The sequence below is a fragment of the Suncus etruscus genome, chromosome 1 (genome assembly GCF_024139225.1).
Source record: "Suncus etruscus isolate mSunEtr1 chromosome 1, mSunEtr1.pri.cur, whole genome shotgun sequence".
Lineage (NCBI taxonomy): Eukaryota > Metazoa > Chordata > Mammalia > Eulipotyphla > Soricidae > Suncus > Suncus etruscus.
This window is the reverse complement of record NC_064848.1, coordinates 28871396-29159753: the sequence shown is the minus strand read 5'-3', so window position 1 is coordinate 29159753 and position 288358 is coordinate 28871396. Positions and strand designations below refer to the sequence as shown.

General features: G+C 34.6%; 1 protein-coding gene, 1 non-coding gene and 1 pseudogene across 4 annotated transcripts; 1 reads left to right on the top strand and 2 right to left on the bottom strand.

The window, feature by feature from the left end:
* The first annotated feature begins 53735 nt into the window (after positions 1-53735).
* IKZF2 (IKAROS family zinc finger 2) lies at positions 53736-243693 on the top strand. Of its 3 annotated transcripts, none has more exons than XM_049784154.1 (7): positions 53736-53769; positions 54568-54672; positions 173179-173367; positions 181703-181870; positions 230240-230377; positions 239722-239865; positions 242969-243693. In XM_049784154.1, exons 1-7 carry the CDS (start codon positions 53736-53738, stop codon positions 243691-243693), a joined length of 1503 nt encoding a protein of 500 aa, XP_049640111.1. The 3 variants fall into 3 exon arrangements, with proteins under 3 accessions (XP_049640111.1, XP_049640110.1, XP_049640112.1); XM_049784153.1 differs by having other exon boundaries at positions 173179-173445; XM_049784155.1 differs by lacking the exon at positions 239722-239865 and having other exon boundaries at positions 54568-54669.
* LOC126030422 (uncharacterized) lies at positions 98305-98412 on the bottom strand (annotated as a pseudogene).
* LOC126031868 (small nucleolar RNA SNORA51) lies at positions 152667-152798 on the bottom strand. The gene has a single exon (XR_007503686.1). It is a non-coding gene; the product is annotated as a small nucleolar RNA SNORA51 (small nucleolar RNA).
* Positions 243694-288358: the final 44665 nt, after the last annotated feature.

Genomic DNA, 288358 nt, shown 5'->3' with positions numbered 1-288358 from the left:
TATTTTCTTTGTTGGCAGCGTCTCTGTCTGGTTTTGGTATCAAGGTGATGTTGGCTTCATAAAAGCTGTTTGGGAGTGTTCCCGTTTTTTTCAATTTCATGGAAGAGTCTGGCTAGTATTGGTAGTAGGTCCTCTTGAAAGATTTGAAAATATTCATTAGGAAATCCATCTGGGCCTGGGCTTTTCTTTTTGGGCAGATGTTTGATTACCGTTTCAATTCCCTCAGTAGTGATGGGGGTGTTTAGATATACTACATCCTCCTTACTTAAATGTGGAAGGTTATAAGTATCCAAAAATTTTTCCATTTCTTCTAGGTTCTCATGTTTAGTAGCATAAAGTTTCTCAAAGTAGTCTCTGATTACCCTTTGAATGTCTGCAATATCTTTCATGAAATCCCCCTTTTCATTTCTAATACGGATTATCAGATTTATCTCTCTCTTTTTCTTTGTGAGTTTTGCCAATGGTCTATCAATCTTGTTTATTTCTTCAAAGAACCAACTTCTGCTTTCTTTGATCTTTCGGGTTGTGTTTTGGTTTTCCACTTCATTGAGTTCTGCTTTCAGCTTTGATATTTCCTTCTGTCTCCCTATTTGTGGTTCCTTTTGTTGGTCATTTTCTAATTTTTTGAGCTGTGTCATTAAGTTATTCGGGTATGCCCCTTCTTCCTTCCTGATGTGTGCTTGTAGAGCTATAAATTTTCCTCTCAGGACTACTTTTGCTGTGTCCCATGGATTCTGGCAGTTTGTGTCTTCATTATCATTTTTTTCCAGGAAAGTTTTGATTTCCTTTTTGATTTCATCTCGGATACACTGGTTGTTCAGTAGCAGGGTGTCTAATTTCCAATTAATATTTTTCTTCTGTGTGGCTTTGTAGTTCACATCTAATTTCAGAGCCTTGTGGTTAGTAAAGGTAGCCTGCAAGATTTCTATCATCTTGATTTTATAGAGGTTTGTTTTATGTGTCAGCATGTGTTCTATCCTGGAGAATGACCCGTGTACACTGGAGAAGAATGTGTATCCAGGTTTTTTGGGATGGAGTGTCCTATATATATCTACTAGTCCTCTTTTTTCCATTACTCTTTTCAGGGCTAGTATGTTTTTGTTGGGTTTCAGCCTGGTTGACCTTTCAAGTGTTGATAGGGCCATGTTGAGGTCTCCCACAATTATTGTGTTATTATTGATTTCTTCTTTCAGATTTGTCAGTAATTGTATTAGATAAAATGCTGGTTTCTCATTGGGTGCATATATGTTTAATATTCTGATTTCTTCCTGTTGCACATACCCCTTGATTAGTACATAGTGTCCATTTTTGTCCCTTAAAACTTTTCTGAGTAAAAAGTTGGTGTCATCAGATATTAATATGTCCACCCCAGCTTTTTTGAGGGTGTTGTTTGCTTGGATGATTTTCCTCCAGCCTTTGATTTTGAGTCTATGTTTGTTCTGACTACTCAGATGTGTTTCTTGTAGGCAGCAGAAGGTTGGCTTCATCTTTTGCACCCATTTTGCCACTCTGTATCTTTTAATTGGTGAATTTAGTCCATTGACATTGAGGGATATGATTGTCATAGAATTTAATGTCATCTTTTTAGATAAGTTTGCTGTGTTTGTTGGTCTCTCTTGTCTTAGAGTAGACCTTTCAGTTTTTCCTTTAAGGCTGGTTTATCATCTGTGAAGTTTCTGAGCTGTTGTTTATCTTGGTGCTATGTATTCTTCCTTCAAACCTGAACGTGAGTCAGGCTGGGTGCAGTATTCTTGGTGAGACATTCATTTCATTCAGTCTTGTCACAATATTTCACCACTGTCTTCTGGCCTTGAGAGTTTCTTGTGACATGTCTGCTGTAAGTTTTAGGGATGCTCCTTTGAATGTAATTTCCCATTTTGATCTTGCTGCTTTCAGTATTCTATCTTTATATATGGATTTGTCATTGTAATGAGGATGTGTCTTGGGGTGTTTTTCTTTGGGTCTCTTTTAGCTGGTACTCTTAGAGCATGCAGGATTTGATTGCATGTAGTCTTTAACTCTGGGAGTATCTCTTTGATGATGTCTTTGACAGTTGATTCTTCCTGGAGATCTCCTACCTGGGTCGCTGGGACTCCAATGATTCTTATGTTGTTTCTGTTGAGTTTATCAAAGACTTCTATTTTCATCTGTTCACATACCTTGAGTACTTTTTCCATTGCCTGTTAATTTGTCTTAAGGTTCTTTTCCAATTTCTTCTGTTGTGTTGAGTTTTTCTGCATCACAACTTCCAGAGAACTCAGCTTATTGGATGGTGACCCCCACAGCCAGAATTTACTCACTGGGCATCTTCAAAATGCAGTTTTTTGGAGATGCGCTCCCTAGTCCTTTGAGGAGACCTTCAGGGATTCAGAAACACAGGCAGACAGGCGCAGGAGAAGTTTCCCTTATATTTTGTTTTGTTTTGTTTTTAATAAAAAAATTTATTGTGACCAAAAAGCGAAAATAAATCTTTTACAGTTGTATTTAAGGTACATATTGACAATGAAACAGAGCCATTCCCACCACCAGGGTTATTCATTCTCCACCTCTTTTCCTAGCATGCGTCCATATTTCCCTTTTGACCCGAGAGTGCTATGAAAATCAAGTCAAGTGTAAGCATAGGTGAGCTTACCATAAGGCAGTGTTATTTTTCAAATTTTATGAAGTTTTTCTTTATATATCTTGAGGTATAGTTGTTATACACATATAAACTCAGAAATTTTTTGTCATTGTGTTGAACTGAGACTTTCAGTATATGTTTAAATATATATCATTTTAACTTTTCTTGTGGGGGTGGGAACTCTCAAGTAAGAAGCTCTGCCCCCACCCCTGACCTAAATTGGTATGAGGAATGCCAAAAAACTAGAATCTTCTCCAATACCTAGAGGCCTCCAGGGTCACACCCCACTATTCGAGAAGTTGTTTCATACCTACAGGTGAATATAATCAGTGTATCACATGGCCCTGGAGATAGGACTGGGATAGATCCCATGCAAAGCATGACCCTTAACCACTATACTGATTCTTGGTTCCATAAAACCCTTCAGTTGTGTGTGTACCCTATTGTGTTCAAAATTGTCAATAAACATGTTACAAATGAATAGAATGCTGTGGATAAATAAAAAATGAAATAACAAGAATATGAGGGTTTTAGTGTTGGGCAATTTGGAAAAGAATGATTTTTCTAACCAAAAAAAAAAAGATGTGAGGGAAGGAAGCTAGAAACACAGAAAGGTTTCATTTAGACATTTCATTTCTCACTAAGTATTGTTTTTCAAATGTAAATATTCTAAAATTAATCAAAAATATATGCAAGAAAGTAAAGATAATGTTTATTAGGAGAAATCATTGTCCCACATAAGAAATGTAATGAATTTCCCATAGTCACGTGCTCATTAAGGATATCCATCAAGTTCTTTAATACAGGGTTCCTTGTTTACTTCAAAAGAAAAACAAAAACTTAAATTATTTAAATATTGATTTAGCAGAATTATAAAAAAACAATTTAAACAGATTGACTGTCTTTTAACTACTTTTATGTCATTGATAAAATGCTGGTTTATGACATTTGATGAGAAATAATGCATTTTATTAAAGTTTCAAAAGCATGCTTTTCTTTTCAAGAAAATCAAATTTTATTGAAAGAACTTGTCACTTAACAATTCTAGCTTTGCTAATTTAAACAGTCTGAATTTGGTCCTAATGACCAGACAAATGTCACTGTAAAATCAGACATGTTAAACTATTAACTCTGGCAAACTTCAAATTAACTTTCTGAGAACTATTCTTTGCAAGAAAGTGGGGAGAAAGGTATCAGGGCCTAATATAGAAACAATAAAGAATAAGAATTATATCCACTTTATTCTACATCTTTAATCACATGAATTTCATTCATAGAAACTAAAAAAGATTAGGCTGTTCATTTCACAAAGGACAATGGTATGTACTTGAATATTCACGTTGTTTAATAAAATATACTCAAATGTGAAGAAAGAAAAAGCAGTGTTCATAAAGGGAAAGGTATTCCCCCACCCTGGAGTACTGATGACACCTGGCACCTCATTATTCCTCTTCACAGTTGTGTCAGCATGTCAGATTTCCCTAAATTTTGACAGAATTAAAGTTGTGCTGTTTGATATAATTGATATTGTACAGTTAATCAGGCGGAGGCTCAATAGACAAGTAAGATTCTCAAAAGGCTTAATTACTGAACTGTGAAGATTTACTGCCATCTGGAAGCTCCTTCCCAAAGTTCTGTTCCTGAATTTTATGTAGGGTTCACAAAAATAACTTGGTCCATTTAGAAATCATGCCCTCAATTTGAAAATTAAAATTGTTATTTTTGGAATCTCATTTGGCCTAGAGATCACAGAAACCTTAACAAAAATAAAGGAGCAATGACAAATGAGGAAGAAGGGAATAAAAGTGATAGTTCTGGAAGTTATTTTCTTTTTGTAATATTTAAGAGTACAGATTCTGGAGTCAACCAGTTGGCCAGATTTCAAGCCCTTGGAATAATTTCCACCACTTGTTAGCCATGTGACCTTGGGCACATTATTTAAACTCTGTGCCTCAGTTTTGTTTTGTTTTTTTTTTTACTTTAAATTGAGAGTATTAATAATACTTATAGGATTATAGTAAGGATTAAGTGTTATACAAAAAGTGATTGGAAATTATGGCTGGTATTTTGTGAGAAAAGTATTTCACATAATTTCTGAAATATCACTATAATATATAGCAACCAGATAACCATAGCTATTTTCTCTTTTTTTCCCTTGGCTTCCTTTGTCCCACTCTGATAATTTTACCAAATAAAACGTATACCTAAGTCTCTGGTTCTTGTTTTTGCTATTGGATTTAAAAATTTAAGAAAAATTATTTCAGACAGATCCCTACAAGTCAAGTCTTTAAACAAAATTTTGGACATTACATACTTTATGTTAAGGAATAGGAACAACCCCACACCCCCAGGTAAATAAAAGATAATGCTATTTGCAAAGAATCACATTCACTGAGGCTTTTTCTTGGGGTTGATTGAAGTAGAGGTATAAGGGGAGATTTCTAATTTATTTGAGGACAGTTACAATTTTAATTTAATAATTATAAAGATCATGATAAAGCCTAACTTTGTTAGCAATATTGAGAGTTTTATTATTACTGATTCCTTTATCAAAAAACCATGGTTATAAAGTTGATCATGCTTGAGTTTCAGTATTACAATGTACACCACCCTTGCCCCATGAAAATTTTCCGCCACCAATGTCCCCAATTTCTTTCCCATCCTACCCTCTGCCTGCATCTGGTGCAGACATTTTACTTCTCTCTTCTCTTTTTCTCTTTTAGATCCTGTGGCTTGCACTATTGTTATTTAAGGAGCATCATGCATATCACATTATCTCCTTTCAGCACCTAGTTCTTATCTAGAGTGATCAGTTAGGACTATCATTATCATAGTGGTCTCTTCTCTGACCTGGCTCCACTATTCGTCTATATGTGGCAAGCTTTTTACCATGAACTGGTCCTTCTGGCCATTGTCTCTATGGTCTCTGAAAATTATTGCCATACTATCATTTTCAAAAATGTTCTATATTCTTTAATTTTTATTTAAGCACTGTGGTAACAAAATTGTTTACAGTTGAGTTTCAGTCACTGTGTAAGCCTTTCCTTCACCAGTGCACTTTTACCATCACCAGTATCCCCAATATCCTTCCTTGGGCCTAGAGAACTTCAGCACTTTTTCAAGGACACCTATGTACTAATTCACATCATAGGAGTCACACAGCACTGCATCCTGGGCTCCTCAGTTCCTCACACTGAACTACTTGCCTTGATGTTCTGGGCTCTCAGGAGCAGCCAGAACTCCTTGGAACTCCTGAGTTTTGTTTAGGAAACTCTCCAAATAATAATGATAAAATAAGTAAATAAGATTTCATTCTTCATCCAATATTTCTTTTCTATATATTACCACAAAATTTCATATATATTACTATCTTTGCAGTGTCCTTGCCCTATAGTCATTGTTGCTAAAGTTTTGAAATCCAAGAGGATTTCCAGTTATTTTGTATTTCCAGTATCCTAGCACAGCGAGTAAAATTGTATTGCCAGTTAATATGTGATGATTAATATAGTGAGTAACTCTGTTTCAACACCTGAAAGACAAGCTTAATATTTCAACTAAATGTTAGATAAATTTGACAGCTCTTGGAACTCTACTAACTGCTATAAAATACACACTGAGAAACAAAGGTAGAACTATATATTATTAAATTATCAGTAATTAAATAAAAATTAAATAAAAAAACATATATTGAACCTATCACCAATATGGTCCCTTCAACACCATATATAATGGTCCCTGGGCATATACTCAAACAAATATGCAAGTATTGAGTTTAGATTAAAATTCTTTGTTTATTTTTGGAGGGGTCACACCCAGCAGCGCACAGGAGTTACTCCTGGCTCTATGCTCAGAAATTGCTCCTGGCAAGCTCCGGGGACCATATGGGATACCGGGATTTGAAGCACCACCCTCCTGCATGCAAGGCAAATGCCCTACCTCTATGCTATCTCTTCAGCCCCAATTTTTTGATTAAGAATAATTTTGAATTACAAACAATTAGCTTAGATTTTTCCATTATTCCTGATTATTGCTTATAACAATCAGCACTTTCTACCTAATCTTTATAGTTTGTGATATTCTCAGGGTTAGACACTTTCCTTTGTTCAAAGCTTAAATTTTAATATTGCTTTTATAAAGCAGTTTTATCAATTACCTCCAAAGAAGAAAGACTTTTTTGTAGTGTGCATAATTGGTATATACATATTTTGATGTATAATGCTCTCCACATAAAGTATACATAATATTTAAAACTAATGTTACTGCAGTAACTATTTTTCTAAATTTTTTTTTTTTTTTTTTTTTGGTTTTTGGGCTACTCCCGGTAAGCTCAGGGTGTACTCCTGGCTTTGTGCTCAGAACTCACTCCTGACTTGAGGGACCATATAGGATACTGGGGGATCTAACCACGGTCTGTCCTAGGCTAGAACAGGCAAGGCAGAATCCTTATCACTTGTGCCACCACTCCAGCCCAAATTTTTGAATTTCTGAATAAATTTATAATAAATTACAGTTTTCTCTCAACCTTTGTTGTTTGCTTTTATTTTAATTTCAGAATTCATAGGCTTATATTTTTGCCTCCATAATATCTCACCAATAGAAAAAAGTGTCCTTGTTTACACTATTCATTCCGATATTTTTCCAAATTATATACATATATAGCCCTTTTTTGATGTATACATCCAGTATTCCTATTGATTTTATTTATTCTTTATTTATTTTATTATTTCCTATTTATTTTATTTTATTGAAACCATTGTGATTTACAAGTTCCTTCATAGTTGGGTTTCAGACATACAATAAATCAGGACCACCAAAATCCATTTCTCTCCACCATGTTCTCAGAGTGTATGTCACACTACCAACCCTTGCCTTTCAGTTTGCTAATAGAACAGGCCGATTTTAAAGTTAAGATAGTTTGGGTTTCAATTTAATTGGATTGGATATTTAGTTCTGTCTTTATTTTTATTTCCAATAATGCACCTGAAACCATTTGTTCCCCAACCCCCATCCTTTCATATTTGTGTTTGTCCTCCTCCATTCAGCTTCTTTCTTGCTTGCTTTACTTTGGAATCAAAGGTGTTTGAAATAACTCCATTTACCCCATTACATTTCTTCATGCAGTTATTCTATATACCACATATAAGTTATATCATTCCGTATTTATCCTTCTTCTGGCTTACTTCATTTAACATAATACCTTTGAGTTCATTTCATGTTGCAGCAAAGTGCATGACTTTATCATTCTTTATATCTATGTAGTATTCCATTGTATACATGTAACACATTTTCATGACCTATTTTTCTGTTGTTGATTCCAAGTCTTAGCTATTGTTCTGAGTGCTGCAGTGAATAGCAGTGTGCATAAATCCTTTTGGATGAATGTCTTTCTGTCCTAGGAATAGATACCATTTCTATTTTTAAGGTAAAAGAAAGTACAGAGTTTTAGTGTTAGAGTAAGGTGTATTATTTTAAAATATCCCCTTTAATTGAATGATTTTTATTTTTATATCAGATGCCACCAAAGTAATCCATATTCATACTTAAATGGACTCCTGATCATTTTTTTAAGAACATTTCCCTATCATTTGACACTAGGCTTGTTAAAAGTAGTTGAATATGCTGTTTCACTCCCATATAAAATGCCAGCATAGAATTTTTAGCATCATGGATATGTTGTGGGATCAACACAACAGACTGTGTATTGAGTCTGTAAAAATGAACTTTGCATATTTTTAAATATACTTTTTACTTGCTGAGAAACAAAGAAAAATTAAAATAAAATTGATAAAAGTTATAATACAGATTTTCAAAAGATAACTTTCCATGTATTGTGTAATATGAGAATATTTTATCTTTTAAAATTAAATATATCCCTTTAGAAAAATGAACAATGCAAAAATTTAGTGAGCAATTCTTCAAGCCCTAAATATCCAATATTTTATGAAGTAAGAAACAGAGGAATTACTTGAAAATTTGCTTTTTTATTTAGATATAATGATGTATAACATTGTGTAAGTTAAGACATACAATATATTAATTTGACACATGCATATACTGCATGTGCAAACAATTGCACAGAATATAAACTGCTATGTTTAATAAGATAGTATCATGCCTCTATATTTTTTGGGCGGGAAACAGTTAATATTTAACCTCTTGATGGGGCCAGAGTAATAGCACAGCTGGTAAAGCTTTTGCCTTGTACATGGTGACCAATCTCTTTTTTGTTAGTTTTGTTTTTTGTTTTGTTTTGTTTTGGCCACACTCAGGGCTTATTCATGGCTGTGCACTCAGAAATACACCTGGCTCTGGGTTTTCAGGGATCAAACCCGGGTCAATCCTGAATCAGCTGTGTGCAAGGCAAATGCCCTACCACTATGCTACCAGTTAGGCCTCGATGACCAGGTTCTATCAGCAAAATCCCATATGCTCTCCATTCCTGCTAGGAGTGATTTCTGAGTGCAGAGCCAGGAGTAATCACTGAGCACCACCGGGTATAGCCAAAAAATTAATCTCTTTTCATCTTTGATTATCATGTAGCAGTATTGACTAAAGCCATTGTTCTGTGTATTATAGTTAATAAATATTATTTTTCATTGATTGTATGTTTGTGCCATTAGACAACAACTTTCCAATCTCCAATTCCAGTTTCCAATTGCTGCCATTCCATTCTACTCTTTCTTACAAGTTCTTTTTTTTTTTTTTTAGATTCCACATATATACATCTCGCATGTCATAATGCTCCCAGGCTTTCTCTTATGTCTCAAATGACAAGGCATCTTTCTTTCTAATGTCTAAATGTATGCAAAAATCACATTTTGTTTATACTTTCATACATGAATGAACACTTATGATGTTTCTATATTCCATATCCTGATTTTATGTATAGGTAAAGGGTTGTTTCTGTGGTTCTTTGTTCAGGTGTAATCCCTGGTAGTCCCTAGAAGACCATAAGTTGTGTCCAGTCAAGTGGGGTCAGCTAGCCACATTCAGTAGTCCTTGTCCTATCTCTCTGGACTCTTCATATCTTGATTTTTGCAAATAGTGCTACAATAAATTTTGTTGCATAGATATTCCGTGGAAGTGTTTATTTTAATTACTTTTTAAATATATTCATATAGTAATTGCTGATCCATGCAGTGATAAACTTTCTTTAATTTAACAACTTGTGCTATTAGTTTTGAAAATCTACTGCACATTCTCCATGTTGAGATAAAATGCTCCTTTAAGTAATATGTTTTGGAGCTCACCACAAAGAGTAGTGAATGCTATTAGGGAAATAACTACACTAACAACTAGCATAAAAATGTTAATGAATGAGAGAAGTAGAATGCCTGTCTCAAATACAGGCAGGAGTGGGAGAGGAGGGAGATTGGGGGCATTGGTGGTGGTAATGTTGCACTGGTAAATGTGGGATGGTCTGTTTATGACTGAAATACAAGTACAATCATGCTTGTAATTAAGGTGCTTACATAAAGATTTTATTAAAAAAAAGAAATATGCTTTGGGGGTCAGTATGGTGGCACAGAGGTAGGGCATTTGCCTTGTTTGTGGCTGACCTAGAACAGACTGAGATTCAATCCCCCGAAGTCCCCTATGATTCTCCTAGCCAGGAGTGATTTCTGAGTGCATAGTCAGAAGTAACCCTGAGCATCACCATATATGGCCCAAAACAAACAAAAAAACAAAACAAAACAAAGAAAAAAGAATAGAAAAAAATGTGCCTTGGTGGGGTGAGGCGATAGCTTGACAGACTGATGCATATATCTGATATGATATATAAGATACCTGTTTCAATCCCAAGCACTGCATAATCTTCTTTATTGGATATAACTCTGATGACCATAGCAAATGGCTTTAGTACCAAACTGTCTAGTCCAGTTAACAAACTATCAATAGTAGAGCTTTCTGAGACCCAGATCACTGCTTTGGAGCCCAGGTATAAAAATTTAAATTATTTTTGAATAACAGAAAATGTACAAAGCTCATATTTATATAACCATTTTAATATTCATAATTATTTTAGTATATACAAAATTTAAATTACCTGAAATACTCTTATATTCTTGTACATAGATACTTTTTGAATATATACTTCTTCTTGTAAAGTTAATGACTGTCCTGCCTTTGAGGTAAGATATATACTATGTTTTATTTTTATAATAATTTATTTATTTAAGCACCATGGTTACAGAAATATTCATAATTAGGTTTCATGTACACTACCCTACATCAGTTGTCAGTGTAGTTAGTGCTTTAACTGCACTCAGAGCTCTTTGTGGCAAGCTTAGTATGTATCATGGGCTGATCTTCCAGGCTCTCATCTCTATTATCTCTAGATGTTGTTACCATACTGTCTTTTATTTTTCTTATATCCCACAGATGAGTGCAACTATTTTATGTATATCCCACTCCCTCTGCCTCATTTCTCTCAGCATAGTAGTCTCCATGTCCATCCATACATAGGAAAATTCATGACTTCAACTTAATGGCTGTATAGTATTCTATGGTGTGTACCACATTCTTTAGCCACTCATGAATGGTGAGGCACATGGACTGTTTCCAAATTCTGGTTATTGTAAATAATGCTATAATTAACATAGGAGTGTTGTGTTTTTGTGTTCCTAGGGTATATTTGAGTGAGTGATATTGCTGAATTATATGTGGCAGTTCAATTTCTAGTTTTTTGAGGAATATCCATATTATTTTCTAGAAAGACTGGACAAGACTATAATCCCTCCAGCAGTGAATGAGAGCGCCTTTCTCTCTGAAGCCACGAAAGCACTGATTGTTCTTGTTGTTTGTGATATGTGCCAATCTCTGTGGTGTAAAATGCTGTTTTGATTTGCATCTATCTGATGATTAATGATGTGGATTTTTTTATTTTTATGTGCCTTTTGGCCACTTGTTTTCATGGTGTTTTTGTTTTTGTTTTGAGAAAATGTCTGTTCATTTCTTATCACATTACTTGGAGTGGCTAGTTGTTTTTTCTTGTTGAGTTCTGTCAGAACTTGTATGTTTTAGATATTAACCCTTATCTGATGTGTACTTGGTGAATAATTTATCTCATTTTGTAGGTAGCCTTTATTCTAGTTACTGTTTCCTTTGAAGTGCAGAACTTCTCGGTTTAATGTAGTCCTATTTGTTTATCTTTGCTTCTACTTGCTTGGACAGTGGTGAGAAACTATGTTGCCATTTACTCGCATGTCCCTTTCTCTGGGCAGAGACATGAATATCTCATTCTCTTCTGAGATTGCTGATCATATTGAATTAGAGCCACACACAGCCTATGACTTCATTATCTTAAGTATTCTTTAGACTCTCATGTCCAAATGCAGTCACATTGGAAATTCAATCTCTGAAGTCTAAGAATACACAATAAAACAATTAAAAGATTATATACGAGACAAAGAAAGACACCTTAGAAGAAACTAACCTTGCCTACCTTGATCCTTACTTCTAGTCCCAGATCTCTAAGAAATGAATTCAAACAAATCTAAGGTATTATCATAAAGGACAAAGGACTGCATCTTTCTCAAAGCTTATAACAGTGTCATCTAAATTTTTATCTTATAGTTAATGATCTCAAAAGAAAATGGAATTTATTTTTACATAAATGAGAGTCAAAATTTTAACTTATTTTCAAAAAAAGTCATTTATTCCAACATATTTTCTTTTGAAATTGTATTTAATATTTCCATTTTAAGTGTCATTTGTAATACCTGCTAAATTTACAAGGTATACTTATTTGTGTCTGTTTGTTATTCCTCTGTTTCTTTCATTGATTTTCATATTTAGATCCTTACTGTTATTATTGGATCAGTAGTCACATCACACCTTACGATTTCATGTTCATTGCTAAATGTCTACTCTTTCTTTTTCTTTTGTAGTATATTCATAATATATTTAGCCTATCAAATAAATTAATATCATGAGATTTATGTAAAATGAAAATATCTATGTTGTATTCATAAGTAGATATAAAAGATTACCCCTTTACAATATTTGTCTTCTCAACAAAGATATGCATTGCCTCTCCATTCATTCTGCTAACCTTTTATTTTTCATGTGATTAGTTAGTCTATGTTTATCCAAAAGAGGTTGTATATATTTCTTAATAAATATCTAAATTATACTTTATACAGGGTCTGGACTTTGCATAAGGTAAGATGTCATACTGTTCCATTTTAGTCTAAAACATAGTCCTCATTCTCAGGCTTGGTTTGTTTCTCAAAATAGCAGTCCTGAACATTGCTGCTAGGCTTCTGATCAGTTTTGCTTTTGAAAACTCTGTATTCTAAAATACTGAATCAAAAATCTTAAATCACAGGCTTAGGGCTGCATCCTTACAACCACCTTGTCACTGATTCTGAAAAGCTGCTAACATGACCTGAGAAGGAGACAGGCAAAGCTTCTGTTGCTTAGCGACAAATGGGACTTGCTCCTCCTCTCCCCATTCTTCTAGAAATAAAGACGTAAAGCCTTAAGGCCAAGAAAGGAAACAACGGTTAGAGCTCATGGTAAATGACTTTTCTTCTTTAATTTGTTTTTTGCTTATTCCCCAAACCCAAGCATCATTGAAGAATTTGGTCACGGAATGGAGTTAAAAATGGAAGACTCAATACTTCCAGAGATCAGAGTGCCTATAATACCTAACATCCCACTTTCCAGGATAACAATATTCCCTATTAGAATTCTTTTTTTAGTGGAATAAATAGTTTAGTCAATAATTCTGTTATTGGCACATAATGGTATTAGAGAAGGAAATGGGCAGTACCCACTTTCTGCAACTCAAGGAAACTGTTTATGCACCTACCTGAGGGCTACCCAGTCTACAATTGTAGCTTCTTTAATACTAGATTCTTTTAGACTAGAGAATTTAGAACTTTACTTCCCAAAACTATCTTTCATCAGTTCACTGATTTTATTCCCTAATTAAAAAAAAAAAAAAAGAATCTAGGGACCAAGAGACATTACTTATGTTTGAGTCCTTGTTTCCATTGTCTCTTTAAATGTCTCACAAAGACTAATGTTGCGACCTACTTTGGAGGTTCATTTTTTAAATGGATGGATTGTTTAAGCCCATTTTAATTTAAATTTAATAATAGCAATATTAGTTTAATAATTTATGCTAAATGTATTAAATTATTTAATAAAATCAAACAACAAGTATAGAACATTTTATCTGTGCTATGTGTTACTATAAAACCTTTTTGTATGACCACTGAAGCCTCTCAAGTAAGTTATTATCATAATACAGATGAGGAAACTAAGGCACAAAGATGAAGGAACATACATAGTAGCATACACATGGTAAATAGTGAATTAGGTAAATAAAGTGAATGGAATGAATATAGAGCATGACTATTTTTCTGTCATCTTCATCTCGGTTTTTTCTATTTTATGTCTGTTCCTGTATTTTTAATGTTGTGCATAATGATCAATACTTTCATCTCTAGCATGTGGACTCTTGGTCTTGTAACTTTTGTTGTTAGACCTAACCTGTGTCTGAGAGAGATTTCCTCCTTCCTCTGGGATGACAGGCAACTAACTAAAAGTTCTGTAGTCAGTCCACTTGGAGTGAGGAGGGGCTCACTTTACATACGAAGAATAACCTCTTCACACAGCATAGCCTTGGAATGCTGTTGAACTGTAGAGAGAAAGAGGCTCCAAGGCCTATATCATCTATATTTGGTCTTTTAGAGATATTAAGGCTTGCCAGAATTCCCTCCAATATTCCCTAATATATAAATGCTTCAAAGAATGACATCTTAAGTTACTTTGTTTTAAGCTGTACTCTATTTGTAAAAAAAAAAAAAAAAAACTCTAATAATGTTTGTTTTCTGTATTTGATATTTCTTTCATTTCTTTATTTTTTGGGAAGGATTTTGGTTTTGGGGTCACCCCCTGCAGTTCTCAGGAGTTACTCCTGGCTCTGTGCTCAGAAATCACTCCTGGCTCAGGGGACCGAATGGGATGCCGGAGATCAAACCCATATTCATCTTGGGTCAACAGAGTGCAAAGCAAATGCCTTACCACTGTACTATTTGGTATCATTTCTAAAATGAATTCACCCTTCCTTCTCATACAACTCTGCCTTCTACCAGTGCAGTTAGTCTAATTTGATCAAAAGGTATGTATTTTAATCAGAGATAGAATAAATGGTATAAGCACACATCAGACTGGAATAGCTAATTTCTTTTCAATTCACCCAAACTTAGATAAATATAACTTCATTTCCATTTATGCAAGAATTATTTTCAGCTATCTAAGATTACCATTAAAACTGATTATTTTAGGAACAGACAATGACCAAGAATTTATTGCTTCTGTACACAAATCCTGTTTATAGGGTGTCTGGAAACTAACATTAAAGGGAGATAACAATAACGATAGTAAATGGTAAAGTTAATAATTTATATAAAACTTTAAGTATATGAATATATTATGAATTAATACTCATCTACCAGGAATCTAAATGTCATTATAAATGTTACATATTTATCAAAAATTGCATTGAGATCAGGAAAAACATTAAAAAAATTGACCTGCTCTGTGGCACAGAGCTTACCAGTTTTTGTTTGCATTTATATCCTGGATGCAGCAACAACTTAGATTCTGGGTAGCTGACAAAATTTCACTGACTCCAGTAAAAAATCAATGGAAGTTTTTCATAAGTTGTATTATGCTCTGTAGGTAATTTAGCTTTAAGTATGAATTTAGGAAAGTAGAACAGAGAAGAAACTGATTAAGGACAAGTATTTTGCAATTTATAGGAAAACTGCTGGCATTTCAAAGGTTTATTTTCATAATGTAATACTCAGATAAGACAATTTTTTAAGTTAAGAAGGCTTTCATACATACATTTGATAAAGAAAGAGTAAGTGCTAGGGTTGCGGTTCACATGACAGAGAACATCCTTCGCATTTGATCCCCAACACCACATGGCCACCTGAGAACTGTAGATTGAAATCCTAATGTCTTCTGAACACTCCCTAGGCAAACCCGGCCCATTAACACTGCTGTATGTGACCCATGAACCAAATAAATGGGAATATAATTGAATTTAACACAATTTAATAAAATAAATAATATGTAATATCCTTTTGAAGGTATTATAATAATATATTTGAGTGTATGGTGTTTACATTCCACATGACTAACTGGGTCTTGGCATCCCAAGCCATATGGTCCCTTTAACCATCCTAAATTTATTCCTGACCACAGAGCCCGCAAATAAATCCTGAACACCTCTAGATATGCACCCCCCAAAAGATGACAAACAAAAAAATCTTATGCATTGTGTAATCTGTCATAGTAATACATTAGTGCAGTTCTACTAATGAAAGTAAAAATATGCATATGTTACATTAGTGCTTCACAAACCAGTATAAGAAAAAACTTTTTAAATCTTCCTCCTGCTACAGAGATATGGCAGTAAAAAGTCTAAATATAATGCTACTAAACCTCATAATACACAGAATCCTTTGACCACTGAAGTCCTAAAAGGGGGATGCAACCTGGTCAGAATTATTTCTGGTTTCAAAAACATCAATTATGAATTGTGTTTTTACCAGCAACTGCTTACCACATATTTGGGAATTTGGTATAGTTTTCATAAATGAGGTAACTAATGCAGCTTTGTGTTATAACTTACCTCAAAATAGTATTATGCTTCTCAAGGAGCATTCTAGATCTTGGAGGTTTTGAGTGCCACTCAGAAAATTATATTTATGCTCTGCAGGGAAAAGAAAAATTTCACAAGACCTGCAAACCCATGAAATGAAAAACAAATGAAAGCAGAAAGCAAGAACAAAAGAGCAGAAGGATAATATTAAAAAAGAAAATTATGACTGTATGACTATCAAGTAATGATTCTGGTCAGTGTGAAATATTTCCCATCGCTTCTTAGTTATACGTCATACATCCTCTAGAGAAGAAAAACAATCATTTAAAAATTATGGCATATAGCTAAAAGCTAGCTTTATTCTCTCAGTGAGAGAGCAATTAATTCAGTGTTTACTACCACTTATAACCCTGTGATCCTTATATTCATCTACTGACAAATGACTATTCAGAATATAAACTTTCGCCTTTAGAATCAGTTCATTATAAATCATGCTTGTAGTTTTTTTTATATTACACAAGTAATTATTCCTGCATTTTTTAAATTTAAAGTAAAATAAATATTTGATATATTTTGAAAAGGATTTAAGAAAAAAATATCTTTTTACCTATTGTTTTCCACTTTGAGGATTGATCAAAGGTAATGGGATACTATTTCTTATACACTAATATTATTCTTCAGAAGATACTGAAAGCATGTATTCTATTATTTAAGCTGACCTGACCATTTCTCTTGAAAACATAACTCTTAAACCACCCACAAAGTCACAGCTAGATTCAGTGTTCTATGTTTCTGAACAAGAAGTTAATTATCTCAAGGTAATTATCACATACTATATTTGTATATATAAACAAATTTAGAAAGTAGATTATTTTGGGGGCCAGAGAGATAGCATGAAGGTAGGGCATTTGCCTTTCATGCAGAAGGATGGTGGTTCAAATCCCAGCATCCCATATGGTCCCCCAAGCCTGCCAGGAGTGATTTCTAAGCTTAGAGCCAGGAGTAACCCCTGAGCACTGCCAGGTGTGACCCAAGTCTCCCACCCAAAAGTGGATTATTTCTAATTTGTTATTTCTCTGCCTCAAAAATTTTGTCTTAATCCTAAGAAGTTTGATTGATGAGGAATGATTTTGACTGTAATATGGCACTTTAAACAAATAACATGTCAAAGAACATGGAGTAAATAAAGCAAATAAAAAGGATCCAGTGAGAAAGGCTATCACTATTTAATGAACTCCAATATCAAATGAGACAGACAGCTTATATCCATCAGTGTGAATAGGCCCATGTAAATTCATATGCAAAATATTTAATGCAGTGTAACAATCTTTTATGAAACTAAAAAGGTAGAAAGAAATAGAGGTAGAAAAATAGACTAGAGAATATCATAGGACAGATGAATTCAGTTAGACCAATGTGTGTGTATGTGTATATGCATTTGTGTGTACACATATACATATAATATATATCACATAAAATATGCCTTGCCTTGCATTGAACATGTCTGTTGGAGTTAGATGTACCATATGTGTTTCAGGGGATTGAACTCAGTTTAGCTGTGTGCAAAGAAAGTGTCCTACTTGCTATATTTATTGCTCTGGTTCTACTACATTCTTGCTTGTGCTGACCTGTGAGTGCTCCCAATCTCTGAGGTATTGGAAAGAAGTTTGCCACTTGGAAGACAGAAGCCTTAATCACTGTACAGATATTAAGCCTTAATCTCTGACCCCAATAAAGTATATATTTTGTCATTAAACATATTGGATTATGGATGCTATCAGTGTATGAGGATATAAAGAGTCAAAATGGTATTTTAATTCTATCTAAAAACAATTGAAACAGGTTTAATGGAAGTTTGACACACTTATATTCAAGTCTGAGAAAAATTATTATGACAATGTTTGGGGGAATGTTTTGGATGAAGAGAAACCACATAGGAATGTTTACATAATATAAGCAAAAGGCATTGGTGATTTTGAATTGGATTATGACAATAGGGGCCTCTAAGACATTTACACTTAATTATCATAAAACTAGTTACATAAGGGTTTGGCCTGGTGTTTAGATTTTAGAATTAATTATGATACTGATTATAATAACATACATTGAAGAAGTGGTTATCCTACTCTACTGTGGAGATTAGAATTTGAAGAGAATATTTAAATTTGAAGCAAATGTACAAAAAATATTAAGAGTCAGGCAGTGAAAGAAAAGTTTGCAAAGCAGAACATGAATGGTTATCAGGTAAAGACTACTGCTGTTTGCCCAGAAAGAACTAAAGCAGTTTACTGAAGTGCCTCATATATTCTCAAGATGTAGTATGTACAAGGAGACTGAATCAAATTACACCATCACTCAAAAGAGCTAATGTGTAAAACCATCAGAACAGAGTAGATGGACAAGCTGGAAAGACATAATGGGTTGATCAATACAGTGTCATGCTTGGTATTAAATATGGTATATGATAAATAAGCAATAACGGATAGCAAGGTGCTGGGAAATGTTGAGTTGAGAAATGATGACAGAGAAAATAAAAGGAAGGGAAATGAAATATCATACTAAGGCTAACATAACTGGCTGTATTCTATCTCAGTCTCACTTACTCAACATTTAGTTGGAAAACTTTGAAGCAATTTTACAATGTTAAGGATTGCTTCTTATAAAAATAGATGTGTTCTGAAGGAAGATAATAAACTTTCATATATGTTTCACTGTAATTCTGTTGCATATAACAAGTCATGACTGGCATTTGCTAATTTTTTTGTTTTGTTATGCAGTGCCAAGTATTGTAACCACATGCAAAAGATCTCTGCTACTTAGAAAGATCCCTGTTAAGTAATTTCTAACTTTTATAATAATGAAATAAGTCAAATATAAGTCAAATACAATTCTATGCCAGGGATAAGCTGAAAGGCCAGGAGCACTTTCTTTGTCAGAGAACTAGCCTCAATCCCAGGCATTGCATTTCCTACTAAATTCTACCAGTAAAGCCAGTAAAGAAGCCAGAGCACTGAGCTACGCAGCCCACAGATATCACAAAGTGTGGACCCCAAACAAACAAAAAGCCATAGTTCTATTAAGATTTCAATTAATTTTATACATTGGATGGGGAAGTTTCCAAGTAGTGTTCAGGAATCCTGTGTCCTTTCCAGAGATTCTTGATGCACTGTGCCAATGGTTCAATTTTAGGTTACAGGCTGTGATGGGTGGTAGTGTTAAGGGAACTCTGGGGCTATACCTGGTGGTAATCTAGGATTCAGGATGTGTTGCTAGAGATGAAATCAGAATCAGCTAAATGCAAGGATCACGTGCTTTATTTTTGGCTATTACTTTTAAATGATTGTTTGGAAGTATAATCACGAGATCACTGAGTTTGCTCCTTATCCATTTCAAATCTTATTTTTGTATCCTTTTATAGAATTAATATAATTGGGATAGAAACATTGTGCTCTTGAGTCATCATATACTTAGGAATCTTCTAGTTGTAAAACATACACCAACTAATGTAACTTGTACAACTACTCTATAAAGTAGACGTTATTGGTACTTTCCAAGTTGAGAAGTTGATGTGCAAGATTTACACACACACACACACACATACACACACATACACACACACACACACACCATAGTTTCTTTATTCAGTCATTTATTCTTGGACACCTGAGTTGTTTCCAGATTTTGGTTATTGTGGATAGTATAGCGAGTAACACAGGGGTGCCAATGCTGTTACTTATTAGCTATGTAATTTTAAAAATTATTTTGGTTTTTGGGCCACACTAGGTGGCACTCAGGGGTTACCCCTAGCTCTGTGATCAAAAATAGCTCCTGGCAGGCTCTGGGGATCATATGGGATGCTGGAAATCAAACCCAGCATCAAGCCTGCTGAATTGGCATCATGCGAGACAAATGCCCTACAGCTGTGCTATCGCCAACTCCCTTAAGTTTTATTTTTAATCACCATATTTAAAAATATGTTTATCATTGGGTTTGTAGTGTAGAGATTCTGAGTGTCTTGCTTGCTTGGGATTGAGTCAGGTACTGATTTCTGCTCCCACACTCGTTGCCTGACTGTTAATTTACATCCAGCATTTTCTCATGTTGACTATTCCCTTAATATTTTATTTTGATGGCAGCCAAATTTTATAATTTCTACCTCACAAAGTGACAATGGAGGTCGTTTCTCTAATTGTTTCTGATGTGGTATTCATTATTGCATATTGATAATATAAGCAAATTCTGCTGTACGGCTTTTTGAATTGAACAAACAGAAAAACTGAACCCAATGATGGAATGCTTCCATATAGATTTTAATATGAAATAAATATCAAATTGTAATCAATATTTAATCTCTTACAAATAATGGGCTTATTTCCATTTCCTGGTGAGAAATCCTCCAGAGATCTTCTTAGCTGACAGAACCAATGACTGGGAAAGATACAGAGAGGCAAGTATTCTCCAAAGTAGTTTCTAAACGCCTACTTTCTTTGTACTGAAATCTTATAAAGGTTTCACACTGCACCTTCTGAGTTCATTTTTCTACATTTAACTTTTGCTGCCCTAAGTTTACATCTTTCTATAAGCTATTGCATCTTAATGTATTTAATTGCTGATAAGCATTTGTGACCACAATTTTACTTAAAGGATATAAATAATCTAATTTTCATATTTTTATTTTATTGTATGTTCATCTGTTATTTAAAAAAAAGTAAAGGAACATATATTTCTATTTTAACATTTTACATACTAATTCAGACCTTCTATTAAGAATATGAAGGAATTCGAATCCACTACCAAATATAAAGTCTCTCCCAACACCAACAGCAATTCTGACATCAGCACAGTATCTGAGAATTCAACTTAGTTCAGCACAATTCTGCCACTATCATCTGAAAGAAAGCATCATATTCTATACGTAAAGGTTTCAATCTCTATAGATCAAGTGCACCCTATACTTCATTTGCCCTTTAAATGTATAGTATCAAATATAACTTGTTATTGGTGATAACTTGCAAAGCTACCAATCATAGAGTCTCAGTGTAAAATTTTTATATTGAAATTTGTAAATTTATTACAGAACTAATAAATCTGAGATTTGATATATCACTGGTTGTAATGATATAACTTAGTAACAAGGATATCAGGATAATCAAAAAAATGCTATGGTGGAAAAGAACAAAACCCTAATGTCCGCTCCAGGTTCATTATTTTCCCCATACATCGCATGTTCTTCATCCTCTCCAAAGCCCCTCTCCTGGGGGAAACAAGAAAAAAGTTGTTTTTTATATTCATTTGAATCTTTATGTTACTTCAAATCTTACTGTAAGCAATTGAAAAGAACATCCTTTCTTAATCCTATTTAGTAAATAAAATAAATATAACTGCACTGTAGAATTAATTTTTTCTCTTACATTCTCCTGCTTGATTTTCAGAGTTTTGTGGAGAAAAAGTAATAATCATCCTAACCTTCATACCAGATAAAGGAAAGCCTTAAGTGCATTGACATAATGTTTTATCCTTTGTATATAATCACAAGGCTGACATATTGCCAATGTACTCAGTTGAGAGCCAGAGCAGTGGTGACAGGTTAATGCTGAGCTATCTAGGAAGAACTGGAGAATGTGTTTAGTGGAAGATGGGTCTGAAGCTTGTCTGGGAACGGGAGGAGGGCCAAACCAGATACTAATACATTTGAATTGGAGCCAATAAAATATTAGAGGCAAGCTAATCCTATGGTAGAAAACTCTTCCTGCTTTTGGTTAAATGGTGTATCTAGATACCAACCTGGCATTATTATTGCCAACAGAATAATACTATGTGGTCCAGTAATTTCAAAATTAGTGTGTATTTTAAAAATTTGTAAATTTGGGGTGTGTGTGTGTGCGTGCATGTGTTTGTGTGTGTGTGTGTGTGTGTGTGTGTGTGTGTGTGTGTAGTGAGGGTTACACCCAGTAGTATTCAAGGGTTGCTCCTGACTCTAAAATGAGTTAGACTTATGCAATGTAAACACTATATACATTATACTATTGCTCTGGCCCCAAACTGGTGTTTGTTAAGTGGCCTGCAGAAAAATCTGCTGAGTAGAATGAAGAAAACATTGCCATGCATTGTGTGTATTCTTATTTTAAAATTTTAATTTTTCATCTTTACAGCGGTCAAGCTTGGCACTCTCACTATATTTGAATGTTAAATAGGTTTTATTAGAGAGGAACATTGTTTAATCATGCCTTCATTCTTTTTTGGGAAGCGGGTAGGCATACCTGACTGTACTCAGGGGTTAGTCCTGACACTGCTCAGAAGTTGCTCCTGGCAGGCTTGAAGGACTACATGGAATGCTGAGGATTCAACCCTGGTCAGTCCCAGAATGGTTGCATGCAAGGCAAACACCCTAATGCTATTCTATCACTCCTGCCCCAATATGTCTTCATTCTATTAGAAAAAAAACGCTTCCAATACAAATCCTTGGCTTTCCACTACTCTAACAAAATGCTGTTGATCTGACCCATGTAGTTTTTCCTTTTAGTGAGGTCTCTCTCAATTTGTATCAATGCCTGAGCAAACCAGATCATTCTAGAGATCCATCAACAGCCAGATTAACTCACATTAGACTATATTCTCTACTCTCAAATTTGGGGGGGCACTCACCCGTTTGGCACTAAGGGGTTACTCCTGGCTATGCACTCAGAAATCGCTTCTGGCTTGGGGGGACCATATAGGATACAGGGGGATCGAACTACGGTCCGTCCTAAGCTAGCGCTTGCAAAGACACACACCTTACCTCTAGCTCCACCTCTCCAGCCCCTACACTCAATTTTTAAGGAAAAGTTAATTTTTATTTACATACACATATAATTTTATTTCTCAATTTGTGTAGCATTTCCTTTATTTTTTTTTTTTAGGTCACATCTAGTGACTCTCAGGGGTTACATCTGGCTATGCGCTTAGAAATTGCTCCTGGATTTGGGGACCATATGGGATGCTGGGGATGGAATCTTGCTTCGTCCTAGGTCAGCATGTGCAAGGTAAACGGCCTACCACTTGCACCACCATTCTGGCCCCGTAGCAGTCCTTTTAAAGAGCCAAATGATTTGCATCACATTGATCTGATGAGTTATTTTTGTTTGTTTCTGTGTGTGTGTCATTAAATAGGGTTTGTTTTCATAAGACATACAGGGGAGTACCAAATGCTGAAAAATATTAAATTTTCTAAGGAAAATGTAGGAGGTCTTCATCTTGAGTCTTTGACAGTGGTTTGTACTGAATTGATTCATTTGGTTTCTTTTAGAGTCCTTACAGTTCATTTATGCATGATTGAGTAATTTATAGTTGTTTCAGATGCTCTCATTTTCTCCTCACTATCTCTTCTTCAACTTTCCTGTAGGCCCTGGGAAATTGACCATAGTGGCTTCCTCAACTCATCAGGTCAGTAACTTGTTTTAAAAAAAAATCTGTGATCATCAATGGCTATACTGCCTAATAGACAAAGGGCAAAGATATTAATTTAGACCCATAATGATATAGGTATTACTTTGATAAACAAGTGAGATAATGATAGCAAAAAGAATCCCATGTTAGGGACACATTTTTTTTTTGTGGTTTTTTTGGGTTACACCCGGCAGTGCTCAGGGGTTACTCCTGGCTTCATGCTCAGAAATTGCTCCTGACAGGCACAGGGGACCATATGGGATGCCAGGATTCGAACCGAATTCGAACCTTCTGCATGAAAGGCAAACGCCTTACCTCCTTGCTATCTCTCCAGCCCCGTTAGGGACACATTTTGAAAAGAGATTTTGTATTAGTTTGTGTTTCTGTTATTGAAGTAGTAGATGTAACTGTCGTTAAAAATTACTCTCATATGTTCTAAAAACTTTCTCAGATGCCTAGAAAATTTTCAAAAACAAAAATTTCTTAAAATATTTGTGGGGCTAAGCTATAGCAGAGCAGTAGGGCCATTTTCCTTGCATGCTGCCTATCTAGGATTGACCTTGGTTTGATACAGAATCCCATATTATCCTCCAGCCAGGAGCGACTTCTGAGTGCATAGCCAGGAGTCACCCCTGATTGTCATAGGGTGTGGCTCAAAAAGAAAAAAAAATTGAGTGAGTTTGTCAAAAGCAAAATCGGCAGTCTTTTGCTTACTTTACAAGAAATACCTTGGGAAAATAAAAATTTAAATTTACAAACAAGATTCACACAAAATCATAGTATAAAATTGTAGATAGACTTGAAATTAAGTACCATAATTATTTTTAGTGCAAAAAATATTTCTTCAATTTTCTTCTACCTTCATTTGTGAAGGACATTCTTTAGCTGTGGCAATCTTTAAATGTAAGAATTAAAAGAAACTAAATTTCTAAATAACAAACAAATTTATTCAGCAAAAATCATTAACCCAACATTTTAAATATTCTTAGTTAATACAAAATAAAGTAATTAAAGAATAACCCATTTTCTTAATATATGATTAATATGCCATTCATAATAAATTTACATATGTATCTATGTACACAAAAGCAAATTTTTATATATTAAGAAGCTTATTTTTAGTTTATTTACTGTAACTCCCTTAACTTGTTAAGTATCAAAATGGTACTTTAACTCGTTCTGCTATGACAAAAAAACTAAGTGGTATTTGATTAGTCACTGACAAACTGAAGATGAGAATATAATATAGTGGCTAGGTAACTAGAAATTTTCACTAGACCTCAGCAAAATTTCAGAAAAGCTGTCATTGTCATAGAAAACTTTGGACAGCAAACCACATATCTACTGAACTTGTAGTAGCTGCAGCTGTCAGTGTGATAGAGTTGGCAAGAGAGACCTGCACTCCATTGAGTTTGGTTTAATTTTCCAGGAGAAAATAGCAAGAGTAGAAAGTTAATGGATAAGAACTTTTCATAGTTGAAAATAGTTCAACACCTGATAATATAATAAAAATGGCACTTAACGACAAAGGACCAGTGAGAATATGCAATTCAGCTTCAGTAAAGATTAATTTATATTGGTACTTCACCATAGTAGATCACTTCATATTGTCCAAGTTATTTGCTTTTGAAGGAAAAATTATGCAGACAATGAAAGTTTAATAATCTTTTAAATAATGAGACAAAACCTTGGCTGAGGGAACTGGAAACATATTTTAGAAAGTTACTAATATTTAAAAGACAGTTGTAGTGCCAGAGATGCAATGAACAGGGCTAAAAAAGATTTCAAAATCACCGTTGTTCAAGAAAAGAAAAAGGAACTTGCACAGTCCAGAAAAAATGGATATTCCTCAACAACAATTTCAACTATTTCCATAGAGGAATACTTTTAAAATATGTTTTAAATTCAAGCAACATGATTATAAGGTTGTTCATATCATCATTTTGTTGTTATTGTTGTTGTTTTCAGATATAATTGTTCATGATTTGACATAGGTTCTGTGAAAAAAACAGGATCTCCAACTACAAATTTCTGACTGTGAGAAATGTAATTGAGAAGAACTTTACTGGGACCACAGAGAAAGACTTTGGGGTTAGACAACATAGTATACGCAGAGCCTCTAATTGGTCTTATGACAGGATGCTTCATGGATAGAGTCTCCCTGTTTTTAGGTCAAAGGTTTTTTCCTTTTTATTATATCCCCAACTTTTGCTGGGCCTATGAAAAAAAAACATGCCCCCCCACAACATTTTTCTTCTGTTTAATTTCTTTTCTTATGTTTTAAATATGGGCTCTCACCTTTTTCATAGAACCTTGGGACATGATTACATATTTCTGCATTTTTCTATAAAACTAAGAAGAAGATAAAAAGAAAGGGTGGGGGCTAGGAGCTAGGGGAAAAAATAAAGACAGAACTAAATATCCAAGCAAACGTCAATGACAATAGAATCAAGAAACTAAACTTTAGCAATCTAAACTTAAATGGGCCTATTATACTGACAGGCCAGGAAACAAAGGGTGGTAGTATAAGATGCGCTCTGGGTTCATTGGTAGAGGGAGGTTGACACTGGTGGTAGGAATGGCCCTGACTCATGTATATCTAAAATTCAACAATAAAGGACTTTGTAGATCATAATGGTTTCAATAAAATAAAATTAAAAACAAAAGTAGTTCATGATTGAATTATAATCACACAATATACAATAACCTTCACCAGTGCACATTTCCCACCACCAATGTCCTCAGTGGTTTCCTTTTCACCCTTCCAGATACCCTCTATACTTCTTAACTCTGGAGCATGCATTTTTCTTTTCTCATTCTCTCTCTTCCTTTTTTTCCTTTTTAGACACATTTTCCTCTCCAATGTTCCCAGTTTTCCCTCCCTTCCTCCTATCCTTTCAGACTGCCCCTGGGGCAGGCATTTTGCTTCACTCTCATTTTACTTCTCTCTCTCTTTTTCCTGTTCCTCCTCCTCTTCCTATTCCTCTTCCTCCTCCTATTCCTCGTCCTCCTCCTCCTCCTCCTCCTTTCTTCTTCTTCTTCTTCTTCTTCTTCTTCTTCTTCTTCTTCTTCTTCTTCTTCTTCTTCTTCTTCTTCTTCTTCTTCTTCTTCTTCTTCTTCTTCTCTCTTTTCTCTCCTCTCTTTTTATTTTTTGATATTGTAGTTTGCACTATTTAAAATTAAGGGATATCATGTATTTTACTTTATACCCTTTCAGCACCCAGTTCTTTCTAGAGTGATCAATTCTAACCATCATTGTTACTATGGACTACCTTAACTGTATTCCCACTCTTTGTGGCAAGCTTCCTGTATATAGACTGGTCCTGATCTTCTTCTCTATCATAGTGGGTATTGTGACCATACCATCTATTACTTTTCTTATACCCCACAAATGAGTGATATTATTCTGTCTCTCCATTTGACTCATTTCACTCAGCATAATTTTATACTTATCCATGTATAACAAAATTTCATGACTTGATTTTCAAAGAAGAAATATTGGAGGGGGATTGGGCCACACTCAGTGACTTCAGGGGTTACTCCTGGCTAAGAGCTCAGAACTCACTCCTGGCTTGGGGACCATAGGGGACCCCTGGGATCGAAACCGGTCCATACTGGATCAGCCGCGTGCAAGGAGGAAAACGCATTACCATTGCGCTTATTGTTTTGGCCTAGAAGAAACATTTTTAACAGGGTCTGGGATGGCTTAAATCACACCTGGAAGTTTTCAGTTTACTCCTAGTTTTAGAGATGACTTAGAGATGACTCCTGTTAGTGCACAGGGTACCTGCATGTGGGCTAGGGGTTGCCATGTGCAATAAAAACACCTTGCCCATGTATTTTCCTTAAGCTCTGAAAAAAAAATTTTTTTTTTTTGGTTTTTGGGCCACACTCATTTGATGCTCAGGGGTTACTCCTGGCTATATGCTCAGAAATTGCCCCTGGCTTGGGGGGACCATATGGGATGCCGGGGGATCGAACCGCGGTCCATCCTACGCTAGCGCTTGCAAGGCAGACACCTTACCTCTAGCACCACCTTCCCGGCCCCAATGAAAAAAATGTTTTAAATAAATTCTCAGATAAGCCCCAAGTTCTACAGAAAGAACAACTAGGGATAGAATACAAATCTAGCCAAAAACTTCTGTATTCACCCTTTATAAAGTGTATCCATAATGGTTAATTCTATGGGTCACTGAAGTTAGGTATATCTTATATTCTTTTTCCTACTGGAAGTCTGTGTTAAAGTATGAATGGAGAAACCATGCATCACTGAATTCCTAAAAGTCTACATAATGTATTGGGTACTATACGAAGTGAAAACATGGTATCTCTTATCTAATTACCAAAGCAAAGATAATACTAAGGATACTAAATTATAAACATCATACTTTCTGGATTTTTTTAAGGTTTAGGTTTTGGGTCCACACTCATAAGCTTACATAGTCATACAATATACAATAACCTTCTGTACTTAGGGATCACTTATGATGCTCAGGAGACTAAATAGGAAGCCTAAAATTGAACCTAGGTCACTCATTTGCAAGGCAAGCATAATGTCTCTCAGCCCCTCATTATTCCTTTTATATTAGGTTTTTGATTTCATAGTATTTTATATTTGCTAGTAAATATTATTCTAAGTAGATTATAATTTTATTATTCTTCATTGCATATAAAATGTTTAATCTTTGAAAATAAAAAGCATTTAATTCCAATATGAAATTACTAAAACAACCTAAATCTTGATTCGTGTTGTGTACATACATGCATAATGTATTTTTTTTGTATTTTTTTATTATGAACAGTGAAAATGCTGCAAACAAAGTGTATGACTACTATGCTTTTACAGACATGTGAAAAAAAATTCAGTACTGTCTCCCTGAGATTTACTCGTGGGTAAGAAAAGAACAAAGAAGGAGCTATATTTCTTTTATCATGGTTTATTCCTTTTATATTGTATATGTATGTGTGTGATGTGACTAATATAAAGAATAACAACATTAGGAAATATTAGAATTGATTTTCCTCAATGTCTGTGTCTCATTGAATTCCACTGTATTCAAATGGTTTTTTTGAACTGTTGATATATATATTAGTCAGTAGTCAATGTAAAAAAAGTTTACTTTGTATTAACAGCTATTCTTGTGAACTCTCAGGCATCATAGAGCTTTTGAAATTCTATGTTCATAGGTCAACACAAACATTATATGTGATTATTGTATCAATGAGTAAGGATAAGAGTTGTACATACATCAAATCTTATTTGGCGGGAGGGGGGGGTGTTGATTGAGCCACACCCAGTATTACTCAAGGCTTATCCTGTCTCTGCATTCAAGGATCAGTCCTAGCAGGATCAAAGTGGTGCCAGGGATCAAACTCCTAGTGGTGCTGGGGTTCAAACCCAGATTAGCCATGTAAAAGAGAAGTGCACTACTCTCTGCACTACCATTCTAGTCCAGCTATCAGATTATTTTAATGTTCCATTACTTCACCATATCATTTTAAACACAAGTTCGCAGATTTAATTATTAACAAACTTCGGGCAGTGGTGAAGAATACTTAACTAATATTTTTTTTATTGTTTTGTTTTGTTTGGGAGGCATACCTGGAGGAGATCTGAGTTTACTTTTGACTCTGTGCTCAGAAACCTCTTCTGGCAGGCTCAGGGATCATATGGGATGCTGGGGATTGGTCGCGTGTAAGGCAAATGCTCTAACCTCTATGCTATTTATTGCTCCTGTCCCATTAACTAACAATTTGAAATGCAGAAACTAGTAATGGTGCAAGACACACACTGAGAAAGTAATTTCTAATTAAACCCAAATGTAATTAAATCTGAAAATCCTAAGGATTACTGAGACCCATCGTGACTGGATGATCCCTGGATAGAATGATATCAGTTGGACGTGTTTTATGTGTGTGGGCAAAGGTGAAGTGAATTTTAAAGTGGATGACTAAAACAGACTATTATAACCACTGAAGTCCACAGAGCACTGTTTTCTTCAGAGTGCACAGTTTAACCATAAACAGCAAGTTAAATGAGCTGTATGACTGAATTCAGTCCTGATAGGATGTAGATAGAAAAGAGTTATAGTTCTATGTCAGTCAATGAAAGTGCTCCTCAAATCTTTATCTTCTCTTATCTAGTGGCAGAAACAGTATAACTGTTTCTAATTCAGTAAGAATGACTATGCAAGTTTGAAATGTTCCTGAATATCACAATTTTGTTAAGAAAAACTAAAATTTGTTAATACCAATACTTTGGCTTAATTATTTGCCGATGTAAGGCTCAATTGAGTAACAAAAACGTCCACCCATGGTAAACACTATTTTAATTCGGGGCTGGAGAGATAGCATGGAGGTAAGGTATTTACCTTGCATGCAGAAGGTCGGTGGTTTTAATCCCGGCATCCCATATGGTCCCCCGAGCCTGCCAGGAGCGATTTCTGAGCATAGAACCAGGAGTAACCCCTGAGCTCTTCCGGGTGTGACCCAAAACCAAAAAAAAAAAAAATTTAATTCAAGGATTTATTTAATAAAGGGAGATTAAAGAAATGTGTACATATTTGAGGGATTGGGGGAAAGTCATAGCTGATAGTGTTCAGGGGTATTCCTGAACTGTGCTGGGGGATCACATGAGATGTGTTGACCTCTATAAGAGAGATGTATGGTGGGCCAGAGAAATAGCATAATGGGTAGGGCAATTGCCTTACATGTAGCCAACCCAGGACTAACCTGATTTGATCCTCAGCCTCCCATATGATCTCTCAGCCTGCAGGAAGGATTTCTATGTGGAGTGTCAGGAATAAGTGCACAGTCAGATGCAAAGTCAGGAATAACTGCTGAGTGCCCCTGAATATACCCCCCCCCCCAATACATAAAAAGGGAGTTCTATAGGTGCCTTTATAGAAATAAGGTATCATGCCTTCAACGCAAAAGGTCCCTTTACTGCTGAGTTGCCTTAGAACATTTTTCAAGGGCCCGGAGATATAGCACAGCGGCGTTTGTCTTGCAAGCAGCCGATCCAGGACCAAAGGTGGTTGGTTCAAATCCCGGTGTCCCATATGGTCCCCCGTGCCTGCCAGGAGGTATTTCTGAGCAGACAGCCAGGAGTAACCCCTGAGCACTGCCGGGTGTGGCCCAAAAACAAATAAAAAACAAATAAACCAAAAAAAAAAAAAAAAGAACATTTTTCAAGTCTTTTCACTTGGTTCCTACCTTTTCCTGCCTAGGACCAAGGAGTGCAGGGTTGGCACTACTTGTCCAGCTCAATCATTGTTGCTTGGATCCCTGATCTTTTTGCAACTGGAATTCTGCATTGCTTGATTATCTAACTACATTTGCCTGTAATTTTGACTTTTGCCCATAACCTGCACCACATATCAGTGGATGAATCATTTAGGACATCTTCCATTGATTTATTTGCTTTATCTTAAGTACTTGCATTGATCATACCCTTCCTGGTTTATTTTGAGGCATACTTTGTATGTTTGTTATCAGCATAAATGATGCTCGCTTTATACAAGGTTCGGGATCACTTGTTTTGTTATCATACTAAATCTAAGTATCTGTAGCCAGCAGCTGGTTCTATGCCTTCTGCAATTTTTTTTAATATTTTCATCTAATAGTTCATTTAATGATAGTTTAACAGTTATCCTGAACTAATATGGTTCCCATAAAATACACATTTTAAAAATACAATGTAAATGAATTTAATTATGTTTTATTATTGCTAAAATAGTGATTCAAATAATCTACTATTTTATATTCTACAAAATTCATAATAAAAGTGGTGTGAATATAGATAACAAGCTCTTTGTAATTATATATTTATACACTACTGGATATTTGCAAAAATTTCAATACTTTAAAACTATATAAAATATAAAATATGTCAAAAAACTTGTTCCCAGTGCCAGATCTTTGTAGCATTGCCTGACTCACTCTCCAGATGTTGATGGTTTGAGGTATTTTATAGGCACAACAGAGAGACAGCATTGATATAGCTGAGTAAATTTAGTACCTTATCCAAAATATAATTTTTAGTGATGAACTAAAAAAATCCATGTTTTAGCCAAATCTAAATCATTATTTACAATAGAACACACAGAAAATAAGATCTCACACATTTCCTCCCTTGGTGAAACAACACAGGCCAAATCAAGTGACAAGACAGTAAATACCACTGAATTTGTCAGTTAGAATTTGTTTCTTTTTAAAATTTTTTTTCTTCCTTCTTTTTTTGTTTTGTTTTTAGGTCACACTTTGCAACACTCAGGAGTGACTTCTGGCTCTGAGCTCACAAGTTGCTCCTCAGGGGACCATATGGGATGCTGGGATTTAAACTGGTGTCTGTCCTGTGTTGACCACGTGCAAGGCAAACTCCTTACTACTGTGCTATAATTTCAGGCCCTAGAATTTGTTTCTTTATTTCTCCTAAAATTTCTCCCTAAATTTAGTTCATAGGAGCTGATATTCTCCAGAACTTTAGGGGAACTGAGTGCAATATACCAGGAAGCGTGAACACAGTAGTAGAAAGTTAAGAGACTATGTTCAGATCAGATGTTGCACTGGTGATGGGGGGTATGACTGAAACCAACTACAATCATGTTTGTAATTATGGTGCTTAAAAATATTATTTTCTTTTAAAAAACTTTGTTACTACTGATATTCTATAATTTTTTATTATATTTGCATTTTGTTTTGTTTTGCTTTATTTGTGTCTATATGTGTGTGTTTGTTTTGGGGCCACACCTGGCAGAGCTAAGAGGTTTCTCTGCTGGCTCTGAGTTTAGAAATAACTCCTGGTGGGTTTGGAGGACCATATGAGATGCTGAGAAATCAACCCAAATCTGCCATGCACAAGGCAAATGTCCTACCTGCTGTACTATCCTTCTGGCCCCACATAATTTTTATTATATTTTTTAAAACATGGAAAACTTATTACCATGACAATTACTATGATGTCATAGAGGATGATGACTTCTTGTAATCTATGAGCAGCTAGAGCAGATGTGCTTGTAAGAAACAAAGATCTTGTTTTCATACAAATGTTCTCAGAATAAGATATAAAGGAAAAAATATTCAAAGCACATAAATCAATAAAAAGAATTGCTTCTAAATAGTATGTTTCGCCAAGTATTCCATAAAGCCTCAGCCGCTCCTCAAAGCACAACCAGCTTGAACATGGAGAGCAGACGTGAAATTACAGTACTCAGAAAATTAGTATTCAGGTGCCACAATCTCTCCTTTCAAAGGCTTCAAGCATACTTTATGCATGCACAATTATAGAAGCAGGTAATGAGAGATTCTGATTTCCCCCTATTGTTATTTTACTTAACCAGATAAGCCTAGATAAAATTGCTTTGTTAAAAATAAGTCTAAGCAATAATTTATTAATTCTATTGAAAAGATCTTTTGGCTTTTATTATAAGATACAATTGATAATTTTCTACAACACATTATTTTTTCCTTAGAGATTGGTAATAACATAGCAACTTTAGTAAAGAATCAAAGTTCTGCAATAATTAATAATCTGTAAGCTATAGTAATTTTTTACAATTTAATGTTTCACAAGATAATTAATTTACTTCAATCATTACAGATTTTTAGAAAGGATATTCAAAGTTTATGACTATAAGCTCCTGAATTACATAGATAGTATAAATAGTATATCAAATGAATGGCTTGTGTCAAAATATTTTACAATGCTTTTATTGCATTGCTTTTAATGCACTCCTATATCTTGGTGGTCAATGATATACTCCCAAGTTAATTTTTCAGATTGACAACTATTTCTCATGCTCACATCAAATAGTTCTAGGAATTAATAAAGTTTAAGTAAAAAAATTAGTTATTATAAACTTGATGATATATAGTAGTAAAAACAATTCAACTTGTAGCCTGAATTTGCCAAGAAAATGTTTCAAAATGTCTAATATAGCTAAGTAAATGTATTAACAAAGAGAGTGGAAAGAAAAACTATTGAGGAATTCATAAATATATTTTTCTAGTGTAATGGGATATTAGAAATTAAAGAGGTGAGACTGGAGAAATATTGCAGTGTTTTTTTTACCTTGCTTGCAGTCAACCCACTTTCAGTCTCCAATAGTTCATGTAGTTCTGGAAACTCACTAGGAGTGATCTCTATGCATAAAGCAAATAATAAGCCATGAGCACAGACTGATGTGACCAAACCCTATCTCCATAAAATTCTGTATTACAATGATGTGGTTTTATATACATTTTATTTAATGTTTAATGCTCAAATTAATTTTTAATTTTAACTTGAAGTGAAAATGTCTACACCTATCTAAAAGAAAATAAAGTAAACATGTAACATGTTCTCTTGAGATAAAGGCATTGAGAATAAGTAACAGGTGTTGACGAAAGCAAATCTTTAATCCTAGTTTTAGCTTGGTGATCATGTTGAAGTCATACACTATTTCAAGACATTAGCTCACTTTTGAAACAGTACATACTTTGAATAATAGTACACTACATGTGAACCAGTGTTTGAATTATTTAGTGAGAATTGAAATACTGTAATTCTTAAAACGAGGGTTAAGATACTTGAGAGACATTTTCCTATATACATAGCAAAGTTTTAGGGAAAAAACCCAGAAAGATTTTTATTGCTATAGCGATCAGGCAAGAAAAAGATATCAAGGGAATCCAGATAGGAAAGGAAGAAGTCAAGCTCTCGCTGTTTGCAGATGACATGATATTCGACTTAGAAAACCCTAAAGACTCTACCAAAAAGCTTCTAGAAACAATAGACTCATAGCAAGGTGTCAGGCTACAAAATTAACACACAAAAATCAATGGCCTTTCTATACACCAATAGTAATAAGGAAGAAATGGACATTAAGAAAACAACCCCATTAACAATAATGCCACACAAACTCAAATATCTTGGAATCAACTTGACTAAAATGTGAAGGACCTATACAAAGAAAACTATAAAACTCTGCACCAAGAAATAAGAGAGGATACGTGGAAATGGAAACACATACCCTGCTCATGGATTGGCAGGATTAACATCATCAAAATGGCAATACTCCCCAAAGCATTGTACAGATTTAATGCGATCCCCCTAAAGATACCTGTGACACTCTTCAAAGAAGTGGATCAGGCACTTTTGAAATTCATTTGGAATAATAAACACCCTAGAATAGCTAAAGCAATCATTGGGAAAAAGAATATGGGAGGAATCACTTTCCCCAACTTTAAACTTTACTACAAAGGAATAGTTATCAAAACAGCATGGTATTGGAATAAAGACAGGCCCTCAGATCAGTGGAATAGACTGGAATACTCAGAGAATGTTCCCCAGACATACAATCATCTAATTTTTGATAAAGGAGCAAGAAATCCTAAATGGAGCAAAGGAAGCCTCTTCAACAAGTGGTGTTGGCACAACTGGCTAGCCACTTGCAAAAAATTGAACTTAGACCCCCAGCTAACATCATGTACGAAGGTTAAATCCAAATGGATGAAAGACCTCGATATCAGACCCGAAACCATAAGATATATAGAAAAACACATAGGCAAAACACTCCAGGACATTGAGACTACAGGCATATTCAAGGAGGAAACTTAATCATGAGCTCTTGATTTTATCATTTATTTGTCCTGTCCCCTACCCCAAATCTGATTTTATTGTTGTATATAAATTGATGTTAATTTTTTATCTTCTATCAAAGACAAAATTAAATGGTAAAGAATGAAAGGCTATGAGTCAAGATGACTTCTTTCTGTTTAAACTGAGTTGTATCAGATTAACATGGAGAGATTACTTAAGTTCTATGGAAAATATAGATTATAGATATATTTTTATTCCATAATTAGACTTCTCATTCCAGTTAGACACTTCAACTTCTCTGTTATATTTATGTTTTAAATATGAAGAAACTAAGAGCGAAGCAAAGGTGAAATAAATCAACAAGAATAAATTTTTTTTTTTTTTTTTTTTTTTTGGTTTTTGGGCCACACCCGGCAGTGCTCAGGGGTTACTCCTGGCTGTCTGCTCAGAAATAGCTCCTGGCAGGCACGGGGGACCATACGGGACACCGGGATTTGAACCAACCACCTTTGGTCCTGGATCGGCTGCTTGCAAGGCAAACACCACTGTGCTATCTCTCCGGGCCCAACAAGAATAAATTAATAGTCCTTTAATTTCTGATATTTTATTGAGAAGTCAAATATTACATGTAAATTCTTTCCTTTCCTCTCATTCCAGAAGTAATTGCTATTCTTGAAGTGGTATTTTATTTAATTACTTTATACACAATGCAATAATATATGCTTTTACTATTTCTATAATGAATAGTAGAGTTCCTTTTGCTTTTGGATTATTCCATACAACACACTATTTTGGATGTTATCTGCGTTGTTAGATGTAGTAGTTTATAACTGCTATGTATTATTTTATTAAAGTGATACATAAGTATGCAGAAACTTTTTTTTTGGCCACACCTGGTGATGCTCAGGGGTTACTCTTGGCTATGCACTCAGAAATCACCCCTGGCTTGGGAGACCATATGGTATGCCTGGGGATCGAACCAAGGTCAGTCCTAGGCTAGTGTGTGCAAGGCAGACCCCTTATGCCCTGCACCACCGCTCCAGCCCCATTTTCAGAAACTTTAACTCAAAAATTAAGAGTTAGAGTTGCATGAGTATGCTTAATAAGTAGATAATTTTGGCTATTTTGAAGAGAAAATACATGTTAGGCAAAACCATATATTATAGGATGACTAAATATATAGATGTATTTATTTTTAATACAAAATTTTCATTATAACTTTATCTTTATTAGTTTTTGTGCACTCTAAAATTTTGGGCATGTTACAGGAACTGGGCAGGTAACTCAAATCTTGGATATGTGAGGCCCTGTGGTGGATTCTCAAAACCTCATGTCCCCTGCTAAGTGTGGCCCTGGTGATCCTAAACACTGTTTGGTCTGTGGTACACAAACCAGGCCATGTTGGCTGAGTATCATCAGGCTGATTTCTAAGCCACAAGAATTGTTCAAGAGACCTCTATATGAAGTGTTAAAATCTGTAATTACATTATTATATGGAATATATTTATCAATTCTATCTATTTACAGTACTATGTTTCTTGAATAGTAACAGAATTGAGTAGGCTAGTGTGTGAAAACAGGATTTGAAGGTGAATCTAGTTTAGATTTTTTTCGATAAAGGAATGTATAAATTAAATATAAATATATTTCACATATCAGAAGGTTTAAGTAAAGATAAGACAGTTATGGACCATATTTTCAGGCATTGAGGTTATTACCATAGGGAAAATGTAAAGGAAATTGTGCATAGATACTTAATGTTTTATACTATAAAAATGGTACAGGATGATGATTCTCTAAAACATTTCTAAGATTTTATTCCATATGGTTCAACATAAGCCTATTTTTATGTTAATTGAAGAATGACCATAATTTGAGGAAATGGCTTATCCATATTTCCATTAGAGATACCAGTATGTCTTATCTTTGATTGAGTTGTAGTATATTATTTATTGTGTCTAAATATAATAAAATAATTAATTTTGGGTCTTCTATAAAAATGTTGTTATGAAAATATTTGTACCTAATACAAAAGGTAATGATTTGATTTTGATAAAAATAATAAATTTCAATATGCTCACATGCTTACATCATATTTTGGTTGTTGAAAATGAATTTTAACCTACAGTTATGGCAAGTACATGTTAGAGAACAGTCTGTTCCCCAACCCACACCCTTTTTCAGGTAAGATTTCAACTTTTATTTGCTATTTGACTTAAGTGCTTGATTCATTTTTTTTATCAGCTCTCAGTTTAGGAAGCTTGGCAAATTCTAGTGATTTTTTTATAATTGGATTGCTCTTATTAAGATACAAAAGTCTTAGCTCTGTCTTATTTTATACCCTAATTTTGAAGAGAATAATGGTATAATATAAAATAATGATATAAAATAAAATGGAAGTGTAATCTGATAGAACTCAGATGAAATAATGCTCAAAATATATTTTCCAGGGGAAACAATACTTAGGATACTCTCTCTAAGGATCTAAGGATCTCTTGTTAGAATCTGCTAGAGATTAAGTTCTTAAGATCTCCAACATGAAGCTTTCATTCATTATTTATCTCTGGATATGATCCAACAATCAGATAGTAATAGGAATATTTAACCTCTGAAGATTTTTCTGTTTTATCTAATTTCAAATAAAAAAGTTTTATATTGAGACTTAAATGAAAGATAGTAGCTCCAACTGATACATAAAATATCATGATATATATGAAAAATCATGATAGAAGGCAACTATCCTCTTTCACTCTCATTTCAAACATTTATTAATATTTTTTCTGATTCAATATTCCTTTTGCCATTCCTTCCCAAATCTTTATTGCCATTCCTTAAACTCTCTTTCCAAGCAAGCCAAGTATTCAGCTAATCTCATCTTATTGATTTTTTACTTATTTCATTTTTTCTAAATTAAAGCTCTCGACGTGAGTTTATTACTCCATGTAATTGAACCAGAAGCTTTTGAGAATAAAATCAGGCACTATTAATAATTCTATAAGTCCATGTGTGTAAATTGGAATGGTTGCTATCAAACTATATTATAGAATTAGTCACTTATAGTTTTATCCAGTGAAAGTAATATTGATCATGATTAGGTAATGAGGACATTATCCCCTATAAAATCCAAAACATGCCCCACCTCACCAGAATATTTAAAATTTGTTCTTCATTTCTTCGTTTTAACTACCTTCCCTTCTTTCTGTGATTTATCAGTTTCTCCTGGATATATTCTTTAAACCTCAGCATATATCTTGGATGATACCAGTATCCACAATTTGTGACCCAAGGTGACTTACTGATTTTTTTATTATATTTCTGATTATTCAACCTCCAGACAATAACTTAATTTTTCTGTGTGTTCTTTTGTTGCTATGGCATTATTACTGCCTGGTCAAGACTGGCTCCTGCTACTACTCAGAAGTGGTACCTGTGGTGCCTGCAATTCAAAAAGCATTCATAGCATGAAAGTAATCACCATCACTCTGTGTTATCCACTGGTTGTTGGGAACATGACTTGTAACTTCCATTTTGCATCTTACATATTGCTATTCATTTAAAAATATTGAATTTAAAATCAAATACTTCTGTACTTTCAGGTATTACAAAATTCTTCAACCTAACTGGTATCCATGGACTCTACATCTCTTTGTTTTTCCTGTCATTCAGCACTTGATCTGTTTGTATTCTCAGCTATGTAGCTTTAGTTATTGTACATTACTTAATGTATTTGAACCCAACTCAATGCCTATGTTCAAGGAATTTCTATCTCTATCGCTGTTAAAATCCCTTTACTGAACTAATTGTGTGGTTCACTTACATCCTCATGTTCATATCTGCACTATGTGCTTGGCTGTAGAAGTTAAGTACATGAGTTTTGTGGTTATCAGTTTCAGCATGTTCCTCTGTTTGGTCCATTTGGTTTTATTTTTTTTTTACATATTTGTTAAGTTCCCTAACATTTCTTATAACTATATCAAACATAATCACTGGTAAAACTTCAATCGAACTACTTTCCATCACTCTCAATAAATATCAATTCCTCAAACCCTCAACTTCTATCTTGTCAACTATCAAATTTACTAACATAAGTAGCTCTCCATTTTTTGCTTCTCTTAAGTCCAAGTGGTGTTTCTCTATTTTGAAATTACTCCTTCATTACGCTAAAGATTTTCCCCATGCCTTGACAGAAAACGCATTGAAAAATTATCCTCCTCCGATGATTCCCAACTGAATGATACTGTATCACACTCTTCTTCACACAGTAAGTATTCAAGAAGGCAGTAGAGCTTAGGCACAAGTGAGGGGTTCATTCTGTCTATTTTTTAAAGATCGAATTCCAAGGGGAAAGATGCACAGAGTAGTTTTTTTTTTATATTTAACTCTAAAACCATTAAGGTTTTTGTTTGTTTGTTTGAAATTACTTTATTTAAACACAGTGGTACAAGGTTGTTCATAATACAGCTTTTTTTTTAAACATTTACAAAGTTGTGCATGATTGAGTTTCAGTCATACAATATACAACTCCCTTCACAAGTGCACAATTCCAGTCACAATGTCCCCAATTTCCCTACCTTCATCCCCACTGCCTTCTTCCCTGCCAGTCTTTGGGGCAGTTTTCTTTTCTGTCTCTCTTTTCTATTTTCTTTTTCATAAACTGTTTAAGGATATTGTGTTTGCAAAATTGTTAGTGATCTGGTATCATGCATTATCACTTTATCTTCCTTTAACACACAGTTCTTGTCCAGCATGATCATTTACAACTATTATATTATTATACACTATTACTATAGTGGCCTCTTTTTTGCCCTAAATATACTCCCCTGCCATTTGTGGAAAGCTTCCTACCAGAGACTAGGCCTTGTGGACCTCATCTCTATTGCTCTGGATAATATTACCAAGAAATTTGTTTTATGTCCCACAAATAAGTGTAATCATTCTATGCATATCCCTTTCCCACTGACTCATTTCATTTAACATAATGCTCTACATATCTATCCATATGTGAGAAAATTTTTCTAAAGGCTGCATAATATTCCATTTTGTAGATGTACTATGCTTTATTTATTTATCTGTTCTTGGGAACTTGGATTGTTTCCAGTTTCGGGCTACTGTAAATAGTGTTGTGGTGAACATAGAAATATAGAGGGCTTTTCTACATTATATTTTGGGACTTCTAGTGTTTATTTGAGGAGTATCATTGCTGGGTCAATGGAAGCTCAATTTATAGTTATTTGAGGAATATCCATATTATCTCCAAAATGGCCACTTATTGCCATTTGTTCATATAATTTGAATATTATTTCCCCCAATGTCCTGTTCATTTATTTTACACTCTTTTATAACTTCTGCTCTTGTATGGAGGTGTATGGAGGTTTTATACAGCTCATCATCAAGCTTACTGATTATCTCTTCAGCAGCTATTATTCAGCTTATGAGGCCTTCCAGTGAGTTTTTCATTTCACCTACCAAGTTTTCCTTTTCTGTCATTTCTTATTGGAAGTTTCTCATTTCTATTCTCATATCCTCAAGCTGTCCATTCTCTGGTTTCTTTGAGTTTCTTGAATGTTCTCAACATTTCTTCTCTAAATGCCTAATACAGGTGGATGTTTAGGTCTCCAGAATTACCATCTTCATTTACTAAATGTGATGGGGTTCTGTGTTACTTTCCAATTGAGTCCTTTGCTGTTTGGTGGTGCTTTGTATGTGTTATGTCTGGACTAATTGACTAGAAATAATGCACAGCCTCAGAGCAAATCTTGGTAAAAACAACTTGGCTGCCCTGTTGTCAGGGCACACTCACCTGGGTGAAAATGGATCTTCTGAGTCAAAGTGGAGTCTTAAGCCGACATTTTTTGGTCTGTTTCAGCTTCTCAGGACTATTTGATTGGATAGAGACCAGCTGGGCTGGGTGAAAGTTTTCTACTCTGCCTTGATGCTTCTCTTACGTATTGGGTACACTGACCTGGTATGAAAATGGCTCTTCTGATTAAAAGAGGAGCATTCTGCAAGTGTTCCTGTTTGCCTCAGTTTCAACTGAATAATTTTTTCAGGTGGTGGTAGACAAAATAAGTTTGTCAAGGTCTGGTCTACATTATAACCTATGGTCTATTTTATACTTCTTACTCTTCTGTACTCAGTAGTGATTTCTTACTGCTGCTTAGTACAGGTAGCATTTTGTGCTATAATCTCATACTTTCTCCTTCCTACATCTTCGTTTTTTTCTTTATTGTATGGAGAGAATACACTCTTGTGTGCAATGTTTACTCCTGGTCTGCACTAAGGGATCACTCTTGGTAGGGCTCTACATACCAGAAGTTAAACCAGTTGACTTCATGCAAGTCAAGAGCCCTACCAGCTGTACTATAGCTCTGGACCCACATGTTCTAGTTTTCTATTCATATCTCTGAACAATTCCATTTAAACAGCTTTGCTCAAAATTACTGCTACTACTTGTGAATCTCCTTACATAGGCCGGCTTGTTTGATAATTATGATTCAAGAAGTTCTAAAGCAGAAAAACAGAGTTTGTGATATTTTGAGACATAGAAAAGAAAGTTTGGCTAGATGACAAGAATAATGTGCAGAATATCATGATCTTCATGGACTTCACTTTCTTAAGCTTAAGCCTTAGATCTTAAGCCTTGTGTGATCATAGAGATACAAGTTAAAAATTGGTGCACTATTATTCTTAGAAGAGACAATTAAACTATATCTAAACATGTTAAATAGCTATATAAAATCCAGAGACCTTATTTATTCTAAAAATTCCCCAAATTTTTAAACATCATTGATCTGTGGACAGTGGTAAAGTTAGTGAGTGGTTTTCAACTCCCATGTAGTTGTAAGTCTATTCATAACTTAGTGTCTGCTTTCACATTCATTGTGTTTGATTGTGTGTGTAAATGTGAAACCTGTGGATAGAAAGAAAAAACACATGTGTAAGTGAACCCATGCAGTACAAATTCATTTTTATAGGTTATATATTCTCTGTATAGGTAAATGACATGCAAAGTGAAAATAGAATAATACTGGGTTTGGAATTGCTCTAAGAATTCTGGATATTATTCTGTCCAATCATATCAGGCCTTATATCCTGCAGTGTCCAACTCCACATGATATATATAAAGCTATATTTCTGAAGAAATGGCAGAATGCCACACTAATGTCACAGTAATACCCTTAGTTGCATTAGATTGTGAATATATTCTTGTTAATATATATACTACGTTTTATTAGTATTCATTATCTAACTTATATAGGAAAAGTTATTTTCAGGAATAGATTATGGATATTCCAAACCTCACATTCAATTTACCTGTTAGCCATTTTCTGATGTTCTAAGAAACTTTTCTGAACTAACACAGGTTAATGAAAATGTCTGAAAGTAAAGTTCCCTCAAAGTCAATAACCAGCTTCTTTCATAAATAGTACCTCTGTTAACAAAATCATGTTTTTGTTTTTAGAAATAAGTGAACATGAAACTTCTAGAATTGCTAAAACTACAGAATGTGGCCTAACTAGAATTAAAATATTATAAAATACCTAAAAAATAGCTACAAATTAAGCTTGACAGAAGATACCAATTTCATAAATGTCTTTTAATAGATCTTAGTACAATGTTTAAATTAGCTTTGCTATACTTTAACTATATATTTACCTGTATTTTTAATATATTTATTGATTGATTGATTGATTGATTGTTTTTGAATCACACCTAGCAGTGTTCAGGGGTCACTCCTGGCTCTGAATTCAGAAATTGCTCCAGCAGGCTGGGGGACCATTTAGGTTGCTGGAAATTGAATTGGGTCCCTCGCAGGTCAACTGCATGCAAGGAAAATGCCCCTCCACTGTGTTATCTCTTAGGCCCCAATATATCTTTATTATTAAAGGAGAGCTGCTCTTCAATGGAAGATGTTTCCTAAAATTCACAATATTATTTATGAATATAATAATCATTTTAAGTTAAAAGGTTCATTCCACAAGTCAGTCATTCCTGGGACATGCAGAAAAAGTAAGTCTATGGAAGGAAGGTGCATGAGGTACATTACTGGGAACAAAGAACTAGAAATTATACTTTTGAAATAAAATATGTAAATATGTTTGATGATTCAGAATCTGAAGTATAGTTGATATTTATAATTCCTTGTTATCATTTGTTACTTAATACCTTATTGATTGATTATTTTAACTCATTCTTAATGGTTCTCTCATTTTATACACTTGTTTAGAAGAAATCAAGGTAGTTACTGATGAATATATATTGATAAAATATTAAGAGGCTAAATGAATCATGTTTACATCAGATTGGCAGTTTATTTGGAACAATAATACATTCAGACCAAATCCATCACATACTGTCAAAAGACATGGAAAAAACTATAGTGACAGGTCTAAGTGATTGTCATATTTGAATGTTTAGGAGTCAGTCCAAGATGGTAATCATTACTATGAGATTCCTAGAACTTATGACTCAGTACTGACACTCAAAGACCCTGTAGATGTTAATATTTCTTTTTTTGGGGGGGGGGCGGCGCTCAGGGGTTACTTCTGGCTCTATGCTCAGAAATCACTCCTGGCAGACTCAGGGGACCATATGGGATGCCAGGATTCAAACCACCATCCTTCTGCATGCAAAGCAAACACCTTACCTCCATGCTATCTCTCCAAATATATATATTTGGTTTTTGGGTCACACCCGGCAGTGCTCAGGAGTTACTCCTGGCTGTGTGCTCAGAAATAGCTCCTGGCAGGCACGGGGTACCATATGGGGCACCGGGATTCGAACCAACCACCTTTGGTCCTGGATCAGCTGCTTGCAAGGCAAACACCGCTGTGCTATCTCTCCTGGCTGATGTTAATATTTTTAAGCCTCAATTATTTTCCTGTGAAAAAATGGGACTAATACTCATTTGCTTTAAATCACTAGGGCAGGGGTTAAAAGTGTGCTTGGAATATGTACTTCAAATAATGACTGAACAAAATGAAAATATAATGACAATGATGATACGATTTTCTGAGTTCCAATAATAAGCCAATATTTTCTAAATCAATTATATCATCAACTATAGTGACATGGATTCTGCATAAAAATTATTTGACAGATTGGGGGGATTAGGACACACTCAGTGCTGAGGGGTTACTCCAGGTGTTGCTGAGGGACCATATTAGAATCAAACTTGGTTTGGCCATGTGTAAGGTAAGGCCTAAAAACTATACTTTACATGAGTATTTCTTAAAATTCTTAAATTGAAGCACTGTGAGATACACAGTTACAAAGTTGTCCATGATTGAGTTTCAGTCATAAAATGTCCAATAATCTTCACCAGTGCACATTTCGCACTATTAAGGTCCTCAGCTTCACTACCATCCTCTCCTTATCTTCCCCTTGCCTGCTGTAGCAGACATTTTTATTCTTGCTCTCATTCTTGCTTTTTAATTTCAGACACTGTAGTTTGCAGTATTATTAATGAAAGGGAATAATGTTTATTACTTTGTCTCCTTTCAGTACCCAGTTCTTGTCCAGAGGGTTTACATATTTTTAATGGTATACTTTTAACAATCTTGAAATACATTTTATAGTTTATAAAATCCATTTGGTATCCTTAGACTATTATGTAAAACTTTTTCAGATGTGCTTGCCATGATACATAATTTTAAGTACCCTTTGAAGCTTGAATATAGCGGTCAGGAGAAGAGATCCTGATAGGGTTATTCTCGTCATGCCTTGATACAGTTCAGAATGCCGCACTAATCTTATATTAAGATAACCTTTCTCTAAACCACAAGTTGAAAGAGTTGGGGAAAATGATATTTGACTTCACTACCTGTAGATGACCTTTCTTTGATTCATCTCTCTCATCTACTGCTTACTTTTAAAGTGTAAGGCAGGAAGTACCTCTCCACCCCATTTCTTTCCCTGTAACTCTTTTAATTCCCTAGGTTGTTACCACCAGGTTATAAAAAGAGGGCAGATTAAGCCCTGGATTATTTCCTTTACTTTCTCTTGAAAATTATTTTTTATTTGTCCTTAACCTACATACATGGAATTGTTTAAACATAGTATATTAGATAATGTTGTGTTGTGATGAGAATGCTCATACTCCTCTTGTCTTTTATTTAATTAATATTTCTTTTAAATGAAACGTTATCACCTTATTTTGAAGAAAAAATATATGTCTTGTAGAAATAAACCATTGGTTAATATTGAAGACCTTTGGTATGTATGCTTATTTCCACCTCCCATTTTCAAAGACAAATGATTATTTTCCTCCTTATACTCAGAAGTCTTCATTATTTTGTATCAAAATTAATTTCATTACACAATGTTCTACTTTTACTGTTACACTTTGCTGTTGGGTTTTCAATACTCAAATCATTATTTTTTCTTGTATTAACACATTGTGAATTCTAAAAACCTAATTGCATGCTTTTTTGCATAACATTTTTAGGGTATTTTAGAAGAATCTTATTCTCAGTGACTTTTAGCATTGTTTGCATGAATCAATATGTCACACAATCCAACTCATAGTTTCTACAATTACGTTATAATGGAACTCATTTCCTCAAATGTTGAGCGTTACCTTCTTTTAAAAAAAAACGATGACAGATTCTAATGACATTTTAAACATGAGAAATTTCATTTTTATTCACATGGTCCTAGAATTCCTACTCTTAGTCTACCTTCCATTTTTAAGTTCTCATTGGGGATAAAGACATTTATTCTCTGCTCATAAGATGTGCTCATAAAGAAATCTGATATCTTTCAACATTTGAATTTAAGACATTATATTAGCTGTTTTAGGGACACAGCTATTTGTACAAGACCTAATATCGAATTGAAAAGTGACAATCTTTTGTATTGTTAAAAGCAACTATTGTTGAAAGTGGATAAAATGAGATGAATGAGATGACCCATTATTTGAGACTCAGATGCCACTGCAACAACCATAGAATATCAGTAGAGCCAGGGAGACAGAGTTGGAGGTTATTGTAATAATGTCCATTACTTATGAACTAGAGTTGATCTTAAAATGTTTTCTTTGAAATGATAGCTCTATTTTCTGGCTTCTTTGCTCCTGTTTAGTGCCAATCTGGGTCGTAGGAGAAAGTGAGACCAATGTTTTATATGGCACTTAAAAAGAGAACAGGACTTCAAAGAGGACACTACAACATGACAAATTATCAGTTTTCAAACATTGTGCAAAGTGTGTTTGTTACTGTGCACCTATTCAGATACTTGAGTTATTCTAGGGCACCTAGTCTAGGAATTATGTTATATCTTTATTGATAATAGGAAAGCATTACAATGTTTAAATTGTCTTCTTCTATGATCTGCTAAAATGCAATCTCCCTAATTATGCTATAAATTAATATCTTTGAACAAAAAACACTTTAATTTTACTTTTTGAGGGTACCATTTGGTTTAAAATTTAAACCATAATTTATATTTGTCATCACCCAGAGAAAATAAAATCATTTTTTCAGTGTAGCTTTTAGTTGTCTGGACTTCAAGCTTTTTTTCTTTTGCTAATTCCACCTAGTGGGTATATGATTAAATCCGTTCCATTCATTCCCTGATAGTCAACCTCATTCATGAATTATCAAATATTAACATTCAAGAATTCCAGCATCACATATACTTCCTTGAACATGGTCAGGAGTGAACCCAGAGCACAGTGCAGAGAGTAAGGTCTGGGCACTGCCAGGTACATGTCTCCCTCCTCTCAACTCAAGACAAACAAATTTGTTGCAATTATTTAACGCAAATGTAGATTCATTAATGCATTATATTTAAATTTTATAGTTGATATAGCTTTAATATAGTTTCATAGTTTAAAATTAGTGTTAGTTATATTATTTACACTTGAAAAGATTTAGTATCTAGCAAAAGACGCGTATTATTCAAATGAACCATAAACCAGGATTACCTATTAGGGATATCTGTAACTTACAAATCATAATTTAATCAAGTCCTTTATGCAACTAGAAAACATCTTTGAATCTTACCTTTTGCTCCATCAAGTGGGACTAGTACAAGGAGGAATTTTAGTAGTATGGAATAGAAAGGGTAGAACCAGTGAAAAGTGCTGACAGTGATGTATGTCTTCACCAAGATGAAAATTTTCCTAATCACTGTCCTTTCCAATTACTTTACTTCCCCGATGGTACATTTTTATGTATAATCCAGCATATAAGCACTTTGAAAGTTATATGCAATGTAGTTATGACCAAGGATGAAATACATGTATTCTTTCACCACTAAAAATACAAGTGAGAAAAAATTCTAACAGTAAATTGTAAATTGCTAGTTTAAACATTTTCCTTCCTAGAAGTAGAATTCATCAAGAATTTCACAGTGGGGGGGCCAGAGCGATAGCACAATGGTAGGGCATTTTTCTTGCATTCGGCCAACACAGGATGGACACCTGTTTGATTCCAGGCATCCCATATGGTCCCCAAAGCCTGCCAGGAGCAATTTCTGAGTGCAGAGCCAGGAGTAATCCCTGAGTACCGCCAGCTGTGACCCCCCAAACCAAAACCAAAACAAAGAAAAAAAGAATTTCACATTAGAAATAGCCCATTGCAGAGGATAAAAGAGAATGCCTAATTTTAGTGTATAAACAGTCTTATTTTTCTTTGGGGGTGAATTGGATAGATTTCATTACCAGCTAATGAGAGAGATACATAGGAAGACAGAATGCTAAAAGGAGGGGGAAACTTCTCTAAATGGTCCAATTAACAGAGCTGATTGAGATGTCTGACATTCTAAAAGGGGCTACCTTTCATGCTCTCCAGCCCAAATTCCCCATTCTTGGGGAAACAAGGTCACAGGAATGTAGTTTCTGAACATTTGGCCACTAGAGGGAGAGAATGTGCTCTGGTGTCCGTGTCGTGGAGCCCAGGACAGTTACAAGGATAGACTAAATAAAGCATCCAGCAGTAGCAGTAGAAGGCAAGGACAACCTCAAGAGGTAGTTTTGGAGGGCAAGGGAAATTTGAGGATGCCTTAAGGCTTCTGATCGGATCCTGCTCTAGTGAGACTCAGTGCTATAACTATGCAACTTAATTTTGAACTTGCTTTGATTCATCTTCTAAAGACTGCAACTATTTCGTAGATACTTAAACAATTAGGCTTAGCTTTCAGGAGGAGATACAATAACTTAAAGAAGTATGCTACTATGAAAATCCTGGAAGTTTAAATAGGAAAACACCTGAGTTTCTGAAAATTTATGAGAATTTTGTTATCCAATGGGATAAGAATGGTTTAGTGCTATTTTGATTACTATGTTCCAATAAGGATTTCTGATAAAAGACTTTTATTGATACAATTATGTAAATTCAACATGTCAACTCAAAACACACCATCAAATTTACTCAGTTTGATTTAGTGTGTTTATCAAATTCTTCCCCACAGAAGATTCTAAAGACCTCATCCAACATTTCCCAGAGTGCTGTTTTATTTTACTTTATTTCAAATGTATCATCTCTCTTCTTAGCAAGAGGAAAAATACACAAAAACCAACCCCCAAGCCTCAAAGCAACCACAGGGAAGATTCCTAAAAACGAAGAGCAAGAGTGTCTTGCTCCTGATCTTCGAGCACAGACATTTTCTATTTTTCGCGTTCTGTGAAACTTTCTCAGCCAGGATGTTGGGGGAAGCCCTGATCATTTCATATGCGTTTTCAAAACTTAAGGGATCCAGACAGCTCGGTCGGTTGAATCCAGTCTTTCCCTTTCTTTCATTTTTCTTTTCCCTTGAATCAGAGACTTCTCGATTCCCCTTTATCTGCAAATGTGGTCAAGAAAGATGCTAACGGCTACTATTTTTGGAAAAAGCACGCTCACTTTTGATTTCTCACGACGACGACGATCCATACAAGGGATTCACACATGCAAAAAAAAAAAAAAAATCTCCTGTTGGTTGGAACGCCTCGAATCTTACAGAGAAGAGCGACAGAGCCCGAGGAGGAACTTTATTTATTTATTGGGGGGGGGAACCTCCCCACTTTCTTGCCACTTGCAAGGAGGTGACACGCACTCCGGGGAAGCTAGCTAGCTAGCTAGAAAGAAAAAAAATCAGCCCAGGCAATTTTGCGAAGATTTTTCAAGTTGCACTGGAAAGCACTTTGCAAAAAGCAGGACGGCAGAAGTAGCGCTGGCCAAATCTTGCCTCTCGCTCAGCCTTTTCTTGGGACTCCCTGGGAAGGAAGGTCCAGATTCGAGTCCGGATTGGGGGTGAGAATTTTGACCGCCCGGATTTTTTTTTTTTTTTGATTGCGAAGCCCGAGTGGGTGGGTCCGCGCAGCGCACCCCGACTCCGGCCTGCAAGCCGATCTGGGGCGAGAGCTTCGCGGCAGCGGCCGCACGGTGCCCCGCTCCTCCGGCCGTCGCTCGGGGCCTCGCCGCCCCTCTGGCCCCCGGGTCCAGCCGGACCGACACACAAGACAAACTTCCCCGGGCCCGCCATGCACCGCCCCTCGCCGTTGCCATCCCTTCGGCCCCGCCGCCAGAAAACGTGAGTGGGGTGTTGTGTGTGTTTTGTGTGTGTGTGGGGGGGGGGGTCACTCGGGGGGCGGGAGCTGGGCGGGCGTCTCGCTAGGCGGCGTTTCCTTTCAGCAGGATTTTTTTTTTTTTTTACCTGGGCGGGTTTTCCCTGCGCGGGGTCGGGGGGCGTGGCCCGCCTGGCCGCGCGGGGGTCGCCGGGCGCGCGGGGAGGGGCAGGGTGGTCGCGCGCGCGCACTCGCGCGTGAGCGTCGCACTCGCCGCCGCCGGGCGGCTCGCTCGCACTTGTCCTGTAATCGATTGCCGAGAGCGCCGAGCGCCGTCTCCGCGCGCGCCCGCGCGCCGGGCTTCGCACACTCCGGCGACGCGCGCTCACGTCTTGTGCGCGTGCGCGCGCGCCTTCGCGGCCGGCCCGGGACACACTCAGACACATTCTCCATTCCCTCCCCCGCGCCCCGCCGGACCTGCGCGCGCACGTTCGCGCCGCCTCGGGCCCGCCAGCCAGCCCCCCTCCCTTAAGGCCGCGGGCGTCTGCGCGGGGCCGGCCCGAGGCGGAGATGAGCTCCGGGCTCCGGCGGCAGCGGCGGCGGCGGCGGCGGCGGCAGAGGCGGCGGATCGGTTTCTCGGGGTTTGACCAGCTGTCCCGGGCTAACCCTGGTGCTCCTCGCTGAAGATGGAGGAAGTCAAAACAGGATTCTTGCCCTCAGCTCCAGCAGCGCCGCTGCCTTAGTTTCTTTGCACCACTCACCGCAGTGCACAAAACACACGTTTAGTAGAACGTTAGCCCTGGACCAGGCCAAAGCGAGAGAGAGAAAGAGAGAAAGAGAGAAAGAGAGAAAGCAAGGCTACACTACACAGTAAACACAACACAAAAGGGTGATGGGATTGGTTCACTGCAGGCACGGCTGAGGTAAATCTCCGCTTGGCTTTGGCGTGGTGAAGAGCAGGCAGCTCTTGTTGGATTGCTCTTCTCTTTCCTAGACGATCTAGCAAAATAATGCGTCTCTTTTTGGGGGGGTTGGTGGTGGGGGTGGTGGTGGTGAGTGTTTTCCAAGTGAAGTGGAATGCTAGAGCATCTCGTGTTTTTGCACAGTGATGTGGCCAGATGACTTGTTGCTGTGGAGCCCATGATTTTATATATATATATGCATATATATGTATATATATGCATATATATATAAATATTTTTTTTCCTCTGGGAGGGATGGATCGCCGTGAATGATTAGGCTAATGCTTTCCCTGTAGGACGCTCTGGGAATGGGGCGAAGATGCTGTCCTTTGCTTTCTAATTTCTCCAAGCCCCCCCCCCCCCTCTCCTGGTTTGCTCTGGTTTCTGGGATGGTCATCAATGAATCAGTTCTCATCTCTCTAGCTAGCTGTCATGAAAGGAGACTTGTTTTTTTTGGCTTTGTTTTAACTTGAATTCCAAGGAAGATTAAGGAAGGGAGCCTGGCATAAATTGCAGCTGTCCAGAGAGAAGAGATCCTGTTGAAATTAAAAAAAAAAAAAAAAAAGAATCCAACCTGGTGTGACACATGTAAAAAGGCAGCAGTTAAATCACTTTGACAGGTTCTAGTCAAAGGGGCCAAAGAGATGGAATTAAGATCTGCCCCCCCCCTTTTTTTTTTTGCCAAGGGCCAAAAAAGCAGTCCTGTGAAGTTGGCCTTGCTTCTTCCTTGCCTGCCTGGGTTCTGCCTGACTGCCCCTCCCCTGGAAGCCCCCCCTTCCTCTTCTGCACCCCTTTTCTTTCAGTTTTCTTGTCTTAGCTTTTGGTCGATTCTTAAGGAACCGGTGGATCAAGTTTTTTCTCTTCTAGTTAATCGCTTTGCTGTAGTGCTGACCTCTCTCTCTCTCTCTCTCTCTCTCTCTCTCTCTCTCTCTCTCTCTCTCTCTCTCTCTCTCTCTCTCTCTCTTTTTCCACCCCCCCCTTTTCTTCTTGCCCTTCCTCTTTCTTGAAAGTACGTGGTGCCATTCCTGAGTGACTTTTCCTACTACCATCCCAAAGGGACGGGGGAGGGGTGGCCACTGGAGGAGGAGGAGGAGGAGAAGGAGGAGAGGGGGTGTGTGTTCCTTCTCTCCCATTTCTTGGTTTTGTTTATCAGCCGATCTGCTTGGTGGATTTGGGCTCAGAATGACCCACCTGTAAAGTGCTTTTCCTTCCTCCTCGCCTTCGACTGTGCGAGGGGGCTTGGCGTTGGCGGGCAGCCCAGGAGGGAAAGCAAGAAGGGGCCCAACACACCAAAAAAAACCAAAACTTCTTTCTCTCTCTCCGTTTATCTTCAGCCCGACATTGTCACCTCCTCTTTGAGGGGTTAAAGAAGCGGAGATCTCCCGACTGAGCTGGAAATGGTGATGAATCTTTTTTAATCAAAGGACAATTTCTTTTGTATGTACATTTCGTTTCTCCTTCTTTGCTTTTCTTTCTTTTTTTTTCTCCCCCCTCTTTTCTTTCCTTCTCTGAGGGTTAATAACCATTTCATTGATGGGACAGATGCCTTTCGCTTCTCCCTGACGTTTCTTTCGTTTTAATGTGTGTGTTGAATGTAGACATTAAAAAAAAAAGAGGATAAACTCATTTGCAGAATATCCAAAGAGACTGTTCCCCTTTTAAACTTTACAGATGCCTTTTTTTGCAAGCCTTATGTAATCATAAATTGAAAGAATTTGATAACAGTACAGTAGGTTGAAATGTAAATCCTGTGTAGATAGATACTGAGTTGGGAATTTGATCTGATTATCCATTACAAAAACTTTTGTGTGTGTCTGTGTGTCTGTGTGTGTGGAGGGTGGTAGTGAAGAAGGGGAGGGGAGGGAGAAGGGAAGTGGTTTTGGAGACAAGAAGTGAAGCTGCCTGTTTTCCAGTAAGTAATGGAGAAATTCCAGGAGCCAGGGCTAAATATACTTGGCGATCAATACAGAAATGGCTCATTGTGAATAATTTAGCTGCTGGTGCAGTGAGAGTTTTGAAACTAAAGGCAAAAAGGACCAGGGCCAAAGAGAAAAAAATTAGTAAAAAAAAAAAAAATCTTCTCAGGGCATATCAATTCTTTAAACTTTTTTCCTTCAAAGCATACAGTTAGCTTATCGATCTTTTCATTATGTGAAATCAAAGCTAGGGGGTGTCATCTCCTGCAGTTAAACTTTTGTTTCTGAGAATTAAGTTCCACTTCTGTGTCACTGGTCCATGAAAAAAATGTCCTCAACTTAAAAAGTAAAGTGATTCCCTGCCAGACAGCCACAAGTTTATAAAATTTGCAAAAATCAAAATGTATTAGTAGGTTTGGCTTTTTCGTTTCCCATCACACTCTGGCAGGAAATGAAGGCTACATTGAACAGGTGCTTACATAGTGCTTGGGGTAGGCTGAAATGTCACTTCAAGTCCAGGAGCTGGATAACTGCTGTAGAAACGATAGGAGCACACTGGGGCACTAAGGTTTATTTTTCTGTTTTTGGTTTTGTTTTATTTTCTTAATGTTAGTTTGTTCTCCCCCCTCCCTTTAGAACATGATGAACTAATTTTCAACAATTGTGAATAGAGCTATCTGTACACTAGGGAAGTCCTCAAACTGCAGTGTGATTGTGGGAAACAGGGAATCGTAAACTAACTGCTTAAATCCTGATTAAAACTGGCACATTGGAGGCAAAAAGCCTTCTCCCCCCAACTCCCTTCTTTTTTTCTCTAAGCCAAGGAAATTCTGATGAAGAGAGTCATTCCTATCTTGCTACAGCCCATCTCACAGTACACTTATCTTTCCTATCCTATCTCCAGGAGGAATCAGATCATTTGCAGAAAGAGTTCAGTGACTTGCAAATGAGCACATGCAGTCCACTATAGTATGTTTCTTGGGCACAGGTTGCAGCAGACGCAACATGGACTAACTGCTTGGAGCTTCAAATAAGTTAAACATTTAATGGCAGATACTTAAAGGAATCTCTGCTAAGGGTGTATAATCTCTTGTATTGCAGCACTGCACTTTGACTATGGAAACAGAAGCTATTGATGGCTATATAACATGTGAGTATTTTTTTCCTTAATTTGTTCTTGATAATAAAAATTACAGATTAGTTTTGTGTTCATATTAGTTTAAGTTTTTATTGAGAAGTGTCTTATTTCCTATTTCTTCACTATTTCATCTTTAAATGGTTTTAAGAAAGTAACAACACAAAAGTTAAATAAGAAGAATCTACTCTATATACATATATATGTATCCTTAATACTGGATACAGGATGTTTAAGTAAAATTAACAAATCAACACTTTACTATTTCCTTTTGGAAGATTTACTTTTAAGTTGAGAATGGCTAAAGTTACATAGACTTGTGTTTGCTAAGTATTTACCACACCGTAACTATATTGTGAGCACAGTGTGTGAAAGAATTAGTTTTTAAGTTGATTTTGTAGCCAAATTTTCTTTAAATATCTAATTTAATGATAATAATCCTTTTGGAGACTGCTAGTTAGAGATACTATATGCTTGACAAATTAACTCTTAAGAGGAAACTTTGTTCTTTCAACAACAAAAAATACCTTTGGAGCCAGTATTTTTTTTTTAATTTTTACAGTTAAAATTATTACAATGGTTAAATTATATAGTGATTTTTTTGGTCACCTGGTCTGTCTTATGACTTTTCGTCATTTCATTCAGTTACAATCTACTTCTAAATGAGATTGCCTTATCAGTTATTTTAAAGGCACATGTATTACATTAAAATTTCAACACCGTTCATGTCACTGCATGTAGGAAGTAAAGTTGGTAATTAGATTTTATGTGACAATGAGCTGAGAACCAAAAGTTTTTATTTTGTGAAAGCAGGTGACAATGAGCTTTCACCTGAAAGGGAGCACTCCAGTGTGGCAATTGACCTTACCTCAAGCACACCCAATGGACAGCATGTCTCACCAAGTCACATGACAAGCAGTAAGTCTACCTTGTATGCTTCCCCTATATCTCTGGTGACAAACTTGAACTTGTTAGGTCTGTGGGGTCTTCTCACATTGTGGTGTAGCTGCTGCTATAGATTTTGCTAAAGAAACAGCACCACTGATTTTATTCCCCTTCATTCTAGTACTAGAAAGCATGAGTCTCCTCACTAGTCTTAATTATTCTAAGGTGGCATTTGGGAGCTGGTGCTTACCTGTACCAGGTAAGAAATGTTAGGATTTGCTGGTTATTGTTTTGACCTGCCAGGTTCGTGACTAGATTTGTTGTTGTTAGATTTAAAAAATATGGAAACCCGTCACTTCCAAAGGATTCTTTAAAAAATAGTCCCTTGTTTCAAAGTTAATTCATCAGTGGTTAAATTGTAGTTTTACTTGTTTATTTCTCTGTTTATTTATTTTTGACTTGTCAAATTTTCACTACCAGGGCATTGGAGGAAGAAATGTCATTGAAAATTTGTAAACCTCATTTTATATCCATTGAATTAGCAAAGTAAAAGCATTCTGCTTTAGTCTGTATAGTCAGAAACTGAGAAAACAGGGAAGGGTGCTTTGAACTTTTAGGAACAAATGGTTTTGGATACTATCTATTATAAATGGTTATTCATTGATGTAGTAAAGATGGTTTTTGTGAAAACAAAGTGCAGTTCATATGTAGTCAGTAGGGAAGACAAAATACTTTATTAACAACATAGTTTGATTTCTCATAATTGTAATGTCCTCTTGTTTTTAGACTTAGCATTCAAACTTATTTTATCCAAATTGTAACTTGAAATCTTGTATTTACCTTGTAATTTTGGTATGTGTTATTTTTTTTATTTAGAAAGAACTCATATAAATATTATTTCATTTAAGTGTTCTGTATTAGGGTTATAGGTAAAGGAAAGACATTTTATTTTTAAAAAAACTTGATACCTTAAAACCTAAAACTGAAGCATCTACTGAATTATGAGCATGATCTGAAGTTAATACTCATCATCTGGAGAAGTCACATTTTCTTTTCCACTTCCCTTTATATTTCTCAAATATTAGGATTATTATAAAATTACTAATTTGTATTAAAAATTTCATAAATTTTAAGCATAAGTATATAGAATTATTGAATATATTTTTCAATTCATTTACTTAAATTTTTTATTTAACTGTATGAATTTATCTGAATTTATCTGAAAGATTTTGTTTTCCTTTTTGTTAATGGAAAGCACTTAGGAAGATTTTGTTTAAGATGCTTTCCTTGAAATTTTTTTTTCTCAGAGAGAAAAATAATAGTGGTTAGATATGAAAGTATAGTAATTTCTTATAGTGGATTTTATAGCTTTTCTGTTTTTCCCACTCTAATATTTTGAGAAAGTTCTGCTACTACTATGTCATCAAAGCCCTGTTTTATATTTGAGCATTTAATGTTTTAGGTTTGTTGTCTTTAATTCTCTGATAATTTTCTTGTAAATTCCTAAAGAGGCAAGCTAGAATGACACTGTATTTAATTACTGGCTTTAGTAAGATACAATGTAGGATAAATAATAGCAGTTAATCATAGATTTTATTGTCACTCCTTAACTACCATTAAACAGCAGAAAATGCTGTTCATTAGTTTATTGACTCCTTTTGTTTGTAAATTTGGTTCTAGTTTTACAAGTGTCTTACCTTTGCAAAGAGGTAGCCCACCCAATTATTATAAATAAACCTTGCAGAGAAGAGTCATGATCAGTTTGGACATATAAGTACTGTAGAATTGTGCTTTATACAGTTGAGTTCCCCCCAATCACACAATTATATTTGCTATGTGTTACTTTTTTTCAGTTTACTTCTAGCCAATGGCAATTACATGTTAGCAAAAATTTTGCCTATGATGTGCATGTTTTATTTATGTGTTATAGTCTAAAGAATACTGGGTTAAATAATTTTGTTTTTACTTCAGAGCTATCTGTGTTGCATTCTTTATGTAGCCTCTATTTACAGAATCTAGGTTACCCACTTAGGTGTTAGATGAAGAAGATACCCATTTTTGCTCTTGTTATATTTAGGATAATACATTATTTCAGTTGCAAAAAAAAATACGGGAAGCATGGGATGCTTTTCTATTAGTACAAGAGAAGTAGAATATGCTACTCAGCTATTTTTTAGTGATTTGGAATAATGTATGTATCTGTGTGAAAGAGAGAAAATTGTCAAGTCATTTGGGTAGGAAATGACTGTTTTTCCTAAATTCCTTTATAATTATTATTTGTTTGCTATTAGTGAAAATACCACATTTTCTGTACTGTTTTATATCTTCAAATATACTTCCTGAAGAGTTGTTGCTTCCACAGAGTAAGACTTTTGATAGAAAGTGATAAATCTAAAAGTTGATGTGAAAACATTCTGTTAGTATAAGATTGTGTCCAAAGTCAGCAATAAGAGGACAGGGATATGTGTATAAAGGTGAAAAAGTTATTTTTAAATAGCTTAGCAAATACCAATGAAAGCCTTTGATTTTTCTAAGATTACTAACACAGTGACTGTACGATTAAATAACCCATTTTCTTTGGCTATTGGAAAGTGGTCAGTTTCAATCTAGGGTCCTAATAATTTGTTTAGTTTATTTGATAACTATTCTAAGATGAAGAGTATCTTACAAGTTGCTGCCAGCTATCCTATAAAAAATAATGACAGCAGCTCTCATTGTCTCACAGTGCTAGAAGGGAGCATTGATGATTTGGGAGAGAACTGAAAAGTTATGCTTGACAGTTTTTGGTTTTGAGATTGAGGATGTAAGATAACCTTAAAAAGAAGTAAGAGATATTCTTGATCTTGCCATTTTATAGTAATTAATATATGTTAAGGTACATTTTATTGGAGAATTTTAGATCTTTTTCTTCTGGAATAAGCATTTCTTTGGTAAGATTTTAGGCATTGTTGCCTGAGATCATTAGTGTACATATTGAGTCTGCTGACAATCTTCGGTGTCAGGGATGACAGTCTATTTCTTGATGGCTACTGAAAATATAGAGTGTTAAGTGTTTTTAAAAATAGAATATGGAAGTTAAGAATATGAGACAGACAACTCAGACAGAAAAATATAAAAATAATCCATATTGTATTTTGGCCCATCAGATGTGACTTACTTTGAGATTCCTTCTGTTTCTGGCTTAGCTCATTTCCAAATTTTTGGAGTTTAAAGTTTCTATTACTTTTAAACCTTTACATGGGTAACCTTAATAGTCATTTCTATTTATCATTCAGTTTGATAGCCAGGTGGCATGTATGGTATTGGAAGAAGTAGTTATTCTAGTTTTACAAGTCTCTGACCAATAATCAGGTCAGGGAATCTAGTTTATTCCTTTCAGAGTGCTTCACATTAATTTTTTTCCTTTAGCCTGTTTCCAATTTTAGAATCCTGTAAAGATGAAGTATATTATGATTTACATTTTGCTTGTGTAGAAATGGAGGCCTAAATAAATCAGTTAGCCTCTTAAATCCCTTATGAGAAGGATGAAATAGTCAGGATTGAGGAATAAAGCTTTTTTTTACCTTATAGGTTAGTTAGTTAGATCACCTAACTGAAAGCACACTTTAGTGTCATTATTTTAGCGTAACTTCCATATAGTGACCATCTCAGATTTTAGTGAAGAAAACTGTATTTTGGATTTAAGAAGAGGCATTATCAAGGTAGAGTGATAACAGGTAATCTTGTTAGGCAGATACCCTAAAAGCAGTTTAAAAATGCAGCTTACTGTGGGACTCTTCAGCTTTCTGAATTGTCAAGTTGTCATCTATATCTTAGTCTGGCAGTCATCCTTGATTGGATTTCCATGGGATACACCCTTATATTACACCAGATGGGCTTGATATGAAAACACTATTTTGATTTATAGCACTTCTGTTTGTGTATATATTCAACATACCTATGTTTAGCTTTTACTTGGTATGAAATTTAAAAGGAAAATAATGTTTGGTTTGATTTCTTTCTATCTAGCAAAGTATTGTGTCTGTTTCATAGAAGAAAAGAATATGGCACTAATGGAAAGTTGTATGTGCAGGGAAGTTAGAGCAAAAATACTCTGTTTTTCGTGCACCTAATTTCTCCCTTTATTGCTAATTTATAGTCAGAATAGTTGTTTTTTTTTTTAGAAACAAAATAACTTATTCTAGAAATGTTATCTTTATTGTCTCTGTCTGTCTAAATCCATCATTCTGACTAGAAGTACTTTTAAGGACTGGAACAATAGTAGATCCAATAAGGCACTTGCATGTGATAGATTAGCATTCAACCCTGTCACCCCAGATGATTCCCAAGCTAGTCAGCAACAATCGCTGGTCACAGACCCAGCAGTAAGTCTGGAGCACAGCTGAGTGTGACCCTCAAAAGCAAAAACAAACAAAGAAAGTATATTCAAGAAAAGTGTAATGTTTGATTAGGTTTTGTTAGGTGTTTTCCTTTCAGCTATAATGAAATGAAAATTCTGGATCTGATGAAAAATTTTTCTATCTATGAGAGTATAAGATGATCCTAATTTTTGAATCTTATTATGATCTCATCACGAGTATAGTAGTGTCACAGTACTAAAATCAGGTAGAATATATTGCTTTCCTTTCCCTTTTTATGACTGTTATTCAATTCTATCAACTATATTTTTTGACCTCAATATAATTTCCTTTTCTGGCTTAATCAAGATGGACTCTCTCTGCTTTGAAAAATGTGGATAACCATTTTACTTAGGGTAAGTGTAGTTACCACGGGAGGGAAGGGTGGGCATAATTTATTGATGGGTCAAGGATTATACAGCATGATGTCAGAAGTATCCATACTATTTCACAGATTCTAATAACAACTCTGTGATGCAGTTGGTTGTTTGATTTTATAAGATACTCATGAAATGAAGGCTCAAAAGCAATAGATTGCAAATGTTAGATTGCAAGGTTAAATATATATTTAGGGTCTAGAATTATTTAGACTTATGTTAGCAAGCCTTCTTTGCCATTAACTTTCTTGACTTACTCTTAAACATATTACCTCATGTCTATGAGCTTATCTTAGAATTTGTTAGCAATGGCTACTTCAATGGAGTTTTGTGAGGTTTAAATGGGGGCAGTGCATATAGAAGGCTGAGAACTGATCCAGGCACATGCTAGTATCTAGTAAGTAAGAATAGCTTCTTTTATTCAGTGTAGTCAAATATTTTTTCTTTACCTGTGACTCATTTAAAAAACAAACATGCAAACAAACAATAAAACAAACAGTATTTTTAATTAAAAAAATCTAAGCAACATCTTTGAAATTCAGGACTTCTTTGCCTTGTCTTTTTACCACATAGACTTATGGAACAGAGACTTGTTTTGTAATCATTTAGGGTAGTATTTGAATAAAAATCTTACTTTTATTCAAACTATAGGACTTTGGGGAAGAAAGAAATACTAACAATTACTGTGACAATCATTGCAAGAGAGAGAAATAGAATGTCTGTCTCCAAGACAGGCAGGGGTGGGAGAGAAGGGAAATGAGGAACTTTGGTGGCTGGAACGTATCACTGGTGGTGTACATTTGATGACTGAAACCCAACTACAAACATGTTTGTCACCATGGTGGTTACAATAAAGAAATTAATAAAAAAAAGACAAACAAGAGTAAGGTTTACCTGTCTATATGATAGAAATACTTATTATTGGGCTTTACTTTTCTTGAGTACAATCTAATGTTTTTGGCTGTATATCAAGAATATCAGGGCCCGGAGAGATAGCACAGCGGCATTTGCCTTGCAAGCAGCCAATCCAGGACCAAAGGTGGTTTGTTCGAATCCCGGTGTCCCATATGGTCCCCCGTGCCTGCCAGGAGCTATTTCTGAGCAGACAGCCAGGAGTAGCCCCTGAGCACCGCTGGGTGTGGCCCCAAAACAAAAACAAAACAAAAGAATATCATCACTTATTATTGGCCTTCTTATAATACTAGTCATTAATAACATTATTGGTTATTAAAAAAACAGAAAAAAAATTCTCTTTACTTTATTTTACTTGTTTTCCTGTGAGACACATTCACAGTTGCTGAGCGCTGAGGGTTTTCCTGGCTTAGCATTTGTGGGATTACTCCCTGATGCTGTTCAGAGATTTTGCAGCTAGGTATTGAACCCAGCTTGCAGATTGTGAAGGGAAACATGCACCTAGGTCTTTGAGTTATTTCCCTTGCTCCAAAAAGTCATCTTAATAGGGCACCTTATCTACATCTTGAATTAATTGTTCTTCAAGTTTTCTATCTCAAATTTTATGTTTTTTTTGTCATTTCTGTATTTAAGTACCATAAATTCTCATCTGATGTTGTCTAATCAAATTAATGTTCTGACTGTTGGCAAATGTGCATTTTTGCAGTACACACATTTTTAATAATTTGACATAAGTGTGAAATATAATTTTTACTTCTAAGTGTTTCTTATATTGCTTTATCATTCTCAATGATTAATTTAATCAGTAATTCTAGGCTGCTTTTTATATGCCAGAAAATTGTAAGTTTAATCAAATAGTGAATAGTGTATTGTTTCTTTCAGAAGGTTACATTTATGTGAAAGAAACATCTAAACAGAGCAATAGGGGCCAGATCAGTAGTAGTACAGTAGGTAGGTTGCTTGCCTTGCATACAGCCAACCTGGATTCTATCCTTGACATCCCTTATGGAACCCCAAGCCAGCCAGAGAGTGATTCCAAATTAGAGAGCCAGGAATAAGCCCTGAGCACTACTAGGTATGGCTCTGAAACCTAAATATATGAATAACTTACAAGCAGACAAGGCAATATCCTAATATGTTCACTGTTTTTTGATTGTTGCAGGCAATGAATAGTGGTACTAGTTCAGGAAGATTTCCTAGAGAGAGCCTTTTTAAATTGACACATTAAATAAATAAAACTTTGTAGATAAGTGGAAACTTATTTAGTAAATGTATTAAAAATAGAAACTGAAGAATTACATGATATGTTCTGGGAAATGTAAGTAGATGATAATTCTTTTGTAAATTTGAAGTCTAGGAATTTGAGGCTTTAGATTACTTTGGATAATTAATCAGGGCAAGTTGATGGAATGTCTTTTAGAAGAGGAAACTTGGATTTCATTTTCAAGGCAGACAAGGGTTTTGCAAAGCAGATGCCCAGTTTTTGATTGACGTGAATTGCTCTAGAAATAAAGAATCTGGAAGGGGACCATCCAGAGAACTTTCTTTAAAAGGCTAATGCAAAGAATGACCGAGAAACTCGAAGAATAGTAGTGATAGTGGGCACAAAAGAAAGAAAAGGATTATAAAAATATTTATGGGTTTTAATTATCAAGACTTGGACTGTAGGGGTAAGAAGTTCAGGTGGTAATTCCACTAGGAAAGATAAAAAATACTGAAGCAGCTTTCCTGGAAAAGATTTAGTTTAGTTTAAGTTTGGTTTTCTTGAGTTTGACACATTTGTGGAATTTGGGTGAGGATAGCAATCAGCGGGTGAATAGATTAGACAAAAGTGTGAATTTTCCTAATTAGTGAAATCTAATATGTAGCTTGTGGTTTAGTTACTTTGCTCCTGTATTACTGTGACAATAGCTTAGTAGTTCTTAAAAGTTCCTCCTTAAGCTATTCTCACTGTTTGATCAGTGACCTTATTTCCCCAGTTGTTCCATTACGTAAAAATTCTATACTGAAGTGTATAATTAAACATTTTAATGAACTATTTTTGCTTTAATACTGTTCTTTTATATTAGTGTCAGAACTTGGATTTGTTCATGCGATTGATTCACTGATTTTAAACAAACTATGCCAGCCTTCTCTTTAAATTGTATATTAAATCATAATTTTTATAGTTACCTGTATTTTAAATCAATAAGTTAATATTTACTCTATGCTTCAGTAGTACTGTACTGATTTTATTTGTCCTGAACTACTTCTTTGTAAATAAATACATATATATTTAAAATATGTGAATAGTAGTTTGTTAACTAAGTAACTCATCAGTTCTGCTACATAAATGTCATTAATATAGGAGACTTTTATTAGAGTCTTTTTGAAAACTTTGTGAAAGATAAATGTGTATACACACATATAAACAAATAAGCATATACATACATATATGCATTCTATTCTTGAAGATATTCTGATACATCTTTTTAAAATCAATGTTTATTATATAGTCCCTGGGGTAAAAATAGTAATAATAGCATAGAATGTTATTTAACATATTTATCGCTCCAAAATATTTTCTGTCGATCTTTTTCTTTAAAATCTAAGCTCTGATCACTAATCTTAGAGTTTCAAATAAGTGCTAATGATCAAAAAACTTCATTTGAAATTTCCTCTATGTGAAGATTTAGAACTCTCTAGAGGGGTATTTTTCATCTTTCAGTCATTGATCTAGCAAACATTTATTACGCATTTACTTTTGTTGATATACTGCTAATGTCAGGGCACCAAAAACTATATTGAGGCATTCTATAGTGAAGAATATTCATCTTCAGGTTACAAATGAATTTAGAGTTTTTGAGATATTATTCATCTTGCATTTAGAGGCAAATAAGCGTAGTTTAATCATCGTGATTCATTCCAACTATAGATTAAAGATGTTCATTCTATGTTTTAATGCTATGGAGTTCTTCATATGTTTAAAAATTTGGAACTGCACAATAAAACGGGTTGAGAATGCACAATAAACCAGCTTTTTAGGTTCCCACAAAGTGACATTTTCCTAAGAAATTAGGTATAATGCAAAATTTGTTCCTCGGCTTTGCAGTTTTGAAACAGGATAGACAGCACTTAGTGTGGATAGAAACCTCATGATAGACTCACAATAATAGACTTACGAAATTGACGCTGAACATTAGAGTACTGAGTTTTTTATATACCTGGGATACAAAAGAAAGTGGAGTCTCCAATCATTTGTATTTGGATCACTCTTTTTCTTTTAATGGGGGATGGCAGAAGTGGGTTGGGGTAGGGAGTTGGGTCATACCTTCCATTGCTTAAGTAGTACTCCTGTCCTCACCCTCAGGAATCACTCCTGTTGGGCTCTAGGGACCATTTGGCATGCAGGTGGGGCTGTGTACACGATAAGTGCCTTACCTGCTTCATTATCTCTCTGACCCCCATTTTTTATTGTTTTCTGTTGTTTGGGGTCACAGTTTACTCATAGCTCTGTTGTACAGGGTTATTTCTGGTAAACTTGGGTACCATATACTATGTCTGGTGCCAGGGTTGAAACTGGGTTTGCTCTGCACAAGAGAAGTTCTTCAGATGCTGTACTATCTCAACCCCTGAATCACTCTTGACCAGTTCAAGTTTTTTTTTTTTTGAAAACTGCCATATATGGCTGGCAGTGGAAGGGAAAAAATCTGAACAAAGAGGGTAAATTATATAATAAAAATGCAAATGGAATCAGATGTAGAGAGTCAAGTATTTAAGCCTTGCCATTTGTATCATTATGGTTGAAGACCTTTTTCCTAAAAATGGACATGGCTAAGATAAGCTAGAAAACTTTGTACCTCAAATACTTCTGATTAATTTTTTTTACTTTATTTGTTCAATTTTTCAGATTCAGTTTTGAAGGTTTTTTTTTAAATATATATGTAGGGAGATTTGATGCTTAGGGGCTACTTTCTGAGTTTATCTCAGTGGTACTCAGGGAACCCTGTGATGTTGGGAAGGAATGTAGACTTCTCACATGCAGAGAATATATACTAGCTCATTGAACTATATTCACAGGCTCTCAGACTTTAATTCATATTAATAACTACATATCAGCCTATTAACAATTTTTGCTAGCCTAGAATCAATACACTTTTCTCTAATGAAACTTGTATATCTATTTTTAAATTTTAAACACTGTTTGGATCTTGCCTTTTGGGTTAAAACGTGTGAACTTGGAGTGACTAGGCTAGGTGAAGTAAGGAAGCAAATGACAGTAACTAAATGTTTTACTAATGTGGAATTTAAATTACTCAAAGAAATTGGCAATAGCTGCTTGATATAGTGTCAACTCTGGTGGCTGTGAGAAGGAAAAGGATTATTTTTTGATTGTGAAATATCACTTAAACTTTGTTGCTAGTTTTATCTATAGATCTTGGATGGACCACTCCTGCTCCCAGTTGGGTGAATCTTGTATGCACATACAGATGTAAAGCTATATTTTTTATTTTATATAGCATTGTTGACTAGTGATAATTTCATTTATTTATTTATTTATTTATTTTTGGTTTTGGGCCACACCCAGTGACGCTCAGGGTTTACTCCTGGCTATGCGTTCAGAAGTCGCTCCTGGCTTCGGGGACCATATGGGACACTGGGGGATCGAACCGCGGGTCAGTCCTAGGCTAGCACAGGCAAGGCAGGCACCTTACCTCTAGCGCCACCATGCCGGCTCTCTAGTGATAATTTCAAAACCATATTGCTTTTATCTGTTAATGCTTAGAGAATATCCTTAACACTATTACCATAAACTCTAACTTCCATTCACTAAAATGTTGATGGGTGACGTGGTCAGCAGTTAATAGGTCTTAATATCTGCTCAGAGAGATTGTACAACTCATGTTATTTAGCATGAGGTTGACCCTGTTTCTGTTCCTGGCACCATATATGGTCTTCTCAGAATGGCAAGGAATGATCCCTGAACACAGAACAGGAGTAAATCTTGAGCACAGCTGGCTGTATCCCCTGTACTGCCTGCCTCCCCCCAAAGAGGCCTTAATGTCTATTTTAGGTAAAATGTAATATAGCACTCCCACCTGGGAAAGGAATTTTAAGTTACCTGGGAATCTAGAAGAATCCTGAGTATATAAGTAGGAGAAAGGAATATTTTACCAGTTTTATATGACTGTAGTCTAAACTTTTTTTTGTGTGTGTTTTTTGTTTTTTGGGCCACACCTGGCAGTGCTCAGGGGTTACTCCTGGCTATCTGCTCAGAAATAGCTCCTGGCAGCACAGGGGACCATATGGGACACCAGGATTCGAACCAACCACCTTAGATCCTGGATCGGCTGCTTGCAAGGCACACGCCACTGTGCTATCTCTCCAGTCTCTAAGCTTTTTTAATTTTATATATTATGTAGAATTTTCTAACATAAATGAAATTATGGTATTTTAGTTAAGTCAGTTGGGAGGACTATATCATTGATTTTTGAATTAAATAATATTTTCAAAGTATCGACATTTATTTTGGGTTATATACTGATTACCAAGAAGTAAACTAGAAATTTTCTAGGTAGCATCTAGGAAGGGGAAATTTTTCACTTTAATGTGAAAACAGCAAGCAGTATCATAGAGCAACATATAGGCCAATAATTGTTGAATTACAGAAATACTTAAGTATTTTGCATATGCATATTTCCTAAACAATGTTGATGTAGTTGAGAAAATTTTAAATTTGTTATTAGTGAGATTATTTGGAAATTTGAATTTAATTGTAAATTTTCTCGGTTATGTGTTTCATTTAACTATTCTTACCCCCTTCCCCAATATTTTATATTTAGTTTGGACCACAAAAGCTGATCTTTAAGATTATAAACAATTCTAATCTTCAAAGAGCTCAATAGTCATGTTCAAATATAATTTAATGTAAATGTTCCCATGAATATTTGAAAGTCATCATTATCTTCATTAGTAATACCTTCATATAACACTTTTAGTGTTTATAGATTAAATTTCTTATACTTGTACTTTCTAAACCTGTTTCCTATTGCTTATTTAAAACTACTTTTAGTAGCATGTACTAAATGGAATGCTTCAATTAACTTTTCTTATGCACTCCAGATATTTTGAGGAGCATATAATTAATCAGTGTAAAGTCACGTTCTAATAAATTAACATTCTGGGTGTCTACACCTTTGACATTTTTGTCATTGCTATCTTATTATTATGGAAGCTGTAGTTCTCTGTCATTTGATTATATCAGTTCTATCTACTTTTTTCCAAGACATCAGCATGCAGGGCTTGGTCATATTTTGAAGTACTAGAATAATACATTGTACCATTTCCATTGAATTAACTTTAAGGATTTCTGGTTGCGTTCCAAAGAGCTGTCAATTTTATAGCCATATAAATCACTTTCTATTATAGTTATTTATATAAATATTCTGTTTTACTTTTGTTGTTTCAAGCATATAATTTTAATAGAAATACTTATCTTAAATATATTTCTTGCATATCATATCTTATGGGTTTTTTAATTAGATTTGTGTCAATACTTATGCTGTTGATGTGAAATATGTGTATATCAATTTCCTACTGAAATAAACATACTAAATTTCTAGATAGTGATAGATAAAATGTTTAGAGTATGCATGTATAGCAACTTTTACTTAGACTTGCTCATTTAAGAGTCTTACGTATTGAAAAATGTTCATATCACAGAATAATTTCTAGGCAATGCTTTAAAATCATAAATGTGCTGAAAATACTGATGCTAATAGTTTTGAGATATAAGATGAAATGTATTATATCATTGATGAACATCTACCAAATATTTAAAAGTTGTAGTAGGTTATATTTTCTATATAGCTAAGAACTAGAAAAAATATGTGATAATTTCTCTGAGGCTGCTCTTTTTAAGCTCTCCAAGTATGAGTTACATATCACTATCTACCTAAACTATAACAAAATAATGGTCTAATGACAATTTTTAACACAGTCTTTTGAAACAACAAACACTCCCTGATACCCAGTAAGACATAACTTAAAATAAATGTGTTGGGTCTAGAGAGATAGCATGGAGGTAGGGCATTTGCCTGGCATGCAGAAGGATGGCGGTTCGAATCCCAGCATGCTATATGGTCCCCTGAGCCTGCCAGGAGTGATTTCTGAGCGTAGAGCCAGGAGTAACCCCTGAGCGCTGCCAGGTATGACCTTCCAAAAAACAAAACAAAATAAAAAATAAAAAATAAATAAAAAAATACGATAAATGTGTTGTTGTTATTGTTAGGTTTTGGGCTACACTTAGGTGTGCTCAGGGCTTATTCCTGACTTTGCTCAAGGATCACTCCTGGCTTCCTCAATGAGAATTCATATTGGGCACATGCAAGGTAACTACCTTACTTGCTGTTCTTTCCCTCCAGTCTCCGAAAATAAATTATGTTTTCAGAAGATTTTTTAATAGATTTTTGTATAAATTTGAGTAGTTCTAGTTGATCTTACAGTTTGAATATAACAGCTAGCATCAAATTTGAAATATTATTTTTAAGAAATCCGGAGCTATTGTTAACTTAAAAATATTTCAGATAACTATGAACATGAAAGTATCATTTACTAGCTATAATCATGTGCATAAGTTGGCATACATGTTTATGTGTGAGAATGAAAAGGAAAATAGCCCTGCATTAAACTATCAATAAAGTTCACTTTATGTGAAGAGCTTACTTTATGTGAAGGTAAATAGGACATTTTTTTCTTCTAACTATAGGCATAATATTTGAATCTTGTACAAAATATTTACTTGTGTAATAAAACAACAAACAACATAATTTCTTTGAAGGAATAAGTATGGGCCAACAAATACTAATAATAGCTCTTTTACATATCTTTGAATTTGAAATTTCAGTGATACAATACATCTGTGAAAAAGTATTATATCATAGTAGTACAGGGATATTATCATATATACATGGTTCTAAAATCTTATTAAATGTTATGTTTGGATTTATATATCTAGGAAGAAAGGAACAATCATGGAATTCAGCAGAATATAGTACTAGGGAGAAGACCTATATCCTCCATTATTTTTCTCCCAAGAAAGCATTAACAAAGAAAAAATTCTACATTCATAAGCTAATCATAAGCTAACACTTGAATAATGAAGACTGAAAATAAAAATAGAATAGTAGCTTATGATAGAAGATAAATCAATAGATAATGAGATTTAATTGAAAAAAATCATAATTCCTCAGATACCTGAATGCTAAGGATTTCAAACAAAGAAGCTGGGTAGATCAAAGCAGTTGAAACATGGTTGGTACTTAAAACCTAGACTAGATTATTTGCTATTGTTATTTGTAATTTGTTAATATGTGTTATTGTTAGAAGCCTTTTGTGGCAGTGATGACACCTTGGACTAGTTTATTGTTTTTATATTTTGCAAAATTGATTTATGATTATATTATATATAAGAGATATCCCTACTAGTTGCATCCTTAAAATTTCATTGATGTAGTAAATTTGGTCTTGTCCTTCAAGTTTTCTTTCACTTCACTTCAGAGGAAAAGGCAGTGGGAAGTTAAAAAGACCCAAATCTGCTCCAAACAGTCAGAACAAGAATGGTCTCTGTTTTTCTTTTTCTTTTCTCTTTCCTTGAAGAAGCAATCTGACAATGAGAAAATGAGATGGGTTTTTAATTCAGGTTTTATTCTCTGATATGTTGTTTTTCTATATTCTTTCTGAATTTTTAAAGACAATAAGGACTGAATGTTTCAAAAGACTTTCTTGAGATTATACGAAGTCTGATATTGATAATTCCCAAGTCCTTTAACCATTGAAATATTCATCTAAAATTAACCTAGGGCTTGTAATTGCAGTCAAAATTTATCAGACACAAGGTCAAGTTTGCACATATATTATTGTAGAAAGAAATGTTTTCAAAGTCCATAATGGTAGAACCAAGATCAGGGTTTATATTTGTTTAATAAAAAAGTTTTAATATTTGTTAGAAGTAACATTTAATTTGTATGATTCTTTATACTATTTGGAATGCTTTCACATTTAACATACATCTAACATGCATCAAACATAAAACAGAGCTCAACAAAATTTGAGCTTACTATTTAATTAAGCAGACTTAGTGGACTATATTCTCTTTTGAATTTTTTGTTTTGTTTTATTTTGTTTTTGGATCATATCCAGAGATATTCAGGGGGTATTCCTGGCTCTGTATTCAGAATTATTCCAGTGGTGTTTAGGGAACCATATGGGGTGCTGGTGATCAAACCTGGGTTGGACATGTGCAAGGCACACCCTCTCCACTGTACAAATATTCCAGTTACATAATCAATTCTGATTGTCACTATCTAAGTATTTTGTCACTAATAATTATAAATTATTTTTAAAATTACAGAATCAGGGCCGGAGAGATAGCATGAAGGTAGGATGTTTACCTTGCATGCAGAATAATGGTAGTTTGAGTCCCAGCATCCCATATGGTACCCTGAGCTGGCTAGAAGCGATTTCTGAGTGTAGAGCCAGGGGTAACCCCTGAGCACTGCCAGGTGTGACCCAAAGCCCAAAAAAAAATTATAGAATCATTGAAAATTCTTTTTTTCTCCCTCTTAGTATAAAAAAGTCAACTGTGGCCCCTAAATAACGATTTCATTTTCTAGTCCCTTATTGTATAAACTACAACATTTATACTTTCCTGGTTAGAGCAATGTCCAGAATTCAAATGTATATAAAGTCTTCAGAATGGTGATTTAGGCATAATCAGGTTAACATGTTATAGATATTTTGTTCTTAGATAAAAATATTAAAATAAAGAAGAAAAAAGTACTGAATTAAATAATTAGGAAAGTTTCTAGTCATGCTGTATAAAAGTTTTCTGAAGCTATACTTTGAGTTAGCTTTCTGAGCAACAACCACAAAATACAAAATGCCTGGGCATCTTCTTTCCTTTTAGATTGTGAGATAGGATAAAAGTCCTTGTTTGAAAAGAGATGTGACTGCAGATATGAGGTAGTTATTAATTCTTTTGTATTTAAATCAATTAATAAATGAAACTGAAATTACTAATTACCTAATTAAAGTGAATCACAAACAAACCTGCTCTGTTTAGAACACATAATTGAAGTGGAATTATGCAGTAGTACCTCATTTCATTTGTGAATGGTAGTTCAGAGGAGTGTTTGGTGGCTGGGCTTGACTACAAAGTGCAACTCTATCCCTGCCTTTACCCAGACTGATTTTTCAGTGTAGACTTGTTTACCTTGTTTACTAGTTGTGTTGGTGAATGGTTTCCCAATGTGCTTCTAAAATGTCATGTATTTCCATTTTCATGGTACTGTTTGTCTGACAATTTAACACACCTTTCTATTAACTATTCAGAATTTTCCGCACTACTTTTCAGTACTGTCCTAGTGATGTCCATTTGCCCCCATACACACTATTAAACCATGAAAATAGTTGATTTTGTTTTTAGAACATTTTATAGTAGAGGGCATATAAGCAGACAATTCAGAAAGGTCATGTTTTCACAGTGCACAATTCTTAGTAAGTACCAGTGGGATCATTTAAAAAGTCTTATTTTGCTTTTGTTATGTCTATAGTTTAGCTTTTCTTAGATCAGAGTTTCTATTTTTAGCATGGTCACAGTGCAGGGAATGAATCCCGAAAAATGAGTGATCTTTTTAATCCAGGAGTAGTTTCTTTTCCAAAAATTGTTAGTCTTTATGTTTTGCTATCTGGTTTACCATTGCTGGTGTAAATCTTTTTTGGATATTGTCTGTCTCTGGACTCATGTGTGCTAGGGATATAACATTGTGATCTGAGAGTAAGAGGCAGAAACCTGTTTTAGAACTACACTGACCTGGCTATATTGTCAGTTTTGCGTATGTATCTTCCTTTAGTATTTTGTAAAATTCAGGAAAATTAGCTATTGTCTCTTGAGATAATTGTGCAGATTAATAAAATAAATTTATTAAAACATATATCACATTGTTTAGTATATTTCAAAACACAAAGGAAAGATTGGTTTCTCTTACATACACACACAATAAACAATTCTATTTAGAAAATGGCCTGTAAATTTTTTTTTTTTTTTTTTTTGGTTTTTGGGTCACACCCAGCAGCACTCAGGGATAACTCCTGGCTCTATGCTCAGAAATTGCCCCTGGCAGGCACAGGCGACCTTATGGGATGCCAGGATTCGAACCACTGTCCTTCTGCATGAATGGCAAACGTCCTACCTCCATGCTCTCTGGCCCCTGTTAGTTTTAATTACATTATTATCTCATAACATATTAGAAGCATTTCAGTTAGTCACATATATTAGTCATATTAATCTCATAAGTTTGGTCACTGTGTGTTAGATCAAGTCCCCTAGCTAGCTTTTGTTTGTTTGTTTGTTTGTTTGTTTTTTTGGTTAGACCCAGTGGCACTCAAGGGTTACTCAAGATCTGCTCTCAGAAATTACTCCTGGCAGGCTCAGGGGACCATATGGAATGATGTGGATTCAACCTGGTTGGCCAAGTGCAAGGCAAAGGCCCTACCCACTGTGCTGTCACTATGGTCCTACATAGCTTTTTGGTCCACAATGAACTTTTAGAAGTAATGATCTAGGGGCCAGAGAGATTATGCTGTGCACACAGCTGGTCTGAATTTAGTCCCAGGCAACTCCTTTGGTTTCTTGAACCCCACCTGGGTCCATGAGCTCAGAACCAGGACTAAGTCTTGAGCACCACTAGTTATGGCCTCAAAACCTAATCAAAATGGAAACAAAACTAAACAACATAAAATGAATGATGTAAAGTTGCATGAACATAGGTGTTTCTCTTTTGACCCTCATTTAAGTAGGATGATTTTTGATTAATAGTTTGATGGCTTCATAAAATTCATTAAGAATTTAACACTCTAGAATATTTTACAGAAGAGTTTAAAGTTGTTTAGAGAATCTTGCTTATATAATTAATTAATTTAAAAGGTTCAAATTTGCCTAAGATATTTTGGCCATTTGTTGGTAAAAAGTGTGGATGAAAAACTCCTACTTTAAAATTTATTATTATCCTATTGATTAAATAAGATTTGTGATTTGTCCATTCCAAGATCTCTTAAACAATGATTTGGTCATTTGACAGACACAAAATGTGGTTATTTTTATTTTTTTAATTAAATTTAATTTTTTAAAAAGTGTCATATTCAGTGACATGACTGGAAATAACAGAAATTTCAAACAGGTTTTACTTAGAGGTACTGAGGATGGGGGAGAGAAAATAAGAAAGGAAGATATTTAAGTGCTCAAGAGAGAGCACAGGCTTCTCTAAAGGTACAGAAAGCCATCATGCACATGCCATTATGAAAGGGTGCAAACAGCAAAGTACAGTTCTCAAGAGGGGAGTTATGGACACCAGGTGCATGGACACTATATGCATGGGTTAGTAACACACACATGTGCAGCACTGACATGGGCCCAAGGAGCACATGTGCTAGTATGGTTATTTTTTGTCTACTCTTATGATTAAGAGCAGTCTACTCTTACATTTTGCTTGATCTCAAAGATCATTTAAATTTTCTGAATTAAATGGCTCTTCCTTCAAATGATCATTCAGGGCCAGAGAGATAGCACAGCAGTAGGGCATTTGCCTTGCATACGGCCAACCTGGGATGGACCTGGGTTCAATCTGCATCATTCCTAAGCCTTCTAGGAGCAATTTCTGAGCAGAGAGTCAGGAGTAACACCCGAGTACCACGGGGTGTGATGCCCAAACAAACAAACAAAAATGGTCATTCAATCTGGTACATAGTTCAGTTTGTGCGTGATTTTGAGGTCACACCTTAATTTGGCAACATCTAGGGTTAAACATACAATCTTTATAAAACTTTTATCCCCAGATCTTATTAGAATCATTTCTTTAAGTATTGTTTAGGTATGTCTAAATGATTTTAGATAGCAGTTGTTATCTAGTTTAACAAATGTGTTAATATGTGTGGTGATCGTGGAGGGGTTTGCTACCAAGCTGTGTTTGGGAGCCAGGTCTCCCCATCCAACAAGGCTCAGCCAACTAGACTAAATGCTTAAATATAAATAATTCTGTCCTCTATGGACCAGAGTTTTCTGGGGACCAGGAAGTAACTCTAGCAGTGCTACTAGCTTCTCCAGCAGTGCACATGGTGTTACTGAGGAGGCCATTCAGTGCTATAGATCAACTAGGATCTTCCCTTGCCACTGTATTAATCAGTTCTATAATTTCAAGAAATAATACAGTATATAAAACAGCTTGTAAAATACCTAGTCTTCTCATTGATTACACTGCAACAGATCATCTCCATAAGAAGAAATCTTTATACTGCTTCTCTGTCTTTGGTTTACTATATATTTTTTTTTTTTTTTTTTTTGGTTTTTGGTTTTTGGGCCACACCTGGCAGTGGTCAGGAGTTACTCCTGGCTGCCTTCTCAGAAATAGCTCCTGGCAGGCACGGGGGACCATATGGGACACCGGGATTCGAACCAACCACCTTTGGTCCTGGGTCGGCTGCTTGCAAGGCAAACGCCGCTGTGCTATCTCTAACTGTTACAGCATAAATTATATTTATTTGGAAACTCATAAAATATATAGTTATCTTTTCATAGGGTACTGTAAGTTAAACCCATAACACTTCACTGGAATTTGTAAGGAAAGCAGTCAACTTAATCTCAATTGTCTGAAAATGCTTGTTATCCGTAGAGTGGCAATTTAATGATACCTGGTCACCTGCATTTTTATATGAAAAAGAACTCATTATTGTAATCAACCTGTAAGTTTCTTTCTGGTCTTTGTTTCTTTTCTGCTAGTGTTTAGAATGAAATTGCTGTAAAACACTTCAAAAAAGATGTTAGCAAGATTGTTTCTAATCAGTTAAAGTGCTGTTACTTATTTACATGGCTCAGGATAGTGGAAAATTTGGGGTCTCCAGCAAAGTGCTTGATTTTCAAGTGTGGAGCCATAGGTACTTTACATTTTAATAAAATTTCAGAAACTCTTTTTTTTTTGGCTGAAAACAACTGTGGTGATTAATCCCTATCAATCATATTTATAATAAAGCATTTTATTTTGTTTTGAAGTATATGCCTTGCATTCTTTTGTGTTTTCACTTTTCTATCTGCAAGAAACCTTGGACTGGGTAATAAATATTTATTTCCCAGTTTATCTTTTTGCATGTGTTTTTATTTTCAAGGAAAATTGAAGTGAAAAAAAAATGATCCAGTTAGTTGAAATCTGAAATCAGAAAGTTAGAATCTTTTCACAGTTCTATGACACCTAAATACCACTCCTTTCTAGTAGCTAGAAAAGGTTGTGGTTTCATCAAGTGTCATACTGAGTGGCTGACATTATTCAGTGAAGAAAAAAACAACTGCTCTTCACCTTCCTCTATGAGCAGTCTTCTTGTTTCCGTCTGCATGCCTTTTCTCTTCCTTTGCTTTCAGTTTTTAAATACCTCTGATGCTTTGGCCTTAGAGTGTATTTTTGCTATTACTTTGTGTATTATTTTGCTATGTTTGCGATTCCTTTCCTCTCAATATTTAGCCCACAGGAAACCATTGATTCCACTTTTAAGATATATCCCAAATTTACACATGTCTCATCATGATAAATTCTATAAATTTTAGTCTAAGCTATTATAACTTTCTAGTACTAAGAGTCTTAAAATATTGCAAAAACTTATAACTAATTTTTCTTCATTCTTTCTCCTCTGGGTTTTGCAATCCATCCTGTATGCAGAACTTGATTTTCTTAAATGTACATCAAATGATAGTAGCCTGTCACTTTAAAATCAACATCTTTCTGGTGAAACTAGAACTTTAGAATTCTATAAGATCCTAGAAGATGTGGCTCCTGTATCTGTTTCTATTTTACTTTTCCTTCATTCTTCTTATTCATTGAAGACTCCAAATAGTTTTGATATTTCTTTCTTTCAGGACAGCAATTCCATGCCCAGCTGAGTGTCTTGTACTTAGTGGTTCTTGTGTTTGAAACATTTTTTCTTCATAACATTGCATGAAGGCCTCCTTTTGCTGAGGTGGGGTGGGATGGGGTGTCTATACTCATTGACGCTCAGGGGTTACTCCTGGCTATGTGCTCAGAAATCGCTCCTGACTTGGGGGAACCATATGGGATACTGGGGCATCGAACAGCAGTCCATCCTAAGCTAGCGCTTGCAAGTGCCTTACCTTAGCACCGCACTGGCCTCCTCCTTTTCTTGTTTCAACTCAACTATGGTTTCCTTGGAGAGGCTTACTTACTGTGGGTAAGTAAATTTATTCTAGACATTCTTTGACTTACCCTATTTTATTTTCTTCATTCTAGTTGCTACTATCTAAAATTATATAATGCATTTATTTATTTTTATTTTCTAATACACGCTTGAGGAGCTTGTCTTGGTCATTGATGTAAACCCAATATCTACAATATAATCAGGAACATAGCCTAAGATGAAATATGTGCACTCAATTACTGTCTTTTCTCTTCTGTCAATAGAATTCTCTACTTGTGTGTGAATGTTCCTACATTGCAAACAATATTTAACACTTGTAGTATCTATCCCAAGTGTATCTCAGAAATCTGTATAAGATGTACAATGTCTCTTCAAGAAAAGATAGTTGAAAAAATTATTCTGAATTGTGTTGTATGGTTCTTGGCTAGTTTTTTTCCCTTTCATAAAAACATTCCTTCTTTTCTTTCATTCATTAGATTTAGTTGCAGGAAATATTGGTTAGCTGACTGACTGTTCAAGGATCTATATGTAGATATTTTTGTATCTTGAATTGAGGCTCGGTGAAGGACATTTAAGTTATGCAGATTTGAGTTCAGATTGTGACTTTTCTATGCTAAAGTTAAAACTTGGGAAATTTATTATATTTGATTGTTTTTAAACCACAAGTTATCTGCCCCTTGCATATATTCTTTGAGTTTGTCTGTTTAAGTTCCACTCAGCTATAAATTAATACTCATGGTAAAGCTTTATAAAATAAATGCAGCAAATGCATAAGCACTCATTTCATTTTTAGGCCCAAAACTGTTACTTTCTGTAGCTTTTAAATATTTATATATAATTTCATGATTAATATTTTGGATCCCAAGACATTAGTTGAAATGTGAATAATAACAACTCAAGCTAATGATATCCCTTGCTTTTTCTATGATACATTTATTTGTATCAGTTGATTATATAGTATTTAGAATATTTTTTACACTAAGTAAACAGAAAAGAAGTGTATTATGCGTACATTTCACTATTGTTACAAATCCTTAGCGGTATCTTTGCTAAATGTTTTACAACTTTTTGTGGCAGTTTTATTTAGCTTTTCTGTTTTATGTTATATCATAATTAATATTTTATTATATGATTCATTTTATGATCATTTAGTATTTAGTATGAAAAGCAATTGCTTTCAGTCTCATTAGTTTAATTCCCAAGACGTTTTGGAAACATATATGTGTAGAAATATTTTAAGTTAATTAATTGGGTGGAAAGAAATGTACCTTTTAATTTTCCAGAAAAGAAAATGGATGTATCTAATAAAAAATTCTGATCATACATTTTTGCCTAAAGAGAAAATAAAAACAAGTTTATCAATGATTTTTAATTATCTTTTGTTTAGGAATAATTAATTGCTTTTAGGGGTAGGAATAACTGTCTTCATTTTATTATTGTACGTGTGTAATATAGATCAATATTTATTCAGAATGGGATTAACTGTGTGGAAGGAAGTGGTATTATCTAAGTCCTCCAGCTGGGTAATACGAGAATTACAAACCAAATTGATTAGTATCGGACAATATCATTACCCAATGATTAAAGACTTTCAGGTATAGCTGACATAATGGGGTTTCCTTTTTGGTAAGTATGATGTTAATTGCACTTGCTGTTGCACTTGATGTTTTTTTTTTTTTTTTTTTTTTTTTTTTTTTTTTTTTTTTTGGTTTTTGGGCCACACCCGGTAACGCTCAGGGGTTACTCCTGGCTATGCGCTCAGAAGTTGCTCCTGGCTTGGGGGACCATATGGGACACCGGGGGATCGAACCGCGGTCCGTCCAAGGATAGCGCAGGCAAGGCAGGCACCTTACCTTTAGCGCCACCGCCCGGCCCCCACACTTGATGTTTAATAAAACACCAAGAGCCATTACCACTGAAAACACCTTTTGGTTTTAGAAGACCTAACCTCTGTAGTGGTTTGGTGCTTCTGAAACAGACTTGGAGAGAGGTTGAATTTATGATAGAAAGTCAGAGCAGCATGACTTCAGCTAATGTACTGCTTGTTCTTGACCCCCTTTCCACAACCTGCCAGTAATGACAGGTCTTTGACAGTTCTTATGCCTATTGTATTTACAGTTTTCCTAGCTAATGAATAATTAGAAAAAGTCCACTAGGACCTGATTGTTTATATCTCTAATAGCAATTTACTGATTGTGCATTAATTGGCTGTTAAAAAACTGTGTTCTATAATAGCATTTGATGTAAATAGGTGATTATCATTCTATATTGTGGTTGGAGCTGGAGTAGTAGAAAATTGGACATTTCCCGGCAGATAGCCGTAAGTTTCAATTTAGTCAGGATTCTTTGTATACTGTGATAGGTTTATAATTATTACCCAAAGATTGATGGCATTTTGGTGAGTGTAAATTTGTGCAGCAGTAATCCATTAAGAAATCAATAATCATTCCATTCTGATGTGTAGTTCCCAGTCACTGTTATAAATGTGTACACAGAGCTGAAACCACTGCTTTTCTTTTGTAATTGTGGTTGACACTGTTGGAAATGAGGGGAATCTTATATAATTTTTACTTTTATCAGATTCTTTTTTTCATTTGCCTGTGTTCCATTGAACTTATTGCCACTTACTGCATAACTTATGAAAGACAAAAGATTTTATTAACATTAAAATTTATTTAGGCCACTATTAATATTTCTATCTTCTTCCCTCATTTTTGCTTAGTTGCATAATGGCAACTAAAGTTTGAAGTACTTTACTTTGGGGTTGGGGAGATAGTACTGGAGGTCTGCTGCTTTTTCTTTTTTCACAGCTGAATCCAGTTGAATTCCTGGCAGCTGTACTGTATATGGCTCCCCAAACAACTGGAGCACTTTCCAGTGTGGCCAAAAGACCAATAAACAAACAAACAAACAAATAAATGGACTGATAAGGATGATGTAGGCATTTTGTTTAAACCATTTTATAAAGAAAATATAATACTTGTTGTTAACCTACTCTGTACCATGCTAATATGCTAATGGAGGAAGCGGAAATTGAGCCAACATTGACTGCTGTCATAACAGTGTGGAGTTTAGAGAAAGGCACAGAAACAAAGTGATAGGGAAAATATCAGCCCTGAAATCATCCATTAAGTCATTTTCAAACTGGAGACTTAGTGTTATAGGGATATTTGGGTATCTGGGTATTCGGCTTCATCCCACAGGGAATGTAGCCAGTATTACAAAATTCTTCCATGTTTAGGCTTGAAGAATAATCTAAATAAAGATTCTAAATAACAGTGAAATAGGAAGAGAGGATAAACTTTAAAAAGTGGAGAAAGAAAGAAAATTCATTGTGAATTCTCAACTGTAATGTTAAGTGCTTTATTTTGTTATTAGTTTCTTACTTATCCTATTTAAAAAAATTAGTATATTCTGTCATGTTCAATAAAGTTCAGCTATTAATAAGGTAGTTGTAGACTAGCTCATTATAACTCTTTTTTTTTAACTTTCTTTTAACAAAAGCAGGGTTACCTTGTGTGTATGATTTTCTACTAGAAATTTCCTTTTTCTGCTCAGTACTTTGTTTTTTGATAGCTTGTACATCAATTAGACTCTGTGATACATTGTGATTTCACTGAGGAGCCTTTAGTTTGTTTCTGGGTCTTTCTGTTGTAAGACATAAAATTCTTGCTGTCTATTTACTTTGGATATATCTTTAGGATTACTTGGTTGTAGATTTGCTATGTTAAGTCTGTGTAGCAAATGACTATTCTATTGCTACTGAGTGGTTAGATTGACCTTTGAAAAGGTTAAATGTCTACCCTCAAGTAATTCTTGTGTCCCTGTTTTGTCACCATAAGCAGCACTCAGTTTTATCAATTATGCTTAGTCTGATAGAGGGAAGAGCAGGGAAGCTTATTTGTCATTTAAAATTTGTGGTTACCAAAACATGATTTCATATGCTTCTTGGCAGGAATATTGGGAATATTTTTGTTTAATATATGTCCTGGAGAATATTTTTGCTTCAGGATCACAAAAATTATAATAAGCACTTTAGACCTAGGAAAAAGGAGCAAATATTTGAGTTTTGTGTTTTGAGATGGATTTGAAGAAAGGATACAAATACTTTGAATTTATGTAAATGCAAAATACTATAAGGGACTGGACAGATCTTATAGTAAGTAGGGTTCTTTACTTGTTCATGGCCAACCTGGGTTCAGTCCCCAGTATTCCTATAGTCTCTGTAGCCCTACCAGGAGCGATTGACATCTGTGTGTAGAGCCAGGAGATAAGTCCTGTGCCAAGCTGTGTATGGGCCTCAGAACAAGCAAACAAAAGAACAACAAAATACTGTAAGAGGAAAATATTTTTTTTTTTGTGTGTGTGTGTGTGTGTGTGTGTGTGTGTGTGTGTGTGTGTGAGAAACATACCTTATAATACTTAGGGATTATTCTTGGCTCAGAATTCAGGGATTACTCCTGGATGTGCTTAGGAACCATATGAGATGCTGGAAATTGAACCTGGGTCATCCGTGTGCAAGAAACATATTCTACCTGTTGTACTGTATCTGCAGCCCTAACATATAGGTTTTATTCCTATATTTTTTATGTTTTTAATGGATATTTAAAAAATGCATAATAAACTCATCTAGGTTATTTAGATTAGTACTTCAAGGAAATCCAGAGATTTCCGAATCTTAATTGTTAAAGCATAAACTTTACCTATCCATTAATTTTGTTGCAGCAACTATTTTCAAATAAAAAAAGTATTTAAAAAGTAGAAAATGAAGCAAATAATATAGAAAGAATCTTAAAGTTGTACTTAAATTACTTCCATTTAAATTGTTAGTGGGGTATGTTGTAGACTTCATAGATGGGACTAAATGAGCTACCTATGTAGGGTTTGAGTTCTACATGTCTTTTTTCAGGACTTCTGGATCTTTGAGCCTGACATTTGATCAGCAGGTTGAATTGTCTGGAAACTCAGAGAGTAAGCCTATTCTTGAGAAATGCTGAAGTCTAGTACTCATTTGGTTTGTTTTCTTAAATTCTATTGTCAAGGAACCTGATGATTGGTTTGCACTCACCCTGTAATTTACTCAAAGGGAGACTCAAATATTCGTGAGAGCAGAGAAATTTTCTTTCATGGCATACATGTTTTACATGAGAAGCTATGGAAGCGAATAGCTATTAGACTATTAAAATCTCTATTTTAGGGGACTGTAACTCAGCAGTTGAGCACATGCTTTGCAGGCCTGGACATCCAAGCAACCCATCACCACCTCAAAAATAACTAGATTGGTGGCAGAAGAGAGATATTAGTATTCCCCCCAAACTTGGTCTTTTCTTTGTCTCCAAGAGAATTCCAAGGCAGAACAAACTTGTACAAACTTGTTACAAACTGGCTTTCTCTCTTTCCTTGAATGGAGGTTCATTTTTCTCATTTTCTCTATAAAAATTACATTTAGTGATATTAGGTGTTCAGATTATCTTCTGGACTGCAACTCTGTGTGTGTGTGTGTGTGTATGTGTGTGTGTGTGTGTGTGTGTTGTGTTACATTCATCTCTCTGCTTGAAATAATGCTGCAATATGACCCTTGAGGTCATTTAGAACAACTTCCTAAAAAAAGCAGGAATAGACTTGACAGCATACATGAAAGGTAGTCTTTGAAACTTTTCCTTGACTACTTATAGTACTGAAAGAAGGGATTCATGAACATATTGTTGATACACTCTAGTTCTTAGAAAATACTTTTTTTCTGCTTTTCTGCTCCTCTGGAATACCACTACTTTTTACAAAGCAAAAGACAATATTTAGGGTGAATTTGAGATACATTGTTCTCTCACTTGTAAATTGTTGTTGTTATATTAATAGTGAGAGTACTGCATAAACCTTTGTATTTCAAATACTGCCCTTGTTTCTTTTGAGAAGCAATGCCCTAGGTGTAATCCCCAGTTTATGTATCCTGCCTGTTTCCAGCTTTGCTCAAATTTTCTACAAATCTATTGTCTAAGTAAAGAAACAGAACAGAAATGCACAGTGATAGTATAGAGTAAGAGTACAGAGAATAGGGTTTTTACCTTGCACATTGATTCCCAGGTGGGAGTGATTCTCAAGTGCAGAGCCAGAAGTAAGTCCTAAATACTGCCAGTGTGTCCCCCAACAAACAAAAAACCAAAAGAACAGAAACACGGGGCAAAGCAAAACAAAATCTGACTTTCTCTCTAGTAATTTGCAAATTTTCACATTATTTTATCTTTTATTCTTAAATAACTTTAAGCTATTCAACTTTTAATCAAAATTTTATTTTTTCCCAAATTCTGTTAATTTTTGAAGTAAGAAATTTATTGATTATATTTCAAATGGAATACAAATTTCTGATTTGTGCATAGATTTATTTTTAGCACTACTATGTTACTCTAAATTTTGATGCTCTGAGATTTCAAAATGTAACATAAAGGTAAAGAGGTATAGAGAGAGTTGTAAAACTCATTTAAAGTAAACAAAATAATTTTTCAGGGATTTATTTTAACCTAGGATGTAGAAATTTACCTAAAAATTTCAACTGAAAATTCGGAATATATCTGGTGAAAAAGATAGTATGCAACCCTTGATGGGTATTAACAAGATCAACGTTTGTTCCTCTGAAGGCATTAACAATATTTGAACTGTCTTATGACTTCATATTTCTCCCTTGCCTGAGTGGCAGTTTTACTGTGTCTTTATTGGATTAACTATTGTAAATGGATATGGAATTGTGCCGGGAAGCATATATTTCAATATGTGAAACTTCACAATCTACATCGTTAGGCTGGTGACTCACTCATATTAACAGGGAAATTAGCTGACTTTCTCTTTGTGTGAACATTTGGGGGTGGAGCTGACCCTAGTTTAGAGCTATTCCAGTGTTGTAGGTTACCTGGGGCAAAACCTGTGTCTAGGCAATGTGGGGATCTCATCTGATTAGCTAAACTAGATTTTTTTCTTTGATATGTCTTTGCTTTAGTTTGGAGAATTATCTAATTAGGGAGTAACCAGCTGAAAATGATTGAATATACATTTAAGAGCTGTCATAATCCATTTAATTATGTCACAGCAAATTTGATTAGGATCCTTCAACAAGTTCACATAGTACTTAAGGACCTCCCGCTATGGTAAGGGGGAGCATGAATTTCTCTGGAAGGAATTGTTCTTTACAAAACAGCTTATTGTAAAAATAATAATTAAAATGTTAATACTTAAAATTTAAATATTTAAAAAATATTAAATTTAAGAATAATTATTAAAAAAATTGGGGGGGGGGAGCCACACCTGGCGGCACTCAGGGGTTAGTCCTGGCTCTCTACTCAGAAATTGTTCCTGTCAGGCATGGGTCACCATATGGGATGCTGGGATTCGAACCACTGTTGGTGGTTCGCCTTATGTCTGTGCTATCTCTCTGGCCCTAAAAAACTTGTTTTTAAAAGTCATATAAAAAGTCCTATTTTCCATAATTTTTGATTATACTATCTGGGATGCTTATAAAACTAGTCCCAAACCTCATGTCAGTTACACAGAATCAGTCTTTGTTGAAGAATTCTAAGTCTCTAGCATCATACAGAAGTAAGATTTAGTTTCAGTGTTGTATGAAAAAAAAAAACTTAGCCCCCCCCTTTTTTTTCTATTTGCCTTTAATAATTTCCTTTCAGATTTTCAGACTATTTTGTTTGCACATTTTATAGAACAATATGGAGAATTGTACACCTTTTGTTTTTGGGCAGAGCCAGAGCCAGAGCCAGGTTTTACTACTGGCTCTTTGTTTAGGGAATCACTCATGGCAGGGCTCATGGGACCTTATGAGGTGCTCGGGATCCAAACTGAATCATTTGCATGCAAGATGATCACCCTACCCACTGCACTATCGCTCTGGCCCTTCACATTTTATTTTATGAGACTAGTATTTTGTCTTTCTATTTCTCTGTCAGTTGTATTCCCTCTGCCGATTTTCAAAAAGTAGACACATGTTCTTGCTTCATCCAGGCAGCTTGTGCATCTGTTGACACTTCAGAAATAATCAGTTTAGATTTCAACAGCTGATTAGTACTCAGTTCTAACCAAACAGAAAGATCTCTAAAGAATGGTTAACAGAATATTACTCAGCTTAGTTTTCTGTACAAAAATATAATAATGATCCTTTAAAAATAATTTTGTGGCTCTCAAAGGTCTTGAACTGCTGCTGTTTTTATATGTCAAAACAGTTAGGGGCCAGATTGCCAGTCAGAGTCCAAAAGTAAATATAAATATTTTATTAGTGTCCTTTTTATAAGCACCTCTATGAGTGAAAAGCAAACTATTGAAATCCCAGGAATAATCTATATGATTGCCAAAACAGTTTTATAGCGATTCCAACTTCCACACTAAGGTGCTATTGAATGAAAGCAGACAGCTAATGGTATCAGTGCGGCACCCAAGTACCGATTTGCCAGAGATAGGAAGCCATATCCCTAGAAGCTGGAGCCAAGAGGAAAGAAGAGATGCACATCTTAATTGCACTTGTACAAACAGTTACCTGGTTGACCTTATATTTCTCCAGGAGTCTATAGAAATAGTTTAGAAAAAAGTGCCAGAGAACCGAATAGAGAAATGGAAATTTAAGGCATAAAAGGGCTTACTTAATTCCTATAGACTATCCTATTGAATAGCTTATGAAAAATATTGTGGATCAGGTGGAAAAGAATGCACTCTTCCTGTAAAAAGAATCAACTTTGGCAAATATAGATTATAAGTATAATTTAAAAAATGAAGTATAGCTGAAAATTTGAGAGGATTTTGACCATACCCAACAATACATTGGGGCCAATAATAATCTGACTCTGTGGCCACCAGGGGTCTTACTGGAAGTCCTTGGGGGATCATATGCAGGACATTCAATGCTAGAACATTGAACCAGGTAGGAAAAAAAGACTAAATATGTTTCTGCATACAGCAGAAAACTATGCAATATATTATAAATTTGTAGTTTTGTGTGTGTGTGGAAAGAGTGATGGTGGCCACACACTTTTATTCTTTCCTATCTCTGTGATCTCAACATTCTCTCCCTTATTTCTTTAGCAGAGCTTATGCATGTCTTTGTTATAGTATTTGAGACAGTATATATTTTTTACCATTTTTGAATTTACCATTTTATTTTATTTATTTATTTTGTTTTTGGTGCCACACCTGACTACTCAGAGCTTACTCATGGCTTATGCTCAAGGATCATTCCTAGCCATTCCTGGGGTCTATATGGGATTCTATAGATCAAACCTTGCCTGATGGCCTGCAAGGGAAATACCTACATCCTATACTATTGCTTTGGATCCTCCCATTTTTAGAAAAAATATTATTTTGTTTATTTTGGCCACTTCTATTCCCAGAGGTTACTACTGGGCCATCACTTAAGGATGACTTCTGTGAGGTTCAAGAAATCATTTGGGGTACTATAGATTGAAACAAAGTCTGTTGTGTACAAAGTAACTCCCCTACTTACTATATCACTCCAGCCTTTTTGTTTCTCATTTTAGACCTGGGGATCCAAATTCAACTTGGGCCTTCTTACTCTTTCAGGAAAGTAAATGGGTTTTCATGAAGTGGAAAGAAGTGGGGACAGCCCATGAGAAGAGAGATCTCACCTGTTTTTCTGTGACCAGGATGAAGTAGGGATTTATATAGGATGATGAAATCTGTTTCAGATCTGTACTGACAGTCTTACATTTAGCACTCTGCCTATTATTTAGGCCTGGCTTCATCCTTATTCTTGAAATTTATAACTGGCCAAGATAGATAGCTGTAGCTGTGCCTCATAGTATTAATAAGCAAAATTTTTATGAACTTCCTGATATATGTCACTTGAAACAGAATAATAACAGAGGTGCACCCTTTCTTCTTTGTCCTTCTCATATTTCTGCTCTCCCACACTTTCATCTTTCCGATTTGTGCTGGCTCATGACTTTTGACTTCTAGTGAAACATCCTCTGGATAAATGTAGGGAAATGTGTTTCAGCTCAGTCATTTGCCCTTTGTCATGCTGACCTATTTCATTAAAAAAAATGAGGTTGTGGTGGGATGAGTACTAAGAACACAGGAAGGGGCATGTTACCAATGTCCCAGCAAAGGTTCAGATAAGTCTACCTTTAGAGAAGTATATAAATAGTCTTTGAGCCCCTTTTGCTACTTTTTCATTTTTCTTGCACTCTTTTAAAAACCACTTCCCTTGTGGTACTTTTTTGACGTTTTTCTGTCCCATTTGGTCCTGCCTTCTTTAAAAATTTTCCAGATTATTGTCTGTGTCTCCACAATCACTCCTTATCCAAATCAAATCAAAAACCCAAGAACCAGAGAAATAGTATAGGAGGTAAAGCAAGTGGCTCACACATGTTCAATTCCTGCTACCACTTTTTTTTTGTTTTGTTTTGGTTTTTGGTTTGTGGGTCAGAGCTGGCGGTGCTCAGGGGTTACTCCTGGCTCTGCGCTCAGAAATTGCTTATTGCTTCTGGAGGGCTCAGGGAAACTATATGGGATGCTGGGATTCAAACCACTGTCTGTCCTGGGTTGGCTTCGTGCAAGGCAGATATCCTATTGCTGTCCTATTTCTCTGGTCCTTCTGCTACCACCTTTTATCCCAACAACCCTGAATGTGACTTTAGATGTATCTTAAGCATCACTTGGGGGACAACTCTTCCCCAAATTACAAGCTTATGCACAATAGAGACATTACTCAGCTTATGACCTGTTATAATAAGAGCAGTTTAAGAAACTCATTCATGCTGAGATTGTTGAGTTATTGCTTATTGGATGATTGTAGTCTTATATTAGCAGGAGTTTTAATAGAAGTTTTGCTAAGAAATTCCATCTTAAGTCAATGCTATAAAGTTTTAGTTATGAGAATTTTAATCACTAAATTAGAGGAGTTTGCTGTTCTGTATAAAAAATTTGGGTTTATGAGTATTTGTTTTCTAATATTGACAATTCTCTTAAGAATTTGATTACATTAATGTAACTGTTTTTAACCACAGGAGTAAGTTGCTTCAACTGAAACTTTGTATTCTCATAAAAAACAGAAAATAAGCACTTAAGTAAGCTTGCAGTTAAAATGTTTAGGGTATATTAAGATTTGAAGGATAGTTTGGTACATCATTCTGTGAAAAGTAATTTAGGAAAAGAGGACAAAGGCTTTGGATTGCATTTTTACATTTATATAAGATCTTGAGCTATTAATGGGTTTTGAGACTACCATTTTTACTTTGCAGGAGTTGCCCAGTGATTATTTTTACTTTAATATATCAAAATTATGTAATTTTATGTACACAGAATATATATATATATATATATATATATACACACACACATATATATGTGGCTTTTTGGGCCACACCCGTTTGATGCTCAGGGGTTACTCCTGGCTTAGTGCTCAGAAATTGCCCCCTGGCTTGGGGGACCATATGGGATGCTGGGGAATCGAACCGCAGTCCTTCCTTGGCTAGTGCTTGCAAGGCAGACACCTTACCTCTAGCGCCACCTCACTGGCCCCTCACAGAATATATTATAACAAATGTTTTTGAACATGGAATGAGTGCAAATGTGATAATATCAAATTCAAGATGTCTTCTCAACCCTTCTCTGTAGAAATAGTGTGTAGTCATGTCTAATGTGGAGAAGGTGTGATTATTGGATACTTGGTCACTTGTTTCACTTGGTCACACTCTACAGTGAAATAGAATTTCAACCGATTTGATAAAGTCCCCAAGAAACTATAGCTTCCAAATACCTATAAATATGAAAATGCCTCAGGTATAAAATAAAACATACAATTTTGGTATATAATAAATTTTTCTTATGATGGTTGCAAACTGGGCCATTGTAAGAGAAAAGACAAGACATTTTTATTATATTAGGGATCACCTTTAAATTTGTTTATTATGTATGCTCAAATTGTATGTTTTTTTATCTTGATTTTGTTCTTAATTACATAAATACATACATGCTATTAACTAGACTCAGAGAGCGGAAAAACTTTGATTTTTCTGTATGATAATTTTTTTTTTTTTGATTTTTGGGTCACATCCGGCAGCGCTCAAGGGTTACTCTTGGCTCTACGCTCAGAATTTGCTCCTGGCAGGCTCGGGGGAGCATATGGGATGCCAGGATTCAAACCATCATCCTTCTGCAGGCCAGGAAATGCATTACCTCCATGCTATCTCTCTGGCCCCATCTGTATGATAATTTTGAAAACAAAAGTACATATTTAAAGCCTTGGTAAATGGTTAAATTTTCAGGAGAATCAATGAAAAGACAATGTGGCATATGGTTGTTAATAGTATTATACAAATAAATCATTCACAAGGCAGTGCATTTAAAATCACAAAGAACTTTAGGGCTGCTCTTTTTTACATTACACATTAGAAGTGAGAAACCGAGTTGTAGCCATTAGAATTCTCAGTAGTGATCAATGCAAATAGAGTGACTGTGATGCTAGAATTGGTACTTTGATTAAGTTTTGTGAGGGGAGTGCTTAAAAATTGTTAGAGACCTTAACTGAATTAACCCTTAACAACCCTTAACAGGGTTCTTGACTCTTGTGATCATGAGTTTCATGAGGTACCTAGTATTTTTGCTTGATAACTAGCTGCTCTGCGACCAGTAGTTAGCAGCTGGAGCCTAGATTTAAAATCCTGATATTATTGTATGATGTGTAGCCAGGGATAAGTTAGCTAAGATCTTTGTTCTCTCTCTCTCTCTCTCTCTCTCTCTCTCTCTCTCTCTCTCTCTCTCTCTCTCTCTCTCTCTCTCTCTCTCTCTCTCTCTGCCTTAAAAGTTGTGAAGCACACTTCTTATGTAAGAAGGATTAAATGAGGCAGAGTATTTAAAGTGGGCAGCCAGAATTGAGAAGACACATAGTAGGGTGATTGTGAAAATGAGAGATGCTATTATTGAACCATTTTGCATGAATATTCATAGCTTCTGTAGTTTTCTGATTTGGGGAAGCAGTGCTGACTGATCAACAGTAATCAAATTAAGCTTTGATTAAATGGACTTATTTCTTAGGACTACAAATAACTACTTAGATATTTATACTGGTTATTTTCTTTCATGGTGGTAGCAAGGGTTTAATGGGGCTATTTTTGCCTCAGTGTTTGGGATTCACAGCCAGAAGTGCTCAGGGGACCTAAATCTTAGTATTTGTTTCACCTTTTCCTGTATACTCTTAAGATTTTTTCTATTGAATTTTATTAAATAAAACATTTAATGTGAAGGAAATATGTATATATAATAAAGTTAGTTGTTTTGCATTATGATTGGTGTGAAAATAATATATTTCTATGTATTTTTAAATTGAATCACCATGAGATATGTTACATAGTTGTTCTTGAGTGATGTTTAATCGTGAACCAAATTCGAGCAGTGTCTTCTTCCCTTCACAGGAATCAGCAATTTCCCTCCTACCTTAAGTTTTCTCTATGACAGACACTTCCCCTTTTTTTCCTTTCAGCACTATCATTGTCATAGTGGTCCCTTCTCTAACCTATCCTGTCCCCATTTTGGCAAGCTTTCCACCAAAGACTAGTCCTCTTGGACCTTGCTGGACCTTGTTTTTATTATTGGGAATTCTTCTCCTATATATTCCCTTATAATCATCAAAAGAGTTAGTTTATTCTGTCTGTCCTCTCCTAACTTATTTCACCCAGCATAATACTCTTCATATCTGTAAATGTATCAATAAATTTTATGACTTTATTTTTTTAAAAGGTACCTAGGATTCTATTGTGTAGTTGTATCAAAGCTTCTTTATCCACTTGTCTGTTCTTGGACAAATGGGTATTTTCAATGTTTTGGCTGCTATGACTAGTGCTGTAATGAACTTATTAGTTCATATGCCTTTTCTTTACTGTGTTTTGGGGTCTTAGGTATGTATTAAGGAATGAGATTGTTGGATCATATGGAAGCACAGTTCCTAAGTTTTTAAGAATATTTTTTTCCAAGAAGGTTGTACCAGTCAACATTTTTACCAGCAGTGCCATGAGGGTCCCATTTTACCACATCTAGGCCAGCAGTGATTGTTTTTTGTTCTTTGTGAGGAGTGTCAGTTTCTCTGGTGTGAGGTTGTTGTTTTTATTTGCATTTACCTGATGGGTAGTGAAATAAAGCATTTTTCATGTCCCTTTGACCTTCTTTGAGAATGTTTCTGGTCATCATATTTGAATGGGTTGAATTTTTTTCTTTTAAAGTTCTACTAGTGTTTTGTATATCTTGGACAATATTCTTAATCTATCAGATGCATGCTGAGCAAATAATTTCTCCCAGTTGTTGGCTATCATTGTATTCTGGTATTTATTACCTTTGAGGTACAGAAGCTTTTTAATTTAATATAGATCCATTTGTTAATGTTTTCTTTTGCTTATTTGATCAGTTTCTACTTGTTTGGTATTTTATCTTTAAGATGCCTCTAGTTTCAGTTTCATGGAGAGATTATCCTATGTTTTCCTTTATGTACTTTATGAATTCAGTTTTGATATCAATATATTTAATTAATTTTTATTTGAATTTTATGTATGGGTTAGGAAATATATGTCTATTCATTTGCATGTGGTTAACCTGTTTTCTAATCATCATCTTTTAAAGATGTTTTTTCCTTGCTCTACTTTATATTTTTTGCTTTTTTATTGAAGATTAGCTAATCATAAGTCTCTGTCTTTATATTTTTAACTTTCTTCCATTTATTGGAGAATCTGTCTTTATTTCACTACTATGCTGTTTTAATTACTGCTTTGTAGTACAGCCTGAATTTGAGAAAAGAGATATTGCCTATATTATTTTTTAAAGAATTGCTTTAGCTATTAAAGGGGTTTATTTTATATGAATTTCAGAAGTGTTTAATCTATTTCTTTAAAAAAAAATTGCCATGGATATTCCTTCTAAGGATTCTATTGAAACTATAATGATTTGGGGAGTAGTGTCATTTTGATTATGGTAATCCTTCCAATATAGGAATAGGAATGTTTTTTCATTTCCTTGAGTCCACTTTTATTTAAGTAATGTTTTGTAGTTTTCTTTGTATAAGTCTTTCACCTCTTTCATTAAGCTAAGTACTGTTTCATTGGCACAATTTTGAATGGAGACTTTTATTTTTTAATTCTCTTATATATATTTCATTATTTTTATATAGATATATCTGTGGACTTTTGTGGGTTAAATTTGGAGCCTGCTAAACATCTATTGTTTCTTGGAGGTTTATTTTTTTTACTGACTTTTTATATATGCTATCATGTCATCCACAAGTAGTGAGAATTTGGCTTTTTTCTAATCTGGATAACCTTAATATATTTTTCTTCCCTAATTTACGTAAGTATATTCAATACTATAATGAATAGATGTGTCAAGAGCAGCAAACAATACCTTTTGCTTGATATTAGCGGCCAGGATTTTAGTTATACCTCAATAACTATATTTTCTGCTGTGGCTTGTGGTAAATTGCTTTGACTAGAATGAGGACAGTTCCTTCAGTTCTCATCCTATAATGGATAGGTGCTGGATCATTATCATGAATAAGTGCTTAATCTTGTCAGAAGCTTCCTAGTCATTAATTGATATTGCTGTTTTTGTTTGGTTGTTTTGTTTTTGGGCCAAACTCAGTGGTGCTCAAGTGCTACTGCTGACTATGTGCTCAGAAATTGCTACTGGCAAGCTCAAAGGACCCTATGGAAAGCTGGAGATCGAACCTAGATTGGCTGCATGCAAGGCAAATGCCCTGCCCTCTGTGCTACCATTCTAGCCCCAATCATGTGGTTATGTTTTTCTTATCGATAAGATGTATTAACTTGACTAACTTATGCATGTTAAACCATCCTTGCATTCCTAGAAAGAATCCTACTGGGTCATGATGTATATAATTTGATGATTTCTTGGATTTTCTAGTATTTTGTTGAGTTTTTTTTTTTTTGGGGGGGGGGCTACACTCAGAGGTTACTCTGGCTCTGTGCTCAGAAATCATTCCTGGCTAGGGGGATCATATGGGATGCCTGAGATCAAACTAGGTTCCTCTTGGATCTGCCGCATGCAAGGCAAATGCCTTACTGATGCGCTATTGTGCTGGCCCCTTGTTGAGGATTTTTAAGTCTATATTTATCAAGGATATTCCTTATGATTTTTTTTCTTGATTTTGTGGTGTCTTATACTTTCAGTATCAGAGTAATGTTTGCTTCATAGAAACTCTTCAGGAGTGGGCTATAGCTATAGTATATTGGGTAAAGTAATAGCTTTGCACATGGATGACTTGGGCTCAATCACAAGCATCCATATGGTATCCAGTGCACCACCGGGAGTAATTCTTGAATGCAAAGCCTGAAGTAAAATCTGAGATGGGTGTGGCCTCAAAACAATAAAATAAATACATAGGTAGTTAGAAATATAGATTTAAAAAGCTGTTTGAGAGTATTTCTTTCTTCAATTTTCTGAAAGATCCTAAAAATGATTGACAGTCTGTTTTCTGTAAACATTTGAAACAGTTCACTAGTAAATCCATCTGGGATTGGGCTTTTTTTGCTTTACTTTACCATTTATGTTTCTTCTATAGTGATAGATCTTTTCAGTTTTTATATATCTTCTGTTTCAACCTTGAAAAATTATAGGAACCTAAGAAATTATCTAATTCTCTGTGTCACTGTGATGAAAATATTTTTTGTTTTGTTTTTTTGGGCCACAAGCAGTGATGCTGAGGGGTTACTCATAAATCGCTTCTGGCTTGGGGGACCATTTGGGATGTGGAGACTAGAACCGAGGTCTCTCCTGAGTCAGCCATGTGCAAGGCAAATGCCCTATCACTATGCTATCACAAGATTTTTAAAGTAATTTCTTGTACATTTGGATTTCAGTAGTATCTAGTGTAATATTCACCCTTTCATTCTGATTTGGCTTACCAGAATTTTCTCTTTTTATATTTGTTCCATGCTCATTGTTTATATATTTTTATTTTAAAGAGCTCTTTGTTTAATTATACTTTTAGGGTTTTCCACCCTGTTTTATTATTTTCATCTTGCCTGCTTTGGGGTCCTTTTATTGGACATTTTCCAATTTCTTAAAATGTGCAGTCAAGTTATTTATCTGGGCCTTTTCTTCTAATAAATTTTTGCAAAGCTATAAACTTTCCTCTTAACAAAACTTTTTGTTGTGTTGTACAAGTTCTGATATCTCATGTCCTTGTTCTCAATTGTTTCCAAGAATATTTTGATTACTGATATGACCTATTGTTTGATCAATAATTAGCTAATTTCCAGGTGTTTGAATTATTTCTTTGTTTTTGCTTGTGTTTAACTACTAGTCAATTCCTAATGGTCTGAGAAGGTAGTTGATATCTATTATTTTGATTTGTAGAGGTGTTTTGTGTCCCATCCTGCAGTCTGTTTAGAGAATTAACTTGTGCATTGTAGAATACTGAGTTCTCCACTTTTTGGGGTTGCTCTATCTTCTATTTTTCCCTTCCAAGTCCATATGTGCTTGCTGAGTTTACTCTGATTTCACTATAAGGGATGAGAAAGTGATTTTGAATTCTCCAAAATTTTAGTGTTTTCATTGATTTATTTCTACAAGTCAATTTGATTAGTTAATTGGTTTGCTAGTCCCTCATTAGGTGCATATATATTTAGGAATGTGAGTTCTTCCAGATATACATATTCCTTAAACATTAACAAATGATCTCTTTTTTCTTTTATAGCCTTTTTGAGTATAAAATCTATGTTAAATATATAATAAAAATAAACATAAACATAAACATAAGAATCTGTTAACATATTTGTTTGTTTAACCTAGATTTTCAGTGGGGTGATACTTTTGCATGAATTGTCATCCAACCTTTAACTTTGAGTTTCTTTGCTCTACTAGTAAAATGTGTTTCTTATAGGTAACAGAATGTTGCATTAAATTTAATAATCCATCTTGCTACTCTGTGTCTCTTAATTGATGTATTAGACCATTGATAATGTGCAAGATTATTGGCAAGGGGCTTTGTGACATCTTTCTGCAGTAATTTGTTGTTGTGTTTATGTGTTGCCTTGCCTTAAAGAAGCTCCTTCAGTCATCTTGTAAGTTGGTTTGCAGGGATCTCAAACTCGCAGCCCACGGGCCATTTGTGGTCCTCTGTACAACATTTTGTGGCCCTACCCTAGAGGAATCTTTTTTTGTTTTGTTTTGTTTTGTTTTGTTTTGTTTTGTTTTAGTTGTTGGGTCACAGCCCCCAATGTTCAAGGCTTACTACTGATTTTACACTCAAGGATCACCCTGACTTTGCCTCCTGTGGTCCCCAGGTAAATTGAGTTTGAGACCCCTGGTTTAGAGTCTGTGAAGATCCTGAGCTATTATTTAATCCATGAAATTGTATATTGTTCTATCAGATCTCAGTGACAGTCTTGCTGGATAAAGTGTGTTGTGCGTGTCATGACTTTTTACACATATAATCACGTCTGTAGGCCTGGAAATTCTTGTATGATAGGTCTTCTGTAAATCTTAAGGATATTCCTATGTATATGATTTACAGTTTTGAGCTGATGTTTTTAATATTTTATTTATATCTATGGTTTTCATCATTCTAATTATGATGTGTCTTGGAGTTTTATTTGCATCTTGTTTACCTGACATTTTTTGGCTTCTTGGATCTGGGTACATGTGATTTCAAGCTCTGGGAACTTCTCAGCAATGATATTCTTTTCTTTGATAATAATATTTTATTTAATCACCATGATTATAAACATGTTTGTTTTAGTCATAAAAAAGGACATTCCCCAGCATCAGTGCAACATTCTCACCTATGCACCCTATTCCCCTCCTCCTTAGTTCCCCTGCTTGTATTTAAGACAGATATTTAATTTATCTCACTCAGTACTATTATCATGATAGTTCTTAGTGTATTTATTCTTCTAACTGCACCCACTGCTCTTTGTGGTAAGCATTATATTGTGAGCTGGTCCTCCCTGCTCTCATCTCTATTAATTCTGTGTACTAGTGCAATAATGTCTTCAATTTTTTTTTAATTTTTTCAGTTGTGTCTGTGTCTGTCTCTCTCCCTTTGACTTATTTCACTCAGCATAATAGTTTCCATGTCCATAGAGGAAAACTATATGACTTGAGTTTTCCTGACGGCTGCATAGTATTCCATTGTATATATGTACCACAATTTCCTTAGCCAGATGTTGTTGGGCATCTGGGTTGTTTCCAGATTCTGGCTATTGTAAATAGTGCTGCAATCAATATGGCTGTGCAGAAGATATTTTTATATTGTGTTTTTGTGTCCCTAGGGTATATTCCTAGAAGTGGTATTTCTGGGTCATATGGGAGCTCAATTTCCAGTTTTTTTTTTTTTCAGGAATCTTCATATTGTTTTCTATAAAATAAAAGCTGCTCAAGACAGCATTCCCATCAGCGGTGAATGAAAGTTCCTTTCTCACCACATCCCCATAAGCACTAATTGTTCTTGTTATTTTTTTTTGTGATGTGTTCCAGTCTCTGTGGCATAAGGTGGTACCTCATTGTTTTTTTTTTTTTATTTGCAGTTCCCTGACGATTAGTGATATGGTTATTTTTATGTGCCTTTTGGCCATTTGTATTTCTTCATTGAGGAAGTGTATGTTCCTTTCTTCACCCCAGTATTTGATGGGGTTAGATGATATTTTTCTAGTTAAGTTATGTCAGTACCTTGTATATCTTAGATATTAGCCCCTTCTCTGATGGATATTGGGTGAATAGTTTCTTCCATTCTGTGGGTGGCCTTTTTATTCTTGTCATTATTTCCTTTGAGGTATGAAAGCTTCTTTGTTTAATATAGTACCATTTGTTTACCTCTGTTTCCTCTTGTTTGGACAGTGATGTTTGCTCCTTGAAATGCTTTAGTCTCAATGTCATGATGGAGTGTTTTACCTACATGTTCTTTTATATACCTTATCTGATATTAATTCATTTGGATTTGACCTTTGTGCATGATGTTACATGGATGTCTGAGTTTGCTTTTTTTTTTTTTTTTTTTTTTTTTTGGTTTTTGGGTCACACCTGGCAGTGCTCAGGGGTTATTCCTGGCTCCAGGCTCAGAAATTGCTCCTGGCAGGCACAGGGGACCATATGGGGCGCCGGGATTCGAACCGATGACCTCCTGCATGAAAGGCAAACGCCTTACCTCCATGCTATCTCTCCGGCCCCGAGTTTGCTTTTTTAAATGTGACTGACCAGGTGTCCTAACACCACTAGTTAAAGAGGCTTTCCTTGCTCCACTTTATGTTTCTTGCCCCTTTACCAAAGTTTACTTGATTGTATTTCTTGTAGACATTCTCTGAATACTGAAGTCTATTCCATTGATCTGAGAATCTTTTTTTATTCTAATACCATGCTGTTTCAATAACTATTGCTTTGTAATACAATTTAAAGTTTGGGTAAGTGATGCCTTCCATCTTTCTCTTAAGAGTTGCTTTAGTTTATCCACATATTTAAAGAATATCATAGGTATCCTTAGAGGAATTGTGTTAAATCTGTAAAATGTTTTTGGGAGTATTGACATTTTTATGATGTTAATTCTCCAAATTCATTAATAGGGTATGTGTCTCCATTTCCTTGTGTCTCTTTTTATTTCTGTAGCAGTGTTTTTTGGTATAGGTTCTTCAACTCTTTAGTTAAGTTGACGTCAAAGTATTTAATTTTGTGTGGTACTAATATGTATGTGATATTTTTAATTGTCTATTTCTTCTCTATCATTATTTGTGCATAAGAAGGCCATTGATTTTTGAATGTTAATTTTATAGCCTGCCACTTTGCTGTATGAATCTATTGTTCTCAGAAGCTCTTTGATTGAGTCTTTAGGGTTTTCTAAATATATTATAATTTGTCTGCAAACACTGAGAGCCTGATTTCTTCTTTTCCTACATTTTTCTTGCCTAATTTCTATTGCCAGTACTTCTAGTACCATACTTTCCAGCATATAAAATGACTTTTGAAACGAAAAAAAGTCAACCGAAAATTGGGGGGTTGTCTTATATGCCAAGTATATACCAAAAAACATTTCAACATGCCACTAAACAAAAATCGTCTGGATATTGCCACGAAATGAATTTTCCAACGTGATTCTGCACCAATCACTGCAAGGCTGCTCAGACCGCCTCTCTAACTCAGCCAATTCAAGCAGGTTTTTTATGCATGAAAATTAGACAATGTTCTGTACAGAATCTACACTGTAAAAAGCCTGCTCAGATTGGCCAGAGCATAGAGGAAGTCTATTACAGTATAACCTTTGAACCTTTGCTTGTTGTGATTGGCTCACTGTGGTACATACAGTTGCACGTATGTTTTATACATGAATATAGGCCTAAACCTATGTTTTAACTGTAAAATTAGGGGGTCGTCTTATATGACAGAAAATATGGGACTATATTGAAAGTAGTGGTGAGTAGGGGTAGACTTGTACCAGATTGTAGAGGAAAGGCTTTTAGTTTATATCCATTTAGAATATTTGCAATTGACTTTTTAGATGGTCTTGACTGTATAGAGAAAGTTTCTTCAATTCCCATTTTACTGAGAGTTTTTATCATGAACAGGTATTAGACCTTATCACATGCTTTCTCTGCATTTATTGATATAATCATATGTTATTTCTTTTTCTTTTGTTGCTTTGGTGTATTATATAGATTGGTTTGCATATATTAAACCATATTTACTGCTCTGGAATGTAATTACTTTGTCTTCATAAGGCATTGTTTTCTATTTGCTAGGATTTCGTTGAGGATTTTTACATTTGTGTTCATCAATGATATTGGTCTGTAGTTTTCATTTTTGCAGCATCTTTGTCTGTTTTTGGCAACAGAGTAATGTTAGCTTCATAAAGATTATTTCTGAATGTTTTTGTTTATTCAATTTCCTGGAGTGCCTGAAAAGTATTGGTAATAGGTCGTCTTGATTAGTTTGAAAGAATTTGATTTGAATCCATCTGGGCCTGGCTTATATTTTGTGGAAGACTTTTGATTACCATTTTAATTTTCTCAATAGTGATGGGTGTATTTAGATATGCTACATTATCCTGATTCAATCATGGAAGATTAAAATAGTCCATGTTTTATCATGATTGACCTATCAAGGGCTAACAGGGTGGTATTGAGTTTTGCCACTACTATCATGTTGCTATTGATGTTTCTTTCAGATTTGTCAATAACTGTTTTAAATATTTTGCTGGTCCCTCTTGGGTGCATATATGTTTAGGAGTATGTTTTTTTTTTCTGTTGTACATATCTTTGATTATTACGGAATGTCCATCTTTGTCCCTTATAATGTTTTTAAATCTAATGTTTGTGTCATCTGATATTAATATGGCTACTCCAGCTTTATTTTTTTTTAAAGGAGCAAGATTTACTGTGGTGGGTAGGATGGGGCGGTGAGCAGAGATTAGGAGCCTATACCAAGGCACTCAAGAACAGTGCATGCCATTTGTCTAGAGCTCACGATTGGGATGTACTTGACTCCATAGCCATCTGGATGTGGCATTCCTCAGCCACTATGTCCTCAAGCTCATCTACATTAAACATGGTAAAGCCCAACTTTTTTGGAGATTTGGATCTTCTGGAAACCGGAAAACTTGAACTTGGCCCAACGTAGAGCCTCAAGCACATGTTCCTTGTTCTGCAGTTTGGTGCAAATGGATATAAAGACGTCCTATGTGGATCTGGCTACAGTGCACTGGGGCTTTCCAAAGGCCTCCTGCAGAGCTCATAGGAACATCCAATAAAGAATGTCTCCAAGGTTCCTTTTTACAGTCCATACAATCTACAGGCTGCATTCAATACCGAGAAGGCTGCTTGCTGTCTGCAAGACTACTCCAGCTTTTTTAGTTTTGCCACTATATCCTACCACTGCCTTCTGCCTCGAGGATTTCTTGTGACAGGTCTGTTGTAAATCTTAAGGCCTCTTCACTGAATGCAATTTCCCTTTTTGATCTTGCTGCTTTCAATATTTTATCCCTATCTGTGGAATTCTCATTGTGACAGATGTGCTTTTGGGTGCTTTCTTTGGATCTCTTTTAGCTGGTTCTCTTTAAGCATGCAATATTTGGTTGCATGCACTCTTTAGCTCTGGGAGTTTCTCTGCAAAGATGTCCTTGACTGTTGATTTTTCCTTGAGATTTTCTTCCCGGCTCTTTATGAGTCCAATGATTCTTGTGTTGTTTCTATTGAGTTTATTAATGACTTCTATTTTCGTAAGTTCACATTATTTGAGGATTTTTTCATTGTCTGATCGTTTGCTTTAAGGCTCTTTTCTAATCTCTGCTGCTGTATATAGTTGTTATCTAACTCATCTTCCAGTTCACTGATTTGATCCTCAGCTGCTGTTATTCTGTTGGAAAGTCTTAACAGTCTTTACATTTTGCCAACCAAAATTTTCAGTCCTGTTATTTCAGTTTGGAGTATTTGAATTTCTATTTTCATATCCTCTTGATTCTTATTTGTGGTTTGTTTAGCTTAATCCATGGTTTCTTTTATTTCTCTAAAGATACACTATATTTCTTCTCTAAATCCCTTATTTGAGAAACTAAATAGGTGGTTGGCACTTTTTTGGTCATGAGAGCTGGCATATTCATTCTCTATGGATGGTGTTGGCCTGCGTTCTTTTCCCATTGTCACGCCTGTAGTGTGCCCTTTCTGCAGGCCATCTTACCTGCAATCACGGGTCTTCTGCAGACTCTTCTAGGCAGGGAGTATTGGCATTAGCTGAATTAAATGGCTTGAGGTGGCAATCAGGCACCACCCTTCTTGGGCGGGGATATCTCCCCTTCATTCAGGAGCCTTTTGTAGATGCTTCTGGGTGGGGTTGGTCCTAAAACCTGCAGCCCAGGCTCTGAGCAGCAGCAGTGTTGAAATCATGTGGCGGAAATCAGCAATGGTGGTTTTGATTATTGCTTCCTCTTTGGGATTATCTTTTAGCCTTTTGGTGCCCCAATATTGTTACTCTTGAATTTAAAATAATATTTAGTGATATATATTTGATTAAGTTATTTTGATTGAAATAATGCACATAGATTGGTAATACATAAGTAAAATATTATAAAGCCTTCAAGATATCATATTCATAATTATTACTGTAGATTATAATAACTAGCATTGCTGTAGAGTATGTGCTCTGTATCAGGCACTGAACTGAGTGCTTTTATTTTTTCTCTATTTGGGTCATTTTCTATGTCCATATAAAAATGGGATCAGAGATTAAAGATTGGTTTCATTTATTTCCATTTAATTTTATAAATTCTAAATATTTTTCATTTTACTAAGCATATATATATTCTGTTTTGCAGCTACAAGGTAGTTAATTTTGTGGTAGTAAACCTAATAGGAGCACACATTTTTTGTGATTCTAAAGCCACGGAAGAGCTTAAGATCTGCTTTTTCTATAAATCTTCCTAACAGAAAGTCAATAAAGTATAACCTATTATTATTTCATATTAAAGAAGTTCAACCAGTGTTTTGGTATTTGAAAGAGAATTATCTTGTGTTTGTATATCCACTCTGAAGTTCTGATATCAAACAACTATTATTTAGCATTATATACTTAAGCAGTATAATTCCGAGAGAGCTATTTTCTAGAAATATTTAAAAATAAAATAAAATCTAAGTATTGGAGCCATGCAGATTTTTAGAGTGCATTAGTTTACTGACATTTAACATGTAGTGTTTCTATTACCTTTTTTGGGGGGTGGGTTGACTTGGTTTTGGCTGAGTTCTAATGGTAACTATTCTGTGATTTTAAATGAATGTATTTGTTGAGGCCCATGTGGTTTGAGTCATCTGTCCCTTTAATTATTTTTAAGACAGAAAATGAGAGTGATGGATTGGTTTCAGGGTGTGAACACCAGTCTCTGATTGTAATTTAGAAGATATGTGGATCTGGATCTGAATTTGATGGGCAGGCTGCCTGGTTAACAACGCAAGCTTCCATTATCTCAAGAATATTGCCATGTATCTGCTATCTCTCTTTTCATACTGAGAGACCTCACTATGAAAAGGCATTTTCCTTTTGTGTGTGAGACAGATATCTGTTTGATTCTTTAACGTTTTGCAAACCTGGAAGTTTCAATCAAACTAAAAGAGCAACATTTTTATTCAGGAAGGAAGGAACTACCTGTTTTATTTCCTTCTCCAACATTTACTCCCCTCTTTTTACCATAAGTTAGAAATAGTTAATAAACAAGAGTCAGAGAGAGAGTAAAATGGTTTAGGACCTTGCATTGCACGTGACTGACATATGTTTTAACGCTGGTACTGCATTTGCTCCCCTGAGCTTGAGGAAGGAAATCTTTGAACTCAGAATCAGGAATAATTTCTGAGCACTGCACAGTATCTTTTCCTTTTTTTATCTCCCTCAACATCCCAAACATATCCAAGACACAAAATCTATTATTTGGTTACTGAGAACCAGTGCAATAGTTATGGCACATGCACACATCCTACTGGAGTTCAATTCTCTGCATCACATGATTTCTTGAGCATAGCAGTTTTGAGCCTTAGAGACCTCCAGAACCTATTTCTGTGGTCAGGATATCTCAGCACTGTAGGACCTGAGAAGAACAGCATTATCTGGTTTCTGCATCAAGTCATTGGCTATGCTGGCCTAGAACCACTATTGGGACCCTTATATCTCCTGAGAATTATTTTGGAGATAATTTTCTACTAACTTAAAATTGATATGTGATCTTGTTTTCTTTCCTGCTTTGTTTTGGGGCCACCAGAATGTCTGTGGTTACTCCAGGCTCTATACTCAGATATTATGGTATTTTTGGTGATGATCAGGGACCATGGGAAATGCTGGAGATCAAACCCAGGCTGGCCACATGCAAGGCGAGTGAAGTACCCATTGTACTGTCATTCCACCCCTATCATTTTATCAAGTGCCATGCAGAAGTTAAAAGGTCAGAATATTATTGAGTGTTTAAAAATAGGTGGAGATCAATATAGCTCCATCAAATATGAATTGCTACATATTATTCATTTCATACATAACTTTTACATAGCTACCATGCTCAGAATTATTAAGTTATATGACTTAGAATCCTTTGTAATCATCATGTTTTAACTTTTAAAAGTTAGTGTATACTTGTTTTATTTACATTCCTTTCTCTCTAGAATACGCCCATATGCCTTTGATAAGAGGTTATGTTTTAATAAAAGTCATATTAAATTAGATGCTGTGAAGAACTGATCTTTTTTTATATACCTTTGTAGGACATTTTGAGTCTTACATACTCATTTTAATATTCTTACTTTTTATTTTCTATTGTGAAGGGATATATATATATATATTTTTTTTTTTTTGCATTGGTTTTTGGGCCACACTTGGTGATGCTCAGGAGTTACTCCTGGCTATGCACTCAGAAATCGCTCCTGACTTGGGGGACCATATGGGATGCCAGGTGATTGAACCGTAGTCTATCCTAGGCTAGCATGGGCAAGGAAGATGACTTACCGCTTGCACCACCACTCTGGCCCCAGAAGAGATATATTTTTGTACATGCAATGCCTTATGTCACATAGTTAATATAAACACCAATTGTTTTATTTTCCACATCCCTAAATAGCAATGGCTGATACATGGAAGGCAAAATATTTATTCTTATTAAATAATCTTTTAGAATCTTTTTTAGCATTTAAAATCTATTTAAATCCACCTACCAGTGTACTTTCAAATATTACAACCAAGTTTTCCCGTAGAATAAACACATGGACACAAAAATACAAACATGTACATATTTTTAATTTAGAGTAATTCTAAAATCTAGATTTCTTTGAAGAAGTTAGATATGTATATTTTTTTGTGGTTTTTGTGGTCACACCTAGCAGTACTCAGGGGTTACTCCTGGCTCTGTGCTCAGAAATTGCTCCTGGCAGGCATGGGGGGCCATATGGGATGCCAGAATTCGAACCACCATTGGCCTAGGGTCCACTTGCAAAGCAAATGCCCTACTGCTGTGCTATCTCTCTGGTGGTTGAAGGGAGATGGGGTGCATTGTTTGAGGGAATGCACTGGTGAAGGAGGTGTTCTTTTTGTGACTGATACCTAATTATAGTCATGTTTGTAATCACATTGTTAAAATAAAGATATGAAAATATTGTCATTTTATCAAATAGGAATATGGAAAATACATGGAAAATGTGATTATCAACTGAATCCTAACATTTAAAACCGGATATTAGTGTTGGGCTTATTTACAAAGACATTTAAAGTTAGAGAACAAAACTCAAGTTGATCTGTATATCTGGTACCAGTTAGAGGTAGATTACAAAAAGGTGATGGCTCAGGATAAGTGAAAGGTTGGTGTTCTGCCAGGCTACTGGCCTTTGCTAGTTTTGTAATTAATATGTAATTATTTATTTTTCTATATGTAATTTTGTGTATCCTGTTTCTCCTTCTAAATAGATGCCAGGTTTAGCAATACAGTTCATTCAATTTAAACATGCTAAAACTACTTGCTCTGTCCTTCTAAGAGGATTAGAAAAAAGCATGTGCTAAGTGTGAGTAGATACAGTTTGAAGCAATGTGGGAGTGGAGATGGAGATGAGAGTGAGAATTAATAAAAAAGAATAAAATAATTTAATAAATCAAATTAGAGATTTAAACTGCATACTTTGATTAGCATAGTTAGGGATTTCTTCAAATGTACTAGGAATTAATATGCCATGTTTACTAAAGTTAGTTAAATAGTAATATTGTTTCATATGTATAGTGGATAGGTTTCAGTAAGTTTATGAAGCAGTGAGATTGATTTTAATAGGTACTCATGTGTTGTTGGCCTCAAAGTTCACTTTGGAGAGGCCCTGGAATTCTGGAATTCTGGGAGGTAAAAGAGAAATAAGATTGTCTTTATTCCAACTAAAATTTATTTATTTTTGTGCAGTGAGATAGTTTTTATTGAATGAGCCTTACTTAGATGTAAGACAGAGGAAAGAGAGGAAGAATGAGGGCTTGAAGACCAAGTCTCAGCTAAATTTTAAATTTTTGTATACCTAAATGACATAAATATTAGCATTCTCTCTCCCTGGTATTTCAGACTGGTAGTTGTGCCATTATATGTTACCCACATTGACTCACACTGCAGGGGTGCAGAGAACTAGTGTGGATAGATAACAGTCTTGTGGAAAAAATAAGAATGTGAACGAGGGGCCCGGAGAGATAGCACAGCAGTGTTTGCCTTGCAAGCAGGCGATCCAGGACCAAAGGTGGTTGGTTCGAATCCCGGTGACCCATATGGTCCCCCTTGCCTGCCAGGAGCTATTTCTGAGATGACAGCCAGGAGTAACCCCTGAGCACCGCCAGGTGTGGCCCAAAAACCAAAAAAAAAAAAAAAAAATGCAAACGAGGATATTTGCTCACAGCAGCTCTCTTATTGCCACTGACTGTTCATTCCAGTAAGAATTCTGAGTAAAAAATTATCAACTATGGATTCCAGGAATTGTGTTCCTTATGACATACCTGTAATTATGTTGATCATGGCTACCTCTTTCAGTATTCAATCAGAAGCAGGAAGGAGGTAGATAGGCAATGAGTTAGAAAATTTTGGTAAATGTCTTTAAGAAACATAACGAAATGTTTCTTTAGCAAGTTCACACATTTGAAAATTTGAAGATATATATGCCAGAGATATTTTTATACTGTGTAATTGTGAAAAATGTGTAATTAATGTCTTATACTGTGCTCAAATTCCTTAGCATGTTTGTTGGCAAGATTAAACCTATAAATGTACCTATGTGCATTGCTATATAAAGGGAGAATACAAGAGAGACCTTAATCTTATATAATTAAGAAATATTTTAGATAATCTTTAAGATTTTGCAAGGAAACACAATCAGATATTTAGATTGTATTGACATGCTTTATTATTTCTGAAAATTGATAGGAAATATACCTAGATATTTATATATATGCATATATTTTTTCTTCATGTCTCTGCTGGGTGTGATTAGGACCATTTCCTACCTGTTTCTTCAGAAATCACTTTTTGCTGTACTTAAGGGATCATGTATATGGTTACGAGATTGAACCATGGTCAGTCACATTCAGAGCAAACACTACTCTCTGTATCATATCTAGGATTCAGGAAATTTGTATTTTTTACATTTCAATATTTTAGAATATTCTAAAATTTCAATATTTTAGTTTTTCTGGATTTATTTTTGGCAATTATATTTAGACCAAAGTAGTTACTTCATTAAAACTACATCTAACTTATCAGTAGGGTCATATTTAATTTTCATAAACTATCTGAGGAAGACATTTTTTCTTACTTTGCAAATGACACCTTGAGTAGAAATAAAATCCACAAACTTTAAATGTGATATAAATCTAATGTTTTTGACTGCAGAATTCTTGCTATTAACTAACATTATTTTCAAAACTACAATTATATTTATTTGGATAGAAAATCAGTGCATATGATACATTAAGCTAGCTAATGAAAAAATATAAAAATAATAGAATATAAAATGCCATTGTATATACTAAATATGCATTGTATATAATGTTATAAAGCTTTTAATGGTTGGTAACTGTATATTTAGGTGCACAACTACTTACTCGTTATTCAGTTATAAAAATTTGTTTTTAAAATTTTGAATCAAGTCTATAAGTTTCTGCAAGCTATTGTAGACCTTTCAATGACTTGAAATATTAGGTGTTTAGTAAATTTTTAATTATTTGAATTAATATATTACTCTGTAAAAATACACAAAGTGTGAGACTGTAAGACTTCTATCTAATTGTCTGTGGAATTGAACTGCAAGTGTTTGTCATGGTTTTCAAACAAAGAAGCTGTTAGGAACTCAGTATAATAATTTAAAATGTATCCAGGATCAACATAAATTTAAAGTCTTTATATACTTCAAGTTGGCTGTTTTTCATTAGTTTAAGAGATTCTTTAACATATTTTTTCCTTTTTTGCGGTGAGCGGTTTGCATTTGGTGAACAATCGGCTTGTTTCTGGCTCTACATTTAGTATTACTCCTTGCAATGCTTGGGGTGATATGTGGTACCAGGAATTAAGCTCACATTGGCTTTGTGTAATGCATGTAACTTTCCTTCTGTACTATTCCTCTCCCCAAATTTAGACTCACTATTATTTTTTTTAAATGGTAAACCACACCCAGAAGTGCTCAGGGGTCACTCCTGGTTCTGTGCTCAGGGTTCACTCCTAGAGGGAAGATGTGTCTATGGGGTGCTGGGATTGGCGTGTGCAAGGCAAATGCTCTGTCTGCTGTACTATTATTCTGGCCCAATTAAACTTACACTTTTAATACAAAACTATTAAACTATTAATAACTGTAAATTACAGTTTTTAAATTAAAACATGTTACAAAGTAAATTTGAAAAACTAAATGCCTGGATAATATGTAATCTTGGTCCATTCTTGGCAGGCACTGAGGATCTTATGGGGTGCCTGGGATCATCAACCCAGGTAGGCCACATGCCTGCTGTGTTACTGCTCCCACCCAATTAGGTTGTTTTGAACATTGTGAAGATGAGAGGAGAAGGAGTTTAGATCACATCTGGTGGTGTTCAAGGATTACTGGCTGCATGGACTGTTGGCTATGTTGGGGAAACAAATGTGGAGGATTAGCATCATGTAAGTCAGGGGCCTTAATCGCTATAATATCTTCCAGCCCAGACCCTGGAAGCTCAAAACTTCTGGTTCTGTGCTTAGGGATCACTCCTGGCAGGCTCAGGGAATCATATTGGATTTCAAGGATTCAATCCAGGTTGGCCACATGAAGTCAAGAACCTGTTGTTCTGTCACTTTGGCCATAGTACCTGTAATATTTTCCTGGCCCCTGCAGCATTGGTTTTAATAGAAAAACTGTGGGAAACATCTTTCAAACATGTTGGGACCAGTCAAATAAGTTATGTATATTAATAATGGAATATTATTTAGGTATACAGAATGAGGAAAATAATGATTTTATAAAGATTTCTAAGGTATATGTATACATGAATAAAAATCAAGGGCATGATAAGGGATAGTAATATTTGTGAAAAAAATAGATGGTTCCTTTTTTTTAAGGCTAAGTAGTCAGTTAAGAGAGCTAAGCAGATAGGTGACAAGATGCAAGAAAGATACTTAACTTTGTACCATTATTATTATTATTATTTTTGATTTTGGCTTTTTGAGGGCAACATTTAGTGGTATCTGGAGCTACTTCTATCTCTGTGCTCTGGGCAGTTTTTAGAGGATTGTATGGTATTAGGAATTGATCCTGAGTTTCCTGCTAGCAAAGCATACACTCCAATTCATTGAGGTATCTTTCGACCCCCAATGTATTCTGTGACTATAGTAAGCCTTTTTATTTTTACTCTGTGACTTAAAATGTTTTTGAACTCTGCAAATATATTTATATATAAAAATAAGAAAATTATAGAACTAATTATAAAAATTAATTATACAAGTCAAAGTTATTTTTCTGAAAATCTAATTTTTCTGTGGGGTAAGGCTAAAATATCAATTTTATAAAAATTATTATTTTTATTATTTTCTAGGTATTTATAATAGTGATAATGTTATGTTATTGCTATAAAGCATTACACTCCACTATCCCCCCCTAACATCAATCCCAATTTCACCACACCCTCCGTCTTTCCCACTCTTTCTTTCCATGCTGTTATAGTGCCAAGAGTTTGTCATTGTTTACTACTATCAATTGCCACACCTAATTTTGTTGCAAGTTCCTCATACTCAGATCATGTGAAGATAATTTGGTTTCTTGTACACATGTTTATTTGTGTGATATATTTTAGGTTGTTATATTTTATTACAATTAAGTAATTAATATCATCGTAATGTAAGTGGCAAATATAAATAAGGTGCTAAATGGACATCAGGGCTAGAATGTCTCTTAAAATTTTTGCACATTTTTATGTAACATGCAACTCTGAAAGTTATAATTATTAAATATATATTAAATATATTATATTTTATTTTATTTATATATTAGATATATTATACATGATTAAATATATTTTAAATATATATCTCATATGTTTAGGTAATGACTAAAATATAGTGGTGTACTTGAAGTATAATATTATAAAATCATCATGCTATAACATGACATTGGCCATGGGTTATTTCATTATCATTAAGATACTTAATAAGTATACACTCATACTTTATAATTATAAATGGAACATAACTATGTTTAGCATGAACTTTATGAATTACATCTTAAATTTTCATAGGATCCTTGTATTTAGTATATAAATTTAATGTTTCAGATAGATGGTTTCTTAACTAGTTGAAAAGAGGTGAAGCCGCTGATTAGGATTTTAATCAATCTTAGCGTGATCTCTTTCCCACATGTCCTGCCTTTCTTGTGCTGCTGTTATTGAGATCATTCAGATTGCATAAAGACCTATTTGGGTTGTGATACTCAGCAGAGCTTGTGCATTTGGTATTTGTTAGTGTACAAGTCCTAAAGAGTTCTCCAGGAGTTATACTCTTGGGATGTGTGTGCCCATTCTTGTTCTAGAACTCACCTTAAGGGTTTTGCACTCCTTGCCAGGATTTTAGAGGTATTGATTTGCCTCACTATGCACACATGAGCTGTAGTGATTATACCCATTTGACCTCACTGTGCCAGAGATTCTTTGTTGTGGAGCTGGAGTTGCAAGCACTAGCATCACTGGGACCATTCTTGGCTAATGTAGAGGAGACTGGAGATCAAACTTAGGTTGTGCTTTTAAGGTAGGTGTTTTTGTCATTGATCCATCTCCTAGAACCCCTGATCTAAATGTCTTTCCAAGGCATTTGATGTAATACAATAATGAATTATTCCTGTCATTATGTTAAACATCAAATGAAAGTCTAACATTTGACGATGTACATGAAAGTCAGTAGCATAAGTTGTCACTACCTGTGCTGTTGATTTGAGTAAAATGATGAGTAATGCTTTAAGATTTTTTTCAATGCCATACATTTTTGCATATTTCTTTTACACTTTCCAAGAGTATCATGAGAAAGTCATAGGTTTCTCTGTAAAAATTTTTTTAAGTAATCTTTAATGCAGTGTTTAATGGAGAATTATTAGAGTCAAAGAGATAACAGTTGGTAAGGTACTTGCTTTGCTTGTGGCTAACCCAGGTTTGATTTCCAGTGAGTAGCAGACAGCTTGTCTAGTGTTAGGTCTGCTGAGAATTCCCAACAGTGAATCAGGAGCATAGAACCAGGAGTAAACCCTGCATGCAGACAGGTATAACTTTCCTCCTTCTAAACATTACCAATACAGAGAATTATCTATTAGATTTAGGTGTTCTTAAATACTTTAATGGTTTAATATTAATGATATAACAATCAAAGATAAAGATACAGCACTGAAAATCAGCCTATTAAGACAATTGTGGCATATTTTTGAAATAATTCTGTTAGAGGATGTGTAAGTGTATTAGATTTTTGATCTGTACAGAAAACCTATTACATATTAAATGTATGTCAGTTTCATAGAGCACATTAGGACAAATATACATAAGCTGTTAGTGACCATTATATATTATAATTTTGATTTTTGTTTTTCTCTAATTCAACATATATAATTTATATGTATATTCTGTGTATATTTACAGTTTTTAAATAGTTTGAGTAGAATCTATCTCCTTGTATAAACAAATGTTTCAAAGATATATTAATTTCTTCAAGGGAGTCTTATTCTGAAGAGTAGAAGTTGGCACCTGGAAGCTTTCTTGGCACGTTTTTGAAGTGAGGAGGGCTTTATTTTGGTAAAGTAACACTACCACTGTAGCCTGATGGCCTCTGCAGTGGGATCAGATCTCAGGTCATGTCAGTTCAGTAGCTCAGCATGTAGCTCAACTCTTGGAAATTGTGGGCCACACTAAGGGATTTTTAAAAGGTGATCCCTAAGTCTTTCCATGCATGTGAATGTGCATATAGGAACCAAGTAAAGATCCCAGAAAACTGAGAATGATAAGCATGGTATATTATGCTAGAGTAATTGAAATTTCTTTGGGTTCTGTAAATGTAAGAAATAGTGAAAAACAAGAACAACAACAACAATGTGCTAAAAACAATAATGACAATCTCATATTTATTCAATGGAAAACAAATTTCCTACTTTGTAATGAAAGTACACTTTAGTCTTATATCGCCAACTGTTAATATTACAGGTGTCATCAGACTTAATACCCATTCTTCATAGTTTGGGGAATGGTTAGTTTTTATAAATACTGAAAAGAATTTGTTGTGAATTTATATTTAGCAATTTCAGTTATTTTTCTACTATTTGTCTTCATTTCATCCCCCTAAATTTTTAATTTGATTTGCTTTGTGGTTTTTACATTTTTTAAATTTATGATTATAGTGTTTTAAAAACAAATTTAATCATGACGTTTGAGGTCATTCAATCCTCTTTCTTTACTTAAGTGGTATGAAAACATACACAGAAAAGTTATTGAATTCCCAGGAGCCCAAGAATATACATACCTCTAGCAGCACTGAATTTAAGCCACAGTTAATATATATTAAGTTACAGTTAGTTCCCACAACATATGATTAGATCTGCTTTTTTTGTAGTGACAAAAAATTTGAGGAAAATTTTATTATATACTATTAGGGTTTTGAGAACCTAATGGAAAAAGGGGAAATCTCTCTCTTTTTTTTTTTTTTTGTGAGGCTCAAATATTCTCCTTCAAAAGATACACATGAGAATCCATGAGGCCTTATAGTTAGATATTTATTGAAATAAATGAAATAAATATTACTTAAATAATATATAATTAATTTCCTGCCTTGCTGATCTTTAGATTTCCCAAGGACAAGGAATTACAAAATGTCTTCAGAAGACTGATGTTTTGATTTTGTAAACTAACATTTCAATACTTTATGACTTGTCCACATATGAATTTGAATGAACTTGAAATATTATTTTGAATATGGCAGGTTAATTTGGACAACCTATGCATATATTAACAAACCTCTATACTATAATTAATTTTAAAACACATGATATTTTTTATTAACCAACAGGATATGCATGTTCTTCAGCATCTGATGACTTGATGAATACAAACAGTGAGCTTGGAATAAAAGTTGTATTAAATTTAAATTACTTTAGCTCTAAGATATTTTAAATTTTGAAAGTTTCCATTTTAGTACCTTAGTCAAAGCATAAATATTAATCACCTTTTAACTATATTGTTTGAAGGTTTAAAAAATATATGTGAAATTCAAACAGGACATTAAATTTTGTAAATGACCATTGTCGTTCAGATATTTTACATCAGAATAAGAGACTAAATATAAATATTTTTTTCTTAAAAATAATTTGGCCATATTTTCATTTAGAAATGATAGGGGTATCTGATAGCAAATAGGAAAATAGTTTAGTTCCTTCTTTCCAGAATTTTTTTAAGAAGCCCAAAATATTGCTTTTTAAAAAGTAATGCATTTTATGAAAAGCAATAGAAAAAAGAGAAAACATATTAGAGAATGCCTGGACTTCTCCAGACAGAAAGAACCTCCTGAAGTAAAGAAAGGTATTTCCTACCTAAATTGGAAGGTGAATGATTCAGAGTAGACAACACTCACATAAAATTAATAAAAATAAGTATCAATATTTAAAAATGTAAATATCATTGTTTGAATATTTTTAATCATTATTGTAATGTCCTTTAAAAAGATTGGCTAAACCTGGGTCTTCCATGTGCAAGGCAAACACCTATCTGTTGCCTTATTGCTCTGGCTCCTGTTTCAGAACTTTCAAATCATCGTGCAAATATTACAGTTAAATTTTTCTTTTTTTCTGATAAAAAATGCTTGATTAAACTAAACATTCTCACTATTCAACTTTTGAGCATGATGTAAGTCCATCAATAGATCGGACTGGTTAACTATTTTTCAGAATTATCATTTGAGAATAAAAATGATCTTTACATTTATTGTTTTTATTTGGATTACAATTTTGTAAGTTGAAACTTTTCTGTAAGTTTTTTTTGTTAGTGAAATACACTTATATTTACTAATAAACTTAAATACACTTATAAACACAGCAAGCTCGGACACATAAGCCCTTATAATCATCTTATTTTTCTTAAATATAGGAATGTAGTCTTACTTTCTCATTAAAATAAATATAGGAAAGTAGTCTCAAATAAAAAATATTATACATTTCTTTATGCTTTATTAAGCCTTAAAGCTCTAAAGGATGAAAGATGACAGAGTATATATATATAGTTTGCACTTTCTTTAATTATTTTAAGTATAAAATCATTGTATCAAGTAATTTGGTAAAGTTTGTTGCAACTGTGGTGTGATAGATTTTGCATAAACAAAACTTTCAAATAAGAAAAGACCAGCTCAGGAATTAAAATATCATTCCTTCATCTTATGAACACATGGTGTTTTCCTCTGATACTGGGGTATTCTCCCAGCTCCTTCCAAAAACACTTGTGTATTTTTGCTAATAGTGATGTCAGATTCTATTGGGAGCAGTTGGAAAGGAAAACAGCAGGGGAGAAGAGGATTGGATCTTTGGGGAATGATTGGGAGGGAAGGCAGTCTAGGGAGTTGGTTTCTATGGGTAGCTCCTGGGAGTGCTTTGCTGAAAGAGAGGAGTCAACTCTTTTAGGAGGTTCAGGGCAAAAAAGGGTCAGGAATTGGATTTTCCTGGGAGTCTCTGAGCTAGAAAGAAGTCTAGAAATGATGGAATTCTTTGGGCTATTTCTCAAAGGAGACCAAGTAAGAGAAACCAATGAGATCCTCTGAGAAAATCTTGGGATACAAATTGGGAGTGGAAGGGCACAGTCTCTTTTACTTTTGTTGTTCCACTTAGGTCCCTGGTGTGAGGAAAGACAGATAGTTTTAGCTACAGATAGGTTAGCTGTGTAAATCTATTGGATTTGTGAATGCTCTGATTTCCTCTTTTTACTCTCTTATCTGAGTATGGGAATGGCTGAAGGCTTTTTTTGTTATCTGTGTGTTTCTTGCTATGTAGATCTCTTAAGGTGTGACTTTATCAAAATTGACATCTAAATGCAAAGGAAAAAGCAGGACAAGCTTGTTCTAGTTAAGGTTCCTGTCACCAGACCACAGCAATGTGGAACAATGGATACTTACCTAAATTCATTGTTTGTAGGTAGAGAGAGTTTCCCTGAGCTTATCACTTTAAAACTGTGTATTTTACTAAGAGTCCTGTCTGTAAAGAGAATGCCTCCTTCTCTCTCTTTCTCTCTTTCTCTCTCTCAAACTCTCTTTCTCTCTCCTCTCTTTCTGTCTTTCTGTCTCTGTTTCTGTCTCTCTGTCTCTCTCTGTCTCTGTCTCTCTCTCTCTCTGTCTCTCTGTCTCTCTGTCTGTCTCTGTCTCTGTCTCTGTCTCTCTGTCTCTGTCTCTCTCTCTGTCTCTCTCTGTCTCTCTCTGTCTCTCTGTCTCTCTCTGTCTCTGTCTCTGTCTCTGTCTCTCTGTCTGTCTGTCTCTCTCTCTTTCTCTCTCTCTCTCTCTCTCTCTCTCTCTCTCTCTCTCTCTCTCCCCTTCCTTATCCTCTATGAACATTTCAGGGGAAGGGCTTTTGTTTGAGCAGTTAGAAAATGTGGAAAAACAAGATTACAAGGTCAGGGTGAAAGTATTACAAGATTGGAAGAATGAAACTCTTTTTCTTCACTGAGTAAAATGATACTCTTGGCTCAAGGCCAGAGAAACCTAGGATTGAGGATGGCACAGACAGGACTGGCAAGAAGTTTGTTAAGGATTGGGCTGAGAGAAACTTGTCTCTGCCCTTTCGTTTCCTATTTTTGTATCTGTGTTTTAATTTTTTTGTTTTTTAATTTGGGGGGAGTAATTAGGAGAATACAATAAGTTTTTAAACTACAGCAGAACAGTACCCAATACTTTTATGTGGTAGGTGGCCTAAAAGATAGGTTAACAAGTTCTGTTTTAGCTGTACTACAAGTTTTAGGTTGCCTTCCATCTTACCTATACTGCAAAAAGAACCTGAGGTGTATGTGCTTTAAAATACTGGAAACAAAGCATAATTTTGATATAGAAAATAAAGTTTTTATGCTTAGAATATATAGCATAACTAGCATCGTTTTTTAATATATTTTAAAATGGATTGTTAATATCTTTTGGAAGTCTGTGTGCCTGAAAGTAGCATACATTCTATTTGAAGTTCTAAACTTTTAATTTCTATTATCCAAAATTTGTAAGATAGAAAATATTGATGATCATGATATATATATGTCAAAAGATTTTTACAGATATATATATTTATATATGTCAAAAATCCTTAATTTTCAGAGAATGGGGATAGGGAAAAGAAAAAATTAATAAAAGAAATAGTTTCTTCTTTCAGTTAAAAAAGGATAATTATTCTTTGTCATCTTGTAGACACATTTATTTTTTTCTTTTATATATGTACTTTCATTAAGTTCCTACTATAATTAGGCTTTTACTTTTGATAAATCAACTTCTCTTTTATATACAATATAATATTTATTTATTTTTTTGGTTTTTGGGTCACACCCGGCAGTGCTTAGGGGATTACTCTTGGCTCTATGCTCAGAAATCACTCCTGGCAGGCTCGGGGGGCCATATGGGATGCTGGGATTCGAACCACTGTCCTGCATGAAAGGCAAACACCCTACCTCCATGCTATCTCTCTGGCCCACAATATAATAGTTTTATTAGGCTTCTGTGTTTTTTCTCCTAATAAGAACTGTCTACAAAGTAAGCTGTTAGTCAAGACCTTGTAGACATTAGACTTACTGTAAAAGCCATGTATTGTGATCAGCAGTGGTGAGGATACATCAGCCTATCCTAAGTTATCACAGTCTATCATTGTTTATTCAACAGAATAACTAGCTACAGAATGAATGACCCTCTGTGAATCAGTTAGTATTTTTGATCCTAGGTTGATATAGCTTTAGAAAGAGGAATAATGGAACTTATAGTTGCGTAGATTGTTAGAATAGGTAAGTTATGCATTTAAATAACCTCTGTATTATTTGGAGCTGTGTAGATACTTGATTACTTAATTATTTCTGTTTGTTTTTTTTTGTCATTACTGTGACTAAAATACACTTGTGACTATATAGACTTAAGTTTTTAACTTTTTCTTAATTCTGATGCATCTTACTTTATATTTTTATTACTGATGAATGATACAACAGTATTTTAGAGTCAAAATTAATTCTTCATTCCCAGGTTCATATTGGCTTCCATCTTCATGCCTTTACACATTGTGCTGAGATTATCAAAAATGCTTAGAAACATTCTTCACCACAACATCTTTATCAAGTATAACTGGGAATCTGGCAGAATGGAAATTTCATTATAAGTTAAATAATTTTTATAATACATATATATGTATCCACAAATATAATAAATTGACAAACATATTTTAATTATCATAGACTTATTAAGTCTTTTTCTGTCTGCCTCCATGCTTTTAATACGTTCTGTTAAGTTCTGATATAGTTGCTGAAATTCCTGAATATTGATGTTATTTTTCTTTTACAAATGTATACATTTTGTATATTGAAAAGTGAAGATTTACAAAGAAACCTTCCAAATCTACTTATTATAATGTGAATTTATTCATTTTTTTCTTTACACTGCATTTAATGGTCAGTATTGAGTTGTATAATACATATTAACTTGACTTTTTTCTTTTTTTAATCTTTATTTATCAATTTTTTTTTTACAAACATGGATGTAGTTGGGTTTCAGTCATAGAAAGAACACCCCCCTTCCCCAGTGCTACATTCCCATCATCAATGCCCAAATCTCCCACCTCCCTACCCCCCTGCCTGTATTTGAGATAGGCTTTCTACTTCCCTCATTCATTCACATTGTTATGTTAGTTGTCAGTCTAGTTATTTCTCTAACTGCACTCACCACTCCTTGTATTGAGGCTCATATTGTGAGCTGGACCTTCCAGCCCTCATCTCTATTGTCTCTGAGAATTATTACAAAAATGTCTTATTTTTCTTAAAACCCATAGATGAGTGATAATATTCTATGTCTATCTCTCTCTCTGACTTATTTCACTCAGCATAATAGATTATATGTATATCTATGTATAGAAAAATTTCTTGACTTCATCTGTCCGGATGGCTGCATAATATTCCATTGTGTATATAGACCAGTTTCTTTAGCCATTCATCTGTTGAAATGCATCTTGGTTGTTTCCAAAGTCAGCTATTGTAAATAGCGCTGCAATGAATATTGGTGTGAGGAAGGAATTTTTGAATTGTATTTTTGTGTTCCTAGGGTATATCCCTTCCTAGGAGTGGTATAGCTGATCATCTAGTTTTTTAGGAATCTCCATATTGTTTTCCATAAAGACTGGACTAGATGGCATCCCACCAGCAGTGAATGAGAGTTCCTTTCTCTCCACATTCCCTTCAGCACCGATTGTTCTTGTTCTTTGTGATATGTGCCAGTCTCTTTATCCATTTTTTTTTCTGCTTCAAAAGTTTATAATCTTTGCTCTGAATAGATTAAATTTTGCAAAATGTCTTTACTTTCCTGAGTGTCAGTTATTTCCGAGACTAAATTTAAATTTCTCATATGAAAGATGCTACTCTTAAATTCCAATTAAATATAAATAAAATTGGGGCAGGCGAGGTGGTACTAGAGGTAAGGTGTCTGCCTTGCAAGCGCTAGCCAAGGAAGGACTGCGGTTTGATCTCCGGGTGTCCCATATGGTTCCCCTAAGCCAGGGGCAATTTCTGAGTGCTTAGCCAGGAGTAACCCCTGAGCATCAAAAGGGTGTGGCCCGAAAAAAAATACATAAATAAAATTGATGCGATATTAAAAATGTATTAATAAACTTTTTTCAAGTTTCATCAAAATGTAAATACATTTGCATATAGATATAGATATATGCAGAATATTGTTGTCTACATGCTGGAAATCCCTTGTTTATTTGTGTAGTAATACTGTTCTCTAAGGTAATAGCCATGAATTCTAGTAATTTGATATTGATCAGCTATCTGAAATGGCATATATTTGTAAATGTAGGAGAGATACCATTTTTATTTTTTTATATAGAGCTAAAATGTGAATATAGTGGTGAGAATATTTATTTTCACTCACTGTAGGTGAGATTTTATAGTTGGATTGAGCTATTGATTAGATCACTTAAGTTACTATCATTAACATCTTGGAGTAAATATGGTACAGGCTGTTCTCTATGTCATTTACGAGGGGATGAAGGGACATTGGAAGCTATACTGAATAGCATTGAATTATTCATTTGTATGTTACCATGGCATTATATGTGGGAGTCATAAATATTTTTGTAGATATTTATCATTTTTAGTTATATCCTTTAGAAATAAAATTTAATTTAGATTTAGGGGATTTTTTGTTTACTTGAAAAAATTATGATGCTCAGGGCTTACTCTTGGCAAGGATCATACTGCTGGGTAGACTCAGGGGACTATATGTGGTGCTGGAGATATAACCCTGGTTGGCTCTTGCAAGACAAATGCCATACCCACTGAATTGTGTCACTTTAGCCTTAGGAATCAGTTTGTTTTTGTATTCTTAAAATTATCTTCATAATAAGTAGTTCAGTCACTAAACAAACTCACTGTAGGCTGGAGAGATAGCATAGGGGAAGGGCATTTGCCTTTCCTGCAGCCGACTCAAGACAGATGATGATTTAAATCCCAGCATCCCGTATGGTCCCCCGTGTTTGTCAGGAGCGATTTCTGAGCACAGAACCAGGAGTAACCCCTGGGCGCTATCTGGTGTGACCCAAAAAACAAAACCAAAATAAAAAACAAAACAAACAAACAAAACAAAACAAAACAAAACAAAAACCTCCCACCTCACTGTAAAATAATTCTTCGAAATATTGAAATCCTTTTCCTAGTCCTTGAGTCAAGGCAGTCATTCTTTTTTTCCCGGGTTCTATGTTCAGAAATCGCTCCTGGCAGGCTCAGAGAACCATATGGGTTGCTGGGATTCGAACTTCTGTACTTCTACATGTAAGGCAAATGCCCTACATCCATGCTATCTCTCCTGCCCCAAGGCATTCATTCTTATACATTCTTAGATATATTAGAGTCGTTTCAGTTGTAACTGATGCTTTTTCTGTATTACATTAAATGTAAAATATTATTTAAATAAACATTAATGGAAGAAGTTTGAAACTGCTAGTGAGATTGATGCTGAAATATTTTATGTTTAAAATGTAACTATAGATAACTTTGTAAATCATAGTTCTTTAAATAAAAGGTTATAACTGTTTAAATGAAAAATAAGGATATTTTTAATTTGACATCTTGTTTTGTTTTTTGGGTCACACCTGGCAACACTCAGGCATTACTCCTGACTCTATACTCAGAAATCGACCCTGGCAGGCACTGGGAGAGGGGGAACCATATGGGATGCTGGTATTCGAACCACCGTCTTTCTGCATGTAAGGCAAATGCCTTACCTCCATGCTATCTCTCCGGCCCCTAGTTTGACATCTTAAAGAAGAAATATTCTTTGAAAATTATGACTAATGCTGGTTTAACAGACTACATCTTTATGTCTGATTTCAATCACCAAACATTATATTTGATTACCAATAAAACATGTCATAGTTCTTGAGATATTCTTAAAACAAGCTGAAAGATTGAGAGGGACTTATCTATAAGCCAAACTTATTAATGAAAGTCACAGAAATGCTTTTTCTCCTTCCTTCCTTCCTTCCTTCCTTCCTTCCTTCCTTCCTTCCTTCCTTCCTTCCTTCCTTCCTTCCTTCCTTCCTTCCTTCCTTCCTTCCTTCCTTCCTTCCTTCCTTCCTTCCTTCCTTCCTTCCTTCTTCTTTTCTCTTTCCTCTCTCTCTCCCATCCTTCATTCTCTCCTTGAAATCCTCCTCTCTCCTTCCCTCTCCTCTTTTTTCTTTTGACGGAGAAGGTTAGGTTATATATAGTTTAATATAGGTAGGTCCTATATTGTTGTCTGCATAAGAGACAAAACTTTTAAGACCTTGTTTTATAGTCATAAAAGGAGATAAATATATATTAAACATGATATATCCCCCAATTGGCTTTATATATTTCAGATATCTTTTTTACATTTATACAGGTAAAGATTTAATTTAAAACAGCAACCTGAAATATAGCAGCAGATTTTGTTGTTTGTCAACAGAATCTGTAAAATCTTTAAATAAAGTTATTTAGTATAAGCAATTTCATTTAATAATCTAAGTATAACCATATGAAGTTTCTTTTCTTGATTGTTTTCTATTGCTTTTTAGTTATTAATCTGCAGAATCAATTTTATTCTTTATTTCTTTCTAGTTGGTACATATTAAGTTGAAATTTGGTTCTCTTGCTCTATAGCTATTTTAAGGTCGTATATTAATTGTATAGATTTTGTAAATGAATATTCAATGCCAATTATTATTTTTATTGATGTCCAATTTTAATTGAGATTTTAGGACACATTATAAATAAGAGAACGGTTTTTTTTATCTTTAGTTGGTATCACTCACAAAACAGTTTTACTTATGTTCTGTGGACAGGAGAATGTTCATTAGTAGCCTGCAGGGAAAGCCATTTTTAAAAATTGACTATAGTTTTTATAAAACTCTGACAAACTAATAAGAATTATATTTTCTATTTTTCTTTTCTACTGTATTGCAAAAATATATATGGAACAAATCCAAAAATTAAAAATGTGATTTTTTTTTACAAATTATTTGATATGCACAGTTTAGAAGATTTAAGAGAGTGATTTACAGACTCAGTGCCATTTAACTTAAATGTTATATATAAAAATATAAGCTGAAGTTAGGTGGAATCAACTGAGTGAAATCAACTAGAAGGAAAGGCACAAATACAGAATGATCTATCTGACATTTGGGATAAAAAGAACCAGTGCAAAGCTGTAATTGGAAAGTTTGGTATTTATTTTGCCCAGGTATACAGTGCCCAAGCATATGTCACCCACATTCCCCCTCTGAAGATGAGTACTTCCATGCTTTCATACTTTTAATTCTAGAGTTTGTCCTGGGGTTTGCTCTATCTTTGGCAAAGCCTGTGCTTTCTTGAGCTTGCTATTATTTCACTTTCTTATTCACTTACTCCCATTCCTCAGAACTTTCAAATAAAGCCTGTTTTTACTCCTCTTCTCCCCCCCTCCCCAAGAAGAGGAAAGAAAAGTAGGAAAGTATGAAGATATAATAGTTAGCTGAGCCCCAAACTAAAAAATTCACAAAATTTTTTACATTTCACAGAAACATATAGTTTTGCATGCTTCTTTGTAGAGAATGATAAGGAAAGTGGTTTGAGTTAAGTGTTAGATCAGGATATTGTATTTTCTAAATTTAAATTCTAGAATTTTAGGACTTTATTTCTTAATGACAGATGAAAGAGGTTTTAGGATTTTCATATGATTATGTCCAAGTGCTCTAAAATCATGGATGACATGGAGGTAAAAGATGAAAGCTCATGTGGTCACTAGTATTTAGTGGTAAGTTGGTAAAGTGGAGGGAGATGAAACTTTATTGAGCCTAATGATTTGACTCAAAGTCTGAAATTACTAATTATCGATAAATTCAATAATGTAGGGTTAATATTTCCAAGGTATATTTCATAATGTTCCTAATATAAAATTCTTCTCCCAAAGGAAATAAAATGTGATGTTTAAATGACAACTTGTTCTACTTGGGGCCTGTTTACTCTGTTATAAAGAACTATGTATGTATTTGCATCTAATAAAGTTATGCTTAAGGTAGTTTTCCCCATCAAGCTCTATAGTAATGTAATTTTTCTCTGTGTAAATAAGAAGTGGGAAAGAAGTGGAGAAAAGCCACTACCTCCTGTAGAATCACCATGCTTTTATTCTTCAATAAATGAATAGAAGTCTGAGCCCACTATATGCTTTATTTCATTAAGATTAATTGAAATTAATTACTTCTTTAAATTTTTGGTTAGATATATCTTTTGTTATTCTTAAAATGAATTATTATCATCACTGTTGGATCTGATAGCTTTGATCCACTAATATTGGCATGGTCTGATAATCTTTGGACATTTTTTAGAGATTGAAGAAAAAAATTGTGAAGGGCAATGCCAGAAATTGATTGATTCTCTGCTGTCCTTAAAGGCACTAGAAAATAGAGAAACAAGTGCCTGCATGTGTTGGATTTTGTTAGTTGGTTCCAGCTCCAGCCAAGAGACAACTGAGGTCACGTCAGCACCTTGGAAGGCTGGGAAGCTGGAACTGAAGAAGCTGAGCCAATCCCCAGACAAACAGGTTTTAACCAGGACAGAGTGAGAAAGCTTTGCTTTGGAGACTTAGCCCATCACCTAAGGCAGTAATTCTGCTCAAGTATTTTCTTCTGCCTGTTCATTTTTGTAGAATAAGTGAATTGTTAAGAGAGTTCTCATTTATAGAAAGTTTAATCGCTTATTTGAAAGTTAGGCTTATATTTTCCCATTTCTTTAGAATAAGATTTAGCTATTATTTTTATAATATTATTTTTATAATAGGTACCATGATGCAAAGATATTTAAGAACTAGGCATAGTGATTCTGTTGGCTATGAGAATTGTGTGGAGAGCTCAATGCAAATAAAGCATGAAGTACTCTTCAATTATTTGTTTAAATGCTTCCAGGTTAAAATAATATTCAAATCCCATTTAATTGTAGAGTATCAATTTCTGGTAATTCCTAAAAGTGGAGACTAAGTTTCTAGTACAAGCTTATTTATTGGATTTATTTGTAAATTCTGAAAAGTGTTTCATTTCTGTGTAACTTATTTTACCCAGTACATAGTAGGCTAGTGGTTCTAGCCCTAACTACACATAATAATCCTTTGGGGATGTTAAAAATTTACTGATGCTTTGCCTTAATCCCATACTAATTTATTCTGAATTTTCAAGTGTGTTCAGATATTGGCTATTTTTCTTTAACTTAACCTGAATGGTCCTGAATCATAGTTGAAGAAGTTTTAGTATGATTGGTTATGATCTATATTAAATGAAGGCTGTGATATATTTTAATAAAAATACTGTTTATTGATAAAAAAAAGAAGGGTGGAAAGGAGAGAACTGGGTGAAATTGAAGTAATTTTTAATGAACCTATTTCTTTTCTATTTACCAGGTTCTAGTATAGGAATCATTTTTTTCTACTCTGTATGAAAAAAAAACTAAACAAGAACTTAGAGCTTATTAATTAAAAGTAATTAATTTTATTAGTAGGTCATGAATATAATTCACCCTAAAAGTCACCTAAATTACCTGTTATATTATATCAGAATATAACCTTAAAAATGAAACATTTTTTTTTTTTTTTTTTGGTTTTTGGGCCACACCCAGTAACGCTCAGGGGTTACTCCTGGCTATGTGCTCAGAAGTTGCTCCTGGCTTGGGGGACCATATGGGACACCGGGGGATCGAACCGTGGTCCGTCCAAGGTTAGAGCAGGCAAGGCAGGCACCTTACCTTTAGCGCCACCGCCCGGCCCCAAAAATAAAACATTTTATGCTAGTAAAAGTAAGCTTAGTAAAAAGGAAAGTTCTGTGAATGAAAATTGCTATAATACATATTACACAGTATATTTGCTAAAATGGGCAATTTAAATTTATTGTCTATATTTGCTATTAATTTGCTGTTTTGTGTTAATTCTTTAGATGTGGTTATTTATTACTAGAACATTTTTCAAATATTGTATATCATTTTATGTTATACTTGATTATTCCAACCACTTACATTTTTGGAACATGTTAGTAAATTTGAATAGTTAACATCCCACAATTGTATTAATTAGTGCAATAGATCATCATATTAGAAGATAATTATCAGTCATTTATTATTCTGTATATTTAATGTACAGAGACTATAAAGACATTAATTAGTTTCATAATTTTCTTCAAAAATTTTTTTTATTTTGGATTTTGGTTCACATCTGGTAACACTCAAGGGCTACTCCTGGCTATACACTCAGAAATCAGTCCCATATATGGGATGATCGAACCGGGGGATTGAACTGGGGTCCGTCCTAGGCTAGTGTGCTCAAGGCAGATGCCTTACACCCTGAGCCACCCCTCCAGCCTCAACTTTTTATAATGTTTTAAGACACTAAGACCAAATATTTTCAGTCATATAATACATATTAACACAATGGAATACTATATTAAAATGTTAAAATTACTTAGATTATATTTCATTGCTAACATTATTTTGGTTTGATTTCTGGTGTTGCTGATAACATTGATATTATCAGTATAAAGTGGTGACTTAATATGAAAACAAATTTTATCATTATATGTCACAATCCTTATAATTTTCACTAATAAGTTTTTGCCTTTACTATTATTGTTTTGGGCCATATCCTTCTGTGTTCACAGCTTACTCCTGACTCTGTGCTTAAGGATAACTCCTGGTGGTGTTTGAGGATGCTGTGGGGTGCCAGGAATCAATTCCAGGTCTTTTGCATGCCAGCCAGGCACCATATAATACCTCTGGTTTTGCTAATGACTTTTAAAACTCTAAAGTTTAGAAATTAGAAATATATACATAAGATGTACATAAATTGATTTCAGAAGCATTATTACTGAAAAATACTTTCAGAAATAATGCTCTATTCTGAAAATTCATAAGAAAGTTTTATGTAACATTAGAAAGTTATGTTGATGAATATTCTCTACATGTAAAGAAAAATGATAAGCTTATTTTAGATCAGTAAGACATCCATTTATTATTACTAGACAGCATGCTACATAGTAATGTAGCTATTGCATTACAATTTTAATCTTCTTTTGAAATTTTTCTCCCAGGGTAGTAGGGTCCCGTGTTAGGCCTGGTTAAAGAGTTGTGACACTGTGTCCTATCGCCAAAGTCAAGTAGCCATCTACAGCCATGGGTATGGGAGTAGAGTACGTGCCAGTCTCTAACTTGTATGAGAAAACAACAGCAATTCTGAGAGCATTTGAAATTCTCTAATTGTTACATATGTAAATATCACTCCTATTTTACTTCTAAGGGCATGATTATTATACTAGATTAGTTGCTTCTTATTTGCCCATATTCTAGCTACTTTTGCCTTAAAACCAATCAGAAAACATTCATCATTTAGAAAAACAGCTGAATTACACTAATTTCTTCACTTCTGACCAAGAGGTAGAAAATAGTTTACTTCAAAACCATTATTATGAATCTTACTATTTGTTTGACTGTTATTATACACCTATTGTAAAGTTAGATTGATATTCACATATAAGTTATTATAATTTACCCTTTTTATTTGTTTCTTCACTTTCACACCTCTAAAATTTGCTTTTCTTTTAAATGCCATATTAACTGAAATTTACCTTTAAGTTACATCTATCTTATGTAATTCTTGAAACTTTTTTTAATTTTTAGGTGAAATGACCATTTATTTTAGAAACTGTATTGAATATAGATGTATGGGGGGAGAAAAAGAATATAGATGTATATTATATATTTATATGTAGATAAATGCTATTTTATTGAGTCCTACTTTGAAACTAGTTAGCTAATACTTGTATAGTTAATGTCTGTTTTATTTCCACAAAACCTCTTCTGTACAATAAGGAGGTTTTTTTTTTTTTTTTTTTTTGGCAACACCCATTTACACTCAGAGGTTACTCCTGGCTATGTGCTCAGAAATCACCCCTAGTTTGGGGGGGGCATATGGGACACCGGAGGATCCAACCTCGGTCTGTCCTAGGCTAGCACTTGCAAGGTAGATGCCTTACCTCTAGTACCACCTCTCTGAACCCAAGAAGTTCTCTAAGACTGCTAAGATAGTCATCCTATTGTGCATACCTCTTGGTACTATTATTATTATTATTATTATTATTATTTAATTAATTATTTTCTGTTGTTAACTTATAATTAAGACAAGAGGGGTTGCTCTATTCTCATAGAATTAACAGTCCTCCAAAAAAACATATTCAGTACTAGTAAGGAGAAATTTTGTGCTCAAGAAGCTATGCTACGAATATGGGTAGATTTCAGTATTCAATATGGCTGTTTTGATAATAGAACAACAATCAATTATGGTAAATGATAGAATTTATATCACTGAGTGCCCCAAGTTAAAATGGGTCTGTCAAACCACTGCTGCAATGTGAATTGAGAATGGTACCAAGAATTAAGGATAGAGAGATGGTTGGTATAGAAAGTTGATAAAAGATGGTTCTAGATGGTTGGTAAAAGACCAGTTGCTCTGAACTAGCTAACTGTTCAGTGCACTACTGTTTCTTGTAGGTAGACTTGTAGACTGCACTTCCAAAATAAGAGAGCACTGTAGATACAATTACAGGAAAAATTCAAATATGACCATAATTGCATCTTGAAAGCTGGAGTGAGTCATTTTGGTTACATTCATAAAAGATGACTTAACTTGTTTTTCAGAAAATGGATTGGTAAATGCAAGGAAAGAAATTAAGCAACTGTTAAACATGAGGAAACCAGCAACAAAATAGCATATTAATTAGATGTAAAGTGATAGTGTTGGAAAGAAGTTAACTGGTTTTTCTTTTAAGATGTCAAGCACATTGTTGATCCTACATCTTTCATACTTGTAGCCTTGAGTTTTCCTAAATTTTTCTTTATTTGGTGGGGGAAATAGTTCAAAGTGTAGGAGATCATGCTTTGTACATCGAAGGCCCTAGACTTACTTGAATCAATCATAAAAATATTTTTCTTAGAGAAGTCATTTTGGTAATTTTAAAAAGTTACCATGCAAACATATGATTACAAATTTTATAGTTTAATTGTAAACTTACTCATTTTAGAATTGCAGAATTCACACTTGTAGTTTTAAAATTTGGATATTAACACATTTATTGTGCTTATACCTTATAAAAAGTACTTCAAACACAGTTATTGCAATAGTTTCTCACTTCTACATCCCTTTGAAGCACAGAATATTTAATATTTGAGCTTGCTTTAGTTTCATAAGATTGCTGTGACAAAATTTCATACCTTGTCAATTTCAATAATAATAAAATATTTTATAGTTCTGGAAACAATTCTAAGATCATCATTGGTTTCCTTTAAGGGATGTGAAAGAGATTCTGTTCAGATTTTGGTGGTTTTCTGGCCGTTTTGGGATTCCTTATCTTGCAGATAAATTAACTCTTGTGTTTACCTTCACTTGCAAATAGTATTCTCAGATCAGAAAGCTAGTACTGAGCTAAGTAAACAAGCAGCCAATCCTGGTTCTCATGTGGACAACATGGTCTCCTAGTACCACAATGTATATCTCTGCAGTCCTCCAGGCATTTCTGGGTGTGATCTTGAAGGCCTCCAATTACTTCTAAGTACTCAGATATTGTAGAACTTGGCAACCTTCAATGTACTCACTGGTACTGCAGAGCCTGACTGGTAGTTTATCCTAGGGAGGTGCACCTGCACATTGAATCACCTGCCTAGTTACCGAAAATGTTACTGGTTGGTATATGGTCCCATGGCCACCTGAGTAAAATAATACAAAACAGTATTTTCTTTGTTTGCTTATTGGTATCCACATCTTTCTTTTAAAAACTGGTATATTGATTATACATCTTAACTGATTATGTCTCCAGTTATTGAGAAGCTTTCATTTTCAAATTTATCTCTCAGTGAAACTGCAATATAAAAATGATTGTACTATAAAGTTCTATGTATAACAGAATATTAAAAATATTTTTTTTGTGGTTTTTGGGTCACATCCGGCAGTACTCAGGGGTTATTCCTGGCTCCAGGCTCAGAAATTGCTCCTGGCAGGCACGAGGGACCATATGGGGCACTGGGATTCAAACCGATGACCTCCTGCATGAAAGGCAAACGCCTTACCTCCATGCTATTTCTTCGGCCCCCTATAACAGAATATTAAATGAAAGTAATGGATCTTGGGGCAGGGGCATAAGAAATTATACTAGTTTTAATTAGAGAGCTTAGAAAAAATTATTGAGTATCTGAAAGTACAGTAGCTAAAATTTTTCTTAAAGTATATTGACTGAACACAGTCAGAACACTTTTGGGTGTGCCTACCAAAATTAAAGAATTAGACTTCACTTATAGACATAAACCTTATCAGCCTTTGACTTCTGAATAACTGTCATGAGTAGATAGTTGAATGCTTAGGTTACTCAATACAAGCACCACTGGCCTAATTCATGGAAATCAGCCCTCTTCAGTGGTTCTAGTTATTTCTGGGAAACACCATTACCATACATAGCTAGACATTCTTTCTGCTCTAACTACCACACATTGTATGCAATTCTTCTAGCTCTCAAATGCTCATATTTGAAGCTACAGAAATCTATTGATAAAGAGTATTTCATGTTACTACTTAGCAGGACAAGGCCAGAACACATATCAAGATTGTACTAGCTAGCTTTTGAGTTTTCTATATGTGTGAGACAGAGACAGAAAAAGAGAATGAGAGATCTATATCTATCTATCTATCTATCACCTATCTATTTATCTATCAATCCATTAATCCATCCATCCATCCATCCATCCATCCATCCATCCATCCATCCATCCATCCATCCATCCATCCATCCATCTATCTATCTATCTATCTATCTATCTATCTATCTATCTATCTATCTATCTATCTATCTATCTATCTATCTATCTATCTATCTATCTATCATCTATCGAAAGAAAGAGCCCTCTCTCTAGTTCTGCTATTTCATGCCTGTGGGCCTAAAATAAATCATTTTTGCTTTTTGTTCCTCAATTAGAAGCATTTAACCTCTGAAGGATTTTCGTGTTGAGCAAGCTAGATGTTACCCTCTAGATACCTGTTGCAAACTCCCAGTTCAATTTCTACTATCTTCACCCTTTTCTAGAATTATGGTTGTTATATGTATAGATGATTATAAACAGAATTAAGGTTTTACTGTATTGATTATGTTTAAGACCTTATATATTTGTTATCCAAAAGTATCCTGTAGGATAAGGCATTATATTTGCTTATACATATATACTAGGATAACTCTTGTGAAATGTTGCTTAGTTGGTATATTTGAATACAAGCAAATTTGTCATGATTATAGTGGTTTGAATGAAAAAAAAAACCAGTAGAGGTGATAATATATTTTGAAAAAAAAATAACTGCATAACTTATGGAGGGGGATTCAGAAGAACATCTTCCTGAACAAGGTATCATGAATGAGGCTTATGTGAGGGTGATCTATATTAAAGATTGTAAAGCATGCCATAGACAGTAAGGAGAAGTCACACATTTTATGTAAGTAGAATTGACTTACTGATGATTGCACTTGCTGATAAATTGGAAGTAGCATATTAGGGTAAAAGAGGTGTCAGAAATTACTGCTAGTTTTTGGCTAAAGCTGCCCAGTGAATATTGATAACATTTGCTGATGTAAGGAAGGTTGGGAGGAGGTATGCATTTGGGAATTAACATGAAGAAATGTGTCCAACAGGAAAAATTTGCAATTCATTGCTATAAAGATGTTCAAAAGGTGATCTTTACTTAAAGAGTCTTAATTGATTGAATTTATGTTTGATGACAGATATTTTTAAAATGGATTTAAAATATTTCAGTATGTGAGTATATATAAATGAAAAATTAGTAATTTTGCCAATCAAAATATATATCATGATATCTTTTTTCACATTTTAATGAATTGTATTTTGGCTTCCTATAGAACTACAGTCTTAAAAATCTTTTTTTTTTGAATTTTATTAGCTAGATAATCTGTTGTTTTTAAATAAATAGAATTAGTGATGTAAATCACAATCTGCTACCTCATAAACTCTATTATACCTTCTGCAAAATTTCCACAGATGGGACAGAGTGATAGCACAATAGGTAGGGCATTTGCCTTGCTGGCAACCTGGGTTCAATCCCCAGCATCCCTATGGTCCACCAAGCCTGCCAGGAATAATTTCTGAACCAGACGTAAACCGCGAATGCTGCCGGTGTGGCCCAAAAACCAAAAAAACAAAAAAAAGAAAAAAGAAAAATAATTCCCACAGAAATTATGAGTCAAATTACTACCATAGAGCCTTGAGATCACACATTTACCCTGCTGAATTAGGTTTGATCTCAGCATCAGTTATATATCTAGACCTTTAAATTACTCAGATTTTCCATTGAATTGACTTCCTTTACTTTTTGTTTTAAAACCTAAGATTTCTTTAGATGTACAGGTGTTGTAATGGAATTTTTTTATTTGTTTCATTGTTTTTCCATAATACAGTCAGTATATGCTGGGGTATATTATAATTGTATCTTTCTATTGCATTAACAGAGGAGATCTTTAAGGAGTAAAAAAGCTACATCACTTAATAAAAACTACAGTCTCTTCTCTGACAATCTTGTTGAACCTGGAAGAAAGCCAGACAAGACTAGTATAAAGTTAGATTCCATTCCATCAGCATAATAGTTAATAATAGTTGACAGACAGGGATGTGAGGACTGCCTTCTTTTCTTCCTCCCTCTACCTCCACTCCAGGCTAACCTCTCTAGGGAATATGCCATTCCTTTCCCCATTCCTAAAATTCCTTGCTTTAGCACAGCCAGGGGCTGCTGGATTGGTGCCTCATTATATAAGGGGAGGAGGTGGAGGATGTTTCTCTGAAAAAAAAAGTTACTCATCCCTGTAGTTCCTACAGAGGAAGTTTTCTGAAATCTTCCAATAAGGTTATGAAATATGTATGACATGCCCCCACTGTGGTTATCTTTTTTATATAAAAAACAACCCTACTGCTGCCTCTCACCTGAATGAACGTAATACCATTCCAAGATGATTTCTTGAAATTACAATTTAAAGTCCTATAGACTGAAATGGAAAACTTTTCTATTTTATTCTTTCTGATTGATAACTCATGTCAGATGTTACATTGTATTGTGCATATATATTTTTTCAAGGAATTTAGTACTGGTAAATGAGTAACTTTTTCAGTTTTCTCTTTTTTTTTTTCTTTGTGGATGCAGGTATTTGCAGGATTGAAACTATTCAAACAGTTGCAACATTCCAGAGATTCTTTCCTTTAATTCTACATGCTTATGTTACCAGGAGATGTGACTGCTTTGTACTGTCTCAGTCCTTGTTTCCCTAAGTGAGAATTTCTTGAGAATACTCCAGGAAGATATTACTTAGAAAGATGGAAAGAAACATAGGGTACTTGTAGGGATGTCTGAAGAGAGTTGGGCTAAGAAATATGTAACAGAACCAAATACAGTGTGACAATTTTCCTTTGTTCTCATTAACAGACATGTCCCAAAGTTTCCTTTTGTTGCCAGTAGCTACCATTTTCCATTTCCCTAGTTTTCTTCTACTATTGCCTCTTGGATGGGAAAATTAGGTAGTCTTGTCTCAGAATAAAAGACCCAGTGGCAAGTAGAGCAGTCTATTTAAAACCTCAAAAAAGCAATGTCTGAGAGAGAGAGAGAGAGAGAGAGAGAGAGAGAGAGAGAGAGAGAGAGAGAGAGAGAGAGAGAGAGAGAGAGAGAAGAGAGGAGAGAGAAAGGAGAGAGAGAAGAGAAGAGAGAGGAGAGAAAGAGGAGAGAAAGGAAGAGAGAGAAGAGAGAAGAGATGGGAGAGAAAGAGAGAGAGAGAGAGAGAGAGAGAGAGAGAGAGAGAGAGAGAGAGAGAGAGAGAGAGAATGTGTGGTGTTTTTAGAACTCTGAGCAGTTTCCCAACTGACAGCAATGTGCTCCATATACCTTCAAATTCATTGAAGGTAATACCTTTAAATTGCACTAAAAGCCCTCCCCTTAATTCAAACCCAGCTAACCTCCTGTTCTAACAGTTTCTTTCAGTATTATATTTACATGCTGAGTATTGAAGTAGTGAAGAAAATAAATCATTAATAAATTGTTTGGGTAAAAATTCAAAAGTTTTCTAAGCTCAAGTAATTTCTGTTCTTAGCAGGGTAATGACATTTATATGAAAAAATCTAAAATTCTGTAATTTAGCAAACTTAATATTTGGTGTTTTCTGCATTTTGGGTGAGCAATTACTCTCTATGCCATATCTTGCTACTACAGTGTAACTTGCTAACTTTTAATCACCATGTTCTCAAGTTTAAGAACTTGGCCAGAGCGATCCCGGAAAGTCTCAACATTTTCCAGTGAGTGAAGTCCATCTCTTTTGGAGATCTTGACACCTATCATTAGCAAGGCTGTAACCTTCTTAAGGATAATTGAGAACAGTGATCTGCTATTCTCTGTATATAGTAAAACAGGAAGAGTTTATGCATCAAGATAATTTTTAAATTGAGTTTATTATATTGATGGACAGGCTAGCCCACCATCATGTCTTCTGCTTCATTCTACAGATGATGTTGTTGGTTTCAAATGTTTTTCTCAGGTCAGTTTCCCTATCATTAATGCTGCAACACCTTTGCTGAATAGATAGCCACTCTCTCATTCTTTCATTACACCACAATGAAACCTGTACACTGACTCCCATGGGTTGATGAATAAATGCCGGTTTTTCTGGCTTTTGTAATTGAGTATCAAAAATAGTTTCTGAAATAAGAATATAGTGAGTAATGTCTTATTTCATTTTTCCTTTAAAAAGCCTATTTCAATAAAGTCACAGGAAAATATGTTGATATCTGATCTTTATACATTCACATACATATCTTCCATCTTCTGCAATATCAACTTATTTTACTGACCAGTCTGGTGAGTTAACATGAAATGTGTCTCAAACTCATTCTTCTTGAGTTTTGATACATAATTTAGTACATTGTCTGTAAAATATTTGCTTGTTCTTTTAGCATCTTTTCATAAATTCTTATTTTATTTTAAAAATGCTGACAAAATTACTTTAAACATCATCTAATAAGTGTTTTTATTATAAATGGGAATGATGACTTGGAGAAGGATTTTATTTGATTCAATATATGTCTTATTTTATGCACCAGCCACCAGTTAAGGGCCTAAAATACAGTGATGCATAAGATTTTCCTCTGGCCACACGTGTGCAGCTTAATAAAAAAGACAGTTAAATTATATCATTCCCTTTGCATTTGAAGTTGTGTTGCATTACTCTGATAAGCACCCCATGCACTACTTTCAGAAGCAGGCATTAATTTTGCCAAAATTGTTCAGAAATTCTTTCAGGAAATGAAATTGGAATTTGAGTGAGGAAAGCACGGAAATGAGGACAATCAAGGGTATCAAAGTAAAACCCACCTTGCATGAACAAAGAATGTTATACCATTGTTTGGTGGGAAGATGGTGAAGATCTGCAATAGTTAAAAAGTAGACCTTGAGCTAAAGATTAGTTTTATTGCTGTCTTTAGGGAATAATGAAGTCACCCTTCTCAATAAAATATTGAAATTTGATAACAATTTGGAAAATACTTTAAATGATTGAAGAAATTTTTTTGGCAATAGGGTTTACTCTATGTGCTCTGGAATTACTTTTGACAGGCCTCAGGGAACACATATGGTGCCAAGGATTGAACCCAACACAGCTGCTTGCAATGCAAGATCCCTACTATAGGTCTGGCTCCAGGAATTTTTTTCTAAGTAGTATCAAAGACATTTTTCTAAGATATTGAAGTCTGGTAAATTTTAATACAGAACTGGAATTAGGTTATTTGTATATTTGTTCATGAATTATTTTATACTGGCAACATTAATTGTTCATCCACATGCTAAATATTTTCTATACTTTTAGGACCACCTCAGATGATTGACTGAAATAAGGTTAAACATAATAACATCTAGCATTAAGAGCAAGAACTATACTAATATTTTGTGGTACAGCTATTGTTTAGACTCATGTGGAGGAGAAAGAACAAAACAAAAATTTGTTGAGTACCACCAGTTAGTGGGTCCTGTGTATGGTGATTTCATTTATCCAACTATTTAACACTATTTTTGGGAAGTACCTATTATTATCTAATTCCTTTGAAACTGGGTAAAGGATCTAGGAGAGGGACTAACAGATTACCTTATGCTACTCAGTTAATAAGTGGCAGTTTTGAGATTTGAAATCAGGAGCCCTGAATTTCACAGCAGGAGCTCACTTGACTACAGCATAAACAGGACTACTTTAATAAGATGCCCATTTGGTTTGAAGGCCTAACTTAATTCAAAAATATTTTTCACGTAGAACTTACGTGAGTTACCTTACCTTCAACATTATAAAGTCTAAGGTATTTTTATTGCCTATTTTAAATATTTCCTGTTTTTTATGCTTTCACACTTACTAGTTTTGCATCATGGCCCATTTTAACTGATGGTTTGTAAATTTATGTCTTGTATGTCAGATAGGCATAGATATGAGGGTCAATAAAATTTTAACTATATTCTGGAAATTAATGAATTGTTTGAAACTGCAAACAAAGCCCCTATTTTGAAATTGCATTTTGTAAACATTTTGGAATGAAAATAAAAAACAAATAATTAACAAGCTAGTGAAAATTTCTGAGGTTTTTATGAGGCAATAAGTTAATTTTCTAATCACTATATAAATTAGCTGAAAAAATTTTAAAATATATGTTATTAAAATATCTATCATTTGGATCAGAGTGATAGCACAGTGGTAGGGCTTTTGTCTTGCATGCAGCTCACCCAGGACAGAATCAGGTTCTATTCCTGGCATCTGATATGTCTCCCAAATCTACCACGAGTGGTTTCTGAGCACAGAGCCCTGCATTACTGAGTATAACCCCCCCCAAAAAAAAGTCTATCCTTTCTGTGTCCATTTGCTATTTCTATAATTGACAACAGATTGTTTTGCTTTTTGTTTAGGCCAGAATATCAGCATTCATGGCTCACCCCTGACTCTGTTCAGAGATCACTCTGGTTAAGGCTCTGTGACTATATGGCAGGGGTCTTCAAAATTTTTAAACTGAGTCCAGTTCATGGGCCCTCAGTCACTGGAGGTTTGAACTATAGTTTAAAAAAAAAAAGTGTGAGCAATAGTGTCCATGAACTAAGCTCTAGTTTGAAGACCTCTGCCTGAGTTTTAGAAGACTCTCAAGACAGAGAGAGGTGGGGAAAGGGAGGGGAGGAGAATTAAGAGGAGAGGAAAGGAGGGGGAGGGGAAGAGAAGAGAGGAAAGATAGTAGGGGAGGAAGGAAGAAAGGAAGAGAGGGAAGGGGAGGAAAGGAGGGAAGGGCAGGGAGTCGAGGAAGATAGGAAAGGAAGGAAAGGGAAGAAAGGGGAGGGGAGGAGAAAGGACTGGAAGGAAGGGGAAGGGTGGGGAGGGGAGGAGAGAAAAGGAGGGAAGAGAACAAGTCAACAACTAAGCAGGACAGGTAGTGCAAATGCCTTATAAATCTCTTCACTGCCTGCTTATGATCCGTGAGTCTTAGATTTAGGAGCCCAGCTATGTAGTATGCCAGATTTTGAACTTGTTAAAAAGTGTGAAGGCAAGTACCTTATTCACTGCACTGTTGCCAGTCCTAATACACAACACATTTTAATGGCCACTAACTCTATTTCTTATACACTGTCACTTTTAGTAATTTGAATTAAAGAACTTTTAGAGTGTTAACATTAACTTATAGGATTAGTTTCATTGTTACCATTGGCCCTGAGAACAGTGGATTCTTTTTCCATTCATTACTCTTAATAATATACATTATATCATTTGGGCAAAAATGTGACAGTAATGAGTAATCTAGTGAATACAATGCATTTGTAATTTAAGATGTATGTCACTCTTATTTTATTTTATATGTTTTATATTAAGATGTTTTATTTTTCTAAATTTGACTGTAAGAATTTTGTCTCTTTCATTTTATTTCTTCTTGTTAGTAGTATTGTGGGGGCTATTCTCAGCAGTATATCTTATATAGATATTTTCCTTTTTTGGTGATGGTGGTTGTTGTTATACCAGGAAGTACCAGGGGCAACACCTGGGTAATTGCTTGGGTGTTGGTCTCAGCAGTGCTCTTAAGATCATGCAGTATCAGGGGGCCAGAGTGGTAGCTCAGAAGTAGGATGTTTGCCTTTCACACAGCTGATCCAGGATGTAGTTCAGTTCAATCCACAGCGTCCCATATGGGCTTCCAAGCCAGGAGTGATTTCTGAGCATATAGCCAGGAGTAAACCCTGAGTGTCACCAGGTGAAAAAAAAGATCATGCAGTACCAGGAATCGAACCTCTGGCATGCCACATATGCTACCTTTTTGGTCCCTACTATGATTTTTTACTTTAAGTTCATTCTTTATTATTCATTATATTCCCCAAAGTTTGTGAAAATATTTTATTCTAGTATCACACTTATCATTGCTTAAAGATTTCTACATTCAGTGAAACTCTTGGTGGGTTCAGGAGACCATATGTGGTTCTGGGAATGGAACCCATGTTGGCCTCATTCAAAGCAAGCACCCAAGAACTGTTGTATTAGCCCAAAATATTATTTATAGATCAGTCCTCATTCTGTATTTATTTCTTGCTGCTATATTAAATAATAAATTATTTCAACTTACATTTATCAGTGTTGAATAAAGCAGAACTAGCAAAATAAATTTCCATTTGAAGTTTCACAGATCTTATATTTAACAGAAATGCTGAGTCACTTATAATCAGATTTATTTTCTTTGACTTTAATGTATGTTACACTAGTCTATATTGTCCTTTGTTAGATCTGTAGTTTAGTTTTTATTAAAGTGTTCTCAGTAATCTCCTTAATTTTGCAGGCTTAAAAACTAAATATACTTGTAGATTCTGGTTGCTAACCCAAGAGGAAATTAGTAGTTGCAGAGAAACTCACTCTTTGAGTAGAGAATTATATTGATACTACTCATGGTCTAATCTTGTTACTCAGTTAGTTTCATATGGCCCAAACTTGAGATTCATTCCTATAAACATTCTTTCCCACTTTCTACCTGCCTAGTTTCTAATCAACATTTACATGACAGTTTTTATCCTTATGATTTTGTGTATATGTCAGTGTCTTTGCCTGGATTTTCTCCCAGCCAGTTTGATTGGTGAATTTTAGTGTTTCAATTTAAATATTCTTTGAGGTATTACTTAACTCATTCAAAGTTGGTCTGTGATCACATCTTCTTTCTTTGTCTATATCTTGTTGCTAATATATTTTGAGGCCATCTTCCACCTTTTTGATTGCTAAGATAACTTCTGATCATCTTTATATTTTATTGAGAGTCTTTCTGAACTACTTGCTGCACTCAATCTAGAGTCTGAACTTGAATTTTATGGGGAAAACTTTTTTACAATTTATTTGACTAACCTCTGCATTGTCATATTGCCCAATTTAATATTAAGTAAAACTCTTAAATAATTTATCAGTTACAATGCATTTATTCTTAAAAGTACATCCAGACACTAAAAGATATAGTATAGATAAAGACTTTTTTTCATCCTTCTTCCCTTCTCCCTCTGATTTGCTGCAGTAATTTTTGGAATATAGAGAAATTAACAGAAGAATAGATAGTTTGAACAATAACAAGTCTTTCACAACTTGGACTACAAAACTGATTATCAAGAAGTAAAGTGTGTGTGTGTGTGTGTGTGTGTGTGTGTGTGTGTGTGTGTGTAGAGAGAGAGAGAAGGGTGGAGAGAAGGGGAAGAACATCAGATTGGATGTGGCATAAAAACAAGGTGAAGGTGGCTATTTTTTGTGGAATTGCATACACTGTATTAATATCAGAAACATTAACAATGTCATAATGTTTTGTGAATTACAATTAATTATAATTAAGAATTGGATTTTATTAATTACAATTAATTTAAAATGTATCAAGTATGTGCCAAATTTTCTGTACTTATTAAGTCGATTAGTGGATTACAGGAAAAATTTAACTAAATGGCCTTTTCAAACTTGTGTATTAAATATCAAATTATTAGGATTATTTTTAGATTTGAGTCAGAGATATGTCTGCTGATCCCTAGTTTGTTTAATTATAATTAATGCATTTTTTGCTATGATTAATCTAGATACTTAATCTTAAATTTGTAACAAAAACTTGGATGCTAAATACATGTTGCTTCTAAAACTTATTCAGAGGCCTAAGAAAAATTTACTGAATTTAAGAAATTATTTTAAATTTTTTAATTTAAGTAAAAAAACTGGGATTTACAAAATTATTAATAGTTGCATTTTAGGCATATAAAACTTCAACACCAGTCCCGTTTCCTGTGTCAACACTCATCACCATTGCTCCCATTCTCCAACATCCTCCACCCTCCCGCACCTGCAATCTTGGCTTTGAATGTATAGTCATAGCACTGCCTAACATCCCTATTATAACCAAAGCCCAGACCCTTCTTCCTCCATTCCTTTCCTTTATCATCTTTATTCCAGCCTTATTCTTTTCTTCTCTGTCCTGTCTTTACTAGTCTCTGTGGTCAAGGTTGATCTAGGCATTCTCCCCTTTAGTTCATTACATTTTCTTTCTTTTTTTCTTTTTTTTTGGGGGGGGGGGTTGGGCCACACCCAGCATTGCTCAGAGGTTACTCCTGGCTGTCTGCTCAGAAATAGCTCCTGGCAGGCACGGGGGACCATATGGGACACTGGGATTCGAACCAATCACCTTTGGTCCTGGATCGGCTGCTTGCAAGGCAAACACCACTGTGCTATCTCTCCAGGCCCTCATTACATTTTCTAATACAAGTATTTTATATATCATATGTAAGTGAGATCATCTTGTGTTTGTCTTTCTTCTTCTGGCTTCCTTCACTCAATATCTTCCAGTGACAGTCAACCAAGCTGCCACAAATTACATGATTTCATTCTTCTGTAGTCAGAAACCTATGCTGATTCTGTACCTTAGCTATTATACTCATTGCAGCAATAAATAATGGTGTGCATATGTTTTTTGAATGATTTTTTAAGTCCTAGTGATAGATTCCCAAAAGTGTAATTGCTTGGTCATATGGAAGCTTATTTTTAAGTTTACTGAGGACTCTCTGAACTGTTTTCTACAAAGATTGACTCAGACGACATTCCCACTAGCAGTGGATTAGAGTTTAATTTAATAAATTCTTGTAAAATATTTTTCAACATTTAATTCTTACACTACACATAATCTTGCATTTTATCTATGTCTTTATTTGTTTTGTTTTGTTTGGGGGGGGGCAACAACTGGTAGCACTCAAGGATTACTCCTGATTTTGTGATTAGAAATTGCCCTTTGTAGGGGCTGGAGAGATAGCACGGAGGTAAGACGTTTGCCTTTCATGCAGGAGGTCATTGGTTCAAATCCCAGTGTCCCATATGGTCCCCCGTGCCTGCCAGGATCAATTTCTGAGCCTGGAGCCAGGAATAACCCCTGAGCACTGCCGGGTGTGACCCAAAAACCACAAAAAAAAAAAAAAAAAAGAAATTGCCCTTTGTAGGCTCCGGGACCATATGTGATGCTGGGGATCCAACCCAGATCTGTCCTGATCATTCACGTGTGAGGCAAAGGCCTTACTGCTGTGCTAACAGTCTGACCCAGGTCTCTTTTTTTTGGGCCACACCCGGTGACGCTCAGGGGTTACTCCTGGCTATGCGCTCAGAAGTCGCTCCTGGCTTGGGGGACCATATGGGACGCCGGGGGATCGAACCGTGGTCCGTCTCCTAGGCTAGCGCAGGTAAGGCAGGCACCTTACCTCGAGCGCCACCGCCCGGCCCCCCCAGGTCTCTTTTTAATGCATCATTAAGGGATGCTTTTTGGCCATATTTTATTCACTGCCAAGGCTCCTCTTGGATTAAAGATACTATATTTTAATATTTAGATTTCTTGACTTGATTAATTGATCAATTGAATTGCTTTCTCACATTTTTTTCCTTTCTTTTAAGGAGTAATTGATTTGACATGTTTAAGAAATTAACTGGCATTTTTAATGAATCACTTGTATTTTATCATATAAATTAATACTTATTTCTACATATTTATATACACATGATACTTATTTGTGTTTATTTAATTTTATAACTATTTATACATTTAATACATTTTTTCTTTCTCTAGCAAAAATCCAGACTACTTTATCTCTTAAATTATTTTAAAGCATTCCTCTATTTTCTTTGGAAATTATTAAAACAGTATTTTTAGAAAAACGATACCCCCTTCTTGCTAACATATCAATATTTACATACTAGATATACTAAAATATATAGAGAATGAATGGGAAGATCTGCTTATATACATACTATAATAAAATTATAAGTCAAACTTGTTTTTTTTACCTTTCTTTAAGAGTATTTTTATCTATTTAGTTACTTTCACCTTTCTATTAAAAATTATAGGAAGTGGAATTGCCTATATAGTTTCAAGTTTTGAAGTATTCATCAAGAATTTTGCTTGATATTTTCCATCAGTTTTTTTGGAAGGACAAAATAGTTTTAACAGTAGAAGGTGAATTAACATATGGCTGCAATTTAAATTAGATACCTTAATAGTGTTGACTCTTTGGGAAAACTGAATGTGGCTGCAAGTCAAAATTAAATGGTGATAGACTTTATTTACACTTTACACCATTTTACTTACAATTTCAATCATTTATTTCCCCATGTCCTAGGACAATAGGACAATTTAAATATCAACTCCGTATAACATACAAGAATTTAAGATAATGATTTTTGGATGGAGACTTCTTTAGATGGAGGATGAAATATTGAAGTGGGTTTTCCTCCCCAATACATGAATTTCATAGTATGGAATAGTACTATTATATTAATCTGCTTTATCAAAAATTAGTGTCACCATACTCTGATGTCCTGTTGTCTGTTCTGGAAATAGAAAAGAAACTTTGTAGAGAAGGTTTCATTTAGACCTTTCATTTAATTTGCATGTGATATACTAATATAGGAGTGAAGAATAACTTAGTGTGAAAAAAAAATGATACCATAGCTCCATTTTGCTGTGGGAGTTGTCTATCTGATTCATGCTTATGAAATAGATGATCGAGAACTCAATGGTCAAAATAAGGCAGAACAGGCTAGGTTGAGTGCTTTCCTTGCAAACAGCTGACCCGTATTCATTCCTTGATACTGCATATATATTCTCTCAAGTACCACAGGGGTACAGATCCAGGAATAAAGCCTTAGTACTGCTGGATATCACCCCCTTCGTAAAAGAAAAGAAAAAAAAAAAAATAATGCAGTTATCTTTTTTTCACCAAAATGGAGAATTCCTTTTCAAACCACACTTTCAATACGGAATAAAGGCATTGAATTTTGATATAAAACAACATGATGAAAAAAACATAAATAGAAACAATAAAAATGTAAGCCATTCAACCTTCAGTCTAACTTGATATATGATTTTTATGTAAATGAAATTGAGATTTCTATAATTCAGTCTCTTAAACATGTGTATTGGAAATACATAAACTTTATATTATAGTGTGAAATTTTAGAGGGCAGATTTGAATATTTTCTGTTAACTATGAAGCTTATCTGAGTTGCATGCCATCATAATATAAACTCAGATAAAATAATTCATAATTTCATATAGCAGGTTTTATTTAGAAAATGATATAAGATTATGTCATTATGTATTAAATGTATGTAAATTATGTAATGTGAATTATGGAATGTGAATTAAAGAACAAATGTATGGTAAATGATAGAAAATCTCTCTAATTTAAAGAGAGTCTTTTATTTAAATATTAAGAATAACATTTAAAAAAAGTTTACAATAAATAAGGTCAAATTTAGCAACTTCAGGCCATATTTTTAAATATAAGATCTGAAATAATAAGTATATTACTTTTTTACTGAGATCATAGTGTAATTTTTTAAGTAGAAAGAAATATAAATGTCCCTAAGCCAACCTGCATGATCATTATAGTTTAGAGAACTGTAATTCTTCATTGGAATTTTTCAGCTAAAGAATTGTTGCTGAAGTTAAGCAGATTACCATTTTCTACAGATTCAATGAATTTCATGCATTCAATGTAGATACATATGTAATTATTAAATACCCTATAACTGTTACACAGTTCTTTCACTCTATTTGAGCATTTTCTCACAATCTAGAGTCACATGAAATTGTTTTTAATTTAGTTATAAGGCTCTTTATATTCCAACTTAATGCTTTAAAAGAAAGCAAGGAATTAGAACTTGAACATAAAAATAGGACTTCTTTGAGATTTCTTACAATTAATAAAATCATATAGAAGTGTTTCCATATAGTTAAAAATAAACGATCATGTATTATATAATATTATATAAAGGGGACCAAAAGCATCCCATGTTTTTATTTATACATTAAATATTTAATTAAAAACTATTATAGAATCAAAGTTTAAATTTAATTTGCTTTAGAATTAGAAAGAAAGCACTTCACATTCATTTCATTTTATTCAAATATAGGTAAAAACCATATGCTGATTAGGTAAATATAAATTTACACTTATGTCAATATAATCATTATAAACTATTTGTCCATTTTATTAATGTCTAATAACTCTTATTTCAAATAGTTTTCCATTTTATATGATATATTTTTGATTATATTTAGATTTATCATTATTTTTATTAATATATATATATGTATGTATACTAGAAACAGCTGTTTGGTGTTTTGAGGCAAATGTAATCAACCCTTTCCATATCAGTGAACAACTATTTCACAATATATATGACCACTTTATTCTTTTTTGTTCTATTTGTTTTTGTTTGAGGGGCTACACCCAGTGTTGTTAAGGAGCTACTCACCTTGTGGCCTCCAGGAAACATGAGGTTCTGGAGATGGAACCTGGAGGTAGAACTTGGGTTAGTCACATTCAAAGCATATTGTTGTTGTTGTTGTTATTATTATTATTATTATTATTGTTATTGTTATTATTATTATTTTTCCATCCCCATGTGATCAATTAATTCTTGGAAACAATTTAACATTATATTGGCATTTTAGGAAATATAATTTTATCTTTTATTTTGCTTTTGGGTCAAACCTGGCTGTACACAGAAGTAACTCCTGACTTTGCACTCAGGAAGCAATAGTGGGGTCTTGGAGGACCCTTTAGGATCCCAGGGATCAAATCCAGGTTGCTGCGTGCTATGCAAATGGCCCTACCCACTGTGCTATTGCTTTAGCCACATAATTAATTTTTAATCTGATAAAATGTCTATTTAAAATTTTAGATGATTTCAAGCAGCAAAAAAGGTTTTAAAAAGTGAGGTTTAAAATCTTTACTGCTTTTACAAACGGTGATCCTTGTAAAATATTTTAGCCAGTACAGTTTTATTTTTAGTATCAAGTTTTATTTCATTAAAGTAATATGTACAGCTAGATTTTATGATTTAGACATGGATTGTTACTGCTCCATATGTATCATAAAAGTGCCAGTATCATTCTACCACTGTCTCTAGGTTCCTTCTCATAATGTCCCAATGACCATCTCTACTTTCTGGTACCCTGCTACTGAGCCTACTCAACTCAGTGCTATTGTCAGGATTTCTTTTCATTAGGCATTGCTTATTCACTTGTTTGTTTCTTTATTTATCAAAATTGAATAAGGTTATTTAGTATTTACTGTTCTGTTTTGTTTTTGTTTTTGTTTTTGTTTTGATTAATGTAGCTAACCTAACAAGATTCAGTGTGGTTTATATAGTTCTCACCAGGATCTTCCATCCTAGCAAAATGCTTCTTTTCTTAGGGCTGAGTAGTCATACCATAATTTCTTTTTCCACTCAGATGCTGTGAGCACTTTTGTTAATTCCAGATCTTGGCTATTGTAAATAGCACTACAGTGCACATAGTTTCGCAAGTGTCCTTTTTGAATCTGTTTTTTGTTTTGCTTTCTTGGGATAGATATCAAGCAGTGGAATTGTTACATCTGATGATAGTTTTGTTTTCAGTTTTTTGAGAAGTATTTTACGTAGAAGTTACATCATTTGCAATCCACCAACTTGAATACACCTTTTCTCTACATCACTGCCAGCTCAGATGGTTTCTGGCATTTGTAATTTAACCTGTTATCACTGGGTTAAAGTGATAGCTTAATATTATTTTGATTTGCAATTCCCTGATTATCAGGGACTTAATGTTTGAAAACCTGTGACTTCACATCCTCTCTGGTCTTACTGTGATGTTCATTTACTTGATTTGATAAAGTCAAATGTTTGGAGTATTCTTATTGCATGTGAAGGAAGATAATAAATATTTCTATATTCTTTATATTGTATAGCAGTGCTTAAACTATAGTAAATTATAAATAAAATTAAAATATTGTATGTGATTTTTTTATCAGGAAGATAATGATTAAAATAAAGTGTGCTTACTGGAAATAAAATAATGGTTATGATGGTGATATAAATGAATTAATGAAATTCTAGATTTTTTTCATTTGATATATACTTTCTCAAGTAGTTTTTCTTGAGCTAAAATTAATATTTAGGAGTGTGTAATAAATACTGCCAACCATGCCAGTTGTCAAAGTAAAATTTATGTCCGCCACTCTATATTAGTTTATATTAAAGACAGATATACTTTGTTTCCTAACTGTAGTATTTGTGTATAATCATAAACTAAGATTTGATAAATATGTACTTATGTGACATCCAGAGTAAGAGAGACATTCTTATTATTTTACCTGTTTGTGGCCTAGTTTTTATATCTATATTTCTTTGCTAATATTAAGTATTAAAATGATATTTTTCCTGATGAACATTAAGATAGACTATTCCAGTTGATGATTTCACTAACTGTGGCATAACTTTTTGAAAACGTTTTCTAGTGATATTTAATTCCTTATATATACTATTGACTAATGAAAATAAAGCATGGCAAATAATGACAGGGCAATATTTGAATAATAATAAAAATAAGTATTCCCTGAATAAAATAAAATAAGTCAGTATATACCTTGATATTTCTCCTTAGGTGAAACCTTCTAAATTATATTAATAATCAGGCCAGAGCAGTGGCGCAAGCAGTAAGGTGTCTGCCTTTCATGCACTAGCCTAGTACAGACTGTGGTTCAATCTCCTGGCATCCCATATGGCCCCCCCGAAGCCAGGAGCGATTTTTGTACGCATAGGCAGGAGTAACCCCTGAGCATCACCAGGTATGGCCCAAAAACCAAAGATAAATAAATAAATAAATAATATTAATAATCAGGTATCAGTACTGTAGATGAGTGGCTAAAAACAATGAATTTGTAGACTGTTTTAGAATTATTTCTTAAAACATATGCCCCTAATCAGAAAAAAAATTGAGGAAAATATCTTTTAGTGATCAGGCCTATTTCTCTGGCCTGAGGAAATAAGTTTACATTTAATGTATATTGTAATAGTACTACAGTATATCAAAGTTTTAACATGCTAAAACATTGAACAGTGAAATTTTATAGAATATATGAGGGGAGAATATTTTCCTAGATGAAATTGATATATCAGAATATTCATTATTGGTAAATACTGAATTACAGCACAGAATCTCAATTCTGAGTGAAATTTAACTACAAATTCTTCATGGTTATTATATAATTTTAATATGATTGATATTTACCTTTTCTAAACTTCTAATTTTGTATTAGGAAAGTTCTCCATATCATTTTGATTTATATTAATTTACATTATCTATAAAATTATTGACTTAATGGTTTTCAATTCATTGATATATGTTATATATCCTTAATATGAGTAGTGCCTTTTCAAGTAAAAAGATATGGACTGAAGTGATAGTTTAGCAAGTAAAACTACCCTTACTTTGCATGAGGCCAACTCAGCTTTGATCCCTGGTATCCCACCAGTACTCCAAACTCTTTCAGGAGTGATCCCTGAGTGCAGAATTTGAGTAAGTCCTGAGCACCCAAAATAAAATTAAAAAAGCATATGTAAATTTTTTTCTCCTATCTGACTATAGAAGTTATATCCGCCAAAGATTTATGTCCATTGTATCAATTGCCATAAGGCATTGGATAATTAACTGTAATAACTGTGATTTTTACTCTGAGACAAAATTTCTGCAATAATTCCCTAGAATATGTTACTATTAAGCTTTAAAAATATTCTTTGTGATACATGTGAAATTTGTTGTTTTTTTCCTTTTACTCATTAGGAAGTAGTTATAATTTCATGCCCATTTTTAGGCATTAAAGTCCAACATTAAGCACTAATATAAGTTATGTATCTTCTAATTTTGTTGTTGGTGTATAAAAATAATTTCTTCCTGCAAAATTTGATACATTTATAAATTTTTATCAATCATTATTTGTGATATTTCTTAAGAAAAAGATGTTTCCTTCCCTCAGTCCCAGATAATGAAAATTAAAGATTTACAACTTATTGATGGTTAGATAGATTTTAAGGAAATGAGAGTTTTTATTTCTTTAAGTATTTGCTCATTAGAACCAGAAAAAAATTCTATGTTTGTATTGGATGTTCAGTATTCTCATATACGTTTAAGTTTTGCATTAATAAATGAATAAATTAAGCATCATTTGATGTTACAGAATTTTAAGTAGAATAAAATTTATAGCATAAAAATTCAGGGTTCAATAGGGTTCAGCAGGTTCAACAGAGTTCAACAGAATTTTGCTACTCAAACCATTAAAGGGTTGTGTTAAATTTCATATGTTTTAAGCTATTCTTTTTTTTTTATGGGGGCACACCCAGTGATGCTCAGCGGTTATTCCTGGCTATGTGCTCAGATATTGCCCCTGGCTTAAGGGATCAAACCATGGTCCATCCTTGGTCAGCCATGTGTAAGGCAAATGCCCTACTGCTGTACCACTGCTTTGACCCCAAAGATATTTTTTTTGGTGATTTTTAGGTCACACCCTGCAGTGCTCAGGGGTTACTCCTGGCTCCATGCTCAGAAATTGCTCCTGGAAGGCATGGGGACCATATGGGACACTAGGATTCGAACCAAAGACTTCTGCATGAAAGGCAAACACCTTACCTCCATGCTATCTCTCCGGCCCCCAAAGATATTCTTAATTTTCATTGTATTGCCATTTTTAGTGCTTTTCATCAAAAGCTTAAAATAACACTAGAGGTGGGTATGAAGCCAATTATGTGTTATATATTCCTGAAAAGTACTGTATAAATGGAATAAAATACTAGTAAACGTGACCTCTTATCAGTCTTAATAACAGGTGTGGCAATATACCAAATCTTATAAAAGTGTATGATTCAGCCAAATTATGTAGACAGGTACCTCTGTCTTCTTTATTTTAGATTGTATGCTAATGCTTTAATGTACTCAAGATGCAACATGATAATGGCAATACAGTTTGCAACCAGAAATAAACTCTGAACTCTCTATTATTGCTTAACCATTGTAAGAAAGTGAATTGTAGCTTTAGCTAGTTTGTTTGCTGTATACTACTTGAGGACTGAGGATAAAGAAATGAAACAGCTTACATAATATTTGAGATCACTGGTGCAATGGGGAAAAATGCCTAGAAAAGGAATCTGAAATCTGAACCATTCTGACCAACTAGTAACAAAAGTTGTCACTCAAGTGCTTGCTTTTTTTCATCATCATCATCATCTTCATCATCATCATAATCTTCATCTTTATCATCATCACCTGATTTGATTAAGAAAAGAGATTCTAATTGTCCCTTGTCATGCAAGGCTAGAATTCATTCTTTCAAAGTGGAGCTGACAAGTGAATTTTATTAAGACTGATAATATGGCAGTATAGTGAAAGCTTGTGAGAATCATCAGCAAACAGAAATGTAAACCAAGCCATTGCCTTTTGATCATATGTTCCATTATTTGTCAGAACGAACTATGTAACGATGATGATTATAATGTGTTGAAGAACATTTATATTAGATTTCACTCAACTTTGTATGTTTTCGTTAAGTTTTTTTTCAAAGACTTTGCACTTATTGCAGAACTGATTTTCTGAGGACAAAAGACAAACAGATAATTTTATTTCTGCTAGTGTTGTAGATAATCTATTTAAATAAAACTTTCAATAGAGACATGTGTATTTTAGCTGTAAATAATGGTGCTTTGTTAGATGTTCACACAATGAAAGCAAAATTTTACAACAGTAGCGAAATGAAATTATTTTTAGTAAAGACAAGGGAGGGAGTACATCAAATTTTTTGCTCGAGTATGTTAACAAATGCTCTGAACTTGTTAAACTTAACTTCTCTCTTTGCTGAGAGACTTTATTTTTAGGATTTTCATCTTCAAGACCTTTGGCTCAAAGTTAGGAGTATAATACTGTGTTTGACTTTATTGTCATTGTATTTTAACTTTTATTAGAATATCTGGGGAAAAAAGAGTGTACACCAGGTATTTATTCAATAAACTCAGCTTTTGCCATCCTAAAACCAGGTAGAAAAGTCATATTCTTGCTATCATCTGGTTATATTCACTGCTTTTCTATGGAAAGCATATATTTCATCTGGTTGCATTCACTGCTTTTCTATGAAAAGCATATATATATATATGTATATTTATATTTATAATTTTGGGGCTATGCTCAGCTGTGCTCATTGGTTCCTCCTAGCTCTGCACTCAAGAATTACCCTGTGGGCTGTAGTGGTGGTGCAGTGGTAGGGTGTTTGCCTTGCACATGGCTGACCAAGAACAGACTGGGGGTTTGACTCCCTGGTGTCCCATATGGTCCCCCAAGCCAGGAGCAATTTATGAGCACATAGCTAAGAGTAACCCCTGAGTATCACCGGATGTGGCCAAAACCAAAAATAAATTTACTACTAGCTGTGCTTGGGAGACCATTTGTGATCCCTGGATCTAACCTAGGTTGGCTGAGTACAAGGCAAATGCCTTATTCACTGTACTATCTCTTCAGTCTCTACACACCTGTATTTATAAAAGGTAACTTTCTGTTATTTGTGTGTTAGTTTTTATTTGGTTGATTATTTTTATATATTTAACTATTCTCTAATACTCTGAGATGTTACAAGTAAATTTTTGTTTGGCACTTAATAAAATAGAAATACGTTAGGGTAGTTTTATTTATAGCATAAATTCTGAATTCTTATATTGGTTGAATTTGAAGTCTTTTCTCCCTCATACACACTTAGTGTCTGCTGTAGTCAGTTAATGTACATTATGAGAGTACAGTGCTGCTTAGAAGCATGGTATAATTTTGTTATACCTAATCTTACTCCATTACTTCCTGGAAACTAATACCTACCAGAAATATTTGCCTGGGAGGTAAGGTACTAATGTAAAGGAATCTCAACTAAATTAGCTCTCACTAAATGTTAGTAATTTTCTCTATTTTTTTATTGATTCCCTCCATTCTACCCTTTTCTGACAGGCTCACAGAAAGAATGGATTCCTGTAGCCTGGAGATCCTTTATTTGTTTTCTTCCTTGTACAGTTTTGAGATACCTGGTCATCATCATTTTCTCTTTCCATCTTTTTTCTTTTTCTCCAATTTTGTATTTCATTATTGAGAAGTATATTTTCCTAGTGCTCTACCTATTTCAAAGAACTAACAACATTGGTCTTTAATTCTAGCTATTCTAAAATATACTTGATGGTTTATCCTAATATCTCGAGTAGTCACAATATCTAGTTATAGGTCTTTACATCATAAATGTGCATTGACTGCCTTATGAAATTACTTTTAAACTTAATTTTATTTACTTTTATTATAATATTTGTTTTTGTCTTTGGGGTCACACCCAGCTGTGTTCAGGGCTTATTCTTAGCTCTTGGACAAGGATCACTCCTGGTGGATCTAGACTCTAAGGGAATCAGATAGAGTCTCAGGGATTGAATGAGGTCTGCTAAATGTAAGGAAAGTACCCTTCCACCGTATTATCACTTCAGCCCCAAGATTTTCTTCTTAAGTATTTTTTTATGGAAAAGAATTATGTAGATTCCATGTACATCCATGTATAGGAAAATTTCATGACTTCATCTCTCCTGACAGCTGCATAATATTCCATTGTGTATATGTACCACAGTTTCTTTAGCCATTCATCTGTTTAAGGGCATCTTGGTTGTTTCCAGATCTGGCTATTGTGAATAGTGCTGCAATAAATATAGGTGAGAGGAAGGGGTTTTTGTATTGTATTTTTGTATTCCTAGGGTATACTATCATGCTGAGTGAAATAAGTCAGAAGGAGAGAGAGAGATGCAGAATAGTCTCACTCATCTATGGGTTTTAAGAAAAATAAAAGTCATTTTTGCAACAATCCTCAGAGACAATGAGAGGAGGGCTGGAACTTTCAGCTCACTCCATGAAGCTCACCACAAAGAGTGGTGAGTGCAGTTATAGAAATAACTACACTGAGAACTACCATAATCATGTGAATGAATGAGGGAACTGGGAAGCCTGTCTAGAGTACAGGTGGGGGTGGGGTGGGATGGAGGGAGATTTGGGACTTTGGTGGTGGGAATGTTGCACTGGTGAAGGGGGGATGTTCTTAACATGACTGAAACCTAATCACAATCATATTTGTAATCAAGATGCTTAAATAAAGAAAAAAAGTTTAAAAAATGAATCATGTAGAGAGATCATCTCATTATTAAAGGCAATGCATTTCGAGATGTTGAATTCCAGCACTGCTTTCCAAAGTACACATTATTATATATAAATAATTTCAAAAGATAGTCATCTCTCTTGTTACTACATTTAAATAAGATTTCTTTCTAGGAAGCTATTTTCCTTTGTTCTATGTCTTGTGAACCCTATTTTCATGCTATTTAAATATATGTCATTTAAAATCTATTTAATTTTACACTTCATTTTTGATATCTGTCTGAGCTAAAATTGATCATTAACAGAATTTCATATGATGACTATGCTATTTAAAAAACTGTTTTATTGCTTTCCTATTAGCCTTATAAATCTGTGGCTTGAGAGTGTTCTTAGAGCTTAAGGTTTCATGACTTTAATAAAGTCCCAATTTTGAGATCATTTTTTAAATTTTGCCAAGTATGCTAATTGAATAAAAAAACTCAATAAATCTCATCCAGATATTTATATATAAAACACTAGAGTGTACAAAATAGTATTGCCTATTTAAAGGCTATTTAGCCATTGCTTAAATTAGTTATGAAACTTTTTGAACTTCTTAGAATAATACTATGAGGAAAACAATGACAGTAATTCAAATGATACAGTCAGGTTCAGGAAAAATAATATAGCTCCATCTTGCACACATTGTTAACTCTGTTCAGGTGGCAGCCTTTGTGGTTTGTTTTAGTTTCAGCTTGTCCCAGAAGGTGTTGCTATACTGTAAGGTGTTAGGTAGTGTAGTTATGGAACTGGAGATAAAAATGGAGGGCTTATAAAATGTTTGATCATTTGGTCCTTCCTGGAAAAGCCCAAGCTTGAATTTCTGAGTGGTCAGCTTGACATTTTTAGTCAGGGAGAAGTTGTGTCATTATTTCTAGAATTCTACTGTAGTTAGAGGAAAAATATTTAAAGTTCATTGCAGTAATTGCTGACAGCTTCCACAGAATTAGGTACTTTTAGCAAGCATGTGCTGCGTTGAAAAAGCCAGCAAAGGAGCATCATGGTAGAGGACAGTGAATTTTGTTAGTTGGATGTGACAATATGTAGGTTCGGGGCATTCTTGTAACCAGAAAGAATGTCATTCGTTTTGAGGTAAAAAAAAAAAAAAAGCAAAATGACTTTTCACAGTGCATGTGTTCGTGCTCTCCAAGCAAAGGAAGACTCTTGAAAGTGTATGAAATGAAAGCTGAACTCAGCTTTTTTTTTTTCTTTCTTTCAGTAAGTTAAAATACAAAACCTATTGTATAACTTGTTGCAGGAGCATGGTTGCTTGTATCAGCAGGCTTGGCATAGTCCATGTGAAGCACTGAGACAGTCCCTACCCTAACAGCCTTCCCCCTCCCTGGAAACCTGCAATTTGCCTCTTAGTCCCAGATGGGGAGGAAACTTGCAAACAGCCGCAAGCCATACATAATGGCAGGGTTCACATCCCCAGGAGGACAAAATAGAAAAATTCAAAAATGTCTTTTTAACTTCATTGAGTCAAGAAGTTTATGATAAAAAAAAAGTTTGTTAAGGTTGTAGCAAATGTTTTTTGTTGTTGTTTTATTTTGATTAGGTTTTAAAGTTTTTCAAATGCTGACTTACTTTTGCTCCATTCCTATACCAACCAATATTCACCTAAAAAAAAACACACAAGAATGACACATTATTTACTTTTCACTTTTTTTTTTTTTACTTAAGTTACTAACAACAACTGCTTCATTAAAAACACCTTGCCTGAGTATACCTGCTTGGTTCCAAGAAATTATAGTATGTTTATATGTAAATGTTCGTGCACAGTGAAACATGCTCTAATCTACTTATAACTTCATAAGTCATTAGAATATAAATGTAAGATTGTTTTCTTTAAGCATTCAATGAAAGGGTTATAATGCATCAGCTCAAAATTAGATTTTCTTCTGAATTTCAAATCTAGAATCATATTTCGTATAAGAAATTATATTTATTGATTTGTTTAAATTATTCCTGCATTACACCATTATAGAAGCATTGTTGCCAAATAATAAGTATTTTAAACTATTCATTGTGAAATGATTCTTTCCATCTAGTTAATCAACACATTCATCACCTCTGCATTTAACATTAGTGTGTGTGTGAAAATTTTTTCAATTCATTCTCTTAGCAAACTTAAACACAATATGGTGTTACTTGCTACAGTCACCAAGTTACACATTAGATCCTCAGACTATAAGACCATATTAAACTTAAAGATGAAGTTTTGTGTCCTTTTAAAAAGTCTCTTCCCATTTCCTCATCTCTCCAGCATTTGACAACCACTTTTTAAATGTTTCTGTGAATTTTTTGAGCCTCCTCATATATGTGATACAATAAAATATGTGTTTTAGTATGACTTTTTTTTCAGTCAGCATGATGATTTCAAGGCTCATCCCTGTTGTTACAAACAGCAGAATTTTTTTTTTTCTGGTAGAGTAAAACTATCCCAATATGTGTTGTGTATATGCCTATTTGATATAGTATTTATCTGTTCACAGTTATTTTATTTTAGCACCTTAATATATGTATTTTTTGTTTTAAGATAAAAATAGAAATCTTCAGATAGGAAGTAATAAATAATAGTATTTTATTTATATTATACTAGGATCATAATAAATAAAGTACTATTTTATTTATAGTACTAGAGTTAAAAACTACAAAATTATATTAGAATATTCTAATATGTATACTAATATTATGTTATATAAAAATATAAAAGTATATTAGAATAAACACTAGTAGTGCCTCTTATAAAAGATATTAATTCAAGATTAAAAACAACTCAAAATTTTGTTACATTTCTATACATAGCAGGAATGAAAACTAAAATATAATATATAACTTTTTAGTAGAAAGAGTAAAATACACAGAAGAAGTTTGACCAAAGCTGGGAAAGATTTGAACACTAAAGCTGAAAACTTTAAGATACTTAGGGGATAAATGAATTATATACAAATAAAAGATTCATTGCTAATAGACTAGAATTAATAATGTGTTCTAATAATTTTTATAACAGAAAGAAATTCCAAAATTAGTGTAGAACCATAGGAGACACTAAGCAGTCAAATATTTTAGAAAGAACAAAGAATCATACTAACTGGACTCAAATATATCAAATCTATAGTTAAATAGCAATAAACTACTAAGAAGAAAGGGAAAAAGAAAGGCTGGGGGCCAAGGGCTAAGTGGTCTCGAATGCATTGGTGGAGAAAAAATAAGGACAGAACTAAATATCCAAGCCAAAGTCAAGGACAATAGACTCAAAAGACCTAAACTTTAACAATCTAAACTTAAATAGATCTGTTATACTGGCAGGCCAGGGGCAAAGAGTGATGGATAGTGTAGGATGTACTCTGGGTTCATTGGTGGAGGGAGGTTAGCACTGGTGCTTGGAATGGCCATTACTCACTGTATATTTGAAATTTAGCTATGAAGGACTTTGTAGATCACAATAATTTTAATAAAATAAAATTTAAAATAATATTAATAAGATATTAATAAAATAATATTAGTAAAACCCCAGTAAACTATGCTTTTTTGCTCTTTTTCTTTTTTTTTTTTGTGCCATATTAGTTTGTGCTCAGTAATTAATCCTGGCCCTGCACTCAGGGATCATTCTTGATGGATTTTGGGAACTGTATAGGGGTGCTGGGAATAGAATCCGGAATGGTTATGTGCAATACAAACATCCTACACATTGTACTGTAGCTCTTGCCCTAAAACAATATAGTATTTAGCATAAACATAGACATATATTTTTTATTTTTTATTTTTTAATATATTTTGTCCTCCAATTTACAATACAGACCAGGCAAATGCCTGGGTTGAGTTGTATATGGGGTGCATTTACTGTACCTCCTCTTTCTATAAAGTCAGTGTAAAGAACACAGCCTGTGGTAAGAATTGGGAGGCCTTATTTTTTTTCTTTTTTTTTTTGATTTTTTTAATATATTTTGATTATAATCTTTTACCAGTGCAACATTCCTATGAGCAATGTTCCAAGTGTCCTTCCTCCCCACCCCACACTGGCCTGTACTCTAGAAAGCCTGTCATAGAGTTTTTTATACTTTAGTTATGTGTTTGAAAGAGCTGGTTAAGGGTATTTTAGAAGTAAAGAAAGAAGTTATCAAAGAAAGATCAGAAATAGATGTAATTATAATTCAGAAGAATATTTTTACATAGTAATCTAATATAGTATTTCTTTTTTATTTATGTGCAACTTTTGTATTGAGATTTTATCATAGTATCATACTCTGCAGGGAGAGTTTTTGAATCATATTTCTGAACATAATATTCAAAGCACAGATTAAATATGCATAAATATGTATTCTGCAACTGGTGTTTAGGAGTGAGTTTGTATGATCTTAGGTAATAATTTATAATAAGCAAACAGCACATGAAAGCATGATCCATTTCTGTCTTGTTCTCTGCTGCCTTAAACTTTTTAATAGGGAGCAGACAAGTCAATACTTTTGATGGTTTGTTTGTTTGTTTGTTTGTATTGGGGCCACATGGGCACGTTGCTCCTGGCTCTGCAGTCAGAAATCGCTCCTGTCAGGCTCAGGGGACCATATGGGATGCTGGAGATCGAACCCTGATCTGTCCTGGGTAGGCCACATGCAAGGCAAATTCCCTTCAGCTGTGCTACTTCTCCAGGCCCACAAGTCAGTACTTTTGAATGTATGAATGATTAGGAGTGTTCTCCTTCATACAATAACGCCTACAGTATAAACTTGTTCATGTTTGAAAATGTTTCTCTTTGAAATTCCTGAGCATAGGAGAACATTAATTCTCTTATGTCTTATTTAATGTATTATTATTTGAATATATGTATGCTATCTAAAATTGTGTAACTTAAAGAGAACATTTAATGTATTATTATTTGAATATATGTATGCTATCTAAAATTGTGTAACTTAAAGAGAACATTAATTCTCTTATGTCTTATTTAATGTATTATTATTTGAATATATGTATGCTATCTAAAATTGTGTAACTTAAAGCCAACTTATTTTGTTTTTTTTTCCCTTCATCTCACTCCAATCTTAAAGAATATCTAATTTCTCTATTATGTAAAGCTCACCCAACATATAAGTAACATCTGAAATGCCACTTCGCAAAACTTTCTGTATCATCTTTGGACTTTGATGCAGTAAACATACTTCTATAGCTATATTTGTTTGATGTTCTGAATTTCATGATATGCTTTCTCATATGACTGACACATAACTAAACAGTGAAATCGCTTTAAGGATATCAGATATATAATTGTATTTAATTCTCAGAACAATCTCAGGTAGGTAGAACCATTATTTTATGTATGAGAAAAATCAGGCTACAGAGATTTATTTTTAAGGTTGTATATCTAATAAATGAAAAAAAACTTGACCTTATACTCCAAGGCACTGAATCTTGATCTCATACTCCTAACAGAGTATGCTTCAATGACTGCTTAGAGTTTCCCTAATCTAATGATATTTGGGGAGAGAATATTTTTCTTATTATATGCAACAGAAAATACTACTATTTTTATACCCATTCACGCTTTCAGTATTTCACCTTCTACCTTCTGTATTGTTTTGTGATAATTTTTGTTTTTTTAATATATTCACTTTAAATAACAAGAATATAATCATGAAGAGAACACATGTTTTGTGCATAGTAAAAAAGAATTTTTCTTGCATCATTATGCAAAATTAAGCATCTTACACTAAATTAATAAAATTTCTTAGGTGTTTATATAAATTGTTTTTTCTCTAAATTTTATGACAAGCTTTCTCTTCTTTGTTAGTTATGCTTTGGTATGTTTTAGCGGTTCTATATTTTGAACTAACTAATGCTATGTCTGGTGGCCAAATTCAAGTGCTTATTGCCTTCAAATATATGAAGCTATTTATTAAAGGCTTCAAGGGAAAGAACTTAGGTGGCATCATGTCAATAGTATAGTACAGACTTTGGCAGTCCAGAATATTAGTATCCTGAGTGTGATACATGTGGAAGCTAATGGCTTCCTAGGTCACTTTATGTCAGTCTTAGTAAAGCTGCCGAAGTGTTTTGGTCCCTCCCTCGGTTGTTGTTACCCAGTTATAGAAACCCTGCTTTTTTCTTATCTCATTTTCTTTAGCAGCACTGCTGCACTGCCTTTTGACCTGGTTTAACAGTCCTTAGTGACCTCTGGCATGCCAACATGTGGGCCCCCTCGGGAATATGCCCATTAGATTGGGTTTTATGGTAATGATTTTACTCTATACAGAAGTTGGTCTAAAATGTCTGCACTCCCCTTATTAAAGAGAAAATTTCACAATGTAATTTATTTCACAAGCATCCCACAGTTATGTTAAACAGATGGTTGCCAAACACCAGTTCAAAGTAGATTGCTCTATATGAAATAAAATCCATGCTCAGAAAACCTGGCAGTGTGAGCTAGTCTTCTTCCAAAACAGTCTCCCAAACAAATTTCTCTCTACTCAGAGCTAGCAAACGGGTACACCTGTATTAAAAATGAAGTTTTCAAAAGCATGTCAGATGGCACACATTGAATCAGTGCTTACTCATTACATTATTGGCATCCTCTTATTTTAGTTTTAGTAATTGGTGACCACTTTGCTTTTGGAGGCACAGATAATGTACCGAGCTTCTGGCCACTGGTCCTGTGCTCTTCTCTCAGATCTGACTCTGAATGACTTGAACATGGTATTCTATACATTCTGCACTTCAGTTTCTTAATGTTTTAAATAGAAACTACTATTATATACTTCATAGAATGGTTATTGTGATTAAATAGCTGTAAAAATAGGCCTCAAATCTATGCTTGTCATAAGTGGCATTATGCAGATGTTGTTGTCTTGCATTGCTATATTTGTCGCCTGTAGTCAGTCTATGTCTTGTCTCTATTACTCGAAAAGAGAAATATAAATAGGTGTATCAGGAGTAACACCAGTAAACATCTATTGAGCAAGATGGTTCTTCAACTGAATAAATATGCCATTTCTTTTCAGGAAACTAACATTATACTGATACCCTAGCTACTGTAGAGTTAAGACAGACTAATACAGTCATTACGATGTGTGTCTATACTGAGAAAACCTTTCTTTAAAGAGAGGGTAGCAGATAAGTGAGACTCAGGATATGTTAATATTGATGCAAATAGGTGGAAAATTCCAAAAAATAATAATTGGAATTGCCAGGGTAGGGGAATAGTAGAAATGTATGGCATAATTTCCAGGAGAGATAACAAAGGTTTGATTGGAAAATAGTGAATAACTCAGTGACTGATATCCAAGAGATGTGATGAAACAATCTTGTGGATAACCCAAATTCTATTGTGCATAAGTATTTAACTTGTATGCAAAAGACAGCCACTAAAGTAGTTTTAGCAGATTAATTATGAGCCTTATTTTCCTCAAATTAGGATTCTAGATGAATCCAATACCGGGATATAGGATGAATAGTGTGTGGCAAAAGGCTAAAGAAAAGAGGCCGGTTTATAAAGTTACTGAAATTATTCCAGGTGAGAGGTCATGGGAATATTGAGTTCTGTGTCACTGGTGAAAATATATAAAAAAAAAAAGATTTGGAAATGCAAGGCACTGCATATAATGAATCTTTAGCAATTGGCAAGTGAAAACATTTATTTAATGATAGTTAAAAAGGTAGGCTGTTGTTTGCCTCTGAAATTTTTGTTTAAACTTGCCTTATTTTCTCCACATTGTAACTTTCTGGGAAACCAGTTTTCTGCCAAAAAATTTCAAGTTTATCCTTTGGCAACAATATTACCATTGTGCTGGCCACTAAAGGTGTGTGATTTGATGATGGTTTTGCAGATAAGGTTTCAGGAACTGTGAGAGATCATTAGGGAATTGGATGTCTTTGCCTCCCTTTCTTTTCAGATGAGGTAGAAATGATACATTTTAGTCTTTATTTTATTGTGAGATGTCTTCAAATCGAAATGAAATATCACATGAGCTTCTCAAAAAATATCATTATAATAGTAATAGACATCAGGTTGTCAAACCTTGACCACAAAGAAAGGCACAAAATGTCATCCTACACAAATAGTTGGTAGGGATATTGAATTTGATAATATTTACTTATTCCTCAAATGATTGTCTATCTACCCATAATAAATCAATGCATGACTAATGAAACAGGAAAGGTAGAGGTGGAGAATGGATTGACCCGTGACAGATACTTCTGGAACTACCTATAATTTAAAAAAATGCTGTAAGACCTCAGGAAAATTTATAATTAACAGTTGGTTATTTTCAGTGAATGACTATATATCAGGCTTAATGGAAAACATTAAGTCTGTGATTCAATTTATAGAAACGAAAAATATTTTATTTGACTATTTATATATTTTATTTTATTTGTGCACTCATTCTCTTCCGCTGACAAAGTATTGTTTTATAATTTATGATAGATCTATTTGCCCCAAAATGAATTTTGTCCTAAATATAATAGTACTATTATTTACTTAGTAAATTGGAAAGCAAATTTATGTCGAAAAACTTTGTGCTAAAAATCAGATTAGCAGTTTATTGTAAATTCACATATTTCATTTGGTATTCTTATTAAAGTCATTTAGGTTTATCTATGACTGCCTTTTCTATAGTTTCCACTTCTTTTCAGTATCAAATCAGACAAAATATATATGATTTGAATTTTGGGTGAAATACAATAATGTTTGTATTACATTATTATTATTATTATTATTATTATCATTCTATTACCATTATCCTAAATTCTTAGTGTAAAAGATTGATCAATTCCACTGTTCTATGGAACATTAAATATTCCCTTCTCTTGTTTTAGATAGTATACATGATTTAGCCAAAATAAATGTCTGGAGCCCAACAAGTTAAGTAGCAGAATGAGTGGTAGAAGTAGCATAACTTCCTACAGGCTATTATTAGCTTAATAACAGTAATCAGAAGTCAGCAGACCTGTTGGAATTACTCTAGTCTCTTTAAGAAATGAAAAATCTGGACAGTGAGATGATAAAGCAAGAAAGGCATCTGCCTTGTCTACTGCTGACCCTGGTTCAATTTCTGACACCTGTTTGATCCTTCTGGCACTACCAGGAAGTCAGGTCTGACCTGAATACAGAACCAAGAGATGATGAGTGCCCCCCAAACCCAGAAATCATAAGTGCATAACTTGTTTAGTGAGAAGGGTGAGAATGGAGGCAAAGAAAATAAGGTGATGTGATGGATAGTTTTAGTTTATCACTTGCAAATGCTCTACTGAATTTCATTGATGCTAATGTCTGATATCTATAACCAATTATGAATGAAAACTTGAAAAAAATGTAGTAAAATGGCAGAGCTTCAAGTTATAGATATTTACTTATTTGTTACTTATAGAAAAAAAAGACCAGCAAAAAAAAAAAGAAGAAAAAGTTTTATAATTAAGGAAAATTTACAAAGAAAATTTGAAAATATATTAAAATACCTTAAAATAATTTCTTTTGTGGTTATTTTACTTTGTTTATACTAGGTTTTCAGTAAATATTTGTGCCTCACAACAGAGCTTTGAAGGCTTGTTTTTTTTTTTTTTTTTTTTTTTTTTTTTTAATTTTTTTTTTTATTAATTATTAATTATTTTTTTTTTATTATTTTAATTATGACAACAAAGATGCAAAGAAAGAGGACAGGGTAAAGTTACAGTGGAAGCCCAATCACCCATAAACAGGATTCTCAGTAGTTCCATCGATGATATCCCAGCCTTGAACTTTCAGCCAAAGAACATTAAGAAAAACAAAACTGAACCCATGTACAATACAATTACTTTGTCCCTCAAATCCCCAGTTGTAGTACATATTGTTTCTTAGCAGCACACCATATAATCTAAAGATATTAGACTTATGTAACTCTTTAAACATTGAGGGCAAAGAACATTTATCTAGTTCCATGCACATGCTTACTAGTTTAAGTTAACCTCAAAAGTTTTAATGGGTTGTTTTTCTTGTTTTTTTTTTTTAACACATTAATTTAAGCAGCTGTTAACTTGTATTTAATCGAGTTTGGTTTTTTTTCTGTTTTGTAATTTTAAATGAGAGCAGTATAAGACCAGAAGAAACTTTCAACAAATTATTAGATAGACACATTGATTCCTATACTGTCTGTAATACCATTCAAATATATGTCCTAGACTTGGAAAAAGTGATTTTTTCCAGTTCTAATACCCTGTAAGAGTTCTCCTATATTTTCACACAACAAAAAGCAAGCATTAAAAAAAAAAAAAGATCTACTTACACATCACACCTTGAAGACTCCCATCTGCCTAACACAATTTCATAGGTTAAAGAAAGGCACTTTGTTGTTTTTTTCATAAACACAGTGAAACAAATGTCTATCCATATAGCATTTGTTTCCTTTAAAGAGTAAATATTTTACATATTTCTCAGAAACCAACTTATGAGTAATCTAGAATTTCTGTTTTATATGTAGAGGTTCAGCAGACTTTTTTTTTACTTTATCATTTTAAATTATAAAAATTAATCAAATTCTTTTGCATTATTTTCTTGGTCAGAAGCATTGAGCATTATCAACTTATGGATTTCTCAAATCAAGTTATATTGCATAATAATCCATATTATAGACATTTTAGTTTTCATATTAAAATTTACATACTGTAAAGAAAAATACTTTTCTTTAATTTTAAAAAATTTAAACAATTTAAATGTTGCCCAGAGAGATGGTATAGAAGCCAAAGAGCTTCCTAACATGCAGCCTACCTGGGCTCATTTCCAGGCACCACAGCACTGCTGAGCATGGAGTAACTCTGAAAACTAAAAGGTGCAGGGGAACAATTAACAATTTGTGGTTTTTCAGTTCTGTGTACTGTGCTATGAGAAAACTTTAATGTTCAAAATGTTAGGATTATCTATAAAAATAAATTATAAGGATGTGGGTAGGATTTGTTTAATTTGTTAAATGACAATTAAATGAATATTTTATTTAGAATGTAAAAGTGACCTTTGCCTCTAACATTTTAAAAAATAATAATTATACTTAATTAAAATATATCATTTACAGAAATAACTAAATTATATGCTATGTTAAATAGACAAAGAATTAGATAAAATTTCAGAGTAAAAATAGTTAAAGTTCCATTTCTATGGAAAATCCTTTTTACACATATTTGCTATTTAAGTCAATAAATGTATTGTAAAAACCAAATTTATATGTTACTAAAATATTTTCTAAATTTTTATCAATTAAATCTTTCCTGCAACCATTTTTAAGTTTATACTAACCTGTTAAAAGTTTACATCTTGGGGGCCGGAGAGATAGCATGGAGGTAAGGCGTTTGCCTTTCATGCAGGAGGTCATGTGTTCGAATCCCGGTTCCCCATATGGTCCCCCGTGCCTGCCAGGAGCAATTTCTGAGCCTGGAGCCAGGAGTAACCTCTGAGTACTGCCGGGTGTGACCCAAAAACCACAAAAAAAAAAAGTTTAAATCTTGAGGCCGGCAAGGTGGTGCTAGAGGTAAGGTGTCTCTGCCTTGCAAGCACTAGCCAAGGATCAGGACCGTGGTTCAATCCCCCGGCGTCCCATATGGTCCCCCAAACCAGGGGCAATTTCTGAGCGCTTAGCCAGGAGTAACCCCTGAGCATCAAACGGGTGTGACCTGAAAACGAAAACAAAACAAAAAAGTTTACATCTTAATGTTAACAAACTATTGACCAGAACATACGTGTATAATAAATATTTGCTCATTCAATAATGTTTAAGGCAAACTCAGTTTTGGCCCTGTTTCTTAGATTTTGGGGTAGATAAGTTTAATGAATCAGGGATCCCTAAGCATATGTAATATCACTGTTCACTTTAATTTTTCTTTTATTTTTAAGTGTAACATAACATTTATTTAACATAAAATACTTGCAAATGAAATTTTTATTATGCATATAATTAGTTAAAATTTATGTTTAATACCTTCACAATTGAATGTTTTCCTCATTTTGGTCTGTGATCTATTTCTCTGTACCTGTGTCAGTACTCTTTTCAGTTAGGTGGTTTGTTTTTGCCTTTTAACACTATACTTGTAAATGAAAGACAAGTCTAATATAATTTTATTTGTTTACTGCTATGTATCTTGAAACAATGAAGATTATGAAAATTTTGAGTATAAGAGTTTTATGCATTATTAGGATAAATTTTGAACTGTCCTAATAATGAGAATGCATGAGGGAAATGGAAAGCCTGTCTAGAGTACAGGCGGGGGTTGGGTGGGGAGGAGGGAGATTTGGGACATTGGTGATGGGAATGTTGCACTGGTGATGGGGGCTGTTCTTTACATGACTGAAACCCAAACACAATCATGTATGTAATAAAGGTGTTTAAATAAAATATATATATATATAAATAATAATACCTAGGTCTGAAAATGCTCGGGTGAAAAGCAAAACTAAGATAAAAGTTAAGGGGTCAGAGCGGTGGCACAGCAGTAAGGCGATTTGCCTTGCACGCGGCTGACCTAGGATGACCTAGGTTCGATCCCCTGGCATCCCATGTGGTCCTCCAAGCTAGGAGCGATTAAAAAAAAGAGTTTTATCCAGTGGAATTGTTCATAATTAATATTTATTTGGCCTGGAAGTTACTTATAGTAACATCTGTCTCTCTCTAGTCAGCATTGTTGTAGCCACTTGTATTTTTCTTTCTTTCCTTTTTTTTTTTTTTTTTTGGTGTTTGGTTTTTGGTTTTGGGGCCACACACATTGACTCTCAGGGGTTGCTCCTGGCTATGTGCTCAGAAATCGATTCTGGCTTGGGGGGACCATATGGGATGCCTGTGAATCGAATGCGATCCGTTCTAGGCTAGTGCTGGCAAGTCAGACGCCTTACCACTCTGCACCTCAGTGTTTGACTTTTTATTCCTTCCACAAGAACCTTACCTCTAGCGCTGCCACTCCAGCCCCTATTTTATTTATTAATTTATTTGTTTGTTTGTTTGTTTGTTTATTTACTTTGGTTTTGGGGCATCACCTGGTGATGCTCAGGGATTACTCCTAACTATGTGCTCAGAAATCAATCCTAGTTTGGGGGACCATATAGGACACCAGGGGATCGAACTGCATCTCTCCTAGGTTGATGCAAGAAAGGCAGATGCCCTACCTCTTGCACCACCGCTCCGGCCCTATGTTGTAACCACTTTTAAACTGAAGTGATTAAACTATGAATCTATATACCATCTGTCAACTATATTCTAAAGGTGAACAATAGTATTTTGAGAGCAAAGAACATAACTTCATGCTTTACAAGAAGACCCAGTTTTATTTCATTATCACCTCTGGTGCCTAAACTTCCTTGGAAGTTTCCTGAGCACTGTACCTGAATAACCCTATCAATATTGATGGTCCTAAAAAATATGTATATTGAAAATCTAAAAGTAGGGAGGAATTTAAATTTATTAACATGTTCCCATTTTAAAAGCAGCACTTTTTATAAGTATTTATGTAGAAAGTTAGATTCTGAAACATATCTAAAATATCATCCTTGTAAAATTCTATTATAACTGTATTTTATGTTAAACTAATTGTTATTTACATAAAACACTAATATATGTAAATTATTCACACCTCCAAATCTACAAACATAATATGACAGTTAACCATTATTGAGCATTAATATTTTAAAATTTGGTTTCTTTTTGTTCTGTTTACATCACATAATTGTTAAGGAAAATATATAGCAATAATACATCTTTATTTTATTAAAGTTATTCAAATAATACCTATATAAAACAAATGTTTGTGACTATAATATTGAATAGTAAAGATGAATTAATGAGTTTTCATTGCTCTTACTAATATTTATTCGTTTCAGATTTAATTATTTTGGAGTACATGGGCAAAGTATTCATTTTAGTCAACTATAGGACAGATCATGACTTTGTGTTTAAGTTGTTACTGATTTTCAGTATGCATTACATATAAATTTCAAGAAGTATACCTGAATTTTTTTTGGGGGCCACACCTGTGGCACTCACGGGTTGCTCCTAGCTCTGCAATCAGAAGTCACTCCTGTCAGGCTCAGGAGGCTATATGGAATGCCAGGGATCAAACCTGGGTCCATTCCAGGTCAGCTGCACACAAGGTAAATGCCTAATCGCTGTGCTATCACTCTAGCCCTATAAATATAACTGAACTTTATACTATCCATATCATGAAAAAACTTGAAAATAGTTTTTAGTATAGGGATAATTTATAATGTAATGTAATTTTACTCATTCTTTCGAGTTTTCTTTATCTTTAAAGAAAATATCATATTTAGAGAACACCTTTTACATAATCAAAACAAAATTTTAATTTCAGAGACAGTAACTAATATATTGTTACTATGTTGGACGATGATTAGTAACAATAATAGGATTATATATTATAGCTCCAAATAATATAACTTTTAAAATATAACCCATTTTTATTTTGCTAAAAGTTTCAATTTTAATTATTGATGGGACAAACAAGCTATTAGATGCTGTACATTATGTAGAAACATTTAAAGGCTAGGAATATTTTATATTTTTTGAGTAAGAAACAAGTTCTTATCTAATAGAGACGGGAACACAAATTTGGTAATGTAATTAGGCCTTTTACCCTGAACATTGGCAAAATGATTTGGCTCAAGCCTCAGAAGAATGGGCATTGCCCACAAACAACTGAACAATGGATATCATCTATGGAAACAACCACAATTGTCTATAACATTACCAGGATCCAAGCCTCTACCAGGGAAGACTTACCACTGCTTTGGCATTGACTTACTCTAAAGAGTGCTCCCCACACCCAGACGACTCAGTAACAGTCTGCATGCAGGGCAGATCTCTCCGCATTTAATGGTATGCTGAAACTAGAGGATGCTCCACAGCAGCCTGACATCGATGAAAGAAATTAACAGAATCCAGAGTCTTTAAATACAAGAATCTGAAACCAACAACAGCTAAAGTGTGAAAAAGTTTCACCGGGACCTTGAGAATGACTCGAGTTGGACGGACTGGTATGCCTGGAACCCAGAGTCGGTCTTATGCCAATAAACTTCTGTGGTGAGGCCTTTTTGTAATCAGGTCAAGAATTTTTTTCCATTTTCCCCATTTTTCTGAACCTATGCAAACAACGGTGATTGCCACTATCACACCTTTACTATATTTTTTTACTCTTATCCTTTAAGGAAAAAAATACAACTTACTGAACTTAAAAACAAATAACTGTAGTAGAATGCCTGTCTCGAATACAGGCAGGGGATGGGAAGGGGGGAGTGGGGTAATGTTACACTGGTGAAGGGGGGGTGTTCTGGTTATGACTGTAACCCAACTATGATCATGTTACTTAAATAAAAAATATATTAAAAAAAAATATATATATATATTTGGAGCTGGGGCCGGAGAGATAGCACAGCGTAGGGCATTTCCCTTGCATGCAGAAGGACAATGGTTCGAATCCCGGCATCCCATATATATATATATCTTCTGAGCACAGCACAGAGCCAGGAGAAACCCCTGAGCATTGCTCAGTGTGACCCAAAAACCAAAATAAATAAATGAATAAATAAATAAATAAAATTTTTTCTATTTAACATTTAAAAATTCAGACTGTTTTTCTGCCTTTGGTACTAGATGAAATGAATTTCAAACAAATTTTAGTGAAATAGATTAAGAAATAGGATAGGGAGCCAGAGTAATAGCACAACAATAAAGCACTTGCTTTGCACATGACCAACCAAGGTTTGATTCTCGATATCCTATATGGTTTTCCAGGAGCAATTTCTGAGTGCAGAGCCAGGAGTACCCCTTTAGTGCTGCCTGGTGTGCCCCCCCCCCGCAAAAAAAATGAAAGAAAAGAAAAGAATTAGAATAAGATTTGTTTTTATATAACTCACCGTATACTTATAAGTACAAATTGAATCAAATCTATATTAATTATTGAAAAATTTTATAGACCCTTAATGGATAATGTCATCAATATATAAAACAGTCAGTGAGAAAAACTTATTATTATAGAAGAATTAGCCAAGAATTTTAATAGTTTTCAAAAAGCCTCAATTATAAATAGAAAGAATACTCAAATTTCTTATATTAAAAGGTTTAGGCCAGGGGTCTCAAACTCGCGGCCCGCGGGCCTTTTGTGGCCCTTCGTACAACATTTTGTGGCCCTGACCTAGAGGAATCTTTTTTTGTTTTGTTTTGTTTTAGTTGTTTGGGTCACACCCCCCAGTGTTCAAGGCTTACTACTGACTTTGCACTCAAGGATCACCCGACTTTGCCTCCTGCGGCCCGCAGGTAAATTGAGTTTGAGACCCCTGGTTTAGGCTAAAATTATAGTAATTAACGGTTTCCATCTATCTAGTTGTATATTATACAATAAACAGGGTTTTTTTGGAGGGCCACACCGATTATGCTCAGGGGTTACTCCTGGCTCTGTGCTCAGATATTGCTCCTGGCTTGGGGGGCCAAATCACAGTTCGTGAACTATTTAACACAAAAAGAATAATCTTAAATTTCTTTTGATATAGCTTATATGATATATTACAATATATTTATACAATGAATTATATTAACTAAAATTGACAATATTTCTATGAGCTAATGCAGAAATATTGAAAAAATACTCAGAAAAAATTGAAAACAGGTGAATCACTCTGCTCTAGTTCTGTTAGTAAATTTATATTTCACAATAACCATATTTCAGGCAAGTATACCTCTGGATCAGAATTAAAGGGTGATGATTGCTTTTGAGACAGAGTAGAGGAATGGTGAAACTTGGTTAGAAAAGAATTAGATACTTTTTTTATTATTTTTATCTTGTCTGTATTTTATTCATGGATTCTTTAAATAATACATAGCACTTTTAGAAAACATTAAGTCTTAATCATTTATCATTTCAGCAGAGACTGAATACAGACTATTCTTCAGGTTTTTGCTTGGGTTAGAGGTAGTGAAACAGATAAAATATCATTCCTATGTTAAAAATTTGAAGCAATAGTTGACATCTATGTACCATATTTTCTGGCGTATAAGACGACTTTTGAAACAAAAAAACGTCAACTGAAAATCGGGGGTCATCTTATACACAGAGTATATCCCGAGAAATGTTTCAATATGCCACTAAATGAAAATTGTCTGAATATTGCCACAAAACGAATTCTCCAACTCGATCCTGCGCGAATCACTGCCAGGCTGCTTGAACGCCTCTCTAACTCAGCCAATTCAAGCAGGCTTTTTATGCATGTAAATTAGACAGTGTTCTGTACCCGAATCTACACTGTAAGAAGCCTCCTCAGATTGGCCAAAGTCAGGAAGGAAGTCTATTGCAGTATAACCTTTGGACCTTTGCTTGTAGTGATTGGCTCACTGTGGAAGATACAGTTGCAGCATAGGAACATTCTGTCTTATACAGCAAATATAGGCCTAAACCTATGTTTTATAAAATTAGGGGGTTTTCTTACACACCCGGTCATCTTATACACTGGAAAATACAGTAGTATAAAACTGAAGAGTGAATATTTCATTGAAGATAGGGCCAGGAATAATGTGTAATACATTTTACCTACCAGAATAGTTTTCAGAGCATAATTTGATCTTTACAATGTCTCTATGTAATAGGGCACTGTATACTATTTGTCCAGAGGAAAAATAATAGCTATGCTCATTTTCTCATTAAATAATCAAAGCTGCCTTAAAAAGTGGGTACCATGCCATCCCCATTTCAGTGAGTACAGTGGAATTGAAGTAATTTCTACTGATGTTATTTAAAGAGAGGGTCAGCAATATTATTTAAACCTAGACGTTTTGCCTACAAGATTCCCATCCTTAATAACTAAATTACTTTGCTGAAGCTTTAATCTGAATTGATTTTAACTCTGAAATTGAAAAAAAAATGTTCAATGCAGAGGTTAAACTATTAGTTCAAGATGTTATTGCTGGTAAATATTAAATCCTGTATTAGTGCCATCATCTTCCAACTAATCCAGTGGTTTTTTTCAGCCACCATATTCAGTTCATTGGGGACTTTTAAGAAGAGTAGATGATGAGTCATTTTGATAGAATAATTAATATGTATAGATAAATATAAGTATTAATGTCAAATCACAGTAGGTGATATACAGAAGGTATAATTTCTCTAAGAAAGCAGTTTCAGTCAAAATAACTTCTATTTATCAAAATGTCTTCTGTATTTAGGTAGTACCAAATAATTTTTGTTAAATAACTTAGATGGGATTTCTTTAAAAAATATTAAAGATTACTGATTAGAAAAACTAGTATTCATTTGGAATTCAAGCCTACTTCCTGAAAAGTCTGTCACAGCAATTCAGAAAGATGACTTACTAACAAAATCTTAACTTTTCCGCAGGATTATCAAAAAGTACAAGTAGAAATATTAAATTTCTTAACCATATGCAAGCACATTCTTGTTGATTATGCCACATGTATCATTTGTTGCATTTTGTTGTATATATATTAATTTAACATTGTATTTTCATATTCTTATGTTCCCTAGAGAAGTTATTTTCCTATAGTTTAGGAATAAATGGAGATGGAAGGGTCCTGTACACTTTGGATTAACTCTATTTAGCTCTTAATACATATGTTTAGACTGATTTTATAGCATTTTCCTTTGGGAATGTGCCTTTATACCAGGATCAGAAGTTAATTCTCTGTTTCTGCCTTGAAGATGACTTTAGTTGCAATGTCATTGAGTGAATTACCTATGTGCTGTTCAATATGCCTGTGGTTTTGGGTTTGATATCCAGGTCTTTGATCCATTTGGATTTGACCTTTGTGCATGGTGTTAGCTGGATGTCTGAGTGCACTTTTTTGCAAGTGGCTGACCAGTTGCTCCAATACCACTGGTTAAAGAGGTTTTCCTTGCTCCATTTTGCATTTCTTGCCCCTTTATCAAAGATTAATTGATTGTAAATCTGGGACACATTCTCTGAATACTCAAGTCTATTCCACTGATTTGAACGTTTGTCTTTATTTTAGAACCAAGCTGTTTTAATGACTATAGCTTTGAAATACAATTTAAAATTTGGGAAAATGATACCTTTCATACTCCTTTTCCCATGGATTGCTCTAGCTTTTCATAGGTGTCTATTGTTTCAAATGAATTTCAGGAGTGTTTGATCTACTTCTTTGAAGAATGTCATGGGTATCCTTAGAGGGATTGCATTAAATCTGTACAATGCTTTGAGGAGTATTGCCATTTTAATTATGTTAATCTTGCCAATCCATGAGCAGGGTATGTGTCTCCATTTCCTTGTTTCTTTTTTTATTTCTTGAAGCAGGTTTTCATAGTTTTCTTTGTATAAGTCCTTCAAATCTTTAGTTAAGTTGACTTCAAGATATTTGAGTTTGTGTGACAGTAATGTTAATGGGGTTGTTTTTTAATGTCCATTTTTTTCTATCATTATCGGTGTATAAGAAGGCCATTGATTTTTCTGTGTTAATTTCATATAGCCACTTTGCTATATCAATCTATTGTTTCTATAAGCTTTTTGGTAGTGTCTTTAGGGTTTTCTAAATATAGTATCATGTCATCTGCAAACAGTGAGAACTTGACTTCTTCCCTTCCTATCTGGATTCCTGTGATATCTTTTTTTTTGCCTAATAGCTATGGCAAGGACTTCTAGTACTATGTTGAATAATAGTGGTGAGAGAGAGTAGTCTTATCTTGTACTAGATTTTCGAGGAAATGCTTTTAATTTATCTCCATTGAGAATAATATTTGCCATTGGCTTATGGTAGATGGCCTTGACTATATTGAGAAAGGTTCCTTTCATTCCCATCTTGCTGAGAGTTTTTATCGACAATGAGTGTTGGACCATATCAAATGCTTTTTCTGCATCTACTGATATTATCGAATGGTTTTAATTTTTTTCTTGATATGATGTATTACATTGTTTGATTTACATATGTTAAATTATTCTTGCATTTCTGGAATGAATCCTACTTGGTCATGGAATCTGACCTTCTTGATGAGGCATTGGATCCTATTTGATGAGGATCTTTGCATCTGTGTTCATCAGGGATATTGGTTTGTAGTTTTCTTTTCTTTCAACATCTCTGTCTGATTTAGGTATCAGAGTGATGGTAGCATTATAAAAACTAGCACTCTCCATACAAGAGAAAACAGAGATAAGCAGACAGGAGTATATTAAGTGGAGAAGCTTATGCACCTCAAAGGAAATAGTGCCTAGGATACAAAAGCCACCCACAGACTGTGAGAAACTATTCACCTAGTATCCATCAGAGAAGGGACTAATATATAAGATATACAAGTTACTGACAGAACTTAACAAAAAAATCCCATCTAACCCCATTAAAAAATGGGGAGAAGAACTGAACAGGTATTTCTCAATGAAGAAATACAGATGGCCAAAAGGCACATGAAAAAAATGCTTCTCGTCACTAATTATCAGGGAGATGCAAATCAAAACAACAGTGAGGTACCATTTCATGCCACAGAGGCTTGCACACATCTCAAAGATCAAGAACAATAAGTGCTGGTGGGGATGAGGGAGAAAGGAATTCTTATTCACTGCTGGTGGCAATGCTGCCTAGTCGAGTTCTTATGGAAAACAATATGAAGATTTCTCAAAAAACTGGAAATTGAGCTCCCATATGATCCAACTATACCACTTCTAGGGATATACCCTAGGAACACAAAAACAAAATTCAAAAATTTCTTCCTTACACCTATATTCATTGCAGCACTATTTACAATAGCTAGACTCGGAACAACCAAGATGCCAACCAGATGAATAGCTAAAGAAACGATGGTACATATACACAATGGAATCTTATGCAGCTGTCAGGAGAGATGAAGTCATGAAATTTTCCTATACATGGATAGACATGGAAACTATTATGCTGAGTGAAATAAGTCAGAGAGAGAGAGAGACAGAATACTCTCATTTATCTATGAATTTTAAGAAAAATAAAAGACATTAATGTAATAATTCCTGGAGTTAAGGGCCGAATAACTGGCTCACAATATGAACCTCACCTCAAGGAGGGGTGAGTGCACTTAGAACACTAACAACTACCATGACAATGTTAATGAGTGAGAGAAGTATAATACCTATGTCAATAACAGTCAGAGGGTGTGGGTGGAAGGATATGGGGTGAATTGGTGGTGACAGTGTTGCACTGGTGAAGGGAGGTGGTCTTTTTGTGACTAAAAGCCAACTACAATAATGTTTTTAATCACGATGTTTAAATAAAAATATATATATACATATATATACATATATATATAAAATATTTAATTCTCTTGCTCAGTTTAGAAGCAGGTTCATATAAGAAAGAGAATATATGTGTATATATATATATAATTACTTATATATCATAAGGAAGTGACATTGCTCAGTGAATTTATGTAATATATACCCTCTTTCATATTCTTAACTCTGCCTTATTAAGACTCAGCAACTAAGTAGTCAATACCAGAATTATTGATATACTTAATTTAACACATATGTATCTAAGTCAGGGGTCTCAAACTCGTGTTCCCCGGGCTGTTTGCAGCCCTCCATACAACATTTTGTGGCCCACAGCCGGCCTTCAAATATCGCAGTATTTGCGACTATTCGCTTACAAATCACATTAGTAAGAAAAAATCGCATTAAAATTCGCATATCCCGAGCAGTTCCATTCGGGGTATGCAAATGTTTAATGTGATTTTTTGCAATTCTTTCTTACTGATGCAATTTTTATTGCGAATATTTTGCGCCTAGTGCAGATGTCATTTCCGCTGCTCCTGCCTGCTGTCCCTTGCATTATCTGAGGCCTAAGGGAGAGAAGGGAGAGATGTTTATTACACAATTAGATTTTGTCATACCTTCATCATGACTTCATCAAAGCCTGCAGTGAAGAGAAAGATTGATGACGAGCACAGACAATTTCAGGAAAAGTGGGAGATGCAGTATTTCTTTTTTTAGCACAGGGGCATGCCCACATATCTTATTTGCTCAGAGAAAGTTGCAGTGCACAAGGAATACAACTTGAAACGCCATTATTCAACTAAACATGCTGAGGAATGTGCAAAATATCAAGGAAATGAGAGAGCCAAGCGGGTTGCCAGTCTTAAAGCATGTCTAATGAGGAAACAAGATTTCTTCAAGAAACAACCAAAGAGAATGTTGCATCAGTCGAAGCTAATTACATGGTTAGTGAGATGATTGCTAAGGCAGGGAAACCATTCACAGAACGAGAGTTTGTAAAAAAAAAAATGCATGTTACAGGCTGCAAGTATTATCTGTCTGGAAAAGAAAGGTCAGTTTAGCAAAATCAGCCTTTTTGCCAACACTGTGGCAGAGTGCATTTCTGACATGTCAAGTGACATTTATCATCAACTGTGTGAGAAAGCCAAATGTTTTGATGCATATTCAGTTGCTCTTGACAAGGGCACAGATATAACAGACACTGTGCAGCTCACAATTTATGTCCATGGTGTTGATTGCAATTTTGAATTGAAAGAGGAGCTGCTCACAATAATTCCAATGCATGGCCAGACCACTGCTAATGAGATATTTAGGCATCTGTGTGATGCCATTGAGAATGTAGGCTTGCCATGGAAGAGGTTTGTTGGAATAACTGATAGAGTGCCATCGATGACAGGGAGGAAAAATGGACTGGTGGCACTTATTCAAAAAAATTTGAAGAAGAGGGTGTAGAGAAGGTCATTGCTCTTCACTGCTTATCCATCAGCAGGCCCTGCCTGCCGTTTGACAATGTGATGTCTGTTGTTGTGAAATGCATCAACCAAATCAGATCCAGGGCTTAAAGCACAGGAGGTTCCATGCTTTTTTAGAGGAAATGGAGTCAGAATTTGGAGATGTGCTCTATTTCACCGAGGTACATTGGCTCAGCAGGGGAAATGTCCTGAAAAGATTTTTTGAGTTGGGTGAAGTGAAAGCCTTCATGGAGAAGAATGGAAATGCTGTTTCTGAGCTGAGTGATCTCAAATGGCTCATGGACTTAGCTTTTCTTGTTGACATCACACATAAGCTGAATGGACTAAACAAGATGTTACAAGGCCCAGGGCAGCTTATCAGTGCTGCCTATGACAACGTGAGTGCATTCTCCACAAAACTTGTGTTATGGAAATCGCAGCTCTCTCAGACAAACCTTTGCCATTTCCCAGCATGCAAGAAATTTGTGGATGCAGGCATACGATTCAGTGGTGAGAAATATGTAGATGCTATTTTTAAGCTAGAGAAGGAATTTGATCACAGATTTGCAGACTTCAAAAAGCACAGAGCCACTTTCCAAATTTTTGTGGACCCCTTTTCCTTTGATGTGCAAGATGCCACTCCTGTGCTTCAAATGGAGCTCATTGACCTGCAGTGCAACTCTGATCTCAAAGCCAAGTTCAGGGAGATTAGTGGAAAAGCAGACATGCATGGGCAATTTTTGAGAGAATTGCCCCCCAGCTTCCCTGATCTTTCCCAAATGTTCAAGCACACCATGTGCCTGCTTTTTGGGGAGCACATATTTGTGTGAAAAGTTATTCTCCTCATTGAACTTCAATAAGCCAAAGTACAGGTCTAGACTTAATGATGATCATCTTCAAGCCATACTGAGGGTCTCAACTGCTTTCTCTCTAAAGCCAAATGTTGTTCAGATTTGTGAGAAGAAGCGTTATCAAGTTTCTGGCAGCAAGGAATAGGCAAAAGATGCCATGTTCAGAAGAACTAACTTCATTATCTCTTCACTCAATGTTCTATTCATGTTCAGAAGAAATAATTGAAACTGTTAATAATGACATTGAGGACTTTTTTTTTGTGAAATCCCTTATGCGGCCCTGCCTCACCCCGACTTTGCCTCCCCCGGCCCCCAGGAAAATTGAGTTTGAGACCTCTGATCTAAGTTAAAGAAATAAACATAATTTGAAGTAAAGTATTATTATGTATGCCTAGAACATTGTGAGCTATTTTATCTTTAATCAAAATGTCATGGATCACAGTATATATTAACAGTATGATGAAATGTCTTATAAATGAAAATATAACTTGCTGGGACCAGAGTGATAGCACAAAGGTAAGGCGATTGCCTTGCATGGTGCAAACCTAGGAGTTCGATCCCTGCCATCCCATATAATCCCCCGAACTTTCCAGGAACAGTTTTTGAGCACAGATCCAGGAATAATTCCTGACCTCCACTTGGTGTAACCCCAAAACAAAAACCAAATAAACAAAAAACCTGAAAATATAACTTGCAACCATGTTAATTGAATGTCAGTGTGTAAAAAAGAGATTTAGGTGATAATGGATTTTTTTTTCTCTTTAATTACAGCAAATTCAGTAAAACTAGAAATGCAGAGTGATGAAGAGTGTGACAGGAAACCCCTGAGCCATGAGGACGAGATCAGGGGCCATGATGAGGGGAGCAGCCTAGAAGAACCTCTAATTGAGAGCAGCGAGGTGGCTGACAACAGGAAAGTCCAGGAGCTTCAAGGCGAGGGAGGAATCCGGCTTCCGAATGGTAAACTGAAATGTGACGTCTGTGGCATGGTTTGCATTGGGCCCAATGTGCTAATGGTACATAAAAGGAGTCACACTGGTAAGCAGCTGAAAGAATAACCTGATGACTGCCTGTGACATCTGATGTTGATATTACCTGACATCTATTCTCTTTCCTTTTTATTCAGGGGTGGCAATGGTGAAACTCCCTTTTTCAGAATTCTGCTAGTATTTGGAATGCTGAAAAGCAGAGAGTAGCCTGGGTCTTGACTTCCTGCCTTCAAATCTGAATAGCATATCAGAAAAGAAGTTTGGGATTCAGTTTCCACAGTTCTTAATATAGCAATAATATGATAAGGGTTCAAAAGGTAGAGGAGAATTTCACTGTGTAACTCAATCTTTTTGTATTTCTATACATATTTTAACATACCCATGGGCAGGTAATCTAGTTTACTAGCTAAGAGCTTATATAATAAAATGGTCCTCATGCATTTATATAGAGGTAGATCATTTTAACCTTATCTGGTTAAATTCATGGAATGCAATTTCCAATCAATCTGTTCCGACTTTGGATCTCTATAATAAGATACTATTACTAGTCCAAGAGATTTGCCATCTTACAGTAATTTTTTTTATTATAACTCCTGCAAGGAGACTTGTGAGATGGAATATAATAAAAGGTGGTGGATCTGTCAATAGGATTATGTAACTATGGAACAGGGTGAAGACAGAGACCTTAGATTGATTTAATACATACTTTAAGATATATAAGTAATGTGAAATGCCAGTCCAGTGAGGAGAAGGGCCTTATTTATTTTTGGTGTTTGGAGGCCACACCTGTTGATACTCAGGGGTTACTCCTGGCTATATGCTCAGAATTCTCTTTTGGCTTAGGGGACCAAATGGGATACCAGAGGATCGAACATTGATGTCCTAGGCAAGTACTTGCCTAGCTTGCTTACCTCTAGCACCACCGCTCCAGTCCCCTTATTTAAAACCTTTCAAATCCTCCAGCAAAATTAACAAAATTTATAACTGAGATGAGAGTGTGGTAAGATAAGTAGATCATTGACTTTCATAGTTTATATGAAAATTTATTTAAAAGTATAGATAGCTTGAACTGTATACTTTAATTTAATTAGTATTCTCAGTTAAAATCATCAGCTTTAGAACTTTTTTAATCACACAATAAGCAGTTAAATGTCTCTTATTTTGGATTTGCTTTTAAAATAGTTTTGTGTTTTAAAATATTGTATTTACCAATGTAGTGTCTTTAAATAATTAAAATTATTTCATTGGAAGTTAAAATCAAGATTTCATTCATATCTGATAGTAAAATAAAAAAGAGGGGTGAAGTTATAGTACAGCAGGAGCAGTTTCCTAGTATGAAGCTGGTCCAGCTTTCATCCATGCATCCTCTATGCTCCCCTTAGCCTGCCAATAGTAATCCCTGAGCCCAAACCCTGGAGTAAGCCTTGAGCACATCCCCTCCAAACCCCACAAAATCAAGAAAATCAAAGGCAAAGACGACAATTACTTTTTCTAGTATTTTTCCAGTCTTATGGAGCATTTTACACTTTTAGTTTCTAAAGGAGAGTTACAAAGTTACAGTGTATTTTTATAACAGAATTACTATAAATAGAAATATAGCATATTTTGATATATTTTATGATATATATTTATGATAACATATTTTGATATGTAACTTGCCCCTTTTAACTGGATAAAGTAGCAAAATTAGTCTAATGACTTTTAGTTGAATTTAACTGTTATAACTGTTATACTGTTTATCTTCAGGCAGAAACATAAACTGAAGACAGGTTTCATAAAAGTTCTAAAAAGTCTTCCTAATTTAAGGGAGTTCTAAGAATATATCTAGAGTTCACGTGACATTTTCTTCTATAGTAGACTGAATTATTTTGATTTTAATGATCTAATTGATATATTAAGTATATCTAGTTACAACAAAATATAATTAATCCATGAATTCCAGTTAATTATATAACAGTGGAATTAATTTGATTGTTAAAATAAAGGAAAATGATCATCACTCTCGGCCTTTTGGCTAAGGTCAAGAGTAAAATAAAAGAAAATGAACTGACATTTAAGACTTTTGTTAACTGATGGATTTTTAATTATTATAACATTATAAAATTATATTTTCTTCATTCTTTTTTTATTTTTGGGGGCCACACCTGGTGATGCTCAAGGGTTATTCCTGGCTATGCGTTCAGAAATCACTCCTGGCTCGGGGCATCATATGGGATGCTGGGGATCAAACCAAGGTCTGTCCTGGGTCAGCGGTGTGCAAGGCAAACTCCCTACAGTTGCTCCATCGCTATGGCCCCTATTTTCTTCATTCTTGAATGATTTTTGTTAATATACTCAAAGTACTAGAGGACCTTGATATATCTACCATACATTGTTGACTTTGAATTTCTGCTATTTCTTTAAATTAATTAATTATATTTCTTTCTAATAACCCAAATTCTATCTGGATAGATCATTATGTATTCAACTTCATTTTAGTACTATATTAGAATACAAATTGTATTTGTATTACTTAAATGAGAGAAACAAACCAAGTTAGAGCCTCTCATTTACCACATGCTTACTCCTTAAAGACATGACCTACTGTCTTTATTTTAAAACTTCCCCTTCTCAAATGTATATAGTCATCATATAAATTATCATTTAAATACTTATGAAGCTTCTGAAAGACATGTTTCTGAGTATTTACTCGTGGAGTATATTAAAAGAGATGCTGCACAACAAAAAATTAATTGAAATGACATGACTTTTTTTGTGGTCATTATTGAAATGATAGTGGTCAACTTGAAGTTCATTCCCTCTGTGACCACTAAACCAGAACAAGAACATAAAAGACAATTTGGTGCATTTTCCCAAACATGCAGGAAGTTTATGTCTTCCCCTCTTTCCAATGAGTAGAGATAGAAGTGCAGCAAGTGATTCATGTCCATCAAATGGATAATGGAGTTAGCTTGTGTGAGCTAATGCCACCAAATTGGCAAAGTATTCCATTTTACAATATGAAATCTGCAATGGATATTATCCAAGTTTATTAGGAGTAGGTAAATTCACTCAAGGTTGTTTTCTTCACTAAAACTGGACAGAGAGTGCAAAAATGATACTTTAACATAAATCAATATCTTTCCAAGTAAGAAAAGAAATGAATATTAATAAGGAAGAAACATTTGAGAATATTGAGAAAAAAAGTGATCTAAAAACACTTTTAAAAATGATATAGAGTATTAGTTCTAATTAATTTTTATTTGCCTTGCTTAATCTACTAATGTACAATCCCAGTACCTTTTTTAAAGTTTGGTGTTACATCTTTGGTAGGTAATCAGGTAATACCCAGATTGATTGATACCCCAGGCACTCTTCATTTGGAATACTGAGCAAAAAGAATAGGAGTAAGGAATCAATTCATGTATAAGCATGGATTGATGTAAAAATGATATAGAATACCTTTACTTTTCCCATCTTTAGGTAGAATAGTTTCACCTTTTAAACTTGTATTTTTGCATTCAATATTCTACGGAGCAGTTTTATGGAGTCATTGTCTTGTTCATATCCTCTCTACAGTTATCTTGGACTTTTCATATTTGATGGCTCCTCTATCTAACACAGGGGCACATTTAGCCTTTTATTTAACAAAGCAAATGGATGCATAGATACTTGGTTTAAATTGACTATTTAACCATAGATCAAAAAATTGTTTTATAAATTACATAAAATCTTGACATGCAGTTTATTAGATGAGATTCATATGTAACTTAATTGAGTGAATAACCCAAATTATTCTCAACAAAATTAGTAGAGAAAAAACATTAAAAAGTAATAAAACATAGCATGAATACATCTTAATTGCTGTCCTGTATTGACTTGTAGTTACCCTTGCTAGGATAATTATAACTGATATAATAAGCTAATTGTTTTAAAAAACTATATTATTTTGTCAAGGTCATTAACATAATTAATATATTTGTGAGATTTCCCTGAATGTTACCTGTATTTAAACCTTATTTAAATGAACATGATTAACTTTTTGTCCCAGATGAGGTCTATGTGAAGTCAAAAAAGATCAGTGAATTACATATATTAATGAAAAGTAAAATTATTTTTAAAAGTTATTGAGTTGTGTTGTTTCAAGTTACATAAAAATATGGAGATAATTTAGCTTTTCTCTTAATTATCATATTATTTTAAACATATAACTATAATCCCCAGGCCAAAAAATAATCTCTCATTTGACAAAGTTATTGCTTCCATGTTGCAAAATGACTTTTTAGAAACTCAGTTTGCTTAGTCATTTCATTTTTTATTCATTTTTTAAATATATTTGTTTATGACACCTACATTATTGTTTCTGAAATGTAATAAAGAATGCTTTAAAATAGCTTGTAAAATTAAACTCAGTTTATCCTTTTGTCCAACAAGCATGTTATTTGATGATTTTTATTGTAATTACAACTGAATTCATGTGTAACACATCCAGAAAGCCCAGTGGTTTACTAAACTAATTCATTATATATAAACAAAAAAAAATTCTGCATACTTGATACATAGAAAAAGAAAGCCGAAAGCCATATTAAATAACATTAAAGCAAAATAAAAACATATAAATTATGTATTTGTAAAATATATCATTATTTCCCAGACTATAATTTGGTTAAAATTGAAGTGTGTTATGACTACTTTTTTCATTTTATTAAAATGGGGCCATTGGAGGTTGGAGAGAGTGTGAATAGGTAAACTGGGTGCATTGTATGCATCCAGCCTAGATTACATTCTTGGTATTGTAGATAGTCCCATGATCACCACCAGAAGTGATCCCTGAGCACAGAACCAAGAGTAAATTCTGACCACTTCTTGGTATGGCCTAAAGAAATAAAAAACTAACAACAAAAAGAAAATGAAAAGAAATTAGAAGTATTACAGCTCTGCTTTATCATACCTTTATTTACTTCCTATCGTATATAACTTTGAGATACACTATGACTTTAAGATACGCTTAGCAACACAGAAATTTTGGGGGGGGGAGTTGGTTTTTGGTTTTAGGGCCACATCCGGTGATGCTCAGGGGTTACTCCTGGCTCTGTGCTCAGAAATTGCTCCTGGCTTGGGGAACCATATGGGACACTAGGAGATCGATCCATTGTCCATCCCAGGTCAGCCCCATGCAAGGCCAATGCCCTACTGCTGTGCCACCCCTTCAGCCCCACAGAAATATTTCTTAATATGCCTAGTACCTTTCACATTTTCCTCTCTTTAGCATGATCATATGAACTTGTATGAATTCATGAATTTGAGATACACTATTACTTTGAGTTACACTTAGCAACACAGAAATATTTCTTGATATGCCTAGGACTTTGTCCTTTTTCCTCATTAAAATAATAATATTAATTCAGAAATTCTATATTTTTTAATATTTTGTTCTTTTCTTTTTTTGGTTTGGGTTCCACACCCAGCAGCACTCAGGAGTTACTCCTGGTTTTGGATGTAGACATTCTTCCTGGTAGGCTAATGGGACCATAAAGGATGCCAGGGATTGAACCTGGGTCAGCTGTATGTAAATTATGTTATCACTCTAGCCCATTATTTTTTTTTGTATTATTTGGGGCCACATACTCAGTTCTTATGCTCTTACTCCTGTCTCTGCACTCAGAAAGTACTCCTAATGGTGCTTGGGATACCAAATAGGATGTCTAGTAACAAATGTAGGTTGGCCACATGTACCCATTCTATAGCACCAGAATTTTTTTTATTAAAGATGATAAAATTATTTTGTCAATAAAAATTTTAGTTGACTTGCCATTCTTCTCATAAAACTCAATTACATATAACTGAAAAATCTACTGTTGCTATTTCTTCTTTATAAGAATTAGCAATTTAAAAAATTTAGTGTGCTAAATTTTAAGATTTTAAATACTTAAAATTAAAGATTTAGAAGAGTTAGATAAATTCTTTTTTTGTTTTTTATTTTTGGCCACATCCGGTGATGCTTAGAGGTTACTCCTGGCGATGCATTCAGAAATTGCTCCTGGCTTGGGGTAACAATATGGGATCCCGGGGGATTGAATCACAGTTCATCCTAGGATGCATGCAAGGCAAATGCCTTACCAGTGCACAACCTCTCCGACCCCGAGAGTTAAATTCTAAAATAACATGATCTGGATATTTTTCAAAGGCAAACATGATTTTATGTTTTTGTTTGGCATACCAACTTAATTTACTTTTAAGTTGTTGCACTATAATTTATTACTTGCTTAGTAAAACACAATGGTATTTGAAAATACAATATTTGGAATGAAAGGTGTTTTTATGTTTCCTATTATTCATCTAAAATGTTAACCTCATGTTTCTTTCCTCTTAATATTAAATTTCTGTCAAAAATAAATTGTAGAAAATCCTTATTTTAAAAGTTATATAGACCACTGCTCAGTTTGAAATAGGTGGGGACTTTAAAGCACTAGTTGTCTGTATAAAATTAGAGAACTTATCAGACTGTGATAATTTTATACTTAGATTATTCTGTAAAACTTCATATAACATGCATCAAAACAAGTTCCATGAAACAAAATTTCAGTTGATTTTAGTATTAATATTTTTCCAGTTAATATATCAGAAAGAGTTTTTTAGATAAATTTAGATCCTAAGATTTCAAAATTGATTAGGGCAATAAAAAAAGTTTCACATTACTTATACACACAAACAGACTCACATAAATACATACCCATCCACATAGGTATGTTTCAGACACTTTCATGTATCTCATTAATTTGTCTTATGAACAAATTTGATATGCATCTGGGGCACAGGGGTTATGGCATTTGTCTTGTACAATGCCTACCCAGGGCCAGGTTCAATCCCCAACATCTTCTGTGGTCCACTGAGTTTGCCAGGAATGATTTCTCAGTTCAGAGCCTGGAGTAAACCCTGAGCACCACGGGTGTGGCTCAAATACAATACAAACAAAAATAATTTGATATGCATATGATTTATCAACTTTTAAATTTCTTTAAAATGTTGATAAATTTCTATAAATATGTTGACAAAGTTTGCAAAGTTAGCTGCTAGAAAGTAAACAAGAGGATTGTCTTTTTCATCCCTTACACTTATCTTTAATAAAACAAACCTCTGTGTTCTATTAATGACAAATTAGTTATGATTCACTGTTGGCTATTACTATGAATCCTTTACATATTTGAAACATTATAATTCAGTATAAATATTTTAGTTATTAAAATTAGAGCTGTTTTCTAACTCCAAATACAAAGATGGCTCAGTTTAAGCAAAAGATATTTTGTTAATTTTATTTTTTCTAAATTTTGAGCTTTAAGATAACATGTTTGAATCATTTATTTTTAGTTGTCTATCTCAACAGATAAACTTATTGTAATATTATTTTTCTGTTGTTTTATAATCTTATCAAATTGATCCACCTTGCCAATTTTACTGCCTCATTAACTGTTTTTGATCTTTTATGACATTGCTGATAGATAAGCCAAGACAGTGGACTGAACCCATAATTTTGGCTTAAATATTGAATGGCAGTATTATTAATAGGAGGAAAGAAAGATATCAAACATTAATTCTTTCAAAAGATAATATATAGGAAATGTCTGGAAAGAATTTTATTTGGATTATCCATGATGTAATAGAAAAAATTTTCAAAGGTTTTAGTATCAGTGAGAAGTGTAAGTGGAATACCTGAACTCTATTTCTTGGTTTTTGTGGTGATAACTTATATAACCTACTCTCATTCTTGAATTTGTTTGACCTCCTGATAAATTATCAGCTAAATGAGAGAATTAGACTAAAGACCTCTTTTCATTTCAAAGTTTATATTTTTTAACGTAATATCAGGGTACAATAAAGAGTTCAAGACTTTAGAGTTCAATTGACCAAGATTAAAACTATCAGCTAGTGTACTCATTACTTATAAACTATAGTCAGGTACTTAAGTACTTAAGTACTTCATTTTCAATTTTTTCTAAATTAGCAAACTAAAACTGTTATACCAAATTAGTAATGACATTATAAGAGATATATGAAAGTAAAGTCAGCAATAACACAACTATATATACAACCCAAAGGAAAGACAATGGCATTTTTATAATTATTTGAGTCAGTGACAGAAATCCTATAGCATTTATGTGATAGAGGGAGAATGGTGCTTAAACCTGTTAAGTATTACAAAATAAATTTAATTTTTGAAATACTTATAAAGGAATGATGCTTCCCAGCCCAGAGACAAGCTTTAGTTAATAGTATATAGCATATTTATCACTAGCACATAACTCGATATGTTCTACCTCTTTCTGTAGGTGAGCGGCCTTTCCACTGTAATCAGTGTGGAGCTTCTTTTACTCAGAAGGGCAACCTTCTGAGACACATAAAGTTACACTCTGGAGAGAAGCCGTTCAAATGTCCTTTCTGTAGCTATGCCTGTAGAAGAAGGGACGCCCTCACAGGACACCTCAGGACCCATTCTGGTAAGTGTCCCCAATACTCCAAAGATGATGAAAGTGTGAGAATCTCAATCAACTGTGATAGAATAATCAAAGTAACTTACAGTTTTAGTATGTTTCTAGGAAGGAGCTAGACAATATTTTTATTTGTGTGTGTTGAACAACTGATAAATCTTGCAGGATGCATATGGTCCTTCTGTTCTAGACTTAAACACTTGGCAAAAAGCCTGTCAGCTAAAGAATCTTGTTTTTAAATCCTTTATAGTTATAAAAACAGTTGTTATGGAACTGTTTTATAAATGTTTTACTAGTATAATAATTATTAATTAGAAATAATTGAAAATATAGTAAAATATCACAATGATGTTTAACTTTTAATACATAAAAACTGATATTTTTATTGACATGGTACCAAGAATGGGACTTCAATGGAAAGTCACCTTCTATTTTTAAGCTGAAATACTTATCATAAACATGGCTATCAGAATAATTTATATTCACTTTGTTTCTATAAAACTGAAACTATATTTATTGAGTAGTCCCTGTAATGCAATCTCCTTCTAAATAATGTTAAAAATCTAAGTTTTTAATTGTAGGATATATCATATAAAAGTGAAAGAATGTTTAGAAATCTTAATGATTTTATATTATGGAAATTAATATATAAATATTTTCTATACCTTTTCTGTTCATAATGGAACATTAAAATTTAATTTTATAATAAAAATGTGATGGAATTAGATTGTCATCATCATTGACATAGTATAATAATAGAGTTTGTAAGGTAATGCTTGTATTATCTTTCTCTACATTCTTCCTGTTAATCCTTAGAATGTATTTGATCTTGTGTAACTTAAATATAAAATATATAAGGCTAATTTAGACATATTTTACATTTCTGTGCAGTTACATAAAAGTTAACTCAACTAAAACATTAACATAAGATATCTAAGTTTATATTAAGTATACATATATCAGTATATATTTTATGCAAAGTAATTAATTTATTTTCAAATATGCCATTCTATATTCCTTGTTGAAAATTTGCTGTGAAAACTATTATCTTCAAGTTATTTTTAATTTTAAAAGGTGTTCTTTTTAAAAAGTTATTAAGACATGAGGTATTTTCAGCTAGCTTTGTTAAAGGAATATTGAGTTGAATAAAGATTCTATAATGCAGTATTCTCTTGAACATATCTTTTATATGATCTTGAGGCAAATATATCTTTTATTTTTTTTTTTTTTGATTTTTGGGCCACACCTGTTGACGCTCAGGCATTATTCCTGGCTATGTGTTCAGATTCGCTCCTGGCTTGGGAGACCATTTAGGATGCCTGGGATTGAACCAAGTCTGTCTTGTGTCAGTCACATGCAAGGCAAACACCCTACCTCTCTGGCCCCAAATTTATCTTTAAATATATTATATTTTATTCTTTACAAAATGTGGTTGCTTTCGATATCATAAGTAGTACACATTAGTTTTTATATACTTTTTATAAATTGCTCATAGAAAGTTTAGGGTTTGGTGATACTCTGGAATTCATTTGCAAATTTCTGTTTCATAAGTTTTTTTTCATCTTTTTAACTGATAAGTTATTATGGTCATGTCTAAGGTATCAAAGTCTTTAGATTTTTTTTTAGTTAGTTTGAACTAGGGAGCTACTGTCACGCTTTAAAAGGCATATAGAGCCTGGACCTTTTAAAGCCCCTCAGTGTTGAATTATGAGGAGTGCAAAAGGTTTTCCCAAAAGTAGTTCTCCCATGAATTTGGCCAAGTCAGGTATGTACTATCATTTTTATGGTTCTGTATGACTATATAAGTTATTTATATAAGATAAAACTGTTCCTTGAATCTATATTTGTAAATAAATATAGTGTTACTTTGAGATGCAAAGAAAAGTAAGATAGATGTGGCCCCTATAATTATACCAATTAACATGGTAAGTCATACATTTCACATGTGTTTAAAAAAGCATTCCAAAATTGGCTAATCATATATTGCTTAAGGAAAGAGAATAGGGAGAGGAAAAAGGGAAGAGAGCAATGGCACATCAAAGGGATGATAAGACAGTCATTTTATTTTATTTTAGTTGGAATTTAAAATACTAGCCATTTGCTAAGTTTCTTCATAAAAATATAAAATAAGGTATAGCCCTTAAGGGTTATTCTTCCCTAATTTGTCAGATAGCTTAAATTGACTATTAGTCTTCTTCATTTGCTACAAGCTTCATTTACCCTGTTACTCCCACCCAATTTTTGGATCCTGTATTAGAATAAGACCATAATTCCTAAAACTTCTGATAAATTTTTTAGATTACTGCATTAAAAATTTTTGCTTTGGATATTAGCCCCTTATCTGATAGCTATTGGGTGAATAGTTTCTCCCACTCAGTGGTGGCACTTGTATCCTGGGCACTATTTCCTTTGAGGTGCAGAAGCTTCTCAGCTTAATATATTCCCATCTGAATATCCAAAATATACAAGGCACTGATGGAACTTTACAAGAAAAACCATCTAATCCGATCAAAAATGGGGAGTAGAAATGAACAGACACTATCTCAAACAAGAAATACAAATGCCCAAAAGACACATGAAAAAATGCTCACATCACTAATCATCAGGGAGATGCAAATCAAAACAACTGTGAGGTACCATCTCACACCACAGAGATTGGCACACATCACAAAGAATGAGAACAAGCAGTGTTGGCGGGGATGTGGAGAAAGGAACTCTTATCCACTGCTGGTGGGAATGCCATCTTGTCCAACCGCTATTGAAAGCAATATGGAGATTTCTCCAAGAACTGGAAATTGAGCTTCCATATGATCCAACTATACCACTCCTAGGGATAGACCCTAGGAACACAAAAACACAATACAAAAATCCCTTCCTCACACTTATATTCATTGCAGCAATATTTACAATAGCCAGACTCTGAAAACAACCAAGATGCCCTTCAACAGATGAATGGCTAAAGAAACTGTGGTAATATACACAATAGAATATTATTCAGGTGTTAGGAGAGATGAAGTCATGAAATTTTCCTAAAATGGATGTACATAGAATCTCTATTGCTGAGTGAAATAAGTCAGAGAGACAGATATAGATGCAGAATATTCTCACTCATCTATGGGTTTTCAGAAAATAAAAGACATTTTTGTAATAATTCACAGATACAAAAGAGAGGATAGCTGGAAGATCCAGCTCATGACATGAACTCACTACAAAGAGCAATGAGTGCAGTTAGAGAAATTGAGAACTATCATAACAATGTGAATGAATGAGGGAAGCAGAAAGCCTGTCTAGAGTACAGGCAGGGGTGGGGTGGGGAGGAGTGAGATTTGGAACATTGGTGATGGGAATATTGCACAGGGAGTGTTCTTTACATGACTGAAACCCAACTACAATCATATTTGTAATCAATGTGTTTAATAAAGATATTAATAAAAAATTTATTGAATCCATTGTAATTTACAAAGTCCTTCATAGTTGAATTTCAGATGTACAATGAATCAGGGCCAATTCCACTACCATTGTCAACCTCCTTCCACCAATGTTCCCAGGGAGCATCCTATACCAACACCCTTTTTGGCCCCTGGGCAGCCAGTATAACAGCCCATTTTAAGTTTAGATTGTTATAGTTTGGTTCTCTTGATTTTATTGTTGTTGACTTTTGCTTTGATGTTCTGTTCTTTTTTTATCTCTATCAATCCACATGAGACTAGTTAATCCCTGGTCACCATCCTTTCTTTCCCACATTAATTTTATAGAAAAATGCAGAATGATAAGGCAAAACAATTTATTTTCCAAGGTATGATGAAAAAGGTAGGAGTTCCTATCTAAAAGATAAAAAGTGACAGTTTTTTGCATAGGAGCAAAAAAAGTTGGGGAAAATAGAAAGAAAAAAACTTTTGGCCTAAAAACAGGTGACTGTACCCAAGAAGCATCTTGACATAAGATAAATTTCAGCCGCCAGGTATACTAAATTGTTTAATCCCAAAGCCTTTCTTTATAATCCCATGAAAAGTTCTCCTCAATCACAGTTGTTATAGTCAGGCTTCAGTAATTAGAGCTCTTGTGTTGAAACTCAGGGTGATAACAATTGTCTGCTGGTTTCATCTATCTCACCTTTAGGTGGCAATGAAGGAAAACCCACCCTCAAAACAAGTTTTTGTTGGGTCCAGTTGTCAGGGTGTTGTATGAAACCACCCTGGAGCAATTTGGTGCCAGGGCAGCATTAGGGCCTTCCCCAATAGAAGTTTTATTCCTGGTGCTGATGCAGAAAACCATGCCAGTTCCAAAGATATGATTAAGGTTTGGGGGTGAATGGCCAATGTTGATCAACTAACTCAAGGCACTTTGATAAATGTTCAAGTTGAAAGCCCTCCCCTCCCCACAATAAAAAAAAAAGTAGGAGTCCCTATCCCTATTAGATAATAACTTCTTTCTATATGTAAGATTTCCCCATTTAAATGTACCTATTCAAAAAGAAACAATGCTACAGGATTTAACTAGTACATACCGGGGTAAAAATACAAGCTAAACTATCCCTATAACCTGGTGCTAACATAAACTCAGAACACAAGAGTAACTTATTTACTAAAATTTCCTACTAAGCAAATTCAAAAAAAGGATGGAGAAAACTACATCTACATAAGGAAGTCCACCTAAGGAAATATACAAAGGAAATATGCATATTCACTTAAGTCTTTTGAAATAAGTTGGGAGGGGGGGGGTATAAAACCCAGAGCACAGCTTCAGCCTGCAATGTAATCTTATGGAGTCTGAAAAATGATCAGCAGCAGTCATAGTTCAGGAGATGTCTTAGAGCCAGATCTGGTAGTGAGCAACAATCCATGGCTAAGGGAGGTGGGAGAAAAGAATTCACGAAGCAAATCATCAGCAGTGACAACTTCTTCCCATGCCGAGGTAGGCTAGGCTGTTCTTTTGCTTTGGGAACCAGTTGGCAGCAGTGGGGGGGGGGGGGCTTGTGGGGGTGTGGGGGTGTGGAAGATGTTCTGATTCCTGAGGAATTAAGAACTGAGAGAAAAAAGAAATAGGGAGAAATAACAAAACAGGGGTGAGGGAGTGAAAGGATAGAAAAGGACTTGTATAGTGGGGAGGGAAGGGTTGTATACAACAGGGAGAAAGACTATTATAACATAGACATTATTTATAGTACATATGGACATTAGACAGACATAGAGGTGACCATCACACACACATAGATAGACACTGAGATTGATCCATAGGTTGCAGTTGAAAAACTGACCAGGTAGAATGTATCAGAGAGCTTAAAAAATATAAAGCTGCAGGTCAGGTGGAAAGGTTTTCTAATTTCTAGGAAAATCATAATTGGTGAGTGTAAACTTTGCTGGAAAATGCTTCTTGTGTTAGTTTGTGCTTAGAATATTCTTCGAACAATCAAAATTTTCAAGTCTGGAATACTAAGTAATATGATAATGGGCACTGTAAAAGGAGTTCACACCACAAAATATCGTCTAATGAGTCTTAACCATCCTGGCTTCTACCTTAAAAGCAAAATGAAAACATGGTTATCATGATATAATAGTAAAGTAGCTTGAATGAAAAATAAATTGAAAAAACTACTCAATGAATGAGCACTGTAACAATAGTCTATATAATATGCAGTTGTCTGTTCCAGTAATATCTGTGGACATAAACATTAGATCATATTAGTAGCAACAATAAAATGGAAAATGAATAAATTGGAATATTTGTCAAAACATCATAATTTGCACTGTATTTGGAGTCTAATATATAGCACTGTAATGGAAAATTAGGGCATTATATCCAACCTATATCTCAAAAAACCACTGTAAACAAAAAGATTAAAAGGTTATAGATGTATTAAAATTAAGACACTAAAGTTATCCTATAGTGAGCACTGTAGTGGGAGTTCATGACTTCTAAATGTATTCACACCTGTTTCTGTGGGTAAAAGCTTTAGAATATGGGCCGGAGCAGTGGCGCAGAGTGGTAAGACATCTGCCTTGACGATACTAGCCTAGGACAGACCGCGGTTCAATCCTCCAGCATCCTATATGGTCCCCAGGCCAGGAGAGATTTATGAGCATCATAAAGTGTGCCCCCCCAAAAAAAACCAAAAAAGTATTAGAATATTATTATAGACATCTATACATTTATAAAGAGAACACCAGCTCAGTCTGAACAGCTGTTTCCATTGCTGCAGGGCTCTTTGAAGTATAAAATGAAAATAAGCTGCTGGAGATTTCACAGACAAGGTAGAGATTTCTGAAACTTCTAGATCATCAAATTTAAGCCAATGTTCTCTTATTGCATTTTACCATAATGGTTTGAAACAGAATCAGTTGTATCCTTGAGGGTTGTCCTTAAAATCCATAGCATACTGTGACAAGTCAATATTTTTCATTTTGATTTTATTGAAATCATTGTGATTTACAAAGACCTTCATAGTTGGGATTCAGATATACAATGAATCAGAGCCAATCACACCACTAGTGTCGACCCCTCTCCACTAATATATATCTGGTACATCTCATACCACCTTCCTTGTACCCCCGCCTACCAGTATAACAGGCCATTTTAAGTTTAGATCATTAAAGGTTGGGTCTCTTGGTTCCATTGTTAAATTTGGTTTAGATATCTATTTCTGTTCTTTTGTAACACTGCCCATGCACCTGAAACCACTTGGCCCTTGTACCTCATTCTTTTATATCCATGTTTCTCCTCTTTTACTCAGTTTCTTTCCTTCTTTTTGCTATACTCTGGAGCCATTAGTGGTGTTCAAGACAACTACTCTTTAGACCACTATGTTTCTTCATGCAGTTATTCTAAATACCATATACAAGTGATATCATTCTGTATTGATTCTTCTTCTGGTTTCATTTAACATCGTATCTTCTAATTCCACCCCATGTTGCTGCAAATTGCATGATTGTATAATACCTTACAGCTTTTCAGTATTCCATTGTATATATGTACAACATCTTCAGAATTCACTAATCTGTTGTTGGCATCTAGATTAATTCCAAGTCTTAGCTATTGTACTGAGTGCCTCAATGAATAGTGGTGTGCATACATTCTTTAGATCAAATGCCATTGTTTTTTTTGTGTGTGTGTGTTGTGGATACTCAAAATAGGGATTTCTGGGTCATATAGCAGATTGATTCTTTGTTTATGGAGAACACTTTATACTGTTTTCCATAAGGGTTTGGCCAGGCAGGATTGCCACCAGCAATGGATGAGTATCATTCTCATCACATCCCTACAAACAGAGAATATTCTCTACATTTTTATATGTGCCATCCTCACTGGTGTTAAGATGATATCTCTTTGTCTGTATCTAGATTTCCCTAATGATAAGTAATGATGACCACTTTTGCATGTTTCTGTTGGCCATCTGTTGATCTTCCTCAGAGAAGTGTCTATTCGTTTCCTCTCCCCATTTTTGATGGAGTTTTAAGGTTTTGTGGAATCAACCTTTGTGAGTATTGTGAGTGTTAATACTAGGTTCTTGATAGCAAACCTTTATATAATGTGTTGGATACATTTTATCTTATTCAGTTAAATGTCTTCTAATTTTTGACCATGTTTCTCTTACAATAAAGAAACTTTTTAATTTGATACTGTCCCAATTATTCAGGTTTGATGCTATAGCTCTTGTCATTGGCATCTTATTATCGAAAACTATTGAGGTCTAAGTTGAATTTATAGATTTGCATTTAATAATAGATAATAATGTCTTTAACTCACTTTGAACTGGCTTTTGTGGGAGATGTAAGATAAGGACCATTATGTAATTTCTTTCATGTGATTTCCCTGTTTTCCAATACCATTTGTTGAAGAGACTGTCTTTATTCCATATCAAATTCTTGACACTTTTTTTAAAGATTGATTGACCAGATACTTATGGAATTGGCATTGGATATTCTATTCAGACTCATTGGTCTGAAAATATTTCTTTGTTCCAATGCCATGCTGTTTTAATCACTATTGTTTTGTAAACCTAATTTGTCTCAAATTAGGTAATTAGATGTCTCCCAGTTTCTTGTTTATCAATATCAATTTGTCTATTCGAGGTCCTTTATGGTTTCTCACAAACTTTATAATTAATTATTCTAAAGCCTTGAAGAATATTGTCTGAATTTGAATAGGAATTGCATTGAATCTATATAGTACTTTAGGTAAGATGGTCATTTTGATGATATGATTTTCCAAACTATGAGCATGCGATAGTCTTCCATTCTTTAGGTCTTCTTTAATTTCTCTCTGAAGTATTTTGAAGTTATTTTGGTATAGGTCTCTCACCTCTCTGTTTAGGTTGATTCCTAGGTACTTGATAGTTTTGGATACTGTTTTCATTGGGATACACACTGATCTCTTTCTCCTATGAGTCCTTATTTGAAAAAAAGGAAGCAACTGTCCTTTGTATATCGACTTTGCAGGTGATCACTTTCTGTAATGGTTTATAGTTTCTAGGACCTTTTTTATGAACACTTTAGGGTCTATGCTGTATATCATCATGTAATATGCTTATAGAGATTGTTTGACTTCTCTTTTCTGATTTGGATTTCTTTGATTTCATTCTCTTGATTGATTGTTATTGTGAGGTATTCTAATATTATGTTCAATAAGAGTGGTGACAGTGAACATCCTTGCCTAATGCCTGACCTTAGTGGAAATGCTTTCAGTGTTTTGCCATTAACAATAATGTTTGCTATGGGATATTTATAAATAGCTGTTACTATCTTGAGGAAGGTTCCTTCTACACCTATTTGCTGTTGGATTTTGTCAAATCTTTCTCTGCATTGATTGATAGGATCATATGCTTTTTATTTTTCCTTTTACTGATATAGTTTATGATCTTGATTGATGTGTGTGTATTTAACCACTCTTGCATTCTTGTAATAAAGCCAAATCAGTCATAATGTATATTTTTAATGTGTTGTTGGATTTGCAGTGCTGTTCATTAGTGAGATTGGCCTATAGGTTGGTTATGTGTGTGTGTTGTTTTGTTCTTTTTGTTTGTTTGTTTGTTTTGAACATACCCAGTGGCACTCAGAGGTTGCTCATTGCTCTGCATTCAAAAATTACTCCTGGCAGGCTTGTGGGACCATATGGAATGCCAGGGATCAAACCCAGGTTGGTCCCAGGTCAGCCACATGCAAGGCAAATGCTCTACCACTGTGCTATTACTCTGGCCTCTGTAGTTTTCTTTATTGGTAGTATCTCTGTCAGCTTTGGTAATGAACGTGGTTACTATCTTTATTGAAGGTATTGAGGATTCCCATCTTTTCAATAGTTTGAAAGAATCAGACGATCAATGGAAGTAATTGTTCTTTGAATGTTTGAAAAAATTTAACCCTAAACCCTGCACTTTTATTCTTGGAGAGTTTCTTAATTACTGTTTTAATTTACTTACTTGTAACTGGCTTACTTAGGCTTTCTACTTCTCCTCATTTAGTATTGAGAGATGGTGTTTTTCCAGAAATTTGTCCATTTCTTCTAGTATCTCTATTTTAACAGATTACAGTTCTCAGTAAGCTGTGTTATCTTGAATGTCTTGGGTTTCTGTTGTAATTTCTCCCCTTTTATTTCTAATGCAATTTATTTGAGTATTTTCCTTTTATTTCTGTGCATCTTGCCAGAAGTTAGTCTATCTTGTTTAGTCTCTCAATATACCAGTTCCTGTTCTCATGAATTCTTTGTATTGTTTTCTTTGTTGTTGATTTCTGCTCTGGTATTATTTCTTGCCTCTTGTTTGTGTTTGGGTTCTTATGCTAATGGTTTTCCATATATTTATGGTGTGCCATCTGGTTTTCATTTTGTCTTTTTCTTATTTCCAAAAGTAGGTCTGTATTGTTAGGAGTTACCCCCTAATTACTGCTTTTGCAGTATCCCTTAGATTTTTTTCAGTTTATTTCTTCATTATCATTTGTCTCAAGAAATCTTTATTTCTTCATTGATTTCCTCTATGAACCAGTTGTTGTTGAGTGGCATGTTGTTTATTCTCCAGGGATTAGATTTTCTCCACATCTTCTTTTTACAATCAATCTTGATCTCTGTGTCATTTTAGTCTGATGGAGGTGTTTGGTATAATTCTTATATTTGTGATTTTATGTAAGTTATATTTTTCTCCTAAAATGTGGTCTATCCTAGAGGTAGTTCCATATGTAGTTGAGAAAATGTGTATTCAGCTTTTTGAAGATGAAAGGCCCTGTATGGATCTATTAGTCCTAGTTCTTCTAGTTTCTCATTTAAGACAATTGTTAGTATTCTGTTTAATTGATCTGCCTAGTGGTTATAATGGTGTGTTGACATTTCCCACTACTATCATGTTTCTATCCATATTCTTCTCACAGTTTGTGAGCAAAAGCCTGACATATTTTTCTGACTCTACATTTAGTGCATAAATGTTGATCAGAGTTAACACTTGTTGGTCTAATGTTCCCTGTGTCTCTAAATACTTTCTTGAGCTTGAATGCAGTTTGGTCTGATATAAGTATAGCTGTTCAAGCTTTAATTTTTCTTTTTTTTTTTTTTTTTTGCTTTCCAAGAGCTTGTATAATTGTTTTCCCTTTTCTCTATTATTTTGGAGGGCGATGGCACACCCGGTAGCACTCAGGGATTACTCATGGCTCTGCACTCAGAAATCGCTCCTGGTTCAGTGGGCCATATGGGATGCTGGGGATCGAACTCACGTCTATTCTTGATCAGCTGTGTGCAAGACAAATACCCTACCACTGTGCTACCACTCTGGCCCCCTTGTATAATTGTTTTCTATCATTTTACTCTGACCCTATGCCTATGCTGAAATTTTAAGTGTGTTTCCTGTAGGCTGCAAATGGCTGGATTTTGTTTCCTGATCCAAACCTCTACTCTTCGCCTTTTATAAAAAATATCTTTATTTAAATACCATGACTACAGACATGTTTGTAGTATTTTTTCAGTTATAAAAGATAATATCCCACTCTATTCCCTTCCTGCCATTTAGCTCTCATCTCTCTTCATCCCTGCCCCTTCCTGTATTCGAGACACATTTCTCTCAATTACTACCATTGTCATGACAATTGTTAGTGTAGTTATTTCTCTAACTGTACTTACCACTCTGTGGTAAGCTTCATATTGTGGGCCAGTCCTTTTAGCCCTTATCTCTATTGTCTCTGGGTATTATTATGAATTTTATTTTTCTTAAAACTCATAGATGAGGAGCCAAAGTGATAGCACAGCAGTAGGGCTTTTGCCTTGCATGTGGCTGGTTCAGGCAAGACCTAATTTGTTCCCAGGCATCCCATATGGTCCTCAAGCCAGGAGTGATTTTTGACTGCAAAGCCAGGAGTAACCCCTGATTGTCACCAATAACTGATTGTGGCCAAATAAACAAACAAAAAAAATCCATAGATGAGTGAGACTATTTCTCTCTCTCTCCCTCTGACTTATTTCACTCAGCATAATCGTTTCCATGTCCATCCATGTATAAGAAAATTTCATGACTTCATTTTCCTGATAGCTACATAGTATTTTCAATGTATATATGTACCACTGTTTCTTTAGTCATCCATCTATTGTTGGGCATTTGGGTTGTTTCCACATTCTGGCTATTGTAAATAGTACTACAATGAATATAGGTATTCAGAAGTTCTTTTTGAATTATGTTTTTCTGTTCCTAGGGTATATTTCTAGGAGTGGTATAGCTGGATCATATGGGAGCTCAATTTACAGTTTTTTGAGGAATCTCCATATTGTTTTCCATAAAGGCTGGTCTAGACGCATTCCCACCAGCAGTGAATAAGAGTTCCTTTCTCTCCACATCCTCGCCAGCACATTGTTCTTGTTTTTACTAATATGTGCCCAGGCACAACATATAGAAAACACCACACTACATGTGTAACAATGGGGAAACAATGCAGGCCAACACTATATAGGGAGAATTAAGATGGCAGCTCTGATGACCACAAAAATGCCAAGCACATATTTAGCCTCTCAAATAGGAGTTAAAGAAAGCATGTATCGAGCTGAATGAACCACAAATAAGAACTAAGAGTATATGAAAATAGAAATGAGAAAACTCTAAACTGAAATAATGGGAGAAAAACTTGGTAGACAAAGTTAAAAAACCTCACTGGAAAGCCTCTTCAAACGAGTAATGCAGCTGAGGACTGAATCAGTGAGCTGGAAGATGAGATGCATAACAACCCTATACAACATAAGGGTTTGGAAAAGAGCCTAAAGCAAACGATCAGAGAATGGAAATAAATCATCAAATATGGGTTCTCTTTCTAGCCCCGCCTCCCAACTAGAGGGGGAAATAATGGAGGCACCAAGACCAAACAGGTATAAACCCACTAAGTAATTAACTAGACACAGAGGGGACCACGCATTCTAGCAGCCCCTGGGGGGGAAGAGTGGAGGATATGGGAGGCAGAATGGTAGCAGTTGTGGGAGGACAATTTGGTGGTGGGAATTCCCCTGATTCAATGTAAATATGTACCTGGAATATTACTGTGAATGATATGTAAGCCACTGCAATTAAAATAAAAATTATGTTAAAAAAATAAATAAAATAAAAATGGGTTCTCTTTGCCTTTTGATGTGAGATTTCAGTCCATTGACATTTCAGGAAATTATTGACAGAAAGGGCTTTTGTGCCATTATGTTGTGTAGAGTTATTGCTGTTATAGTTGACTATTTGGTTTATATAATTTGTCTTTGAGTAGTTGATTTAGACTCGGTTTGGTTTGCATGAATATTGCAAGTTATTTTTTTTGCCTGAGAATGCTTTTAACTTTCCCTGCCATGTAAATGAGAGGTTTGATGTGTAGTGGACTCTAAGTTGGAAGTTTCTTTCATTCAGTCATTTGAATATGTCATTACATTCTTCTTTTTGTTTCATTCTTATGTTTTTTCCTTTATACTTAATGTTTTTCTTCTCCCTTACTGCTTTAAATAATCCATCTCTCTCTACATATATATATACATATATATATTATCTGTTTTTATTTCCATTTGGACTGCTATATGCTTGGTGTATTTCTATTAGGGTCTATTTTGTTTGGCACTCTTTTTGCCTCTTGGATTTGTGTAGCAGCCTCTTTCCAGAAAGTGTGAAAGTTCTCTGCTCTCATCTCCCTCACTACTTATTCTTCCCCTTACCCTATTACTCTTCTTTTTATATTTATATGATTCAGAGATTATTTCTTTTGTCTATGTTTATTAAGTACAATATACATTTTTTGTTTTATTTCTCCTTTCTTTTTTGACTTCTTTATAAGTAATGGCATGTAATTTGTCTTCAATTTGTCTATGCAATTTTCCATTTGTATAAATATGCCACTGTAGTTCGCTAATATAATTTTAGTTCTTTCAGTTCCATTTGTATAGATTTTCTCATTTTCTAAAAAAGTTCTTAAATTGTTCATCTATAGTTTGCTGAATTTTGCAGGCTAGTGACTTCCTGATTTCTGTTGCTAAAACATTAGGTATTCACAATAGTTCCTCATCTATGAGGTTTGGGCATTTTGGTGTACTTGGAAATTTGTGAGGATTTTTCTCTATATCTCCAATTGCAGGTGTTTTCCTTATATGTCCCATTGTTATTTGCATTTGGTGGATTGAAATGCTGTACTTTCAGGGGGTTTTAAGAAAGTGATCTATCAAATGGATTGTATAAAGGTTGCTATAAGTATATCTGCTTTAGAGGTTTTTTTCCTAAACAAGCGAGGTCATCTAAGAGGAACAGCAGTTCGATCCCCCAGCTTCCCGTATGATCCCCCAAGCTAGGAGCGATTTCTGAGTGCACAGCCAGGAACGTCATTGGGTGTGGCCCAAAGACCAAAAAAAAAAAATCGGACTAATTTATTAGTTTGTCAACTGAATTTGAGCTCGAGGGAAATTAGATAGAATGAGATTTGGGGAGGAAAAATAATACAATTACCTCACAAGCAGCCAATCCAGGTTCATTCCTGAGTGCTGTATAAAAATATTTTTACCCATGAACACTGCTGGGTGTGACAATTCCCCCCCCCCATTAGGTAAATTTTTAAAATGATACCTTCAGGATCTAAAAGATATTAAACGTCTGTAAGGTGTTTGCCTTGGACAGACCAACCCTTATGGTATCTACACCACCACATATGGTCTTCTAAGCACCTTCAAAAGTGAACCATAAGAGCAGAATAAAAGAGTAGGAATAGGCCAAGAGCACAGCCAATTGCCCCTTTCCCACCCTCATCCCTTAATATAGAGACATTTCTAAGATAAAAAACAAAAGATAATATTATTGTCTTGCATTACCACTCACCAAGTCATCTGTCTAGACTACCAAAAATCTTTTTTACAAAGTTCCAGTAGAAGTGCTTTAAATAGATACCTCAATGTTATAATCTTATAACAATTCTGAAAGGTACATCCATACTCTTAACATTCCCCAAGACCTCCATTGCCTATCTCCTAGTCATCTTCTTGTTTTCATTTTTTTAGACCATACATGACAGTGTTTAGGTTTTACACTTAAGTATATGTTCAGAGAGTGATGGGACTTAAACCCATATATGGTGCTGGGAATTGATTCACATGTGACCTGTGCAAGGCAAGCACCATATCTGCTGTATTATGTCTCAACCCCAGTTATGTTTTTTTAAGACACTTACTATATGGTTCTTTCCTATAGCATTATTTCGACCTTCTCTGAAAATCTGTTTTTTTTTCTTTTTTGGTGGAGGTATCCTTTTACAACTTTATTTTACTAACCATCAGCTATAAGGATAACTGGTATATATCAGACAATATATTTGCATATAAAATTCAGACAGTTTCTTTATCCAATAGTTGATTTTTTTAGAGCCATGATGTAGTTTGAAGAGGGATTGTGAAGCATTAATAGCAGGTAACAGTGACACCTGAAATATTTGTTTAGCACATATTCTTGGGTGTTCCAGAACTGCATGATCCTAGTTAAATGTAACAATCAAATATTAGTATGAAAAATCTTAATTTTATTACACATTGAATCACATGCATCTAGTTTATTTGGTGTAGTTTAGGCACATAATATTTTTTTTTTCATTTGGGGGCTATGTCTGACAGTATAACAAGGGCTTACTATGACTCTCCTTAGGTTTACTCCTGGAGATAGTCAATGACTGTCTAGTGCTGGAAATTGGACTCAGTCATCTGTTAAGGCAAGTTAAGTGCCTTAACCCTTCTTCTATCTCTTGACCCTCAGTTAATCATCTAAAATTCCATAGTACAGTATTATAAAGCAAAGTAGGAGCAATGTTTTAGAATGGAGAACAGTATTGGATAGAAAAATCACATCTTTATTCCAGAGTCATCAGAGATATAATGCTGCTACTGACAGATGTCAATCAGCTTTTCTGTCTTATTCAGATATTTCCAAAGTTCCTGTACAGAATCTTACTTCATCACACATGGCCACTTTCATAACATCCGACTTTTTTCTTGCTACCCATCCTTTCTCACCTTCCCGTTATAAATCAGAACATCCATATGTAATCAGAATAGCTTATTAAAATATGGTATGCATCAAGATCGAAAAAGGGAACTACAGTCACACTTGTTTGTTTGCTTGATCACTTGATCAGTTACTAATGCTTACTGAGATTTGGTTCCTAATATCCACATTTTGGCGATGTGTAATGAAACCAAATTTCTTGAAAGCATAGCTATGAAGAGAACATGAAAATTTTATAGATAGTGGCCTCTGTGGGTGTTGGCCTTGATGGAATTGATTTCTTCCTTTTTTCTGTAATATTCTAACAATATGAAATTGATAAAAAATATTATTAAGGAGCTACTATATTATAGTTGCAACTGTTTCTGAATGTGATATGATGATCTGATTGAGTTTACATTCATTTAGAGAACAATCTATGCCTTATAGTAGCATCACAAATAATTTAAATAAATATGTTTGGGAATAGCACTGTGTCAGTCACTGTCATTATCCTTTCTCTGGGGATTTACACTCCAGGTGTGATAGCCAGTGGTCACATATGGCTAATGCCAAATGCTAATATGATATTTTTATTAAATAAAAATTCTGTTGAAATACTATATTCTTAAAAATATGGTAAGTAGAAAATTTCTTTGACTCCTATATCTATAGCATTATCTTTAGTACAGTACATAATAGTAATAGTAGTAGTAGTAGTAGTAATAGTAGTAGTAGTAGTAGTAGTAGTAGTAGTAGTAGTAGTAGTAGTAGTAGTAGTAGTAGTAGTAGTAGTGTATGGCCCTATTTTTTTTGCCAGAGATCAAACTTAGGTTTGCTACTTGCAAGGTAAATGCTGGACTATTTCTCTGACCTCTTCTTGGTTCTTCATAATAGGTCTCCTTCTATGGGTCAAGTAAAATCATATTCTGTCCAGTACTAGATGTACATATACTGAGACAATGTAACGGGTCTTCTTGAGTAATGATTCTATGTGTATTGACCTTCATAAATGTCTTCATTAGAGGGCCACCCACAGTGACATTTTGAGTTGTTTGAGATTAGTGTCATTTCAGAACTAATACAATAACCTCTGGAAAGACATGATTCCTTTCCCCAGTTGTCATTATACATAGCCATAGATGTTGCTAGGATATTTTATCAGAGATTCTAAAACTATTTGACACCTCACCTCTTTGCCAAAAAAGAAATGGTCACACCCTTGGAAGTTTTCTTTATTTAATCAATGAAACAGAAAGAATTACCCAAATTGTATCAAATGCTACTATAAACACCAAATTATTCTGCAAGACTCCCTGGGGCAGACTCACTATCAGCCACTTTGGGGAGATACTGTTTTAAAACATGTATAACATCTATCCTTGGCTGGATATCATGATCCTTTCCCAGACAAGTCTCAGCACATAAAATTACATGACTCTTAATCTGTTAATACATTTAGATGAATAGATTCCATCATACTACTGTGACAACTAAAATTGGATTTTTGTCCCCAAGGTCCTTTATGTTGTTATGTTGTTATTGTTTTGACCACACCTGGTAGCACTCAGGCTTACTCCTAGCTCTATTCTCAGAAATCACTCTTGCAGACCATACAAGATGCTAGGGATACAACTCAAGGCGGCCTTGTTCAAATCAAATGCCCTACCTGCTATGTTATCACCCTGGCCCCTGTGTTTTCAAGGTCTTGACTATCTCTCTTTTTTTTATTCCTTTTCTTCTCTTTCTCTTTTTTCCTTTCTTTTTTTTTACTTTTTTCTTTCTTGCCTTCTCTTTTTCCTTTTCTCTTGCTTTCTCTCTTGGCTTCTCACTCTATTTCATGTCTTCTTTCTTTTTTCTTTCTTTCTCTCTTTCTTTCCTTCTTTTCTTGTCTTCTTTCTCTCATTCTTTATTTCTTCCTTTTTCTCTGTCTTTTTTTCTTTCTCCCCCTTCCTCTTTACCTCTATTCCTACCACCTTCCTACTTGTTCTTCTTTTCTTCTGCTTTTAAGCAGCACTGGATAGTGCTCAAGCATTACTCCTAGTTCAGTGCCCAATAAACACTGGTGGCTCTGCTCAGCAGATTATATGTGGTCCCAGAATTCAAACTTAGTTTGACAGTGTGCAAGGAAAGCACCTTGCCTGCTGTATTATTTCTTCAGCCCCTATTTTCTCTTTCTGTGAAAACCAACTATCAGCTTAGAAATCCATTTTTGCTCTCTATGCAAACCAGTTATCAGCTTTAGAAAACCAACATTTCTTGAGTATATAACAATCCATTAGCCATTATCAATTAAATTGTCATTCTTACCTGCTTAAATCCCAAGTGAATGGGCATATATTGATAAATTTCTTCATGTTAGTCACTATTGGAATCCATCCATACACTGATACGCTGTTTCCTGCTGATACAAATTGTCAACCTTTTTGTTCTTCTTCCCATTAATATTCTGTCACCCCTGAGTGAAACTTTTATATGCTATATTTAGCTAAAACTTGGTATGACCCTGGAGGCAATGAGAGTTAATAAGAAAACAATTGCCATTTTCTGTCTAGGTTCCTGTTTATTTTGTGGGAGTATTGATTTATGGAAATGGTAGCATCATTTACGGGATGGGAGGAAGGAGAATAAAAACTGTGTCTTCTGGTAAGGATTATTTTAAAGTACTCTCCTCATTACTTGATCACATAGTAACATTCTTGGTTTTTTCTTCTTTCATCATTACCAGGATATAGTTATATTAGCATTTTATTTGTTATAGCATTCTGTAACCCTTCTAAACAGATTATAACATTGGTTTTCAATCTTGCTTAACCTGAAATTTAAATAAATAAGGATTGTTTAAAAGTTGACAGATAAACATTCTGGTATCTCACCTATGTTCTAACTAGAGCATTTAACATTTAAAATATGCCCTCTGTACTTTGTATTTTTGTTAGGGCCATCAGAAATAGCATGTTACATTAGAGTCTCTACACTGTTCATTGCCATGGTTACTCTCACAATTAAATGCCATTGCTCATATCTTAGCTTGCATCTGCTCTCTGTTTCATGTGCACTCCAATGATAATTTAAGTACCATCTCATCAGCACATGCCTACCTAGTTTTATCAGGGTTTTGTAACTCCCTGGTAAGTACTTCAAGTATGAGCATCAAGTGTCATGTTTATTTGAGAACCTGGTACTTTGAGATACTTCTTCTACAATTAACAGTGGACAAGTGTGAGTGATAGGAAATCAGTGAGAATTTGGGGACTAATATAATTATAAGTGAATGGTTAGGTATTAAAACAACCAAAAAAAGATGATAGAACCACTCTAAGCAAAAGTATCAGAATATTTGAGGGAGAAGGTGGGGATGGAATGGTCACAGGAATGTAGAGAAGTTCAGGGTCCTGCACTTTGACACTTATTAGAACATCAGCTAATCTGTTCATTGCAGAAGGATTAAACACCTGATCTCACGTTATTTTACTCCCCTCATGCTAATACCCATGCTAGCTAATGCTGACAAAAGTCACAGAACAAAGTCTCCCAGGAATAAGACAAATAGGAATTATTTTTAAAGGTACAGAATAATAGTATATATCGTGAGTAAGGCACCTGCCTTATGTGCAGTCAACCTTGGTTAGATTTCTGGAACCATGTGTAGTGCCCCAAAGCCATGACCTCAAAGCCTGACTACCACTGGATATGACCCAAACATTAAAAAAATACTATTTCTCTGCAGAGCAGAATGAAGGGTGAGAGTGCCTATGAGGCCAAATGAATATCTTATACTTTGACATATTTTAGAGTTAGTGCTAGTCACTTATATTGGTCTTTAAGTGTAATGCAAAGATTTTGATTATGCCTTTATTAAAATTTATTTGATTATTAGAAGAGTGTTTCTCCTCCCCCATTATTTAATTACTAGGCCACTGTTTTACTCTATTTCTTTACGTTGTTGTAAAGCATTAAGACTACATTTCTGGTCCCTATATTTACATTTGATTTTTTTCTCTCTAATAGGTACATAAGTTATATTATAAGACATATATTTGCAAAAAAAAAACTAGTTTCTTAACTACATATAATTCCATTTAAAATGAAATTTTCTATTTGTAATCTACTAGCATACTTCAGAGTATATTGTTTGTTTTATATATTCCCAGTATTAATTAGATTGCTTTCAGATGCTATCCAGCATCTCTTGACTTTTCCCTAGATACTACCTTTTATCGTAACTTGAGATAAGTTTTATCTTATGTGAGCCAAACAAGATAGTTATTGTTAAGACAGTAAGTGTAGTAAAATGGAAATTATTTTTTGTAAAAAGATGCTTGTATAAAAATGTAAATATAGGGACTAGAGAGATAATAGATAATAGAGGGTATTTACATTGCATATGACTGGCATGAATTTGATCACCGTGTGGTCACCTACCAGGCTTTCCTGTTCTACTTTGTATTTTCTGCTCCTTTATCAAAGGATGTAGGTCCTTTCTGTTCCATTGATCTGAGGGTTTGTATTTGTTCCAATACCATGCTATTTTAATGACTGCTGATTTGTACAGTATAAAGTTGGATAAATTGGTTCCTTCCATCTTTTTTTTTTTGGCCAAGAATTACATTAGCAATTCATGAACATTTATTTCTCCATATGAACTTCAGGATAATCTGATTCACTTCCCATCTTTTTATGAAAAAGTCATGTGAATTTTTATTGTAGCAATTTCTCTCACACAAGAGGAAAGCTTCTTCAATGGTGGTGCTGGGAATACTGGTCAACTATAAGCAAAAAAGTGAACTCAGACCTGTCCTTAATAAGATGCAGAAAGGTGGAATCTAAATATCCATGCCCTGCCAATAGAATTAGGAATTATACTGGACTCAAATTTTTACAAAAAAAGAAAAACACTTGTTGATATTTCTAACTTAAAAATTATAATACATCAGGGCCGGAGTAATAGCACAGAAGTAGTGTTTGCCTTGCACATGGCTGACCCAGGACGGGTCTGGGTTTGATCCCCAGCATCCCATATGATCCCCTGAGTCAGAAGCTATTTCTGAGCTCATAGCCAGGATTAACCCCTGAGTGTCACCGGGTGTGGCCCGAAAAACAAAATAATTATAATAAATCAAAACATCTTAAATATTATCATAGCTATAAAAATTATATAACAGTACTAATGTATTTTTAAAAGAAATGTAAATATGAATATATTTTGTTAGCTTATAAGTATATACACTTTTCTTACTTTCCTATATATTGTTTTTAGAAAATTAGATTTTCAGTAAGATCAGGTATAAAATTCTACATAAAATCTTAACTTGTATCTACTAAATAATCATTCATTTTTATAAATTACCCAAATTACTTTATTAAATCATATTATGTGATAAATCCATATAAGATAGCTCTAGATTCATAGCTATCAGAAGAAACTCCAGGCGTCAAAATAGTTTATCTTATTATGGTTAGTAAGCCCTTCTTATTCTAAGCATATCTCTTATTTCCTAATACCTTAGAAATATTGGTTACTAAAACTTTATAACTTACTCTATGTTTGAACATTTTCAACATATGAAGTTTGTTCATCATGTCTAATTGCCAGTTTAGAGCAATTTAGTTCTATAAAAAGGAACTGAATCAGATATACAATATCAATATACATATGTTAAAATAATAACTTTCTCTCTATTGTACATTTTAGATATTTTATATGATTGTCCTTTGCTATTTTCATACTATAATTTAAAGACTAAGTTTTATTTTTAAACATAGCTCAGAAATAATTAACATTTACTATTAGTTACTAATAATGATTTTTAGAGAGCGAAATCAAAATATACCCTTTACTAGGGGAATAAGTACCTGATCCTTTATTTCATGTGATATATATTCTAAAATTGCTGTAAATATACTTAAAGGTTGCCTCTTATTTTTGACTTTACTTAATGTTTGACTCAGTTTATGCTCTTAACAATTTTGAGAAAACTCCCATGAAATGTAATGATATTATTTATTCTGAATATAATTAGCATTTGCATTTAGTGAAGTTCAGCCAATGAGAAAATATTGGTAGCATATTGTGCATTCCCTCAGAGATGTTACAAAGATGAGATTAGTTTAAAGCAACAGGAGGAAGAGAAATCTCAGAGTAAAAGGAATATCTTGTATGGTTTAGATTTAACCTTTGACCAATTGTGGAAAACCTGATATTAATTTTTTTAGTTTTTGTTTTTTTATATAGAATAATTATTTTGAATGACAATAATTTTCTTATTCTACTTATATTATTACTCCCTCATTTCTCTCCTTTTACCTTTTGATTTTTTTCTCTTTTTTAAATTCCTTCATTCTTCAATAGTTGCTTCAATATTGCCTTGCTTTGTTTTTGTGGTATATATATATATAATTTAATCTATTATGATAAAGAATACTTGTAAAACAGAAATACTTTCAGTTATAGATCTTTGGGTATCAGTAATACTGCTCATTCTGTGAAATCAGTTTAGAGTTTTACAAACAAGTGTGAAATTTAGATTCTTGGCCAAAATAATTTGAGAAAATACCTATGAAATAAACCATTCCGCTATTTTCATAATGTTTTTATTTCAAAAACAAAATTATATTTGAATTTTCTATCATATTGTCCAAAAGAAACCCATCTTTAAATATAATTCAAGTATTTCTGAGATATTACAGTGAGTGAAGCACCTGACTTGCTCGTGGCTGACTCAGGTTTGATCCCTGGCATCACATAAGTGTTCCCTAACCTTTGAGGACTGATCCCTGATCCCTGAGTGCAGAATCAGGAGTATACCTTGAGCCCCATTGGTGTGGCCAAAATAATAACAATTTATAAAGCTTTATAAAATTATAGTCTAATGTAATGATAGATGCATAGGGTTAAATTATGTTGCTGCAGAATTTAAATCTAGTGTAGCTCATTCATCACAGTGATGCTTAGTTCGTTAAATGTAGTATTATTTGTCCTGAAGGCTTCCAAGGAAAAAGAACTTGTTTACCTGATTATAGACCTGGCACCTGGCCCACATTTTAGGGGTGATCTCCCACGTGTGAACTTTCCCCACCCTCTAGCCCTCCTTTCTTTCCTTGAGGTGGTTTGATAGAGGAGGATTACAGCAACTATTACTCAAGCAGTGTCATTTTTATTCATGATTTGCATTACTGCTGTGCTGATTTCCCTCATCAACTCCTGATACTAGTTCCCCTACTACCACTCTGCATATTCTGAGATGAATATTGAAGAAAGTAGATGGGATTAGTATCTTGATTCTATACTCTTTCATCAAGGATTTGAGGCCCTTTTCATTAAAATTTAACCAAGCTGGAAATGCCACTTAGTCAGCCCTCTAAAAGGTGACCTAATAGAACACACTTCTCCAACCCCATACACCTTACTATTATTTTCCTACTTCATATGTTCTTTATCAAAGATATTAAAATTATTAAGAACATATGTTCTGTCTCATGTTTAAGCACTTCTAGAGGAATTATACAAGAGAAATCTTCTTTCCTTAATCAGTAAGCACTTGTTATAGCTCTTGATTGCAGACACATTTATTATGTTGCTTTACTGCTAGAAGTTTCTTTACTCTTCTCCTTCTTTAAAACATATATAAATTATTAACTCCTTTCTCATTCCTTTCAGTTTTCTGCACACTTCCCAAGTTCACTAGCACAGTTTTCAGCCTCCGTAGATGCTGGTTTAGAAGCCTAAACGTGTGTCCATTTCACCTTTCCTTTCCACATTGCAGAGTTTGCAGACTTGGCATAATTGGAACTACATGGCAGAAGTGAAAGGATTCTGTGCCAACTTCATTACTCACTTGGTATTCAGAAAGGCACATCACACATTTTTTGGTTTGAGAATTTGTGTTTGTGTGTGATATGTGTGTGTGTTTGTGTGTGTGTTAACCTCCAACCTTTCCTTTTATGTTTCCTTCCTGATTCATTTTATGTGAGTCAGAGAAACTTGTTCATCCAGAATTTGTAACTCTTGCCAGATTTCATAAGAAAACTTGTAAATCATAGAAAATCATTAGGTAATTAAAAGCCAAAATTACTCATGATAAGCATATAAAACATATTTAGAATATGATGAAAATATTTTAAGGTATCATAAGTAATCTTTCAGAATTGATCCCTTTGAATGGAACATAAATGTGATTACAGTAAGCATGTATTTAAGAAGAAAATATCACAAATTAAGCATCTCAAAATAGTCTTAATAGTCTTTTGTATGGCTTCATGCATACACTGCATTAAATTCATTTTACTGCATGCAATTAATTAAATTGCAGCAGAATAGTTTACATTAACGAGAATTAATTTTCTTCAAATTAGTGGATTTCACTGTTGCCTATATGTTATCTCTATTGGCATATAGGTGTAAATTCATTATTAAAATTAAATCTTAGTTATTATTGGATCTTTATTTTGTGATGAACATCATTTTAATAGCCTTATTTTACAGATAAAAAGTGTCCGAGAGGGGAATCCTAGTACTTTTTAGTTAGCTTTTTTGATACTTGTACATCAAAACCATAAAGGCCATTACTATTGTGACCATGTTACCTAAACTAGAAGAAAAATAAATTTGAAGTAATTACATGAATAATAAAATGTTTAACATAATCTACTGTTCAAATTATTATATGTGTGGGCCTTTATGTAAACCTTAATTTAAGAAAAGTGAATTTTATTTTGTTTTTGTTTTCTTTATATTTTGCCAACATGTATTGTTTTTATTAGATTTTATTTGAGGATGATGAAGTTTGGCTATACCCAGTAGTGTTCTATGTCTACACCTGTGTCAGTGCTCAGAGGTTAATTTTGGCATTGCTCAGGAGGAAACTACATATGGGGCTAAGAATCAAACCAGGATTAGCTACATTCAAAACAAACACCATAATTTCTATATTATCTCTCTCTGGCCCTATATAAGATTTTGAACACACCTACTCACAGACATGCATACAAGCTAGTGTTTCATTTTGTACAATTAAATAATCATTCATTAACAAGACTGTTCCATCATTAACATATAAGAATGTAGAATATATAGGGGACAGAACCATAGCACAGTGGGTAGGGCTTTTTGTCTTGCACGCGACGGACCTTGCTTTCTTGCTTTCATCCTGAGCATCCCATAAGGCCCTCAAGCCTGCCAAAAGTAACTTCTGAGCACAGAGCCTGAAGTAAACCCTGAATGCTCTCAGGTTCCCTCCCCACAGAAAACTAATATAAAATATAGACAACAGCATATAGAATTAACTTTAAATTAGAGGGAAACCACTCTATTTAAAAAATATCATCATTAGAGTACTTTTTAAAAATTATATTCAGTACAATTAAAATATTTTTACCATTATAACATCACATGTACTTTTTATAAATCTTCCAGTATACTCAGGAAAAGCCTAGGTATAAATTGCTTCATGCCTAATGCCAGAATCCCAGCTCTTAGTTATTATGTACTACTAATTTCCAATCTGATTTTTATTTTATGTAGCAAACAAAATGTTATTTTAAAATCTAATTTCACTCATTTCTCTGCTTAAAATTCTTTAATGGCTTTCTTTTCCTCTTATAATAAAAAATCAAGCTAATCATCACAGTAGTGGAAATTCATCCTGTATTTGATGAGTATCATCACTCTACTTATCACGTGTGCTTTGTCACCCTTTATGTCTTCCCAACCATTGTAATTTGGTCTGATGGTGCTGCCAGTCTCTACCTCCCGTCCTTTCCCTGGTTCTTGGCATGGCTGGCTCATTATCTTTCAGATAGTTACTTAAATGCCATCTCCTTGGAGATGGTGGCCTTCCATAATCACTTTATCTAACGCTTCCTTTCAGTTACTTTCCATCTTGCTGTCTCTGTCTTCAAAATATCATTAAGTTTGAATCAGAATTTGTGGTTATTCTAGATTTATTAATGTAGAGATTGCCTGTAACCTCCCACTCACTAAGTTCTGAGATCATGGAATTCCTCTGCCATAATATATTTCCCAGCAACTTGAAGGATTCTTTTGATATATAATTGTAATAGAAAAATACTTGTTTATTAATTGAATAAGTATGGCCTTACAGTATAATGTACTTCTAAAAAAGCTCTATCTTATTTTTTTATTCTATTCTATGATTTCTAATGCAAGGAGAGACTGAAAGGTCAAGGGAACGTATCTTTGGGGGGTTAAGGAGTCAAATTTGGTGGTGCTCAGGAGTTACTTTTAGCTCTACACTCAGAATTATTCCTGGAAATGCTTTGGGAACCAAGGATGCTGGGTATTGAACCTGAGGATCAAACCTGGGTCAACCACATGCAAGGCAAGCATCCTACCTACTGGTCCAGGGCTCTGATTTTTTTTCTCATTCCTGGATAATCTGATGTATATTTTAGAGTTTGTAAATCATAGCACTTATGGACTTCTAAGTATGTTTCTTATGAAATTGGATATAGAACTATATATATATATATATATATATCTCCTGGGTATATCTGCTGGTGATAGGCATAGCATATATGGGTACTGACTTCTCCTAGTTAAAAATTCTTAGTACTAATGAAAGATCCTGAAGAAGATACTCATAATAAAATGTTATTTATTCATACATACTTGTTTTTGAGTATCTGTTTTCCAGGTACTTGAGATGTAGTAATGAAGAAAAAAAGATGTTCTTGTGTAAAATGTATATTCTTTTTTTTTATTTATTTATTTTTGATCATAGTGGCTTACATATTGTTGACAATGATATTTTAGGTACATATTTACATAAAATCAGGGGGAATTCCCATCACCAAATTGTCCTCCCTATACCTCCGTTTTTGTCCTACCACCCATATCCTCTTCCCTCACCCCCAGGGTAGCTAGGATGTGTGGTCTCCTCTGTATCTAGCCTACTGCATAGTAGTCTTGCACCTATTTGGTCCTGGTGTCTCCCTTGTTTCCCCCTCTAATTGGGGGGGGGCAGGACTAGCTAGTTCAAGTTACGTGGTTTTGTTTAAAGGAGAGAAAAGTAATAAACTGGGGTAAAAGTCTAATATGCAAAAAATAAGTGGAATTCTTCCAGAGGTTCTCAACATCGGTTTGAGAAATGAAGGAGAGAAAAAAGGTGAAACATTCCACCAGTACAAAAAGAAGTGTCAAATATCCCGTGAGGACTCCAACAATAAGCATAAGCACCAAAAAATAAAAAAATAAAAAAATAAAAAAAATAAAAACCCACCAAAACAAACACAAAACAAAACAAAACAAGCAAACAAACAAAAAAATGTCATGGTCTTGATATAGGAAACATGGCATAGCATACAAAGGAAGAACAGAAAGGAAGAGAAAGAATAAGTATAACTGGGGACAACTTCAATTATCACACCCAAACAGAGAAATTGACCAAAAATAGATGGGTAAATAAAAATAATAATAATAATAAATGAAAATAAAATAATATATATAAAAAAATAATGATTTGTGCTTTTTTTTTCCCTCCTGCCCAGGCACAGTAAATATTGGGGTCATTCGAAAAGGAATTCACTTGGCCTAAGAGATATGGGGTTTCTCCGCCCTTGGAGTGTATTGTCATGGGATCAACTATAGACTCTGTTCAGGATCATTTACTCTCCTGGTGGTGCTTTTGTGGTGTTTGTAAGACCTCTGCTCTGTCCTGGTTGATACTATCAGGCCTCTGTGACTAGGGATCTCAGTATCTGCACAGATCCTGCGGTGGGAGTTATGATGAAGTCAGTCTTTGTGGTTCTAGAAGTTCTGTTCCATCAGTGTCATTTTAATTCATCTTCTGTGGTTGGTGATCTTGGTCTTTGCACTGAAGCTAAGATGGCACCTAGGACAGTGTCTTTCTTTGTGCTTCCAGAAGCCCCATTCCGTTACAATGGTCTCTGCCAGACCTTTGAAACTGGGGATCATGTTCATTGTGCAGATCGTAGTTCAAACCCTAGGTTAGGGCTTTTTTTATTGGTCCCAGGCTGTATACAGTCTGGTCATGGTTCTAGCAGCAGTCATCTGTAACTCGAAATGTTGGCTTTTGGGCCTTCCAAAGGGTGACAAGTCTTCTGATTTTGTCTTGTCGTTAGCTAGAAAGGTAGGATAACCTTCACTTAGGTCAAGTTGTTCCCATTTTTTCCGTTGTCAGGATGTCATATTAGAGCTGGCATTTGTTGGTGACCTCGCAGTATTGCGGCTGTCCCGGGTGGGATTTGTTTCCTGTAGCAGTTGTGAAGAACTGTGCCGTTCCTGTGTCTGGGATCCAGGGTTCAAGGCTGGATTGATGGTATCTAAACACCTGAGGTCTAAGTTAATTCCACATGACATATTTTCAAGGTAGGAGATATCCCTCTATTGTAAACAACTATGAGTTCCTATCTCTAATAGATAAGAGCTCTCTTTTTTTTAATATATATATATATATATATATATATATATTTATGTAAGAATTCCCCATTATTTTAGTGTGCCTTTGCAGGGGGAAATGGTGCTACCTTATATTGTTGGTGCATTTGGGGGTGGTCAAAAGGGGAAAACAGAAACAGGTTACATACCCAAAAAAAAGATGAAAAAATAATAAATAGAAAAAAAAATAGGTATCAAAAATGTATGTGCTTACATATGTATATGTAGGCCAGATTTTTTTTTTAAAATGAGGTAGCAAAGTGTTTAAAGGGCCAAAGTGATGCATATGACTATCTTACATTTGGGGAAAAGCAGGTAAAGAGGTGGTGTGATACAGTTCTTATGCTTATGTTGGAAATACAGGTTTTCCCATTGTCTTTTGGGTTTTTCTTGTGGTGTGTGGGTCCCCAGGCATCTTTCCATCCCATCCCCAGATCTTCTTCAGAGTGGCAAAAGATTTGTGGCAGGGAGGTCCTGGAAGGGTTCTTGCATTGAGGATACTTTTAGACCTAAGTCCGGTTTCAGGTAACAGTCCACTTTAGGGGGAGTTGGTGGGGAGGGCCGCGCAGCATGGATCCGCAGGGGAGTTGGCTGCCTTTTCTTGCAGGAGACGAGGTGTGGGTTTGACTGGGTGTCCTCTCGACTGGGTGCTGGGTAATGGTTCGTTGGGGTAGGAGGTCAATCTTGATGCCTAATAGATTAAGGACTGAGGGTAGAGAGTTTTAATATGGCGGGAGGTCTGTATGGGATTGAGGGGTGAAGGGATAGTTGGATTTCCAAAGGGGGAAAAGGGGAAACATATGGAAGGGGTAGGAAGGGAGAAAAGAGAAAATACTTTAGAAGGAAAGGGAGAAGAGAAAAGGAAAAAAGTAAAGAGAAGAGTAGAAAAGAGAGAGAAAAAGAAAAATAAAGAAGAGAAGAAAAAAAAAAGGAAGATAGAAAATAAAAAAGAAAGTAGTGAGAAGAGAGGAGAGAATAGCAGGGGAATGCTAGTTTGCCTGAATTTGTTCACAGAATAGAGCGTGTAGTTTAAGTCTGTACGTCTCAGTTACTGCTTTAGTGGTCTGACTGGTCACGTGCTTCAGTTCCTAAAAGAAGGTGTAACCTAGAGATAAAATGTATGTTAAAGAGTTTTCTTGGGGCCATCTCATATTGCAAGCTAGGTATGGTATCTCGTGTGGTATCCCGCGCTGCCATCTTAGTTTATCCGCCATTTGTATTCAAGGATGCCTGTGGATATAAAAGCTGAGAGGTTATTTTAAATATTATAAGATAAAGACAATAAAATGTAGTGTTATGGGATGATTCCATTGCAGACAGTGATTTCCCGTGGTGTTCTTTACCTGTGTTCCTGAATACTATCTCTAAGTGATTGTTGTGGGCCTTTGTCGTGGAAGGTTGATTACATACCTGTTCTCTCTACGGTGCAGTTTTTGGTGTTGCTGTTTTCTTTGTGGAATAATGTGTAGTCAAGAGTTTGCGTTGTTCCCTTTTCAAGTACTTTGGGGACTGCTCCTGAGTATATGTTGACTATTGCAGTGTTTAGAGTTTCTACCCTGTTAAATCGTGTTATTTGATTGTTGAGTATCAGTTGTGTATAAGATGTGTGTTCTGGGTGCTTCAGAATAGTGCTACCATTCTGTGTTTCTCTTTTGTCTTCTGACTTACTTTGTTTAATATAATATGATCTAGGTCCATCCATGTTGCTGCAAAGTCTGTGATTGTATCATTTCTGACTGCCATGTAATATTCCATTGTGTATATATACCACATCTTAATGATCCATTCATCTGTTGTTGGACATCGAGGTTGGTTCCAAGACTTGGCTATTACACTGAGTGCTGCGATAAATAGTGGGGTGCACATATATTTTGGAATGAATGTCCTTCCCACTTGGGGGTATATACCTAGGAGAGCAATTGCTGGGTCAAATGGCAGCTCAATTCTGAGTTCTTTGAGTACTCTCCAGACTGTTCTCCATAGGTGCTGGACAAGGGGGCATTCCCACCAGCAGTGTATGAGAGTTCCTTTCATACCGCATCCCCGCCAACAGAGATTGTTCCCATTATTTTTAATGTGAGCCATCCTCACTGGTGTCAGGTGGTATCTCATTGTTGTCTTGATTTGGATCTCTCTGATGATGAGTGAAGGTGAGCATGTTTTCATGTGTTTGTTGGCCATCCTTTTGTCTTCCTCATTTCATCTCCCCATTTTTTATGGATTTATTTGGTTTTGGGGGGCTCAGCTTTCTGAGTGCTTTGTATGTTCTAGATATCAGCCCTTTATCTGATATGTCGAGTGAAAAGATTTTTTCCCATTCTGTTAACTGTCTTCTTGCGTTAAGTAGGGTTTCTTTCGCCATGCAGAAGCTTTTTAGTTTGATGTAGTCCCATTTGTTTATGTTTGTTGCTAAAGTTCTTGCCAATGGTGCTCCATTTTCGAAGACCTTTTTGATATATAGGTCTTCGAGTGTTCTGCCTATTTTATTCTCAATAAACTTTATAGATTCGGGTCTTATTTCAAGGTCTTTGATCCATTTTGAGTTGACTTTTGTATAAGGGGTGAGGTATGGGTTGATCTTCACTTTTCTACATGTGGTTTTCCAGTTGTACCAACACCATTTGTTGAATAGACTTTCTTTGTTCCATTTCAGGTTCTTGCCTCTTTTATCGAATATTATTTGGCTGTATATCTGGGGGTTTATGTCAGGGAATTCTGTTCTGACCCACTGGTCTGAGGTCCTGTCTCTGTTCCAGTACCATGCTGTTTTGATTACTATGGCTTTATAGTATAGTTTCAAGTTAGGTAAGGAGATGCCACCCAGCTTCTTGTTTTTCAGTATTTGTTTGGCTATCCTGGATCTTTTGTGGTTCCAGATGAATTTTGTGATTGATTGTTCTATTTCTTTAAAGAATGGTGTCTGGATTTGGATAGGGATTGCATTAAATCTATATAGAAGTTTGGGTAGGATAGTCATTTTGACTATGTTAATTCTACCTATCCATGAGCATGGGATGTTCTTCCATTTCTTTAGATCTTCTTCAATTTCTTTCTGAAGTGTTTTGAAGTTTTCCTGGTATAGGTCTTTCACTTCCCTTGTAAGGTTGATTCCTAGGTACCTGATATTTTTTGATACTATTTTAAATGGAATTGTATTTTTAATCTCTCTCTCCTCGACTTCGTGATTTGTATATAGAAACGCTACTGTCTTTTGTGTGTTGACTTTGTATCCAGCCACTTTGCTTTATTAGTTAATTGTTTCTAGGAGTTTTACTGTGGACTGTTTAGGGTTTTCGATGTAAATCATCATATCGTTTGCAAATAGAGATAGTTTGTGTTCCTCTTTCCCAATTTGGATTCCTTTGATTCCCTTCTCTTGTCGGATTGCTATTGCTAGGACTTCTAAGGTTATATTGAATAGGAGTGGAGAGAGTGGACAGCCTTGCCTAGTTCCTGACCTTAGTGGGAATGCTTCTAGTTTCTCACCATTAAGTATAATGTTGGCTGTTGGCTTTTCATAGATAGCTGTAACTATCTTGAGGAAGGTTCCTTCTAAGCCTATTTTACTGAGTGTCTTTAACATGAAAGGGTGTTGGATTTTGTCAAATGCCTTCTCTGCATCGATTGATACGATCATGTGGTTTTTATCTTTCTTGTTGTTGATGTGATGTATAATGTTGATTGATTTGCGTATGTTGAACCAACCTTGCATTCCTGGTATAAATCCCACCTGGTCATGATGTATTATTTTTTTGATAAAGTGTTGGATTCGGTTTGCTAAAATTTTGTTGAGTATCTTTGCATCTATGTTCATTAGTGAGATTGGTCTGTAGTTTTCTTTCTTGGTGATGTCTTTGCCATCTTTGGGAACGAGTGTGATATTTGCCTCATAGAAGGAGTTAGGGAGGATTCCTGTTTTTTTCTATGGTTTGGAAGAGCCTATGGAAAAGTGGTAGTAAGTCTTCTTGGAAAGCTTGATAGAATTCACCTGTAAATCCATCTGGACCTGGGCTTTTTTTCTTAGGTAGTTTTTTAATTACATCTTCAATTTCCTCTGAGGTGATTGGTCTGTTTAGGCTTTCTAGATCTTCCGTTTCCAGTCTTGGAAGAGGGTTTTTTTTCCAAGAATCTGTCGATTTCTTCTGGGTTCTCTAGCCTGGTGGAGTATAGTTGTTCATAATATGATCTCATGATATGTTGTATTTCTTGGGGTTCTGTTGTAATCTCTCCCCTTTCATTAGTGATCCTATTGATTTGGGTGTTTTCCCTCTTTTTTTTTGGTGAGTTTTGCCAGCGGTTTGTCTATCTTGTTTATTTTTTCAAAAAACCAACTTCTGGTCTCATTGATTTTTTGTATTGTTTTCTTGGTTTCGATGTTGTTTATTTCTGCTCGGGTTTTTATTATTTCTTGCCGTCTGGTTGTGGTTGGATTTCTCTGTTGCTGTTGTTCCAATTCTTTGAGGTGATCTTTTAAGCTGTTGGTTTTGTTATTTTCCTGCTTCTTGACATAGGCCTGTATTGCTATGAGTTTCCCCCTAATTACTGCTTTTGCTGTGTCCCACAGATTTTGACATGTTGTCTCTTCGTTGTCATTTGTCTCAAGGAATCTTTTTATTTCTTCCTTGAGTTGTTCTTTGATCCAGCTGTTGTTGAGCAGCATGTTGTTTAATCTCCAGGTATTAGTTTTTCTCCATTGCTTCTTCTTGACGTCAATTTTGAGTTCTGTTGCATAGTGATCTGAAAGGGTACTTCTAATGATCCTTACCTTTGTGGTCTTATATAGGTTGGCTTTGTATCCTAAGACATGGTCTATTCTGGAGAAGGTTCCATGTGGGCTTGAGAAGAATGTGTATTCTGCTTTCTGGGGATGTAGGGCTCTATATAAGTCTATTAGCCCCAAATCTTCTAATTTTTCATTTAGAGCTCTTATTTCTTTGCTATTTTTCTGTTTGGTGGATCTGTCCAGTGGTGATAGTGGAGTATTGAGGTCCCCTACTACTATCACATTTCCCTTCATGTGTTTCTCCAGGTTTACGAGCAGTTGCCTCACATATGTTGCTGACTCTACATTAGGTGCATAGATATTGACCAGGGTTAGTGTTTCTTGATCTAATGTTCCCCTGATCAGTAAGTAGTGGCCCTCTTTGTCTCTGATCACTTTCTTGATGTTGAATGCAATTTGGTCTGATATAAGAATGGCTGTCCCTGCTCTTTTTTGTTTTCCATTGGCCTGAATAATTACTTTCCATCCTTTTATTCTAAGCCTGTGCTTATCCTGTAGTTGTAGGTGTGTTTCTTGCAGACAGCAGAAGTCTGGTTTATTTTTCCTAATCCAGTTCTCTACTATGTGTCTTTTAATTGGGGAGTTTAGTCCATTAACATTTAGGGAGATTATTGAGAGAGATGACTGTTGTGCAGTTGTGTTGTGTAGGGTGGTTTTTGTTACATTCGGGGGTTTGGATTGTGTATTTCATCTCTGAGCAGGTCATTTAGGATTGGTTTAGTTTGCACAAATAGTTCAAGCTCATTCTTGTTTGAGAATGTTTTTAGTCTATCCTCCCATATGAATGATAATTTTGCTGGGTATTGGACCCTAGGTTGGAAGTTTCTTTCTTTCAGTCGTTTAAATATGTCATTCCACTGTCGTCTTGCTTGAATTATTTCGAATGGGAGATCTGGTTTGATTCTTATGTCCCTACCTTTGTACTTGAGATTTTTTTTCTCTCTTATTGCTTTAAGGAGTTCCTTTATTTTTTTTAAGGAGTTCTCTTTATTTTTTGCCATTTGGATTACTATATGTCTTGGAGTTGTTTTATTAGGGTCTATTTTATTAGGGACTCTTTTCACTTCCTGGATTGGCATTGAGGTTTCTTTATTTTTTGCCATTTGGATTACTATATGTCTTGGAGTTGTTTTATTAGGGTCTATTTTATTAGGGACTCTTTTCACTTCCTGGATTGGCATTGAGGTTTCTTTCCAGAGGGAGGGGAAGTTCTCTGCTATTATTTCTCTTACTACTTGTTCTTCCCCTTTCCCTATTTCCTCTCCTTCTGGTATACCCACAATTCTTAGATTGTTTCTTTTGTCCTTGTTCATTAGATACTGGACTTTTCCTTCCAGTGCTTTGCCTTTTATTTCTTTGTTGGTTTCTTGATCATTTTTTGTTTGCAGTTTTCCTTCGAGTTCTTCAATGTGTCTCTCCAACTCTGTGTTTCTGCTTGTAAGGCTTGTTACTTTGTCTTTTAATTCCTTCATTTCTTTTTGTATGGACTCTCTCATGTTCTTTAACATTTCTTCTTCAATTTGGCTGATTCGTTCATCCATAGATTTCTTTTTTTTTTTTTTTTTTTTTTTTTTTTTTTTGGTTTTTGGGCCACACCCTGTGACGCTCAGGGGTTACTCCTGGCTATGCACTCAGAAGTTGCTCCTGGCTTCTTGGGGGACCATATGGGACGCCGGGGGATCGAACCGCGGTCCGTCCTAGGTAGCGCAGGCAAAGCAGGCACCTTACCTCCAGCGCCACCGCCCGGCCCCCATCCATAGATTTCTTATACTCGGTAGCTAAGGTTTCTTTCATTTGTTTTATTAATTCTTGCATTTCCTTCCTCATTGCTGCTTTTAGGTCACCTTCCCATGGATCTGTGCGTTTTGGCGGACTTGGAAACTTGATAGGGTCTGTCTCTGTATTTTCAGATGTTAGGGTTCTCTTTGATTTACCCATATTTCTTTGCGTCTATTGGTATGCTTTGGAATACACCCACGTGGAATGGTCCCAGGGGAATGCACTCTTTCTGGGAACTGGTGCGGGGGGGGGGGGTCGTGGATGCGGGGATCCCTATGCCCCAGGTGGAGTGGCCTCTGGGCGCTGCACTCACTTTAGGGAGAAGCACGCAGACTGTGGGGCACAGAGGTCTCTGAATGCCCACCTTTTTTTTCCCAATTTTATGGGTTCTTGATTATTTAAGAAATTTTGGTGTTAGGCCTGAACTGGCTATACCTATAAGTTGTGTTAAGCTATATTCTCACGGGCTGCGTCTTTGGACGGTGTCTGCCTAGCTGGGGAGAGCTTCAGCGAGTCGCCGGGGGCGGGGCCAGGCTGCTCGCGTAGGCAGCGTGTTTGGGCGGGGTCTCCCTACCTGAGCAATACGGAAGGAAGTCCCCTGGGGCAGAGCCAAACTGCTCGCGCGGGCTGCGTTTTTGGACGGTGTCTGCCTAGCTGGGGAGAGCTTCAGCGAGTCGCCGGGGGCGGGGCCAGGCTGCTCGCGTAGGCAGCGTGTTTGGGCGGGGTCTCCCTACCTGAGCAATACGGAAGGAAGTCCCCTGGGGCAGAGCCAAACTGCTCGCGCGGGCTGCGTCTTTGGATGGTGTCTGCCTAGCTGGGGAGAGCTTCAGCGAGTCCGTAAAATGTATATTCTAATGACATAAAAAAACTAATATAGTTTGAGCAGGTAAACTATATATTTACTCAAATTGTGGATCACATGTAGCTTATAGGTTTTTAAATAAAATTTGAAAATAAAGTTTGAAGCTATATTATAGATGCATACATTTAAGTGCAAGTATATATGTAGATAATGTATATAAATTCAAACTTTATATATTAATATTTCAGAATGTGAATATATTAAAACTGATTAGATGCCTTTGATATCTTTATTTCTAATTTAATTGTATTATTGTAATATCCAAAACTCTATGTATTTCAGTTTTTATAGAATTGGAAATTAGAAAAAGAAAAAGCAATTTGCTAAAAATAAGTCATTTTAAAAATTGAAATTTTGGAATCAAAGTGGTGCTGCAAGGGTTAAGGTTAGACGGCTTGCATGCGCTAACCTAGGACGGACCACATTTCAATCCCACTGCATCTCATATGGACCCCCAAGCCAGCTGTGATTTCTGAGCTCATAGCCAGGAGTAACCCCTGTGTGTCACCAGGTGTGACTTAAAAACCAAAAAAGAAAAACAGTGAAATTCTATTTAATTTGGTTCTACATTTATTTTCTATGCATAAAAATGTCTTGTTTGACTTTCTATATAATATTCCTTATTATAAATGTTTTTTACATTTTAATAAAAAACTAAAATAATAACCATGCATCTTAGTTTTTCCTTCATCTTTTACCATCAGTATCACATTTTACAACTTTATAATTCAAGTGGCTCCTTTTGTTAAAAAAAACTTTGAACATTCCAAAAAAAAAAAAAAAAAAAAGGGGCCGGCAAGGTGGCGCTAGAGGTAAGGTGTCTGCCTTACAAGCGCTAGCCAAGGAAAGGACCACGGTTCGATCCCCCGGTGTCCCATATGGTCCCCCCAAGCCAGGGGCAATTTCTGAGCGCGTAGCCAGGAGTAACCCCTGAGCATCTAACGGGTGTGGCCCGAAAAACCAAAAAAAAAAAAAAAAAAAACTTTGAACATATTATGTACATCTGGGCAGTTTCAAATTATATTATTTTAGTGTGTTTTTGTTTTTAATTTTAGTGGTGGCCCATTATTTTCAATGCTGTTAATAATGCCATGCATACAACATACCTACACTACACTAACCATCATTGTAGGTGTCTCAGATTCCCTCCACCAATGCTCCAGAGCCTTCCACCTTTTGCTAAACTCAGCTCTTTAAATCAAAGATCAGGATCTCTTACAATTGGACATCTGTTATTCCCTTTCTATTTTCTATGTCCCACATATAAGAAAATCATTCTTATTTTGTTCCTCTCCTGCCTGGTTTTATTCAGCACTCTATTTTTACCAATATGGCAGTGAATTCCTTTATTTCATATTTTTGTGGCTTAAAAAAGCCACTAAAAAGTAATAACCATTATTTAATTAGTTTCTTACATAATTTGTTATTTTTATGATGAAAGAAACAGGTATACCTTTGAGTTCAATAGCTTTTGGATATTATATATTATGATTCTGGCATGCATCAGATTGTAAAAAGCTGGTAAAATAAATAGTTTAAGCAATAAAAATATTTGAGTTACTAAATTTTGAAATATTGGAATTTTACATTATTTTATAAGAAATTAGAGAAATAGCATTGGGCATTTTATATATTAAATAGACTGGGGAACAGAGTACACTAATAACATATCTACAAAGCATATATTGTTTAGCTCTGGTTTTCAACTATATAAGCTGGTGAAACTTGTTGCTTAAAATGATAGAAGAATAAAGAGATGCCAACAAGTTTACACTCATGAAAATAATCTTATATGATTTTTTCTTTTATTCAGTTTGCCTATTATCCATCATGAGTAAAAATAGATTTCTACTATTTTTTCATTCAAAAAACTCATCCATATTTTATAATCTTATGATTATTTTGATATCATTTAAAAATTAGTATTATAAATTAATATAATTAATTTGGCTTGAATGATGAAATAATGTGGGTAGTACAGGAAGACCCTTCCTGGTTGTGATTAATGAATGATAAGGAAATTATATTAACTTAGAAAATACTATCAAGGGGCCAGAAAGATAGCATGGAGGTAAGGTGTTTGCCTTGTATGCAGAAAGTCAGTGGTTCGAATCCCGGCATCCCATATGGTCCCCAAGTCTGCCAGGAACAATTTCTGAGCTTAGAGCCAGGAGTAACCCCTGAGCGCTGCCGGGTATGCCCCCAAAAGAAAATAAAAGAATATACTATCAAAATACAAAGAAGTACCTTATTATTGGCATTTGTTGCCTATATTATTGCACAGTGTAGTGTTTTCTAAACATATATACACACACAAAATTAACTTAAATATTAATTATTGTAGATAATTCTGAATTTAAAATTATTTGGGGGAATATTGGGTAAAGCAGATTTTGTTGGCTTGTAAAGTTTTTATTTTGGTTTTTGGATCACACCCACCAGTGCTCAGGGATTACTCCTGGCTCTATGCTCAGAAATCGCCCCCTGGCAGGCACAGGGGACCATATAGGATGCCGTGGTTTGAACCACCATCCTTCTGCATATAAAGAAAATGCTTTACATCCATGCTAGCTCTCTGGCCCCAAGTTTTTTATTCTTAATTATCATGTACATTACACACTCTTGACATCTACATAGATGTACTGGTTTATAAACATTTTAACCTTCAATATCCTTCCCTCCATGATTATCCAAAGTAAACTTTTCCTACAGAGTGGTCATTTTACTTTAATAATTTTTGGAAGATACCTATATCACCTAATACGGTAATATAGTATCTCTGATTTTCTTGAGGAATAGTTCACTTTTCAAGTCAAATGTTTCCTTTCTAAAACAGTCCTTTCCCATTTTAAAGAATTGTCAAAGAAAAACCTAATCAACAATACTTCTAATTATTAAAAATACTTCTAAATAAATATAAAAAGTAATTGTGACTATTTCTTAAAAGTTCTGTATCCAGGTCCTAGAGAGATAATACAAGAGTTAAGATGCTTGCCTTGCATCCTTCCATTATCTCTGGTTCAATCCTTGGCACCAGATAAGTTTCACTGATCAAAGCTTTCTGTTCACAGAGCCAGAAAAAAACAGTGATCACTGCTGGTTGTGGCTCATTTTTCCCCCCTCAAAAAATATGTTCTATATCAGGCAGAATTTTAAATATTAGAGTTTAGACTCCTGAAAATTAAAATAGCAAAATGCACTAATAAATTTAAAAATCAAAGAATTAGGTTGAAAATTTGGAAAAAGTGATTATTAAAATATTTAATAGATCATTTTGAAAGCATGGTATATAAGGCTATATAAATAATACTGTTTCTAATGCTTGCATGCTCTTGACCAGCTCAATCCCCAGCACTGAATTTGGTCCTGTAAGCATATCCAGGAATGATCCTTGAGTGCAGAGCCAGACATACACCTTGAACAGAGCTGTGTATGGCATAGATAAACATATGCACATGTTCAAATGTCTCCTTTTTTGATTGATTTTATATTTTATAGTAGCTCACTAATAAATGCAAAGTATATTGTTTTGCACAATGAAGAACTTTCCACACTTTCTTGCTGCACAGTGCCTGGTTTTTACCTTAGTGCCTCAAGCAATATACCTAATAGTTCATTTGCTAAGTACTCATTAAATATTTCTACTTTAACAATTTGATAGTCTTTTGAAAAATATTACAGGTAGATAGATATTCAAAGACAAAAATCGGTTTTATTTTTACTTAATTCCAGAAACAACATATGATTATACACCTCTTTGGATACTGCACAACTTCTCAGTCTTGAGAATCATGCTAACACTGTCATTTTCTGTTCTATTATGGTTTTCAGATACCACTTGATTTGTGTAGCAGAAATAGATAAAAATCTAGCTGTACCTGAGATATGATATAGTTGAGAGAAATGTGATGCCATTTCTTGAAAATTTGAGCAAGTCATTTACTTCATGGGTGACTGCGATATTTCCTTTACAAATTTTAGATATACAATGTTTAAAACTTCTTAGGTGAAAATAGTTCACCTTATCTGTACCAGAACCCTTAGTGTGTCTTATTGTAATTTGAGGATCATAGGCTTAGCACATTAGTGGAGAATATATTGTTTTAATGACAGTACTAGTTGAGACTGTGGTACGATGACTCCAATATTTTAGTAGTTTAAGTTGGCAAAACCACATTTTTTGAAAAAATTTAGCAATGGGGATCAAGCCCATTAACATTTTTATTTCAAAGGCCCAAACAAGGATAAAAAATTTATTCAAACTATAACTTAACAGAAGTAATTCAAAAAATTCTAATTACATCATATTTCAATATTTATCTTTGTTCTGTTTTATGTATAGTTGGTTGCCTAAGCAAATGCCAAATAATTAGGGCTCATGTTCATATTTTTTGAATCTTATTTAAAGGAATGTGAGAACATTTAATTTTAGGGAGGAAAATGAAATTTCTATGTGCATCATGCTCTTTTGCTCATTTTCTTGGTGTCATGACAAATATAAATATATTTTCTGTATATAGATGTTCTTTGCATATTTCTAAATGTAGAACCATACATACATCTATATAAAGAATAAATCTTTTACCACATGTATTAGCACATTGTAATTTGTTTTATAGGTTTCACTAGGATAACTCTTGAAGTGACACATTTCAAGAAAATATAAGTGAACGGGACATGGTTATGCTATATATCTTCATAACAACCTATGAATTAATGGTAAACATTCCTACTTCAAAATTCTTTATGGCTAATTAGTTTGCTCTTCCTTTGGGGTAGGTATATGCAACTCCTTAGACTATAGAAGCAAGTATTTCTTATTTCTAATTCCTTTAAAAAGTTTAGTTTGTTTTATTTAGTTCATCAATTTGTATCTTCGATGTTCCATGTATGATTGTTCAGTGCTTATCTTAGGATATTTCTCTAAGTACTTGAACCTTTAGCTTCATTCAATTTATGGCAAATGGCCAAAGTTCCTCTTATTATTTAGTTGTTCAATATTGTCTGACTGTTTTTCATACATACCAAGCCTTGTCTATCTTTTACTGTTTCACAGTTCCAATGCAGCATTCAGGGTAGTAATTTGTACCTTTATCTTTAACAGATTATACTGATAATGCTTCTTTAATTAGTGCAGGATTTTCATGAGGGGAACAGTATATCCAAGAAGAAATGATGTTAACTCTTAAGATACTTGGGAACATTGATCTTGTTGTCTTCTGTGTTATAGAATTATTTGGATTTTAACATTTTTAGAATTACATTTATCAGAAACTTTATTTCAGATGCCAAAATGATAATGATAGCAAAGCTAAAGTTTCTTTGTAAAATTAAATTCAAAGTAAAACTGTTTAATTTGGAATTTTAATTTAGAATAGAAATTTCTAAAATTAAATTAAAAATAGAACTTTTCATGACCATGATGAGGTATTAGGAATCAGATTCTCAGTCCTGCCTCGGGCTTAACACCCAAGCACCACTGGCAGTATCACCCCCACTAGAAAAATACTGAAAAATCAGTTACATGTTTTATCAAATAATGTTTTAGATAACATTTAAGCATATTAACTAGCCAGTCTTATGAGACATGGGAATACAAAAATAAAAGTTTCTAGAAATATCACTGCATATTTGCTAGGAAAGGAAAAATAATAAAAAAGGCAACCTCTTTAATTCATTTTTAACTAACTAAAAATGACCTGGTTATGGAGCAAATGTTAATAAATATTGTTTGTATAAATGCACATTTTATAAAATAATGAATCAGGTTCTCTACAAAATTAATTATATATTTTATATATATATACTTAATTAGATGAACCAGTAATTCCACTTATAGATATTTACCCAGAGAAATGAAAATATAAATATTACCTCCATGTGTTTGAAAATTTATTTCTAATTATATATTTATTTATTTATAATTATTTTTAATTATCAAACTGGAAACAACTCAACCAGTGAATATACAGATGAACTGTGTTATATATAAAACATATATATATATGTATATATATATATATAAACTGGTATATTCACAAAATGAACTACTGTTCAACACTATAAAATAAGCCACCAATATAAATAATAATACATTTGAACTTCAAAATCATTCTCCAAATTAAAAAAAGAGATACAAAAGACAACAAATTCATAAATAAAAGATATAAAAGAACGTTGTGCCTTATTTTCCATACAGTATTAGATGCTAAAAAAGATAAACAATAGTTACAGAAGTAGATTAGTGGTTGGTTTGAATATATGGAGGTATTTAAAGAGTAAAGAAACAAGAAGGTAAAGTTTAGTATAATCTCCAAACATCTTTATTTAAACTATGCTTCAATAAGGCTTATTTTAAAAGTAATAGTTTGCATGTCTCAAATCATAGGCAACAAATGTTTTATGGAAAAAGTGTTTGATTTGAAGTGTGAACATAAAACAGGTATATAATTGAGACAGTCTATCAATCAAGAGTTAAGACTCTAAAACTAAAACTTTCCTTGCCCAGCCTTTCTTGGTTTTTGCTCCAAGAACTTTTTTTATAATTAATGGCCTTGTATTCTTCTAATAACATATTCCATTTAACACTAATGTCATTCATGGAAGAAGAAAAGAGTTCTTCACCATTAACAGCCTAACACCATTCCACTTATCTTTTACTACTGAAGAGGATTCATTTCTAAACTGTTTTTCTAATGTAAAGTAATACCTTATAACCCTTTAAACAAAGAAAGAAGTGGTGCAACATGCAATATAAGAAAAATTGGCTAATGTAACTTTAACCACTTAAAATTTTAAAAAGTAGACACATAGGTCAAGTTGAAGCACAACTGCTGTAAAGTTTAGTTGAAACTCAATTAATATTCTCAAAATATCCTACTCCTTGTAAAATAAGAAGGTTTTAATCCTGTAAACAGTAATAGATGTATTTAGTCCAGGGGTTTAAAATAATAATATAAAATATTTATATAAAGCAAAAAATATTTTTACTTTTGAAGATACAATTAAAATTATATTAAATAAAAATATTCCTACTTTAAAAGAAATACTCTTACCTTAAAAAATGCTTACCTTAGTTTAAGGCAATATAATTATATAGGGTTTTCTACAGAATTACTTTCTTTCCAACTTCATTGTCTTATCACAACTTCGGCAATTAGTCAAAGGAAGTATTCTGAAAATTGTTCATGCCAAGGATAGTTGCTTCTGTGCAACGATATAAGTTCTAGTAAGGTTCGACTAGAGTTCATACTGAGAGCTATTTCAAGTGAATCAATCAAAACTTGTTTTAATATACATGACTATCATTATATTCATAAGAGATATAAACAAAAAGATAAATATGTAATTTCCTATTTCCATGAATTCCATTGTCTTACAAATGTGTAGTTACATTAATTCCCTTACACTAACTTTCCCACTCTCTCACACCCCTGCCTATTAAAATATAAAATGACAGTACATATGTCCTCTGAAAACCATGTCTGCTTAAACATAGTGAAATTTAAAACAACATTTATTTCTGCATCTTAAAATTAAAGCTTTGTAGACATATAGACATATGAGATCAGTGGGAAATGATAGGTCAGCAGCCATGCAGAAGGAAAACAGATAAAGGAGAGGTTACTAAAATACTAAAGCTAAATACTCTATAACCTTTAAAGACAATACAAGGGAATAAGTAGGAAGTGATTGGTACCAGAGTTCTGAAAAGCCTCTAGATTTGTAGGAAACATTACTGTTGAGAGCAGGGATGAAGCTCTGTACTGAATATAAATTAATTACAAAATCTGAATGCAAAATGAGACCACAATGCCATTTTCCCACTAGAACCAGTTAACTAATCCTCTCATAGTGAAAAGTAAATACATTTTGCTAAGAGAAATTAAATTTAGCAGATGAGTTGGTAGTAACTTAGTCAAGGGTCTCTCTATATATATGTTTTATATATATGTGTGTGTGTATATATATATATATATATATATATATATATATATATATATATATATATATAAAGCAAGAAGATCATGTAAAAGTTGAGTGAACATTGATAATGCTGGTTGATCCTTTGATTTCCAAAATACTAATAACAAGTTTCATATTCTCCTTGGTGCTGAGACATCATTTCTAGGGAATTGAAATGTTGTCACTATGTATCTTAAATATTACTGTGAAAGATTTATAATTTACTTTGGTCACAATAAAATTATTTTTAAAAGGGGGCATAATAAAAAAGAAAAGATACAGATACTAATAATTTGTTATGTGTAATTAAATATTTGATTAACTGGTCAATACTTCTTCAGTAAGTTATGAAGCCACACCGGAGTTTCCGGAATCACCTATCAAATTATCTAGTGCTATAGGGCTGGAGCGATAGCACAGCGGTAGAGTGTTTGCCTTGCAAGAAGCTGACCCAGGATGGATCTTGGTTTGATCCCTGGTGTCCCATGTGGTTCCTCAAGCCAGGAGCAATGTCTGAGTGCATAGCCAAGAGTAACCCCTGAGCATCACCAGGTGTGGCCCAAAAACCAAAAATAAACACAAACAAACAAACAAAACAAAATTTTTGTGCTTCACTGATCATTGTGAATAAACATTAATTATTTGAACATCAAACTTCTAAAAGAAACTTCCAAAACAGGCCAGTATGAAAAGAAAAAAGAGGAACCTGAGAGATTGTACAGAATTCAAATGTATGCTTTGTATGTGGTTGCTTGAAACAGTTAGATCCCTGATACCTGTCACATGTTCCCAAGAGATTTGCCTGCTATATCCCTGACATCCACCATGGTAGCATGCATGACCCTGTGTCACAGGGCCCGTATGTTGAACTTCTTGCCTAATGAGCCTGTGATGACTGGAAATGGAGAACTATGAGCAACACTTGGGAGGATCTCAAAAAGAATTTAAGTAATCACAAAGAGAGAAAACAGACAATTTAGAAATAGTTTTATATATTCTTATAAAAGAGAAATACAACCAAGCTTCTTTTTTTAGTTATTTTGTTTTGTTTTGTTTTTTAAGAAATGTATTTGCCTGGTTTTTGTTTTGTTTTGTTTTATTTTGGGGTAACATCAGTGACACTCAGGGGTTACTATTCGATATGTGCTTAGAAATTGCTCCTAGCTTGGGGGTCCATATGGGATGCCAGGGGATTGAATTGTGGTTCATCCTAGGTCAGCAAATGCCCTACTGCTGCGCCACCGCTCCAGCCCCTTGCCTGTTTATTTTTCATTTATATTTCAATGACATTGATTTACAAAATTCTATGTATTTTAAGGATATCATTTTATACCAAAAGAACAAGTATTTTAAATATATATTAATATGTTATCCATTCAAAAAGAATATTAAAATAATAAAAATAAATTTTAGAAAATTAAAATATATGATAAAATGTTTAGAAGGCTGGAAGTAAGAGGTAGAAATTATGAAAATAAGAGGTAAAAATTATGGAAAATCTTTTCAGAGGGAACCAAGCCTCAGAAAGCTAAAAACACAAGCTTAGTAAGCTTACTGGAATCCTCAGATATAAATGGAAAGATAGTTAGGAGTAAGATATATTTTATTTTTGAGCATGAGATCAAGGGATGACAATTTTGTATAATAAAATATCCATTGAATATTATTGCAAAGGAATAAATACTCTAGAGAAAACATTTCATTTGAAGATCATATGTTTGCCCATCCTTATAACAATGAATAATGAATGTACTAATTTCATATGAAAAAAAGAAAAATAATATTTAGAAATCAGCAGTTATTTGAACATGAGGGGCTATAAAAGAAGCTGGCTTCTACCACTAGTGCAAAAGAACAGTCAAATTTTGTGTTAGATGGTTTTAAATATGTTGAATTCAAATTCAACAGGCATTTTAAAATATAAGGTATATTTACAGATACTCCTCACTTAACAACCTACCTGTTTAGCGATTGCTCACACTTACAACCATCTTTTCACCGTTATTTTATTTTGTTTTGTTTTGTTTTGTTTTGTTTTGTTTTGTTGGGTCACATCCGGCAGCACTCAGGGGTTACTCCTGGCTCTACGCTCAGAAATCGCTCCTGACGGGCTCGGGGACCATATGGGATGCTGAATTCGAAACACCATCCTCCCGCATGCAAGGCAAATGCTTTACCTCCATGCTATCTCTCCAGCCCCACCGTTATTTTATTTTAAATATCCTTTTTCCGTCTTGTACACTCTACAGTACAGTATTATGGTTTTTGGTGCTTTTATGTACTTCACTCACTTTATATTCTGTAATACATTGCAGTACTGTGTGTAAATTACACAACCTTTGCAAATTAAAACAAGTGTAAGTTTCCAATTGGATCTTTCTCATTATTTTACTTATTCAGAATATTGTATTGTCAAGTACTATGCATATACTGTACTACTGTCTACAGTACATGCAGTTCCTCGCCTAAAATCAATTCGCTTAAGGACCAAGTCTTTGAAATGGAACTTGGTCATTAAGCGAGGAGTATCTGTATTCAGAAAAAAACATACTGAGTATATATATTTATTAAAACAACTATATATTATTATAACAACTACCTAATCAAAATTGAATAAAAATGAATCTGTGTCCTGAAAACCAGACTCATTGAATGGCACAAAATACATAGATACCAGATGAAATAATTTTAATGTTCTTCTTAGAGGTATTGTAGTAACAAAAGATGGTTTGTGAGAGAGCAAAGGAATGAATTGATGTCCTTGGGACACCAAGATTGTTTTAAAACTATGTCAATAACAATAGGAATTTACAAATATGCATTGCTATTTTGGAAAAAATTGGACATTTTTTTTAAAAAAGGTATTAATTTTGATACAGAAAAAGATCTGAGTAAATGCAAATTTAAATTTTGGTTGTATTTAGTTAGAACAAGAGTGAAATGAAGAGAAAATTGTGCTAGATTTTAAAATGAGAAAAGGTAAAGTAAAACTGATAGGATATACTTTTAAAATTATGATAGTAAAAATGAATTTTGAGAGAAGTAAAATAAAATGTCATTTTCCTGCTCATTTGAATTAAAAATTGGAAGACAGTATAGAATATGTTCACAGTATTAGATATTGTAGAACAGATTGTGAGAAGTCTAATAAAGCACAGGAAGGGAGATGACAATTATTTTATGGTGGATCACTGATTATGTGATTATCAGATATTAATTGATTAAAATTTTATTCATTACAAAGTCATCACTTATTTAAAGAAATAGCACTTTTAGCAATACCAAATTGAGTAATAAGAACAAACAAAAGCTTTTAAAATACATGGCTCTACGCCTTGTACACAATCACATACAAGCACATTTATATTATTTAGGCTAAAAATTTTAGATAAAAAGTTTTTTCTGGGGGCCAGAGCGATGGTGCAAGCAGTAAGACATTTGCCTTGCACATGCAAACCTAGGACAGACCACGGTTACATCCCTGGTGTTCCATATGGTCCCCCAAGCCAGCAGCAATTTCTGAGCGCATATCCCCTGAGCATTACTGGGTGTGGCCCAAAAAGTAAAACAAAAACAAAACAAACAGAAAAGTACTTTTTGCACTTTTTTGAGGAGCTTGGGAAATGGGGAGTTGGGTCCACCAGCAGTTGTCAGGGTTTGCTCCTGCTCTGTGTTATGAGAAACTACTTGACATTCTTGATGGTACTTGGGCAGTCATATTCAGTGCTAGGGATTGGACCAGGGTTAGCCATGTTCAGAGCAAGCCCCTTAACTCCTGTCCTCTTTCTGTATTTGTTTTTTTGTTTGTTTGTTTGGTTGGTTGGTTGGTTGGTTGGTTGGTTGGTTGGTAAACACAGTGATACCAGTTCTTCACAGTATACAGAGATACCTGGTTTATACTTAACAGAAATTCTTCATTCTGAAAAATGCTTATTTTCCTTATGTTTTAGAAATGATTCATTCTGTTTTGGAGAGTTTTTGTTTCTAAAAAATGGTTAATTTAAAAATTAGAATTATGGCATAACTAGTTTTAGTTTATGTACACCTAAAATAAGGCTTGCAGCTTGAAAAATAGTGGCACTTGTATGCAAGTCTGCATTGCCTTAAGGACGATCCCTTCTCTCGGCCTTTTGGCTAAGATCAAGCATTGCCTTAGGACACTTTTACATGTCATAGCATGGGATTATAAGGTGGCCAGTATTAGGTGTACTCTTCTTGGCAGTATAGAAAGGTTCTCTGCTTATCTCTAAGTAAAGGAGAATGATTCCCATAGGAATCCAGTGACCTGATTTACACTACTTCACTGCTGAAGACATTCACACAGACTATAATAACACAGTATTCTATCAGCTCTACTGAAATATAGTTGGATCTTAGGAAATTTGTCTAGCTCCTAGGAAATCAGTCATTTTCTGACTATAGACTTGAAAATTTTACTATTTTAGTATAATGAAATATGATTGGACCTCATGGTTATTGTTAATACTCAAAGCACTTGGTTGATTCTTGGTAATACAAGAACAGTGATGATGCAAGAGAATCACTTCTCTGTAGTGAAGGTTTGCATGTGTGAACTGCTATTATCAAGGTAGAAAGAAAAGAAAACTGTTTTTATCTGTGTGTGTTCTCATCTCTGGATTCCTTTTGGTATTCTAGGTACCCATGAATAATTTCTTTTCATTAAACAATGACAATTTGAGTTGTTGTGCTTTGGATTTCTTTAGTACAAGTTCACTGTCCCCACCCCTACCACCAAAAGAAATTTGAAAAATAATTGTCATCATGTATCTAGGACAGTCCTGATTTGTCTTTTAAATGAGTCAAAGCTGGGGGAATTATGTAAGAGAAACTGTTAGTGTGAAAATTTAAGATCATTTGAAAACTATTCATCTAACCTCTCAGCTAGAGTACAGCCAGAGCATAAATATGATCGAAACGCTCCCTTATTGTGCAAGGTATGGTTTGTCGACTTCCTCATTTTGTCTGGTAGAAGCCATTTACCTGTACTTACCTAAATCTGAGTGTAGAGAAGTGGAAGTAGAAGACCACCACTAGACCACCAAAAAAAATAGCTGTTAATTTTGCTATGGAGGAAACTGACAGCACACTAATCTTAGTTCTCTTCACAGTGGGTAAACCTCATAAGTGCAACTACTGTGGACGAAGCTACAAACAGCGCAGTTCATTGGAGGAGCACAAAGAACGCTGCCACAACTATCTCCAGAATGTCAGCATGGAGGCTGCAGGGCAGATCATGAGTCATCATGGTGGGTAAAAATGGCATTTGAAAGATTCATTTCCCCTCTTCTGTTTTGTACTTGTTTGTAGTTTAAGGTCTACTCTTCAACCTGAAGATAAAATCTTACTTTATTTGAAATAATTTCCCTTCACCATAACTTTTTCAAGGACTATCTCATCAAACACATGCAGTGAACAGAGCTTTGCAAAAACTAAGTTTTTCTGTTATGTGTCGAATTAACATACTAATGGTAACTACTTTTGAAAATATCACAGGAAGGCATTGTCATTGCACCAAAGAGAAGTAGTTTTACATAAATCTATAGTTTCCCTATGAAAAGTATCACTCTATCTATCTATTATCTATCCATCTCTATTAATTTAGTGATATGATCCTAGTGGAAATATCTCCAATCTATAGTGTAGTTGGAGAGAGATCACAAGCATCAACCAAATTAGACACCATTTCCCTCCCCACAAAATATAGCTGGGAAAATAAGCAAACTGTTCTGATCTTTAATGAAGTAAAGTTACAAGTTTCAGTACTTTGGGTATGTAACACTTGACTTATCCAGTTAATTATATTTTGACTGATTTTACTATGCATTCATGTATATATACATAATAAAACATATTGCCACATTTATATATCAGACTTAAAATCAGTTGATCAATATTAAATAGTGTAGCTTTATACTATAGTCACCTCCAGAATAAGGATATGTATTTAAGACTCACAGATTGTCTGTTTTATATTTTAAAGTAAATAATGATGCAACTACATTTATTTTTAAATTAGTGATTATTGTTGCTTTGGGAATATTTTCAATTAAAAATATTTTGTTTTCCTGAACAATAAATTGAAAATAGTTTAAACAACTTTAGAATCAAACTAAAGTTACTTAATGATTAAGTCCATTTATTTTTATATCCTTACTAATATCTTTTTTAAACTTGTCTGCATTTCAGTCTCAGTTAATTTGATATTGCAAGCATCCATTACCTGGATTTATGAGAGTAGCATACGGTCTAGATAACAAAGGTTAAAATGAATGATCTTGCAATCTGACTGTTATGTTTGATTATGTCACTTGCTGAGAGAGTTAAATGTGATAGGTCATATACTGACTACTTAACACTTCAGTTAAATATTAAGAAATAATGAAGATTTCAATCATTATAAATTTATACTAAAAAACATCGAATGTACTGTTCTAGTGGGTTTTGAGATTTAATTTGTCTACCAAGAATTTTGTTTCTGTCTATATTGTGGTTTTGGAAGTCTTTTGAAGCAAGGGAACTGTTGAAGATTTGTGGATATGCCAAAGCTTTCCAAATATACATTTTGGAAGAATTAGGCTTCAATCTCTAGGTCTCTTCCAGAGGTTCTTTGCCAACTGGACTAGATGATTAAATGCTAAGACCTGACAATGAAACACTGCCAAGGCACTGCATTCTCAGTATCCCCAGGGCCAAATTAAGGCTATACCCAACAGTTTGGGAGTAGAATCTCATGCACTACTAGAGATTTAACTGGGATCAGACATAAGACCTTTTTTGCCTTCACCCTGTACTTCATCTTGTACTGTCTGTACTGTCTCCTTCTCCTTCAAATACATATTATAACACAAATTGTTATATGTTCATGTCTTATCTTTGTAATTCTGACCTTAAATTGGGTTATTAATTCATTGTACCTTTCGCAGTTATTTATGAGACACTGCTGTATATAGCTCTGAAATGGACATTCTCTCCTAAAAAGATTGTTGGTATAAGAAAGTGAATATTATGTAAATTATTATTTGAACATTTATTTAACTTTTTGCAAGATTAACCTGTTATAGATTATGTACTGGTAAGAAGTAAATAGGTAATCGTGGTGAGAAAATACCTCTAAATAACTGGAGATACAGCACTAACCCCCAGTTGCTTAGATCTCAATGGTAAAAAAGACATTTACATGTGGCTGTGAGCCTTAGTATAGTGTGGAAGAGAGGGGAAAGATGTTCTGGTACTAAGCAAAACAGAGCATATAATGAAACTGTAGGTTTTTATATAATTTTATTATGTATAAATATTGGATGGAGTTTAATTTCATAAACATACTAATGCCATTTCAAGCTCTACCCTTCTTAATTATGTAGTGATAATAATTTGTGATTAGTCTTTTTTTAGTTTTTTTGCTTTTTGGGGCCATACCCATTTGATGCTCAGGGGTTACTCCTGGCTAAGCACTCAGAAATTGTCCCTGACTTGGGGGGACTATATGGGACGCTGGGGGATCGAACCACGGTCCTTCCTTGGCTAGCACTTGCAAGGCAGACACCTTACCTCTAGCGCCACCTCGCTGGCCCCGAGATTAGTCTTATTCTCTTTTTCTCATGTTAACATGCTTGATGGAAAATTGATTATGAGGTAGGAATTGATAAATCCTGTAAAAAATAGTGCGAACAAAATGCTACTAGACTTTACAATTAACCTTGCACATCTTTTGAACAGAGCCACATGAAATTCAGATCTATCTCCTTTCCTCCTACATATATCTACTCTTTTATAGTAGTTTATGGTCTTTTCTAGTGAAAAGTATGGAAATGAACATCATTATTATATGATATGACAGTTATATTCTGTAACCTCCTTTTCCCAAACCATATTCTTCTCTCTGTTTAGTGTCCAGTGAAAAATTCTGAAGTCAGATACATTCTTTAACTAGTTCAGGAAACAGTTACAGGGGTGATGGGGAGAGGCCTCCTAAGCAATGCTCTTAGTAACCAGGTATCATTCCTAGATTAACTCAGGTCAATCTGTAAATAATTGTTTGATCTGGTATTTGGGCTGGGTGTTGTTAGGGAAAAGGGCTACTGAGGCCACTTTTGCAGTATTTAGAGCCACTACTTGGGTTACTTTGAAAAAGAAAAAAACATGTATTAAGGACCTGATATGTGCTAAATTTTATTTACTATTCTAAATATATAAATGGATACTTTGATTCTTATATTTGTAGTCTAGTAAGAACAACATATTGAAATTAATCAAATGTTCTAGTGTGTACAATCAGTTCATTGATAGCAACTGTTCTTTGTGTGTAGAAGTCAAGGAAAGCTTCAGTCAGGCAGTGTTTGAGGATGGGGAAAACTGAATAGATGGGACTTTAAAGTGACCTGTACATTCCAAGCTAGACTTGTAAAAAGCATTAAAAGGAGGTTGAACAAGGTTTAGTAGAAAATGAATCTTAAAAATTGTAGGTTTTGATGCAAACAGAAAGCAATAAATATTACTAGAATGTTATTAGCTTAATAAAATTTGTGTTTTCCAAAGAAAAATTGTCACCAATATCTAATCTAGGACAGATGCATAATATGAGGAATGAATGGATGTGAGAATGAAAAAAGGAAAAGATAAAAGGTAGTGATAGACCAAAAGAACAGGATAAACTGAGGACACATTTAAGAGTGTCTCTTGAGTTAGTATCAAGAGTGTCTCTTAAATTTAGTGCAAACATTGTTACCATACTTTTTGTACCATAAGACACACTTTTTCCCCAAAAAGTGCATCTTATGAGGTGAATTCTGTCTGGAACTGAGGTCTGAGTGCAGGGAAGGAGAGCATCTAAAAACTCTGTGTGTCTTATGGTCAGGTGCATCTTATAGAGCAAAAAAAAAATAAAATAAAATACAGTAATTCATGTAGTATTGAAATTAAATATAATAGGTTGAGGTCTGTAGAAGAGTATATTATTGAAAAGTTTTCTTTATACTTATATTTCAAGTCTTTTCAGTATGAATAAAAATCTTTAAAAGTATGTAATTATCTATTTTCCCTTTGCCTGAAGACTAAAAATAAAAAAGTGAACCAAAGGGATAACCAACCTTAAAACAAATACATAGAGAGATTTTTGCTTTGGGCTATGTAGTGAAGGACATTCTGTATTTTAAGTCTGAGGAAATAATTGGGAACTTATAAACTTTCTAATAAACTTATTCAACCTCTTGTCTTTGGATGACAGAATTCCCTTCATTAAAATACTCTGTAAATATTTATTGAATATATTTGTCTCACAAGATAACAGATACTAAATGCAAAGGCAAGTGAAATTTAGTCTCTACCCTAAGATTACTAACTAAGCATTGGAAGTTTGTGACTGAAACCCAACTACAGTCATATTTGTAATCACGCTGTTTAAATAAAGATATAAAATAAAATAAATTAAATTCAAATGTCAGCTGCATGGAAGGCAAGTGCTCTACTATTACTCTAGCCCTGTACATAAGTAGATTTTATAATTCCCAATAAAGTTAATATTATGGAAAAGGGGAGCTTTTCAAAGTCAGAGTACAGTAAGGTGCTTGCCTTGCATATGTTCAAAAAAATATAAGAATTTGATCACAGTGTGGTGAAGCATTATGGGACACAGATATCTAAATATAAGGTGTGTCCAAGAGAATTTTCAGAATGGTTACGACTAATTGGTGTTGTGAAATTCAAGAATCATATAAATAAGTAGAGATGGATATTTCTTTCAGAGAAAACAGCTTGTTCAAATAAATAAAAACCTAAAAAAGGCATAGGGTATTAGGGACTTACAAATGGATATGTATAATCAGAGTCCTTGAGTAAGGGTAATAAGCAAAATCAGAAAGTAGTAAGGTTGATTGAACAACACATCAAAAGATTCTGTTAAGCAAAGTTTGGATTTTATCTTAAAAGTTTCTCTACTAACATTTTATTGCTTGAAATATTGGAAGTAGATCAAAAGAAAAGAATAAAGCCAAAGTAGACCACTGCAACAGTCTTGATTGGTTGAATTGGACTTAGTAGTCTTGAACTTGCAAAAAATCTCAATAAGTAATTGAGAATGGGATATATAGGTCTTAGATACTTGACAAATATTTGATAATAATCCAGTGGTAGTGCCATTCATTATGCTCTTAAATAAAAGAAAATTCTGTAGAAAAATTAAAAAAATTGTTTTTGAGCACATCTTTACAGTATCTGTGAGAGGCATCCAAGTGACAGTCAACAAAATCAGCAACTACTCTCCTGTTATATCTGCTCTCTCTTTCCCCCTTTGTGTATAAAACTTTCATTTTTCCTGAAAGAAACCATAACCTGATATTCAATCTTCTTCTAATTTATGACTAGGGAACAAATATGTACCCTAATTTTAAGTCCACCACATTGTGCTGGAATTGAATTGGGAGTAGATATTTTTTGGTTGAAATAGCTATGTTGGGAACACTCTTAAGCCTTTATGATTTAACTACAAAATTAAAAATGAAGCATTGTATGTAAACTATATATTTCACTTGTAAATGAGTTAAAAAATAAGATAAAGGAAGATACTTGGTTAATAATATGAAATTGCTATAACATACCAATATTGGTATTTAAATACTGGTATTTTAGTATCAAGATTATACTGCATGATTAAAGCATTTATCCATGAAAGAATAAAACAGGTTATTTAATTGAGAAAGTGTATCAGATTGCATTCCCAGTTGCCGTCCTTAAAAATGTATCATATAGGCCAGAGTGATAAGATACCAAGTAAGGAGCTTGCCTTGCTGACCCAGGTTTGATCCTGGCATTCATATGGTACTATAAACCTTCCAGGAATAATCCCTGAGAGCAGAATCAGGAGAATGCCCTGAGCAATGTCAGGTGTGGCACCAAAACACGCAAATAGAAAAATCATACATGCTAATCAAATGTCAGAATTTAAGTTATTTTGATGAAGAATAACATAGTGCCTAAGTATCCAGATTTTATAGCCAGATCACTAAGTTCAACTCTCATTTTCACTAACCAGAAACTATTATTTACAATTATTAAGCTAAATATTAAAGAAACCAATTAATATCTTGATGTTGCCATGTATAATATGGAAAAGGTATATATTGCATAAACATATCTGCAGTTGTTGGAATGATTCTATGAATTTTTAATATAATTTTTATTTTGATCATAGTGGCTTACATACTGTTGACAATAATATTTTAGGTACATATTTACATAAAATCAGAGGGGATTCCCATCACCAATTTGTCCTCCCTATGCCTCCGTTTTTGTCCTACCTCCCATATCCTCTTCCCTCACCCCCAGGGCTGCTAGAATATGTGGTCTCCTCTGTACCTAGCTTACTACTTAGTAGTCTTGCACCTGTTTGGTCTTGGTGCCTCCCTTATTTCCCCCTCTAACTGTGAGGCAGGGGTAGCTAGTTCAAGTTACGTGGTTTTGTTTGAAGAAGAGAAAAGTAATAAACTGGGGTAAAAGTCTAATACGCCGAAAATGGGCGGAATCCTTCTAGAGGCTCTCATTATCGATTTGAGAAATGAAGGAGAAAAAGAAGGTGAAACACTCCACCAGAACAAAAAGGAGTGTCAAATATCCAGTGAGGACTCCGACTTTAACAATAAGCACCACAAAAAAATAAATAAATAAATAAATAAATAAATAAATAAATAAATAAAAATAATATGAATTTTAAGTATAAAACATTAAAACAGTATTAACATATAGTTTGTCAGTTCTTGTTGCTGCTGTTATGCAGTAGAGTTAGAACCGAGCTCTACCAAAGTCATTGTTTTTAATTTACATGAGCTTCATTGAACTTAGGACAAACCATTTGTATTAAAATGGATGTGGTGCTGGGAAAAGGGGTGGAGGGAAAACAACCCTTGTGGTGGGAATGGCCCTGGTTCATTGTCACTGCGTACCTTAAATAATACTGTGAAAGATTTGGTATTCACCTTTTGGTCACAATAAAAATTATTATAAAAAATTAAAATAAAATAGATGTTGTATAGGGTGATTCATACACCCAGGTTTCGTTTTGAGTGTAACGTGTACAGATATGAAACATCAAAGTGATATTTAGAGCAAAAGTTCCAAGTTTGAGTCTATTCATTTCAAAACTAATTAGTATATTCATTTTAGGGGCAAACCGTGTTAACCCATTTAGCAGGGCTTGAGCAAAATTTACAATGTCAAAACTTTTAATTTTCTTCTTTCATTTTGGATTTTGATTCATGGTATATTTTCAATCTTAGTCAATTTTACAAGCTATTTTAGTATATAAAATCATTTTAATAAATGCCTCTTAGTTTTCATGCAAAAGAAAACTTAATATTACCCAAACGAAAATTTAGTATTTTGATAATTCATACCTAGTTACATATTTATTGCCACACTACCAGTGTCTTTATATTTTCTTAGTTCCCTTATTTTAATTGTGTGATCATTCTTTCTCTACTTTTTCATTTATTTTAAATTTTTGGTTGTTGCTTAAATTGAACATAACATTTAATGGAAAAAAAACTCTCAAGACAGACTTGAAAAATCATATGACAGCTCTGTTACATTTGATATTAATTAAAACAGAAAAAACAATCTAATTTCCTTGTTTCTGAATCTAAACTTGAATTAGTTTTCAAATTTAACATGTTTATTACAAAATATAGTGGTACTCAGATCTAGAGAGTTTCTTGTAAACTGGAGTTTGAAGATTATATTTTTATACAAAATCAACAATTTAAAAAAAGGTGTTTTTGATCATGCTACCTTGTATCCTTCTGTTCTTTTTGGTTCCTAAAGCAATGCTGAGAGTGATCCCTCAGTTTAGAGACAGGAGTTAGACCTGAACACCATCAAGTGTAGCCAAAACTCAATAAATATATAAATAAGAAATATTTCTATTCAACTTATACTAGATAAATTATAAAGCTTAGTTTTATGTTTATTAAGTTTAGTATGATTATATCAGGTTTATTCAAATCTTAGATTGAAGATAAAGCTTCTTTGAACTTGTCCAAATTTGGGAGGACTACTTTTTTTCTGGTGTCTTTCTCATTTTATTCAAAATAAGCAATCTGTACTATTAAATAGGTTATATGAGTTATATTTATTACTTTGATTTCTGCTTTCTCACTAGATTTTAGTGTAATATCTTATAAGTGAGAACTTACTATCTTTCACATAGTGGACATGTATAATTGAAAAAAGCAGAATCAATATAGAGCACATCTTGAATAAGTGAAAATATCTTAAGATGATGGCTTTAGGATACCAAAATATTGGCATTGATGTAAGTAGAAATGGTCATGATCAAAAATCAAATTGCTCTTGTCTTTTCTGTCAACACTTGTTTAGATTAGTTTCTTTGCTCTATCTCAAAACTTAGTTAAATGTGCTGTGATTATATTTTTATATTTGTTCAAAAACAACTTTTAGAGATAATACAACTGGTAAGGTACTTGCATGCCTTGCTTGAGGTCAACCAAGTTCAACCTCTACATTACAGATGGTCTTCAGAGCTTTGCCAGGTATATTCCTGAATAAACCTTTGGGCATTTCTGGGTGTGGCCAAACCCCACCAAAATTTTTTTTGTTTATGTATAACAAGAAATCTTTATGTAATGTTAATTTCTAAGTTAATTTATATCATTGTGTGCTACATATATTAATATTTTAAAGTACCACAATTATTCAGATTGGATGAACTGAGCAGAGTAGCAATATTAAAGTTATTAAAGTTAACTAGAACAGTATTAAAGTTAACTAAAACAGTAGATTAGTGAGAAAATAAATAAGTTCGCAGCTTCATATTTTTAGCTTGATTCTTTTATCCTGCCAAAGAGCTCTTTTTAAAATAAGTTAAAAAACTAGCACAGTTTACATGTTTTACATTAGATTGCCTTCATGAAGACTGTCCCATGCAGGTATTTAGATACTGCCAGTATTCTAACGGCTCACTTGGATTTCAGATAGAAAATAGGCTACAGGAAAAACACATGAGTGGGGAGATAACTAGTTAAGTATAGGACCTTTCTTCTGAGTATCTCTGTAAGCTTTCCTTCACAATAAGGTGACTTAAATTGTTTTAGCAAAGCAAACTCCAGAAACCTTGAGAATAATGCAGTCTTAAAGTAGTATTGATTTTAATCAATGTTAAAAACACTTTCCAGGGAATAAGATGAGAAACAAGATGAACATATTTGCCACCAATAGTGGCAACAGTTACAGCATTGATTTTAGAGAGCCTTGAATAGAAACAAGTTATTTGTGTAAGGTGATGGGAATATTGCACTGGTGAAGGGGTGGGGATGTTCTTTACATGACTGAAACCCATCTACAATCGTATTTGTAATCAAGGTGTTTAAATATAGAAATAAAAATGTTTTATTATAGTATCATAGTAAAAATTTTTTTAAAAATTAAGAAAAGTTTGAATGTACCTTTATGCTTGAAGTTATTTTTTCTCCTTTTATTCAAACACACTAGGTAAGATTTGTATACAGGACATAACAACTCCAGCATTATATCTTGTAAATGTTGAAGAAATTATCAAATTGCATTTTTTGTGGTTTTTCTATAGTACCTCCTATGGAAGATTGTAAGGAACAAGAGCCTATTATGGACAACAATATTTCTCTGGTGCCTTTTGAGAGACCTGCTGTCATAGAGAAGCTCACGGGGAATATGGGAAAACGTAAAAGCTCCACTCCACAAAAGTTTGTGGGTAAGCATTATACATTCCTTCTTTTTGGGGTTTGTTTGTTTTTTAGGTTTTTTTGGGTGAGGTCACACCTGGCAGTGCTCAGGGTTAGTCCTGACTCTACACTCAGAATTCACTCCTGGTAGGCTTGGGAGACCATATACGATGCCAGGATTCAAACCACCATCCTTCTGCATGCAAGGCAAATGGCCTATCTCCATGCTATCTCTCTGGCCCAAATTTCTATTTATTTTAAAGGTTATTGTAATGGGTTAAAACATATTTTCATGGATAAACTATATGTATGATGTATTTCTTCTGTTCATGAATTAAATAACTTTAATCTTTGCCATTATTTTCTCCAATATATTTGCTGCTAAATGGATATGAATTGCAATGAATACACAAGCATTCATACGCTCTACATAATATATAGGCCTAAAAAAAGAATACTGATAATAATAAGTTTCTATCAAAAAATAAAGGGGCCAGAACAATGGTGCAGCATTAGGGTGTTTGCCTTCAAGCAGCTGACCCAGGACAGACCTCAGTTCGATCTCCCCAGCATCCCATATTGTTCCCCCAAGCCAGGAACAATTTCTGAGCTCATAGCCAGGAGTAACACCTGAGTGTCACCAGGTGTGGCCAAATCAGTAAATAATAAAGAGGAGAGAGAGAGAGACAGAGAGAGAGAGAGACAGACAGACAGACAGACAGACAGACAGACAGACAGACAGAGACAGAGAGAGACAGAGAGAGAGACAGAGAGAGAGACAGAGAGAGAGAGAGTGAGTGTTGGACATTTTATGACTGGAACCCAATAATGAACAACTTTACAACTGTGTATCTCAAGGTGATTCAATTATTTTAAAAATATATATAAAGTTAAATAGCATTTAAAATAAAATTTACAGGGACTACAGATATTTCTCTGCACTTGCCTTGTTTGAGACGAAGCTGGGTTTAATCTCTAGTATTTCATATTGTTTCCTGAGCCTTGTCAGAACTGATCCCTGAAAGTAGGGCCAGGAGTGAACCCTAAACACTGCCAGCTATGACCCAAAAAACAAACAAAATAAATTAATAAAATTTACATGTTATAAAAATAATGAGGTGACAGAGAATACAGCTTAGGCATTTGGTTTGCATATGTTAATATGGGCTTGTTCCTCTATATGATCCTCTAAACACAGACCACCAAGAGTGACCCCTGAGCACAGAGCCAAGGGTAAGCCCTGAGAACCACCAGCTATGGCACACACAGTCACACACACACACACACACACAAACACACACATATACACACACAAATACAAAAGTGAAATTATGTAGCCTATTAGTATTATCAGCTATTTTTAGGTTCTCATTAGTCCTAGGTTATAAACCTGTGTATATGAAATTGATACTCTTCTTGTTTGATCTAGAACAAAGAATATTTTGAAACAGTTTAGGAAAAGTAATAATGGACTTTTAAAATTATTTTATATTTCTGTCTATAGTTTATGTTTTGAGCTTTTTTTCATGACTAAATATGATGATTTATAAATATAATTTTCATTTTAAATTTCAAACCCTTAGATATTTTTATATATCAGTGTTTCAATTAAGGCATCATTTAATATATTGTAAGTTATAATGTGGCTGTGTATACAAAAGCATAGATTTTTAGAGAATGTATGAAAATTAGAGATTATAGGTAAATATTAAATAAATTAAGTGTGTAATTATATTAAGTCCCAAAAACTTTATAATTTTAAAAATTAGAAGAAATAAAAATATTCAAACACTCACAATCAGTGCCAAAGATAATTGTACAACTTCCTGATATTGGTTGAGTGGTGTTTGGGGGAAATATGTTTTTATTTCAGATAGGAAAGAATATATATTTCTTTAGGAAATAATATATAATTTAAATAACAGTAAAAGAATTAGTTTCTCTTTCAGCCAAAAAATAATTGACAAAAATCTGGATAAATTTACTGGCAGTCTTATTGTAAGATAAGTATAATTAACTGGTAATGCTTGGGGAGCCATATCTGGTGCTGGGGAATGAATTGGGTTGGCAGTGCACGAGACGAGCACCTTAACTTCAACCTCTATACTATTTGGTTCCTGTCTGGTAAATTTTTTTCATCTCATTAGAGGCTGTATGTAGAAGAGAAAGATTTAAATTACATTTTCTGTTTTAGGTGTTTTTTAACAATTTACAGCATTGAAATAAATTTAGAAATAAAATTCGATGGAATAATTATTCAAAATAAATCTACAAACATTTGTTTATCAAGCAGATGTATAAATACTACAATAGAATATATATACCATCAGTGTTGCACATGTGTCTGAATAAAGGATAATGTAAAAATACAGTTTTCAGGAGAATAAACAATGGGATGTTGCATTTTCCAAATTTATGAACAAAATGACTTCTTAACTTTTTTAAGAATCCTAAATTTCATTCAATTTATCATGCAATATAACTTTTCATGACATTTTAGTAATAAGGTATATATGTAAATTTATAATTAAATATATTATCATAAATAACAATTTTAGTAATAAGGTATATATGTAAATTTATAATTAAATATATTATCATAAATAACAATTTTGACATTTTTAATCATCTATAATGATAAATACTAACCGTAATATTTTAAATAAATGGTAGCTCTATAATATTTCAATAACAGGCAGGTAAATCAACAAATTAATCCAGCACAATGAGATAACACATTATAATTGGGTCACTTTCACATTTATGACCATATAGCTTAGTCAGTGATATTTAAATATACAAAAATAAGTACAGTCATTGACATTTTTTCATAATCACATAGTCACTGAGTTCTAGATAAATTAAATTTTAATATAGAATGAACACAAGATAGCACACTTGGTCATAACTTTTAGTTCAAATGTGATTTTCTTATAGTTTTAAAACAAGTGCTTGTGAAATTTGTATGACAAATCCTTTCTGCAGATGAAGAGGAGTTTTTAGTCCAAGCAGAATTACAAACGTATTTGATCCAAATAATGGAAATGAAAGCAACTTAATACTCTTAAAGTTGCAGTTAATAATTTTGTTGTATTTTTTTTTCATTTACTTCTTTCTGTCCCTCTCTCTCAGGTGAAAAGCTCATGCGATTCAGCTACCCAGACATTCATTTTGATATGAACTTAACATATGAGAAGGAGGCTGAGCTGATGCAGTCTCATATGATGGACCAGGCCATCAACAACGCAATCACCTACCTTGGAGCTGAGGCCCTTCATCCTCTGATGCAGCACCCGCCAAGCACAATTGCCGAGGTGGCCCCAGTTATAAGCTCAGCTTATTCTCAGGTCTATCATCCAAGTAGGATAGAAAGACCCATTAGCAGGGAAACCTCTGATAGTCATGAAAACAACATGGATGGCCCTATCTCTCTCATCAGACCAAAGAGTCGACTCCAGGAAAGAGAGGCCTCTCCCAGCAATAGCTGTCTAGATTCTACTGACTCAGAAAGCAGCCATGATGACCACCAATCCTACCAGGGAAACCCTGCCTTAAATCCCAAGAGAAAGCAAAGCCCAGCTTTCATGAAGGAGGATGTCAAGGCTTTGGATACCACCAAGACTCCTAAGGGCTCTTTGAAGGACATCTACAAGGTCTTCAATGGAGAAGGAGAACAGATTAGGGCCTTCAAGTGTGAGCACTGCCGAGTCCTTTTCCTAGACCATGTCATGTACACCATTCACATGGGTTGCCATGGCTACCGGGACCCACTGGAATGCAACATCTGTGGCTACAGAAGCCAGGACCGTTACGAGTTTTCATCACATATTGTTCGAGGGGAGCACACATTCCATTAGGCCTTTTCATTCCAAAGGGGACCCCCTATGAAGTAAAGAACTGCAAATGAAGAAATACTGCACTTACAAATCCCACCTTCCCACAAATGTTTGCATATCTTTATTTTTTAATATTATTATTGTCATTAATTATTATTTGTGGACACAGTGTCATTTGCTCACAGTAAGGAAGAGAGAAGGGACAAGGGATAATGTGTGTTTATAACTTGGCTTGTTTATATTGTGAGAATTTAAAAGCAGTTCTGCCATGTTTAGATACCAGGCATATTGTGTGTTAGTGGGAGGGGAAAACACTTGATTCATAATGATCCACCTAAGAGATTCTGATTTGCCATGGAAATTCAGGATGATAGAAGGGAGGAAATTTTCTGGGTAGAACTTTTGCTGTATAACATGGTACAAGTAATTTTACTCTTCAAAGAATTTGTTTTGAAATGTAGACTTTTTTTTTCTCTAGAGATCATTGAACACAAACATTGTTATTTTCATAAATAACTCCATGGATGAGTTGTTATTGTGGGTTCTATGTTTACTTCCCCTCTGGAATATAATATGTTATACACTGTACTATAGAGCAAACTTTTAAACTACAGGTAGTTACAGGTACCTACAATACATCTGAGGTCCTCTAATCTTATTTTTCTAAACTTAAGCACTGTTTTTCCATAGTTTTGATGACTGGCATTTTATAAACACCCTGGCAGCCTTACTTTTAACACCTTTAATGAATAGTATTTTTATCAAGTTTTCTGAATAACATATGGTCTAAGAGTGGCTAATAAGCAGTTAATAGTTCCCAGAGGTACCTCTACTTTTCATAAATTTGGGGTTTTCTTTTGAAGTTGTAATATGAATGGCAGCATATTATATATATTTGTTTCTTCTAAATGTCTGCTTGCTATTGTCACTTTATCGGCATCAAATCAGTGTTAACTATTCAGCAGAAAAAATATGATTAGGCTAACAGTAAGGGAAAAAACCCACTCAGAAATTCTTTGTCTGGTATTTCTCTTTTCACTGGTGTTTTCAAGCTGAGACCACCCAGTGTTCTGTCCAGAGCCCATTCATCTTTTACTCTTCCAGTGGAAGGTCCTAAAAATCTTATTATAAGGTATTTCTTTCAAAATTTCCTTGGAAAGTTTACTAATTTCTCCTGAAAGTGTAGTAATTTGAATCCCATGAGATTATGGAAGTAGAGATATTTATTCTAGTATTTCTTCAATAGTAATATTAACCAATTTTTTATAAGGGAAGATTAACTTTATTTTATAACCCTTACATTAGGCTCTAGGTAAAACAAAATACAAAGTTTACTTTGACTTTTCTTGGAGTCTAGACTGTGACAGAAACTCCAAACAAAAGTGCCCATGTCCTGTGTTTGGTTTTTACTTCTCAAAAACATTCAACTACTTGTAAATCCTAACCTGGAATTAATCCCTTTTTGTAACATACGTATGTTACCATATTTCATGTTTAGGTCTTAATTTCATTTTTGTGAATTCTATGTGTTTTTGTTTGTTTCTGTTTGTAGTACAAAGAAAATAAGGTGACAGCCATATGATTTCGAGGAGGGGTATTAATTGGAATCAGGAAGTGCTGTTTTATAGGACAGGCCTGACTGTGACTGAAATCAGTTAACCACTTATAAATAGTGAGATTCTATTAAGCAGTAACTGATAACTGCTCTAAAAAATCATTAACAAAATGCTAAAACTATGTTCCTTCACAGAGTGATTTGAGAATAAAAGTCAGATTAGAGAATTGAGGGCAGAAAAGCAAATATCTTTACTCATTTTATACTTTCCTACTGCTTATTTAGCCTATATCTATGCAGTAATATCTAAAGCTGTACAAAAATGCATAACGCTCAAATTATTTTAGTCTCTTGTAATTTGGGGAGAGCTTTGATGGGGGAAGGAAGTCCAAACTCTTAAGTCTAAGAGAATGTACCAAACAGAAATATAAAAAAAAATTAGAGTATCAAATTACCCATTTTGCGTGCTTTAATACTTTGTAAACATACGATTCAAAGGTAAAATATGTCTTTGAGGTCCCTCACTCACCCACCTAAGCAGTTAGAAGTAATTGGAACTCTTTACTTTTGGACGAAGGTATGTAATTTAAAGTTCATGATTTTTGTGTTTTACTACAAACTAAGGAAACATTTGGATAGCAGTCAGTGTGTTCATAACTTTGAATGTGTACAATTGCTTCTGGCATCATCTATCAGTTTTTTTTCTTGCTCACAGAACTTTTTTTCACATCCAACATATGAACAATCATGTACATATCTGCCCTGGATGAAAAGAAATTTAGGTGAATTTAAAATTGTTTACTATTCATATGAAGACAGTACTAGAATACTCTAATTTAAGCTTTTGGAGAAAGGGTGTTTTTTTTTAATCACTGAGTGTATATTTGTTATAGGTTTATATTTTAGCTTTCTTAACTTCATGATATGAAGAGAAAGGTAAACTAGTTCAAATTATGGCAGGGACAAAAGAGGACTGGGTTAGTAAAAATGTTTATTAGAACTTTTTGTAGTCAGAGCTTTCTGAGAACACTGCAGAGCTCTATTTGCATTCATTTCCTTTACAGAAAGAAAAATGCCAGGTAATAACACCGAAAATGAATATAAGGGTCTGGCACAAAATAAATTAAGCTTTATATAACAATTGCATGCCCAATATAAGTGGAATTTCATGTTACACAGAGTATTTGAGTGACATGAAAATTGATTAGCCACTGTATTTTCCAGTTTGGCAAAAATTCATAAATTGATCATGTTAGTGTCATTTTTCCCTAGTTGTTGTTTTTTGCCCCAGAATTTAATGTCCAGATCTGTTGGGAAAATGTGCTGCATCTCCTTAGTGGTAAATAACTTTTAAATGCCATTCTAATTGGGCTTTTTAAAAAGCTGCAAGTGACCAGTGGGAAATTTGGAAAAGATTTTGAGTTATTAAAGCATGCTGTTAAGAATTTACTTAAGGAACATAAGAGAGATTAGAATAAGATTCACTATGACGTAGGGAGTATCTCTCCTATGTACATACAAACAGTTATATGTATGCATCATACTGTATGTATGTGTACACACACTTTTAATAAAAATTTATGAAAATATGTGCAAGAGCAAATAGGATACTCAGCTGATAATATCTGAGAAACTTATGAGTTGTTTTTTTACCATATTGTATTAAGATATATTAAAGAGATTATTAGTCAATCACTGGGACTAGTTATGACTGTTGGCCTTCGGTCTTTATTATCTACCTTCTAGAATAAATCAAAACAGCTTTTCAAAAAAGGACTTTAAGCTGATTTTATGTTATAGCTAAAGTGAAAGAAAAACAAATTACTTTCTAACAGGAACATATAAAAGTGATACATTTTCTTGTTTGCAAATGGAGAAAAGCAAGAATATTCTGATGAGTTTTTTAAACTCACGCTTTCTGTATTTCAGTTGTATGCATCAAAAACAGTCTTTTTTCTACTTAATAAATGTTTGTGACATTTACATTGCTGGGGAGATTTAGATGAAAATTATGTTCTACTTATTTTCCATTATTTTATTTGAGCTCCAAAATGATTCCTTAAATAACCAAAAAGGGTGCAAAAATACAAAAAGTCAAAGTAAGATCTTAGTTATCCCTATTTCAAAGCAAACTTGATTATGAGAGACAGTGGATAGATTATTTTTTATCAACACTGATCATTCCTTTTTTAAAAAAGGAATATTATTGTAGTTATCTTTATATTTCATGTATTATTTTAGTGATAGCTGCTGAAGATTATACTAAAACAGAAAATTCCCCAAATCTTAACAAAAAATGTTGGTGAAATTTGAAGTTTGTATACATGAAACTTATCTTAGAAATGTTTGTAAGCCTCCAGTTTCTGCAAAATAATTAAAATATACAGGAACTGGTCTTTTAAGGTCCTGAATTTAATGTATTTAATACTTATAAACTTTCTATTGGTGCCTTTTTAAAATGCATTGAGTGTTGATTAGCTGTTGTAACTCTGAAATACTTCTATTATGTATTAAAAAATTAAAAACGAATACTCGAAACTCTTAGAGAATTTTCCAGCATCAAGAGGTTCAGCCCAGCTGTTTAGTGAAAGGAATCTTTGAGGCAAATTTTTGTATCTTCTTGGTTTGATAGAATTTTTGAATATCATCACAAGATTAGGCAAATACAATGTGAGGTAGTTGATTGATGTAGGTGTTGCTGTGATTTTATTATTTGTTTTTTTTTTGTTTTGCTCCTGGGGAGATACGTTATAATATTACACAAGGCTTTCTCAGTGGAATTTAGGATCAGTAACCTACAGATTTTATAATATTATCTAGAGACTAGTGTTCTGCTAGTCTTAGAACCTCTCCTCAAATCAGTTAATGTCTAATGAAATTTGTAAAGAGCATGTAATTAATTATTCTGGAACAAAACAAACTGAACCATCATATCACTTTGCTATTCTTCAAAGAATAATATCAAAAGATTTCCTAAGCTATGATTGTGTACAACTTGCTATGGACATATATGACAGCTTTTTTTTTTTTAGAAAAAAAAAACTGCTTGTTATACAAAGCAAATGTCATATGACCAAGAAGCTGTGATATGTTAGTATTTCTTATTATCATAGTGTATTGCTAGGCCAAATAATTATCTTTTAATATTTTTACATTTATTCTTAAACTTAATTTTTTTGGAATTTCCTTACAGTCTTTATTAACTTTCTTTTTAGTTTGTTTTGTTTCTTAGTTTTTTGTTGTTTATCATGTAAGCTTTTGGATGCTTTTCAGATGCATTCTTAGAAATAATTTCCTGATTCCATTTATGGGGTATTTTTCCTCATAACATTGCATTTGTATATTCTATGTATAAATTTGTTGTGAATTAATCTTAATGCATACAGAATGGTACATTAATTATGAATTTTCTAAAATATCCTTTTTATTGTGAATAAAATATAAAATTTAGAGGCCCTCTGCTAAACCACATAACATCTAGTATATTTCATATAGGTACAGGTAAGCCAGTTGTCAGCAATTGGGCCTTTCAAATTACCTCAAGTGACACAGTAAGAAAAGTTTCTTGAATGAATGGAGGTCACTGAATCGCCTACTATGCACTTAATCAAGATTCTGCTTAATTTAATTTACTGGAAATGGATTTTTTAATGAATACACTGTAACAAGGGATAGACTTGGAGGTGTGTTTTTTGTTATTTGTGAATATGTGAATTATTTTTTGTAGTTCAATTTCTGAAACTGTGATAAAATGTTTTGATTGTCTAGCATTCTCAGATTTTGAACATAAATCACTTCCTGTTATGTGTTACATAATTCATTTGTGCTCACTTGTGTTGTCAACTCTTCTTCCCCAATTCTACTCTCCTGTCTTTTCCCTACTACACTTTTCTCTGGAGGTCTCTGCTTGACTTGCCTCTACTCAGTTTGGAAACTAGATTAACTCTTATTTCTAGTTCATTGGGCACTTAAACCTTAATTTTGTGTGTTTTTGTTGGGTGTATAGTTTGCTGACAATTTTTATGATCAAATGAAGTTTCATATTTAAAAGTGGTTGGGTTAAAAATAGTAAGACCTATAACCCTGCATTACTTTCACTTTCGATTTTGGGATACTGAATCTATAATTCAGAAGTTATGTAATCTTAATATGGTCCATTTGCCTTATTTTGTTTTTGGATTTGTATTCTGACTTGGTTTTCTTTCTAAGATACATTTTATGAAAGGTGAAATAGATTTTTGCATATGTTAAAAAATGTTAAGAATCTAAAGCAAAAGTTTTACCTATCTTCCAGTTTGAAAAAAAAATGCTTTAATTTTATCATGATAATATTCCAGGTTTAAAGAACTTCTCTAAGATCTATATTTGCATTGACTAGTTGGAGCTTTTAGACCATGTGTTATTTGCAAACCCACAGTGATCAATTCTACTGTATTGTTAAAAACTTATTTTGTTCTGTACAAGTGCAATACCTTTCTAAAGACTTAAAAACTATGGGTTAAACTTTTCTTTTGTGACATATTCTTTCCTTGATTGAGGATTAAATAGAAACCCCTCAAAATCATAGCATGTTAGTTAAAGGACAAATGAAGCAAAGACAAAAGCATTCCATAGTCAAGAGTAGTAATCATTTGGCAGGGGAATTTATCCTAAAGTTGAAATTCTTTTGAAGACTTAATTTTCCTCTTGAATTCTTACCCAATATTTTAATTTAAGAACCTAGCAAATTTTTATTTTTATTTTTTCTGTTTTGAATTTAACTTTCAAATAAAAACAAAGCACTTAGCTCAACTTTAAACACTTATTAGCTACTCATTATTTTTTTTAATATTTGGAGCAATCCTGTTTCGTACAAAGTTAAGAAAAAATTATTTTCTTACTATACATATTTATATGTAGTTGCTGATTTTCATTTTGTTTAATATCAATGTTCCTGTAGTAAAACTGCTGTAATATGTAAATACATATTTTGTTAAAATATAACAAATTCTTTGCATTTCTTTTAAGGGCAATTGCTCCATTTGTACAGTATATGTCTTGGTCATTTTAGATTTGATTTTTTTAACAATACCAAAGGTAATTAGACTACTTTAAAAACTAATTGCTTGACAGTTTCTAGAATATTTTGAGTTTTATAAGCAAAGAAAAAAAAAGAATAGGTCAAACCAGTAAACCTCATTTGTTCTTTCAAACTAATAATTTGATGATATAAAACTATTGTTTAAAAAAGAAATATATATAAATATATATGTAAAATTAAAGTTCCAGACATTGTATGTTAGGTTTGCTCAATGTAATGTAGTGTTTTTAAGGCTCAAATACCTCAGAATATGAGGTTCACTATGGAAATACTGAAGCAATCTTGCAGCTATATGACAAGTAATATATACATATATGTATATTCATACATATATGTATATTTGAAACAATCTGGAGACCTCCACTAAACAGTTTTATCACTGCAGAATAAAATGTGGGACTTGATTTTCTTTGTTTTTAATACACACATACATGGTCTGTACATGTATGTAGGTACTGTGTATATGTGTCTGAGTGTTGTTTATGCATGTGTGAGTGTGTGTATGTGTGTATCACTAAAGAAGCTGCAGAAACTTTGTAATACTTTGTGAAAAGGATTATATTATAAAGGTTTGTACTGTCTGAGTGCACAGCTACTGGAATAAATTTAGGAAATCTCAGGAACAAGCATATAATTTGTCCAAGAATTATTTCTTCTCAGAAGTGTAAGTGCAGTTTTTAATTCTGTATATTATTTAATATTTTACCAATAAAATAAACTTCTGACATAAAATTTTGCTATAAAAACGTTCTGGTGAAAATTCTTAACACAAAACACATGTTCCAAATACAGAAGACTGAGTCATAGAACAGCATCCAGATTTCCTTAGTTCTTGCTATTGTGGATACTGTCACACTTCATGACCCAATGCTAAGTGTGAGAACAGAAATTTCCATAATTACTATGTAGTATACCAGACCAGAAAATGCAGAATTCCTGGTTAATTAATGACTATAAATCATTGGATTCCAATTTTAACATGTATCATATTTTACCTTTAAAACAAATCAAGAGGTATATATCTTAAAGTCTTCCACCTATCAAAAGATGGAAAGAAGACCTGAGTAAAGAATTGTGCCTTGCTCTAAAGTACAGTGAATTACAAACAATCAAGTCATGTCAACAACTGTAATAGAAACAAGAATTGATTCTAATTAAATCAAGTAAATTAGGGCCCAGAGAGATAGTACAGTTGTAAGGCATTTGCCTTGCATGCAGAAGGACAGTGTTCGAATCCCTGCATTTAATATGGTACCGCAAGCTGCTGGGGGAAATTTCTGAGCATAGAGCCAGGAGTAGCCCCTAAGTGCTGACCCAAAAACCAAAAAACATTAAAAAAAATCCAGATAAATTAAAAACTAAATCATTTTACTGACTCTCTGGTTGTTCAGTATTGAGTTGTTCAATTTCTAGGTATTAGTTTTTCTTCTCGGGCCCTTTGTAGTTAACTTTCTTTTTTAATTTTTGGGCCACACCCAGTTGTGGTCAGGGGATACTCCTGGCTCCATGGTCAAAAATCTCTCTTGGCTCCAGAGACCATATGGGGTGCCAGGATTAAAAGCTAGGTCCATCCTGGTTTGGCTGTATGCAAGGCAAATGCCCTACCACTGTGACATCTCTCTGGCTCCTGTAGTTCACTTCTAATTTCAGTTCATTGTGATTGGAAAAGGTAGTCCATACAATTCGTGTCCTCTTGATTTTATGGAGGTATGTTTTATGGACCAGCATGTGATCTATCCTGTAGAACTATCCATGTCCCTTGGAGAAAAATGGGTATCCAGTTTTCTGGAGAGTGGAGTGCCCCTTAGTGTTTATACATGTGTATATACATAGTGTGTGTGTGTATATATATGTATGCATATATATACATATATATATATGTATATTCTGTTGAATCTCAGCCTGGTTGACCTATTAAGGTTGACAGGGTGGTGTTGACTCTCCCACTATTATTGTTCTGCCATGGATTTCTTTATTCAGGTTTGTCAACAATTAAATACTTTGTTGGTCTCTCATTGGTGAATTGGTGAATACATATTTAGGAGTGTGATTTCTTCCTGTTATACATATTTCTTGATTATTACAAAGTGTCCGTCTTTGTCCCTTATAAATGTTTTAAGTCTAAAGTATGTATCATCTGATATTAATATGGCCTGTCCAGCCTTTTAAGAAAGTTGTGTGCTTGGATGATTGTCCTCTAACCTTTGATTTTGAGTTTATGTTCAGATTACTCAGACGTGTTTCTTGTAGGCAGCAGAATGTTGGATTCAGCTTTATGATACATTATACCACTCTGTGTCTCTTAACTGATGCATTTAGTTCATTGATGATGAAAGAGATACTTGTCATGGGATTTAGTGTCTTGTTTATATAGCACTTTGGTGTGTCCTGTCTTTTCTTAAACTAGACCTTTGAGGGCCAGAGAAATAGTACGGAGGTAGGGTGTTTGCCTTGCATGCAGAAGGATGGTGATTCTAATCCTGGCATCCCATATGGTCCTCCGAGTCTGCCAGGAGTGATTTCTGAGAGTAGAGCCAGGATTAACCCCTGAGTGCTGCTGGGTGTGACCAGAAAAAAAAAGTAGACCTTTTAGTTTTTATTGTAAGGCTGATTTTTTGTTCGTAAAGTCTGTGAGCTTTTGTTTATCTGTGAAGGTATGTATGCTTCCTTCAAACATGAATGTGAGTATAGCTAGGAGAAGTAATTCTAGAGGAAGAATTCGTTTTATTTTGTTTTGTCACTATATCCCACCTTAACTGCTGGCCTTAAGGATTTCTTGTGAAAGGTCTACCATAAATTTTTAAGGATGCTCCTTTGAATTTAATGTTTTCCTTTTTTGAAGGGGGTGGTTTTTGGCCCACACCATAGCCAGAATACTCCTGGCTATGCGCTCAGAAATTGCTCCTGGCTTGGGGGACCATATGGGATGCCAGGAATCAAACAGTGGTCAGTCCTAGGCTAGCGCTGGCAAGGCAGACACCTTACCGCTCCATGCCACCACTTCAGCCCCTTAATTTTCCTTTTTGATCTTGCTGCTTTCACTATTCTATACCTATTTTGGGGATTCGTCATTATGACTAGAAGTGTTTTAGGTGCTTTTCTTTAAGTCTCTTTTAGTTGGTACTCTTCTGTCATGTAGGATTTTGGTTGCATGCAGTCTTTAGCTCTGGGAGTTTCTCTGCAATGATGTCCTTGATTGTTGATTCTTCCTGAGAAATTTCATCCTAGACCTCTGGGACTACAATGATTCTTATGTTGTTTCTGTTGAGTTGATTAAAGACTTATATTTTCATGTGTTCTCATTCTTTGTGGATTTTTTCCCATTGTCTGATCATTTGTTTTAAGGCTCTTTTCTAATATCTTGTCCTGTAAGTAGTTGTTATGTATCTCATCTTCCAGCTCACTAATTATGTCCTCAATCATTTCTGGAGGGGATGTGTGGAGAAAGGAACTTTCATTCATTGGTGGTGGGAATGCTGTCTAGTCCATACTTTCTGGAATACAATAGGGAGATTTAAAAATAAAGGAAATTAAGCTTCCATATGATCCAGCTATACCTCTCCTAACAATATATTGTAGGAACACAAAAACACAATTTAAAAATGCTGGGGCCGGGCGGTGGCGCTCGAGGTAAGGTGCCTGCCTTACCTGCGCTAGCCTAGGAGACGGACCGCGGTTCGAATCCCCGGCGTCCCATATGGTCCCCCAAGCCAGGAGCGACTTCTGAGTGCATAGCCAGGAGTAACCCCTGAGCGTCACCGGGTGTGGCCCAAAAACCAAAAAAAAAAAAAAAATTGCCTTCTGAGGACTGGAGTGATAGCACAGTGGTAGGACATTTGCCTTGCAAGCAGCCCTTCCAGGACTGAAGATGGTTAGAATCTTAGCATCCCATATGGTCCCCCAAGCCAGATGTGATTTCTGAGCACATAGCTAGGAGTAACCCCTGAGTATCACCGGGTGTGGCCCAAAAACCAAAAAAAAAAAAAAAAAATTTCTGTACACCTATGTTCATTGCATCTCTATTTACAGTAGCCAGGATCTGGAAACAACCTAGATGCCCAACAACAGATGAATGGCTAAAAAAAATGGTGGTACATATACACAATAAATTCTGTGCAGTCATCAGAAAAAAACTGTAGTCATGAGATTTCCCTATACATGAATGGAAATGGAAAATATTGTGATTAGTGAAATGAGCCACAGGGAGAGAAATAGACACAATAGTCTCACTTTTCTGTGGGATTTAAGAAAAATAAAAAATAATATGATAATAATACCCAGAGAAATAGAGATGAGTTTTAAAAGAACCAGGCCATGATACGAAGCTTTCCACAAAGAGTGGTGAGTGAAGTTAGAGAAATAACTACATCAATAACTGTCATGAAAACAATAGTGAGTGAGAGAAATAGAATGCCTCTCTCAAAGACAAGCAGAGGGTGGTGGAGGAGGGAAATGAGGTGCATTGATGGTGGGAAGGTTGCCCTAGTATTAATAGAATTTTATGTATATTTATCAATTGTCACAACAATTTTATTTCAAAGTACTACCTATAATGAAATAAAATATCCTAATAACATTTTACTTTCTTGATAGTTTTACATTCAAAATTAAACTTAAGGAAAAATGGGCCAGAGATATAGTACCATGAGTAGGGTGCTTGCCAAGCATGTGTCAGATCTGGGTTTGATCACTGGCATCACATAAGGTACCCCCAGCCTTTGAGGATGTTACTAGTGCAGATTCAGACATAACTCCTGCACATGATGGATGTGGCCCAACAACTTGCTCTAAGGGCAGGTTTCCCTGCCTAGGCACCTCACAGTGAGATAAAATTAGAAGATGTTTTGTCACACCCTGGGTTCAACATAGGATTTGTGTAAAAACCAAGATCTCTAATTACAGAAGTCCTGACTGCACAAACAAGATTGAGTAGAACTTTTACTTGGACCATGAAGAAAGATCTTGGGGATGGACAGTTAATATGCTAGGAGCCTGTAGTCAATCTTATGACAGTATGCATTATGGATAGAGACACCCTGTTCTTTTTTTTTTTTTTTTGTGGTTTTTGGGTCACACCCGGCAGTGCTCAGGGGTTACTCCTGGCTCCATGCTCAGAAATTGCTCCTGGCAGGCACGGGGGACCATATGGGACGCTGGGATTCGAACCGATGACCTCTTGCATGAAAGGCAAACGCCTTACCTCCATGCTATCTCTCCAGCCCCGACACCCTGTTCTTTTTAGGCCAAGATATACCCTTTCTAATGTCCCACAATATTCAATTCACCTATGCAAAAAATAAAATCTGCCACACACTATTTTTTAATTTTTATTTATATGTTTATATGTTTATCCATGTATAGGAAAATATTTAATAAATGAGATTAATGCACTTATCAAAGAAACACACATGGCTCTTTAATCTTCTCCACCAAGTGAAGATATAGGGTGAAGACACACCAGCTAGATATCTTCTAGATAGAGCTCCTGCCTTTTCATAGATCCTTGGGGCATGAATTTTTTTTATTTTACCTAATATTTCTACATCTTTCTACAAATTTAAAAAATGGGGGAATGGAGCTCAGGTGCCAAGTGGTTTCAGGTGCATTGGGTGGAACCAAAACAAGGTCAGAACTAAATACCTAAGCTAAGTCAACGATAATAGAAAAGAATAATAAAATCAAGAGACCCAAACTATGACAATCTAAGCATAAAATGGACCTGTTACACTGGTAGACCAGGGGTTAAGGGTGGAGTTTTGGGATGCACTCTGGAACTTTGGTGGAGGGAGGTCAACACTGATAGTGGGAATTGCCCTAAATCACTGTCACTATATGCCTGAAATACAACTATCAAGGACTTGTAATTCACAATGGTCTCAGTAAAAAATCTAAAATGAAAATATACTCCCACAGCATTACAACGTTCTGGCACCAATTGCCATCCACCTCCCTCCTCCCCCATCCCCTGCCTATCTTTTGAGAAAGGTATCTCATTCTCTCACAACATTATCATATTAGTTACTAGTTTAGTTATTTCTCTAACTGTACTTGCCACTCTTTGTGGTAAGCTACATATAGGTTGGGCTGGTCCTTCCAGCCCATATCTCTATTGTCTCTAGGTTTTATTACCGTACTGTCTTTTATTTTTACTTAAATCCCAACAGGTAAAGTAGACTATTCTATGTCTAACTCTCTCTCTCTGACTTATTTCACACCACATCACAGTTTCCATGTTGATCCATTTATAGGAAAATCTTTAATAAATGAGATTAACACCCTTATCAAAATAAGCCCACACTAGTTCTTTAATCTCCACCAAGTGAAATATTTGTGAAGACATCAGCTATGACTGGGGCCTTCAGAGAGCATAACTTTGCTGGTATGTAGATCTTGTACTCTGGAACTATGGGAGAGAGGGAGCCTCTTTCTTTATAAACTATATAATCTATGTCATTTTCCCATACTGTAAATATTACAAAATAATGGAGGTTCAAAAACAAGATTTCATTAGATGCTTTATAATTTGTATTGTGATTATTTTAATTATTAAACATAATGGTGCCAAATGTGCTTTGACTTTATCAAAAAAGCTGAGAAATACAGTATGAAATATCAGGGCAACAATCACCCCAAATCAACATTTTTATATTTAAATTGAAAAATAGATCAATTATTCAAAGTTGAAACTTCTTTTTTTTTTCTTTTTTTTATTTTTAATTACGAGAACAAGGGTGCAAAGAAAGAGGACAAGGTAAAGTTACAGTGGGAAGGACAATCACCATAACATAATTCCTCAGAAGTCCCCTCGCTGATATCTTAACTTTGAAATTTCAGCCAAAGAACATTAAGATAAATAAGACAGAATCCATGTACAATTGCTTTGTCCTCAAGTCCCCCTGATTGTAACACATTATAATATTTCTTAACAGTACACAAAGCAATCCTAAAGCCATAAAAACTTACGTAAATCCTTAAACATTACAGGCATAGTATTTTCCTTACATTTCCCATTTACATGCATATTAGCTTACGTTAACCTCAAATTTTAATGTGTGTTCTTTTTAAGGATTAGAGTCAAAGGAGCACAGTAAAAATGGTGTTAGAGTGGCAATTGTTGTTTGCATAGGCCCACCAAAATATTGAGGGACATGGAAAGAAATAACCTTGGCCTAAGTACAAAGAGACCCGACCCCTGAAGTTTCCTGGCACAAGACCAAGTCTAGGCTTCAGGCAAGCTAGATCGTCCAATCCAATACATTGTCTGTAGTGCCAACACACTTTTATTTTTCACACTGTCTCTGTTGTTGGTATCATGTTTTCTGTATTAAAGATACTGGAATCTGCATATCTTACATTGAAGTCAGGATGTGGAGCATCCCTCTCCTTTCCACCTACACAATCAAAGGGCAATGCAGGGAGCCCTGTCCTGTAAGCAGGTCATTGTCATTGTTAAGTCTTCTCAATGTTAAGGGAAGTCTCTTTTGAGCAGGTCAAAGTCTGTGCAGTGTAGGTCCTTCGTGGTAGAGGCTTGCTTCCAGGTGATGTTATAGACCAGCCTGGATGTTTCGTGGATGGCTTCCCGGTTCAGGGGAGAATGATTATGCCCTTTCTTCTGAGGTCCTGTGCCAGGTCGTTATGTCAATGTTCAGGGTGTAGGTCTCTCTGCACTAACAAGATTTGTGTGTTCCAATTTCTATTAAATAGGATCTTATTTGTATGTATAGTATTTTCCCATTTTAATGTGCCTATGCAAATAAAAAAAGCAATGCCACGTGGTGTTATTGGCGATTATGGGGGCCATAAGAACAATTACAATGATTCCATGACATGGTTCAATTCATAAGCATTAAACTGGGGGACTCTTCCACCAAAATTCCTTGTTAACAGTTCAAAAAGAGAAGATAAAAAGTGGTTAGAATCATCACTGTATAAGACAAAATTTAGTAAGAATTATAGCTGTCCGAAAAAAACCACAAAATATTCCTAAAGAAATACGTGTCCATTTTATGTATCTTGAAAATAGTTTGGGGTTGTCACACACAATGGACAGCTTTGGACTGTGATTAGGATTGTACACTACTGAAGTTAAAAAGAGTAATGTAAGGTTAGTGATGTTTGAGAGGGGGTTAGAGAGTTAAGGAGTAAAAAAGAGTTTTGTATGGGTGTGGCGAAGGGGTAGAATACAAGTGAACATTCTATATATGCAAAACATAACATAAGAATAAGGAATATTCTGAAAAACATGAAGTACTATGAAGTTCGCGCGGGGCATGAGCCCCCGAGCGGTTCTGTAGTTTTTTTGGATGCCTAGGGAGGGAATATTCTGCCCCCCCTCCCCCCAGGGCCCAATTAACCAGGTGTGGCCTTGAAGACCCACCAGGATTGGGGGGACCTTGGTCTCCTGGACTAGGTGTTCAGCCCAGGGGACCTATGGCTAGCTGTCCTGCCCAGAGCCCCCAACATACCAGGCAAAGACACCCAGAAATCCTGGCATGCGGAGTACTCTGAGCCCAGCCGAGCCTCTGTAGTTTTTGGATGCCTAGGGAGGAATTTCTGCCCCCCTCCCCCCAGGGCCCAATTAACCAGGTGTGGCCTTGAAGACCCACCAGGATGGGGGGACCTTGGTCTCCTGGACTAGGTGTTCAGCCCAGGGGACCTATGGCTAGCTGTCCTGCCCAGAGCCCCCAACATACCAGGCAAAGACACCCAGAAATCCTGGCATGCGGAGTACTCTGAGCCCAGCCGAGCCTCTGTAGTTTTTGGATGCCTAGGGAGGAATTTCTGCCCCCCTCCCCCCAGGGCCCAATTAACCAGGTGTGGCCTTGAAGACCCACCAGGATTGGGGGGACCTTGGTCTCCTGGACTAGGTGTTCAGCCCAGGGGCCTGTGGCTAGTGTCCTGCCCAGAGCCCCCAACATACCAGGCAAAGACACACCAGAATCCTGGCATGCGGAGTACTCTGAGCCCAGCCCGAGCCTCTGTAGTTTTTGGATGCCTAGGGAGGAATTTCTGCCCCCCTCCCCCCAGGGCCCAATTAACCATGTGTGGCCTTGAAGACCCCACCAGGATTGGGGGGACCTTGGTCTCTGGACTAGGTGTTCAGCCCAGGGGACCTATGGCTAGCTTGTCTGCCCAGAGCCCCCAACATACCAGGCAAAGACACCCAGAATCCTGGCATGCGGAGTACTCCTGATCCCAGCCGAGCCTCTGTAGTTTTTGGAATGCCTAGGGAGAATTTCTGCCCCCCTCCCCCAGGGCCCAATTAAACCAGGTGTGGCCTTGAAGACCCACCAGGATTGGGGGGACCTTGGTCTCCTGGACTAGGTGTCAGCCCAAGGGGGGCCTGTGGCTAGCTGTCCTGCCCAGAGCCCCCAACATACCAGGCAAAGACACCCAGCAAATCTGGCATGCGGAGTACTCTGAGCCCAGCCGAGCCTCTGTAGTTTTTGGATGCCTAGGGAGGAATTTCTGCCCCCCTCCCCCCAGGGCCCAATTAACCAGGTGTGGCCTTGAAGACCCACCAGGATTGGGGGGACCTTGGTCTCCTGGACTAGGTGTTCAGCCCAGGGGACCTGTGGCTAGCTGTCCTGCCCAGAGCCCCCCAACATACCAGGCAAAGACACCAGAAATCCTGGCATGCGGAGTACTCTGAGCCCCAGCCGAGACCTCTGTAGTTTTTGGATGCCTAGGGAGGAATTTCAGCCCCCCTCCCCCCAGGGCCCAATTAACCAGGTGTGGCCTTGAAGACCCACCAGGATTGGGGGGACCTTGGTCTCCTGGACTAGGTGTTCAGCCCAGGGGGCCTGTGGCTAGCTGTCCTGCCCAGAGCCCCCAACATACCAGGCAAAGACACCCAGAAATCCTGGCATGCGGAGTACTCTGAGCCCAGCCGAGCCTCTGTAGTTTTTGGATGCCTAGGGAGGAATTTCTGCCCCCCTCCCCCCAGGGCCCAATTAACCAGGTGTGGCCTTGAAGACCCACCAGGATTGGGGGGACCTTGGTCTCCTGGACTAGGTGTTCAGCCCAGGGGACCTATGGCTAGCTGTCCTGCCCAGAGCCCCCAACATACCAGGCAAAGACACCCAGAAATCCTGGCATGCGGAGTACTCTGAGCCCAGCCGAGCCTCTGTAGGTTTTGGATGCCTAGGGAGGAATTTCTGCCCCCCTCCCCCCAGGGCCCAATTAACCAGGTGTGGCCTTGAAGACCCACCAGGATTGGGGGGACCTTGGTCTCCTGGACTAGGTGTTCAGCCCAGGGGGCCTATGGCTAGCTGTCCTGCCCAGAGCCCCCAACATACCAGGCAAAGACACCCAGAAATCCTGGCATGCGGAGTACTCTGAGCCCAGCCGAGCCTCTGTAGTTTTTGGATGCCTAGGGAGGAATTTCTGCCCCCCTCCCCCCAGGGCCCAATTAACCAGGTGTGGCCTTGAAGACCCACTAGGTTTGGGGGGACCTTGGTCTCCTGGACTAGGTGTTCAGCCCAGGGGACCTGTGGCTAGCTGTCCTGCCCAGAGCCCCCAACATACCAGGCAAAGACACCCAGAAATCCTGGCATGCGGAGTACTCTGAGCCCAGCCGAGCCTCTGTAGTTTTTTCGAAACTTCAGAATTTTAATGTACCCCAAAGTTGAACTTCTTAAGGTCTTATCTATACTTAAAAGGTATGCATTACTGATTACTTACAAATTTTCTGCATGATTCATAGTATTATTTGCCAGTTATATATAACTATACAATAATATAATATAATAACCATAATCATAATCATTTCTTGCACTATTACAAAACATTATTTTTAGTATTTATGCCTCATTTTCAGATTCCTTTCTATCTTAAGCTGTCTCATCATACAAAGTTATCAGTACTAAAAACTATGGCTAAATTTTGGTGTTGATAAATCACAATTTATTACATCTTTCAAATTTAGGGATAAATCTGGACATTGTTCTCTTTCTTTAATACTAAAATACTTTATAAATAGAATGTTTTAAAACTAATTTACCTTATTACTGTTGTTACTTAAATTAATTAAGCCCAAGCTCTGCACCCTAAGTTTTGTATCCCAAGCACTGATTCCAACCTCATGTTGTCTACCCTTAGGAATGATGCATATACATTTACTTGGAATTCCCTGACTTTGGTAAGTTCCCCCAGTCTCTGGGGATGGCTGCTATAGTTACTTCTCCCATCGTGTTCTCATTGCCTTTATTCCACAATGTAAGTATATAACCTAATATTTTTACCTATACCCATTCTATTCTTTGTTTCCCATCTCTTCATTATCCCACAACTCTTCACTGTTTATTTGCATCGCATTATAACATGTATATATCATTTGAAAACATCAAAGGAAAATACTGGAACAGCAAGTGACTCATGTTTTTCCAAACTCTTAGCCAAACTACTTTTTAGTCATCTTATCCAAGGGTAGATTGGCTATAACTTAACAATGATACCTTTTCTAAGCAACAAGTGTACGCCCAGAATATGCTATTCTCTTTGATGTTTTGACAAGTTTGGATTAGAGTGAAGAAGGTGATCACTTCATCAATAAGCTTCAGACCTGGGTAAAGGAACAACAGCACTTAAGTTTCTGATAAGAATTTAAGTAACCTTTTCGTAGACTTTTGAGATTTGAAGTGGGTCATTGTTTAATTCTTTTGAAATTAATATGATCTATGTGCTATTGTGTCCATTACATTATTTCTATTTTAATAGAAATTAAAAGATTAAGGCAGTATTTGTTTATTTTATGATAAAAACGTTCCTTTTACTTATTTATGGACACTTACTGAGAGTCTAGTACAATTCAAAAATCTAAAGTTTGCTCATTATGCTAAAATACTTTGAACACTCATTAAAGAAATTTATCCTAGTTTCTTATTTGTTATTGTTTCTCTTTGGACACAGAAGATGGGTAAAAGATTTCAGCCACATCCATTGATGCTCAGGCACTGTTCTTAGGGATCACACCTGGTGGTACAGGAAACCAAATGTAGTGTCAGAGACGAACCTAGATTCAGTTAATAGATTCTAACTATAAAAATTTAATACTAAATTGCTTTCTATGGTACTATGAATTTAAACCCATACAAAAATTTACTTTTTATCTTTCCACAAGTCGTTATTATCTTTTTGGCATGATTGTTGTTTTTCTAGACATGTAATGCATAGACTAGTTAATATACATAGATTAATATATACATATTAATATACATAGATTAAGATAAATAGATTAGTTCTCATATACTTCTATGCCTAACTTAGAAATCTTAGCAATTATTTCACATTTAAAAAAATAAAACTATCAAAAATGACCAACATAGCTATTGGTATATAGTTTCCTTCTTGTATGTCTCACATTAATATCAGCTTGACAGCAACACTTTCAATGAGTTTATAATCCAACTATAATTTATAGTCACCACAAAGTGGTTTAAAAAAGTTTGGGGACAATGCTAATTTACCATGGTAACCTAAAATATTCACGCATCACATATCTTTATAACAATCTGTCAGACTGCTGTGGGGCACTTTCACCTCTAATACATCAACATCAGGTTAGGATTCAAGTAGTATAATTTATTCACTTGCTGTTACATTTTAAATCCTAAGACTTTCTATATTTTATTTACCTTGCATGTGTTCTTTAGTTCTCTGAAGTTTGAATTATAAATAACCCTCATATTTCTCAGAAATAAAGCCTTTGTACATTTTTTTTTTATTTTTAAGCAAGACATTTTTATTATTTTGTGACAGTGTAAATTACTAATGCAACAGTATGTGGAAAGCGAAAAAGTATTAGCATAAGTATTTGATATATATATGTATATATATATTAGCTCTATAACATTGGAAGTTATACCCATTTGTCCTGAGCATTATGGTTGTACATCATAATAAAATTAAGTTGGGGAAACAAGGACATCTTTTGCTATCTTTTGAAGTTTTACAAGAAAACTAAGATATGATTCTAACAGAGAAAAATAATGTATCATTTGACCAACACAAATCTAAGATATTGCATAATATTATACATAAGATCATAAACATGTTAGTCTGAATTTAAACTTTATTCAGTCAGGGTGTAAGAAATAGTTTATCTGAGCCAGAGATAGCACAGCAGTAGATGTTTGCCTTGCACAGGCCAACTCAGGACATACCCAGGTTCAATTCCTGGCATCCAATGGTCCCCAGAGTCTGTCAGGATGGATTTCTGAGCTCAGAGCACCCCTGAGCACTACCCAGGTGTGGCCCATAAACAAACAAACAAAAACACAACTAAAAAAAAAAAAAAGACAAATGCTTATTTGATGATTTTGTTTATTTTTGAGAGCCCTAAAACATATACTTGGCAATTATATTTGAAATAATAAAAAATATGATGCAGTATAATCACATATTTATTCTAGAATTTTATTCCTGCTAACACTAATTTTTCTAGATTCTTGGTTAAGGTCACTTTGTGACCATGGAGAGATTTTAAGTGCATGTCTACAGAATTAGTCCCATAGAGGGAGAAGTTAAGAGAACAGAAGTGCATATCATTTGTTTTCACATTTAATTTGAGTCTGCTTGGAAGTTTGAACATCGATCTGTCCTTTTCCTTTAAAGCCAATCTCTTTCTCTCTTCATGATTGTTTCTTCTTACAGTGTTCACTAAAAAATAATTTAAAATTGAAGTGATTCACTGACGATTGCACTAAACTGTAACTAAGTATCATAGAATGGTACATAGAATCATTTTATTCATAGGAAGCTAATGGATTTTGACGGATGTGATAGGGGATAATATTGAATAAGATGCAGTTTAAATTCTCAAGGAAATTATTTTATAATGAAAAAACAAACAATGAAAATGAAACATGGTATTTGTTATTACAAATGAAAAAAAAATAGTATAGAAACTGATCAAAGAAGTTGGAGTGTGAGATAATAAAGCTGGTAGAAGCTTGTCTGGCAATTCTCTGCACCATAGAGTTCTTCCAGCTCTACTCAGAGGGATGTAACTCATTATTATGCCAGGTGTGCCCCCTTCCCAAAAAAGAAAAACACCAAGCAAACAAACAAACAAACAAAAACAACGTACTTATCAAACTTTTTTATTTTCTTGTTCTCTAATCTTTGAATGGAATACAATTTATATTTATAGTGCATCTCAACTAAGACTATTCACATTTCAAGGACTTAATAGGTTATCTTTTTTTTTTTTCTTTTTTTTTCTTTTTTTTGGTTTTTCGGCCATACCAGGTGACGCTCAGGGGTTACTCCTGTCAATGCGCTCAGAAATCGCTCCTCACTTGCGGGATCATACGGGACACCGGGAAATCAAACTGCGGTCTGCCCTAGGCTAGGACGGGCAAAGCAGACATCTTACAACTTGCACCACCATTCCGGCCTCTTAATAGAATATATTTAACCTATCATGATAAGTAATTCAATGATATAAATGCTTTTATGGTTATAATAATGACCACAATTACTGTTACTAAGTCCTTACTGTATGTACTCCCTGTAATGGTTCCATTTTTAGTTTTTAATCCTTAAAACATTTTGATTGTAAATGCATGATCAACCCAGTTTTCTGGACAGATTCACAAGACTTTAAAAATATCTGGTTTTACCTCGATCTATGGGATGAAAAAGTGATTCAAATACAAAGATAAAGTATATTGAAAGTAGATTTATAATTTTTCATGTTTTTATATATTTTGTTTATCAAGTTTAGTGCAGAAACAAATTTGGTTTTTACAGGAGCTATATCCATATTAAAAATACTGAAATTATTTGGGAAGTGAGTTTAATGACTCCTCTAATTTGTGGATCAAAATATTTTACTAGTAATAATATATTATAGGTGTATTGGTGTTGAAAGAAGTGACTATAGAGACATATATTTTTATGTTTGAGAACTAAGAAGGGCTTACAATAGGGTGTCTAGAAAAGTAAAAAAAAAAGTAGACCAAGTTGATATAAGTAAATTCAAGGAGAAAGAGAACATCATTGGTGTTAAGAAAATAGTTAATAAAATAATTAATAAAAATATGTTCTGTTTTCCTTCCCCAGAATTTATGGAGAGTAGTTACTGTTCACTATAATTTTGCAGGGGTTCGGTCTTCATTATCACTATTTATCTAAGAGATTTTGCAGATTTCCTTAAAAATTTGTTTTAGTTCTTTCACCATCCTAGCTTTACATCCTGAAGAGTAGATCACTATTTCCAAATGCCTAGCTATAGTTTGTTCCCTAACATTCAAGTAACTATGTGGAATGAATTACTTTAGGAAGACTTCAAAAACCACATATGGGAAACAATACTATCATCTTTGGAAAATAATGACATGGATAATTTATACAAATGTTCTCATTCCATAAGTAAAGTAGTGCCTTAGGGTAAACATTCTTGTGTGTGGTTTTCTTTATAATATCTTTTTTACCACCTCAATTCCCACAATCTTCTCATTCAGACCATACATTCATCCTTACTGCTAAGCTTTGTATCCTTTTTCCTGAGCATTTTTCATCTTCTGTTCCTATGCTATTCACCTGCAAATTTATAGAGAAAATTTTTACTCCCATTAATATTTCTAAAGTGCTAATCAAAATATTATATAGCAGTGCTATTTTATCGGTATGTTACTTTATGGATTGAATAGTTTTTATTTGACAAATAGCCTATGATACTTTTTTTTTTGAGCTATACCTGGTGGCACTCGGGTTACTCCTTGCTCTGCACTACCTAATACAGTTAAAACAGTCCAAAGTAATATTAGAATATTTAAGGGTTCAGGAACAAGTGTAAAGTACAGGAAAATAGAAATAAGAGGCTGAAACATTTTATTTTGAAGAATGAAAACATTAGGAAAGTCATATTGTACTAGGCAGCATTTTACACTCATTTAGGGAAAAAAACATAGTATGTAGTGTAACTGTTCTACACATGATTTATTTCTTTGGCAATTGTTTGTCACATGTCTAGAACACAGTAGTGAATGATAGTAAATAAAAATATAGTTCTTTCTAAGACATACAAGCTTCTCCTGGTTTCAGAGTGCCTCCAGTCAATGTGGAAAAGACCACTAACTTAACAAAATGTCTATAACACATCTCCATTTAACTGACTTGGCAAATTAAACAGTACTATCAATTTCTTTGCAAAATAAACTGCAAAACATTCAGAGATCAGTAAAAGCTCACAACAACTAGGCTATATTCCAGTAATCCAACACATTTCTCCTCTGATTGACTGAGTTGAAATAGTAACAACAATTAGTGTATTTATGCCCAAACTATTTATTACAGTTGACTTATTAAAACCATGTAATATAATTAAACATTACTTACATAATTCAATTAAATAAAGCATAAAGGAAGAATTCAAGCAGTTATTTTTTCTTTTAATTAAATTGACTTTTGGAAAAGTAAGAAAATGAATCACTGCAAACTTTTCTACCAAAATTAGGGGATATAAGATGACAACTATACAAGATGTAAGAAATTTATTTAATAATTTAGACAAATTCTCTTTTCAGATTGATTTGAAACATAATTTCTCTATTTTAATATTTAAAAAAAATGAAACTAGAATTTATATGTAGTACATCATACCCCATGGTAAAAAAAAATATTAAATAGGTCTTTAGTTAATACCATATAAAAATGGTGAATGGTCATACACTTAAATTATTAAGTAAAGATGAAAAATGCATTTTTGTATTTTATATTTCTCTTGTTTGAATCTACTTTCATTAAAATATTGTTTGAGGATTTTGTTTTTCGGGTTTTTTTTGTTTTGTTTTGTTTTTTCGGTCACACTCGATCACACTCGGCCGTGCTCAGGGGTTACTCCTAGCTCTACTCTCAGATGTCACTCCTGACAGGCTCAGGGGACCATATGGGATGCCAGGATTCAAACCAGGTTCGTCCTGTGTTGACTGCATTCATGGCAAATGCCTTACCTCTATGCTATCACTCCAGATTTGTTTGAGGATTTCTAATAAAAATTGATTATTATAATAAAATTAATGAGATATTAGAAATAAGTAAATTAGAAGAAAATCTTTTGTTTTGTTTATTCTGCGTCCACACCCCAGGTTGCTCAGTGGTTACTGCTGGATCTGTGTCCAGAAATCACTCTTGTCAGGCTCAGGAGACCATATAGGATACTGGGGATTGGTTGAACACGGACGGGTTGACCCTGTGCAAGGCAAATGCCCTACCCGCTAAGATATCCCTCCCCAGCCTATAGGAGAAAATTCTTGTAGAGAACTAACATGAGATTAAGCCTTCAGGAAAATGGAAGTAATGAAAGTAAAGCATATATAAGTTAAACAGACTAAATGAAATATGAGAATCTGAAAACCTCTCATATAGTAAGGCCATACTGATGAAGCCAGATCCAGGCCTCAGAAAGTCTTATAATTAGAGACCAGAGTGATAGCACAGTGGTAGGGTATTTGCCTTATACCCATCCAATCCAGGACAGGCCTTGGTTGGATCCCAGCATCCCATATGGTCCCCCAAACCAGAGTGATTTATGAGCTTGTAGCCTGGAGTAACCCCTGAGCGTCACTGGGTGTGGCCCAAAATCTCCCCCAAAAATCTTGTAATTAATTTTATGAGTAAATTTTATCTTGAACTTTTTATTGGAAGGGATTAATAATTTCAGATTTGAACTGTGGAAAAATGCTAATTCAGTGTACAAAGAACAGAGTTGAAGAGGAATGAGTTGAAGGGAGAGATCCATTAGTCAAAACAAGGCAAAAAAATTTAGTGTAAGGTAGTAATAATATATTTAGAAGCAAATGGTGGACCTGGAGATATTTATAAAAGGTGTAATAAAGATATAAGAGCTGAAAAACAATTCATGGGGGAAAAAAGTTGGAAGGCATCACTTTATCCAATTCCAAACTGTACTATAAGGCAGTAGTCATTAAAACAGAATGGTATTAGAATAAAGATAGCCCCTCAAATCAGTGGAATATAATTGAATATCCTGAGATTACTTCTGGGTATATAATTAATTAATCTTCGATGAAGAGGCAAACAATATGAAATGGCAAAAGACTCCTCAACAAGTGGTGTTGGGAAAACTAATTAACTATATGCAGAAAAGTGAACTCAGACCTCTCTTTAACACTGTGCACAAAAGCCAAATAAAAAATAAATTATAGACCTTGATATCATAAATGAAAGCATATGATAATATAGGAAAATGCAAGAAGAATACTAATTGTTATTGAAACTAAAGGTATCTTCAAGGGTGAATCACCATTGACCAAGAAAGAAGAAGCAAAGATAAACGAATGGATCCCCATTCAACTAAGATCCAGCAATATCCTTCCTAGGGATATAGCCTAGAAACTCAAAAGCACCTTGCTGAAAAGCCCCCTGCATTTCTTTGTTCATTGTAGCACTATTTACAATACCCAGAATCTGGAAATGACTCAAGTTCTCAAGACAGATGAATGGATAGCAAAACTGTGGTACATCTACATCTACACAATGAAGCTATGCAGCTCTTAAAAAAAATGAGGTCATGAAATTTGCTTTTACATGGATGGGTTATGGAGAATATTATGCTGAGTTAAATAAACCATAGGAAAAGGCATAGACATAGAATAATCCCACATATATGTGGGTTATAATAAAAATGAAAAACAGTATGGTTTTTAATAAAAGGCAGAGACAATAGAGATGAGGCTCAGGGGAACCAGCTTATGGTAGGAAGCTTGTCACAAAGAACAATGAATGCAGTTTGGATAGAGAAGGGTCTACTTTAAAAATGACAGTTGGAACTGATAACCCTGGACAAAAACTGGGTGCTAAAAGGGGTTTGAGTGATATCGCATGGTACTCCTTAATTAACAATCTTGCAAAAAATAAAAAAACAGTGTTAAAAAGGAAAAAAAAGAGAGAAAAGTAAAATTCCTCCCCCAGAGACACATGGTTGGTGTGGTCGGTGGGAAGGAAATTAGGTACATTGGTTGTGGAAAATGGGGATTGGGTGGTTGGAAATGGGACTGGGTGGTGGAATGGGCATTGGTGGTGTACAGTATAACTGAGATATATAGAGAGATAAACTGACATATAATAGAACACTGGTGGTGTTCTATAACTGAATCTCAGACATGAAAATTTTTTGTGTCTACACTGCTTAAATAAAATAATTATAAAACTATTGTGATAGCTGGGCGAAATATATATGATCAACAAGAGTGGGCTGATTGTATATAATCTAGATTTCTGTCATGATTTGGGCATTTGGTGCCACTTAAGATGCATACAATTATCTTAGTGAGAAGAGGTTTGGGTAGAAGATGATGATCACTTTTGAACAAAATATACTCATGTCAATGTTGAATGCATCAGGAGGGAAAGTCCTAGATATGCAATCACATATATAAGATTCAGGAAAGCGGTTCATCTTAGAAATAGAGTATTAGTTTGTATCTCGATAGAGATAAATGAAACTATAAGAGCAGAGATGAACTATCAAAGAGTGTATTATAATATCAAGAAAATGTAAAAAAGAGAAAAATATTGTGTACAGAAGAATCCTATGGCAGAATAAGTAAATAAATATGGATACTGTTGGGAGAAGGGGGTTAGTCAAAGCATCTTATTATCGCTGAACTAAAATTATTCAATGGATTCAGCAGCATATAAGCCATGTGAACTCAGGATTCAGGGCACATTCAAGAATTTTCTGGCTGACTCCAATGTTATAAAAAGTGAAGAGAAAGTTGAAGATATGTCATTTTTTGTTCTTTGAAGAGCCATGCAAAGTAAAATGCAGAAATGTCTAAAGAAGTTGAATGCTTCTACAGTATCTTTTATGCAAAGCTATAAGGGGTTAAATATCTTTTTGTAGAAAACTACCTATAATAAAAACAGACTCATTTTAAAATGATAATAATGGGAGTTTAGTTTTTGTGGGGGACAAGGGAATTTGTAAAAAAAAAAAAAGCTAGTTATTGCAATTTCAACCGAGATTCTGTTGGCATATAGTTATGTTACAAGCAATTTGCTACTAAAAATACTACATCAATTTGTACAACACTTCAAAAATAAACTGAAATTAATTAAAATTAACCTCTTTAATATTTTAATATTCTTACTTACATTATAAATATATTATAGTATAAATATAATACCCTTATATTAATTATAATATATTATAATGTATTATAATATTATATTATTATAATATTCTTAATTTTATAGACCTAGTACATATTTTTAGACACACAGCAAAATAAGCATCTTCAATTATACTTAATGCTATATCTGAGAGAGCGAGTCACAAAAGTGAACATCATCTGTCTGATGTGTTGCTATCTGTGAAAAAATTAAGGAAAAGAACATTAGACAAGAGGTTTTATAGAGATTTGAGGAGAGAGGAGAGGGTCAGAATCTCTTTGGTGACAGAGGGTGTGCACTGGCTTTGTTCATCAATAATACGAGTAACTTGAACACTATTGAACACCTATTAGCTAAAATATAATAGAAAAATTGAGAATCATTTAGCTAGAGAAAATTGATATTGCTGATGCAGAGATGGCTGGATCCTAATTACCTATTATCATTAGGAATGGCAAAGAAAGAAAAGATAATAAAGTGAGGTTACCAATATAGATACAACAGTGTTCAGAATCCTTAGATATGAAAACTAAAGCATTATCCCCTGAATGGTAGTAATTACTGATTGATTCATTTTGCTATGTCAGAGATAATATACATAACGTATGTTATCTATTCAATGTTATCTTCTCAGCAGCCTTTCAAAGTAAGTATTTTATTCTTCATTGTGAAGATAAGAAAATTGAAGTTTAGCAAGTTTAAGTGTTTTTCCTATGCCATCCAGATTTTAATTCCAACAAGCAAGTTGTATATCCATATCTACCTCATTCAAAAATCATTGCAATTCATCATAACCTACTTTGCATTCCAAAGCTAGGATGAATCTCACATTTGCTATATTTCACTGTAAGGTGGACACACAAAATCAGTTGGCAAATAGAAAATGAAGAGTAGGTTTAGGCAGATCATGTGGAATCTGATGGTAAACGACTTCTTTTTTTAAGTCTAGGAAACATTTCTGGTCAAGATGTTTAATAGATACTTAACATATATAAGTCTAGAATTTAGGAAAAATGTCTAGACAGAGAGAAGATTTGTGAGACATTAGCATTGACATTGTTCAAGTCATAGGAATAGATGAAATTTTTCAGAGATACTGCAATGCCAGAAGAGAAACAAGTGGGGTTCTAAGTGGCACAAAAACAAAGTCAGAGTGAAATATCAGTGAAGAAAGCAGAGAATAAAAGTGAACACAAGTTAGAAGCAAATAGCCCTGAATGTATCACATAAAGAAAAAGATTACCTGAGAAGGGAGTGGTCAAATGTCACCACTGTGGATTGCTCGAAGACAGTGGCTGGGAGAAGAAAACAAAACAAACAGAACTAAATATGTCATTAGATTAAGAGAATTTTAAGTGAGAAATATAAGCTAAAACAACATGAGGTTGAATTTTAAATTACAGTATTCTATGTTGTGTAAAGTTTGAGAATGTAGATTTGGGGGGTGAGTATCAGCCTTTTAAAGATCAACTGCAAATATATCTCAAAAGGCAGTGATTTTTATCCTAGGAATTTTTCCAAGAGGAAAGACTAAATGAGGGCATGCACTGCAGCATTGTTTGTGTTCCAGCCATATCACTGTGGTTTAGTGTACTCATCCCAAGGTCAGACAACCCAAGTTGAAATTTGCCACTCACTACCTCTTCATCTATGGCAAGCTACAAAATCCTTCTGTACCTCAGTTTTGTTCTTGTTTGAATTGGGGGAGCAGGAGAGGGGTCTTTAGCTGCTATGACTCCCCCTCCAACCTTTGAGTCCATGTTAGGGTCTAATTTTGGAGTGCTTCTCAGGGCCTAAGGTGTCAGAGTGTCAAAGCCAAGCCTGGCAATGCTTAGAGACCTCTGAGGTTGCACAAGGCAGGAGACCATGTGCTACTGGAATGGAACCAGAGTCAGCTGTATGTGTTTAACAACCCTATATCACATCTCCAGCTCTCAGTGGTTTTTTTTTCCTTATCTGTAAAATATTAAAAGGATTGCCATTATCTACAACTATCATTCTCAATAAAAGTAAAAGAATTTTCATGATCACTATTCCAAATATTTGGGTTTATAAAAATTTAGTATTCTATAGTATTGATATTATGCAGACAAAAATAAGAAAAAAAAAATATGTGGGTTGAGTCTTAGCTCAAGTGACCAGAGGCACTTGCATGCATTTTCAAGGCCTTGAGATGAGTTCCCTGAGACTTCATTGTTTCCTAAGACTGGCAGATTGAGCATGGAGATAACCAAGTCTCGGGCCTTGCACACATCTCAGTTAGTTTAAACTACTGCACATGGTTCTTTGAGCACCATAGAGTAATTCCTGAGCATCATACACCTGCCACACTTAAAATTACTTAAATTTATTACTAAAATATTTTAAAGTTCTATTTTAAGAAAATTAAAATAATTATGTTATCTTAAAGTTCTGATTCTTTGTTCCTTTCTTTGATTGGGATAACTAAAAACAAGAGCAAATCCAGTCAGTTTTAGGAAAAACTAATTTTCTAGTCATGGCTCTTACCAGAAAAAAAAAAAAACAAGATAATTTTATAGTTTGTTAGTTTAAATAATTTTTTATATTAATATCTTTATTTAAACACCTTGGTTACAAATATGATTGTAGTTGGGTTTCAGTCATGTAAAGACTACCCCCCCTGAGGCTGGAGAGATAGCATGGAGGCAAGGCATTTGCAGAATCCCAGCATCCCATATGGTCCCCCGAGCCTGCCAGGAGCGATTTCTGAGCATAGAGCCTGGAGTAACTGTTGAGTGCTGCTGGGTGTGACCCAAAAACAAAAAAAAAAACACAAACAAACAAAAAATGAGAACACTTCCCCTCACCAGTGCAACATTTCCACCACCAATGCCCCAAATGTCCCTCCTCCCCTCCTCCCCACCCCACCCTTACGTGTATTCTAGACAGGTTTTCCATTTCCCTCATTCATTCACATTGTTATGTTAGTTCTCAGTGTAGTTATTTCTCTAACTGCACTGAATCTAGTTATATCAAATTAGAACAGCATAGAAATGGAAACTCCTGAGTTAGATTAATATAGTATAGAAGATAAGGTGCATGCCTTGCAAAAGGCCTACCCAGGTTTGATACTTGGCACCCCTTGATCCCCATTTATAGTGATCACTGAGTACAGAACCATATTACACTGGTTACTGTAGCCCATAAGAAAAAAAGGAAATTTTCATATATTCAATATGTTTCAAAAAGGTGGGAGAGCATGAAATGGAATGAAATGAAAACACAACTTTACAAATAAACTAAGTAAATTCAATACCTATGCTCAGCAAAAAAGATAAATATACCATTTAAAGAGAAGTTAAATTCAGATTTTGAGTCAAAATTCTAATTGGTAAATTATTTAGACCAGAATAATCAGCTTGCTCAAGCCATCTAAACTTTCTGGATTAAGTACCCACATTTGAAAGAAACACAGCCACATTATCTAAATAGACAAATCTAACACTTTCAGAGTTCAGGTAAAAGAGTAACACAAAAGAGGGGTTTATCACTACATTAGTGGTTTGCCACAGCTCCATAACTAAGCCCCTAACTTCCCTGTCCCATTTTTTCATCACCTCCGCCCCATCCTAGTCTACAAACAAGCTCTCCAATCTAACTCTTATCAAGATGGAAACAAGGCCAAACCTGCTCTTCTAGATAAAATGCTTTGACTTCTAACTGCCTGGCTGCTTATCTTTCATCTTGCAGTGTTAACCATAACCCCTTTCCTGACCTGCTCTACTTCTTGTTTTCAGATGAACAGTAAGGACTGGGGTGGGTTGGGGGCTTGGAGCATGCTTAAATCGACAAGTTCATTCCCTTACATCTGTGTCTTCTCTTTAAAGTTTCTTCTAATGTTATTTCTAACATGATCTGAAATTACTTTAGTGTAATTGAATTGATTTCTGTCTTTGCTAAATTTACACTTCCTACATGTATATTTTTATCATAACATATATATATACATATATGTTGTAAATTAAATTTTCCCATGATATTTGAAGGTTGAAGGCTTCCTGAGAAATAGCAGGTTTTACTTTTAAGCTTTGATTTTTTCTAGTACTTTTTATTTTGCTTTTTTATTATTATTATTATTATTATTATTATTATTATTATTATTATTAACTCTCCCTTGCCCCTCTTTCATTTGCTTTCCCAAGTCTTAGTAACAATTTACTAATCATCTTCTTGGCTAAGCTGTTTGGTTTGGCTTACCTGAATTCTTGTGTTTCCATCCAAACAAAGGATTGCACTTTCCTGTTCTTTCCTGAGCAGGTGAAAGTTAATCCTATATAGAACTTGCGTCTTAAAGACAATCTTGGTCTAACTAGCTATGTGAGTTAAATGTGGCACTACTTTATTAAACCATAATTCTCAAGATGAAGTAGAAAAACAAATGAGCTTCTTTTATTTTATTCATGAGAACCTTGGAAATAGATTATTTGATACTTCAGATCTATAAGTTGCATTTATGAAGCTGCATAAGTCCCTGAGTTATAAATATCACATTCTGTATATTGCACCTTTACCTTACACAATCTCCTTAACCAAAACCTGCATATCCTTCCAAGTAGAGGAGCTTTTCCAAAAGAAGGCAGCCTTAATACAATCTGCTGGATTTTTTCCGCTTAATTTAAACTTTTTGAACATTTATAAATAAATATAGTGATTTTTATCATGTGGTTATTCAAGGCTTTTATTTTCTTGCAAAAGCTTGAATCTGGAATTATATAGTCTTTTATTCTTGCAAATAAAGAATCTAAATGATCCTTTGAAGTCAGTGGTTAAACTGTGCCAGTATTGGAGAACAACACTAAATTCTGTTTTTAAATATATTATATAGTTGGGGCATAGAATGATCACTATGACAATGATAGTTGGAAATAATCACTCTGGACAAGAATTGGGTTCTGAAAGGCAGTAACAATATTGCACACCACAGTGTCTAAAAGGAGGGGGAGAGAAAGGAAGAGAGATTATATATAAAGTAAGAGATATAAAGTGATAGATATAGAGATAAAGAGAGATCTATCTCAAAGGCAAGTGGGTAACAAGGCAGGAGAAACACTAGGTATACTTCAGTGGGAATTGTGCACTGGTAATAGGTATAGATTGTATGACTGAAAATTAATTATAAATAATTTTGTATCTGTGTGAAAAAATACTGTAGTATGAACAACATAAAACCATGATGTTTGATGTGTCTCTTGGCCATTTGTATTTCTTCTTTGTCAAAGTGTCTGTTCATTTCTTCTCCCCATTTTTTGATGGGATTAGATGTTTTTTTCTTGTAAATTTCTGTCAGTGCCTTGTATATTTTGGAGATTAGCCCCTTATCTGATGGGTATTGGGTGAATAGTTTCTCCCACTCAGTGGGTGGCTCTTGTATCCTGGGCACTATTTCCTTTGAGGTGCAGAAACTTCTCAGCTTAATATATTCCCATCTGTTAATCTCTGCTTTCACTTGCTTGGAGAGTGCAGTTTCCTCCTTGAAGATGCCTGTAATGTCCTGGAGTGTCTTGCCTATGTGCTGTTCTATATATCTTATGGTTTTGGGGCTGATATCGAGGTCTTTAATCCATTTGGATTTTACCTTCGTGCATGATGATAGCTGGGGGTCTACGTTCAATTTTTTGCAAGCGGCTATCCAATTGTGCCAACACCACTTGTTGAAGAGGCTTTCCCTGCTCCATTTAGGGTTTCCTGCTCCTTTATCGAAAATTAGGTGGTTGTATGTCTGGGGAACATTTTCTGAGTATTCAAGTCTATTCCACTGGTCTGAGGGCCTGTCCTTATTCCAATACCATGCTGTTTTGATAACTATTGCTTTGTAGTACAGTTTAAAGTTGGGGAAAGTAATTCCTCCCATATTCTTTTTCCCAATGATTGCTTTAGCTATTCGAGGGTGTTTATTGTTCCAAATGAATTTCAAAAGTGCCTGATCCACTTCTTTGAAGAATGTCATGGGTATCTTTAGAGGGATAGCATTAAATCTGTATAATGCCTTGGGGAGTATTGCCATTTTGATGATGTTAATCCTGCCAATCCACGAGCAGGGTATGCGTTTCCATTTCCGCGTGTCCTCTCTTATTTCTTGGAGCAGAGTTTTATAGTTTTCTTTGTATAGGTCCTTCACATTTTTAGTCAAGTTGATTCCAAGATATTTGAGTTTGTGTGGCACTATTGTGAATGGGATTGTTTTCTTAATGTCCATTTCTTCCTTATTGCTATTGGTGTATAGAAAGGCCATTGATTTTTGTGTGTAAATGCTCCACATCACTAATCATCAGGGAGATGCAAATCAAAACAACGATGAGATACCACCTCACACCACAGAGAATGGCACACATCACAAAGAATGAGAACAAACAGTGTTGGCGGGGATGTGGAGAGAAAGGAACTCTTATCCACTGCTGGTGGGAATGCCGTCTAGTTCAACCTTTATGGAAAGCGATATGGAGATTCCTTCAAAAACTGGAAATCGAGCTCCCATATGATCCAGCTATACCACTCCTAGGAATATACCCTAGGAACACAAAAATACAGTACAAAAACCCCTTCCTTACACCTATATTCATTGCAGCACTATTTACCATAGCAAGACTCTGGAAACAACCAAGATGCCCTTCAACAGATGAATGGCTAAAGAAACTGTGGTACATATACACAATGGAATATTATGCAGCTGTCAGGAGAGATGAAGTCATGAAATTTTCCTATACATGGATGTATACGGAATCTATTATGCTGAGTGAAATAAGTCAGAGAGAGAGAGAAAAACGCAGAATGGTCTCACTCATCTATGGGTTTTAAGAGAAATGAAAGACATTCTTGCAATAATAATTTCCAGACACAAAAGTGAAAAGAGCTGGATGTTCCAGCTCACCATAGGAAGCTCACCACAAAGAGTGATGAGTTTAGTTAGAGAAATAACTACATTTTGAATTTTCCTTATAATGAGAAAGTATGAGGGAAATGGAGAGCCTGTTTAGAGTACAGGCGGGGGTTGGGTGGGTAGGAGGGAGACTTGGACATTGGTGATGGGAATGTTGCACTGGTGATGGGTGGTGTTCTTTACATGACTGAAACCCAAAAACAATCATGTATGTAATCAAGGTGTTTAAATAAAAAAATAAAAATTAAAAAAAAAAACCATGATGTTTGAATAAAGTAAATAAAAAACCAAGAAAATAGCAATATATATGCTTCTTATACATAAAATATACTTTATAAATATAATAAGGTTGGTGCAATATTACAGGGCACTTGCCTTACATGCAGCTGACTCAAGTTCAATACCCAAGAATCCATATGATCCCCAAGCCCTCCAGGAGTGATTCCTCAGTACAAAGCCAAGAAAAAGTTTAAAGTACCACTCAGTGTGGCTATATATATATATATCTATATCTATATATATATAGATATAGATATATCTATATCTATATCTATATATATAGATATAGATATAGATATAGATATATTCAGATATATACATATATACATCATATAGTCACCATGTATATTTTTTACAGGTATTAAAGATATAAAACAAGAAAACACCACAAAATCCTGCACCTAGTTAATAAATGTTTTCCACTCTGGCATTTTCCTAAAAGTAAAAATTAAACATTTAGGATGCCATGTTTTTGAAAACGAAAAGATTTATTTCTTTGTTAATGTCACTCTCTAGCCATATAAAATTTTAAAATGTTTTATCATGAAATCAATATTTAATGTTACTTTACTTAAAGGATAATATGCTTCTGTAAATTATATGCCATATATATTCTCTTCTATAAAATATGAGATATAGCTCAACTCTTTCAACTTGTTTTATGTCTATCACTTTCACTCTGTCTCTGTCTCTTTCTCTCTTCTTCTTTTTCTCTCCATCAGGAAAACCACATGTTCTCACTCTCCCTCCCTGTGATCCTTTTTATTCTCCCTAAACACCTACTAAACTTCTTTCATAAAACTATCAACTTACTAAAAAACTTTAATGACAATAGACAATAACTTTTGCTCACTGTTCAATTAGGCCTGAGCAGTATAATGGTTAATTAGGCGCTTAGCAAGTTAATTACATTCGCTGAGTTTTTGTATATTTTTGTATTTTTGTGTTTGGGAAATGGCTTCTATTGCTTAGAGTCTATTCCTAGCTCAGTGCTCAGGGTGCTATGCAGTGTTGGATATAAAACCAGGGCACTCTTCATGTAGAGCATGCAGAGCATACATGCTTTGCAATGTGGTGGACTCTCCAACCTGTTGAACTATGTTTATCTCCAACCTGATTAACTCTTTTACCTACTTCACTTATTGAGCTTCTAATTGAAGGAATAGTACTTGTGAGCTAGGAAAAGTTTCACGTAGTTCTTTATAGACATAGGAATTGGCCTTTTCTTCCAAAGAAAACAGAAACATAAAACACAAAACAGAAACATTTGCCTTAGGAACTTACATAATCCTCAGTATGTATTATTTTTATTTCTTAACATGTGATAGGTCTGGTATAGCTCTAGTACAAGAAATATATTTAAATAAAATAATAGTTTGAATAGTATAATATGAATTAGAATGACATTTTCTGAAGTCTCTTGGTTATAATAGCCACTCTATTAATCTTTAAATAAGTCTTAAGATTTCCTTCTACTGAGAAAATCTTAAAAATTAATCTTTTTATATTTTTTTATGTAAAGAATAAAATAAGTGGAGATTGGCGACTGGGAGAAGCTGAGGGGACCTGTTGGTTTTGCTTGTTTCTCTTCTCTGGTCTTCTGAAGCTCTTCTGAAAGGGCCAGGAAGGACCTAAAAAAACTGTCTCCTGGAGCCACTCAGGACGAATGGCCAAGAAAGACTGATTGAGTAAAAACTGGCTATCAGGGACACCAGGCAGAGAGGTGATTCCTTTGTCTGTGAAGGGGTTGGCCCTGCTGTGAGATTGGCTACTGGGAAAAGCTGAGGGGACCTGTCGGCTTGGCAAGTTTCTCTTCTCTGGTCTCCTGAAGCTCTCCTGAGAGGACCAGCAAGGGCCCAATAAAACTTTCTTCTAGAGGCCCCAGAAGCTTTGCTGCTTCGTGCTCTTTCTAAGTAATGAACTCCATCACAACACGCAGAAAAAAAATCACACTACAAGCGTGACAATGGGGAAACCTCAGGCAAACATCATGCACAAAGAATGTATATGATAGCTCTGATAACCCAAAAATATACCAACGATCTAATTAACCTCTCAGATAAGAAGTTTAGAATAGAAATATGGAAGATCCTCATGGAAATCAAACAAAACATATCTCTAGCTGAACAGAACACAAAGAGAGAAATCAGAAAACTCCAAATTGAAATAACAGATCTGAAAAAACACGGTAGCTAACCTGAAAAACTCAATGGAAAGCCTCTCCAACAGGGTAAGAGTAGCTGAGAACAGAAACAGTTAACTGGAAGATAAAATGCAAAACAACTCCATACAGCAGAAGAGAGTGGAAAAGAACCTGAAGGCAAATATCAGACAATGGAAAAAGTGCTCAAGGAATGTGAACAGATGAAAATAGAAGTCTTTGATATACTCAATAGAAACAACATAAGAATCAATGGAGTCCCAGAGGCCCAGGAAGGAGATCTCTAGGAAGAATCAACAGTCTAAACATTATCACAGAGAAACTCCCAGAGCTAAAGACTGCATGCAATCAAATCCTACATGCCCGAAGAGTACCAGCTAAAAGAGAACCAAAGAAAAACATCCCAAGACACATCCTAGTTACAATGACTAATCCCACAGATAGAGATAGAAAACTGAAAGCAGCAAGATTAAAAAAGGAAATTACTTTTAAAGGAGCATCCTTAAGATATTCAGCAGACATGTCACAAGAAACTCTCAAGGCCAGAAGACAGTGGTGGGATATTGTGACAAGACTGAATAAAATGGAGGCTTCACCTAGAATACTGCACCCAGCCCAACTCACCTTCAGGTTTAAAAGGATATATAGTTTCACGGATAAACAACAGCTCAGAAACTTCACAGGTGCAAAACAGCCTTAAAGGAAATTAAACAGCCTACTACTGAACAACCAGTGGATCTGAGATGAAATCAAAGAGGAAATCAAAACATTCCTAAAAACAAATGGCAATTAAGACACAAACTATCAGAATCTATGGGACACAACAAAAGCAGTCCTGAGAGGAAAATTTATACCTTTGCAAGCACACATCAGGAAGGAAGAAGGGCATACTTGAACAGCTTATAAAATTAGAAAATTATCCACAAAAGGAACCAAAAATAGGGAAACATAAGGAAATAACAAAGCTTAGAGCAGAAATCAATGAAGTGGAAACCCAAAAAAACAATTTGAAAGATCAAAGAATGTTTTTTTTAAATAAACAAAATTGATAGTCCATTGACAACTCACAAAGAGAGAGAGAAACTTGATAACCTGTATTAGAAATGAAAAAGGGGAGATCACTACAGATATTGCAGAGATTCAATGGTTAATGAGAGACTACTTTGAGAAACTCTATGCCACTATACATGAAAACCTGGAAGAAATGGCTAAAGTCTAGGTCTCCTATAACCTTCCACAGTTGAATAAGGAGAATATAACATATCTGAACACCCCCGTCACCATTGAGGAAATTAAAACGGTAATCAAATGTCTGTCCAAATCTAAGGTCAGGCTCAGATAGATTTACTAATGAATTCTTTCAAGCCTTTCAAGAGGAACTACTACCAACCTTTAGAGGCTCTTTCATAAAATTGAAAAAACGGAAACACTTCAAAACAGCTTTTATGAAGCCAAAATCACCTTGCTACTAAAACCAGACAGAGATGCTGCCAAAAAAAAAAAAAAATTACAGGCCAATATCCCTGATTTACACAGATGTAAATATCCTCAACAAAATCCTGGCAAATAGGATCCAATGCCTCATCATGAAGATCATTCACTATGATCAAGTAGGTTTCAGCTCAGAAATGCAAGGATGGTTTAACATCTGTAAATCTAACAACATAATGCACAACGCCAACAACAAGAAAAATAAAAACCACATGATCATATCAATAAATGCATAAAAAGCATTTGATAAGGTCCAACACTCATTCTTGATCAAAACTCTCAGCAAGATGGGAATAGAAGGAACCTTTCTCAATATAGTTAAGGCCATCTACCACAAGCCAATGGCAAATATTATCCTCAATGGATAAATACTAAAAGCCTTTCCTCTAAGTTCTGGTACAAGACAGGGCTGTCCTCTCTCACCCCTCCTATTCAACATAGTAATGGAAGTCCTTCTATAGCAATTAAACAAGAAAAGGATATAAAGAGTATCCAGATAGGAAAGGAAGAAGTTAAGCTTTTACTGTTTGCAGATAACATGATACTCTACTAAGAAAACCGTAAAGACTCTACCAAAAACCTTTTAAAAACAGTAGATTCATATAACAATGTGGCAGGCTACAAAATTAACACAGAGAAATCAATAGCCTTTTTGGACACCAATAATGATAGGGAAGAAATGAACATTGAGAAAACAATCCCATTCACATTAGTGTCACACAAACTCAAAAATCTTGGAGTCAACTTGACCAAAGATGTGAAGAACCTATACATAGAAAACTATAAAACCCTGCTCCAAGAAATAAGAGAGGACACACAGAAATGGAAACCTATACCCTGCTCAGGTATTGGCAGGATTAACATAATTAAAATGGCAATACTCACCAAAGCATTGTACATATTTTATGTGATCCCTTTGAAGATAACCCATGACATTCTTCAAAGAACTGAATCAAACACTTTTGAAAGTCATTTGGTACATTAAACACTCTTGAATAGCTAAAGCAGTCCTTGGGAAAATGAATATGGGAGTCATTACTTTCCCTGACTTTAAACTGTATTACTAAGCAATATTTATCAAAACAGCATGGTATTGGAATAAAGAGAGACCCTCAGATCAGTGGTATAGGCTTGAGTACTCAGAGAATGTTCCCCAGACATACAATCACCTAATTTTTGATAAAGGAGCAAGAAATCCTAAGTGGAGCAGAGAAGCCTCTTAAGCAAGTGGTGTTACCACAACTGGTTAGTCACTTGCAAAAAAGCGATCCTAGACCCTTTGCTAACATCAAGTAGGAAGGTAAAATCCAAATGGATTAAAGACTTGATATCAGACCTGAAACTATATGGTATATAGAACAATACGTAGGTAAAACACGCCATGACACTGAGACTAAAGGCATCTTCAAGGAGGAAACTGCACTCTTCAAACAAGTGGAAGCACAGATAAACAGTTGGGTATATAATAAGCTGAGAAGCTTCTGCAACTCAAAGGAAACCATGCCCAGGATACAAGAGCCACCCACTGAATGGGAGAAACTATTCACCCAATACCCATCAGATAAGAGGCTAATATCTGAAATATACAAGGCACTGATAGAATTTTACAAGAAAAAAATCTAATCCCATCAAAAAAGAAATGGACAGACACTTTGACAAAAAAGAAATAAAAATGGCCAAAAAACACATAAAAAAGTGCTCCACATCACTAATCATCAGGGAGATGCAAATCAAAACAACATTGAGGTACCATCTCACACAACAGAAATTGGTACACATCACAAAGAATGAGATCCAAAAGCCAAGATCGCGATTTACAGATGACTGGCTGCTAGAACCATGACCAGACGGTATACACCGTGGGACCAATAAAAAAGCCCTAGTCTAGGGTTTGAACTACGACCTGCACAACAACCATGAACCCCACTTCCAAAGGTCTAGCAGAGACAATCATAAAGGAATCTGGCTTCTGGAAGCACAAAGAAAGATGCTATCCTAAGTGCCATCCTAGGTACAGTGCAAAGACCAAGACCACCAACCACAGAAGATGGATTAAAATGACACTGAGGGAACAGAACTCCTGAACCACAAAGACTGACGTCATCGTAAATCCCAACCCTGAATTTGTGCAGATACTGAGATCTCAAGACACAGAGGTCTGTTTGTACCACCCAGAACAGAACGTAAGTCTCCCAAACACGACAAAGGACCACCGGGAGAGTAAATGATCCTGAACAGAGTCTATAGTTGATCCCATGACAATATAATCCAAGGGCGGAGAAACCCATAACTCTTAGGCCAAGTGAATTCCTTTTCGAATGACCCCAACATTTACTGTGCCAGGGCAGGAGGGAAAAAAAAAAAGCACAAAGCATTGTTTACTTATTATATATTATTTTGTACCTTCATTTATTATTATTACTATTATTTCTACTTACATAACTATTTTTTGGTCGATTTCTCTGTGTAGGTGTGGTTATTGAAGCTGTTGCCCCCAGATATTCCTAGTTTTTTTTCTCCTTTTTTCTTTTCTTTCTTTATGGGCTAAGTCATGTTTCTTATATCAAGACCATGGCGGTTTTTGCTTTTTTGTTTTTGTTTTGTTTTGTTTGTTTGTTTTTTGTTTTTGTTTTTGTTTTGAGCATGTGTGGTGCTTACCATTATTGTTGGAGTCCTCACTGGATGATGGACACATTTTTTTTTTGTACTGATGGAATGTTTCATTTTCTTTTTTCTCCATCACCCCCCAAATCGATGATGAGAGCCTCTAGAAGGACTCTGCCCATTTTTGGAGTATTAGACTTTTACCCCAGTTTACTACTTTTCTCTTCTTCAGACCAAACCACGCAAACTTAACTAACTAGGCCTACCTCCCAGTTAGAGGGGGAAATTAGGGAGACACCTAGACCAATCAGATGCAAGACTACTATGTGGTAGGATAGGTACATAGGGGACCACATACTCTAGCAGCCCTGGGGGTGAGGGAAGTGGATATGGGAGATAGGACAAAAACGGAGGTGAAGGGAAGACAATTTGGTGATGGTAATCCCCCCCTGATGTTATGTAAATATTTAACTAAAATATTATTGTCATCATGTAAACCACTATGATCAAAATAAAAATTATAAAAAAAAATGAGAACAAGCAGTGCTGGCAGGGACGTGGAAAGATAGGAACTCTTATTCGCTGTTGGTGGGAATGCCGTCTAGGCTAACCTTTATGGAAAGCAATATGGAGATTTTCCAAAACCTGAAAATTGAGCTCTCATACGATCCAGATATACCACTCCTAGGAATATACCCTAGGAACAGAGAATTACAATACAAAAATCCCTTCCTTACACCTATATTCATTGCAGCACTATTTACAATAACCAGACTCTGGAAACAACCAAGATGTCCTTCAACAGATGGATAGCTAAAGAAAATGTGGTACATATACACAATGGAATATTATGCAGCTGTCAAGAGAGATGAAATCATGAAATTTTCCTATACATGAATGTTCATGGAATCTATTATGCTGAGTAAAATAAGTCAGAGGGAGAGAGGCATACACAGACTATTCTCACTTATCTATGTGTTTTAAGAAAAATAGAAGGGGCCAGAGAGATAGCATGGAGGTAAGGCGGTTGGTTGCCTTTCATGCAGGAGGTCATCGGTTCAAATCTCGGTGTCCCATATGGTCTCCTGTGCCTGCCAGGAGCAATTTCTGAGCGGGGAGCCAGGAATAACCCCTGAGCACTGCCGGGTGTGACCCAAAAACCACAAAAAAAGAAAGAAAGAAAGAAAGAAAAATAGAAGACATTTTTGCAATAATTTTCAGAGACAAAAGAGGAGTGCTGGAAGTTTCAGCTCACTACATGAAGCTCAACACAAAGAGTGATGAATGCCATTAGATAAATAACTACATTGAGAACTATCATAATAATGTTAATGAATGAGACAAGTAGAAATCCTTTCTAGAGTACAGGTGGGGTGGGGTGGGGAGGAGGGAAATTTGGGACATTGGTGATGGGAATGTTGCACTGGTGGAAGGGGTATTCTTTACATGACTGAAACCCAACCACAATCATGTTTCTAATCAAGGTGTTTAAATAAAGATATTGATTTAAAGATAAAAATAAATAAAAATAGATAAATAAAACCAGATTGTGTTTACCCTTAAAAAAAAAGAATAAAAAAAGTATAAGCCAGACTGGTAAATTCAAGGAGATGAGTTACAGTAAATTGAAACTAGAAATGCTAGTGTTTTGGTTTCAATTTAATTTGAGAATATATAGCCTTTAAAAAGAGAAATTCTTGAAAGAATGACATAATATATAAGGGAGACAGTTCAATTTTCATATACTCACTAAATTATAAACACATGAAAACACATGTGTTACACAATATACTTTGAAATTTAACAAGATGGTAGCTAGGGAATTAGAGAAATAAATACAGATAAAGTCAAAGTGTTAAGTGTGAGCTACAGAGAAAACAATGGCTTGATTAAAACAATGAATCCAGCATGTAAAGTTAATGAAATATTAAAAAAAAGTTCAGAGACATTCAGAACTTAAAGGAACAATGTTTTTAAGTGGAGTTCTTTTTCATCTGTATATTCTGAGAACTTCAAATTGAAACATCAAGGAAACATTGGGACTGGTTTTATTTCTCCTTTTTTTTTAACCTTTAGAAAAGTGTTTATGTAAATGGTTATAAATCTTCCAGTGTTCCTCAGGGCTAGTAATGTTAAGAGACTAAAATTAACAACATCTCTAGAAGTAGTCATATTTAGAAAATTTCAAACGAAAGGGAAGAAGAACAAAGTTAGAGAACTAATTATCTGATTTCAAGACTTTACAATGAAGATATGGTACTGGTAAGATAAGCAACTAAAACGATCAATTGAAATAGGAAGAAAAACATACATATAAGGACACTGATTTTTACATAGTTACAGGGGCACTTATTTTTAGCAAATAATGGAGAGTCATATACCATCAAATACTGATCTGTACCTCTTATAACTAGTGATTTATACTTTAAATTTATAATGGGATATATTTTATATCCATGCATTACATATAATTAACATAAATATAAAACAATACTAAAATTTCTAAGAGCAAAACAAAAAGGTTGTGAATTTAGCTTTATGCAAATAATTTAAATACAATATCGAAAGCATAAGGATTTAAAGTGATATACATGATACCTCTTTGGTAACAATAAACCACAGGGTCTAAAAGAAAAAAAGGAGAAAAGAAAAATGCCACAGCGACAGGCAGGGGAGAGGACAAGGAGGAGGACAGAAGGAAAATATGGTGACATTGTTGGTAGGAAATGTGCACTAGTAAGGTGAGGTACACTATTTGAAACTCAATCATGAATACTTTGTAATTCTGCATCTTACAGTGGTTTAATTAGAAAATTTATTGACTAATAAACAATGATCTAGAAAAGTAAAAAATATTATGAGTTGGATTTCTTCATAATTATTTTAAAACATTGTAGAAAACAAAGTTACAGATTAGGAAGAAAAGCTTGAAAATAATAATAATAATAATAATAATCCAGAATAAAAATGTTTCAAACTAAATTTAATAACAAAAACACAATTTGAAAAATTGGCACAATGTGGAAAAGATACTTTAAAGAATATATGCCAATAAAAAACAGATTAAATGAGCTTAAATAAATATAAGTAATTACAGAAATAAAATTTTAATTCATATGAAATACTATTATTGCACATCTATTGGAATAGTTATAATTCAAATAGTGGCCACATAAATGACAGGAAGAACTTGGGGCAACTAAAACTCTCCTACATTGTTATTGGGAAAATAAATTGTGTAGCACTTTAGAAAGTTATACAATTACCTACCAGTTTATTTCAAAGGCCATAAGATTTTTACATTTTGCTGATGTAATTGCCCGCTGGAAATGAAAGCATATGCTTAGAGATATTTCTGTGCACAGATTTTGAAGTATTCCATGTAAAATATTCAAACTATAAATAGACATATTCTCGTATATTAATATAACAAATCAAATATGTAACAATTAAAAAGATATATAAACTTTTTTATGGCCAGAGAGATAATACAATGCATAAGGTGCTTGCATGTAGCCAATAGTGGTTCTATCCAGATTATCCCATACAGTTTCCAAATCTCAAAGAAATGATCCCTGAGCACTGAGCCAGGAGTAGATCTTGAACAGCATTGTGTGGCTAAAATATGAACGAAACTCTTTTTCTGGGAGCCAAAGTGATAGCACAATGGTGGGTATTTGCCTGGCATGCAGCTGACCCAGGTGGAACCCGGCTTTGATATCCGGTATCCCATATGGTCCCCACAGCCTGCCAGGAGCGATTTCTGGGTGCAGAACCAGGAGTAATCCCTGAGCACCTCCAAGTGTAGCCCCAGCATGTGCGCACGCGCGACACACACACACACACACACACACACACACACACACACACACACACAAAATCTCATTTTTGATGTTTTAGTCTGTTAGGAAATGAACTTCCCACAATGTCCCAATTTTTCTCCCATCATCTCCCCTGCCCACTCCCTGCCTGCCTTTATGAAGACATTTTTCCCTCCCTCCATCCCTCCTCCCTTTCTCTTTTTTTTCATTTATATTCTGTGCTTTACAATAATGTTATGAAGGGGTATCATGAATAACACCTGATCTCCTTCAAACATACATTTCTCGTCCAGAGAGATCATTTCCACTATCATTGCCATAGTGGTCCCTTCTCTGTCCTAACTGCACTCCCATGCTACTTGCAGCAAACATCCTACCAGGGACTGGTCCTCCTGGGCCAAATTCTCTATTCTCTTTGAGTATTAATACTACTTTTTATATCCCCAAAATGAGTACAAGTATATATCCCTCTCCTTCTGACTAATTTTGTTCAACATAATCATCTACATATCAATCTCTGTATAAACAAATGTTATGACTTCATTTTTCCTATAAGCTGCATAGTATTCATTGCATAGAAACACATTGCTTTAGCTGTTCATTGGTTCTCAGGCACTTGGATTGTTTCCAGATTTAGTCTATTATGAACCATGCT

Excerpts from the sequence above, each read along its gene's own strand:
- IKZF2 (XM_049784153.1), top strand. The coding sequence starts at position 53,736 with ATGGAAACAGAAGCTATTGATGGCTATATAACAT. Across the intron at positions 230,378-239,721 it reads GCAGATCATGAGTCATCATG|TACCTCCTATGGAAGATTGT; the intron begins GTGGGTAAAAAT and ends GTTTTTCTATAG. Across the intron at positions 239,866-242,968 it reads CACTCCACAAAAGTTTGTGG|GTGAAAAGCTCATGCGATTC; the intron begins GTAAGCATTATA and ends CCTCTCTCTCAG.